The 257,248-nt window shown below is 41.9% G+C and overlaps 1 protein-coding gene and 1 long non-coding RNA gene across 10 annotated transcripts; one reads left to right on the top strand and one right to left on the bottom strand.

Moving 5' to 3' along the window:
* Positions 1-50,748: 50,748 nt before the first annotated feature.
* Positions 50,749-154,866, bottom strand: LOC140650482 (spindlin-Z). Of its 7 annotated transcripts, none has more exons than XM_072858776.1 (7): positions 154,559-154,865; positions 123,245-123,407; positions 88,488-88,713; positions 70,492-70,540; positions 57,597-57,850; positions 56,370-56,603; positions 50,749-54,473 (listed from the first exon to the last, which is right to left on the bottom strand). In XM_072858776.1, the coding sequence occupies exons 3-7, from the start codon at positions 88,537-88,539 to the stop codon at positions 54,274-54,276; spliced, it is 789 nt and encodes a 262-aa protein (XP_072714877.1). In that variant the 5' UTR covers positions 88,540-88,713; positions 123,245-123,407; positions 154,559-154,865; the 3' UTR covers positions 50,749-54,273. The 7 variants fall into 7 exon arrangements, with proteins under 7 accessions (XP_072714877.1, XP_072714876.1, XP_072714875.1 ...); XM_072858775.1 differs by having other exon boundaries at positions 123,164-123,407; XM_072858774.1 differs by lacking the exon at positions 123,245-123,407.
* Positions 154,867-154,991: 125 nt separating this feature from the next.
* LOC140650483 (uncharacterized) lies at positions 154,992-175,645 on the top strand. Of its 3 annotated transcripts, XR_012042008.1 has the most exons (7): positions 154,992-155,160; positions 157,657-158,275; positions 164,943-165,002; positions 168,795-168,895; positions 170,331-170,408; positions 173,931-174,160; positions 174,911-175,645. It is a non-coding gene; the product is annotated as an uncharacterized lncRNA (long non-coding RNA). The 3 variants fall into 3 exon arrangements; XR_012042006.1 differs by lacking the exons at positions 173,931-174,160; positions 174,911-175,645 and adding an exon at positions 171,052-171,562; XR_012042007.1 differs by lacking the exons at positions 164,943-165,002; positions 173,931-174,160; positions 174,911-175,645 and adding an exon at positions 171,052-171,562.
* Positions 175,646-257,248: the final 81,603 nt, after the last annotated feature.

A 257,248-nucleotide genomic window follows, 5' to 3' on the forward strand; every position in this document is an offset into this window, starting at 1 on the left:
GTAATCCCATTGGTGCTATGCTACTTCAGACAAGTTTTGTATTTGAAACTATTCTTAGTTTTTAGAGAAACTGTTCCTGCTATATAAAAAGAAACAGCTTGGCTACTTGGCTCTATCTAAAAAAAAAAAGTCTCAATGGCTCAGGTTTCCGTGAAGGTAAGGAGGAATAATTTATCTTGCACTATACCAAGATGTGCTACAGTGACTACCGAACATTGCATCTGTTCTTCTTCATCCAAAGAGAATAAATTAACTCTCTTGCACGTCAGTATAACATGCCTATACCATATATTCACAAAAGTATGATTCCTTCTGACTACCAAAAATATTATTCTGACTGCAGTTTGTTGAAAACTTCTGACCAAACAGACAAAAAACAGAGGGGAAAAAATATAAAAGAAGAATCTTTTATAGGCATTAAAATTGATCAATATAATCATAAGAAAAAAAGCCCTATGCAATGGTCTGAGGCTGTTCAGCTAAAGTGCAATCTCTTCCACGAAGGTCTTCTCTTCACAGCATATACAGGACTTTCCTGCTACATAGAGACCTTAATGATAATTTTTCTTATGTGCTCTGTTTGCGCTAACTCTGTTCTTTTGAAACCAATGGCAAAACTGTAACTGAGTTAAAAGGAATCCTCCTCTGAGATTCAGTTTATTACCACATCTAGTAGCATAGAGTTATCTGGTAGCTTAATAAAACATGCAATGATAATTTATCACAGTGCTTTTTTTCTTTCACAAAATATGTTTCACAGTGTAAAATAGAATGTTCTGTTTACTTAATTTTGGGGAAATGAGTCTCACATTTCTATAAATATGTACTGATAATCATTTAGATAAGACAAGGTAAAGCATACTCTGCATTTGTAAAGAATTGTAGTGAAACTTGTGGGCGTCTGTATGTCCTGCAGAATTTCAATCTGAACTTTTATCCATTTCTGTGAACATTCTGTTGTATAATGAGCTTTATAATAGTGAGGGAGAGTTTCACTGGATCACAGAGATGACGTCTTCAAGCCAGACCTCTAACTTTTTTTTTTAAACATCTTGGCCCAGGGTATGAAGCAGCTTTAAGATAAAGGAAAACCTGCATTCCATTTAATCAATATTGCAGAGGAAGCCATTGTGTAAGGAAGAAGGTGAAATGAATGTTCTTATTGTTACCTGAGTTGATACTCAAAATCTTTCCAGTATTCTGCATTAGCTTATATTTCTTAAATGTTGAAGGCTTCATATCGAGGCAGATCACATTACTGCAGTCCCGCTAATAGCCCACAAAGGCGCGCATATGTGAAAACAGATCATGACCCACAGCAATGAGAAAGAGACGTATAGCCATCCAAAGAAGTAAGACTGCTCAGATATCTTGGCAAATGAAATTTTGTAAAAAAAGAACAATTAATTCATGCTCATGAAATTGAAAACTTATGTATGTACATATTCACCAAAGAAGGCTGCACAACAGCTACAACTTCTACCAGGCCTTGTGGCCTAATTCCATGTTGCTGTGAGTACAGAATATTAGCCTCAGTAAAACACGCTTCACTTTTGACTTTTTTTTACAAGCTCAGTCACAAAATTCAACACAGAGAAACTGCTGCGTAGAATGCATGTAGGATGAGCTTCTCAGTATTAAAGTTGTCTGTACTTAAGAGGGAAAGGAATACTGTTTCTTTGAAAAACGCATTGACTCTTCATTTGAAAATTATAAAGATTATTCAAAATTTCTTTTTCTAATATAAGAAAGATTTAAATTGAATTTACATGCCTTGATTCAAGATTTCATTCAGAGTTCAATTCCATCAAGGATCTATGAAAGTTTAGGATTACTAACTCTAGGTATTGAGGTGTGTTGTTCACTGACAGTTATAGGTGCATAAGTAGAATTAAGACAATGCTGAGCACTCGTGAAATTGCAACAGTTAATTTCAGACTTTCCAAGCCTGTTTCTTTTTAGAGTCTTTGCAAGACTTATATTGCTTGTATTTGATAATTCACTAATGTCAACATAGTCTAGACCAGATCCTCAGCTACTATAGGTAAGAGAAAAATACTTATTGATGTCAATTGCTAAAGTCTCTAGAAGTCATCATGAAAGGAAGAAAGTTTTGGAAGATCTTATTTAGTTGTACTTTAAAATAGAATATAAACAAATAGTGAGCACCTAAATTTTACAACTGATTGTTACAAGTACACATAAATACACAAAGGCAGGCTTTACTCATATGTGTTTTTTTGTTCCTCTGATTTCAAGAGAACTATACTAAATGCCTATTAGACAATGGTAAGCCCATAAGACCTATATTTATAAGTATTTTTTAGAAAAGAACAGTGAAACTGATATGGAATAAAAACCTATCACAAATGAAGTAGTGTGGCAGAATCAGATCACCACAGTAAAGGGAAAAATCTACTTTATTCCTCGTTACAAAGTATTTCTGTACCCAGAGTGACGTTCCCATGGGCATAATCTGCACAAACCAAAAAAAAAAAAAAACCCCACCAAAAACCCAACCAAACAAAAAAGGGCTAGAGGGCAAAAAAGATATTTCTACATTTATATATTATTTAGCTAGTCAAAGTAAAGACTAAGCATAAGGATATCTAGTATGTAGAATATATCTATAATCCCAGTAAAAGGATATACGTAAATTCACTTCTAGAAGAGAGATTATAAGAAATGAGTACAGAATCAAACCATTAATATGGAGATTTGGCCACGCTACAACTCCCCAATTGCAGAAAAAGGTAGAGTTTTTTTTTCTTTTTACCGTCCAACACTTTGCTGAATGTATACTGATCATAGAATCCAACCATGTAATCTAGGGTACCATGGATCATGTTCACAACATGATTCATGGTTCGTAGTCACCATATGAGACAATTATAACCACTCTGATTCATTAGACTCTTCTAATTAGCAAACTTTGCAAAGACTGTGGTCATAATATGGAATCACAGAAGCTTTAACGAAAGGTACAGATTTGTCATTGGAAAGGTTTTGTTTTTATGTTTTCGATGCTGAGATGCCCATTTCTTAGAAATATATTATTAAATTTGCACTGCAATTAAATGTATGTCTATTTTTATGTCATGGACATGTAGAAACCTTAATTATATACTTTATGAACTATAATATAGTTACCACATATAGTATATCCATCTTTGTACATATATTTCATGAAATATTATATATCTTTCAAACTCCTTTTACAATATTCCAAAAATAAGATGTTTGAAAAGAAATTTTTTTGATATCTTCTTTCACTAACTATAGCAGCTTTAAACCTGACTGTCTGTTTGTAAACTGTACCTTTCCACCTTCACTTTTAATTAAGGCCTGCTAGACCACAATCTTTAGGTTCACTTCATTTAACAATTGTCTTCAGATTTAAACCAGCCAAAATGTATTTTTCACAAAATATCTTATTTCACTGCCTTTCCACATTAGATTCTACAGTCTTTTAAAATTTTGCAGTGCAGAATAAGTATGGGCCTATGTTAACTTTCATGTGTTCCATATCTCAATGTATATCATAAATTTCATTAGGGAAAAGGTATCCGTATGTTCTGACTCCTTTCTTTCCCATTTTTATCTCCAAAGCAGCCAATTCTCGGATGTCTAATTGTATGCCTGAAAAGCACAATGTTCACATTTTATTATTACGGTAAGTCAGCATTTCAAGTCTGTACAAGCTAAGCATATTAATTTGGGGAAACACTGTTAATATTTCTTTTTAAATGTCTCAACTAACAGTCTGGTCAGAGAATCAGATAGCTTCACATTGTTCAAATCCATCTTCATAGTCTGCTTTCAGTTGTTTGGGACTTGCTATGACAGCACTATTGTCCAGACAAGTCTGTTGAGCTCGCGCAAAATTCAGAGCATACCTGCTGGTTGCTGCACGATAATGAAATACAACACCTAAAAAAAAAAAAATTCACATTACTGACATATCTTGCATTATTTTTGCAAACTTCATTATATTGTAACTTTACCTAGATATTATTAGAATATTGAAAACAGAGAGGTAAACTAAAAATTGTAATAGGCTACAAGATATTCTAAGTGATGCCCCCCAGTGTTTGCTACCAGTAATTACATTACATCTTATGTTGTTTATACTTGAATAAATTATTTTTACTGTAGAAAAAGTAATTAAACGATATCAGCATTTTAATAGGTGTATTACAGACAACTGTGATCAAAAGGGAGAATGAGTAATAAAATATCAACAACACATAGTTACTTGGATTCTTTCAATTCAAAGTGCTGGTCAGCTAATAGAACAGTAGGCTGGTTGTTTACACTAATAGTGCTACCTGCCATATTGGTTTAATAAATGAGTTCAGACACATCCAATTGCAAATCAAAAAACGAGACCAGACAAGGCTAAGCACATCTAGTCTTCAGAAAAAAAAAGTCGAATTAAACATAGACTTTTCAAAGCACCCATCTGCAGATGGAAGTACCAACAGTGAATTAGGATCTCTTGAGTGCTAAGTGTCTGTTAGCCGCAGTGAGACAAATGGCCAATGGGGACAAATAAATTTTGTGCTTTTGATACAGATTTGATAATCAGGGATGGCTGCGACATGTTTCTATGCATTCAACGTCTACTACAAATATAACCTTTATAAACAAATGGCTATTGGTAAATTTTTCATAATCATGTATTCCTGTACACAACACAAATGATACAGACTAAACAAAACTTGCTTTTATTTGGGGTCTTTCTGGTTCTGGAAAGAATCCAAACAGTCTTAAAATTTACCTGAACATGGAAGCTTGGAGAGGGAGTGGTAGATTTAAGATGGTTTTTGTCAAGAAGGGTTCTGTCTAGGAGTCACATTCTGTTTTCTATATGTGCATGCGTAACTCCCACTGAATTCAGCAACAGCTGCACATGCATAGCTAAAGCAAAATATAAATTGAACTCTGAGGTGACAGAAATCAGATATTCCATATGGCAAAATCACTTCCCTCCCTATGTCCCTCGCAATGTCTTTTACAGTATAGCATCAAAAGGATGTCTCCTGATGACCTTTGAACAATAACATACAACGTCACTTATTACACTGTAAAATGTGCAGAAGCATTTTAACACTATAAATCATCCACTGCACAGAATGGCTACAAAGCAAGAAAAATAAATCATAAACTATTACTTTATTCTCATGATTTTATTAGTATATTTCATAATGAGGAAATAACATAGTCTAATATATTCTGGGAAAAAAGGTGGTATATTAATAGTAGTGAATTTAATGACCAGTCTTTGTTATTAGAACTTTATTGAAAGATGGAAGAAATCTGCTAAATTAAGAGTAAATATTAATATTGTTATCACAGTAAAATACTGATTAAAGAGCTTCCGACATATTCAGAAATAGTTTCTCATATATAGTCAGTGAAATTTTGCCATTTTACCAAACATTTGTACGTGGCCAATAAATAGAAAATATATATTTTTCTTCTTGACACGGTTTTGTAAAAAAGTTTCCTAAATAAAAATAAAATACATTATGTAAAACCTACTCACAAGCAGATGAGTCAAACAATCAAGCCGTAATTTTAATCAAAACTACTGACAGAGAAAAGGGAAACAAAAGAGGAAATGTGGGGAATACCCATACCCATTATTTAATATGGGTCCACAGAACAGCCAATTACAAGAAAGTTACAGACAACTAGTGTCCTGGTAAACTACAATTTCAGAAACACTGACCAAATCTATACCTCATAGTTCATTTTCAGAGCAATGATAAAATTTCAAAGAGCTTCAAATGTACCCAAGCATTGTTTACAAAGGCAGCAAGTGAATAATACATCTTCAGTATATTTATACTAGTAAAATTAAATGTTTCATGTACCTGGAATTCTGTCATAAAGACTGCTAAATTTTTACACTGCATTATTTGGCCCAATGACCTTAACACCCTTCCAAACAATATCTGTGCAGATTTCAGTACTGGGAGAGATTGAAAGGGACTGGCAGAGATATAACTATACTAGCTCCTAGATATCTGCAGTTCTTCTGTTGTGCGGTATGCAATGTTGCCTAATTAGGGCAAATTTACAGTCCATTTGCATTGTCTTAAGTTGTGTAAAATTATAAATATATGGGTTTTTTTAATATGCATATAGTAGTATTTTGGCTTTGGGTACTGTAAAACACATAGTCCCTTATCAGAGTTCCATCACAGAGCACTGCCTCACAACATACAAAGAGTTAGGTAGTAGCAAGTAAATACTTTGGAAATTTAAAAGAATAAAATAACAAAAATAACATTTGGAGTTTTTTTGGTTTTTTTTAAAGCTACAGTGTGTATTAAAAGATTTCTTTTAATTTATTAGTTATTTACTGATATTGGTTGACACTGCGGGCCAGTTACCTTCTGGTACAAATCAGCATGGATCCATTCAGTGCTACAGCAGTAATTAAAAAGGTAAGTTTAATTGACCTGCTTGGTTTTCCACACCTAGAAATAAGAAATATGCAAATTTTACATAGCTCACAATAGAACTGGATAAAAAAATTACCCTGAATCATAAGGAGGAACCTATAATAATATACAAAATTTGGGCATTTAACTTCACTGTATTTTATTGTAGAATAAACAGTAATCTTTTTAAACATTTTTTTGGTTGTATTGCTCTTTCAGTTTTATACAATATTTGACACTGATGCTATAACTCACATGCAAATCAGAAATGCAGAAGTATGTAAAGCTTTTTTTAATTGAGTTTGATTAATTGAGTAATTATTCTAATCTTAATTAGAATGTATTTTATATGAATTTACATTCTTTCCTTTTGTTTTCTTTTGCAAGATTGCTGAACTGTTACAACATGATTTCATTTGGACACAAGACATCTACTGATAAGTAAAATTAAAAAAAGATTCATTAACTTAGCAGGACATGGCAAGATATATCTCTGAACTCTTTTTTTTTTAGGCTTCAAATTGCTTAAATATATGACTGCATTCAGAGCAACCAATTATCTTGACTGTCATTTTTTTCCACACTTCTTTTATTCACCAGCTTCATTGCCCTTCTTTGGACATGCTCCAGCACCTCAATGTCTCTCTTGTAGTGAGGGGCCCAAAACTAAACACAGTATTCCAGGTGCAGCCTCACCAGTGCTGAGTACAGGGGCACGATCACTTCCCTAGTCCTGCTGGCCACACGATTTTTGATACAAGCCAGGATGCCATTGGCCTTCTTGGCCACCTGGGCACACTGCTGGCTCATATTCAGCCGGCTGTCAACCAATACCCCCAGGTCCTTCTCTGCTGGGCAGCTTTCCAGACACTCTTCCCCAAGCCTGTTGCGTTGCATGGGGTTGTGGCCCAAGTGCAGGACCTTGCACTTAGCCTTGTTGAACCCCATACAATTGGCCTCAGCCCATCGATCCAGCCTGTCCGGGTCCCTCTGTAGAGCCTTCCTCCCCTCAAGCAGATCAACACTCCCGCACAACTTGGTGTCATCTGCAAACTTACTGAGGGTGTACTTGATACCTTCATCCAGATCATTGATAAAGATATTAAACAGGACTGGCCCCAGCACAGAGCCCTGGGGAACACCACTTGTGACCGGCTTCCAACTGGATTTAACTCCATTCACCACAACTCTTTGGGCCCAGCCATCCAGCCAGTTCTTTACCCAGAGAAGAGTACACCCATCCAAGCCATGAGCAGCCAGTTTCTCCAGGAGAATGCTGTGGGAAATGGTGTCAAAGGCTTTACTAGAGTCCAGGTAAACAACATTCACAGCCTTCCCCTCATCCATTAGGCGGGTCACCTTGTCGTAGAAGGAGATCAGGTTGGTCAAGCAGGACCTGCCTTTCCTAAAGCCATGCTGGCTGGGGGATCTGTAGTTTTAAACAAAAAATTCAAGAACTTTCAGTAGTTAAGAAATTAACCTAGGAAAATACTGAGCTTACCAGTTGTCTTAGTGCCCTATTCAGTCAGTATGGCCTGAGGCTGTACTGTGCTCTCTGGTGTTTACACAGTGTTCATGTGCTAGCCCATTCCAAAGTACAGACAGGAAACTTCTCAAAAGCTTGTAGTCATTTCCAGTCTTCTGCAAAGCATTAGAAAGAGCAAAAAGACATGCAGAAACACTGCAAGTTGCAGAAAGGGCAGAAGGATTGAAATAGACATGGTGCCTTGTGAAAACAATGTGATTTAGCAGTGAATGTCAAAAATGCAGCTTTACCTAATAGCTTGTTTTGATCTGAAGTAGGAATACTATTTTGTATCTTGTTTCCCAGCTGCACCAGCTCTATTTGGTCAAAGAAAAAGAAATAAGTGAAGAATTTTCTGAGAATAGCATGAAGAATAGTAAATATTCCCAGCATTTATGAGGTTTCTGTCTTGCCGTTTTGAGGGGGAAAATGATAATGTTACTTTTCTAAACAAGAATAAGTGATGATATCAGTTCATAAAGCAGGACTCTTTTCACTGCTCACTTACCAGATTTTCTGACACAACATCATTCATGCTGCATAATTCAAAACTATTCCCTTTGTACAATGTGAAGAGACTATAATACAAGCCCAAAGCCAATACCTGTGGAACAATTTCTTTTTGAAACTGGAACTAGGGTGACTGTTGTGCTTAATATCTATCTGTATATAACAGGTCAAGTTAGACCCCTCAATACCAGTATCCCATATTAAGAGGGAGAGAAGGCAAGAAGTAAAAAATTGAGATTAACTCATGAACACTTTAGAATGACTGACTTTTAATTCTCCTTTTGTAAAGAAGAAGAGCGTCCGAGATAAGAGTTTTCAAGATCGGGATTGGAACCAATGCATGCACTGTGCGGTTAGGTTTTGTGGCTCAGCTCCAGAAATGTGTTTAGCTACTTAAGTCTCTTTGAAATACGTGAGTCTTATAGCCCTACATCCCATTTTTGGTTTGTTCCTATGGCTGCCCGTCATCCTATGATGAAACATCATCTGAAACATCATAGGATGATGGGTTAATTTATATTTTTCCATCTCTAATAATATTCACACTCTCCATGCATATTAGGTTCAGATTTAAGAAATGTGAGCTGAAAACTGCAGTCAACATGCAATTTTTTCTTCTTATGCTAGTACGTAAAAAAGGTATGGAAGGCTTTGTTTAATGTGAAGTTAATTGTCCTGGGGAATAGGTTTACTCATAACAAGATGACATTAATTTATTACTACTACAAAAAGCCAAAATTAAGAGCAGGTTGTTCTTTACAATGCACTGCAGAGACAGCGGCAATTCTTCAGTGACATTTGCAAATTGTGGCACTTTTTACTCCTTGCACAGAAGGCACAGCTGCCTGCAGATAACATCAGTTCAGCAGCAGTAGGGTCCCATTTTTTTCTCTCTGCCTCTTGCTGTCTCATTTTGGGAGCAGGTGAGTATCAGCTGACTCAGTCCCCTTGACCTCTGGTGTTGTCTCACAAATTGAGTTTGTTATGCAGCGTGCAATACCCAATATGCACACAGAGACAAGATATCTAGTTATTTCTGCTTTTGCGCAAAACCGGGTGCTAGGTAGTAATACCATAAAACTAGCACACCACTCATTCATACAGGTACAGTATTTATAGTCTAGTTATACATATGCATAAGTAATTACACAAAGCAGTTTTCTATTGGTCTACATTTCTCTTATTTAATCTTAAAGCTACAGTGCTATTTTAACATTGTGCTCATGCTCAAAGGTGAGGGGTGTCTGCTTGGGCCGGGGTCTCCAGCTCAAGGGGTGTGACTTTTAGTATTATAATGAGGATAGCTCGTGAGAGGGTGCTCCTTATCACACTTCTGCTAGCAGCTTCAGATTGTTCCAAAAATATCTTAATTAGCGTACATATTTGTCCAGGATGTGCTTTACTCCCACGGACAGTAATTCTTTATTAGATGTTCCACTTCCCAGTATGAATCCCCCTTATCAACTTTATGTATGTCTCAGCCTTCCATTATCTTTAGAGGACTCATCACAGCTAAGTGCTTAGTTCAGACCGATCTTCCATAAGTAGTTGTATAACACTGAATCTGATTGACTATAATTCCCCCCCCCTTTGAGACTATCTAAGAATATTCCTTAGATAAGTCTCAATTTCTTCTCAGATTTCTTAGCTAATGCTAAGCAACACTTGCAGGTGCATTGTAGTAACACATATAGACATACAAAGATACTTAATCCTATCAGTATTATGACCAAAAATTTCTTTACCCGTCATCTTAAATCAGGGAACCAAGACATCAGCCATCTCCAGGTCTCTTCAAATCCTAAGGAAGTATCATCATTTTTAATTTAATGTAAAATTTTAGTTTGTTGCCAAATTTCATTTACATAGGTCGAGACTCATCCACTCTGGTCAATGCAAACATAACAACTAGTTTTTAACATGGTACAGACTCCTCCTTGTGAAGTCAGGAACATTTCTAAGGCCATTCTATTTTGCGTGGAAATATCATTAGGCAGAAGAGGGATATCATTCCCTCTATTTCCTTCACTCTCTACATTAAAGAATTCAGTATACTTACAAAAAATGCGATAATAATATTATTGTTCCAAATATTAGAAGAAAATACAGAAATAATTCCCTTTGAACACAATCTATATGGGCTATGAATTCTATCTGAGTCCAAGTGCAGTTCATTTAATTCCAAGTCAGCTTCAATTTCAACGGTGCTGTTTCTCTTGATGTCCACTCTTCTTGTGGAGAGGCTTTCACTCACATGTAGTGAAACCAAGAATCTATTCCTTTTACTTTAATTGCTGGGGGGGTGATTAGTAACACCAAATATGGTCCCTTCCAGCTTTCTTTCAAAGGTTCATCTTTCCAGGTTCAGACATAAACCTGGTCTCCTAGTTGAAAGGTATGTACTGGAGTGTTAGTAGAACAGGTGTTCTCTCATTCAGGTACCTGTGAAGGGAAGACAAAGTACACCCCAACGACAGCAGATATTCAGTCAGTATTTGGTCTCCACTGACATGCATTTGATCACTCTTTCCTGTTAATTTATTTACAGGATATGGTTTACCATACAAAATTTCAAAAGGATTAACCCCTTGCCTAACTCTAGGAGTGATCCTGATTCTTATCAATGCTATAGGTAGAACTTCCATTTATTTCATTTTGGTTTCCCAGCATAATTTCAAAATTTGTCTTTTTAAAGCTTGATTCATCCGCTCTACTTTCCCACTGGATTGTGGTCTGCAAGGGGTATGTAAATTCCTATCAAATTGCAAAAACTTAGCAATCTCTTGTGCAACTTTAGCAATAAAATGGGGTACTTTATCTGAGGCCATTCCTTCAGGGATACCGAATTTAGGGATTATTTCTTTCAAAATATTATTTCTTACAGCAGAGACTTTCAACAGACTACCTTTCTAGCCTTGTTGGTTTGGCATGGGAAAGCTCCTGGCCATCCGGAAAAAGTATCTATTATTACCAGTAAGTATTTAAAATTATTACATCTGGGTAATTCATAGAAATCTATTTGCCAATACTCCTCTGGAGTTTGTCCCCTTTTAGCCTGTCCCGGAGGAGGTCTTTTCTGTATCATTGTATTGTTCTTGGCTTTACAATAGCATTAGCTAATTTTTGCATTCTTGGTCCTATGGCATATCGTCTGATGTCTGCTATTACTGCATCTGCCCCCCGTATGGGTTTCTTGATGAGTCTTTTTTATTAATTCCCTCATTAATGGGGCAGTGACTATTATTTGTCCAGTATCATTTGCCCACCATCCATCCTGGGTTTTACTACAATTTCAAAAGTTTTGCTAATTGATTATCTTTTTCTGAATATGTTGGAGGCTCTAGTAAAACTATTCCAGTTAGGATTAAAGCCCCCACCTTAGAATCTGTCAGAGCTACCCTTTTTGCTCTCTCATCAGCTTTTCTATTTCCACTAATAATATCTGTTTGTCCTTTCTGATGGGCTTTACATTGCATTACAGACACTTCCTTTGTCTTGAGAACGGCCTGTAATAATTTTAATATTGCCTTTCCATGTTTAATTGAAGTTCCTTGGGAAGATAACTCTCATGTCTCTTTCCATACGTCTCCATGGGCATGTATCACTCCAAAGGCATATTTTGAGTCCGTATATATGTTTACTCTCATATTCTCAGACAATTCCAGCTCTCTGGTTAGTGCAGCGATCTCAGCCTTTTGTGCTGATGTATTAACAGGCCTTTCACTCTGTGAAACTTCAAAACACAGGTATTCCACAGTTGTTTGCACAATCTGGGCTTTCTTTTGTGATAATCTGTATCCAGCAAGTCCCAGGAAATTTAACAGATCAATAGTGGCTCTTTTGCTTTCTTGTTCTGAGGCGGTCCCTATTAATATATCATCTACATACTGTAATAAAGTAACAGAAGGATCCTCACCTTGCCAGTCTTCCAGTTCTTTAGCTAGTAAGTTACCGAACAAGGTAGGGCTGTTCTTAAATCCCTGGGGTAGCACAGTCCAGCAGAGTTGGACTATTCTTCCGGTGATTTGACTTTACCATGCCAATACAAACAATTTCTGACTTTCCTCTTCCGGAGGTATACAAAAGAAAGCATCCTTCAGATCCAGTACTTTAAAATAAACATTATTCTCAGGTATTGATGATAACAGAGTGTATGGATTCGGAACTACCGGATGCACATCCACTGTAATTATGTTAATTTCTCTTACATCCTGTATGAACCGATACTCCTGTGTTCGGGGCTTCCTGACCAGCAAAACTGCAGTATTATATTCAGATTGGCATTCTCTTAATAGTGCATACTGAATGAAGTCATTTATCAACAGTTCCAATGCTATTCTGGCTTCCAGCTTAATAGGATATTGTCTTTTTCTTACCAGTTTTGCTCCGGGTTTCAATTCTGTTTTTACCGGTACAGCATTTTTCGCTCTTCCTGGTCTCTTGGTTGCCCATACTGTAGGTATCACAGCATCCAGGATCTCCTCTGGGATGTAGATATTCTCCCATTGTTTCGCAGCCAATAAACAAAATTGTGCTTTCCAGGCAGTTTCTTTTGGTAGATGTAACTGTATTGATCTACCAGAAAAAGTTATTTGTGCTGTTAATTTACAAAGTAAATCTCACCCTAAAAGCAGAATGGGCACTCTGGCATATAAACTCATGCGATACCACTTTACCTCCAATCTTACATTCCACCAGTTTCAGAAATGGTTTCAAAGCTCACTTTCCAGTGACCCCAACAATAGGCATATATATATTACTTCAAGGTCCCTTACAGCTAGTCACTACAGAATGGGTGGCCCCTGTGTTTATCAGAAAATCTAAAATTTCATTCCCCAGCTGAACTGGAACCAGGGGATCAGCTGGGGAAACTTCAATGTTCTCCCCCAGTCCCCATCAGTCCGAGTCTGAAGTTCCCAACATGATTAGATCAGCCTCCCACCCCCCCTTTTGGGTAATCGGTTTTCTCTTTGGGCATTCATTTTTCCAATGCCCATCCTCCTTACAGTATGCACACTAATTCGATCCTAACGGATGACTTGCAACAGGGATAGACCCAGGGTTCCTACCCCGGCCTCTACCTCTGCCTCTGTCATTTCCTTGATAATATCCTCAACCCCTTCCTCTGTTTTTTGCCGAATTCCCTGCAATTGCTGCGGCCAGTAATGCAGCCTGCAGCTTCCTGTCCTTTAATTTCTCCTTTTGTTTTTCCCTTTGCTGTGTTTCATCCCGATTATTATACACTTTATAAGCTATTTCTATCAATTGAGATATAGACATTCCTCCTGCTCCATCCACTTTTTGTAGCTTTTTTCCTTATAGCTGGGGCAGATTTTCCAACAAACAACATATTAAACATTCTGTGATTAGTCTCTTCCTCTGGATTCAAGTCTTTCTAGCTGTTTCACATGATCTGTCATAGAATGCTGACGGGCTCTCATTATTTTCTTGTTTGATATCATACAATTTTGCTAGATTTTAGGTCTCAGAACCCTGTGTTGTATCCCATATAAAAATCAGTTGTTTATATTGTTTAATCATAGCCCTTCCTACACTGGTATTGGGATCCCATTCAGGATAATTTTCAGCATAAACCTACCAGGATCATCGTTGGCATTCTGCCTTTGATTTTCCTGCTTGGCTTTTTCCATTACTAATCACCTTTCTTCTGGAGTAAAGACTGCTTAAATGTGTCCCCAGGTAGGGTTATGATTGCATATAATTGCATCCCCTAACTGATAGATTTTGTCCGGGTTTTCCCGATAGGATCCAACTGATTGCTTCCAATTTAAAAGGTATGAAGTAGTAAACTGTACATGCACAAACACTGGTAAGCCTTCCACTCCAATTGCCTGTCGGAGTGGTACCTGTATCACAGGTACAAGCTTGAGTCTTTCCGGAGATTGGTGAAAAGTCCATCTGGGAGGACCATTCCCCTACCCCATCGGACTCAGTTTCATTGTTCAACCTCTCTCACTTAGTTCTTGGTACCAATAACAGAACATCCTCTGGTTCCTCATTACTCCTGATACATCCTTTTTCAATATTACATGAAGCACAACATCTTTGGTTTTTTTCTAGCCCATTTTCGGCCAAAACACATATACCATCAGGAGCATTATTTAAAAGTTTACATTTCCTTCTTATTTCATGATTATTCCCCAATGTAAAGAACAAATTAACATACGGTACTTCATCCCATTTATCCATCCTTCTACAGAAAAGAATCAATACCAAGAGAGTATTATAATTTGGAGTTCCATTTTCAGGCCATTTTTCATCATCACCTAATTTGTACATTGGCCACCACTGATTACCATATTTATGGAGTTTTTCTTTAGTTAGGGGATCCCCTCCAAATTTTTGCCAGTTCTTCAGGATGCATCTTAGAGTGCAGGGAGGTGCACTCTTTGGCTGGGCCCAAAGAGTGGTGTTAAATTGAGTTTACTCCAGTAGGCAGCCAGTCACAAGTGGTGTTCCCCAGGGCTCTGTGTTAGGGTCAGTCCTGTTTAATATCTTTATCAGTGATCTGGATGAAGGTATCAAGTACACCCTCAGTAAGTTTGCAGATGACACCAAGTTGTGTGGGAGTGTTGATCTGCTTGAGGGGAGGAAGGCTCTACAGAGGGACCTGGACATGCTGGATCGATGGGCTGAGGCCAACTGTATGAGGTTCAACAAGGCTAAGTGCAAGGTCCTGCACTTGGGCCACAGCAACCCCATGCAACACTACAGGCTTGGGGAAGAGTGGCTGGAAAGCTGCCCAGCAGAGAAGGACCTGGGGGTGTTGGTTGACAGCCGCCTGAATATGAGCCAGCAGTGTGCCCAGGTGGCCAAGGAGGCCAATGGCATCCTGGCTTGTATCAAAAATAGTGTGGCCAGCAGGACTAGGGAAGTGATCGTGCCCCTGTACTCGGCACTGGTGAGGCCGCACCTCGGATACTGTGTTCAGTTTTGGGCCCCTCACTACAAGAGAGACATTGAGGTGCTGGAGCATGTCCAAAGAAGGGCAACGAAGCTGGTGAACAGTCTAGAGGAGAAGTCTTATGAGGAGCGGCTGAGGGAACTGGGGTTGTTTATTCTGGAGAAAAGGAGACTCAGGGGAGACCTTATCGCTCTCTACAACTACCTGAAAGGAGGTTGTAGAGAGGTGGGAATCAGTCTCTTCTCCCAAGTAACAAGTGATAGGACAAGAGGAAATGGCCTCAAGTTGCGCCAGGGGAGGTTTAGACTGGATATTAGGAAATTTTACTTCACCGAAAGGGTTATCAAGCATTGGAACAGGCTGCCCAGGGAAGTGGTTGAGTCACCATCCCTGGAGGAATTTAAAAGACGTTTGGATAAGGTGCTTATGGACATGGTGTAGTTGTAACCACATGTAACCAAAATGATATGTTGTGCTTTTGTTACTAAGCAACAGAGAGATAGGAGCGGTGTAGACAATGCTTTAATATTGTGTTTGTACACCTATGGCTATGGATGTGCTACTATGCCCAAAGACAATTGGACAAGGAGTAGTACAGACATGCTGCTATGCTCCCAGAACAGCCCCAGCCCATCTTGACAAAGAGTCGAGGGTAGTTAGAATAATTGGTTTGTGTTAAGGGTGCCAAATCATTGTTAGGGACCATGCACCATGAAGAAGGGAAGCAAGTTACATAAGCAAGGTGATATTGCGCATGTCCAGAAGAAGGGGTCAACTAAAGGACACACCTGTACGACCACCAGAGACCCCCACAGAAGCCCCTCGGAGCTCAAGGACCCATGCGTAACGACCATGCAAATATGATAATTAGTTCTGGGAAATAGAATGAATATGCATGGTCATTCTGGGAAATTTGATGCATATGTATGTGATCGTACAATATAAGTTTTGGTTTATATAACCTGCGGTATGCACACTAGGTAGAACAATCCCCCGTGCATCCTGTGCCGTAATAAAGAATGCCTGCTTCTTAATGCTACATTGGTGTTAAGGAGTTTGATTCCCTATTTCGGTGACATAGTGTGGTCTTTGTAGTGTTATGTTTATGGTTGGACTTGATGATATTAAAGGTCTCTTCCAACCTATATGATTCTCTGATTCTGTGAGGTATCTCGGTAGAGGGATTTAAACCCATATTATTTCCTAGGACAAACTTTGTTAACCAGGACTTCATGTACTCAGCAATCGATGTATACTCTGATATTCCTTTCAAGCGTCTACGCAAAGAAGTCTAAATAAGCTCCTGCTGCGGTCCTTTTATGTGCATGTTACATAGAGCAATTTCAGAACAGAAACTGATACTGTATCCTGGTTTTGGATGGCATACAGTTAATTTTCTTTATAGTAGGTGGTATAGTGCTGTGTTTTGGTTTTTATTATGAGAATAATATAGACAACACACTGATGTTTTTGTTGTTGCTAAGGGGTGTTTACACTGGTCAAGGACTTTTCAGCTTCCATGCTCTGCCAGGCACACAAGAAACTGGGAGGGGGCACAGCCAGGATAGTTGATCCAAACTGACCAAAGGGCTATTCCATACCATATGATGTCATGCTCAGTATATAAACTGGGGGGGGGGAGTTGGCCGGGGGGGGCGGCGATCGTTGCTCAGGGACTGGCTGGGCATTGGTCAGCGGGTGCTGAGCGGTTGCGTCACTTGGGTTGGGTTTTTTTTGTACTTCCCTGGGTTTTGTTCCTCTCTCTGTCCCTCTCTGGTTCTTTTCCTTTTCATTACAATTTATTATTTTTATTGTTTTTGTTGTTATTGTTTTTATTATTTTATTTTATTTTATTTTATTTTATTTTATTTTATTTTATTTTATTTTATTTTATTTCCCTTATTAAACTGTTCTTAGTTCATCCCACGACTTATCTTATTTGTGCTCTTCAGATTCTCTCCCACGTCCCCGTGGGGGGGGGAGCGAGCGGCTGTGTGGTGCTTTGTTGCCGACTGGGGCTAAACAACGACAAATGTGTAACACTGGCTTATGCTATGATAAAATTGTTGTTCGTGAAATCCATGTCGTCTTTGTACTCGGCATTGCCGTCACGTCTGTGCTTCGGGAGACATCTATCGGGACTTATTGATAATTACACCTTTTACGTTTTCTCCTCAGAGAGCCAGCCTGTGGGAGAGACACCTTCTTCCATCTTCCCCTCCCTCTCCAGGTTAACTATAATAGCTTTTGGGAATTTTGAATATTCTCGGGACGTTCCAACCAGCATGTTGCTATTGCTATGTCTCCTGAATGTGATTCAGGCCTTATTTAAGATTAAACAAACTATTTAAGAATGTCATGCAGAGATCTGCCCCAGGGCTGGATAGCTTTGAGTGGCAGGGTGTGTGGGATAGCATGGGCAAATGCCTAGGATGGCAGGCACCTCCAGTGTTTTGGAACTTCACCCCTGAACAAGTGCAGAACCCTGAAAAAAAAACCTAGTAGAATATTTGGAAAAAGTATGTTGTCACCCTGACAATTCTAAGGAGATCCAAATCACTGCAATGTGCTGGGGCCTGGCCTATGCCTACCCTGCTCAACACTATTCAGTACCCTCAAGGGGAAGAGAAGGTCTCTGGATCTGGCGACAAAGCAACAGGCACTGCGGCTACTCCAGCCCCACCATTTGCCACGGACTGATCCAGACAGCACTGGAACAGGGTGAAGCTCCAGAACATCTGCAATACATTGATGACAGCACTTTATACCCTTCTACAGTGCGTAAAAGTTTTGATTGGGCAGGGCCAGCTCGATTGACAGATCCTCTAGTGTTGACTAACCAGGTGGCCTTTGCTAAATGTGTATCCCAATGGCAGAGCATGGGAAGCTGAAAAGTCCTTGACTGCTATAAGCACTGCTCAGCAACAACTAAAACATCAGTGTGTTATCAACATTATTCTCATGCTAAATCCAAAACACAACTCTGTATTAGCTACTAGGAAGAAAACTAACTCTATCCCAGCTGAAACCAGGACAGTCATGCTCTATATCTTTGTGCCACTGGCAATGTCATCTAGCTTTTTTGAAAATAGAACCACCTAGCAGCAAATAAAAATCTGTTCTCAGCATTTTACATATCCTACATCTCTAAGCCAGGGACCCAAAAAAACCAGCACAGACTTTGGCAAAACTACTTCTTTTCTATTTCCAAACATGGTTTAGAGGTAAAGCTTCAACAGTGTGAGGGATGGTAAGTCAGATAAGTCACGTAAAAGGCATCATTTATTTTAGCAGGACAAAGAAAGCTTTGAAATGCACTGCCTGTTCTTTCCCATAAAATTCACTTCATATGCAAGAAATGAAGACCAGTGAATATATGATGGCAATCATAAAACACAGATAACCTGCCCACTGCAGAACCATATGCAGGAGTTCTCAACTCAGCCCAGTTGTCATATTGTCTCCTATCTCAGTTTAGCTGTACTCCATAGGTAACAACAAGGTGCTAAGAGAATACTGTATCTCAGATTTAGCTTCTTCAGTTAGAGCAATGCTCTGCATTTAACTGCGTATTGGTTTTATGTGGCATGGTTTTTGTAGCGGGGGGGGGTTCTGCAGGGGTGGCTTCTTTGAGAAGCTGCCAGAAGCTGCCCCCATGTCGGACAGAGACAGTTCCAGTCGGCTCCAAGCTGGACCCGCCGCTAGCCAAAGCTAAGCCAATCAGTGATGTTGGTAGCACGTCTGTGATAACATATTTAAGAAAGGGTAAAACAGCTGCACAACAGCAGCCGGGAGAGAGGAGTGAGAATATGTGAGAGAGAAACAACTCTGCAGACACCAAGGTCAGGGAAGAAGGAGGGGGAGGAGGTGCTCCAGGCGCCAAAGCAGAGATTCCCCTGCAGCCTGTGGTGAAGACCATGGTGAGGCAGGTTGTCCCCCTGCAGCCCATGGAGGTTAACGGTGGAGCAGATATGCACCTGCAGCTCGTGGAGGACCCCACACCAGAGCAGGTGGATGTGCCCTGAAGGAAGCTGTGACCCCGTAGCGAGCCTGTGCCAGAGCAGGCTCCTGGCAGGAACTGCAGACTGTGGACAGGAGCCCACGCAGGAGCAGGTTTTCTGGCAGGATCTGTGACCCCGTGGGGGACCCATGCTGGAGCAGTCTGTTCCTGAAGGACTGCACCCCGTGGAAAGGACCCATGCTAGAGCAGTTTGTGAAGAACTGCAGACCGTGGGAAGGACCCTATGTTGGATCAGTTCGTGAAGGACTGTATCCTGTGGGAGGGACCTCATGCTGGAGCAGGGGAAGAGTGTGAGGAGGAAGGAGCGGCAGAGGCGAAGCATTATGAACTAACCACAACCCCCATTCCCCTGTGCCACTCTGGGGGAGGAGGTAGAAGAATCCGGAGTGAATCTGAGCCCAGGAAGAAAAGAGGGGTGGGGAGGAAGGTGGTTTTTTAGATTTGTTTTATTTGTCATTGTCTTACTCTGATTTTTTTGGCAATAAATTAATTTCCCCAAGTCAAGTCTGTTTTTTGCCCGTTACGATAATTGCTGAGTGATGTCCCTGTCCTTATCTCGACCCACAAGCTTTTTTCGTCGTATTTTTCCCCCTGTCCTGTTGAGGAGGGGGAGTGATAAATTGGCTTGGTGGGCACCTGACAGCCAGCCAAGGTCAACCCACGACAAACTGCTACTTTTTTTTAAGGCTATATCTAGATGAAATATGAAACTGATAAGGAACTGAGAGCGGCAGTGAAGTGGCAGCAAAATAACCTTTGCATTTTTTAATAACTATAAAAGTAAAAAAAAAGAAGAAAAAAAAATCTGGGGCTTTTTTTACCATATTGGAGAATGAAACTAACAAAGAATCTCTAGCTAAAAAGAGGGGGGAGCTATAAAGCAATTGTAATGTGAACTGAATGGACATTTAGGGCCTGTTTCTTTATGCTTTGATCCTTTTACACCATTTATATAGGAGAAGAAGCTTTGGGTACATGTTATTAAATGGCCATTTGGGCAGTGGAAAACCTAAAGCACCCAAAAGAGACCACAGTGTATTTTTCATAGTGAGGCAACAGAATTCACCTTCCATCATGCTTCTGCAAGTGTAATTGAGTGGTTCACAGAGCATCACTACCACAGCACATGAATAAACACACCATCCAAGACTGCACTGAATGTGTGTCTACCAAGGCAAACAGCATCAAGGACTTTAAAAAAAAGGCATCTGCTGTGAACATTTTCCAATGTTGTAAAAGAAAATATCAGCAATTTGAACTGTTTTGATGCCCAAAGCTCTTCATTACCAGATTCCAGAAATATCTCAGAGAAAAATAAAATATCCCAGTTTTATTACTTTCCCTGTTTTGGAGAGCTTTTTTTGCTATTAATTATATATAATAGAAATCATAGAATCATAGAATACCATGTTGGAAGGGACCTCAAGGATCATCTGGTCCAACCTTTCTTGGCAAAAGCACGGTATAGGCAAGATGGCCCAGCACCCTGTCCAGCTGAATCTTAGGGACTCCCAGTATTACTGGGCCCATAGCATGATGTTCTGAAACATTGCATATTAATAAACAAAATGTTTCTTCATGACTAACTGTCCATTCCCAGGTAGCACATTTTTTTAACAAATTATATAAGGGTCAAGCAATTATACTAAATCCTGGAATATGTGCTCGCCAGAATCCTAAAGTTCCCTAAGACTTGTCAGAGCTCCTTCTTCAACTGTTTGCTGTAAGGTATCAGAGGGAATACACTGTCTACCACCTTACCAGGTTATGCATAAAAAATCAAACTATTTAGCTAGGTGCTTGTCATTTTGCTTCAGGAATAATAATCCCCTTGTTTTCCAGATGGTCTAGAATGCAATCACACATTATTTGGACCTTATCAGGGGAATCCCCTCCAACTAGAATGTCATCTATATATTGATATACTGTCATCCCTGGTTCCTGTTGGACTTGTTCTAATTCCTTAGCTGAAGCCTGAATTGACAATGTAGGGCTATGTTTGACTCCTTGAGGTAAACATGTAATAGTGCACTGTATTCCACTCCAGGTAAAGGCAAATCTCTCTTGATCTTCAGGTTGTAACGGGACCATGAAAAACATATCCTTTATATCCAAAACAGCCACCTTTGGCTTGTTCTAAAGCAAAAAAGATTTGTAACGGATGGGACAGCAGCATGTAAGGGTCCAGTATTTTCATTCTATTTACAATAATCTACTGTTAAACACCAGGTACCATTGCGTTTACGGACAGGCCACATGGGGGAGTTATGCGGGGAATGAGTTTTCCAAATACCCCTTTATTCTAAATCCTGAATAAGAGCAGTTATGCCTTGCGAGGCTTCAGGGCTAATACGATAGTTAACTCGTACATGAGTTAAGGCACTTTTAACTAATTTGAGTGCAGCCTGTAATAGAGAAGTGGTGTACCCTTCAGCTGGTATTCCATCCATAGAGATTACAGAATTCTGAGTTTGATGGTTTGGCACCCAAGTGCCTAAAGGAATCTTAATAGTCTAGGATTTTTAATATATTAATACCTAATATACTTAAGGGTTCTACTGCCACTGTAGGTCTCAGTATTCTTCCACTGGGCAAAATCAATTTTATCCTGGCCACAGGGAGCTCTTGTCTTTTCCCTACAATCCCTGTGTTGTGGTTTAACCCCAGCCAGCACCTAAGCACCACACAGCTGCTCGCTCACTCCCCCCCCCAGTGGGATGGGGGGGAGAATCAGAAGAGTAAAAGTGAGAAAACTCATGGGTTGTGATAAAGACAGTTTACTAGGTAAAGCAAAAGCCGTGCACAACAAGCAAAGCAAAACAAGGAATTCATGCACTCCTTCCAATCAGCAGGCGGGTGTTCAGCCATCTCCAGGAAAGCAGGGCTCCATCACGCGTAACAGTTACTTGGGAAGACAAATGTCATAACTCCGAACGTCCCCCCCTTCCTCTCCAAGTTTTTTATTGCTGATCAGGGCGTCATATGGTATGGAGTATCCCTTTGGTCAGTTGGGGTCAGCTGTCCCAGCTATGTCCCCTCCCAACTTCTTGTGTACCCCCAGCCTACTCGCTGGTGGGGTGGTGTGAGAAGCAGAAAAGGCCTTGATGCTGTGTAAGCATTGCTCAGCAATAGCTAAAACATCCCTGTATTATCAACATTGTTTTCAGCACAAATCCAAAACATAGCCTCATACAAGCTACTACGAAGAAAATCAACGCTATGCCAGCCAAAACCAGCACACCCTGTTATAGAGATCCTTTCTTAAGTTTTCTTTCTTATTTCAGGGGCATCCTCAGCTTTAATCATTGATATTGAGGCTCCCATATCAATGAGAAAAGAAATAGGCTAGTTATCATTTACTATTAATGATGTACTAGGGCTTTCACTAATATTAATTCCAAGAAATTTCAGCCACTTGGGACAAGTCATTGGAACTCCCTGGGCCAGAAGTTGGAAGTTCCTCTGTTATTTTCCTTATACTGGGATCAGGGCAACAGACAGAATAATCGGGGCTGAATCAGGAAAGCAGACAGAACAATACTGTCCGGGACTTTCTCAGCATCTATGCCACTATCCCTTTCACAATTATCCCACAAACTCTGTAAGAAAAATGTGGGCATCCCATCTAATTGGCCTAGTGTAAAACCTATTCCTAGCAAGAGACTCCCATAAGAATCTCTGCTCTCTCTCTGATTTATCAGGGGTTTTTTTATATGAGATAGATTAACTTCCACAGGGAATTTTCAAATATTTTATCCCCTCTTATAATTTCCCTTTGGTGTTTGGGCAACCCTGATCCATCCTTCCCTGTTCCTATGTCAGCCTGTCATATCAGGGGTGTCTCCCATAAAAGCAGTCCAATTCTGCAACCCCTGAGCCATTATAGTGTTCCAGTCAGCATCCCCACTGTGTACCATTAAGGCTAGACTGCATTTTGCAATAGTCTTACTTTCCCTGCCTCTGTTGCTTCCATGGACATCATGTCCTGTGGTATAGTACTGCGTGCATTAATGACATCTCAAGCAGACAGTCTCTGAGCCCACTCAGAAAACCCTTCAGAAGTATACTAAGGAGTAGAAGGTTTATATTCCCATTTTCCTTGTATTTGTCTAACAGCATTTATTATTGAAGATAATAGGGAGAAGGTATTCTGTCCAGCCCCTACATCAAGGTTCTGAAGAATTATTCCTTCTCCCAGAAATATTTTCTGGCCTCAGTTTGATTAAGAGTAATAGAATCATAGAACACCAGGTTGGAAGGGACCTCAAGGAACATCTGGTCCAACCTTTCTTGGCAGAAGCACGGTGTTGACAACATTGCCCAGCACCCTGTCCAGCTGAATCTTAAAAGGGTCCAATATTGGGGAATCCACCACTTCCCTGGGGAGATTATTCCAACAGCTGATTGTTCTCATTGTGAAAAATTTTCCTCTTGTGTCCAATCGGAATCTCCCCAGGAGTAACTTGGACCCATTAGCCCTCGTCTTTTCCATGTGACTCCTTGTAAAAAGGGAGTCTCCATCTTCTTTGTAGCCACCCTTTAAATACTGGAACATGGTGATAAGGTCTCCCCTAAGCCTTCTTTTCTCAAGGCTGAACAAACCCAGTTCTCTCAGCCTTTCCTCATATGGCAGGCTTCCCAGTCCTTTGATCATCTTTGTGGCCCTTCTCTGGACCCTCTCCAGCCTGTCCACATCTTTTTTTATAGGACCAAAACTGAACACAGTATTCCAGGTGTGGCCTGACAAGCACTGAGTAGAGTGGGATAATTACTTCTTTATCTCTGTTGGTGATGCCCTTGTTGATGCAACCCAGCATCCTGTTGGCCGCCTTTGCCGCAGCAGCACACTGTTCACTCATATTGAGCTTGTTGTCCACCAGGACCCCCAGGTCCCTTTCCACAGAGCTGCTCCCCAGCCGGGTAGATCCCAGCCTGTGCTGCACTCCTGGATTATGTTTTCCCAAGTGCAAGACCTTATACTTTTCCTTGTTGAACTTCATAAGGTTCTTGTTAGCCCACTCTTCCAGCCTATCCAGGTCTTCCTGCAGGGTGGCTCTCCCTTCCAAAATGTCCATTTCCCCACTCAGTTTGCTATCATGGGCAAACTTCATCAGGGTACACTTGATCCCATCATCCAGATCACTTATGAAGACATTAAACAGCGTTGGGCCCAATATCGTTCCCTGGGGGACCCCCACTTGTGACAGGTTGCCAGTTTGAAAAGGAGCTATTTACCACCACCCTCTGGGTGCGGCCTGTCAGCCAGTTCCCCACCCATCACACAGACCACTTGTCTAGACCATAATGCATCAGTTTGTCTAGGAGGAAGCTGTGGGAAACCGTATCGAAAGCCTTGGAGAAATCCAGGTAGACAATGTCCACCGCTCACCCCACATCAACCAAGCAGGTTACTTTGTCATAGAAGGCGATCAGGTTTGTCAAGCATGATTTGCCCTTGGTGAATCCGTGCTGGCTTTTCCCAATCATGTGCTTCATTTGACTTGTGATAGCGCCCAGGAGGATTCGTTCCATAACTTTCCCAGGGACTGAAGTAAGACTGATGGGTCTATAATTTCCTGGATCCTCCTTTAAGCCCTTCTCGTGGGGTGACATTAGTCTTCTTCCAGTCTTCTGGGACGTCCCAATCTCCACGACTTCTCAAAGATTAAGGAGAGCGGCATCGCAACAACGTCAGCCAGCTCTCTTAACAGCCTCGGGTGGATGTTGTCAGGGCCCATCGATTTGTAGGTGTCAACCTCCTGTAATAGTTCACATACCAACTCTTCCTTCACTGACGGTGGGTCTGTATTTGCATCAACCTGGATTTTTGTTCCCAATGCCTGGAGCCCAACAGTGCTGGTAAAGACAGAGGTGAAGAAAGTGTTGAGAACCTGTGCCTTTTCAGCATTGTTGGTGACTAATTCACCTCTCCTGTTTAATAGCAGGCCAATATTTTCCTTCTGTTTCTGCTTGTTGTTTTCGCACCTGAAGAACCCTTTCAGTGTTTGACAGTGACATCTCTGGCCAATTTCAATTCGAGCTGAGCTTTTGCTTTTCTAACTGCATCTCTGCATGCCCTGGCAATGCCCTTGTAGTTCTCAACAGGGAGTTGTCCACTTTTCCATCTCTGGTACGCTTCTCTTTTGGTTTTGAGCAGACTCAGAAGCTCGCAGTTAAGCCAAGGGGGTCTCTTGCTCTGCCTACTTCCCTTACCTTTAAAGGGGATTAACTGTTTTTGTGCTTCCAGGAGAGTGTTCTTGAAAAACTCCCAGCACTTGCTAGCTCCTTTATTCTCCATGGAAGCTTCCCACGAAATCCCTCCCAATTGAGCTCTGAGCGAGCTGAAGTTTGCTCTTCTAAAAAAATCTAAAACCTTTGTCTTAGTACTAACCTTCAGCATGCTCAGCAGGATCCCAAACTCCACAATATTGTGATCACTGCAGCCAAGGCTGTCAGTAACCGAGATAATACAAAGCAGGTTTTCTTGGTTTGTGATTAGCAAGTCCAGCAGTGCCTCATTCCTGGTTGGCACATCTAACATTTGTATGAGGAAGCAGTCCTCTATGCATTCCAGGAACTTGATGGATGACATGTGAGCTGCTGTATTGTTCTTCCAACAAATGTCTGGGTAGTTGAAGTCACGCATAAGAACCAGGTTCTGTTGATCCGAAGCTTGCTTAAGTGTCCCAAATATTGCTTTGTTATATATATATAACTCCACTATAATAAGTAGAATCATATAACTCAAACTGGAATGCTTTTTTCCTTGATGTAAGAGGTTTAAAACTTGCAGCATCCATGTTCTCAGAAAATTCAAGTATTGTGTGAGTTTCAGCAGTTGTAATACTGAAGGCTTCCCATCTGATTGTGTCTACAGTTTCATTTCCAAAGGGCTGTAGAAATAGAAGGCATGCGGCCTGATACCCAACTCTGGACGTGACACATACTCCCTTGGGTACGTCATATAGGCTCAATCCTGACAGATATTAAGCACCTCCTGTGAGACACAGAGAAACCCCACTTGCATTAATTTCTGCTGAAGTGTCTCTTCTGGAATACCATTTGTCTTTACTGTCATTGTGGTGAGAGAATCATGTGGAGGAGTGGGATGGTGCAATATTGTGCTTGTACTGCTGACATGCTAGATGGCAAAACAACTGGTAGCACTGGGACAGATGTTGTTGTTAGCTTGTTCTTTGTGCACATAAAAGCAAAGAGAACAAAAGCTGTCTGTAAGGACTGCACTCTTTAACGAGATGGGTACACATCCTGGAGGGACTAGGCACTGACTGACCCATCTTGGGCTTAAATAAGCAACACGAATTGTTACTTTTATATGTGAAGAGCTCTTACAGCACATTAAATGAACCCCACTTTCATAAGTTTATATCAATGTACTGATGGATATTGCCGGAACACTGAACAGGAAATCTCATCTTCCTCTCCTCAACCTTTTTTCCCCCACAGTTCTCTGCCAGTAACAAATACTCATTGGGCTCATGGGGTTTTTTAATGCAATAGATAGTTGTGTTATTTAAAGATAGCAGGCCAGCACTAAAGTCTGAAGACCCTAACCTCTTTTAAATATATTTAGAAAGTAAGTTACAAGATTTCAGCAAAGCAGACATTTGGGACAAAAGTAATGACAAAGAATCTTTGGCTTTACACTAGCTTTGCAAATGAATGTCCTTCCAGTTATTGATTAATAACCTTATTATTAAATAGATTTATTTATGTAAGAGCGACTCAGTGAACAGAGTATGGAGATGTCAGTGGAGGTGACAATATGCAGGATGTCAAAAGCTCCAAGGATGATTTGTACTACCAAAAATTGAACGTAAGGATGACATTGCCCTCTTGTGGGTAATCGCTGAAATGGAAAGTGGCAAGCTAGTTCTAGTGCTGCCCTTGTTTATTAATCCTGCAAGTCTGATTCCAGCAGGTGCTTAAAACCCCTCCAAATTGTCAGTTCATGTGCTCAGGTTATATGGAGTTGACAATGCATGACATTCTGCAGGATCAGGACTTAGTCTCAGAAAACTAAATGGGTTGGCTAGGACTACACCTGCGAGGCTGCAACCTAGAAGCATCTCTGAAAATGCTACATATTTGAGATCAGGGATTCTCTTTACTGGGAGAGAATGATGGGAGGGAGAAGGAGGAGAGAAAAAAATCAGAATACAGCCTTTAGGTGTGATAGGCTAAAACACTAAAAGGCAATGTTTTTCCCAAAGAGCTAACACATGGAGCTAAGCCACTGAGAGTAAAATGTGATTAATATTGCTTTGCTTTCAAAATGCCCTTATTTTCTGTTTGTTACCAAATGTCTAACCTAAGTGGTTGTGGTGGGTTGACCTTGGCCAGCTGCCAAATGCCCACCCATCAGCTCTATCCCTCCCCCTCCTCAACAGGACGGGGGAGAAAATAAGATGAAAAAGCTCATGATAAGCTCGAGATAAAGACAGGGAGATGACTCACCAGTTACCATCACAGGCAAAACAGGCTTGACTTGGGGGAAATTAATTTATTGCCAATTAAAATACATTTGGATAGTGAGAAATGAAAACAAAAAAATTTAAACAACACCTCCCCCCCACCTTTTTCCCAGGCTCAACTTCACTCCTTCATTCCCAACTCCTCTACTTTCCCACACACCACACCCCCCCCACCCCAAGCAGCGATGGGAAACGAGGTGGTAGTCAGTACATACTGGTTCCTCTCTGCTGCTCCTTTTTGTAACTTTTCAATTTATTTTTTTCAAACCAGTTATTTCCTCGGTCAATATTTTGTTCTGTTAAAAGACACAGCCTCCAAGAAAATCAAATGATACAATGGGCTGTTAAAGACTACACTGAGAGCAATGGGTGGTGGGACATTCAAACACTGCGATACACATTTAGCAAAGGCCACCTGGTTAGTCAACACTAGGGGATCTGTCAATCCAGCTGGCCCTGCCCAATCAAAACTCTTACACAGTGTAGAAGGAGATAAAGTCCCTGTAGTGCACATAAAAAAACATGCTGGGGAAGACAGTCTGGGTTACTCCTGCCTTGGGCAAAGGAAAACCTACTCGTGGGATTGCTTTTGCTCAAGGACCTGGGTGCACTTGGCAGGTAATGCGAAAGGATGGGGAAGTCCGCTGTGTACCTCAAGGGGATTTGATTTTGGGTGAGAATAGCCAATGAACTAAATGGTATGATGTTAATTGCTATATAATACTGTATGTCATCACTTTTATGGTGCCTATATTCCATATCAACAGTATTACAGTAAGAATCACCCAGATTAATGAAGAATGAACTGTGATGAAACCAAGCAAAGTGCAGCAGTGATGGAACCAGAACTGGCTTCAGCATGCAACAATCCAACACCACACACCATCTCTCCTGCCCTGAAGGACTGTTATGACAGATGGAGCCCAAAGTCATGGACTAAATGAACTCGACAGACATTTTAGAGGGATGGCCCATAGACCAAGGGAATGATATCTGTGTGTATATATCAAAAGACAGGAAAAGTGGTGGTGATTAATTGGAATGTATTGGAAAGGGTAGGACCTGGGCATGACGTAGATGGTATAGAATAAGGGGTGGATGCTGTCCTGGTTTTGGCTGGGATAGAGTTAATTTTCTTCCTAGTAGCTGGTATAGTGCTGTGTTTTGGATTTAGGATGAGAATAATGTTGATAACACACTGATATTTTAGTTGTTGCTGAGCAGTGCTTATAGTAGTCAAGGACTTTTCAGCTTCCATGCTCTGCGAGGTGCACAAGCAGCTGGGAGGGGGCACAGCCAAGACAGCTGACCCAAATTGACCAAAAGGCTATTCCATACCATATGACGTCATGCTCAGTATATAAACTGGGGGTGGGGAGTTGGCTGGGGGGGGGCAGCGATCGCTGCTCGGGGACTGGCTGAGCGTTGGTCAGTGGCTGCAGTTGCATCACTTTCTCCCCCCCTGACTTTTGTTCCTCTCTCTCGCTTGTTGTTTTCCTTTTCATTAAAATTTTTATTATTATTATTTTATTTTATTTCAATTATTAAACTGTTCTTATCTCAACCCACGAGTTTTCTTACTTTTGCTCTTCTGATTCTCTCCCCCAATCCCACCGGGGGGGGGAGGGTGAGAAAGCGGATGCATGGTGCTTAGTTGCCGACTGAAGCTAAACCATGACACAACGCTATTCTCATACTAAATCCAAAATACAGCACTATACCAGCTATGAAGAAGAAAAATAACTGTATCCCAGCTGAAACCAGGACATGTGCTTTGTGCACTGAGGATCAGTTCTCTTCTTAGAGCTTGTAGTGGCAAATGCAATACGAAGAACCATCCTACTTTCATTACTAGCCTGTGGATTTTGTAACACATGAATTATACTTAACAATTAAAATCAATAGTTGATTAAGTCTGCGAATCTTAGTGTGACTTAGAATAGCTTGACCATGTAAACTGCCTCCAAGATGAAGCCTCTACATTCCCATGGAGATTTGTTATTTTTGAGATCTGGGCTGTGTGAGAAAAAATAGTGTGAATAGAAGAAAGCAGTGTCATGACCTTTATTATAGCAATAAACTCCTTCTTTCTCAGACATTTTTTTATAAAGAGCAATGAGTTCATCCTATTGTGTGTTCTGCAGAGTATGAGGCACTCCCAGGGAAGTCTTGGAAAGAACTGGTTCAGGTTTAAAAACTACAATTGAAGTAGGATGCAGAGTGGTGACAATTTCCACCTCCCACTAGATGCAGAGGTAGGAAGAGCTTGTCTTATGTTGGAAAGGACAATGAAAGTAACTGTGTCTCAAGGGAAAAGAGCAAGTGTGTGAGCCAGTCAGTGATCAGGGAAAGATAATGAAAACCATACTAGTTAATTTTATTTTGCAGTTTCTGTAATTCTCTTGCTATGCACCACTGAGCAGATCTTCCAGCTACTGTTTCCTGTGAATAAAATGGGGATTATGTTTTTCCAACTTGAAAAAATGCTTTGAGTTCAGAAGACACTAAAAATGTGGAATTTATCTTAGAAATCAAAGGTGATGTGTCCAAGAAGGTTACAGTAGAAATAGGCCTTCACTTTTCCCTTGGCTTAACTTTAGTAACACCTTATAGACTTCTGAGTATTCCCCTTCCTTTTGTTTCCCATATTTTGACCCCTTTTATTCCTCTCACCCCCTCGGACCTATTTTTGAAACTTTTGGCACAGTAGTGGCATACCATTACAGTTTAAAAGCAGAACAACAAAATGACAAAAAAACCCCAGCGTCACCATTTTCCAGTGCATACAATACTAGATGTGTCCCATTGCCTTCTCTGCAACACTAAGGAAATGAGGGTGAGTCTAAGCAGTTACCATCACTCCCTTTCTGAAAATGGTACAGGTGAAAGCTTTTCAGGGATAGCACTGGCTTTTTGCTGCTTTGTAAGTCAGAAAATGTCACTGTATTCTCACTCTATGTCTGTGCACTGAGCAAAGGCTAAATATTACCCTATCCTTCTGTAAAGCAGCAGTGATCTCTTCCTCTGGTCCTCAGTGTTCTTCTGATGCTCCATGGGTGTGGAAGACTTATAGTGGAGTCGGGCAGAGTTGGGGGAAAGAGCTGAATCCCAAACCCTGTTCTGAGGCTTACAGCTATGCTGTTTGTTAGCCATGAGCTGTAACAGGGCAGTAAAATCTGCTTGTGTGATAATGAGGGAAAGCACTCTCTCGTAGCTGCAAGTAGAAACTATTCTGTGACCATATTATATTAAAAAGGCTTGGACATGCTGCAACTTCCTCAGAGAGAAGGATTCTCTAATCAGCTGTAGCCACTCTGTATGGTCTCAACGCTTATAAAATGGGACGTCTCCACTGCAAAGAATTTCTGTCAGTAGAAAGATGGCCCTAAAGTCTCATCTTGCTCCTTGTTTCCAGCAGGAGGTATGAATTCAGGGTGGGTGGGTGGTGCTGGCCATTGCTCATTGCAGAACTGACATTAACACTTCTCCTCACCTTCTGCTATCATTTCTGCAGGCAACGACGTGAACTGCCCCGCTGACTGCCATCCACAGCAGTGAAACCAGATCATAGAAAGAATGGGACTGGTGCTTCCTCCAGTCAATGTTTTATTTGTTCCACGGAGAAATGGCGAGGTATTTAGCCTTCTCCTGCAACTGATCTGAAACTTCAACAGCTACTGTTAAAGGTCTGTCTGTTTTGTATCCCATGGAAAGAATTCTTAGTGAATTTCATGATTTCTTAGGATCTCTCAGATCTTACATGCACAGAATCAGTAGAGATAAACACACTGAACTCTCCTATACTTTGCGAATGGGCTGAAGGATCCATTGGGTAGCTGTAATGAAGCTTGCATCATTCTTATCCAAACTGTTATCCCACAAGCGTGAGGTCGTTTACCTGGTGTGCGAGACACCAATATACACACAGGGCAGAGGTATTTTATTTCATGTCTGCGCAGAGATGGGTGCTAGGTGGTAGCTCCACAAAGCTAGCACAAAGTTCGGTCATGCAGGTACAGTATTTATACAGTCCAGTTATGCATATGCATAAGTAATTACACAAAGCAGTTTTCTATTGGTCTACATTTCTCTTGTTTCAACTTAAAACTACAGTGCTACTTTAATATTCTGTGCATGCTTGCAGGAAGTGTGTGTGTGGGTGAAAGGGTTAAATCCCTGACAATCCCTGACTAAGACCTTACTGTGTTCACTTGCATACTTGTTCTCTTTTGTTTTCTTCCCCTGCAAAGATAGTTTTAGTTACCTGCTGAGCAGAGTTGATGATAGGACATTTCCTGTAACTTCTTACCTGATAGGACTAAACAGGCCTTGAGCAAGCTCGTTAGGCTTCCTAATTAAATCACTGATAACAGGAACTCAGGAGGTTTGTGTAGAAGATAAGCACTAAAGAAATACTTTAAATCGACCCCTTTGTGACATTCCGAGGCCCAAGGACTGATGAGCTAATTCAATGACTATATATGGACACAGGAAGCCCAAAGGAAGCCCAACTAGCGGACAATGTGAGGAAGACTATGGAAGACCACCGGGAGGGTGAAAAGACCCTAACCCTAATTTTACTGCGCATGCTTGGACTATGTAAATGAATTCCGGGAACTCATCACCATAAGACTGCCCTTTTCAGGAAATCTGATGAGTATGTATAATTTTTCTGTATATGAACTGATGTGTTGTGCTAACCTGGCAAAGCACTTCTGGCGGAGCGATCCCCAGTGCTGCCCAGCGCTGCAATAAAGAATACCTGCTTAATAGTCATCCCGACTATTGAGTCCTGATTTTGGCTTTTCATGGCAACAATTTGGCACCCCAGATGGGACCCGCTCTGCTCGGCTGCAGGACCCGCTGAGAACAGGACTCCCTAGGGTACCCCCGGGATTTCCCAGAGGGACTCCTCGCCTCAATCGGATCACTGCGGGAGCAGACAAGGACCATCTAAAGGAAAAAAGGTATTCTTTAAATCTTTCTAGTTTTCTGTTTTGGAATTTGGGACCAGTCATTTGGAAGGTTCTCGTAAGTCGTAGGAGACGTCCTACGCTGAGCGCCGTATACCAGGCTACTAGTGCCTGAGGGTATACATTTGGTATTTAGTACGTTGGTACAGACACAGGTTAAGCCTTGTACTTCTGCAATAACGTGCTTTTTGGTATTGGTACACTTGTGAAACCCGCACGAGTTTTGTACTGTTGGCGGTACGGATTTACTGGCACCGAACTTGGATATTGCTTTATTGATATCGAATTTGGATATATTGGACGGGCACTGCGAAATCGGCAACTAAGTGTGAATGAGCTGAGTTAACTCTGGTGTGACTGGTGAGTGACTGAGACGCGGTGTGACTGCAAAGTGAGTGTGGAAAACCTGGAGACCTGTGTGTCTCATCCTGAAAATGAATGTGAACCGCTTTTCCTCGTAAATTGTTTTATTTGTGACCAAAATTTATGGGTTGTATTTGGATGAGATATTCAATGTGAGAATTGTGGAACGTGGTTAGAGTGGGAGGATAAAGCGCGACAGGTTGAGGTTATTAAAATAATCTGTGGGAGAATAACGGAAGTACAGAATCAATAGGGTAGAATGGGGGGACAGCAAAGTGGTGGTCTTGTAAAGAAAAGCCCCCTAGGATGTATCTTAGCACATTGGAAAGAGATAGGGGGACAACCAGGTGGGAGTGTGAATAAGAAAACACTAATCAAATATTGTAATCGGTGGTGGCCCCTGTACAAATTAGAAGATGGTGAAAAATGGCCCTTTAATGGATCTTTAAATTATAATACTATATTGTAGTTAATGTTGTTCTTACGGAGAGAAGGAAAGTGGGATGAGGTTATGTATGTGGATATGTTTTGTTGGTTTTTTTTTTTTACTTTGCGGAATCGCCCGGAGTGGCAGAAGGGTTGTGGTGTTAACCTCCCGCCGCACGGAGGCAGCCTTGGAACAGAGAGGAATGGTGAATAGAGGAGGATTTAGAGGACGAGGAAGGGGAAGGCCCTTTGGAAGTAGAGGAGGACTGGGGAATGTATTGGGAAAGAATCAATGTGCGTATTGTCGAGAGGAAGGACATTGGAGGAGCGAATGTCCAAGACTCAAAGGAACCCCGCAAATCTTGACTGCTGGAGCAGAGGCCAATTGACGGGGACCTGGGGAATCTACCCTAGTGGATCCACTGGTTAAGATAAGGCTGGGGAGACAAGAGAAAGAAGTGGAATTCTTAGTAGACACAGGTGCTTCTTTCTCTGTTTTAAATCAAGAATTGATACCTGTGAGTAAAGACTTTGTGACTACAGTGGGAGCTACTGGCCAACAGGAAAAGGTGTTCTTTCTAAAACCCCTCAATTTTAAAGATTTACACCCTGTGGTGGCCAATCCTTATACTTTACGTACTAAATTGCGCGATAATCAGGTATGGTTTACAGTATTAGATTTGAAAGATGCATTCTTCTGCTTGCCTCTGGCCAAGGAGAGCCAAAAACTATTTGCATTTGAAGGGGAAAGTCCTACTACTGGTAGGAAAACCCAACTTACCTGGACAGTGTTACCCCAAGGTTTTAAGAACAGTCCAACCATCGTTGTGAACCAATTAGCACGAGAACTTGAGACATGGGATCCTCCCTCCAGAGACAGAACTCTTCTACAGTATGTGGATGACTTATTAATAGCAACTGAAACAAAGCCTGATTGTATTCAATGGACTATTAATTTGTTGAACTTTTTGGGCCTGAATGGGTATCGAGTCTCTCAACAGAAAGCTCAGATGGTGCGACAGCAAGTAACCTACCTTGGATACGAGCTATCTGGAGGACAACGAGAATTAGGAATGGAACGAAAAGAAGCCATCTGCAGAACCCCTCTCCCTCAAATGGTAAAGGAACTCAGGACCTTCTTCGAAATGGCAGGTTGGTGTCAACAATCCCACTCAATTGATTTAGTCCAGAGAAGCTCAAAATGCATTCAAAACGCTTAAAAAGGAACTGATGAAGGCCCCGGACCTGGGCCTACCTGACGTTACTAAACCCTTCTGGCTGTTTTCCCATGAAAAACAAGGTATAGCTCTGGGAGTCCTAGCTCAACAACTGGGACTCTACAAAAGAGCTGTGGCCTACTTTTCTAAGCAGCTTGACGAAGTAAGCAAAGGGTGGCCAGGGTGCCTATGAGCTGTGGCGGCTGTAGTACTAAATATCCAAGAGGCCCAGAAATTTACCTTAGGCCAAAAAAATCACAGTGCTGGTTTCACACACAGTATCAGCCGTACTAGAACAAAAAGGAAATCATTGGCTTTCTCCATCCCGATTTTTACAATACCAGGCTACTCTAGTTGAACCAGATGATGTTAATATTGAAGTGACTAATGTTACGAACCCAGCTTCTTTCCTCAGTGGGGTGACATCTGAATCATTGATACATGACTGTTTGGAAACTTTAGAGACTGTATATTCTAGCAGACCAGATTTAAAAGAAGAACCCCTGGAAGATGCACAAGACTCCTGGTTCACAGATGGAAGCAGCTTCGTCCGACAAGGTATTCGAAAGGCTGGGTACGTGGTGACAACAGCAAGCAAAGTAATTGAATCTCAATCATTACCTGCTGGAACATCAGCTCAAAAGGCTGAAATTAGTGCCCTGACTAGGGCCCTGGAATTGGCAAAAGGGAAAAAGATAAATATATGGACAGACTCCAAATATGCCTTTGGAGTTGTCCACGCTCACGGAGCAATTTGGAAGGAACGAGGACTACTAACCGCACAAGGGAGACAGATCAAGCACGCTGAGGAAATCCTTCACCTATTAGAAGCAGTCCAACTGCCAACCAAAGTCGCCATCATGCACTGCCGAGGACACCTGAAGGGTAACACTGACCAGGAAAAAGGTAACAGGTTGGCTGATTATGAGGCTAAACAGGCAGCGGAGAGAATGCAAAAGATTTTAACCTTAATTCCGGATAACAGAAGTAGGAATCTAGGTGACCAAGAAAATGTTGAATATTCTAGGGCTGATAAAGAATTAATAGAAGAAATGGGAGGGCAGGTTCCCTCCAAAGGATGGGCCCACTTGAGTGATGGCAGGATTGTAATTCCTGCCAAAGAGGTATGGGGAGTTGTTAAAGAAGAAGACGATAAGACACGTTGGGGGGCAGATTCCCTGTATAAATTTTTAAATCAAAAATTAATAGGGAGAAATTTGTATACTATAGTTTGACAGGTGACTCAGCAATGTGAAATATGTTTGAAAAATAATCCCAATACAGGTAACCGGGCACAATTAGGAAGTGTTGGGAGAGGAAATGTACCAGGTGACCACTGGCAAATTGATTTCTCTGAACTTCCAAGAAAAAGGGAGTACAGATACTTATTGGTACTTACAGACACCTTTTCCGGATGGCCAGAGGCATTCCCTTGTAGGACAAACAAAGCAAGAGAAGTAACTAAGGTATTATTAAATGAAATAATACCTCGATTCGGGGTACCTACAGTCATTTCATCAGATAGGGGTACACATTTTTGTGCAGAAGTAGTACAACAGGTCAGCAAACTATTAGGAATCTATTGGCAATTACACACACCCTACAGACCACAAGCCAGCGGGCAAGTAGAAAAAATGAACCACATGATAAAACAACAGATAGCTAAAATATGTCAAGAAGCAAACCTATATTGGTATCAAGCACTGCCTATTGCACTACTTTGGATACGTGTAAAACCTAGGGCCAAAGAAAATCTGAGCCCTTTTGAGATATTATATGGGAGGCCATATCAGGCCAAATATCAAGGGGAAGATTTGAATCAGCTGGGAAATAATTATTTACAAAATTATGTTATATCCTTAGGAAAACAATTGGAAAAGATTAATAAGAATGTTTTGGGAGCCAGAGCAAAAGGGTTAGATCACCCGATCCACCCATTTAGCCCTGGAGATTGGGTTTATGTTAAGAATTTTTCAGGTGACCCATTGGAGGAGAAGTGGAATGGACCTTATCAGGTGTTGCTAACCACTTTCACTGCAATCAAGATTAAAGAGCCAGACAGCTTGGATCCATTACTCCTGAGTAAAGAAAGCTTCTGAACCACGATGGACCATCAAAAGTGTTGGAGATTTGAAATTACAGTTACGACGATAACTTTATTGGCTTTAAGCTTATCAGTAGATGCTTGGAACGAGAACTTGTATTATAATGCAATTCAGATGATAGCGAATGCCGCAGGGGCTAAGGATTGTTGGATTTGTACTGCCCTACCGAGAGGTCACATGAGACTCCCTTTGTACAGCATAGGGTCGACTCATTGGAATTGTGACAATAATACTTGGCCTGAGTTTTGGAAAAGACAAGATGGAGGATATTGTAGTTGTGATAATTCAAGCTATGGGATCGGACCAAGATTCGACCTACAGATACTAAAAAAATAACACCCAGATTCTAGTTAGCAATAATAGTTGCCTATGGAAGGCAAGATCCAATAATTGTCTGTGCCGCCCCCCCGACAACAAATATCATAACTGTTCCTGTAGGAACGGGTGGAATGATTATTGGATCAACAAGACTGCAGTAGAAGTAGGAACTTGGAATTTGACAGGATTGAACATGACATATATTGATTTCTGTAATAGAACCCAGTTAGAAACCTATAGCTCTACAAAGTGGGATGCCAGTAGAAATACATCGGTTGGATGGGTAAGCAAAGGATCATTTTATGGAGCTAATCTCACAGCCACCAACGGACCCTGCAAACTGCCCGACGGGTATTGGTGCCTGTGTGGTGATGGTATCAGCAGAAAGCGACTCCCTGCAGGATGGAAGGGAATGTATACCATAGGTCATTTAGTTAGTCAGGATCGAATATATAATCAGTCCCAAATACCTAGGGGTATTTGGAGAACGTCCTGGAAACGGGCTAAGCGAGAAGACAACCCACTTGCAATTAGGGGAACAAAATTTCATAGCTTTGTTAGATGGTTCTTACCGTGGCTAGGAGTAAGCGAGCTAGAAAAGGCCATAGTAAATATTTCCGCAGTTCTAGAGCAGATGGAAAATTTAACCATAAATACTATAAAAAAATTACAGACGGAAGTATCTTCCCTTAGTAAGGTTGTGTTGCAAAATCAAATGGCATTAGATTTATTGACTGCCAAAGAAGGAGGTGTATGTATGATCATTAATACCAGTTGCTGTGCATATATCAATAAAGATAAGCAGATAGAAGCAGATCTAAATGCACTCTGGGAGAAAGCACGAATATTCCAGGAAGTATCTTCGGATGATACTTCATTGGGGCTTCGAGATTTATGGGATAAATTGACTTCTTGGCTTCCCAACTTTGGATGGTTGAAACAATTATTCATTGGATTAATTACTTTGACGATTTTAGGAATATTTGTTTGTGTATTTCTTAAATGTTTTCTTTGGTGTTACTGGAATTCAGCAGAGACGTACAGTGATTGGAAAAGAAACAAGATTAGGCATCAAGTAGAAAGGGGAAGGTATTTTACTCAGACCCTTGAAAAGGATGAAATATTATGAATTTTGCAAACATAAAATAATTAAGGATAACACCCTTTTAGGCCTAAAAGGATTTGAAATATTTTACTAGTCATAGTTAAAAGAGCCTTACTATTTTAAATAGTAATTTTAATGATTTTATTATAGTTTTTGTGATAAGCTTCGTTTCAGACGTAATAAGACTGTATATTGAGGACTGTAGCAAGTAAGCTACAAGCCCTCAAAAGAAAGGGGGGAATGAAAGGGTTAAATCCCTGACAATCCCTGACTAAGACATAGACTTGCATTTTTTTTAGTTTCACTCGCATCCTTGTTCTCTTTTGTTCTCTTCCCCTGCAAAGATAGTTTTGGTTACCTGCTGAGCAGAGTTGATGATAGGACATTTCCTGTAACTTCTTACCTGATAGGACTAAGCAGGCCTTGAGCAAGCTCGTTAGGCTTCTTAATTAAATCACTGATAACAGGAACTCAGTACGATTGTGCCAAAGATAAGCACCAAAGAACTAGTTTAAATCGACCCCCTTGTGACATTCCAAGGCCAAAGGACTGATGAGCTAACTCAATGACTATATATGGACAAAGGAAGCCCAAAGGAAGCCCAACTAGCGGACAATGTGAGGAAGACTATGGAAGACCACCGGGAGGGTGAAAAGACCCTAACCCTAATTTTACTGCGCATGCTTGGACTATGTAAATGAATTCCGGGAACTCATCACCATAAAACTGCCCTTTTCGGGAAATCTGATGAATATGTATGATTTTTCTGTATATGAACTGATGTGTTGTGCTGACCTGGCAGAGCACTTGTGGCAGAGCGATCCCCAGTGCTGCCCAGCGCTGCAATAAAGAATACCTGCTTAATAGTCATCCCGACTATTGAGTCCTGATTTCGGCTTTTCACAGCAACATTATATACGTTATCACAGAGGCGCTACCAACGTCACTGATTGGCTCAGCTTTGGCCAGCAGCTGGTCCATCTTGGGGCTGTCTGGCATTGGCTCTATCAGACATGGGGGAGGCTTCTGGCATCTTCTCACAGAAGCCACCCCTATAGCCCCCCTGCTACCAGAACCTTGCCATGCAAATCCAGAGACAGTTTTGCAAACTTCTGTGTCTATTGGCTGCCCCCGTTAGCTGCACTTTTAGTGAAGTAACCGAGCTAATGACTAAATCATTAAAATGTTGATATGTGTGAAGATACAGCTAATACTGAAAAAGGAAGGTTGATCACTTCAATATGTAATTTTCCTTTTTTTTTAATACTCTACATAAATTTAGGATTTGTATACTTTATACAGATTTTTATTTAATCAAATAATTCTGTAGTTTGAATGACCAGGAAGAGGCTTTCATTTTGTCAGAAATTAAGGTGTAAAGGATTGAAGTGTGTTAGTAAAGTACTGTTCAAATTGTGGAATCTTCCACAGTTGTTAGGACAACTTTTCAACAAAATAACATAGGACAGCAGGAGAAGACAAGTATATTTGCACCCCCTAAATAGTGGGGACTGTTTGTAAATTTGCAACTTGTCTTTATTCAAAAGCCAAAGTGTTGTAATTTTGAATATGTCCTTGTCATTTTAGATATGTTCTCAGGATGGGTAGAGGCCTATCCTTGTAAACATGCAGACACAACAACTGATGAAAAAAAAAAAAAGTTGAGAGAACTAATTCCTCAGTTTGGTATTCCTCTAATACTAGATAGCGATGGGGGACCCAATTTAACAGACAAGTAATGCAGAAAATTTGTGCAGCCCTAAAAATAGAACCAAAGTGTCATTGTGCCTATTGTCCCCAATCCAGTGGGGCTATTGAGAGGAAAATCTCCAATTTAGAAACCGAATTGGCAAAGATTAATGCAGAAACTGGCCTGAAATGTCTGGATGTGTTACCTCTCCTATTGATGTATAGAAGAAGTACTGTGAATAGAAAACATGGGCTGTCACCTCATGAGATTTTAATGGGCAGACATGCCTTACACAGTACCCTTAACTCCCGTACAGGCAAACTTACAACTGACAGGTGATATTATTCTAAAATATTGTCAGGTATTAATGAAATGTGTAAGGACTTTCCACATACAGCTGAAAGAAGCCTCACCTGAAACTGCCACTGAAGTCTGTCACTCCTTGAATCCTGGAGACTGGGTCTACATTAAGGTCTACCAGTGAAATCATGCACTTCAGCCGCACTGAAAAGGTCCTTATTAGGTACTGGTAATTACTAATACTGCGGTAAAGTGCAAGTGCCTGCTCAACTGGATCCATGCTTCCCAGTGTGTAAGGGTCATGCCACCTTCAGACACAATGCAGAGTATATTGACTACCACAGTAGAGCTGAATGATCTGGATGAACTTCCTTTGACCAAACATCAACAGAAAAACAATCTATGACCCTGCAAATAGACTTTGACAACCCTATTGTTATCACCTGAACCTGTTAATTGTTTCTGGAAATTGTATCTTTCTTTGCTCTGGGATTTTGCATTTGGGTTTATTTTACTGGTCATATACTCCATCACACGTAACGGTTACTTGGGAAGACAAACACCATCACCCCGAACGTCCCCCCTTCCTTCTTCTTCCCACAGCTGCATATGCTGAGCCTGATGTCATATGGTATGGAATATTCCTTTGGTCAGTTTAGATCAGCTGTCCCAGCTGTGTCCCCTCCCAACTTCTTGGGCACCCCCAGCCTATTTGCTGGCGGGGAAGTGTGAGAAGCAAAGACCTTGACTCTGTGTAAGCACTGTTCAGCAGTAACTAAAACATTTATGTGTTTTCAACACTGTTTTCATCACAAATCCAAAATATAGCCCCATACAAGCTACTATGAAGAAAATTAACTCTATCCCAGCCAAACCCAGTATAACAACATGATGGAGCCCTGCTTTCCTGGAGATGGCTGAACACCTGCCTGCCAATGGGAAGTAGTGAATTAATTCCTTGTTTTGCTTTGCTTGCATGCGTGGCTTTTGCTTTACTTATTAAACTGTCTCATTGCACGGCCCATGCAATGATTGATCCCGGGCTCCCAGGAATCGTGAGAGGCAAAAGGCTGCCTTTTGCCCTCATATCCCCAACGAGCCCCTCCTTGTTCGTGAATATGAAGTCCAGCAAAGCACCTCGCCTTAGTGGCTTCTTTATCACTAGGGTCATGAAGTTAATTAGCAAAGGTATACCAATTTCTCCTTGCAGAATGTAAAGCCTGATTCAAACATCCTTTGTGTTTAACTTTATCCTAGCTAGTGTGTATCAAATAGCCAATTTGTGTTAGGTATTCTAAATGTCAGTACTGTAGCATTTCTGATTTCCAAACAGGTACAATAGGGAAGCAATTCAGAGTAATCTAGTACAGCAGCAGCAGCATGGCAAAAAGGAACAACATTTCTGCCTGCAGCAATGGAAAAATACTGAAATAAAATTCTACTCAAGTTCATTTGAGTTCAGACACTCTTTCCTCTTCACTCTTTAGCCTTTTGGCAGTTCAGTATAATTAACTAGACGTTTTCTTTGTGACCTCTGACGAGCTCCATCTCTTTTATGATTAGAATCATCTAATATTAGATCCTGTATTTCATTACCTTATTAGAAACAGAAGGCTGGGTGAGACTTCCTGCGTAATCTAGTTTATCCTCTATAGTCTCCAAGAACCATTATCTAATACAATTTGTGTCCAGAGCTTTTGCTGGAAGGAGGCAGCCTGATTGTCACAAGGTGTCATGGTTCATTTGGATCTCACAAATTTTGGGGTCAATGTACTCTGTGAATGAAACTTTATTTCATGAGCTCATTAGGTAAAAATTGACAGGAGCTCAATCCCCTTTTAAAAGACAGGTCTAACTTGTTAAGTTTCTAATTCGTCACTTAATTGATTCATTAATTCACTAACTCAAACTCCAGTAACTCATGCATCTATGAGCAAAATAGTTACCTATCTGATGGTGAGAGTTCTCATTCTTAGTCCTCCGTCATGGTGTGGGCATCCCCTGTATTACACCAGAAAGCACAAAAGCCTCAGCAGTCTGGCCACTGTTGGATCTGCTCCAAAAGCTTTTTGGGTAAACTGACATATTTATGCTTTCCAACCTGGAAGCTTGGTCTATATGATTTCCATAAGTTAGTGGATTCTGCAGAAACTACCAGACAGTTATTATGCAAGCAATATCAGCTGCAGGTGATAACGGCAGCAGGATGGCCCTTATCTTTTCCTGTCCATTGTGTCCTGCTGTGTCCTGAAGTGTTGCTGTCACCTTCACCTAATGGCACTGCTCCCAGCATAATCAGGCCTTAGCATGAGATGTGTGTTAGGCCAAAACCTGAGCAGGAGTTTAGTGAACAGCCACACAAGGACCCTGGCAGGAGGGACTCGAGAGTTTTGTTGGTAGTTTCAGTTGCTTTATTTAAGGAACTTCATAGGCACATATAAAAGTAAATGGGCTCTCTATGTTATCCCACAAGTGTGAGGTTGTTTACCTGCTGTGCGAGGCGTCAATATACACACAGGGCAGAGGTATTTTATTTCATGTCTGCACAGAGATGGGTGCTAGGTGGTAGCTCCACAAAGCTAGCACAAAGTTCGGTCATGCAGGTACAGTATTTATACAGTCCAGTTATGCATATGCATAAGTAATTACACAAAGCAGTTTTCATTTGGTCTACATTTCTCTTGTTTCAACTTAAAGCTACAGTGCTACTTTAATATTCTGCGCATGCTCAAAGGTGAGGGGTCTCTGCTTGGGCCGGGGTCTCCAGCTCGAGGGGTGTGACTTTTAGTATTATAATGAGGATAGTTTGTGTGAGGGTGCTTCTTATCACACTTCTACTAGTTGTTTCAGATGGTTCCCAAAACATCTTAATTAGCTTACATATTTCTCCAGGATGTGCTTTACTCCCAAGGACAGTAATTCTTGTTTAGACGTTCCGCTTTCCAGCCTGAATCCCCCTTATCAGCTTTATCCACCAGCTCCTGTTAGACTACACTGTTAGACTACATCTACATAAACACATCCTCTTTTGGCAAAACTCAACTATGGGAGTGAGCTTCAGTCATGGAAAGGACAGCCTCATGCAATTCTGGCATTCTTGTTAGCAGCCTCTATTCTATCTAGATTGACTGATTTTGACTGATTTAATTAATCCAAGTATTTCAGGGGATCATTCACAGTACATAATAAACATGTTTTCTGCAAAGAACTCTGGTCTTGTTTAAAATGCAGTTTTACATCCTTGCTAGGTTTCTAAATCAGATAGCAATACAAGAACTGAACAAACATATTTTACAAAAATCTCCAAATTTTTGCTAGTGAAAATTGTGTATTAGGTGTTTTCAATATTTAATGAGAATTTAGGCTGAATAAAACCATTGATAGAACTAGATAGGGAAGTCTGACATTCATTTCAGAACATACAAGCAATGCTTTTTCATAGAATCATAGAATGGTTTGGGTTGGAAGGGACCTTTAAAGGTCATCAACGGCAGCAGTTTAAAACCGAGGGAACCCGCCATTTCAGCGAAGCCACCGAGGCGAAGGGCTCCGGAGTGGAGGATCACACCGGGGGACCCTTCCTAAGGCGGCAAAACCGCGAGGGCAGAAGCGCAGGGAGAGAGAGGGTACCCCAGCCCCCCCCCAGAGCGGGAAAGAGTGAGCTCCTGATGAGCGGCAGCTCTGACTCAGCGTGGGCGGGGACAAGAGTGACGGCGGCCAAACCCCCTCACATACAAGAGCCGTCCCCAGGGAGCGTGAGCGACCAGGAGCGCGGCGAACAGGGTGGGCAAACAGGGCGTGGCGCGGCAGTTTGCGCGGGCAGGGCGCAGTCCCCCTCCTGGCTCTAAAGGGTAACTCAACTAGTGGTCATCGCCCTCCCAGGAGAGGACCTAGCTGTGATTTCCACTCGCCCGAAAGCCATCGCCAGAAGGAATGTGGAGCTCCCACGCAAACATGCAGCTGTCCAGGTCTCCGGCTGCAGGGAGTGCCTGAGCCTGTCACTCATACCGGAGGGCAGCAGAGATAACAACTGTTTTCAGTGTGACCAGGTGGATGATCTGCTCAGCCTGGTGGCAGAGCTGAAAGAGGAAGTGGAAAGGTTAAGGAGTATCAGGGAGTGTGAGAGGGAGGTAGATTGGTGGAAGTGCCATGAACACGTGTCCCAGAGACACACACACAGACAGACACACACAGGACACTGACACAGCTGGTTACACAGACTGCCACAGACAAGGCGCTGTCTTCAACAGCACCTACATACAGGACCCACATAAACCAAACATAGACAGCCAAGTCCCCTTCCTCCTCTTTGGCTGGTAGAGATAGAAGGTCACTAGTGAAGACCCACACACACCACTCTGTAGATTCACAAACACATGCACATTCACAGATCCCTTGAGTATGGCACAGCCCTCTCTGTCCATCCAGTATCCCTGCCCAGATCCCAGGCCCTCTTACCTGCTTCACAGGTTCCTACTCGATGGCTAGTCCACCTTGAAGTTTGCTAGGGAATTACACACATGCACACCAGGTTTGGAGAAGATACAGACACTCAGCTCACACAGGCTCTGACTCGCAGTCCTGCTCCAGCAGCTTCATAGTAGCTGGTTTTCCAGACACACCCCCCCCCATTCCCGCCCCAGTGGCTGGAGATTAAAGACCCTCACTCACTCCAGTAGCGGGCCCTGAGACATTCACTCACTCTAGTAGCTGGCACCACAGGCCAGGGGTGTCTACACCATGGTCTGACTCCAGTAGCTGGCACCCAGTCCACTCACACCAGTTGCCAAAGTAGTTAGCACCCCAGGCACAAAGTCTGCAGGACCCTCCCTAGATCCAGAAAGCTATGGCCCCTCAACTACTGATGCTAGGACCCCCACTCGCTCCAGTAGCTGACACCACAAGTTGCAGGGCGCCTACATCCTCTGTCTGCCTCCAGTAGCTGGCACAAAATTCCACACACACACACACACACACACACACACAGGTCTCGCCAGTAGCTGGCACTTAGTCCTCACAGCACACATACACACAGGATAGAGAGTGAGATTACACAGAGTGATAGTTAAGAAAAGATTTAATAAGAAGATATAAGAAGATAGGACAGACTCAGGCGCAGGGCTCAGCCAGACAAGCATGCTGACAGGCCCCACTTTACATGGGACCAGCCCCTTTTATACTCCTTTCTGTCTAGCCCCCCTTTGTTCCTGCTTGCTCCCCCTTTCCCCTGCATGTTGCTTCATGGGTTTGTAGATTCCTGCACCCCCTCCCACCCCAGTGTCCGGGATGCCCCCTGATTTACAGTCTTATCAGTTGCAAAGTCCAGGTTGATCTTCTTGGAAGTGGTGCCTGTGCTTTCTTGATAGGCCATCAATTAGTGTGACTAGTGTGGTTTGTTTCTTGTCATTGCCTCCATATTTGTTTTTTCAGGTCTGTGTCTCTGCATATTTTGTTTCTTATTTCCCCCTTTTTCCCTTAGTTTCCCAACTGAGAAGGTCCCAAATCAGATAACCTTGCTGGAATAAACATTCTCACACTCTCACATGCCCTCATCAATTCCTGTGCCTGACCAGGTTTGGTTCTCATCACCGCCTCCCTTATCATTTGTTGTCAGGTTTCTGTCCCTGGTATGTTCTTGTTTATGGCTTTCTCCTTTTCTTATTATTCCTTTTTGCATTGAAAAAGGTCCTTGACCAGATACCCTTAAAGGAGCAGACATTCCTTTCCACATAACCTTATATAATTAATCTTAGATTTTTTTTTCTCTTCAGTAAAGTCTAAAGGCCTGTGTTTATTATGTAGTTAGCATTTCTTTCATTCTCTTGGAATGAACTCTCATTCTCAGTTCCCAATTCAGTAGTTATTGGATCTATATATGTTTGTTTTCCTACCATCAGAAATTCTGACTCAAGCAAGTTAGCTTTTCCACCTCAGTTTCTCAGAAAACTGCATGATAATTCTCACTTTTTGTTTTATTCTTTCAACATGCCAGTAGACAATAAACTGAGCCTCACTAACAACAAGAGAACTTTGTATGAGGCAGAGTGAATATTTTTTCAAGGTGGCAAATTTAGAATGGGTGTACAAAACCTGAGATTAGTGAGGATCTCCAGGAAGACAGTTTCATCCTTCCCCAATGAAATGTGTGGTAACATGGCAAAAATAGTCACTTGCATAACTTGCTGTTGCCATCCTCCTTAACACTTTTGAGAATGATCTCTGAATCATATCATAGATTTGTTTTGTACTGTTTCTGCTATTAACGTTGTTTGCCGTTATAGCTTAAAATGTTACTTTGTTTTCCAATTCATTAAATTAATAAGAATTTAAGTTAGATACCTGCTTTTCTAAGTTAAAAATGGCTAGAAGTCAGTACTGTAAAACCCAATTAATTAGAACTTTTATGGAGAACACAACAAACCATTCCCAGCACATGACTCTATTTGTACATCAAAATGTTTGTAAGGATAATTTAAGAAGACATCCCACAATCCAGTTCAAAGGTGAATATATACCACATGTAGATAGTTAGTTCTGCAGAATTAAAAAATCAGCAGTCCAAACTCTTTTTATGCAAAATGCGTAAGGATCTTATATTTCCTTATACATATTTAAAAGATTAGATGCCCTTTCAGAGCTGTCTTCCACACAAATGTTATTAGACATTGTAAAAAATAAAACAGCCCTCTCCCCTCCCAAAATAGTGGCTATGTAAACTTCCATTGTTTTAACTTGAATGTGCATTTAAAGTAGCATAAAGTATGCTTTAAGTTGTGGCAATTATCTTAATTTATTAACAAAAATATGCCTCTCAAATGTCAGGTCTAGATGGAACACACTAAAGAAAAAAACAAAAGAAGGTTGCTCAAATTGAAGTGCACAGATATCAGCTTTGAACAGGGTAGTCTGGTATAGAGACCTGAGTAACAGTGTGGCACCAAAAAGCATGGAGATGTTCAAAAAAGGACTTGTATTCAACAGTCTGACTTTCACAAGTAAATCTAAGGATTAATTGGAGAAAAAAAAAATGCCAAAATATATAGGTATTTTAACTGTCGGACTACAAAAGCCATTTTTGTACAACTGAAGTTATGTAAATCATGACAATGATTTAAGAAAGGGGATGCGCAGCAGAAAGCAGTAATTAACATCCAAGTAGAATAGTTAAGTGTTATGTATATACCAGCTTATTGACACTGGTGGGACCTCAGCTACATTATGATGTACATATACTGCTGCTGTACTCCAAATTTGGAAGAGGAATTGAGGAATTCAGAGCAGTAAACTAGTAAAATGGGAAGAGCAAGGGACAGCCTGAAAAGAGTGCTTAGAAGCCTGATAACTTTTCCCAGGCTGCCAATCCTAAAAATCACAGAATGGTTAAGGTTGGAAGGAACCATTTGGAAGTTATCTATGTAGTCCACACACCTGCCCCCCCAAGCAGGGTCACCTGGAGCTGTTTGCCCAGGACCATGTCCAGACAGCTTTTGAATATCTTCAAGGAAGAAGACTCCACCACCTCTCTGGGCATCCTGTTCCAGTGGTCAGTCACCCTCACAGTAAAAAAAGGGTTTCTTGATGTTGAGACAGAAACTCCTGTGTTTCACTTTGTGCTCATTGGCTCTTGACCTGTCACTGGACACTATTGAGAAGAGCCTGGCTCCCTCTTCATTCCCTCCCATCAGGTATTTGTACACATTGATGAGAACCCCCTCAAGCCTTCTCTTCTCCAGGCTAAAGTCCCAGCTCTCTCAGTGTGACCAGTACCCCCTGCTCCTGACCCCTGGTTAGCATAACTAATGCCATTTTATAAGGCAAATAGCCATTCTCTGTGACCGAACTGGTCACATATCAGTCCCCTTTCCCCTCCTCATCAGGCCTTGAAGGTCCTGCGCACCAGGCAGACTTCTTCTCCCCTTCTCTATTGGCCTCCAGATTTCTGGGCACCAGGCAGTCTTCTTCCCTCCTTACCAGCCTTGAAGGTCCTGCGCACCAGGCAGACTTCTCCTCTTCCCTATCGGCCTCCAGATTTCTGGGCACCAGGCAGACTTCTTCCCTCCTTACCAGCCTTGAAGGTCCTGCGCACCAGGCAGACTTCTTCTCCCCTTCCCTATTGGCCTCCAGATTTCTGGGCACCAGGCAGACTTCTTCCCTCCTTACCAACCTTGAAGGTCCTGCGCACCAGGCAGACTTCTTCTCCCCTTCCCTATTGGCCTCCAGATTTCTGGGCACCAGGCAGACTTCTTCCCTCCTTACCAACCTTGAAGGTCCTGCGCACCAGGCAGACTTCTCCTCTTCCCTATCGGCCTCCAGATTTCTGGGCACCAGGCAGACTTCTTCCCTCCTTACCAGCCTTGAAGGTCCTGCGCACCAGGCAGACTTCTTCTCCCCTTCCCTATTGGCCTCCAGATTTCTGGGCACCAGGCAGACTTCTTCCCTCCTTACCAGCCTTGAAGGTCCCAGGCACCTGGCCAACCAGGTGGTGGTGACCCTGACACAGAACAGGGAAGTGTACCAGCACACAGAGCACTGTCTATAAAAATCAAGCAGTTACAAGTCCTAAGTGAGACTTGGACGGGAACTGCTGCTGGACGGCAAAACCAGTGATCCTCCGGTGGTCAGGGACGCCTCCACTGTTGTCTGCTTCTTCCGAGGATTGAGTGACTTGTATTTGTTTACGTATTTCAAGTCTAGATTATGATTGTTATATTGATATGGCAAGTCATGTATTAAGATTTGACCTGATCTGCAGAGGGTCCAGGTAATTAGGAACCATAAGCTAAGCTGTGCTATAAAATTCTGTGCTACGCTACTTATAAAACTGTGCTACATTGATTCTGCTTATTAAAAAACCTGTGCTACTCTGATCATAAGATTCTATGCTGATCATAAAATTCTGCTAAAAAATAAAGCTTTAATTGTAACTGTTAGTGTTACCATCATTCTGCAAAGGATCCCCAAAAGAACCTGTCTGTCCCCATAGAGCCGGGTGACACTCAGCCTCTCCTCATAGGAGAGGTGCTCCAGTCCCTTAATCATCTTCGTGGCCCTTCACTGGATTCTCTCCAGTATGTCCATGTCTCTCTTGTACTGGGGAGCCTAGAACTGGACATGGTACTTCAGATGCAGCCTCACCAGTGCTGAATAAAGGGGAAGGATCACCTCCCTCAACTTTCTGGCAACAATATCCTAAGGCAGCCCAGGATACCATTAGCCTTCTTTGCCACAAGGGCACATTGCTGGCTCATGTTCAGCTTGGTGTCCACCAGGACACTACCACCCCCCCCCCCCACCCCAGTCCTTTTCTGCAAAGCTGCTTTCCAGCCAGTCAGCCCCCATCATGTACTGGTGCATGGGGTTGTTCCTCCCCAGGTGCAGGACTTTGCACTTCCCCTTGTTGAACTGCATGAGGTTCCTGTCAGCCCATTTCTCCAGCCTGTCGAGGTCCCTCTGAATGGCAGCACAACCATCTGGTGTATCAGCCACTCCTCCCAGTTTTGCATCATCTGTGAACTTGCTGAGGGTGCAGTCCTTCCCACTGTCCAGGGATGTTGGCAACTTGGTGCCAAAAATATATTTTGGGGTATCTATATAAGATTTTCCCCTCTATAATCAGGGAAGAGGGAGGAATAAGGAAAATCTCATCATTTCAATATTCAAAGTCAGACTTGGTAATTTACCTTTAACGACATAAAATAATTAAGTGTTCATGCATTAGTATGAAGAACTTATGTGTCTTAAGGAAATTCACAGCATTGTGGTATTCTGCACATCTTCTGCACATCTTCTGCTCTTCACTGCTCATCACCTCTAGGTTTGGATAAATTCTACTTATCTTTTTTTTTTTTGATTTAGTGAGTAAAATAAAATTCAAATTTTAGTTAAGCACATTAATTCAAAGCAGACAAATGTATCAGCTAAACATTGACAAACACTTCCACTGTTCCCCACTGCTGAACTACTGCTAACAGTGTGAGCTATAGCGTGTTCTGGAAATAAGAGGCTCCCTCACAGACTTGCATAAACCCCTGAGGAGGAATTTTTCTGCTTTTGGTGAAATACAATTTAAGCATTATGCTTTACCTCAGTCAAATTCCATCTTATCGACATTCATACTTACTTGGCAAAAAAAAAAGAAAAAAAATATTTGACTTAGCAAGCAAAATTATTTCATAGGGGGAAGTATTATACCAGCATATACGGCTCAACTTTAAAATACTAAGTCCTTTTTAATTAAAATACTGAAGAAAATGCTTCTTCACAGTGAAGTCACATCACTACATTTTGCTCATGAGAATAAAATTTACAGTCATGAGTTGCACATAAAGGATTTATTTTAAATGTTTTAAGGATAGAGTTACATCATAATTATAAAAATTACTTACAGAATTAAGTAACAGATTTAAAGTGTTCATACTTCTAAATGCAGAGAAATAAAATAAAAATAATGAAACCGAGCTCTAAAGATGAAGTCATTACCTAATTTAAAAATGTGAACACGAAGACCTTTGAACTATACACATACCAAGAACCATCCAAATTGCACTAATGATGTAAAATACAAAAAGCACAGCATTTTCAAGGAACCGGAAACTGCTTTTACCATAATTCTTTTTCCCTGAAGCAACTGTAATCTATTCTATCTGAAGATAAAGCCTCCATTTTTAAAGAATTCATTTAAAGAAGGCTTATACCTATTGCAATAAATAGGATTTTCCCCAAAGTATTTCAGTCTTTATGTAGTCCAACTTAGTTTAGGGTTTGGCACTCAAAAGAAAAAAAATGTAGTGTTTTATTTATCGATTGTGATTTTATTTATTCTTGAACAGAATACATGGTCCCTTCAAATGCTGTATGACACATACAACTGGAAAATTACCTTCCGTTGGCACTATGTTCGCCTCACCAGTGCATTTAATCCTACTAACAACCATTCAAACAGCACAATAAGCAAATTCACAAAAAACAGAACACAAAATAAAAACAGAACAAAACCCAAACCTAAACATTATAACATGCAACTTTAGTTTGTTACATTGAACGTTCTAAACTTCTAAGCATGCAAAAAAGGATGGTCTGCATTTAAGGTGTTTTTTTTTTCCTTTTAAAAAGTTTTACATGGCAGCCTGACATCATGCACACACACAATATACAACAATACTACAGCAGGTAAATGAGAGAGGCCAATAACTTTTATACAAAGATCCATGGCTTGTGCCATCACAAGCCCTATGATAAATTTGGAAAGTAATGTTGAACCCCTAGAACAAGGGACCAACATGTAGTTACTAAGGTAATGCAAGCACTGCATGCAGATCTGAAACATGAGCCTAAAACAAAGCCCAAAGCAGATGGCAGGGAGTGGAATTAGTCTCAAGTCTCAAAAAGGTGATTTAAGCTATTAAAAAAAAACCCCACAAAACCAACCCCCCCCCCCCAACCTTAAGAAAAAAGATGAAAAGAAAAAAACCCATGCAACAGACAACGGGGACATCTAAAAATAACCATAAAATTTGTCAGTGTATAGATTATATTCTAATTAGCAAAATATGTGGTGTATTAGAGTGGCTTGCATAAAACCCACAAATGCAAGCCTAATGCTAAAAATGTTCCAGTAGACCTAAACCTCAAATATTTCAAAACAAACCTTATATTCCTTAGATGTAAAGCCCAAAATTCATTGTACTAAGTTATTCATGTATTTTGTGTGTAATCAATACACTCATTCTTGTGCCACAAATATCAACTTGGGCTCATGGAGCCAGGCTCAGCTTTGAGATTTACATGCAGGACTCTTAAGAGTCAATAGAAAGCACATAACAGATCTGCAGGATGAAAGCACTGTGTTGCAAATCTGCTCACTTTGTTCAAAACACAATGAAAATTTACTGACTCAGGTACTTAGTGCTTAAAGACTGGATTGAGAAGCTGTGAACTGAAAGACAATAGCCTGCCTTTGGTTGCCCATGATGAAATACAGGACATAATGCAATATAGTAGCAAGGGACAAAGAATTAAGATACCATATTTATACAGTATTACCATTTAACAGCATAATGAGGCACAAGCCTTAAGGCTAAAATATTAAATCAGGCCAAAAAAAATGGACAGAAAGGGGCTTAAACCACTGAGTCTTTGATATTAAGAATACCCACAGTAGAGGTCAGACCTCTGATCTCTGATTAACAGTACTTCTCCTGCATCCTTCCACTAACAGCATAAGGTTGGATATCTATGTATTCCTTCTTTCCATCAATAGTGTTGACTGTATTCACATTCTTCACATACTGTATTTCTATGAAGCAGTGCTTTGAAGCTTGTAGAGCTCTGCTTTAACATGACAATTTTGTTGCTGTGCTGATCCTTGTTACAATTCTGATGCTTTTAAAAGTTTCTACACTTAAAAAACAACAAATACCCTAACCTTGATTTACAACTATCTTGCAAGATTAAAACTGTGAAAGGATTCTGCTGTTGTGGGCTGCTATTTACATCCACAATCTAATGCAGATGACTGAACCACTGAGACTGTCTATAGCTCCCATTAGATAGTACACCACTGGCATGCAGAACTCTAGTGTTCATAGAATGAAATTCATGTTAACGGCATACCTCAAAGCAAGGACACCACAAAAGGCAACAACAGGTTTAAACTGTAGATTTGTCTGGACACTCCTTATGTGGAAAAGCCAGAAAAATAATACATTGAGAAGATGCCTTCTTGAACCAAAATAGTTAAAAACAATAGCAAAAAACAAAACAAAAAGCAAAGGAATACAGCAGACTGAGCAGAAGGCAACAAATGCTTCTTCTCTAAAGGAGGTCTTCAGTGTAAAAGGACCCCCCACCCCCATAAGATTGCATTTACCATGTAAAAGATTAACTACTATTAGGTTTCTAAGTCCATACACAAACATCCAGGTTGCTAGGTTCTGATATTAAATGAGAGACTACTGATCGCCAATGCGTAGTCTAAAGTCTTCTTAAGTAGCATATATACTGTTAAACTTGTGGCACCAAGCACTTGGGTTCTGCTAAGAAATGTGTATAACAAAACAGAGTACAACATTTAGGATTAAAGGCAGCTTTGTTGTGTGTATTTTACTGGTTCCTACAACTTGTAAACACAGGCCCTTAACCTGCATTTTATAATTAACTGGTTATACAGATTAAATATATTTTTATAGTTTAAAGCCTTTTCACTGAAAGGTGCGCAAGTCAAACACTTGATATCCTATTGCCCTGTGACTAGTAAAAATGCACAAGTATTTCCATGTACTGCAAGTTCTTAAAAAGCTTAATTTGAAATAAAGTGTAGAAACACAGTAGATTGATGTTACTTGGGTTAGGCACTCCTTACTGCTGCACAAACTGTTTAAACCTTTCAGAAAAGTCACCTCTGTCCCAACCCAGAAAACAAGGACTGCCAGTAGCCAAGAAATTAAATTTAATGTTACAAAAGAAGGCATATCGAAAATAGCAAACTACACTTGCATGTGGCAGTTGAACAGGTGAGTGCAAGGTTGAAGAAAAAGTTAAAATCTATGAAAAAATCTAGATTACAATACTAGATTGACTTCACACAGCTTGAATTTGTAGCTGTTCTTTCCTTTTAACTCTCTCCCACCCAAATATATCAACTTCCTTCAAGAAAAGGAGTTCTCTTACACAAAATGTGTCACGTTCACATAAATTTGTATTATTCAGAACAAAACAGTTTTGCTGGCAGAGATTGTGGGTTCGCAGGGACATTTAAGCTTTCATTTAACTGAAAAACAGTCAAGTCTTTGTGTCTACAAATTTTACATTTAATAGTTCTACAAATTTGGCAGAAGTTCATGATGACGTCTAGGATGTCTTCACCAAATCGTAGACATAAATATGGAAATCATCATCAAACTTGATGAAATAGACAGATGGTTTGGCTTCAACTTGATGAATGACCATGCCAGTCCGTTTTGAGCCATCTTCTTTGGCATATTCCACTTGTTTGCCTACCAGGCTGTCCACAACTTCACCTGGTTCCCGTTCTGCAGGAGGTGAATCATCTGTAATATGAAAATACAATGTACTTTAGTAGACATTTATGGATTTTTTCCAATATACAAACCTGCAGAGCCTTCTTTAAAAGTTAAGAAACAATCACAAGTTTAAAATGCAGAGTATGTCTAAAACAAGTTGAGTTGTTCAGACAAGCACCTAACTATTGCCATGCTTCTAGAAATTAGTCACAGAATTATTTTTTTTTAGGTAATACGGTCTTCAATTTTATGAAGTAAAAAATAGCACTTCAATTGGTTAGAAAAGTAAATCTTTTGACATGAAGGTTTACACACCAATTAGAGAACATGTTTGTAGATAATTGAATTTAAGCCCCCAGCAGAACAAGGCACTGAGTCTCTAACAGAAAGGTAGGTGTGCTAGAACTCCCTCTCCCCACACGCTTTATCCAAAATGTCAGTGCAAACATGCCATTGCAACAAAACCACATCTTCCAAGCTAAGTGTAACCTCCTTAATCAATAATGCTGTTAAAAGGGGCTTTCGATTTCACACTAGAATGGATACTATTGAGAAGTCTAACTATATTATTTGCTTTTCTAGCAAAATCTACCCAGAAGTATCCTTAAGGACACAATTCACATTGCCTGTAAAAGATCAAGATTCAGGGAAGGTAGCTCATAGTTCAGTGTCTTAGAAACAGAGGTGAGTAGTAGATAGTCTCAGGAAAAAAAGAGCGCATTAAAAACTTAATTCTTAAATATGGAAAGCATAAGCCTTTTAGCTTATTTTTCTAAGATGGAAGAAAGCAAAGCAGAATTTAAAAAGGAACTTCAAGGTATTTGGAGGTGCCAACTTTGAAAGAGCTTGCTTTATTCGTTTCTTTAGAAATAGGAAGGTCACTTTTTCCATTAACATTTGTGGCTCGCTCTCTTCAAGCCACAGATATGTTGCTTTTTGTTAGGCTGGAAAAAATCTAAAAACATAGGATTTCTACAGAGGTTATGCAAATAAGTGCCACTTGTTTATTCAGCCATCAGACTATTTGTTATCAGCACTAGATCTGAAGGAAGACAGTCTCAGAAACTCAATGAATGAATTTTAAATAATATTTATGTAGTGCATTGCATAGCCAAACACTAGTTATCTAATTAATAATTTACTTTAAAGCCAAAATTGCCTCTCCGTCAGAGAAGTGCTTTTGAGGTGCAGGAGAGAAATGAGAGTACAATATTCTTGACAAACTTTTTTCTTCTTTTTTTGTACTAGCTATCCAAATCTCTTGAACAACACTGATTCTGTGAAAATCCTTCTATATTTATAGGAAAAATCCCAATAACTTTCACTTCAAGAAAGAAGAAAAAATATCCCTCCTAACCTATTGAAAAATTTTTCCTGTTTATGTGTTTAAACACGAGAGAAAATGAGTTTTCAAAATATTAGTGCTTCTTTCCTCCAAGAAACTATTCAAAAGCTTTCCAAACTGAAGATGCCTACCCAAACTAAATTAATCTGACTATTTCAGTTAGCCCCAAAACATTATTCTTATAAGAACTGCTTCAGAAATACAGCTCCTTGAGGTGGCTCTTGATTTGTGACACTTCTATAAGAAAATAACAGTGGACGGCTTCTAGTTTGTCAGTTTCTGTTAAAAAAATCTAAGTGTAATCTCTTCCACAATAGTATGTATATCTTTATCAGAATTAGGAATTATTACAGAAAAGGATTTTCCAGTATCTATTGCATATTTCACCACTGATTCAAGTAAAATATTTCAGAAGTTAATACAGATGTATTTTCTGTTGTACTGTAACCTTTGTTAGTTTTAATACTTAAAAAGATCCTTGTTTGTCAACTCTCTTTTCCATACATAAACAATAAGCCAAACAATAATACAAAGAGAGATGCCGCTTTCCAGAAGAAAAAAGTAACTGGCCTACTTACTGGAATCAGGCATAATGCGAAGGTCACCTTCTTTATAGTCATCTAAGAGTTGGTACATGTACAAGACAGGATCTTTCTCATAGGTAATATAAAACCATGTGTTCATAATAGGAGCTCGAGCCAAGACCATCCCCCTCCATTCATCTTTTGAGCCATCCTCTGTCTCAAACATATGTTCCACAGCTTTGCCAATCATTGTGTCTGCCAGGTGGGCATCGCTAATTCGAGATGAAGCTGAAATAGTAGCAGTTCATAAGTATGTCCATTCAAAAGTACAGAAATAAGTCTTTTAAAAAAATAATCTTTATCCAGATTAATGAATAAATTTGTTTGAAAGTTAGTCAATTCACATACAAAACAAATACTGTCCATTCCAGAGAGTTGAAGACCAAAGAACTGCAGAACTTGAAGAATTATTTTAACATGTTAACACTCTTATTGACTTTTTCTATCATTGTACACCCCCCCCCCCCCCCCAATTAATCAAACTATCATAATGCAAGGTAAAGGGAGACCAATATAGGCCACAGAAAAGAACACTGTCTGTATTTTAAATATTTGTATTGTGGGGGGGAGGAGAGGAATAGAGGTTAAATCACAGAGCAACTGTATGAAGTTATTAATGAAGGTGTTTGGTTTGGTTCCCCCTAACCCCATTCTAGAGACTGCTACTGATCTCTTTGCAGTCAGGAGAAACAATAACTTATTCCATTCAGAAATAAGTAATTACTAGGGTAAACTTTGAACTTTACAGTTTGGAAAAACCTGCAGTTTAACAATTCAGTGCTAATTATGAAAACCAGTAAAGCCTTGTTACTAGTCAAGTTATTTCACTTAGAAAATGCTTTTTTCCCTACATTTGTATTAATATCTAGGGAAAGCACATGGAAAAAAAAAACCCAACCAAACACATAATTACTGTCATACACAAGACAACATAGCCAGGACATTTCTCAGCTGGCTCAGAGTTTAAATTTTAATAGAAATATCAATGTTACATGTACATAAGCTTGTTAGGGATAAGACTCCAAACAAGAAAAAATACAGAATTTACTGCATACCATTTAAAGACAAAAGACAGCACTATGCTCTCTGGTATCATCAAATCTTTGTGAAATCAAGAAAAATTAAACAGAGCATTTAGATTGTCTGCCATGTGATGAAAAGTAATTTAATAAAATTTAAATGTTCTGACAACACATGTGCATATAGGAAAAAACCTCTTACCAACTCTGTCTGGAAGGACTTCAAGTGCTGAAACTCTTTCATCTTTGTGCAGTTCTAGTCCATACACACAATCAAATCCATCATACTTTATAAGATAGAGAGAGGGATTTACAGGAACTTGATCAAGAACTGTGCCCTTCCACTGTGTTACAGGTCCACTCCCTTCTTTCCAGCCATGCTGTATTCTGCAGCCTACAATGTTTCTTCGTGGCTGAGAAATAGGTTTGCTTGGTCCAACATTGTTTCTATGCTTTCTGTACACAGATACAAACATAATATTAAACAAGTACATACTCAAAATTCTACTCCGGACAAGAGCTGTATGCTTTAAGAAGGCAATATATTATTATATATTAATAAAGATGAATTAAAATTAGGATATAAAGCATATTACATTGTACTGGAAAAAGAAAAAAAAAAACACACTGAGAAGTAGTGGAACACTTTCAACATTTTGTATAAGGTTGCTTTCATAATAGCAGTTTCTAAAATTAGTTTGCTTAAGCCAAAAGAACTATTTTAGCCATTGCTACACTGAACATTAAAAGTAAAACTTGCTTGTTAAAACCCTAAATCAGGTCTCAAAGAGCAATGTTACATAACAGTATTATACTTTTGCTACTTTGTTGCTCTCTGCAGAACAGTAAACATAATTCCCTTACCCCAGGAGAAAGAAGTCAGTGGAAACATTAGTGGTGGTCGACTAAAATTCTTCAAAGCATTTGTTTTCCCTAACCTGTGTTGTCACCTGAAGGAAATTTCACTTCCCTCTGTACTTACTGGTATCTTTGACTTCAAGTATTTTTAAAGACACATGGTAGCGACAATATTCTTCTAACATTCCTTTTTAGTACAACACAAGAAAAATGATATGCAAAGATCACAGCAATAGAAGGGATACTCTTTAATGCAGATAATAGATTAAATATACTTTTTACCCTTCCTCATTTTTTTAATCCAACTTGCACAGAAAGATTCCTTCCAGTGAATATCAGTTGCTCTGATAAAGTCATGTAAGTTATTTGACAGTTTCAACCCACTAAAACAGTGTTACACAAGTTTTATTCTACTCAGTTAAAAAAACCCCAGTAACTGACAGTTGTGAATACAAGTGAAGAAACATATGAACATTACGACAGTACATTGGTAATAAATGTATATTATCTTTATTTTAGCATGCTACAATATGCATATTCATTCCTAAAATGATATTTGGAGGGTTGCCTGATTAAAATTCTCACTAATGTTAGCTAATTCCAAAATAAGTTTCTGGATTAGTTACCAGTTATAGTACACTTCATTTAAATGGCAATAAAATATACACATCACTAGCATGCTTAAAAACAACATCTAAAAAAAGAAAAATCAGTTGCAGAAAACAACATCCATCCTTAGATTAGTGACAGTGACCAAAGAGAAATGTCTCCAGGAACAATGAAAGCTCACAGAGCAGCTCATGTATGACAGAGATCCAAAAGACACAAATAGCAATATCAGTAAAGTCTCATAATTAGTCTTAAAATATAATACAAACAGTATATAAAATTAGTAATGCTGAAGATGTAATCATAACTCTATTAAAAACAAGATGTACAATTCCTTCAGCAGCTTGTCCCACCTTCAGACTTTCATTCTCCATGAAAATCTTAGCAGAGTTCCACAGTATCTTTTGTCAAATTTAACTTTTGTGATGACTTAACCTTATCAAGGAGGTCAGTCTGCATTCATAATCTGTGTTGTCAAAGTTAGGAGTATTATAGAAATGCTAACCTCTTCCAGTTAAGAGGCGCTCCCCTGCAAAGTTGGTGCTAATTTTCCACAGAAACTTGAACACATGTTCAAATACTAGTTCTTGCTCAAGTCTTACTTTTTTTTTTTTAATTATAATAGTCTCAGTAATATTTTATTATGAAGAAATGAGATGAGAGATCTGGTTCTTGGGCACAGTGAAAATGAGGGTTTTTTGCATGCAATTAATTTATTTAGTTTTAATGAATCTTAATTCCATTTTAAGGCATCCTCACAGAATAAAACCAACTGCTACTGAAGCTAAAAAGTTAAAGTTGAAAAAGGTAAAATAATACTGTTCATGTTTAACCACACAATCAATTTTACTTTCTGCCTATAAAACATAATCATAACATTTAAATTTGCACAATTAAGATAAAAGCTTCAGTCATTTTAAAAAATATGACTGAAAAAGATTACATAATTAAGTTCAAATTGGTAACTACCTTTTAAAACGCCTCGGAGAGAGCAAAAAGCATTATAACTGCAGTTAAAAATCAAGCAGCAGCTAGGTATACTTGCAGTTCAAGTTTTTCTTTGCTGAAGGCTGTACTACTGGACAGCCACTCATTCTCATTTGTAGTAGTTCATATAGCAAGAAATATGATTTTCAAACGAATAAATTGCCAAAGAAAAACTATTTTTGCTTGCATCTGAACATGTAATAAGAAAGAAAACATAGGTTTCTAACTGACTACAAATAACACAATCGTAGAATGGTCAGCCTTTAAAGATCATCTAGTTCCAACCCTTCTACCGTGGGCAGGGACATCTTTCATTAGATCAGGTTGCTCAAAGCCCCATCCAACCTGACCCTGACCACTTCCAACGATGGGACATCCACAACTTCTCTGGGCAACTTGTTCCAGTGTCTCACCACCCTCACAGTAAAGAATTTCTTCCTTATATCCAAAGAGGGTAAGTTTAGACTTACTAAGACTTACTAAGACTTACTTAGACTTACTAAGTTTAGACTTACCCTCTTTCAGTTTAAAACCATTGCCCTTTGTCCTGTCACTACAGGCCCTAGTAATATAGCTACCAGTATACTTTCATATAAGATAACAGCAACTTTCCCAAACCTCTTTTTATCTCAATAGTATGTTGTTTCTCTGATAAGCAGAATAACACATATGTACATAACCTTTTGAGATGCTATAATCAGAAAGCCCAAAATGTTTCCCTTCTGTTTTATTAGAATTATCTTTAAAATTCCACAAAGTTTTGTTCTTAAAGACTGGGATAACATTTAACATTTACAATTGGCCTCGGCCCATCGATCCAGCCTGTCCAGGTCCCTCTGTAGAGCCTTCCTACCCTCAAGCAGATCAACACTCCTGCCCAACTTGGTGTCATCTGCAAACTTACTCAGGGTGCACTCGATCCCCTCGTCCAGACCATTGATAAACATATTAAACAAAACTGGGCCCAATACCGAGCCCTGGGGAACACCACTTGTGACTGGCCGCCAACTGGATTTAACTCCGTTCACCACAACTCTCTGGGCTCGGCCATCCAGCCAGTTCTTTACCCAGCGAAGAGTACACCTGTCCAAGCCATGAGCAGTCAGGTTCTCCAGGAGAATGCTGTGGGAAACAGTGTTAAAGGCTTTACTAGAGTCCAGGTAGATAACATCTACACCCTTTCCCTCATCCACGAGGTGGGTCACCTTGTCATAGAAGGAGATCAGGTTAGTCAAGCAGGACCTGCCTTTCATAAACGCGTGCTGACTGGGCCTGATCACCTGGTTGTCCCGCACGTGCTGTGTGATGGCACTCAAAATGATCTGCTTAACACTTAATTCTGCTACTGTGTAGATAGTCCAATCCCCTAATGAAATATGCTAATCCTGGCCCTCAGAAGCAAGAAGAATTTATCACGCTGTTCAATTCTCTTCATACAACTTAAGAAAAATGTTATCCTAGCTTTTTTTTGGAGAATAGCGGAAGGAGAAGACTTTCCTCAGCAGTAAACAACATGATCCATACAACCCCAAATTAATTTTTAAAAATGGTTATGCAAAACATCATGCTTTAACTAAACTCTCAAGTATATTTGAGTTTTATCAGCATTTTCTTTTGCTAACATTTCTGGAAAAAAAGGTTACTAACTCATACAAAAAAGAAAGCAACAGTTTTCATAAAAATGTCTATATTATCAGTCTACAGCTTTTCCAATTATTCCTGAAATATTCTGTATGCTGAAGGCTTCAGAGACAGATGTTAAGTGCATTCCCCTCTCTGTAATATGTATAATGAAATAGCATCATAGATAAGTAGGCCTGGAAGAGTCCTCAAAACTATCATCTACTTTAAAAGGTTTTCTTGACAGAAGGTTAAGTTGATTATAGCTAAGCCACATTTTCCAAGTCTTGTGTTTTCTGTTTACTATCTTTCTGTACTTACCAATTATTTTTGAAGAAGTATGCAGCCCAAAACGCTTCTTTCAAATTTAGTAAGCATACCTATATTTTATCTTTCAAATCACTAATGGAATTTGAATGAAAACTATATCCAAGGACATGCCAAGTATGGTTTATCAGAACTCCCCAGGAGACTATGCAAGAAGTTCAGCTGTAGATTATTCTTGTAGGTAGAAGAAACTAACCTTCCTAATGAAAACTACCTCTCAGTGTGCACCTATAATTTGCTTGTTTCTTATACTATAGCTTCCATAAATAAGTTAAAATAAGCAACGTTTCTGATTTGAAGAAGGGTGGCTGACCAAAGAAACAAAGCAACTTCATTCCCTTTAGAACAACACAAGAGATGCATTGCTATTTAATTCATATATAGCACAAAATAACCAAATAAGTTTTCTTTCCAGCTAGTAATGCGACAAAATGAATCACAGCATCTTCCTATTTATTCAGCACCTACCATGCACCAAAACCAGTCAATACTGGTAGTTTTACTGGCATTTCCCAAATGTGCTAATTCCTTAAAAGTAAAAGCTTTACTGTTGTAATCATAGAATCATTTAGGTTGGAAAAGACCTTTAAAATCATCAAGTCCAACCTTAAACCTAACACTACCAGGACCACCACTAAACCATGTCCCTAAGCACCACATCTACACATCTTTTAAATACCTCCAGGGATGGTGACTCAACCACTTCCCTGGGAAGCCTGTTCCAATGCTTGACAACCCTTTCAGTGAAGAAATTTTTCCTAATATCCAGTCTAAACCTCCCCTGGCGCAACTTGAGGCCATTTCCTCTCATCCTATCACTTGTTAGCTGGGAGAAGAGACCGACACCCACGTTGTTACAACCTCCTTTCAGGTAGTTGTAGAGAGCGATAAGGTCTCCCCTCAGCCTCCTTTTCTCCAGACTAAACAACCCCAGTTCCCTCAGCCACTCCTCATCAGACTTGTGCTCTAGACCCTTCACCAGCTTCGTTGCCCTTCTCTGGACACACTCCAGCACCTCAATGTCTTTCTCGTAGTCAGGGGCCCAAAACTGAACACAGTATTCGAGGTGCGGCCTCACCAGTGCCGAGTACAAAGGGGCGATCACTTCCCTAGTCCTGCTGGCCACACTATTCCTGATACAAGCCAGGATGCTATTGGCCTTCTTGGCCACCTGGGCACACTGCTGGCTCATATTCTGTCGACCAACACCCCCAGGTCCTTTTCTGCCAGGCAGCTTTCCAGACACTCTTCCCCAAGCCTGTAGTGTTGCATGGGGTTGCTGTGGCCCAAGTGCAGGACCTTGCACTTAGCCTTGTTGAACCTCATACAATTGACCTTGGCCCATCGATCCAGCCTGTCCAGGTCCCTCTGTAGAGCCTTCCTACCCTCAAGCAGATCAACGCTCCTGCCCAACTTGGTGTCGTCTGCAAACTTACTGTGGGTGCACTCGATCCCCTCATCCAGATCATTGATAAAGATATTAAACAAGACTGACCCCAACACAGAGCCCTGGGGGACACCACTTGTGACCGGCCGCCAACTGGAGTAAACTCCATTCACCACCACTCTTTGGGCCCAGCCATTCAGCCAGTTCTTTACCCAACGAAGAGTACACCCGTCCAAGCCATGAGCAGCCAGGTTCTCCAGGAGAATGCTGTGGGAAATGGTGTCAAAGGCTTTACTAGAGTCCAGGTAGATAACATCTACACCCTTTCCCTCATCCACTAGGCGGGTCACCTGTTCACAGAAGGAGATCAGGTTGGTCAAGCAGGACCTGCCTTTCATAAACCCATGCTGACTGGGCCTGATCACATGGTTGTCCCGTACGTGCTGTGTGATCTGCTCCAAGGTGATCTGCTCCATAACCTTTCCCGGCACCGAGGTCAGACTGACAGGCCTGTAGTTCCCCAGATCCTCCTTCCGGCCCTTCTTGTAGATGGGCGTCACATTTGCTATCCTCCAGTCAACTGGGACCTCCCTGGTTAGCCAGGACTGCTGATAAAGGATTGAAAGTGATTTGGTGAGCACTTCTGCCAGCTCCCTCAGTACCCTTGGGTGGATCCCATCTGGCCCCATAGACTTCCGTGTGTCTAAGTGGTGTAGCAGGTCGCTAACCATTTCCCCTTGGATTATGGGGGCTTCGTTCTGCTCCCCATCCCTGTCTTCCAGCTCAGGGGGCTGGGTACCCCGAGAACAACTGGTCTTACTCTTAAAGACTGAGGCAAAGAAGGCATTAAGTACCTCAGCCTTTTCCTCAGCCTTTGTCACTATGTTTCCCCCCGCATCCAATAAAGGATGGAGATTCTCCTTAGCCCTCCTTCTGTTGTTAATGTATTTGAAGAAGTATTTTTTGTTGTCTTTTATGGCAGTAGCCAGATTGAGCTCTAGCTCAGCTTTGGCCCTTCTAATTTTCTCCCTGCACAACCTCGCTACACCTTTGTTGTCCTCTTGACTTGCCTGCCCCTTCTTCCAGAGGTCGTAGACTCTCCTCTTTTTCCTGAGTTCTAGCCAAAGCTCTCTGTTCAGCCAGGCCGGTCTTCTTCCCCGCCAGCTCGTCTTTCGGCACATAGGGACGGCCTGCTCTTGCGCCTTTAAGATTTCCTTCCTGAAGAATGTCCAGCCTTCCTGGACTCCTTTGCCCTTCAGGACTGCCTCCCCAGGGACTCTGTCAACCAGGCCCCTAAACAGGTCAAAGTCTGCCCTCCGGAAGTCCAAGGTAGCAGTTCTGCTAACCACCCTCCTTACCTCTCCAAGAATTGAAAAATCTATCATTTCATGATCGCTGTGCCCAAGACGGCCTCCAACCATCACATCACTCAAAAGTCCTTCTCTGTTCGCAAACAACAGGTCCAGCGGGGCGCCTTCCCTAGTTGGCTCACTCACCAGCTGTGTCAGGAAATTACCTTCCACACACTCCAGGAACCTCCTAGACTGTTTCCTCTCCGCTGTATTGTATTTCCAGCAGACACCTGGTAAGTTGAAGTCCCCCAGGAGAACAAGGGCTAGCGATCGTGAGGCTTCTCCCAGCTGCTTATTTAATAGTTCATCTGCCTCTTCATCCTGGTCAGGAGGTCTGTATCAGACTCTCACCATGATAGCTGCCTTGTTGGCATTTCCCTGATTCTTACCTGTAAACACTCAACCCTTTCATCACCATCATCAAGCTCTAGATAGTCAAAACACTCCCTAACATACAGGGCTGTCCCACTGCCTCTCCTTCCTTGCCTATCCCTTCGGAAGAGTTTATAGCCATCCATTGCAGCACTCCACTTGTGCGAGTCATCCCACCGTGTTTCCGTGACGGCAACTATGTCATAGTTTTCCAGCTGCACAATGGCTTCCAGCTCCTCCTGTTTGTTGCCCATGCTGCGTGCATTGGTGTAGATGCACTTCAGTTGGGCTATTGATCCTGCCACCTTTCTGGGGGGAGAAACCCTAATTCCTATGTAACTGTTCTCAGGTGCTTCCATGGTTTCTAACACATCAACAACCCTTGTGTCTTTGCTGCCACATAGATCTCCATCCCCTACGTCCACTGAGATGGCTAGGGTGCTGCACACATTAGTACAGGGACATTTCAAATGTGCTCCAGTGTACTCAGCACATCATGGAGCAGACCGAAGGACCTTGCTAGCACACCGTCCCTCAAACATTGGCGTGCCGCCCACAGGCTTATCTCTAGCGAGCCTGGTTTTATCCCCTTCCCCCTTCAAATCTAGTTTAAAGCTCTTTCAGTGAGCCCTGCTAACTCTTGTGCAAAGATCCTTTTCCCCCTTTAAGACAGGTGTACCCCATCTGTCACCAGCAGGCCTGGTGTCATGTAGACCAACCCATGATCAAAAACCCCCAAATTCTGCTGGTGACACCAGTCTCGGAGCCAGGTATTGATCAGCTGGGTCTTCCTGTTTCTTCCCTCATCATTCCCTGAAACTGGGAGGATAGAGGAGAACACTACTTGCGTTCCTGATCCCTTAACCAGTCGTCCCAAGGCCTTGAAGTCTCTTTTGATTGCCCTTGGACTTCTTGTTGCGACTTTGTCGCTGCCTATGTGAAAAAGCAATAATGGATAATAATCCAAGGGCCGTACCAGGGTAGGAAGTTTTCTCGCCACATCTTTAACCCGGGCCCCAGGGAGGCAGCAGACTTCCCTAAGAAGTAGGTCCAGTCGGCAAATTGGACCTTCTGTTCCCCTCAGGAGAGAGTCTCCTATGACAATAACTCATCTTTTTTTCTTTATGGAAGTGGTTTTGACACAGTACATAGGCCGACTTAACCTTGGCAACACCAACCTGGATGAACCATCATCCTCGTCATTGTTCAGTTCCACTTGCAGAGCCTCATACCTATTATGCAAGGGCACCTGGGAAGGTGGGGTAGTCACAGAGGAGACGCGCCTGCTGCGCCAGGCAGGAACTTGTCGCCATTGCCCCCTATCCCTTAAGTCACCACGTTCTGCTGGGTGGAGAGAGAATAGAGAATTCTCTGTATCATGTGTCCTGTCTGCCTGACAGGCCTGTCCCAGGGAAGGTAGGGTGCGGTTCCAGTAGTCTACCTCTCTCTCAGACTCCCTGATACTCCTCAACCTACTCACCTCCTCCCGGAGCTCTGTCACTAAGCTGAGGAGTTCCTCTACCTGGGCACACCTCCCACAGGCGTGCTCACTACTGCCATCCGGCAACTGGCATAAGAGTAGGGCACACCCTGCAGCCTGACACCTGGGTGGCAGCGTTTTCCCATTGGAGCTCTGTCTGGGAAGCTGCGTCAGTTGTGGTGGGTGCAGAGTTTAGAGTGGACATAGCCTTCTGCCGGGTGGATACCATTTCTCCCTGGTCCTGCTGGCAGAGCTACTTCCTGCACACCCTTCCACGCAAACTGCCATGCAAACTACCACGCAAACTGCCGCGCCACACCCTTGCTGACACGCCACGCCCTGTTTGCCCGCCCTGGTCACGGCGCTCCTGGTTGCTAGCGCTCCCTAGGGGCTTCTTTTATACGTGAGGAGTGGGGCTTGGCCGCTGTTGCTCCTGGCCCCACCCAGGTCTCGTCAGCCGCCATCCCGCGAGCTGCAGGCTCCTGGCGGCTCTCGCGATCCCCCTGAGGTTCGCCCGGTTCAGGAACCCCCCCTGTACACCGCGCTAGAGCGCTCCGCTGCGGATCGTGCCAGCACCGGAGCTGCTCGCCTCGGCGACTGAGTGCTAGTGTCGGTTACCACGTTTAAATCTCCCGCCGTTGCTCCTGGCCCCGCCCAGGTCTCGTCAGCCGCTCTTGTGCGAGCTGCGGGCTCCTGGCAGCTCTCACGGCTCCCCGAGGTTCCCCCGGTTCAGGAAACCCCCCTGTACACCATGGTTGAGAGCTCTGCTGCAGATTGTGCCGGCAATGGAGCTGCTCGCCTCGGCGACTGAGTATTTATCTTGAAGGCATTAAGCTGATAAGTAAAATCTTGTTACATTAAAAAGTTTTATTAGCAGAACCAGATCATGGAAATTTCAAAGAAATTTAGAAAACAGTACAAATGAAGCAGAGTAGCAATGGTCAGTACAATTTATATATTTCATGGTGCCATGTAGAAAAGTTATTAAAAATAGGGCCCAAATTAGAATTTTGATCTTACTATAGACTGTCACTAACAGGGGATCGTATGATCAGAGTATTGTTATAAACTATTTTTTCCTCAATATTCATACTATGAGGCACATTACTAGAGACAGAAGTTTTAAAGTACTTTCTGTATTCCTTCAAAAGCCATTATTCAGTTGTGAAATTAATTTTCTTAGGATTACAAGTGTATTGGGTATCCATGGCAAGGTTTTGGTAGCGGACACACATACATGCACACATATGACGACACCTGCAGGGGTGGCCTCAATGAGAAGTAGTCAGGGGCTGCCCTGTGCCAGACATAGCTGGTTCCAGTTGGCTTGGCAATGGCCTCACTTGCAGGCCAAAGTTGAGCCCATCAGCGAAATTAGTGGCATCTTTGTGAAAACATATTTAAGAAAGGGCAAAAAACCACATTGGACAGGCAGAGGAGGAGGAGGGGAAAAAAAAAGTGGGTAAAAAAAAAAAAGTGAGAAACAGCAGAGGGAACACCAAGTTCAGAAAATGAGGTATTCCATGGTGCTAGAGCAGATATCCACACTGCAGCCTGTGTAGGACCCATGCTGGAGCAGTTCGATATTTCCTGAAGGAACTGTGACCCATGGAGAACCCATGCCAGAGCAGAGTTTTCCTGACAGGACTGTCTTCCCTGGAAGAGCACATGCTGGAGCAGATTTTCCTGACAGGAACTGTGGTCTGTAGAGAACCCACAGCAGAGCAGGGGGAAAGTAAGTACAAGAGGGAAGGAGCAGCAGAGAGCAACCGTTATGTACGGACTGTAAACTCCCTTCCCCAATTTCCCCTGCACCACCCTGGGAGTGGTGGGTGGTAGAGGAGTCTGGAGTGAAGGAGTGAAGTTGAGCATGGGAAAGGGGGGAGGAAAGGTGTTTTAATGTTTGTCTTCCTGTTTCTTACCACCCAAATCTATTTTAATTGGCAATAAATTAATTTTCTCAAGTCAAGCCTGTTTTGCCTGTGACAGTAACTGGTAAAGCAATCTCCCTGTCTTTATCTTGACCCATAAGCTTTCTCATCCTATTTTCTCCCCCTGCCCCACTGAGGAAGGGGAGTGAGTGAGTGGGTGGGAGTTTGGCCCATAGCCAAGTATAACCCACCACAACAAGTTATTTTAAAGTGTGATCAGAAATTCACAAGGGATAAGTACAGTGGTCGTTAAACTGCAGATACAGCTTCCACCTCAAAGTCCTTGAACTGCCAACTATGAGAAACCTGGAGAGCATAAGGAAGATTTTATACTTACACTGTTTTGTGCACTCTTTACTTACGCACCAAGGGTGGAAAGGATGAGAGCCAAGAGACTACTGACTGATCTGACACAAATAGGGTCGGCTTCATATTCACAGAGATCATCACTACCCATTGACACTGACAGAGCACTCAGAAGAACCGCCCTTTTGCAGCTGACCTAAAACCATGGGACCCCCTTCCAAAAGGGTCAATGGTTAACTACCGTTTTAGTTAAGAAGAGTTCAGAAAACTAATCCACACAGCTCATTTTATCACTTCCTCAGTTACTGGACCATGCCCTGTTCCATCCTGTTGGCTCTTCCCTCCCCCATGAACTTCTGAACCTAGTTTAGAATCTCCCCTATGGCCTTCAAGTGCCAGTAGACTTGTTCCTCTTTTTCTTTAAATGAGGAATGTAAAAGTCATCATAACTAAATCAATGACAAAGTATGCATTACTAATTCATGGTCTGCTGTAACAGCTCATAGTAGTAGCAGCATACATTTTTAAATAGTGATTCATATCCCACTTGTTTACTATAAACATGTCTACAGCACTATTTACTGTTCATTTCAAAAACGTAAGCAATGAATATCAAATAAAAACAACTCTGCACTAGTCTCTGTCATTCTCAGAGAAGTCAGTGAGCAGCACACAAAGTCATCTTGGTTTGGTACAAAATAAAACCTTTACCAAACAATTCTTAAACAATTAAACTAGGCTAAATTAACATAAAACTCAGGTGCTTAAGTTAAATGCCTCAAAATCATGTGACAGGATCATGACTTAATATGCCCCATAAAAGCCTTTATGCTAAAAAATATATAACCTATTTAGGTATTTAAATAAGTGTATATCAACACAACAATAAAGACAAATCTAGCCACCCTCAAGTACAAAAGGCAACCCACCTCTGATAGTCTTCCCATCATACACTCCTTTCTCTGAGCGGTTGAAAAAGAACAAGAGAAATTAAATTTTAACTCTACCTGTCTCTAGACAAATAAATGTTTATCTTTGCCTTGTAAGGAGACAGACAAGACTGAATAGTGAAGAATTGGTGGAAAGAATTAGAGTAGTTTTACATCAGGTGTTGTGTCTGGGAAACAATTAATACTAATTCAAATGTTAATCACAGAAGATATTTCTGACAGACAAATTGCTTTGGATTGATGCATGTTGTATATCACTACTATAGGACTTCATACTCAAAATATAACTAGTAGCATTTTAATAAATTTCACCTTTCCCCAGCTTATTTTAGAGTTCACCCACCAGAGATGCAGCCAGATGCAACATCTAGCTGTTAGACACTAAGATCAATCATGTCTAAGCTATTACCCCTATCTTCTCACATTTACTCACAGCAGCATTTAGCTGCTACTATTTCAAAATGTAGTAGAGAGAATAATACACGCCATGAATGTAAGGATAAGCAAGTATCCTTCACACAAATAGCAGCTGCCTTATAGAAGTACTTCAGTATGTTCTTTATTTAAAAAAAAAGTGAAAAATCCTTTTCAAAAACTAAAGCTGTAATGAATCCTAGAGTACGCGTGCCCAATTTCTGGTTTGCAACCTCTTGTCTCTGAGTAAATTACAGAATTGTATTGACAGGATAATTTCTCTCAGAGTAACATTCAAAATGATGTTTAGAACTCTACCAATGGTGCATTCTTTCCCATTGTCTTCCCAAAAGAATTAAAGTCTGACTCTACACACATACACTGTCTGAATACTACTCCACATGATTTTCAAGAGCAAAATGACTGGAACAATACAGATACACTTCTGGAACGGTACTTCCAGTTATTGAGAACTACACTTTAGGAAAGATATTAGCAACTTACTTGTGGGAAGTTCTTTTCTTCATCATGCTCGCAGAGACTCCTGCATGACCTACAATATAAATGATGGAATTATTGAACAATAAAGTATGTTTATACACAATGTCAAAAACGTATCTTACAGAAAAGTTCTCTTTTTCAAGTAAAAAAATTTAAACACTTCACATTGTGATTGATCAGTGAGCTCCTACAATGGAAGGAGGCTCTGAGGAGACAGGCAAGGACTAAGTACTCATGAAGCTAAGTGAAGAAGTAGGGAGTGACTTATGACAACTGTTACAAAAAGCTGAACTTACCTCAACACAAAGCAGATGGGAGGTAGCCTTTGTTCTAGATAAATGGCTACAACAGCTGAGGGAATCAAATAGCTGTGTAACTGCCCTTGAGTTAATAATAATAATAATATATTCCTGAGTTAGTGAGGCCAGAATGGGTGGGTGTATACATGGCTCAGCCAAACTGAGTATAAAAACTCAGTATAGAGCCAAAACCGAGTATAAAGACTCAGTATAGCATATACAGTATAAAAATTGTACAACTAACAGAAAGAACTTTGAAGAGAGCAACAGGCTTGAACCCGGTTTCAACCCAAATATTCCTTCCCAACAACTGGGGATGCCCAGCATTGTGATGGAGACCAGTAATGAGAATCACATGTGTATTGTGATTTGACTGTATATTGCAACTACTATACTCTGCTAAATGTAACTTGTACTTGTACTGTGATTTAAGTAAATTGCTGTATCATCCTGCTAAATCAAACTCCCATGCAACATCAAATATCTACAAATATGTAAATTTGGCATTAAACATTAAACCCTCTACATATGGAATATCTAAAAGAATCCAGTCAGAGAGCGTTGGACACATGTACGTTATCAATAAAAAACCCCCTCATGTATCTGCAGAAACATGTTCAGAATTTCATCTATGGATGTTTAAATTTACACCTACAGAGAAATACTTAATTGAGGTTTCTCTACAGATCCAAACAAATTCTTTAACTTTAACATTATGTGCGTGTTCCAAGCATAGCTTTGGCATATGTATTTTGAAAATTAATTTTCATAATAGCAGTAGCATCACACAAGAGTTACGCACTGAAACTGCAATTAGCCTTAAAAGTTTTCATAAATATTTTAATATTTGGATTTTCAGATGGAGAAATAAAGAGGACGTATATCAAGTGACAGAAATGGCGGAATTAAAATAAGACTACGTACATTTTGTTTCCAACACTCAGGCTTGTACTGAATCCATGGAAAGATGCATCTCCAGTTTTAACAACAGCTGGAATTTTAAGTTTTTGAAAATGAGGCCCTCCATGCGAATAGCTACAGTAAAGATCCTATTTGCAATTTTTGACTATTAAAAGACCAAGTAAATAGAACTTCCCTTTGAACATGACTGACTTGACTGCAACCACTAAACAAGCATTCTCATCATATCATTAGCCACCCCTTAGTTATACAAGGAAAAAAGTTTAAAAACATACTTCTTAAAAAAAAGAAATCCATTCTCACAAAGTAAAAGAACATGAACACACAGATTTAATGTTTTCCATTACTGGTTGATGAGACAAAGTAAGATTTAACTAGCTGCTGAGAATGAGTGTTTGCCCTGTTGAGTAACTACTCACCTTAGGCACCTCTTATTTTTGATAGGACTCAAGCTCTACAGCCAGATGTCTTTTCTCTCAAATTCACTTACGTCCAAAATTTCTCGGCTATCCATACACAATCTCCATGCATGAAATGACATGTACCAAACTTACAAATATTTATAACAACACGGAACTAAGAGTTTAAGAGGAGACTACCCTTTTTTGCTGTCAGGTGAAAATGAGCTTGACAGTTCCTGACTGATTTCAAGAACTTGCTTGTTCACGTACCTAGCTCTAAACAAAAGCCAACTAAGCAAACTTAGTACTGCTCAGTTTCTTGTGTTGGTAGCTTAAGGTAGTGCACAGTTTAATACAAAGTTATGGCATTTAGATGAATAATGTGAATATAGCCTACTTACAAGAAGAGATGATAACAAGGTACATGAAGATCCTAGCACGAGAAAGACATGGACCTGTTGGAGTGGGTCCAGAGGAGGGCCACAAAAATGGTCAGAGGGCTGGAACACCTCTCCTATGAGGAAAGGCTGAGAGAGTTGGGGTTGTCCAGCCTAGAGAAGAGAAGGCTCCGGGAAGACCTCACTGTGGCCTTTCAATATATAAAGGGGGCTTATATGAAAGACGGTGACTTTTTACCAGGGCCTGTAGCGACAGGACAAAGAACAATGGTTTTAAACTGAAAGAGGGTAGATTTAGATTGGGTATAAGGAAGAAATTATTTACGATGAGGGTGGTAAGACACTGGAACAAGTTGCCCAGAGAAGCTGTGGATGTCCCATTACTGGAAGTGTTCAAGGTCAAGTTGGACAGGGCTTTGAGCAACCTGATCTAGTGAAAGATGTCCCTGCCCATGGCAGGGGGGTTGGTCTAGAAGATGTTCAACAGTCCCTTCCAACCCAAACTGTAACCAAATGTAACCAAAGTGATTAGTTTGTAATCTTTTGTAACTAAGGTAATAGAATCAATATAGAGATAGGAGCGGGATAGACAATACTTTAATGTTGTGCTTGTACATCTATGGCTATGGATATGCTGCCATGTCCAAAGACAATAAGGACGAGGAGCAGTACGGACATGCTGCTATGCTCCCAGTACAGCCCCAGCCCATCTTGACAATGAGTCGAAGAGTAGTTAACCAATTAGAATAGTTGGTTTGTGTTAGAATAGGAATAAGGGTGCCAATCATTGTTAGGGACCATGTGCCATGAAGAAGGGAAGCAAATTACATAAGGCAGGTGATATTGTGCATGCCCATAAGAAGGGGTCAACTAAAGGACACACCTGTACAACCACCAAGGACCACCAGAGACCCCCACGGAAGCCCCTCGGAGCTCAAGGACGCATGCGTAATGACCACACAAATATGATAATTAGTTCTGGGAAATAGAATGAATATGCATGATCATTCTGGGAAATTTGATGCATATGTATGTAATTCAAGAATATAAGCTTTGGTTGATGTAACCTGCGGTATGCACGCTAGGCAGAACGATCTCCCGTGCATCCGGCGCCGTAATAAAGAATGCCTGCTCTTTATTTAACTCTACATTGGTGTTAAGGAGTTTGATTCCCGATTTCAGTGACAAAACCATTCTACGATTTTGACAAAATCATCCTAGTACTGACTACAAGCCTATTAGCCATGATACACATTTGTATTTTGTATTGTCTGAATGCATTTATGTCTCAAGGAAATGCAAACTCCTTTAAAACACATCTCAGCTTAAACTGTGTAGCACTTCACATCCTCTGAAACTGTAACAGGAGTTCACCCAACAGTGAATATTTCTCTCCCCTATAGCAGCTATAAATAGGGAAATGGAACAACATGGAATCCTTATGTTTAACATCTTTTAGTTTTATCCTTTGTGGTGGTTTTGACTGGGATAGAGTTAATTTTTTCCACAGTAGCTTGTATGGGACTATATTTTGGATTTGTGTTGAAAACTGAAAGGGTTAAATCCCTGACAATCCCTGACTAAGACCTTACTGTGATACATAGACTTGCATTTTTTTAGTTTCACTTGCATCCTTGTTCTCTTTTGTTTTCTTCCCCTGCAAAGATAGTTTTAGTTACCTGCTGAGCAGAGTTGATGATAGGACATTTCCTGTAACTTCTTACCTGATAGGACTAAACAGGCCTTGAGCAAGCTCGTTAGGCTTCCTAATTAAATCACTGATAACAGGAACTCAGGACCATTGTGCCAAAGATAGGCACCAAAGAACTAGCTTAAATCGACCCCTTTGTAACATTCCGAGGCCAAAGGACTGATGAGCTAATTCAATGACTATATATGGACACAGGAAGCCCAAAGTTCAACTAGTGGACAACGTGAGGAAGACTATGGAAGACCACCGGGAAGGTGAAAAGACCCTAACCCTAATTTTACTGCGCATGCTTGGACTATGTAAATGAATTCCAGGAACTCATCACCATAAAACTGCCCTTTTCAGGAAATCTGATGAATATGTATGATTTTTCTGTATATGAACTGATGTGTTGTGCTGACCTGGCGGAGCACTTGTGGCAGAGCGATCCCCAGTGCTGCCCAGCGCTGCAATAAAGAATACCTGCTTAATAGTCATCCCGACTATTGAGTCCTGATTTCGGCTTTTCACGGCAACAAAACAGTGTTGATAATACAGGGATGTTTTAGCTATTGCTGAGCAGTGCTTACACAGAGTCAAGGCCTTTTCTGCTTCTCACACCACCCCACCAGCGAGTAGGCTGGGGGTGTGCAAGAAGTTGGGAGGGGACACAGCTGGGACAGCTGACCCCAACTGACCAAAGGGATAATCCATACCATATGATGTCATGCTCAGCATATAAAGCTGGGGGAAGAAGAAGGGGAGGACATTCGGAGTGATGGCGTTTGTCTTCCCAAGTAACCGTTACACGTGATGAAGCCCTGCTTTCCTGGAGATGGCTGAACACCTGCCTGCCAATGGGAAGTAGTGAAGGAATTCCTTGCTTTGCTTTGCTTGCATGTGCGGCTTTTGCTTTCCCTATTAAACTGTCTTTATCTCAGCCCACAAGTTTTCTCACTTTTACTCTTCTGATTCTCTCCCCCATCCCACTGGGTGGGGGAAGCAAGCAAGCAGCTGCATGGTGCTTAGTTGCCGGGTGGGGTTAAACCACGACATCCCTACAGAGTAAGGCCAAAACCAAAATTACCCAATGAATCTGCCTGCCTGAAACTATCTTTATTCAGGCAAATTAACTCAGCAATATAGCTTTTCCATTGTAAACGAAAAAAACACAAGAACTCTACAAAGTACTTGTATGGTCCAAGTTCAACAGCATCCAGATTTGAACTGTATCTAAACTTCAAAGGTGGGGGATGGGGGGAGTGTTTAAGATGACAACAATACTACTTTATTTCTCACACTGGAAAGCATTTTCATTACTACTAAAGCAGTACACCAATAAGCCTTGCAATCATTAGTGAGGATTTTGAAATCAACACAAGTCCAATTATAAAGCATCAGAAACAAAGTGCTTACACAGTTCAAGCACATGTAACAAAGCTTCATTTAGCACTTGCATTAGTGGAGTAGTTAAACATAAAATACACCAAATTTCCCTGCCTGATACCCTTTCACTCACAGGAAAACTAATGTCAGAGAATATCAGGATAATGCAAGTACAATTTAAGACAGGTCAGACAGAAGCTTTATTAACTATGATCAGAGTGAGAGAGCATTCAGGCAGCATTTCCCCCTCTGCGCCCATGTTCTCTGACAAGTGGTTGCAGAGACCTCACTTATATACTCTTTCAAAGAAAGTAAAGAGGTGAGGAAAATCATTCTAATGTTAACAAAGCCAGGTGTGCATTCTTGGGAAGAATGGACTCCAGAAAAACATTTATATGTTAATAAGGCCAAGTACCCATGCCTGGGAGGGATGGACTCCTTAAGTAGCTTGTTAACTGCCACAATTCACCCTATGGAGAGATGGCTCTTGGTAGAGCCTCTAGGAGTGGCACATCCAGTATTATCTTAGCTCAGAAGCAAGGGTTGGAAACAATCACAGACTGCTAGCTTTTAGACGAAAAGAATTTTCCTTTTGTTAGGATAAACTTCTTAGCCAGACCTCTCAAATCTTAAATATTAATAATTTTCCACCACACTAATATGACGTCCGAGTAAAATGGCAGTACCATACCAGAGCTGCCTAAAACTGCTTTTTCTCCCATTCATTATAAAAAACATCTAAAATAATGCTTTTAAATACTAGCCAAGATAATTACAGATATTAAAAATATCAAGCAAACGCAGTTTTTATACCTCAGGAAACTGGTTTTACATTTGAAGACTATACTCTAAACAGTATTCTTACCCTCGAAATTGCATCAATAACTTGTACATATTCCTATCTGTATAACAGAAGCACGTGAAAGACTATTTCCCTAATAGGTGCTTACACTAAAGTCCAGAGATAGCACAAAAAGGCAGTACAGAATAGAATAGACTATTTTTTCAGTTGGAAGGGACCTACAACGATCATCTAGTCCAACTGCCTGACCAATTCAGGGCAGACCAAAACTTAAAGCATCTTATTAAGGGCACTGTCCAAATGCCTTTTAAACAGTGACAGGCTTGGGGCATCGACCACCTCTCTAGGAAGCCTGTTCCAGTGTTTGACCACCCTCTCGGTAAAGAAATGCTTCCTAGTGTCAAGTCTGAACCTCCCTCTGTAGTCAATCAGGAGCTGGTGGAAGGCTGGGACTTACATAAAGTTGATAAGGGGGATTCAGACTCCTTCAAATTAAGAAGGTTGCTATAATGCATTGTTAAGCACATCAGAAGGGAAACAGTGAAATCACAAAGGGAACTTGAAAAGCAGACCAGCTAGCAAAGGAAGCAGCATTACAGAAATCGAAATTTGAAGAAGCTTTAATTCCAGTACCCCATTTGGAATTATTGCCCCCACAATATACTGAGAAGGAAAATCAATTGGCAGGGCAATTAGATTGTTCCAAAAACGATCAGGGTTGGTGGGTGACACCACTGAAGCAATTATTAATTTCTGAAAAGATGATGGAAATTCTACTCAAGAAACTGCACCAAGAAACACACTCGGGAGCAGATGCATTAGTACTAATTGCCAAAAGACACGTCATTGGGCCAAGAATGCAAAGCCTAGGGGATATAATAGTCAAAAAGTGTGCTATCTGTTGCGCCAATAACCCCAAAATTGCAAAGGAAATCATGGGAGGAGTTGTAAAACAAGGAATAACTCCCAGGGAATACTGGCAAATAGATTTTACGGAATTGCCAAGGTGTAATCTGTATAAATGTTTATTGGTAATGGTAGACACCTTTCCTGGTTGGCCTGAAGCATTCCCTTGTCACACTAACAAGGCTAGGGAAGTGATTAAAATTTTATTGAAAGAAATTATTCCCAGATATGGTGTTCCAGAAGGTATATCCTCCGATAACGGACCCCACTTTATTGCAGAAACAGCGCAGGGAGTTTCTAGATTTCTAGACATTAAATGGGATTTGCATACCCCTTGGAGGCCACAGTCCAGCGGCAAAGTAGAAAGAATGAATCAAACTCTAAAAAGGCAGATTTCTGAAGTGTGTCAGGGAACTCAAATGAAATGGGTAGATATTCTACCCATGGCATTAATGAGAGTACGAATTACACCCAGAGCTAGGGAAGGTGTGAGTCCATTTGAGATCCTGTATGGGAAACCATATCCAACCAATCATTTAACCACAAAGGGAGACCAAATGCATATAAAGGGACAGGCTGTAATTAAAGAGTATTTGATCTCTCTCTCGCAGAATTTATCCTCCCTGCATAGGTACCTAAACCAGAAAACTCCCATTCCCTTGGACACTCCAGTACACCCATTCCAGCCAGGAGACACGGTCGGTCTACGTACAAACCTGGAAAGATGAGCCCTTGAAAGAAAAGTGGAAAGGACCTTATACAGTGCTATTAAAAACTTATACAGCAGTAAAAGTGAATGGGATTGACTCCTGGATTCATCATACTAGAGTAAAGAAGGCACCAGACCAGGACAAGCGGACCTCCATGCCAACAGGAGAACTGAAACTCCAACTAACCAGGGACTGTCGATGAATTGTATCAAGGTTTTCCTTTTAGAAAACCACTATTGAAATTAATCCTAGGACACTCTCGGAAAGTGTTATTAATTTAGCATGGTTTCAATGAAAATTGTATCTCTGACATTGATTAACCTAGCCTTTACTTTTTGTAACAGAAATCTAGTCTTAAAACTTGTCCAATCCTTTGGAAGAATCCATAATGTCAGCAGTGTAATGGCCTGTTCACCATTACCTAAATCTGCAGCCGATCCCCTCGAGCGGGGAATTTTAACTTTAGATTTAAACTGAAGCTTTCTTCAGTCTCCAAATTACCTCCTTTCAGAGTCAAATGTGGTTGTACAATCTAACAGGACAAGTAGAACTATTAGCGAATGCAACCAGAGCAGGATTACAGGATTTAAAACACTCAAAGGAAACTTCAAAGATGACATTGCAGAACAGGCTAACCTTAGATTTAATATTACTACATGAAGACGGGGTATGTGGGTACCTAAATCTGAAAAACAAAGGTCGTTGCATCCATATCCCCAATATAACTGAACATTTAGACCAACAAATAGATGAAATAAAACAAGTGGCAAAATCAAGTAGAGATATTCAGGCCTCTAAACAAAATATTACAAAGTTTTGGATTCTCCCTAACTGGATGGTTGGCAAGTTTACTTCAAATGATAATTATAATTGTACTCATCATGATAATTAATCTGTATTGTTGTTAGTTGTGCCTTAAAGTGTGTTAGATGACCAATTGTATAAGTTACTGCTCGAAATTATATAATATTAATGAGACATATGAGGACTATGAAGAAAAGTCTCATAGTCTCAAAGGGGGGAACTGTAGTGTAACAGGAGCTGGTGGAAGGCTGGTACTTAGGTAAGTTGATAAGGGGGATTTAGACTGGAACACAGAATGTCTAATCAAAAATTACTGTCCTCAGGAGTAAAGCACATCCTGGAGAAATATGCAAGCTAATTAAGATGTTTTTGGACAATCTGAAACTGCTAGCAGAAGTGTGATAAGAAGCACCCTTACATGAACTATCCTCATTATAATACTAAAAATCACACCCCTTAAGCTGGAGACCCCTTACCTTTGACCATGCACAGACTATAAAAGTAGCACTGTAGCTTTAAGTTGAAATAAGATAAATGTAGACCAATAGAAAACTGCTTTGTGTAATTACTTATGCATATGCATAACTGGACTGTATAAATACTGTATCTGTGTGACCGAACTTTGTGCTAGCCTTGTGGAATGACCACCTAGCACCCATTTCCGTGCAGACATGAAATAAAATACCTCTGCCCTGGGTGTATATTGGCATCTCACACACCAGGTAATCGACCTCACACTTGTGGGATAACACCCTGACGCAGCTTTGAAGCATTCCCATGTGTCCTGTCACAGGATACCAGAGAGAAGAGATCAGCACCTCCCTCTCCATTTCCCCTCTTCAGGAAGCTGTAGAGAGCAATGAGGTCACCCCTCAGTCTCCCTTTCTCCAAACTAGACAAACCCAGAGTCCTCAGCCGCTCCTCATAGGACATGCCTTCCAGCCCTTCCACCAGCTTTGTTGCCCTCCTCTGGACGCATTCAAGTACCTTAACATCCTTCTTAAATTGTGGGGCCAAGAACTGCACACAATACTCGAGGTGAGGCCGCACCAATACTAAATACAGCTGGAAATCACCTCTTTTGAGCCTGCTGTCAACCAGCACCCCCACATCCCTTGCTGCAGGGCTGCTCTCCAGCCACTCCTCTCCCAATTTATACTTGTGCCTGGCATTACTCCGTCTTAGCGTTGTCTCACAGAGTTCGTTACCCGGTGTACAACACCCAATATGCACACAGAGCTGAGATATCAGTTTATTTCAAGTTTTGCGTAAGACCAGGTGCTAGGTGGTAGCTTCACAAAGCTAGCACACCACTCGCTCATACAGGTACAGTATTTATATACAGTCTAGTTATACATATGCATAAGTAATTACACAAAGCAGTTTTCTAGTGGTCTACATGTCTCTTATTTCAACTTAAAGCTACAGTACTACTTTTATAGTCTATGCATGGTCAAAGGTAAGGGGTCTCTGCTTGGGCCGGGGTCTCCAGCTCAAGGGGTGTGACTTTCAGTATTATAATGAGGATAGTTCATGTGAGGGCACTTCTTATCACACTTCTACTAGTAGTTTAAGATGTTTTGAGAACAACCTGAATGAGCTTACACATTTCTCCAACCTGTGCTTCTCTCCCACAGACAATAATTTATTAGATGTTCCACATTACAGTCTGAATCCCCCTTATCAACTTTACCTAAGTCCCAGCCTTGCACCAGGTCTAGTATACTTCCCACATCTAAAAATTTAGATCAGACCGACCTTCCATGTATACCTGTAAAACACTGCATCTGATTGACTACACATCCTGGTTTCAGCTAAGATAGAGTTAATTTTCTTTATAGTGGCTGGTATGGGGCTATGTTTCGGATTTGTGCTGAAAACAGTGTTGATAATACAGGGATGTTTTAGTTGTTGCTGCACTAGTCAAGGACTTTTCAGCTTCCCATGCTCTGCCAGGTGCAGAAAAAGCTGGGAGGGGACACAGCCAGGATAGTTGATCCAAACTGACCAAAGGGCTATTCCATACCATATGACGTCATGCTCAGTATATAAACCTGGGGAAGAAGAAGGAAGGGGGGGATATTCGGAGTGATGGCCTTTGTCTTCCCAAGTAACCATTACGCATGATGGAGCCCTGCTTTCCTGGAGATGGCTGAACACCTGCCTGCCCATGGGAAGGAGTGAATGAATTCCTTGCTTTGCTTTGCTTGCATGCATGGCTTTTGCTTTCCCTATTAAACTGTTTTTATCTCAACCCACGAGTTTTCTTACTTTTACTCTTCCGATTCTCCCCCCCAGCCCACCAGGGGGGAGTGAGCGAGGGGCTGTGTGGTGCTTACTTGCCAGCTGGTGTTAAACCACGACACTACAATAGATGCAGAATCCAGCATTTCAACTTGTTAAATTTCATCCCATTAATCATAGCTCAATGCTCCAGTCTATGTTCCAACACATTGTGGTTTAGCTTCAGTTGGCAACTAAGCACCACACAGCCGCTCGCTCACTCTCCCCCCCCAGTGGGATGGGGGAGAGAATCAGAAGAGCAAGAGTAAGAAAACTTGTGGGTTAAGATAAGAACAGTTTAATAAGTGGGAAAAAGAAAAAAATATAATAATAATAAATTGTAATGAAAAGAAAAACAATGAGAGAGGGAGGAACAAAACCCAGGGAAAAAAGTGATGCAACCACTCACCACCTGCCAATCGACGCCCAGCCAGTCCCCAAGCAGCAATCACTACCCCCTGGGCAACTCCCCCAGTTTATATACTGGGCATGACATCATATGGTATGGAATAGTCATATGGTATGAAATAGCCCTTTGGTCATTTGGGGTCAGCTGTCCCGGCTGTGCTCCCTCCCAGCTTCTTGTGCACCTGGTAGAGCATGGGAAGCTGAAAAGTCCTTGACTAGTGTAAACACCCTTTAGCAACAGCCAAAACATCAGTGTGTTATCACTATTATTCTCATACTAAAATCCAAAACACAGCACTATACCAGCTACTAGGAGGAAAATTAACTCTAGCCCAGCCAAAACCAGGACACAACATTAGTAATCAGACAAGTAATTAGATGCACACCATGCAAGCACCATGTATTGGTGGTAAAAACATGGCGAACCACCACTGCCAACAGTTATATTTACAGGAATAGTTACAAACCAAAAAGGACCTCCATTACTTTCACCTCTTATTTGTGAAATATTGTCTGACCCATGGGAAGATAAGTGTTTGCATGTGAAGCAGTCTTTGAATGGTTGCAAGCACTATTCCTTTAAGTGGTATAGCTCATTAGAAGAAATTCACAATAGAAATGCTGTTCTGTTTTTATTTTCCCTACAGGAATTTGAAGATTAATTGGAATACTAGAGTTCTGATGCTTTAGGATATCTTTAGTCCGGTGTATTTAGTTTTTTTTCCCCCAAGATTAAAGGAAGAAATAAACTCACAACACAACATAAACCTTATCTTACTAAGGCAACAAATCAGCTGCGCAGAGGACTTTTCTTTCTCAATTTAAAATTCCAAACAGCTTGTACAGTTTCTTTACAGAGATATTTATTTGTTAGTGTATGATGTTGTAAGTATTACTATGTCTTAATGACTTAAGACATTTGAGAGCAAATAAAAATATTTTAATATATTAGTTTTTAACATATGTTAAAAACTATGTTGCTGATCATCCCCTTTATCAGAGAATGACAAACATAACAAGCAAAACAGCAACTTTGCTTACACAAATTATCCTGAAAACCTCTAATACCACCTAAATGGCATGTGATAGACATGTAACTAGCATTAGTCAAGTGCCCAATTCAAAGAAAGACATTTAAAAACTTCCCAACAATGTCAAGGGCAATACGTTCACACAAATCTTTCAAGTGAAAAATTAGTGTATCAAGTGTTTCGGGGTCAAGCATGGTTTGTAATAATGTGAATTCAAAGATGTTAACAGTAATTAGAGAACAATAATGGAGAGTTATCAGATTCTGTATAGCATGAATGTAATTGAATGGATTTAAGTTCATACCCTTTACCTCCTTCTGACTATGGAACGACAAGTACTACTAACTAGCACATTCCATGAAATTCCATGTTTTAGACATGATTCAAAATAAACTCTGTACAACTAAGTTGCCATGAATATAAAACCAGAAGTTAATACTGAACAACAGCAACAAACCCCCCCCCACACACACACAGTGATTGGATTTGTTTTATGCTTCTTCATAATAAGCAGCAAAGAGTCAAACTTTGATAGATCTGAGGAAGGAGAAAATATTTATGGCTCAATCTCTTATGACCACAAAATTAAATATTTTCCATAATAAAAAGTCAACACAAACTCCTAACTACCAGTCAAGAACAAAAGAATTAAGCATTTAATTGTCAGTTGGCCTGTGTTTTTTTGAGCCTTAATTAATTCTGCCTAATGTATCCTTAAAATAGACTGTTAAATTCAATAGCAAAACTAGGAGCCATGTTTCTGAATGCTTCTACCTTACTCTCACAGAGAAAAAGGGTAAGACAACACAGAAATAAAATAAACATTCTTTGAGGGTGTGGACTCTAAGGGGGCATACACACATTTCAACTGGGGGAGGTAGGAGGAGAGAATAGGAAGAAGGATGGGAGAAAGCTACTAGCAATGTTAAATTGTTATCATATCAGATGGTACTCTCCATTCAGTCCATCAAAATTAGATGGACTCTTCAAAACACACTGCAGCTTCTTATTTCTCAGAATATCCCCTGTCTTTATGACAGGCAGCAAAAGCTGGACATTTAAAAATTATATTTCAGAATCTGCTGTGGAAACACCATATAATCACATGAGAATTATTCTTGATCTGATGGCTCTTTCAGAATTATTTTGAGGGACCTAAAAATTCCACAGACATGCTTATTCACACCTAATATTGTCCGATGTCAACTTTAAGAGCTTGGGAAACCAGACCAGGAGAAGAGTGGTAAAATGAATTCCCGACTCTGCCAAAAGATTTCATTGCATTTTTAAGTAAGTCACATCTGGGAGTGGGATCTCTTCTTAATTCACAAGGACAGTACTAGTAACAGCTAGGAAAGACTGTAAAGGACCATGTCTTACACTACTACAGCATAAAACAAGTGATCAGTAGACTCAAAAAGACAAAATATAAATGTAAACACAACAAGGGTAATCACAATTTATCTTACAGACAATTATATTAGATTATGTTAATGAAAAAAAAATATATCAGGATTCACCTATACTGGGGAGAACCATGCACTAATTAGAAGCACAGGCACAATGCCAAGCACAAAGCAGCTGGCTGATCTACTGAAACTATATCCTGGAAAGCTGCTCTATATTTTAACAAAATCATTGAGGCTGCAGACACACACTCTACTGTTGTGAAAAAATAAGAAACAGGTTTGGCTTCCCTTTGTTTCTCCATCTTCAGTGTTATCCTTTATTTCTCAAGATGGAACTATTAAGTCTGTTTCCCAGTAGAGGCAGACTTCAAAAACCTGGATATTTTAGTCAAATGTATTTTTCTCCTCTTTTAAACCTACTTTACAGCAAATAAAAGCCTTTCCTTTGAAGGCAGGCAGACAGGACAGAGGAAAACTAGCTTTTTCAAAGAAGTTACCACATCTAAGTCTTTACTACTGATTTGGATTTCTAATTCCAGCTCCTTGTCACTTGACCTAGTTGTGCTTTTGATATCTTTTTCTCTCCCAGTTTTTTTTTTAATTATGTTAATAAAATACAATGAACTCACTATACAATGAACTCACTATAATTTTAATTTATATCACATTGCAAGGTCTTTCTTTCAGCCTTCAAAAATCTTAATTTTATAAACTCTGATGAAATCAATTACTGCTTTTGCTGTTCTTTTCAAAGAATTTGACCACTATCTGTGAAACTATGATGATAAACAAGGGTTCTGTCTTTCCTGCTCAGTAGTTGTATGTTTTAAAAAAAAAAACAAAACAAACAACAACCCAACACACACACACAAAAACATTATAGAGTTGGTTATACAGTCTCCCAATAATGGATACCTGATATACTCTTTCCTAATATACATCTATAATTAGAAAACATACAGCAGATAACAAAAACCAAAAACTTATGTGGCGATGGAGGTTTTTGGTTTGTTGTTTTGTTTTTTTTTTTTCTTTTCCAAAAAGCAATAAAGGCCAACTACCCACAGCCCATGAAATATGACCAGCAGAAGCAGCAACAACAGCAAGGTCAGAATATATATTCAAGAATATATATCCAGATGTTGGAAGCTGGCAACACCCAAGCCTAGACAACAAATAACTATGTCAAGAGTTGAGACTGACCAAACGTATACGACTTGGAGACGTGTATCAAAAAGACAGTGATACTACATTAATCAGACATGAGGATAAATTAAGGACTCCTCAGTTAAGATTAAACAAACTTCATACAGAAAAAAGACCTAAATATTAACTGTTGTGTAGGGATATTAAAAAGAAAAAATGGCATCTAAAGAAATCTGAGTGTCAACTATAATGATTTTGCATGGTGCAAAATATAGTATAAAATATAACAACAATGGAAAGTATGACCATCTAAAACAAGTATTTTTAAATTTTTTTAATTAAGAGGAAAAAGTGACATTTTCTACTCAAAAAGTAAAATTACCTATTTTTATTCACAAAAATCACCCTCTACATTAAGGTCACACTGTGATACCTCAAATCTGCTGTAATGTTATTGTTCATTGTATGTAACAATTAGATTGTTAGACAAAATTCTTCTAAAAGTTACCTTTAAAAACCTAATGTCTAAATTTTTTTGAACTCTCACAGTACCCAGCTAATGCTTAGAAGTCAACCACAGTGATATTAAGTACCAGGTCAAAGCCTACTTTCTCTTCTTTTCTATTACAAATAAAATTCTCCTTCCACAAATACTCTGGTAGCATCAAGAAGAAGGATGACTCATATCAGTTGGCTGAAAAGTCATTGAAGCAAATGTCTAAAACTCTGCACTGGGTTTCTTCTTTAAAACTATCTATTAAAAATATTTTCAGGAACTATCTTTGAAATCGCTAGATGTTTCAAATGAGTGACAGCAAGCTAACATTAATGCAAGCTAGTGACAAGTAAAAATGTCTTTTAAACTCTGGTTTTGAAACCAAAAGGTTACAAAGAAATCTTCCAATATCAGTTGCTTCACTTCTGAATGAAATGGGCAAGTATTTAAAAGCACCATAATGGACTATCACTTGGGTATTAAAAAAAATAATTGAGCTTTCCCAATTTTATATCAAACTGATTTGGTTTCATGAGATTTTTTGGAAAGCACCAATAAACGATGGTCAGGGTTAGATGATGTGCTGCACCATTTGTCTACAAAGTTTTTCACCGTGCAGGTCACTAGTGAGTTTTGCAGTACAAAATAGGAAGGGCATCATTTCCCCCTGCCAAAGAACATGAAGTAATTCCAGAAGAGAAAAAACAACTACAAAGAAAGCTACATTACTCAGCTAAGTTCAACTAAAAAGCAAATAATTAAACAGGAATGAATGAACAGCATTCACTTTCAACGTTGTGGTGGGTTGACCCTGGCTGGACACCAGGTGCCCATCAAAGCCGCTCTATCACACCCCTCCTCAGCTGGACAGGGGAGAGAAAAATATGATGAAAGGCTTGTGGGTTGAGCTAAGGACAGGGAGATCACTCACCAATTACTGTCACGGGCAAGACAGACTCGACTTGGGGAAATTAACTTAATTTCTTGCCAATCAAATCAGAGTAGGATAATGAGAAATAAAACCAAATCTTAAAACACCCCCCCCCCCCCCCCCCTTCTTCCCAGGCTCAAGTTTACTCCCGAATTCTCTACCTCCTCCCCCCGCAGTGGCACAGGGGGACGGGTATGGGGGTTGCGGTCAGTTCATGACACGTTGTCTCTGCCGCTCCTTCCTCCTCAGGGGGAGGACTCCTCACACCCTTCCCCTGCTCCAGCATGGGGTCCCTCCCATGGGAGACAGTCCTCCACGAATTTCTCCAACGTGAATCCTTCCCACGGGCTGCAGTCCTTCACAAACTGTTCCAGCGTGGGTCCCCCACGGGGTCACAACTCCTGACAGGAGCCTGCACCAGCACGGGCTCTCAGCTTCCTTCAGGGCACATCCACCTGCTCTGGAGTGGGGTCCTCCACGGGCTTCAGGTGCATATCTGCTCCACCGTGGACCTCCATGGGCTGCAGGGGGACAGCCTGCCTCACCATGGTCTTCACCAAGGGCCGCAGGGGAATCTCTGCTCTGGCGCCTGGAGCGCCTCCTCCCCCTCCTTCTTCCCTGACCTTGGTGTCTGCAGAGTTGTTTCTCTCTCACATATTCTCACTCCTCTCTCTACGCTACTATTGTTCCGCGCAGGGTTCCCCCCCTCCTTCTTAAATATGTTATCACAGAGGCACTACCACCGTCGCCGATTGGCTCAGCCTTAGCCAGTGGCGGATTGGTCTTGTAGCTGGCTGGCACTGGCTCTCTCGGACATGGGGGGAGCTTCTGGCATCTTCTCACAGAAGCCACCCCTGTAGCCCCCCTGCTACCAAAACCTTGCCACGTAAACCCAATACAAACGTTTTTATCCACAAAATGCTGGACTGTAGAATTCTTAACTTGCAATTGATAATTTCTAGTCTGTCCTGCACACTAGTCCAAACAGAATGTACAGCTAAAGCAGTCTGGCTTAGTTTATACAAGACCAAATACCAGCATACAGACAATTCTTGACTGGTAACTTGATTTTTTTGTTGTGTCATTGCTGATAATTCTTACTACAGAGTCCACAAGATTTACTGAGATTCATTAGTCTATTGAGCTGCAAAACTTCGAATTAGCCTAACCAGTCATAAAAGGCTAAGTGGTTACTCATATTTTGAGTTTCTTCAAATAAAGAATTCTTTAAAATACTTTGACTAATTATTTCAATTTACAAAACACACAATGTAGCAATAATCTCTGTGTACATTTATAAAAACCTTTCCAAAATGCTTCTGAGATGTGCTTTCACAATTACTATCTGATCAATTTCTATAAAATCATTAAAAATTTTACAGCAAGTTATAAATATATGGTGAATATGTTACTGTTTATTTTCCAGCACTTCTGAGATGAGCAAAAGATAAATTTTCCCCTTAAAGTGTAAGTCTATGGTATGAAATATCCCTTTGGTCATTTGGGGTAAGGTGTCCCAGCTGTGTCCCCTCCCAACTTCTTGTGCACCCCCAGCCTACTTGCTGCAGGGGGACAGCATGAGAAAGAGAAGACCTTGACACTGTGTAAGCACTGCTCAGCAATAACTAAAACATCAGCGTGTTATCAACACTGTTTTCAGCACAAATCCAAAACATAGCATCATGCAAGCTACTATGAAGAAAGTTAACTCCATGCCAGCCAAAACCTGTACAACTTCTTATATGTAAGTCTGTACAGCTTAATTAAATTTATGTATATCCTTTCAATTCCACAGTTTCTATAATTAAAGCAATAATTCTTATCTAAGAAAAAAAAACACAAAGAAACCCCCACAACCACAAACAAACAATAACAGCTTCATAAAGCCATGAGTACATAAGAAAATCTATAAAATAAGGACACTTTTTTACCCACTGACAAACAGCAAACAAAACCCCCAAATTCAGTAACACCTCACCTGCATCAGCTCTGGACCGCTGACCTGGCGATTTTCCAAATGGGGTCTTCATTCATCTGTGTTTAAGTGAGCAGCAAAGCTGCTAGACTAGGGTGAAAATCCGGTTCTTCCCAACTCCCAAAATATCTTCTTACTCTCGTAATACAACAGCTACTTATTAATCCACCATCCAATCACCAATTTGTTCTTCCTCAAATATAGGAGAAGCACTTTCAATTATATCACTCTGAAAAACAAACCAGAAAGTATAGTCTGATTTGAGACCTGGTTAAAATAAAAATTGAAGTGAAACAAAATATTTTTTATTTCATGCTCAATGAGAACTCTCTTCATATTCTGGACGCATTCAGTAAACAGAGGGCAGGTAGGCAAGAAGACAGCCAAATATTAAGGCTCGTACTTTTCCTCATATTCTCAATGCAAGTTGTGTATCAGATCAAAGTCATCCACAGACAGATACACATAGAAAAACCTCATTAAAAAAAGAAAAACTGAAAAAAAAAAAAGACAACTTTGCTTAGTATAGGAAAGAGTGACTACTACTTTAAAAACCCTGCCTGAAAGCAGAAGAAACTGCACTACCTTCACCAGAGGTAAAGCACAAACCAACTACTTCAATTTGTTAGAAAACAAACCAAAATGCTTCACACCCACATAGCAGAATTCCTTCTCTACAGATACATTAAAAAACCCTGTAGAAATCTTAAAACTTAAAAGGTAAAACCCCACAGATTCTATTGCAACACTCAAACTACCAATTGTTAAGTCATTAGTTTATAGAAGATCTGCAAAAGTCATTGGTGATTTGCTACACCTAAATTCAGATTCCTGAAACATTTAGTAATCACATTCCTCTAGATTAGGGAGATATGGGAGGACAATGCTTTAAAGTCTTTTCCAAGATTTAAGTTACAAACACTTGTTATCACCTAAAATTTTGAAGAATTACAGATCAACTATTTCAGACTAATGTTTCTGGACAGCAAACATTTCTCCTAATTAATCCATTCATTTCAATGCTGCACATGGCTAAAACAACAGGTTAGGTCAGCTCATCCTTTTAGCCTGGTTTCCTTAAGAAATGTGATTGCTGTAATCATGTTCTCTGTAATCTGTCAGTCATCAGTGGCCTTCTCCCTTTCACTTTTTTTTCTTCCCAACAGCGGCTTTGGAACCCGCTGTTAATTTTGACAAAAGGGTAAAAAACAGAGGAATGCCCCTAACTAGTGACCCAGCTGCGAGAAAAGGTGTACCTTATGTTCATGCCTTACCGAACAACTGAATATACAAGGATATGCCTTGAGGTATAGTACAAGTGCTATGCTGAAACATGCATTTATATCTACTAACACTTTGCCAATTCTTCCAAGAATCACATCCACTAACTCCTAGGAATATCAGATCAATGCAGAGGAATATTCCTAGGAATAAAGAGCAATAGAGATGCAAACAAAATTAAATATAGTTTCTGGTGTTTCTAGTTTAAGCAAGTATTTGGCAATTTGTAGTTTTTTGAAAGATCTGTGCTATATTTGGAAGAACTAACTTTTTAGACATTCAGTCAGGAAGCAATAAGAATTTGTGAAATTAAACAAATATCCATTTCAAGGAACTTATCAGTTTTTCCATATTTCATCTCTTCCTGAAATCTACCCATTATATACACAGTAATGCTGAACAGTACCAGAGGAACAATATTCAAGGTTTAAAACACATTTGAAGAAACAATAGGAAGCAATTAGCTTGCCTAACTATTTTACTAGAACACAAGAAAATTTTTTATACCAAAGACATCAAAAATGTTTCACTATAGTTTAAAATACACTTCCATATTCAGTCTCACAAGGACTGTGCACACATGCAAGAGAAATTAACTTTTTTTCCTCCAGATGAGATGAGAGATTATGGTTTAGAGAGAATCAACTGTAATCTAGCATTATACTTTTATACTAAACAAACAACAAAAAACCCCCAACCACACACACATGAAGAACATCAGCACTTAATTAAAATACCCTTTTCCAGTAAGCTGTTGACTTGTCATCCAGGAAGTTGCAAATATTTCATAATATCTGTATGTATTACATGTGGGGATTTTTTCCGATTTCCAATCCATAGTTGCCAGAGTCCAATGCTCTCTGACCAGGCTCTTTATATATTCCATGGATGGTGGGCATGATGTTTAATATCAAATTTACTTTTTTGAAGACAGTTGATGTTACACGGGATTTCTGATTTAGCAGAGCGATCCAGCAATATAACCAAATCACAGTACAAGTGTAAGTTACACTTAGCAAAATATTGCAATATACACAGTTCAGTCACAATACCAATGTGATCCCCATTACTGGTCTCTATACTATGCTCAACATCACAATGCTAGGCGTCCCCAGTCACCAGGAAGGAATACACGGGTTGAAGCCAGCTCGAGCCCGTTGCTCTCTTAGTAATTCTTTTGTTAGTTGTCTAGTTTTTATACTCTATGTTGGACTGAGCCACCTATTCACTCCCCCCATGCTGCTCTGGCTAACTCAGGGAGACATTCACACTCTTTTAATGAAATCTGGGAGAAACATTTATACTACCAGTTGATCCACTCAACTGTCATCTAAAAGTCAGCTTTCTTTGCAACAGCTGTGGTCAGTCACACCCTGCATTATTCTCTGAGCTTCATGGTCACATCGCCCTTGCCCATCTCTACTGAGCCTTCTTCCATTGTAGGGGTTTATTGGTCAGTCACAATAGCAAACTGAAATTGTAAAATATTGTATAGACATTTTAGTTTCATTTTTTTGTTAAGTAGCTATATTTACAAAGAAAAATGAAACACAAGTTTTGGCTTTCTACCAGTTAGTAAGCATTTTATTGGAATGATCTTTCCCCAATCACTACTATGCCAACAAAGACATACCTCTTAGAAGGAAAAAGGCTTCCTAATCCTTTTAAAGTCACAATGTATTTGCTAACACTTAAAGCAGCATTTCACTGTGCTCTCTGAACCTAAGGATGCAAGACTACTGAAGTGAAAAGCTGATTCAGCAATTCAAACATTTTCTATAAACTAAGCCAAGTAACTTCCACTAATTCAACACTTAAGATTTTCACAGAAAGGAAATGAAACTTAAAATTTTCCTGCAATTAGTATTCTGAATTCTTTACATGTCAGTTTCACACTGACAGTTCTAAAGGCATTAATAAGGAGAGATAAAATGAGATTTTCTGAAGATCAATTGATATACTTTGAGAACATCTTGAACTTTAAAGCATATGTAATAATTTTTGAAGTCTTGTTTGCCTTATTAAAATAAGCCAGAAAAATATACAACAATATATTGGTTTTTTGTAATAAAGTTTTTTGTAATAAAAGGTTTTGAATTTTGTGGGTTGATTTTTTTTCTCGATAATTTTCCATATTAAGGATTTGGAATATTTATATGATAGCATTAAATGTGCTGTTGTCATTCATAATATTTATAAGTTTAAGAATGGCATGTTCCACACAAAAGAAATTTGTAATGTGCTTCTGACATACTAAGTAACAATAAGCCATACTGTTAAGGAAGAATGGAAATTCCTTGTTAGAAGGATGTACATAAGATGACTTACGAAACAATCAACATTTGTGGGTAATTCTGTTGACAGCACTAGAGTTTAGTATTTGAGCAATTTAAAATGAGAAACTGCTAAGTCACTTCAAAATATTTCAGTATGACTTCTGAAAAAGTCAGCCTTTTTAATAAGTTTAGTGAACAAATTCTAAAACCAATACTTTGTTCTTTCATATAGCAAATAAAACACAGATAGCTTTTTTTTTGATCCAAACTGACACATCCAGAACACACTATAATAGCCTTTACAGACTACCCGTACCTTTTAGAAAAGCATCACAGGCTACCAGTTAGGCACTGATTGCCCCCACACCTGACTGCACAGGTCACCAACAGCTCAGTTGCAGGTTTCATTTAAAGAACATTCTTCTCATTAGCCATCAGCTACAACTATTCACCAGCCCAAGTGTTTTGCTTACCAAAAAAACCCCCAAAAAACAAGGAACCTCAGTGTGTTTTCTTTCTTAGGTCAGAACAACAATGTGCAAGCTAGATGAATACTTTGTATGATACTGTTCTAATTATTTTGGAATGTTTCACACAAGAAAGGTTAAGTGATGGATTAAAACCAGCAAGGCCTACAAATTGTCAGTCATCATACTAGTTTTAATGATAATAGTATAATCATGCTATCAGGGTAAGGAGGAAGACACAATATCAAGACAAAAAAAATAGAGCTATTTTTTTTTTTCCAGCATAAAGGCAAAAGAAGGGAAAAACCAGCATGTACACTCAGAGCACAGATTATGCAGTTTTCCTCATGAACCAGTTTAATCCCCTCTGTAAACCCTTAATTGTAAACCACGTGAGACTATTCTTCTGTGAAGAAAGTCATTCTGAAAGGAAATATGCCAGTTGAAGAGATTTCTTGGTACATAATATTTTGATTTCCATAACTCAATTCAGAATTGCTGATATACACTGCAGCTGAAGTAGTATAATGGTTTTGGCACTAACAAGTTGGATGAGGCAGGTCTGTTATTTAGATTCCCTAATTCTTATCATATGAATAGAATGGGTGACTCTATGCAAGTCTTCTGTATACCCCCCTCCCCCCAAGACAATAAATGTTAAAATATCTCCTAAATAACAGGGGGGAAAATAAAAATATATACCTGCTTTTAGTTTGTGTTGGACATTTTCACTTTCCTGAGATATGAAAATTCAGGCACTCAAATTCCAAATCTGCATGAAAGTATGCTACAGACTCATCTGGCATATCAATTACTAAGAACTTTTTTCCCCTAACACTAGGATTTAGTAGGAGTAGTAACATCTGACTTGTGGGAAGACAGATTATAGTAAACTAGCTCTGTGAACACAAAAATTATTTACAACTGACAACCACAAAGAGCAATACATTTCAGTGATGGATTTATCAGTTGACAGACCCCAAATCAAGCACTACTTTCCCTCCCCTCTGATATCCTCTACAGCTTTTCCTCTATCCATAGATTTATTGTTATTTGCCTAGAAGTGTACAGAAACAAGCAGTACTGGTATACAACTGTGCATGGGGGTGTGTGTATATATATATATATATATATAAAAAATTGCAAATTACATTTACTCTAAGATGCTATATTGATGTAACTGTAGATTATTAAACAGAAGGTTGAAATAATCTGAAATTTGTACAAAACATCCCTTGTTGACAGGGTGTCTATACAAGTGACTCTTGTTGACAACGGGACTATAAATGCTGTACCATTACTGCTAAAAGGAAAAAAAAAGTGCTACCTAAAGTTCATCTGGTTTTCTTTCCCTTTTTAATATGAAAATATCTAGAAAAACAATGCACTGTATACAGATGTTTTCAGTAAAAGCCAGCATAATAAAATACATTCTACCACCACCACAGTTAAAACATCTTAAAAAGTGAAGCCAGAAGAAAACCAGACCAGATTATATTCAGATAAATACAAGCTTTTATCTTCAGCACATGCATACACTCAATGAATTCTAGGGATCAGATTATAATATTTTATAATGATCCTGGAACTGAATGAAAAGGTTTTTAATCTTTTTGTAAACTTTTATCTTTCAACTTTGTTTCAACAACATCGAATGCAAGAGAAAGTACATTGCAATTTAATTCATTTTTAACAACAATTTTAGCATAAGCAAATGGATAAATTAGATGAGGATTTTACCATATTGTAGAGCAAAAAAAAAAAAGTTTTCTGAGAAGGTCTGGAGACAAGAACTCCCTATTATAGCATAAAACTATGGAAGTCAATATAATTTAGGAGTTCTAAAAAAAAAAAATCAAAAAATCAAAAAACATATTGTAAGAACAACTATTAACAGTAATATTCGACTGAGCAATTATCCCAACATTTCCCCCCCTTCGGTAATACTCCAAATGTTTTGGAACTAGGTAGGTAGCTTTACAAAGGATATTAACCTTTCAGAAGCCTTCTATCTGAGTCAATAGTTTGAACAAGTTTTGTCTAAACCACCTTTCAGCACACATCCTTAGCTTAGCTCCGCTGCAGTTAGACATAGTATTTCAGGTGAAACATGAGGTTCATGATCTTAAAGCATTAGTGTAGTTTTAGGAGAACACATGTAAACGGTAATCCTCAAAGACTACATTTAAAGTTCATTAAAAAAAAAAGGACAGAGACAGAAATCCTGAAAGTACCATTTCCAATGTTTCCTGCCATACTTATTCTTCCCCTTGAATTAGCAAGATATAGTTGTTACTGAGACAAGCATTATAGTTTGTTCTATTTCCAATGGATTTTCCTCATGACATACATTGTTAAAGCACTCAGTCTCTTTTGTTTCATTCAATTCAGCATTTAAGGTCTTATTTTTGCAATAATTTAAGAGGTCTTATTTTGAAATAATTACAGATGGAGTGTACGCTTAACTCAGGTAGCAGTAAAGGCAGCAGTAAGAACTTTATTAGTCAGTATTATAAAATAGTATTTTAATGAACTTGCTTAGTATTAAGTTTCAGGGGCTCAATGACCACACTCCTAACTTCTGAAAGAGTATCATCTCACAAGACTAATTTTCAGAACTCACATACTACATTTGAAAATTGTAATGAAAACACCAATAGAGAGAGCATGAAAGCATAGGATTCTCACACCCCCCCCAAGTCACAAAGCACCTATTTCTGTTTCAAAAATTTTATTGTAGTTAAAGTACAAAAAACATATTATTTCCTCAGAAAGATTATAGAATAGTTTTTAGCCTAGTCTGTAGCACCCTTATGCTTACATAGATGGTTACTGTGGGAGATACAAGGCACGGAAGTTAAGCGTGTTCTTGTCTGCATTACAGCACCCATCTGTCAACAGACTTGAACAAAAAAGCCAAGTAGGATTTTTCCACCTTATATGGGAAAAAAAACCCACAAACAAAAAACCCAAATGCAAGGTTATTACATTTGACACCGCGATCCTGGACAACTGCTCTAAATTACAGGAACACCACACTATATCCAATTCAAGGACAAAGAGTTTGGAGATATTTCACTAGCATCTGCACCTTCAAAAACTTTGTACTACTGGGAGAGAGATCAATTTTGAAGTTAATTCTAAGCACCCTACAATGAAGGGTAGAGTGTTTGTCTCAAACATTCACAGAAGTATACATGGCATTCTTAAAATAAATAAAATCCACATATGAAAACAACCATAAAATGTGACATTTCCCAAATGTTTTCCAGCTCAAGAACACTAGTGCCACATCACTGAAATTGACTACCAAAGTTTAACTGTCTAGAAATTAAGCACTGAAGTATGTAAATTTTTCCCAGATATCAAGAACTACTTTTTTGAAATTTTAGGTATCTAAAATTGAACCTCTACTTCTTAGAAGCATACCAAGAAGGAACTTTTTCATGGACTTCTAAATCTTACTGCAAACAAAGGACTATTTCAGACATTCTAGTAATCTACAAATTAAAGCAATGTCACCTAATCTACATCTGACTGGCTTGATATTTTGTTAGCCTTAAGAATACAGCAAAAATTCCATACCCAACATGAATGTGGGATTTTGTCCTTAAAAAGTGGCAGTCTCCATGAGTGGCATACAATATATGCAATTCCAAGGGATTCCTAAGAACAGCACTGCATTTACAAGTATCAAAGATTTCACTCAGTGGGCCAGCGGTAGAAACAGAGAATAAACAGTAAACTGTTGCATTGGGTTTGCATGGCAAGGTTTTGGTAGCAGGGGAGGCTTCTGTGAGAAGATGCCAGAAGCTGCCCCCATGTCAGACAGAGCCAGTTCCAGCCAGCTCCAAGACCGACCCGCCACAGGCCCAAGCTAAGCCAATCAGCAATGTTGGTAGCACCTCTGTGATAACGTATTTAAGAAAGGGTAAAAAATGCTGCGCAGCAGCAGCTGGGAGAGACGAGTGAGAATATGTGAGAGAAACAACTCTGCAGACACCAAGGTCAGGGAAGAAGGAGGGGGAGGAGGTGCTCCAGGCACCGAAGCAGAGATTCCCCTGCAGCCCTTGGTGAAGACCATGGTGAGGCAGGCTGTCCCCCTGCAGCCCATGGAGGTTAACGGTGGAGCAGATATCCACCTGCAGCCCATGGAGGACCCCATGCCAGAGCAAGTGGATGTCATCGAGGGGAGCTGCTCCAGAGCTGGCCCAATATGCAGTGGCGTGGCAGATCTTGGTGCACAGAGGAGGTTCCTAAGGCAGGGAAACACCAGAGCAGCAGAGAGACCCACCAGGAGCTAGCAGCTCTCAAGGGAGACGCTGAGGAGGCCTGGGCATTGCCAGAGCAACCACAGCCACCCACACATATATAAAAAACAGCCTAGGGAGCACTAGAAACCAGGAACACTAGGAACAGAGCAGGCAAACAGGGCATGTCACATCACCCAGGGCATGATGTGGCACTTCACCCAGAAGGGCACACAGGAAGGGCCTAGTCACCCTACCAGCTCAAGAGGTGAGTTCAGCTGGTGGTCATCACCTTCTCAGAAGGAGCTTTGCTATGGTATCCACCCAGCAGAAAGCCATGTCCTCTGTACTCACCAGAATGGATATGGCAACCCAGACAGAGCTCCCATGAAAACATGCAGCCATCAAGATCTCAGGCTGCAGGGAGTGCCAGAGCCTTTCACTAGTAATGGATAGCAGTAGTGAGAACAGCTGTGTGAGGTGTGACCAGGTGGACAATCTGCTCAGCCTGGTGGCAGAGCTACAAGAGGAAGTAGAAAGGTTAAGGAACATTAAGGAGTCTGAGAAAGAGATAGACTGGTGGAACCATGCTCTGCTCTCCCTGAGACAGAAACAGGAACAGCTACCAGAAAAAAACACAAGATCAAGGGGATCCTGTATCCTCCCCCCACCAGGCTAAAGGCGGTAGCTTAAAGGAAAGGAGTGAATGGAGGCAAGTCCACACTCGGGGTGGCAGGCAAACACCCTCCTTGCCCACCTCGCCTTCCCAGGTGCCTCTGTACAACAGGTATGAGGCTCTGGATTTGGAAGGTCAGTCAATTAATGATGTGGATGATGGTCCATCAGAGTCCACCAGAGCTGTCACCAAGGTCAGAAAGGCCTACCCCCTGTATCACAAACACCTCCACAAGGAAGAAAAGATGGGTTATAGTTGTAGGCGACTCCCTTCTGAGGGGAACTGAGGGTCCAATATCCTGGACAGACAGTCCTCTTAGGGAAATCTGCTGTCTCCCTGGGGCCTGGGTTAAGGACATCACTAGGAAACTTCCTAGCCAGGTACAGCCCTTGGACTATTACCCGTTACTGCTCTTCCACATGGGTGGTGATGAAGTTGCAACGCATAGTCCAAGGGCAACCAAAAGAGACTTCAGGGCCTTGGGATGGTTGGTAAGGGAATCTGGAGCACAGGTTATTTTTTCCTCTATCCTTCCAGTTGCAGGCAGCAATACTGGAAGAAACAGACAGACCCAGTCTTAATACATGGCTCTGTGGCTGGTGTCACCGCCAGAATTTTGGGTTTTTCGATAATGGAATGGCCTACACGGCACCAGGCCTGCTGGCGTCAGATGGGATTCACCTTTCTCAAAGGGGGAAGAGGGTCATTGCTCACGAGCTAGTGGGGCTGACTGACAGAGCTTTAAACTAAACTTGAAGGGGGAGGGGGATAATATCAGGCTTGCCCGTGACAAGCTGTAGGACAACATGCCAAGGTTAGAGGGATGGGGTGCTAGTGAGGGCCCTCAGCCTGTTGCTCTGAGATGTGATGGGTATGCTGCAGCACACTTGAAGTCTTACGGAGGTGAGCCGGGGGCCCTGAGGTAATAGGAGCCAACGGGGAAACACCAGTTAAATACCTCAAAGGAATTAAGGTGTGTTCCTCTAAAAAGGTGACACTTCCGACAGCCCAGCTGAAGTCCCTCTACACCAATGCATGCAGCGTGGGGCAACAAACAGGAGGAGCTGGAAGCCACCATGCTGCTAGAAAGCTACGACCTAGTTGCCATTACTGAAACTTGGTGGGACAAATCCCATGACTGGAGTGCAGCTATCGATGGCTACGGGCTGTTCAGAAGGGACAGGCGAGGAAGGAGGGGCGGAGGGGTTGCCCTCTACATCAAGAAATGGATAGAGTGTGAAGAGCTGTCTCTGAAGAATAGCCACGAGCAGGTTGAAAGCTTATGGGTAAGAATCAAAGACCGAGGCAACAAAGGGAACCTTGTGGTTGGTGTCTACTACAGGCTGCCTGATAAAGGGGAGCCTATTGACAAAGCCTTCTTACTCCAGCTACAGGAGGCATTGCGCTCGCAGGCTCTCGTCCTGCTGGGGGATTTCAACCACCCCAACATCTGCTGGAAAAGTAGCACGGCGAGCTGTATGCAATCCAGGAGACTCCTGGAGTGCATCGAGGATAACTCCTTAGGCCAGGTAATAGACAGCCCTACCAGAGAGGATGTGTTACTGGACCTGTTGGTCACCAGCGCAAGTGAGCTAATCAGAGATGTCAAGATTGGAGGCAGCCTGGGCTGCAGTGATCATGCACTGGTGGAGTTTGCAGTCCTGAGGGACATGGGACAGGCAAAGAGTATAGTCAGGACCCTGAATTTTAGGAAAGCAAACATTCAGTTGTTTAAGGAGTTAGTTAATGGGACGCCCTGGGAAACGGTCCTCAGGGACAAGGGAGCAGAACAGAGCTGGCAGATCTTTAAGGATGCTTTCCATAAAGCGCAAGAGCTCTCAATCCCCAGGTATAAGAAATCAGGAAAGGAAGGCAAGAGACCAGCATGGATGAGTCAAGACCTGCTGGTCAAACTAAAGGGCAAGAAGGAAATGCACAGGCAGTGGAAGCAGGGACAGGTAACCTGGGAAGAGTATAGGGACACTGCCCGGTTATGTAGGAATAGGGTCAGGAAGGCCAAGGCGCAGCTGGAGCTGAACTTGACAAGGGATGCAAAGAATAACAAGAAGGGCTTCTATAGGTATGTCAGACAGAAAAGGAAGGTCAAAGAAAGTGTACTCCCCTGATGAACACGACTGGCAAACTGGTAACAACGGATGAGGAGAAGGCTGAGGTACTCAACAACTTCTTTGCCTCAGTCTTCGCTGGCAACCTCTCTTCCCACACCTCTCGAGTGGATGGACCTCAAGGCAGGGACTGGGGGAGCAAAGTCCCTCCCACTGTAAGGGAAGATCAGGTTCAAGACCACCTGAGGAACCTGAACATATATAAGTCTATGGGACCTGATGAGATGCATCCCAGAGTCCTGAGGGAATTGGCTGATGTAGTTGCCAAGCCACTCTCCATGATATTTGAAAAGTCATGGCAGTCAGGTGAAGTCCCTGGTGACTGGAAGAAAGGAAACATTGCAGCCATTTTTAAAAAGGGTAGAAAGGAGGACCCTGGGAACTACTGACCTGTCAGCCTCACCTCTGTGAAGATCATGGAACAGATCCTCCTAGAAGCTATGCTAGAGCACATGGAGGACAGGGAGGTGATTCGAGACAGCCAACATGGCTTCACCAAGGGCAAGTCCTGCCTGACCAACCTAGTGGCCTTCTATGATGGAGTTACCACATCAGTGGACAAGGGAAAAGCAATGGATGTCATCTATCTGGACTTCTGTAAGGCCTTTGACACAGTCCCCCACAACATCCTTCTCTCTAAATTGGAGAGAGATGAATTTGATGGATGGACTGTTTGGTGGATAAGGAATTGGCTGGATGGTCACATCCAGAGGGTAGCGGTCAACGGCTCAATGTCCGGATGGAGATCAGTGATGAGTGGTGTCCCTCAGGGGTCCATATTGGGACCAGTACTGTTTAATATCTTCATCAATGACATAGACAGTGGGATTCAGTGCACCCTCAGCAAATTTGCAGATGACACCAAGCTGAGTGGTGCGGTTGACATGCCTGAGGGACAGGATGCTATTCAGAGGGACCTGGACAAGCTCAAGAAGTGGGCCCATGTGAACCTCATGAGGTTCAAGAAGGCCAAGTGCAAGGTCCTGCACCTGGGTCAGGGCAACCCCTGGTACCAATACAGGCTGGGGGATGAAGGGATTGAGAGCAGCCCTGCAGAGAAGGACTTGGGGGCACTGGTGGATGAAAAGCTGGACATGGGCCGGCAATGTGCGCTCGCAGCCCAGAAAGCCAACCGTATCCTGGGCTGCATACAAAGAAGCGTGGCCAGCAGGTCGAGGGAGGTGATTCTGCCCCTCTACTCCCCTCTGGTGAGACCCCACCTGGAGTACTGCATCCAGCTCTGGAGTCCTCAGTACAGGAAAGACGTGGACCTGTTGGCACGGGTCCAGAGGAGGGCCACAAAAACGATCAGAGGGATGGAACACCTCTCCTATGAAGAAAGGCTGAGAGAGTTGGGGTTGTTCAGCCTGGAGAAGAGAAGGCTCCAGGGAGACCTTATTGCAGCCTTTCAGTACTTAAAGGGGGCTTATAAGAAAGATGGGGACAGACATTTTAGTAGGGCCTGTAGTGATAGGACAAGGGGTAATGGTTTTAAACTAAAAGAGGGTAGATTCAGACTAGATATAAGGAAGAATTTTTTTACGATGAGGGTGGTGAGACACTGGAACAGGTTGCCCAGAGAGGCTGTAGATGCCCCATCCCTGGAAACATTCAAGGTCAGGTTGGACGGGGCTCTGAGCAACCTGATCTAGTGGAAGATGTCCCTGCTCATTGCAGGGGGGTTGGACTAGATGACCTTTAAAGGTCCCTTCCAACCTAAACTATTCTATGATTCTATAATGTGCCCTGAAGGAAGCTGTGACCCCATGGAGAGCCCACGCAGGAGCAAGCTCCTGGCAGGAACTGCGGCCTGTGGAGAGGAGCCCATGCTGGAGCAGGTTTTCTGGCAGGACCTGTGGTCCTGTGGGGGTCCCACACTGGAGCAGTCCATTCCTACAGAACTGCAACACGTGGAAAAGGACCCATGCTGGAGCAGTTTGTGAAGAACTGCAGCCTGTGGGAAGGACCCACGTTGGAGAAGTTCGTGAAGGACTGTCTCCCGTGGGAGGGACCCCATGATGGAGCAGGGGAAGACCATGAGGAGGAAGGAGTGGCAGAGACAAAATGTTATGAACTCACCATGACCCCCGTTCCCTGTCCCCCTGTGCTGCTTGAGGGGAAGAGGTAGAGAAGTCAGGAGGGAAGTTGAGCCTGGGAAGAATGGAGAGGTGTTTTTTAGATTTGTTCTTCTCATTATCCTACTCTGATTTGATTGGTAATAAATTAAATTAATTTCCCCAAGTTGAGTCTGTTTTCCCATGACATTGTGGTGGGTTGACCATGGCTAGCCAACAGATGCTCATCAAGCTGCTCTTTCACTCCCCCTCCATCAATAACACAGGAGGAGAAAAATACAATGGAAAGCTCATGGGTTAAGATAAGGACAGGGAAATCACTCAACAATTACCATCTCTCTTCTGCTGGACTATCCAGTGCAGGTCCCCAACGAAGTACAGGTCCAGCCAGAAAACCTGCTCCTGCATGGGCTCTTCTCCATGGGCTGCAGGTCCTGCCAGGAGACTGCTCCAGCATGGGTTCTCCCCAGGGTCACAGCTTCCTTCACGGCACATCCACTTGCTCTGGCGTGGGGTCCTCCACAGGCTGCAGGTGGATATCTGCTCCACCGTGGACCTCCATGGGCTGCAGGGGGACAGCCTGCCTCACCATGGTCTTCACCATGGGCTGCAGGGGAATCTCTGCTCTGGTGCCTGGAGCACCTCCTCCCCCTCCTTCTTCCCTGACCTTGGTGTCTGCAGAGTTGTTTCTCTCATATATTCTCACTCCTCTCTCCCAGCTGCAGCAGTTTTTACTGCAGCAGTTTTTATCCCTTAAATATATTGTCATAGAGGCGCTACCGATGTCGCTGATTGGTTCAGCTTTGGCCAGCGATGGGTCCGTCCTCAAGCCCTCTGGAACTGGCTCTATCAGACATGGGGGCAGCTTCTGGCATCTTCTCACAGAAGCCACCCCTGCAGCCCCCCTGCTACCAAAACCTTGCCATGCAAACCCAATACAGACAGTAATTGCTGAGTGATCTCCCTGTCCTTATCTCGATCCACAAGCTTTTCATCATATTTTTCTCCCCCTGTCCTGTTGAGAAGGGGGAGTGATAAAGTGGCTTGGTGGGCACCTGACAGCCAGCCATGGTCAACCCACCAGAACTGTCCAAGAGAAATTGACCTGAGATGACTCAACTGGCAGGTCAGCTGTTAGTCTAGTAGAGCCCAATAGCTATCTGAACATCTGTACAGTGATCACACAGATGTACCTCAGATACATTTTTTTTTTTAAAAATCTAGATTAAAGGTAGTACAGATAGTTAGCCTTTTTATAGCAGTCAAAACTAGACAGCATGTACTGTAGTACAGCCTGTGTGGACTTCATTATTATTTCTTTCCCTCTCTCTCTCTCAGTTCCTTGCCACCAATCTTGATATCATCTTTTATCTACCTAAATGTGTAGACAGGCACTTTTGCATAATACCATTGTCTTCACCTGCTGTTCAGGTATACCCTCAGAAAGAATATAGGCCTTTCTTCCTTTGCACAACCTTCCGTGTGTATAAACACAGTATTTTCATCCTATTTGAACACAATTTAACCTTTTAAGTATGTCTGAACACACCATAAGAGAACCGGTATTTATCTACAGGGTTATGACACCCCAGGCTGTACCAGTTTAGATTTTCAATTTAATCTTCAGTGGGGCAGGAAAAAGCTTTAAGAACAAGATGTCTAAAGATTCTTAGTAAGAAAATGGAGAAATTGAAGTCTGATCCATCAGAGACATAGAAGTGTCCTCTTAATTTTCCTAAGTATAAAGTTAGGTAGGAATCTCAACCTCTGAAAAATCCTATTTACTAACTCACTGATCTCTCTTCTTTTAAATATATGTCCTGGTTTCAGCTGAGATGATAGAGTTAATTTTCTTTATAGTGGCTGGTATGGGGCTACGTTTTGGATTTGTGCTGAAAACAGTGTCGATAATACAGAGATGTTTTAGTTGTTGCTGCACTAGTCAAGGACTTTTCAGCTTCCCAAGCTCTGCCAGGTGCAGAAGCTGGGAGGGGGCACAGCCAGGATAGTTGATCCAAACTGACCAAAGGGCTATTCCATACCACATGACGTCATGCTCAGTATATAAAGCTGGGGAAGAAGAAGGAAGGGGGGGACATTCAGAGTGATGGTGTTTGTTTTCCCAAGTAACCCTTACGTGTGATGGAGCCCTGCTTTCCTGGAGATGGCTGAATACCTGCCTGCCCATGGGAAGTGGTGAATGAATTCCTTGCTTTGCTTGCGTGCATGGCTTTTGCTTTCCCTATTAAACTGTTTTTATCTCAACCCTCGAGTTTTCTTACTTTTGCTCTTCCGATTCTCTCCCCCATCCCACCGGGGGGGAGTGAGCGAGCGGCTGTGTGGTGCTTAGTTGCTGGCTGGGGCTAAACCACGACAGTCCTTTTTGGCACCCAACGTGGGGCTCGAAGGGTTTGAGATAATGACAGATTTGATTGGAATGTGCTAGATGATAGAATTTATAGCTGTTATTGCTGTTTAGCTATTAATTAAACAGCAGGCTTCTGTGCTTGCCATAGGGCTTGCTTTCCTTACTGTATATTAGAGTCTAGGGCTCATTAGTGGCTGCTTTTTGCTTTTGCTGCTTGCCGTGCTGCTGTACTGCTTATCATCTTACTCTGCTGTGCCTGGGAACATTTTGATAACAGCAATGGCCATGCACCTGGGCTGGCAGATGGCCAGGGCATCGCTACTGTTTCTGTGCTGCTGTACTGGACAGGCTGGAACTCCGGTGTGAACTCGAGTCGAAGGGACTGTGACCTGTGGATGAATCCATGTGGGAGCAGGACACCCCAAAGCATCTGTGCCCATGGATTAGCCCATGCCAGAGCAGGTATATCTTGAAATGTCTGTGGCCATGGTTATGTCTGTGCCACAGCAGGTATACTTCTGAAGGGACTGTGGCCCAAGGATAAGTCCATGCTGGATAAGGTGCACCTCAAAGCATCTGTGGCTGTGGATGAAGTCCATGCTGCAGCAGGTACACCTCGAAGCATCTGTGGCTGTGGATGAAGTCCATGCTACAGCAGGTACACCTCGAAGCATCTGTGGCTGTGGATAAAGTCCATGCTACAGCAGGTACACCTTGAAGCATCTGTGGCTGTGCATGAGGCCATGTTGGAGCAAGTTTACTTCTGAAGGTACTACATTCTGTGGATAAGTCCAAGCTGGAGCAGGGGCAAGGGGAGGACTTCATTGCAATGTTAAACCTGATGGTCTGGTCCAAAGGGACCAGGGGTGGAGATTGTAATGGAAATACCTTTAAATTGTTGTATCCCATGATTTGAGTTGCATGTTGTGGGAATTACTATAGCAGGAACCCCTTGTTGCTGGCCAGGCTAGGAGCAAGGGGAGGAGTTTATTGCAATGTTAAACCCCATGGTCTGGTCCAAAGGGACCAGGGGTGGAGATTATAATGGAAATACCTTTAAATTGTTGTAACACATGATTTGAGTTGCATGTTATAGGAATTACTACAGCCAGAACCACCTGAACAAATGGAGGACAAGCCTTACAAGAAGCAGTGCAAGTGCAGCAGTGACCTGACCTGAGCTGGCTTTGGTGCCCAATAACTCCAAGAAACACACCACCTCTCCTGTCCTGAGTAACAACCATAAGAGATGGAGCCCAAAGTCATGGACTAAATGAACTCAGTGGACATTTTGTGGACATTTATGGACATTTTACAGACATTTCACAGGGGTGGTCCATAGACTAAGGGATGATATGTGTGTATTATAACAAAGGATGGGAAGGGTGATGGTGGGTAATGAGAATGTATTGGATAGTGTGAGACCTGAGCATGACGTAGATGGTATGGAATAAGGGGTGGATACTGTCCTGGTTTCAGCTGAGATAGATAGAGTTAATTTTCTTTATAGTGGCTGGTATGGGGCTATGTTTTGGATTTGTGCTGAAAACAGTGTTGATAATACAGAGATGTTTTAGTTGTTGCTGCACTAGTCAAGGACTTTTCATCTTCCCATGCTCTGCCAGGTGCACAAGAAGCTGGGAGGCTAAACCACGACAATATAAAATAAAAAAAATATTTGAACCGTGTAAAAAATTGCATTTAAGAAAAGTACAATACAAAAACCAATCCCCAGAAATATAAAATTCAACCTCTCTGCATACAAACATTGGTTGATAAATTAAAAAAAAACCCAAACACCCCCCCCCCCCCTTCTAAATTCATTATAAATACTTATTTTTTCTTCAAGAGTTTTATTCTACAGAAGCTTCCAGGAAATTTTTCTGTTGCTCTAAAGTATGTAGCTAAATAATTACAAAATTTTTCTTCCAGTAGGATCCTTGGTACTTTGCATGCACGATACATTACTATTTAATAAGAGTTAAACAAATAAAGGCAGTCTTGCACACGTTACATTTACTTAACTCTAGTCACATACTGCTTTGAACTAATTACCTACAAGTTCTTTAGAGCTCTGCTCTTCTGAAAGTCTACAACATTTAAAATATCTGGATTTTAACTGTTTTAGAAGTGAGATAAGCCTTAATGAGTGCACAAAAGTGTCCATTAATACTGCATACATAGGTTACATTCTAAAACTGTAAGGGTACTTAGCCTTCTGCAAGTGTTCATTCCACAGCTCACAATACATCCAAGCGCTTCCATTGAGGGTATCAGGTTAAGAAGTCTTTGCCAGAGACAGTATCTCGTTTGCCTGGCTCTGCCCACATCTATTACACATCAGTTTTTCTTTCAGATTGGCTATCTCTCTTGAGCTGCCAAAACCATTTGTCTTTAAACCGTAGTTGTTAAAGCTACCTGCCGCTCCAGAATACCAAGTTCAAACAAAACAAGAGGTCTTTCACTTCTTCCTAAACTTGTTTTAAAGACCTTACTTTCCAAGCACTGCCTTACACAAATGTTCTTTCTGTATTCTCCTTGTCCCCAGCTTCAGCCTCCATCCTTCCATCCAAGTCATTTTACCATTGCTTTATAGAAAAATTATTTCAGTCATCTGACAACAAGCAGTCCTCCAATCGCTTGCCTAACTTTTCTGCGTGTGAGTTCCTCATAACAATACTCTCTCTCAGGATCACTGCAGCATTTCTTCCTGACCTAGCCTCTTTGCACAGCTAGCTGCAATACATGGCCTCTCTGTGGTTTCTGGTTTCTCACTGAGGGCTGCTTGTCACAAAGAACTTGTAGCTTTCACCTCTGAAAAACTCTGCATTTCAGTCAATACCCAAATCACATAAAGAGTGTAAAGCAGAACACAAGACAAACACAAAAAATCTGTCTGGTCTTCAGCAGCACAACAAATGCCACACTCCCCAATTATGGTTGCAATTCTACCCACCCCACTGTCCTGGTTTTGGCTGGGATAGAGTTATTTTCTTCCTAGTAGCTGGTATAGTGCTGTGTTTTGGATTTTAGTATGAGAATAATATTGATAACACACTGATGTTTTGGCTGTTGCTAAGGGGTGTTTACACTGGTCAAGGACTTTTCAGCTTCCCATGCTCTGCCAGGTGCACAAGAAACTGGGAGGGGGCACAGCCAGGATAGTTGATCCAAACTGGCCAAAGGGCTATTCCATACCATATGATGTCATGCTCAGTATATAAACTGGGGGGGAGTTGGCCGGGGGGTAGTGGTCGCTGCTTGGGGACTGGCTGGGTATCAGTCGGCAGGTGGTGAGCGGTTGTATCACTGTTTTTTTTTTCCCTTGGGTTTTGTTCCTCTCTCGCTCTCTTGTTGTTTTCCTTCTCATTACAATTTATTATTAGTAGTATTTTTTGTTCCAATTATTAAACTGTTCTTATCTCAGCCCACAAGTTTTCTTACTTTTGCTCTTCCGATTCTCTCCCCCATCCCACTGGGAGGGGGGAGGGTGAGCGAGTGGCTGTGTGGTACTTAATTGCTGACTGGGGCTAAACCACAACACCCACATAATGCTGGATAGAAAGAAAATATACGTGTGGACTTCAGAGAGCTTTGTTGCCAAACCCCAGTAAGTCTTTGCTAAGCATGCATGAACAGCAATTGCTCAGTGCTTATTTGTCCAGAGTTGAATTTTTTCGTTAGTAGTTCACCAGTTTTTCCATTAGGACAAGCTATGTCCTTATCAAAGATATATGCGCTCTAAAATTTCATCTCTCTTCTTTAAAAGTTAAGATATTAGATCCAGAAAGGCTACAGTTTCTTTCTTTGGCTGAAGTTTTCTTAGAAGTTCACTCCAAGTAGCTTAAAGCATACATCTATAATGAGAAATGCAAGTCTTAATAGCTGATATTGGGCATTCGAAAGCAATTGCAAACAAGGACTTCCAAATTTAAATATGAAGTAGCTTCCAGCATAAACAGAGCCATGGACAGACTCACAGCACTATTTTTATTTTCTCCCAGTACCAAAGGATTCTTCTATGACTTCTTTAGAAGCATTTCCCACCTGCTATGTCATCTACCCTAGCATGCTGTATTAACTCCAAAATAAGAGGACACCGTTTTTAATCCTTACCCTTGGAGCAATCCAAATTTTGACCAGCTCCTAGACACTGGTGTTTCCATTCTGTTAGAGGAAGCATATTTCTTCAAAGTTTTAGAATCAGTGGTCCCTTCCCTCCTTCCACCTGGTGATCTCTCATTTACAATTAAATTTCTGAACTATTGCCAAACTATTTCCTTTGTACTTTAAACCAGAGCAATTTTTTTCATTACGGTACATAAAACCCAACAGCTCATAGTTGTTTTGGGTTTTTTTATCTTATATTACTAACCAGTTTTAAGAAAAAAAGAAGAGTCACTGGATATGAGAATGGAGGGGGTTTGTTTGTTTTGTTTTAATTTTTAATTTGATTCCATTTTGAAACAAATAATTTTTCCAACAAGTTCTGCAAATGGACTAAAATTAGTTAATACTGTTGAGAAGCTAAGTCCTGCCCAGTAACATCAAAATCACTTTATAAGCCCTAACCCCACCAGCCTTTCTCCCCTTGATAAGTGAACGTGCATCAGAAAACAGTTGTTTTTCCTCACTGTTCAGCAGCCAACACTTATGAAGAGAATCGATAAAAACAAATACTGATCAGAATGAATTTTAATATCCTCCATGCATATACAACTGTTTGCAGCAGAAGAGAAAGAACTATACCAGTAATTCAGGTGAGCATTTTACCTTATGAATCTGAAAGGTGAAACACACTCTACAACCACAAAGAACTTTATCTAGTACAGCTGAAAACAAGTTAAAATATTAGTAACAAATGTGACAGATAAGCACTTTACATACATTAAGCATTTGAGAGTTTCAAGGTATACAGAATGAATCACCAATATTTCTAGAGAAAGAGCAAACAAGTTTTCCTATTTTATAGTTAAAGCTAGTAAATTAATTAAGACTGTCAGTTGTAGATTGCCAGAAAGGAAATCCATTCCTGTTCCAAGTACACAGTGATTTTTGAGGGAGAAGGGGGTGAACATAGACACCGTTTCCCTTCTACGGGGAGGCAATCATATAATATCCTTCTTTCAGACCTGCTTACCACTCATTGCTTTATTGAAACAGTATATATGTAAGCATATGACTACTAACTACACATTAGTTTCTTCCCTGTTCTCTGCAGCTGAAGTTTTCAGAGGAGAAATGGTTCCTTTAGTGTTTTCTCATTTCCAACAGTATCTTTCTTCAAATTTGAGACATGACTTTTTTCCTCTACATAGCCGGCAACCTGCGACAACAAGAGCTACTGGTATTAAAAATACTTCAGACATTGTCAATATCCTTCTAGAGGCAGAATGTTCCAGCTGCAAACAATAAACTGAACATCTGGCCAGATTTTCCAGAAACTCAACATCTGCCTCTCATGCTGTTTTTTATAGGATCTAAGCATTTCAGAATCCATCTCCAGTTTCTCTACAAGCATAGTTATTTCTAGAAGATCTTCAGAAGCAGCACAAGTAGCTAGCTCCACTAACAATGCACTGAAAAAATGAAAAATTATTGTAATTCAGCCTTGGGCATGTGAGTTGCACCTCCTTGTAAAATAGTCAGACATAAGGTTGAATCTTGCCTGTCCTCTAAAACAGAAGCTAACTTTTCCACCTAATAACGTCAAAGCTGAAAAGTCCTCTGGACCATCTGTTTTAACACTTTGTGCAATCATATCTTTTAAAAACTAAAACTCCTAGTTTCTATCACATGTAAGATCTGTCCATCTGAAGAGCCTGAATCAAGTTCGATAACCAATGCAAATACTGGCTGAGTTTTCCTACTAGTCCAGTATAATTATTAAGCAGGAAAAGTTAACACTGGGATTTAATGTAATCTTGTTCCTGTGAGAAGTGTTACAGGGATGTTTTTTTTCTGTATTTTTAAAGTTATGGATGAACTCAGCAAATGTCTCTCCTGTAGTGACATAAAAAAGATGAACAAGATTCGGTAGAAAAGAAACCTCTCCTTTCTATTCCCTTAATTTCCCAGGACATTGGCAATTAAGTTACGACTTCACTGACAAGTTCGTGAATTTTATTATTCCATTGGGAGCCTTAACACTTAATTCTGCTACTGTGTAGATAGTCCAATCCCCTAATGAAATATGCTAATCCTGGCCCTCAGAAGCAAGAAGAATTTATCACGCTGTTCAATTCTCTTCATACAACTTAAGAAAAATGTTATCCTAGCTTTTTTTTGGAGAATAGCGGAAGGAGAAGACTTTCCTCAGCAGTAAACAACATGATCCATACAACCCCAAATTAATTTTTAAAAATGGTTATGCAAAACATCATGCTTTAACTAAACTCTCAAGTATATTTGAGTTTTATCAGCATTTTCTTTTGCTAACATTTCTGGAAAAAAAGGTTACTAACTCATACAAAAAAGAAAGCAACAGTTTTCATAAAAATGTCTATATTATCAGTCTACAGCTTTTCCAATTATTCCTGAAATATTCTGTATGCTGAAGGCTTCAGAGACAGATGTTAAGTGCATTCCCCCTCTCTGTAATATGTATAATGAAATAGCATCATAGATAAGTAGGCCTGGAAGAGTCCTCAAAACTATCATCTACTTTAAAAGGTTTTCTTGACAGAAGGTTAAGTTGATTATAGCTAAGCCACATTTTCCAAGTCTTGTGTTTTCTGTTTACTATCTTTCTGTACTTACCAATTATTTTTGAAGAAGTATGCAGCCCAAAACGCTTCTTTCAAATTTAGTAAGCATACCTATATTTTATCTTTCAAATCACTAATGGAATTTGAATGAAAACTATATCCAAGGACATGCCAAGTATGGTTTATCAGAACTCCCCAGGAGACTATGCAAGAAGTTCAGCTGTAGATTATTCTTGTAGGTAGAAGAAACTAACCTTCCTAATGAAAACTACCTCTCAGTGTGCACCTATAATTTGCTTGTTTCTTATACTATAGCTTCCATAAATAAGTTAAAATAAGCAACGTTTCTGATTTGAAGAAGGGTGGCTGACCAAAGAAACAAAGCAACTTCATTCCCTTTAGAACAACACAAGAGATGCATTGCTATTTAATTCATATATAGCACAAAATAACCAAATAAGTTTTCTTTCCAGCTAGTAATGCGACAAAATGAATCACAGCATCTTCCTATTTATTCAGCACCTACCATGCACCAAAACCAGTCAATACTGGTAGTTTTACTGGCATTTCCCAAATGTGCTAATTCCTTAAAAGTAAAAGCTTTACTGTTGTAATCATAGAATCATTTAGGTTGGAAAAGACCTTTAAAATCATCAAGTCCAACCTTAAACCTAACACTACCAGGACCACCACTAAACCATGTCCCTAAGCACCACATCTACACATCTTTTAAATACCTCCAGGGATGGTGACTCAACCACTTCCCTGGGAAGCCTGTTCAATGCTTGACAACCCTTTCAGTGAAGAAATTTTTCCTAATATCCAGTCTAAACCTCTCTGGCGCAACTTGAGGCCATTTCCTCTCATCCTATCACTTGTTAGCTGGGAGAAGAGACCGACACCCACGTTGTTACAACCTCCTTTCAGGTAGTTGTAGAGAGCGATAAGGTCTCCCCTCAGCCTCCTTTTCTCCAGACTAAACAACCCCAGTTCCCTCAGCCACTCCTCATCAGACTTGTGCTCTAGACCCTTCACCAGCTTCGTTGCCCTTCTCTGGACACACTCCAGCACCTCAATGTCTTTCTCGTAGTCAGGGGCCCAAAACTGAACACAGTATTCGAGGTGCGGCCTCACCAGTGCCGAGTACAAAGGGGCGATCACTTCCCTAGTCCTGCTGGCCACACTATTCCTGATACAAGCCAGGATGCTATTGGCCTTCTTGGCCACCTGGGCACACTGCTGGCTCATATTCTGTCGACCAACACCCCCAGGTCCTTTTCTGCCAGGCAGCTTTCCAGACACTCTTCCCCAAGCCTGTAGTGTTGCATGGGGTTGCTGTGGCCCAAGTGCAGGACCTTGCACTTAGCCTTGTTGAACCTCATACAATTGACCTTGGCCCATCGATCCAGCCTGTCCAGGTCCCTCTGTAGAGCCTTCCTACCCTCAAGCAGATCAACGCTCCTGCCCAACTTGGTGTCGTCTGCAAACTTACTGTGGGTGCACTCGATCCCCTCATCCAGATCATTGATAAAGATATTAAACAAGACTGACCCCAACACAGAGCCCTGGGGACACCACTTGTGACCGGCCGCCAACTGGAGTAAACTCCATTCACCACCACTCTTTGGGCCCAGCCATTCAGCCAGTTCTTTACCCAACGAAGAGTACACCCGTCCAAGCCATGAGCAGCCAGGTTCTCCAGGAGAATGCTGTGGGAAATGGTGTCAAAGGCTTTACTAGAGTCCAGGTAGATAACATCTACACCCTTTCCCTCATCCACTAGGCGGGTCACCTGTTCACAGAAGGAGATCAGGTTGGTCAAGCAGGACCTGCCTTTCATAAACCCATGCTGACTGGGCCTGATCACATGGTTGTCCCGTACGTGCTGTGTGATCTGCTCCAAGGTGATCTGCTCCATAACCTTTCCCGGCACCGAGGTCAGACTGACAGGCCTGTAGTTCCCCAGATCCTCCTTCCGGCCCTTCTTGTAGATGGGCGTCACATTTGCTATCCTCCAGTCAACTGGGACCTCCCTGGTTAGCCAGGACTGCTGATAAAGGATTGAAAGTGATTTGGTGAGCACTTCTGCCAGCTCCCTCAGTACCCTTGGGTGGATCCCATCTGGCCCCATAGACTTCCGTGTGTCTAAGTGGTGTAGCAGGTCGCTAACCATTTCCCCTTGGATTATGGGGGCTTCGTTCTGCTCCCCATCCCTGTCTTCCAGCTCAGGGGGCTGGGTACCCCGAGAACAACTGGTCTTACTCTTAAAGACTGAGGCAAAGAAGGCATTAAGTACCTCAGCCTTTTCCTCAGCCTTTGTCACTATGTTTCCCCCCGCATCCAATAAAGGATGGAGATTCTCCTTAGCCCTCCTTCTGTTGTTAATGTATTTGAAGAAGTATTTTTTGTTGTCTTTTATGGCAGTAGCCAGATTGAGCTCTAGCTCAGCTTTGGCCCTTCTAATTTTCTCCCTGCACAACCTCGCTACACCTTTGTTGTCCTCTTGACTTGCCTGCCCCTTCTTCCAGAGGTCGTAGACTCTCCTCTTTTTCCTGAGTTCTAGCCAAAGCTCTCTGTTCAGCCAGGCCGGTCTTCTTCCCCGCCAGCTCGTCTTTCGGCACATAGGGACGGCCTGCTCTTGCGCCTTTAAGATTTCCTTCCTGAAGAATGTCCAGCCTTCCTGGACTCCTTTGCCCTTCAGGACTGCCTCCCCAGGGACTCTGTCAACCAGGCCCCTAAACAGGTCAAAGTCTGCCCTCCGGAAGTCCAAGGTAGCAGTTCTGCTAACCACCCTCCTTACCTCTCCAAGAATTGAAAAATCTATCATTTCATGATCGCTGTGCCCAAGACGGCCTCCAACCATCACATCACTCAAAAGTCCTTCTCTGTTCGCAAACAACAGGTCCAGCGGGGCGCCTTCCCTAGTTGGCTCACTCACCAGCTGTGTCAGGAAATTACCTTCCACACACTCCAGGAACCTCCTAGACTGTTTCCTCTCCGCTGTATTGTATTTCCAGCAGACACCTGGTAAGTTGAAGTCCCCCAGGAGAACAAGGGCTAGCGATCGTGAGGCTTCTCCCAGCTGCTTATTTAATAGTTCGTCTGCCTCTTCATCCTGGTTGGGTGGTCTGTAACAGACTCCCACCATGATATCTGCCTTGTTGGCCTTTCCCCTGACTCTTACCCATAAACACTCAACCCTTTCATCACCATCGTCAAGCTCTAGACAGTCAAAACACTCCCTAACATACAGGGCTGTCCCACTGCCTCTCCTTCCTTGCCTATCCCTTCGGAAGAGTTTATAGCCATCCATTGCAGCACTCCACTTGTGCGAGTCATCCCACCGTGTTTCCGTGACGGCAACTATGTCATAGTTTTCCAGCTGCACAATGGCTTCCAGCTCCTCCTGTTTGTTGCCCATGCTGCGTGCATTGGTGTAGATGCACTTCAGTTGGGCTATTGATCCTGCCACCTTTTTTGGGGGAGAAGCCCTAATTCCTATGTAACTGTTCTCAGGTGCTTCCATGGTTTCTAACACATCAACAACCCTTGTGTCTTTGCTGCCACATAGATCTCCATCCCCTACGTCCACTGAGATGGCTAGGGTGCTGCACACATTAGTACAGGGACATTTCAAATGTGCTCCAGTGTACTCAGCACATCATGGAGCAGACCGAAGGACCTTGCTAGCACACCGTCCCTCAAACATTGGCGTGCCGCCCACAGGCTTATCTCTAGCGAGCCTGGTTTTATCCCCTTCCCCCTTCAAATCTAGTTTAAAGCTCTTTCAGTGAGCCCTGCTAACTCTTGTGCAAAGATCCTTTTCCCCCTTTAAGACAGGTGTACCCCATCTGTCACCAGCAGGCCTGGTGTCATGTAGACCAACCCATGATCAAAAACCCCCAAATTCTGCTGGTGACACCAGTCTCGGAGCCAGGTATTGATCAGCTGGGTCTTCCTGTTTCTTCCCTCATCATTCCCTGAAACTGGGAGGATAGAGGAGAACACTACTTGCGTTCCTGATCCCTTAACCAGTCGTCCCAAGGCCTTGAAGTCTCTTTTGATTGCCCTTGGACTTCTTGTTGCGACTTTGTCGCTGCCTATGTGAAAAAGCAATAATGGATAATAATCCAAGGGCCGTACCAGGGTAGGAAGTTTTCTCGCCACATCTTTAACCCGGGCCCCAGGGAGGCAGCAGACTTCCCTAAGAAGTAGGTCCAGTCGGCAAATTGGACCTTCTGTTCCCCTCAGGAGAGAGTCTCCTATGACAATAACTCATCTTTTTTTCTTTATGGAAGTGGTTTTGACACAGTACATAGGCCGACTTAACCTTGGCAACACCAACCTGGATGAACCATCATCCTCGTCATTGTTCAGTTCCACTTGCAGAGCCTCATACCTATTATGCAAGGGCACCTGGGAAGGTGGGGTAGTCACAGAGGAGACGCGCCTGCTGCGCCAGGCAGGAACTTGTCGCCATTGCCCCCTATCCCTTAAGTCACCACGTTCTGCTGGGTGGAGAGAGAATAGAGAATTCTCTGTATCATGTGTCCTGTCTGCCTGACAGGCCTGTCCCAGGGAAGGTAGGGTGCGGTTCCAGTAGTCTACCTCTCTCTCAGACTCCCTGATACTCCTCAACCTACTCACCTCCTCCCGGAGCTCTGTCACTAAGCTGAGGAGTTCCTCTACCTGGGCACACCTCCCACAGGCGTGCTCACTACTGCCATCCGGCAACTGGCATAAGAGTAGGGCACACCCTGCAGCCTGACACCTGGGTGGCAGCGTTTTCCCATTGGAGCTCTGTCTGGGAAGCTGCGTCAGTTGTGGTGGGTGCAGAGTTTAGAGTGGACATAGCCTTCTGCCGGGTGGATACCATTTCTCCCTGGTCCTGCTGGCAGAGCTACTTCCTGCACACCCTTCCACGCAAACTGCCATGCAAACTACCACGCAAACTGCCGCGCCACACCCTTGCTGACACGCCACGCCCTGTTTGCCCGCCCTGGTCACGGCGCTCCTGGTTGCTAGCGCTCCCTAGGGGCTTCTTTTATACGTGAGGAGTGGGGCTTGGCCGCTGTTGCTCCTGGCCCCACCCAGGTCTCGTCAGCCGCCATCCCGCGAGCTGCAGGCTCCTGGCGGCTCTCGCGATCCCCCCTGAGGTTCCCCCGGTTCAGGAACCCCCCCTGTACACCGCGCTAGAGCGCTCCGCTGCGGATCGTGCCAGCACCGGAGCTGCTCGCCTCGGTGACTGAGATAAATATAGGCATTTTAAAAATCAGAGTTTTTAAACGTTTCGATTTTATACAAAACAGCAACAAAAACATATATTGGCAGATTTTGCAGGGAACTGTAGATTGCTAGCCACCTGTTCTGATAAAATTCCCCATGACATATCTCACTGTATTTAAGAAAAACACTTCTATTTAATAGGTAACACATTTTCCTTCCCAACTTCCAGAAAAGCTTTTGTTACCATTGTGACCAATCCGCATGAACCAAAAATACCGTAAAACTTAATAACAATGATGGGGTAATGGGATAAACTTCCAGAAAGACATTTTGGTACATAACACCTGAAAAATCACTACATATTAAAGTGTCTGTAATTATACCTCAACACAGCCAAAAAATATATTTAACAGAATGAATTTCAATAGCAAGAACTCATCTCTCTCGCCCTCACAAGCTTTCAATAGCAGCAGTTGATTGGAGGGACACCTCTCACCCTCAAACAGGCAGAAGTGAAATATGGTTCATTAATTCTAAGGAGCAAAACAATCCAAGATGTGGGACAATTCACTATAAATTTTCAAAATCTGTTTCCTAAAGAATGGTAAAAGATTGGCCAACAGTTACTTGAAGCTAATGTAAACTCAAAAGAAAGCAAGAACTCCCTACAAATAATTTTAGACAAATTTGCATCATTCCAACCCACTAGTGACTGATGTCACTATTTAAACTGTTCAGAGAAGATTCCCAAACCACCAAGAGAAAGAATCATTCCTTCTCCACAGCAGAGAACTGTGGAAACCTTCAGAAATATTACGCTTCAGTAAAATTTGTGAACATTTAAACTTCCATAAAATATTCTAGCAGAGCTCCACAATAACCTTTCAAATTGCAGCCTTATTTATGTATTAGAGAGATAAGTCACTAAAGTTAAGACAACTGTCGAGGTTTAGCACCAGCCGGCAACTAAGCACCACGCAGCCACTCGCTCACTCCCCCCCGGTGGGATGGGGGAGAGAATCGGAAGAGCAAAAGTAAGAAAACTCGTGAGCTGAGATAAGAACAGTTTAATAATTGGAACAAAATAATAGTAATAATAATAATAAATTGTAATGAGAAGGAAAACAACAAGGGAGAGAGAGAGGAACAAAACCCAGGGGAAAAAAACCAACAACAACAAAAAAAAACAGTGATAAGACCCCTCACCACCCGCCGACCAACGCCCAGCCAGTTCCTGAGCAGCGATTGCTACCCGCCCAGCCAACTCCCCCCAGTTTATATACTGGGCATGACATCATATGGTATGGAATAGCCCTTTGGTCAGTTTGGATCAACTATCCTGGCTGTGCCCCTTCACAGTTTCTTGTGCACCTGGCAGAGCATGGGAAGCTGAAAAGTCCTTGACTAGTGTAAACACCCCTTAGCAACAGCCAAAACATCAGTGTGTTATCAACATTATTCTCATACTAAAATCCAAAACACAGCACTATACCAGCTACTAGGAAGAAAATTAACTCTATCCCAGCCAAAACCAGGACAGTATCCATACCCTTATTCTATACCATCTACGTCATGCCCAGGTTCTACCCTTTCTAATACATTCCAATTAATCACCACCACTTTTCCTGTCTCTTGATATATGTACACACAGCTATCATTCCCTTGGTCTATGGGCCATCCCTCTAAAATGTCCGTTGAGTTCATTTAGTCCATGACTTTGGGCTCCATCTGTCATAACAGTCCTTCAGGGCAGGAGAGATGGTGTTGGATTGTTGCATGCTGAAGCCAGTTCTGGTTCCATCACCACTGCACTTTGCTTGGTTTTAATCAAAGTTCATTCTTCATTAATCTGAGTGATCCTTACTGAAATACCATTGATATGGTGTATAGTAACCATAAAAGTGATGACATACAATATTATATAGCAATCAACATCATACCATTTAGTTCATTGGCTATTCTCACCCAAAATCAAATCCCCTTGAGGTACACAGCGGACTTCCCCATCCTTTCGCATTACCCACCAAGTGCACCCGGGTCCTTGAGCAAAAGCAATCCCACGAATGGGCTTGCCTTTGCCTGAGGCAGGAGTAACCCAGACTGTCTTCCCCAGCATGTTTTTTATGTGTACTACAGGGACCTTATCTCCTTCTACAGTGCATAAAAGTTTTGATTGGGCAGGGCCAGCTCGATTGACAGATCCTCTAATGTTAACTAACCAGGTGGCCTTTGCTAAATGTGTATGCCAATGTTTGAATGTCCCACCACCCATTGCTCTCAGTGTAGTCTTTAACAGTCCATTGTATCATTCGATTTTCCTGGAGGCTGGTGCATGATAGGGGATGCGATATACCCACTCAATGCCATGCTCTTTGGCCCAGGTGTCTATGAGGTTTTTTCAGAAATGAGTCCCGCTGTCTGATTCAATTCTTTCTGGGGTGCCATGTCACCATAAGATTTGCTTTTCAAGGCCTAGGATAGTGTTCTGGGCGGTGGCATGGGGCATGGAATATGTTTCCAGCCATCCGGTGGTTGCTTCCACCATTGTAAGCACATAGCGCTTGCCTTGGTGGGTTTGTGGGAGTGTGATAGAATCGATCTGCCAGGCCTCCCCATATTGATATTTCAGCCATCGCCCTCCATACCACAGAGGCTTTAACCGCTTGGCTTGTTTAATTGCAGCACATGTCTCACATTCATGGATAACCTGTGCAGTAGTGTCCATGGTCAAGTCCACCCCTCGATCACGAGCCCATCTATATGTTGCATCTCTTCCGTGATGGCCTGAGGTGTCATGGGCCCACTGAGCTATAAATAATTCCCCCTTATGTTGCCAGTCCAGATCCACCTGAGCCACTTCAATCTGAGCAGCCTGATCTACCTGCTGGTTGTTTTGATGTTCCTTAGTGGCCCAACTCTTGGGTATGTGAGCATCTACGTGATGTACTTATACAACCAGGTTCTCTACCCGGGCAGCAATATCTTGCCACAGTGCTGCAGCCCAGATGGGTTTGCCTCTGCGCTGCCAATTGTTCTGCTTCCATTGCTGTAACTACCCCCACAAGGGCATTTGCCACCATCCATGAGTCAGACCAGAGATAGAGCACTGGCCACTTGTCTCGTTCAGCAATGTCTAAAGCCAGCTGAATGGCTTTTACTTCTGCAAACTGGCTCGATTCACCATCTCCCTCAGCAGTTTCTACATCTTGTCGTATAGGACTCCATACAGCAGCTTTCCACCTCCGATGCTTTCCTACAATACGACAGGACCCATCAGTAAACAGGGCATATTGCTTCTCATTTTCTGGTAGTTTATTGTACTGTGGGGCCTCCTCAGCAGGCATCACCTCCTCCTCTGGTGATACTCCAAAATCTTTGCCTTCTGGCCAGTCCATAATTACTTCCAAGATTCCTGGGCGATTGGGGTTTTCTATCCGAGCCCGTTGTGTGATCAGTGCAACCCACTTACTCCACATAGCATCAGTTGCATGATGTGTAGAGGGGACCCTCCCTTTGAACATCCAGCCCAGCACCGGCAGCCGGGTTGCCAGGAGGAGCTGTTCTTCAGTACCAACCACTTCCAAAGCAGCTCGAACCACTCCATATGCTGCCAATATCTCTTTTTCAGTTGGAGTATAGCGAGCCTCAGATCCTCTGTATCCCCGACTCCAAAACCCTAGGGGTCGAGCTCGAGTCTCCCCTGGTGCTTTCTGCCAGAGGATCCAGGTAGGGCCATTCTCCCCGGCTGCGGTGTAGAGCACATTTTTCACATCTTGCCCTGCCCGGACTGGCCCAAGGGCTACTGCATGAACTATCTCCCGTTTAATTTGTTCAAAGGCTTGTCGTTGCTCAGGTCCCCATCTGAAATTGTTCTTCTTCTACATCGCTTCATAGAGAGGGCTTACGATCAGACTGTAATTTGGAATATGCATTCTCCAAAAACCCACAACGCCTAAGAAAGCTTGCGTTTCCTTCTTGCTAGTTGGTGGAGACATGGCTGTTATTTTGTTAATCACATCCATTGGGATCTTATGACATCCATCTTGCCATTTTATTCCTAAAAACTGGATCTCCTGTGCAGGTCCCTTAACCTTACTTTGTTTTATGGCAAAACCGGCGTTCAGGAGGATCTGGACTATTTTCTTCCCTTTCTCAAAAACTTCCTCTTCTGTATTGCCCCACATGATGATGTCATCAATGTATTGCAGATGTTCTGGAGCTTCACCCTGTTCCAGTGCTGTCTGGATCAGTCCATGCCAAATGGTAGGGCTGTGTTTCCACCCCTGGGGCAGTCGGTTCCAAGTGTACTGAACGCCTCTCCAAGTGAAAGCAAACTGTGGCCTGCACTCTGCTGCCAAAGGGATTGAGAAAAATGCATTAGCAATATCAATTGTAGCATACCTTTTGGCCGCTTTTGACTCCAGTTCGTATAGAAGTTCCAGCATGTCCGGCACGGCAGCACTCAGCAGTGGCGTGACTTCATTCAGGCCACGATAGTCTACTGTTAGTCTCCAGTCTGCATTAGACTTTTGCACTGGCCATATAGGACTGTTAAAAGGTGGACGAGTCTTACTGATCACTCCTTGGCTCTCCAGTCGACGAATCAGGTTATGGATGGGAATCAGGGAGTCTCGGTTGGTGTGATATTGCCGCCAGTGCACTGTTGTGGTAGGTCACCATAAATCACTTCCAAATCACTTACGGTGACTTCCAGGTCACCATAAATCACTTCCAACACGGCTAATTCCCTCAGGTACTGGATACCTTTCTCCATGGGGGTCTATTTGCCTGGGTGACATATAACATCTTCCTTGAAGGGATATCTTTCCTTCATAGCTGACAGGAGTTGCCTCCAGAGGCTGCGGGCTGGTTCCCCTTTTCCATTCGCTTTGTCAATGCCCCCTTCCCTAGAAATAGATCCCAGCTGTTTAGCTTCCTTACCCTCTAATTCCAGGCTACTGGCCCCACTATCCCAGCATTGGAGCAGCCACGTGACGATGTGCTCCCCTGGACGACAGCTGAAATCTTTTTGCAGATCTCGCAGCTCACTCAGGGATAGGGATCAGGTGGTTTCAGTCTCGTTTACAAGTTCTTCCTCTTCCTCTCCCTGTGATGGCCCTGCTCTTTCATCTTCCCTTTATAAACGAGCTGACTTTCGTTTCCAGGATTTCTTCTTATGTATAGGGGCGACTGATACTGACACGCGTTGGTTCCCTGTTTGAACCGCATCATCTGTTGCAGGGGGGGCTGGGGTGACCGCAGTGCTTGTAACAGAGTTGTCCGGAGCAGGTGCAGTGCCTTTTGCAGCAGAGGCTGGAGCAGCCGCAGTGCCTGTCATAGTGGGAATCAGAGCAGCCGCAGTGCCTGTTGCAGGGGAGGCTGGAGCAGCCACGGTGCCTGTCATTTTGTCACCAGATCCTTGAGGGTTCTGAATAGCGTTGAACAGGGCTCGGTAGGCATGGGCCAGACCCCAGCACACTGCAGTGATTTGTGTCTCCCTAGAATTGCCAGGGTGACAGCATACTTTTTCCAAATATTCTACTAATTTTTCAGGATTCTGCACTTGTTCAGGGGTGAAGTTCCAAAACATTGGAGGTGCCCAGTAACTTAGGGATTTGCCCATGCTATCCCACACACCCTGCCACTCATAACTACCCAGCCTTGGGGCAGATCTCTGAATGATATTCTTAAATTGCTTACTAACCTTGGACAAGATCGAAACAATATTCCCAAGCAATACCAATAGATGTATCTTAACTACCCAAGGATGTTCAAGATACTGAAAAGTTATTGTAATGAAGGAGGAAACATTGTAGAAGAAAGCAGTGAAGGTACAATTCTGCATTTCCTCCATAAAAAACCTCTCAGAGGAAGAGGTATCATTGCGAATTGTCTCCATAAGGTGGTACCTGACATACAATAACGGTTTCAGTACAGCACTTAGATACCAAAATAATCCCAAGGTCACTGTTTTAATAACAAATCTCACAGGCAAAACATCACCAATTAAAGCAGAGCACAGCAAACTGCAAAAACCAACAACGATCTTTAACATGGACAGCAAAAAAATGAGCATGGTTCAGATCAGGTAAACCAATGCTAAGAACAGATGAATCAATATCACGTCCCACAACTACTAACAGATCTAAATTCCTTAATACGCTCTGGTTAATCTGTTATTATCTCAAACCCTTCGTGCCCCAGGTTGGGCGCCAAAAAGGACTGTTGTGGTTTAGCTCCAGCCAGCAACTAAGCACCACGCAGCTACTTGCTCCCTCACCCCGGTGGGATGGGGGAGAGAATTGGAAGAGCAAAAGTAAGAAAACTCGTGGGTTGAGATAAGAACAGTTTAATAATTGGAACAAAATAATAGTAATAATAATAATGAATTGTAATGAGAAGGAAAACAACAAGAGAGAGAGGAACAAAACTCAATGGAGAAAAACAAAACAAAACAAAACAGTGATACAACCGCTCACCCCCCGCCATCCAACGCCCAGCCAGTCCCCGAGCAGCGACTGCTACTCCCCGGCCAACTCCCCCCAGTTTATATACTGGGCATGACATCATATGGTATGGAATAGCCCATTGGTCAGTTTGGATCAACTATCCTGGCTGTGCCCCCTCCCAGTTTCTTGTGCACCTGGTAGAGCATGGGAAGCTGAAAAGTTCTTGACTAGTGTAAACACCCCTTAGCAACAGCCAAAACATCAGTGTGTTATCAATATTATTCTCATACTAAAATCCAAAACACAGCACTATACCAGCTACTAGGAAGAAAATTAACTCTATCCCACTTGAAACCAGGACACAACACAAAATAACTTTTATACTTTTGTATTAGATACAACCAACAAATTAAAACACTTCTCTGAACTTTAGGAACTTGCACAGCGTACGGACTCAGCCACACCTGGATATACCCATATACACTAAAGCTGAGGGACCTTCACAATAGCACTAGAAATATAGATGTACAAAAAACCTGAAACTAATTCCTTCCCCTCCCCAAGCAAACAAGCTAAGCAGAGGCCAGCTAATTTTTCTATTTGTGGAATTGCAAAAAAATATAAAACACAGGACAGAAAGGGACAGACTAACTTTGCTTTCATCAGAAGAAAGGTGTGCTTTTATAATGTTTCATCTATTTTTCATCCTTTGCTTTTCTTATAAAAAGCAGGAAGAATTTATTAGGAATGTAACCATTGATGGATATAACATACAGACCAGTATTGTTGTGTAGGAATTAGATCGTCTCTGTCCAGAGCTTTTCAAAGTTCTTGATCTTCCCTTGATGAATAGAGGTACCTGCAAAGAGGATGATCATCTTGGCTGGTCCAGTTCAATAGTTCACAAATTATGGCTTCTCCCATTGTGCTGGGCTTTGAATAAACTGGAAATACTTTTGGAACATCGGATCAGTCTTCTTCCTTCTATTTAATTGTATGTTGCTCTGTATGTCCCTGCAATTCTTTAGAGGAAGAAAAAAAGACCAAGGAAGTCGTATAACCCACTACTGAAGAAACCATACCAGTTGTTACGGGCTTTAAACACTAAACCTGAAGACATGTGGGCTAATTATAAGATAAATGACAGCGATAACACTACATGTTCACTAAACCAGACAAGCTATCAATGCATCAACTGATGGTTACAATTAGCTATAGGCATAGGATTCTGCCGAAAGGAAAAAAAGCTGGATATCAACAGACAGAGGCAAAAATTAAAAGCACTGATAGAAAACTGAAGTGATGAAAACAGTACAGAAAAATGAAAATTTCGAGGTAACAGGGCTGGGAGTGGGAAATTACATACCTTATTCAGAAAGTGATGAGGGGGAGGAAAAAAAAGCTCATTTTAATTATAGGTTTCACGTTTAGTCTCATGCTAAATAAAATTAGCTTTCTGAAATTCCCTCCAGGTTTCAGGGGGGAAAAAAGTTACATGCTTGCAATTTTAAAGAATAAATAACCCAAAAACCAGAAGAAAGTTAGGTTCTCCAAGATAATGTATTCCAAAAAACCTTGCAGTTTTGGTCTGGTTTGGAGGGCTCATCAACAGTAAAGCCAGTTATTAAACATTAGTCTAAAATTAAAATAATTTAAATGTGATAGTTTCTTATTTGATCTGCCTCCCACATTAGCAACATTACAACCAGATTCAATAATATGTGGCTAATGGACTGAATGACATTTTGCCATATACTTGCCCTAAGAAGAATTTCTTGTTTCCCTTATTAGTCCAAAAAACACATACTAAAATTGAAAACAAGAATCCAGAAAGTTGAATCTGAAGTTTGGTATTAAAAACACACATGTTGTCTGTTCCACTAAAAAGGAATCAGGCTATAGGAAGAATCGGAGAATTGGCTAGTGCCAACTGAGCTTGCAATGACTTAATTAAAAAAGTAAAATGTACTTTCATCAACATATAATTTAAATAAAAACTCCAATTTCTAGTCATTTCCCTTCCAACAGTTGGGAAGAACTAGTGAAACATTTATCTATACAAAAACCTTTAACAGTCATTCATTGCAGAACCTTAGGTACACCTTAGGTACTAGGACACTAAAGACATATGCACAGAGCATTTTTAAAGAATTCTTTCAGAGCTCTACTCCCTCATGCAGCATGGATGCATATTTATTCTGAAATGACTTGTCTATGCCAACAGAACAAGGATTAGGAAGACAGGAATTCAACAGTTCAATTTCAGTATTCTACTCTCTATAGAACCACTGTAAACAGCAATGACAGTTTAGCCAACTAGCTTTAAAAAAAGTGGCAAAGTTTATCACTTATTTGGAAATATTAAGATGTGACTTCATTTCTATTCATCCCATCGCTACAATTCCTCCTGACACAATATGACAGGACTCTATAAAACACAATGAGTTTTTAAAGCATCCACATACTTACAGGTAATAAAAATCTGCTTGCTGATTAAACCTTGTATATGTTACAACTTACTGACTGTTCATTTAATAAATACAGTCCTCCATATTTAAAAAAAAATCTTAAAAAATAATGCTTTCATCTACAACTTAAGAGATTTACTATTTATTCAATCCCAAGAAATCTTTACCCATATGCCTTCACCCAAATATAAATCTTAACTCCAAAATAGAAAGGTACTCTTAACTCACCCCTAATTGTTCACTTTACTTCAAGTTACCTTGCATTTAACAGCAGGGAAAGAACATGCACAGACACCAGGGTAACAAGCTGCCACAGGTTAGCGTAATTGCCTTAATTTGCACATTTTTGCATCACGGCAAATATGAAGTAGCTTAGCTTCTCATTAATAACAGGTAACCATCCTCCTCTTCCCCTGAACCCAACAACATGTGCACAAAGATAACCACTACCTGGGATATGATAGCAGCAGCTTATTACTATATAACCTATGTGTTTGCTACCATTCTGTGGTAATGTATTGGGTCTGGCTGGGATGGAGTTAACATTCCCCATAGCAGCCCTCATAGTGCTGTGCTTTGCATTTGTAGCTAGAAAGGTGTTGATAACACACCAATGTTTCGGTTACTGCTGAGTAGTGCCCCATCAAGGCTGTCTCTCCAAGCTCCTACCCCTCCAAAGGCCAGTAGGCTGCAGGTGGGAAAGAGGTTGGGAGGGGACTTAGCCAGAAGACCTGACCCAAACTTATGGCGATACCATATGACATCATGCACAGCAATAAAAGCTAAGACAAAGGAGGAGGAGGGGGGACATTCTTTATTAAGGCATTTGTCTTCTGAAGCAACCACTACGTGTACTGAGGCCCTACTTCCCAGGAAGTGGCTGGACATCGCCTGCTGATGGGAAGTAGAGGATAAATCTTTTTGCTTGCTTCCACACACAGCCGTTGCTTTTCTTCATTAAACTGCCTTTATCTCGACCCATGAGCTTTTCTACTGTGTTTTCTCCTCCCCTGTCCTGCTGAGGAGGGGCAGTGATAGAGTGGCTTGGTGGGCACATGACAGCCAGCCAAGGTCAACCCACCTCAGTCCTTTGTGGCATCAAAAATGGGGCATGAAACAATGGCACATTTGAACTGAGCGTGCTATAGTTACAGTAGTTATTAAGTTGCAGGCTTCTGTGCAGGTCACGGAGTTTGCTGGCTGCACTGCTTATCTCTATTTTGCTGACCTTGGGAACATGTTAATCGCTATGCGCCTGGCCCTGGTATTGATGCCTTACTGTGCTGGGGGAGCTATGTGGTGGACGGGATGAGGGAATACACCTGTCTCTTCCCATCCAGGATTGATGTGGGTGGTTTTATTGCGCAGGCTCCCAAGGTCCTTGCTCACCCTTACGTGAGCTTTTTAATACTACCAATTAATACTGTTAGCATATTATGGGGTTCGTGGAATCTGGTGTCATCCTGGCATAAGAGGAGACAGGTTTTGAGTGAGGAGACACTGAAATGTGCCCTGAGGTGGCCGGTCCCTGGGTGGCAGGGTGTGTGGAAGGATTTGGGCAGGTGCCTAGGGCGGTTATCACCTCCCATAGCCTGGGACTTTACACCTGAACAGGCAAGCAACCCTGGCAAACTGACACGCCACCTGATAGAAGGGTGCCTTGCCTACCCCAATGAAAACCAGCAGCTTCTAGCACTGTACTGGGGCTTGGCCTGGGCCTATCAAGCCACAAATCAGTACTATCAAGGGATTGTGGTTAAGACAGGGACCGAAACCACCTCTGAGAATGCCATGATTGAGACTGGGACCCAAACTGCATCTAAGAACATGACAGTTGAGATAGGGACCCAAACAACAACTACAGTAATTGCCCCAGTAGTAAAAAAGAAACAGTGGACAAGGAGGTCAATGGGTCCATATCATCAATTAGTAAGGGACGAAGAGGAAGGGTCTGATCAGGAAGCCGGTCCTTCAGCAAAGAAATTGGAGGAAGTGAGAGAAATCACACAAGAGGGGGAAACTACCCAGTCCCTGACCTTGAAAAAACTTCGAGACATGTGGACAGATTACAGCCACCAGCCAGGTGAGCGAATTGCTGCCTGGCTGCTCTGATGCTGGGATAACGGGGCCAACAGTCAGCAATTAGAAGATAAGGAAGCCCAACAGCTGGGATCCCTTGCTAGAAACCGGGGAATTGGCAGAGGAATTAGAAAAGAGGCAGCAATTTGCAGTCTCAGGAGGCAGTTCCTCTCAAGTGTGAGGGCAAGATATCCATTCAAGGAAGATCTTGTGAACTCCCCAGGAAAGTGGACTACTGCGGACGAAGGCGTCCAGTACCTGAAAGACTTAGCGGTACTGGAAGTCATCTATGATGACATAGACGACAATGGATCTGAATGACAGGTGAAACACAGGTGTATGCGGGCCATGTGGAGAACAGTGATCCAAAATGCAACAGTGTCATTCTAACAGCTTGGCAACAACGTATTGCCCAGATTCGGATACACCAGCTGTGGAGAGAGTGTCTTCTTGGCTCCAAAACTTTGAAGAAAATCTCTGTCCCTCCTTGTCCCCATGGGCAAGCGCCTCGGCTGTTAGGGGCACACCATGGAGCCAGTCCACTCCCACCCTGTTTAGAGGGAAAAGGAGCCCCAAGCGCACGCCACGTGGCACCCGAAAGTTCTGTACTGGTTTTGGCTGGGATAGAGTTAAATTTCTTCATAGTAGCTAGTATGGGGCTATGTTTTAGATTTGTGCTAAAAACAGCACTGATAACACACTGATGTTTTAGTTATTGCTGAGCAGTGCTTACACAGTGTCAAGGCCTTTTCTGCTTCTCACACTGCCCTGTCAGTAAGTAGGCTGGACGCACACAAGAAGTTGGGAGGGGACACAGTTGGGACAGCTGACCCCAACTGACCAAAGGGATGCTCCATACCACATGACATCATACTAAGCAATAAAACTGGGGGGGTGGAGGTTGGCCAGGGCTGCCATTGCTCGGGGACTAGCTGGGCATCACTCAGTTGGTGGTGACCAATTGTGTTTTGGGGGTTTTTTTTCTATCGCTTGTTTTTCTTGGGTTTGTGTTTTGGGCTTTTTCCCTCCTCTTTGTTGTTTTATTTTTGCTCTTTTTTTTTTTTTTTTTAAATTACTGAACTGTCTTTATCTCAACCCCTGAGTTTTCTCACTTTTACCTTTCTGATTCTCTCCCCCGTTCCCCTGGGACGGGGAAGTGAGTGAGCAGCTATGTGGTGCTTAGCTGCCTACTGGGGTTAAACCATGACAGGGGTTAAACCATCACGCTTCCTACGTGACCCGGGGAGGACATGAGGAAATAGGATGGTGAACGCACCTTTAAGCTGGAAGCCCGTGTACATGAACTAAGGGGGAACACAGCTGCTAAGAAGGGGCCATCCAAGAAGGGTGTCAGTTTAGTTGCTGTAGAGACACAAGAAGGCAATCAGAGATCTCCCAGACATAGAAGAAGGACTGAGATCACCTTTCTTGATTCCAGTGAGGGGACTTCTAGTCTGGCACTGCAAGGGTCAGATAGTGAATACTCTGACCAGGAACAGAGGGTCCCTGCCTTCAGCCAGGAGGAGAAAAGGGATAACTGGGTATATCAGACTGTATAGATTCAATGGCCCAGAACATGGCACTGACAGAAGTACAATGCTTTGGTAGACATCAGTGCACAGGAGACAAGTGGCAAAAGCACCCTATTGTGACTGGCCTGGAGGCCTTGTGTATACACAGCATAGACTACTTCAGGATAGGGTATTTCAAAGACTCAAAAGGGTACCGGTGGGCTTTTGGTGTAGCCACCATGAACACATAGATAGTTAAACAGCTGTGTACCTTACCTGGTCTCTCAGAGGACCCTTCTGTTGTGAGGTTGCCGCAGGTCAAAGAACAGCAGGTGCCAATTGCTACCATGACAATGCACAGGCAACAATATTGCACCAACCGAGACTCCCTGATTCCCATCCATAAGCTGATTCATCGACTGGAGAGCCAAGGAGTGATCAGCAAGACTCACTAACCCTTCAGTAGCCCCATATGGCCAGTGCAAAAGTCTGATGGAGGTAGACTATCGTGGCCTGGAACAGAGTGATGCCCCTGAACATCTACAATACATCGATGACATCAGCATGTGGTGCAACAAAGCCGAAGTGTTTTAAGAAGGGAAAAAAAAATAATCCAGATTCTTCTGAAAGCTGGTTTTGCCATTAAAAAAAAAAGCCAGGTCAAAGGACCTGCAAAGAAAATCCAGTTCTTGGGAATAAAATGGCAGGATGGATGTTGTCACATCCCTATGGATGTGATCAATAAGATAGCAACTATGTCCCCACAAGCTAACAAGAAGGAAACACAAGCTTTCCTAGGCCTTGTGGGATTCTGGAGAAAGCATATTCCAGGTTATAATCATCTTGTGAGCCCGCTCTATTAAGTAACCCAAAAGAAGAACTATTTTGAGTGGAACTGTCGTGGCTTAACCCTAGCTAGCAAGTAAGCACCACACAGCCACTCGCTCACTCCACCCCAGCGGGATAGGGGAGAGAATTGGAAGGGTAAAAGGGAGAAAACTCGTGGGCTGAGATAAAGACAGTTTAATAAATGAAATAAAATATAATAATAATAATTTGTAATGAAAAGGAATATAACAAACAGAAATAAAACCCAAGAAAGGCAAGTGATGCAAATGAAAACAGTTGCTCACCACCAACCAACCGATGCCCAGCCAGTACACGAGCAATGCCCCCCCCACCCCCCAAGTTTTATTGCTGAGCATGATGTCATATGGTATGGAATATCCCTTTGGTCAGTTGGGGTCAGCTGTCCCAGCTGTGTCCCCTCCCAACTTCTTGTGCACCCCGCAGCCTACTCGCTGGTGGGCTGGTGTGAGAAGCAGAAAAGGCCATGACTCTGTGTAAGCACTGCTCAGCAATAATGAAAACATCCCTGTATTATTGTACTGGTTTCGGCTGGGATACAGATAATTTTCTTCCTAGTAGCTGGTATAGTGCTGTGTTTTGGATTTTAGTATGAGAATAATATTGATAACACTCTGATGTTTTGGCTGTTGCTAAGGGGTGTTTACACTGGTCAAGGACTTTTTCAGCTTCCCATGCTCTGCCAGGTGCACAAGAAGCTGGGTGGGAGCACAGCCAGGATACTTGATCCAAACTGGCCAAAGGGCTATTCCATACCATATGATGTCATGCCCAGTATATAAACTGGGGGAGTTGGCCGGGGGGTAGTGATCGCTGCTCGGGGACTGGCTGGGCGTTGGTCGGCGGTTGTATAATTTTTTTTTTTTTCTTTTTCCCTCCCTTGGATTTTGTTCCTCTCTCTCTTGTTGTTTTCCTTCTCATTACAATTCATTATTATTATTATTTTGTTCCAATTATTAAACTGTTCTTATCTCAACCCACGAGTTTTCTTACTTTTGCTCTTCCAATTCTCTCCCCCGTCCCACCGGGGTGAGGGAGCAAGTAGCTGCGTGGTGCTTAGCTGCCAGCTGGGGCTAAACCACAACAGTCCTTTTTGGCGCCCAACCTGGGGCACGAAGGGTTTGAGATAATAACAGATTAACCAGAGCGTATTAAGGAATTTAGATCTGTTAGTAGTTGTGGGACGTGATATTGATTCATCTGTTCTTAGCATTGGTTTACCTGATCTGAACCATGCTCATTTTTTTGCTGTCCATGTTAAAGATCATTGTTGGTTTTTGCAGATTGCTGTGCTCTGCTTTAATTGGTGATGTTTTGCCTGTGAGATTTGTTATTAAAACAGTGACCTTGGGATTATTTTGGTATCTAAGTGCTGTACTGAAACCGTTATTGTATGTCAGGTACCACCTTATGGAGACAATTCGCAATGATACCTCTTCCTCTGAGAGGTTTTTTATGGAGGAAATGCAGAATTGTACCTTCACTGCTTTCTTCTACAATGTTTCCTCCTTCATTACAATAACTTTTCAGTATCTTGAACATCCTTGGGTAGTTAAGATACATCTATTGGTATTGCTTGGGAATATTGTTTCGATCTTGTCCAAGGTTAGTAAGCAATTTAAGAATATCATTCAGAGATCTGCCCCAAGGCTGGGTAGTTATGAGTGGCAGGGTGTGTAGGATAGCATGGGCAAATCCCTAAGTTACTGGGCACCTCCAATGTTTTGGAACTTCACCCCTGAACAAGTGCAGAATCCTGAAAAATTAGTAGAATATTTGGAAAAAGTATGCTGTCACCCTGGCAATTCTAGGGAGACACAAATCACTGCAGTGTGCTGGGGTCTGGCCCATGCCTACCGAGCCCTGTTCAACGCTATTCAGAACCCTCAAGGATCTGGTGACAAAATGACAGGCACCACGGCTGCTCCAGCCTCCCCTGCAACAGGCACTGCGGCTGCTCTGATTCCCCCTGCGACAGGCACTGCGGCTGCTCTGATTCCCCCTGCGACAGGCACTGCGGCTGCTCCAGCCTCCCCTGCGACAGGCACTGCGGATGCTCCAGCCTCTGCTGCAAAAGGCACTGCGGATGCTCCGGACAACTCTGTTACAAGCACTGCGGTTCAAACAGGGAACCAACGCGTGTCAGTATCAGTTGCCCCTATACATAAGAAGATATCCTGGAAGGGAAAGTCAGCTCGTTTATAAAGGGAAGATGAAAGAGCAGGGCCATCACAGGGAAAGGAAGAGGAAGAACTCGTAAATGAGACTGAAACCACCCGATCCCTATCCCTGAGTGAGCTGCGAGATCTGCAAAAAGATTTCAGCCGTCGTCCAGGCGAGCATATTGTCACGTGGCTGCTCCAATGCTGGGATAGTGGGGCCAGTAGCCTGGAATTAGAGGGTAAGGAAGCCAAACAGCTGGGATCCCTTTCTATGGAAGGGGGCATTGACAAAGCGATTGGAAAAGGGGAACCAGCCCGCAGCCTCTGGAGGCAACTCCTGTCAGCTATGAAGGAAAGATATCCCTTCAAGGAAGATGTTATATGTCACCCAGGCAAATAGACCCCCATGGAGAAAGGTATCCAGTACCTGAGGGAATTAGCCGTGTTGGAAGTGATTTATGGTGACCTGGACGACAAGCGGTCACCCAGAGATCCAGATGAGGTCCAGTGCACACGACCCATGTGGCGGAAGTTTGTATGGAGTGCACCAGCGTTATATGCCAACTCATTGGCAGTACTGACCTGGAAAGATGGAGAAGGACCAACGGTGAATGAATTGGCTGGCCAACTCCAGGAATACTAAGAAAGTCTCTCTTCCTCCCTTGTCTCAGCTGTGGAGAAACTGTCCCAGGAGTTCCAATGGTTCAAAGAAGATATGTCCTACTCCCCACCTGTACGGAACAGTGCCTCAGCTATTAGGAGTCAGCATTCCTCTGCTCAAGAGAGAGGATATAAAGGGTAAACACCATGGGGCACCCTATGGTTTTACCTGCGTGACCATGGAGAGGACACGAGGAAGTGGGATGGAAAACCTACCTCGACCCTAGAGGCACGGGTACGTGAGTTGCAAGGAAAAACAATCACCAAAGGGGGTTCTTCCAGGAAAATTGCTGCTCCGGTTTCCAGTGGGCAGTTCCCCAGACAGAGTAAAAGGGCTGATCTTACTCCTGATTTTAATGAAGGAACTCCTGACTCATATATACAAGAAGTGGGTAACGAATATTATGACCAGGATTAGGGGGGCCCTGCCTCCAGCCAGGTGGAGGAAAGGGACAACCGGGTTTACTGGACTGTGTGGATCCGATGGCCTGGCACATCAGACCCACAGGAGTATAAAGCTCTTGTAGACACCAGTGCACAGTGCACCCTAATGCCATCAAGCTATACAGGGGCAGAATCCTTCTGTATTTCTGGAGTGATAGGGGGATCCCAACAGCTGACTGGATTGGAGGCCGAAGTGAGCCTAACTGGGAATGAGTGGCAGAAGCACCCCATTGTGACTGGCCCAGAGGCTCTGTGCATCCTTGGCATAGACTACCTCAGGAGAGGGTATTTCAAGGACCCAAAAGTGTACCGGTGGGCTTTTGGTATAGCTGCCTTGGAGATGGAGGAAATTAAACAGCTGTCCACCTTGCCTAGTCTCTCGGAGGACCCTTCTGTTGTGGGGTTGCTGAGGGTTGAAGAACAACAGGTGCCGATCGCTGACACAACGGTGCACCGGTGGCAATATCGCACTAACTGAGACTCCCTGATTCCCATCCATGAGCTGATTCGTCGACTGGAGAGCCAAGGAGTGATCAGTAGGACTCGTCCACCCTTTAACAGTCCTATATGGCCAGTGCAAAAGTCTAATGCAGACTGGAGACTAACAGTAGAATATCGTGGCCTGAATGAAGTCATGCCACTGCTGAGTGCTGCCGTGCCGGACATGCTGGAACTTCTATACGAACTGGAGTCAAAAGCAGCCAAAAGGTATGCTACAATTGATATTGCTAATGCATTTTTCTCAATCCCTTTGGCAGCAGAGTGCAGGCCACAGTTTGCTTTCACTTGGAGGGGTGTTCAGTACACTTGGAACCGACTGCCCCAGGGGTGGAAACACAGCCCTACCATTTGGCATGGACTGATCCAGACAGCACTGAAACAGGGTGAAGCTCCAGAACATTGATGACATCATCGTGCGGGGCAACACAGCAGAAGAGGTTTTTGAGAAAGGGAAGAAAATAGTCCAGATCCTCCTGAAAGCCGGTTTTGCCATAAAACAAAGTAAAGTCAAGGGACCTGCACAGGAGATCCAGTTTTTAGGAATAAAATGGCAAGATGGACGTCGTCAGATCCCAATGGATGTGATTAACAAAATAACAGCCATGTCTCCACCAACTAGCAAAAAGGAAACGCAAGCTTTCTTAGGCGTTGTGGGTTTTTGGAGAATGCATATTCCAAATTACAGTCTGATCGTAAGCCCTCTCTATGAAGCGATGTAGAAGAAGAACAATTTCAGATGGGGACCTGAGCAACGACAAGCCTTTGAACAAATTAAACGGGAGATAGTTCATGCAGTAGCCCTTGGGCCAGTCCGGGCAGGGCAAGATGTGAAAAATGTGCTCTACACCGCAGCCGGGGAGAATGGCCCTACCTGGATCCTCTGGCAGAAAGCACCAGGGGAGACTCGAGCTCGACCCCTAGGGTTTTGGAGTCGGGGATACAGAGGATCTGAGGCTCGCTATACTCCAACTGAAAAAGAGATATTGGCAGCATATGGAGTGGTTCGAGCTGCTTTGGAAGTGGTTGGTACTGAAGAACAGCTCCTCCTGGCAACCCGGCTGCCGGTGCTGGGCTGGATGTTCAAAGGGAGGGTCCCCTCTACACATCATGCAACTGATGCTACGTGGAGTAAGTGGGTTGCACTGATCACACAACGGGCTCGGATAGGAAACCCCAATCGCCCAGGAATCTTGGAAGTAATTATGGACTGGCCAGAAGGCAAAGATTTTGGAGTATCACCAGAGGAGGAGGTGATGCCTGCTGAGGAGGCCCCACAGTACAATAAACTACCAGAAAATGAGAAGCAATATGCCCTGTTCACTGATGGGTCCTGTCGTATTGTAGGAAAGCATCGGAGGTGGAAAGCTGCTGTATGGAGTCCTATACGACAAGATGTAGAAACTGCTGAGGGAGATGGTGAATCGAGCCAGTTTGCAGAAGTAAAAGCCATTCAGCTGGCTTTAGACATTGCTGAACGAGACAAGTGGCCAGTGCTCTATCTCTGGTCTGACTCATGGATGGTGGCAAATGCCCTTGTGGGGGTAGTTACAGCAATGGAAGCAGAACAATTGGCAGCGCAGAGGCAAACCCATCTCGACTGCAGCACTGTGGCAAGATATTGCTGCCCGGGTAGAGAACCTGGTTGTATAAGTACATCACGTAGATGCTCACATACCCAAGAGTTGGGCCACTAAGGAACATCAAAACAACCAGCAGGTAGATCAGGCTGCTCAGATTGAAGTGGCTCAGGTGGATCTGGACTGGCAACATAAGGGGGAATTATTTATAGCTCAGTGGGCCCATGACACCTCAGGCCATCACGGAAGAGATGCAACATATAGATGGGCTCGTGATCGAGGGGTGGACTTGACCATGGACACTACTGCACAGGTTATCCATGAATGTGAGACATGCGCTGCAATTAAACAAGCCAAGCGGTTAAAGCCTCTGTGGTATGGAGGGCGATGGCTGAAATATCAATATGGGGAGGCCTGGCAGATCGATTCTATCACACTCCCACAAACCCACCAAGGCAAGCGCTATGTGCTTACAATGGTGGAAGCAACCACCGGATGGCTGGAAACATATTCCATGCCCCATGCCACCGCCCAGAACACTATCCTAGGCCTTGAAAAGCAAATCTTATGGTGACATGGCACCCCAGAAAGAATTGAATCAGACAGCGGGACTCATTTCTGAAAAAACCTCATAGACACCTGGGCCAAAGAGCATGGCATTGAGTGGGTATATCGCATCCCCTATCATGCACCAGCCTCCAGGAAAATCGAATGATACAAGGGACTGTTAAAGATTACACTGCGAGCAATGGGTTTTGGGACATTCAAACATTGGCATACACATTTAGCAAAGGCCACCTGGTTAGTTAACACTAGGGGATCTGTCAAACGAGCTGGCCCTGCCCAATCAAAACTTTTATGCACTGTAGAAGGAGATAAGGTCCCTGTAGTACACATAAAAAACATGCTGGGGAAGACAGTCTGGGTTACTCCTGCCTCAGGCAAAGGCAAGCCCATTCATGGGATTGCTTTTGCTCAAGGACCCGGGTGCACTTGGTGGGTAATGCGAAAGGATGGGGAAGTCTACTGTGTACCTCAAGGGGATTTGATTTTGGGTGAGAATAGCCAATTAACTAAATGGTATGATGTTGATTGCTATATAATACTGTGTGTCATCACTTTTATGGTTACTATACACCATATCAATGGTATTTCAGTAAGGATCACTCAGATTAATGAAGAATGAACTGTGATGAAACCAAGCAAAGTGCAGTGGTGATGGAACCAGAACTGGCTTCAGCATGCAACAATCCAACACCACACACCATCTCTCCTGCCCTGAAGGACTGTTATGACAGATGGAGCCCAAAGTCATGGACTAAATGAACTCAACGGACATTTTAGAGGGATGGCCCATAGACCAAGGGAATGATAGCTGTGTGTACATATATCAAGAGACAGGAAAAGTGGTGGTGATTAATTGGAATGTATTAGAAAGGGTAGAACCTGGGCATGACGTAGATGGTATAGAATAAGGGGTGGATACTGTCCTGGTTTTGGCTGGGATAGAGTTAATTTTCTTCCTAGTAGCTGGTATAGTGCTGTGTTTTGGATTTTAGTATGAGAATAATGTTGATAACACACTGATGTTTTGGCTGTTGCTAAGGGGTGTTTACACTAGTCAAGGACTTTTCAGCTTCCCATGCTCTGCCAGGTGCACAAGAAACTGGGAAGGGGCACAGCCAGGATAGTTGATCCAAACTGACCAAAGGGCTATTCCATACCATATGATGTCATGCCCAGTATATAAACTGGGGGGAGTTGGCCGGGGGGTAGTAATCGCTGCTCAGGGACTGGCTGGGCATCTGTTGGCGGGTGGTGAGCAGTTGTATCATTTTTCTGTTATTCTTTTATTTATTTTATTTTTCCCTCCCTTGGGTTTTGTTCCTCTCTCTCTCTCTTGTTGTTTTCCTTCTCATTGCAATTTATTATTATTATTACTATTATTTTGTTCCAATTATTAAACTGTTCTTATCTCAGCTCACGAGTTTTCTTACTTTTGCTCTTCCGATTCTCTCCCCCATCCCACCGGGGGGGAGTGAGTGAGCGGCTGCGTGGTGCTTAGCTGCCGGCTGGGGTAAACCACGACAATTATCTACACTGTTTTCAGCACAAATCCAAAACATAGCCCCATACTAGCTACTATAAAGAAAATTAACTCTATCCCAGCCAAAACCATCACAGGGGCCCTGAGCAACAACAAGCCTTTGAGCAGATCAACCAGGAGATAGCTCATGCAGTAGCCCTTGGGCCTGTCCATACAGGACCAGCTGTGCAAAATGTGCTCTACACTGTAGCTGGGGTGCGTGTTCTCACCTGGAGCCTCTGGCAGAAAACACCAGGAGAAACCTGAGGTTGACCTCCAGGCTTTTGGAGCCGGGGGTATCAAGGATCAGAAGCCCACTACACCCTGACTGAAAAAGAGATACTAGCAGCATATGAGGGGGTTCGAGTCGCTTCAGAAGTTGTTGGTACAGAAGCATTTCTCCTCTTGGCACTGCGACTGCCTGTGCTACACTGGATGTTCAAAGGAAACATCCCCTCTACACATCACGCAACCAGCGCTCCATGGAGTAAGTGGGTAGCGTTGATCACACATTGGGCTCAAACAGGGAACCCCAACTGCCCAGGAATCCTGGAAGAGATCATGGACTGGCCAGAAGGCAGAGATTTCAGAGCATCGCCTGAGGAGGTGACTCGTGCCCAAGAGGCACCACCATATAATGAGTTATCAGAAGATGAAAGGCATTATGCTGCGTTTACTGATGGATCCTGTCATGTTGTAGGCAACCGTCGGAAGTGGAAAGCTGCTGTGTGGAGTCCCACATGACAAGTTGCCAAAGCCACTGAAGGAGAACGTGATTCAAGACCATTTCCAGAAGTGAAAGCCCTTGAGATTACTAAATGAGAAAATTGGCCGGTACTCTATCTCTGTACTGACTCCTGGATGGTGGCTAATGCCCTATGGGGGTGGCTACAGCAGTGGAAGAAGACCAATTGGCAGCAGTGCAGAGATAAACCCATCTGCGTAGCTGCACAGTTTGACTGCTCACTCAACTCCTGCTCAGGTTTTGGCTCACACAAGGCTCACGCTAAGGCCTGATGTATGTTGGGAGCAGCACCATTAGGTCAAAGTGAGGGCAACATGTAGGCAGGACACGGTGGCCAGAAAGGGCTAAAAGACCATTATACAACCATTATCACCTGCAGATTGCTGTCTCCTGCAGCCATCATCATTACATATTGAGCGTCTGGCAGTTTCATCAGAATCTGCTACCTCATGGAAATGGTACAGACCAAAGTTCCAAGTTAGAAGGTATAAAAACATCAGCTTACCCAAAAAGCTTTTGAAGTGGATCCAACAGCAGCTGGACTGCTGAGGCTTTCATGCTTCCTGGTGCGATACAAGGGATGCCCACACCATGACGGAGGAGGAAGGATGAGCACTCTAACCATCAGCTAGGTAACAATTTTGCTCATAGGTGCGCGAGTTACAAGTTATGGGTTATAAGTTATGAAACCTTATGACTTATATGGTGAATAAGTGAATTCACGTGCTAGACTAGTCTGTGCAAAGGGGATTAAGCCCCTGTTTGTCATGTTTGTTTGTTATATTTCTTATATAAGCTCATAAAATAAAGTTTAATTTAGAGAGTATGTTGTCCTGTAAACTTGAGAGATCCAAAGGGACCATGACATACTGTGGCAAGACATGGCTGCCTGGGTAGAAAATATTGCTGTGAAGGTACGGAATGTAGATGCTCATATGCCCAAAAGCTGCGCCACTGAAGAATATCAAAACAATGAACAGGTAGACAAGGCTGCCAAAATTGGAGTGGTTCAGGTGGACCTGGACTGGGAGTGTACGGGTGAGCCATTTGTAGCTTGATGGGCCCACGAAACATCAGGTCATCTAGGGAAAGATGCAACATACAGATGAGAGAGGGGTGGACCTGACCCTGGAGGCCATCATGCAGGTTATCCATGAATGTGAAACATGTGCCACAATCAAGCAAATCACACAAGTAAAGTCTCCCTGGAATCAAGGGCAGTGGCAGGGTTTTCAATATGGCGAGGCCTGGCAAATTGACTATATTGGACCACTGCCATGAACACGCCTAGGCAAGCGCTACATACTCACCATGGTGGAAGCAACTACCAGGTAGCTAGAAACATACCCTGTAAACCATGTCACTGCCCGAAACACCATCTTAGGCCTTGAAAGGCAAATTTTGTGGCAACGTGGTACCCCAGAAAGAATTGTTGGACAATGGGACTCATTTCCGAAATAACCCCATAAGCACCTGGGCCAAGAAACATGGCATTGAGTGGACGTATCACATGCCCTATCACCCACCAGACTCCAGAAAGATTGAGAGATATAATGGTCTGTTAAAGACTATAATGAGAGCTTTGGGCACTGGGGCATGGAAGCACTGGGATATAAATTTAGCAGAAGCCACTTGGCTGCTTAACACCACAGGATCTAGTAACGATCCTTGCCCTGCCCAAACAAAACCCCTACATATTGTGGGAGGAGATAAGGTCCCCGTAGCGCACATAGGGAAGTGGCTGGGGAAGGCAGTGTGGATTGCTCCTCCCTTGGGAAAAGGCAAGCCCATTCATGGGATTGTCTTTGCTCAAGGACCTAGGTGTACTTGGTGGGTAACGCGGAAGGATGGGGAGACCCAGTGTGTGCCTCAAGGAGATTTAACCTTGGGGGAAAATAATCTGTGATGCGAGTTGTATGTTGTAGGAAGTAATATAGCAGGAACTACCAGAACTGACGCAGAGTGAACTTTGCAAGGAACCAGGCGAGTGCAGTGATGACCCAAACCAAGCCAGTGTTGGTGCCCAACAATCGAACATGCTGCTTCTCCTGTCCTAAGAGACCACCTTGACTGATGGGGCCCAAGTCATAGCCTGTTCTTATGGACATTTTGGGGGTGGTGGAGGCCCATGCAATGGGGAAATAATATCTATCTGTTAAGGGACAGGGGACAGTAGTTAATGACAATGTATAAGTCCATATGTTGGGTATAAAGATGGTTTAGGTATGTAGTATAAGTTGTAAGCGTTGCTAACAGGGGATTTCCGTAATGAGAAATAGATACAAGGGGATGGTCAGGAGATATGTAAATGTATCAAATTATGTAGGACCTAAGCATGACACAAATGGTAGGGAATAAAGGGGTGGAGATTGTGTTGGGTCTGGCTGGGATGGAGTTAACTTCCCCATAGCAGCCCTCATAGGGCTGTGCTTTGCATTTGTAGCTCACCCATGTTTTGGCTACTGATGACCAGTGCTTGCACAGCATCAAGGCTGTCTCTCCAACCCCCCTCACCCACCCAAAAGGTCAGGACAGCCAACCCAAACTGACCAAAGGGATATTCCATACCATATGACATAATGCTCAGCAATAGAAGCTAAAAGAACAGGGTGGGGTGTGTGTGTAACATTCTTTATTAAGGCATTTGTCTCAGAAGCAACCACTACACATACTGGGGCCTTACTTGGAATAGAACAGAATATTTCCAACCGAAAGGGACCTACAACGATCATCTAGTCCAACTGCCTGACCACTTCAGGGCTGACCAAAACTTAAAGCATGTTAAGGGCATTGTCCAAATGCCTCTTAAACACTGACAGGCTTGGGGCATCAACCACCTCTCTAGGAAGCCTGTTCCAGTGTTTGACCACCCTCTTGGTAAAGACATGCTTCCTAATATCTAGTCTGAACCTCCCCTGATGCAGCTTTGAACTGTTCCCAAGCGTCCTATCACTGGATACCAGGGAGAAGAGATCAGCACCTCCCTCTCTACTTCCCCTCCTCAGGAAGCTGTAGAGAGCAATGAGGTTGCCCCTCAGCCTCCTTTTCTCCAAACTAGACAAACCCAGAGTCCTTAGCTGCTCCTCATAGGACATGCCTTCCAGCCCTTTCACCAGCTTTGTTGCCCTCCTCTGGATGCAGTCAAGTACCTTAACATCCTTCTTAAATTGTGGGGCCCAGAACTGCACACAGTACTCAAGGTGAGGCCGCACCAATGCTAAATAAAGCAAGATAATCACCTCTTTTGACTGGCTGGTTACGCTGTGTTTGATGCACCCCAGGATGCGGTTTGCCCTCTTGGCTGCCAGGGCACACTGCTGACTCCTATTGAGCCTGCTGTCAACCAGCACCCCCAGATCCCTTTCTGCAGGGCTGCTCTCCAGCCACTCCTCTCCCAATTTATACTTGTGTCCAGTGTTACTCTGTCCCAGGTGCAGAATCCAGCATTTGTTCTTGTTAAATTTCATGCCATTGATGATTGCCCAATGTTCCAATCTATCTAGATCCCTCTGCAAGGCCTCTTGTCCCTCAAGAGAGTCAACAGCACCTCCCAGTTTAGTATCGTCAGCAAACTTGCTAAGGGTGCATTCAACTCCTGCATCCAGATCATTGATAAAAATATTGAACAGAACTGGCCTTCAACCCTGAGGAACACCACTGGTGACCGGTCACCAGCCAGATGTAGCCCCATTCACTACAACCCTTTGAGTTCTGCCACTCAGCCAGTTCTTCACCCAGCGCACTGTGTACCTGCTCATCCCACAGTTGGACAGCTTGTCCAGAAGGATGCTGCGAGGGACAGTATCAAAAGCCTTCCTAAAATCCAGAAAAACTACATCCACCGCTTTCCCTTCATCCACTAGGCGGGTGACCTTATCATAGAAGGATATCAAATTAGTTAGACAGGACTTCCCAGGAAGTTGCTGGACATTGCCTGCTGATGGAAAATAGAAAATAAATCTTTTTGCTTCTGTGCACAGCCTTTGCTTTTCTTGATTAAATTGCTTTTATCTCACCCCATGAGTTTTTCATCTTATTTTCTCCCCATCCTGTTGACAAGGGGGAGTGACAGAACAGCTTGGTGGGTACCTGGCAGCCAGTCAAGGTCAACCCACCATAGGTAGACACAAGTGAACTTAAAGTAGTAGAATGCAAGTATTTTGTCCTTAGTCATTCTCTTACAAATAAAGTTGACCCAAATAATTTATTGTAGTTGTTAGCAAGTTTACACGGGTTGGTTTGATTAACAGTGATGAAGACAGATCTCTGGAAAATAGAGGGGGAAACATCTATTTTAATATTTTCTGTTCTCTAAGAGTCTCCTCATACATGATATTAAGGTCATTAGCCTTTGCGTGAAGACTGAATTTAATTGCTGTTATCTAAGTCTGAGAAACATCATTCCAAAATCAAAAGACTCATCTAATCGTTCTGAAAGAAAAATGCCCAGTGCAAATGTATATGTCCCTGCTGTTAAAGAAGGTAGTGGAATAGTAAGTTACTACCACTTAGCTAGAAGTCTTATTTTAATTAATCATTGTACAAAGTCTTGATGTTTTGAGTGCCAAACAGCATTTGACAGCCAGTTCTCAACTATCCTGGTTAGCAGACACTAATATACACATACCTGCCAACTCTGAGGCAATATTAAGTTTGATATTATATTTTTAAGGGGGGGGGGGGGGAATAGATCTGCCATTTGACAGGCCACTTTCAAGCTTTTTGGCTCACCAGTGGCCTTTGGACCATAAGTAACAAGTTATTCTAGGACATGTATTTTCACACCTTAAGAGTCTGAAATACACTGAGAAGATGTCACTGCAACACTAAATTGAAAATAAGTTTAGCTTAGGGAAATATTTTAGTTACACTTAAGAATTTGTGAGGTCATTTATTTTTGTAAGAGCAGACATCTTGCTGACATACTTGAAACTAAATTTCTTCTAATGCAGCAGGCTTCTACAACTTTATTCATGAAGGGCCACAATAAAGAACATTTTTTGTTTCTTGCATTCAGAGGTGGCACAGTTCATGCTTTAGGAACCCTTGATTCTTAGGGTCTACACCTAATTACTGCAGCTGTTTTATAACTTACTCGCAACGTATTGCAACATAATCACTATTTGTCTTTAAAGATAAGCAGTGGCAGGCCACCAAGTTGGAGGAGAGGGCCAGAAATCTGTCAGAAGATACAAAAAATGGTGTATTGTACATTAATAATTTTGTGCTACAGCAACCAATTTTGAAAGTAGATAAAATCCATAAGCATTCAAAATTCTTATAATGACAAGCTATTATTCATAGCATTTGATTGGTCTGAAAATGAATCTAAATAGCCAATAAGGATAATGAAAAATAAGAAGCTATTTGACACTTAAGAAAAATTTAAAAGCCACAAAGCATTTAATGGAGGGACCAGTTTAGAAAAAGGAATTACACAACAGTAGCTCTGTATCCAACCAAAAAGATTACCTGTTCTGTAAATCCATTTATTCACTGATTTGAGACACACATGCCTAAACTTCTCCTGTAATCAACACCATAGTAACTACAATCATGGCAGACAGTATTGAGCTTATTACAGGCATTAACTTGGGTCTCTATCCTACCCAAATGCTGACTGCAAAAAACTTAATTCTCTTTCTTAAATAGGCTAACTGGGGGCGGGGGAGAAGGTATTAGAATGAAGTTGTTGGATAAATTAGGACTGAAGAAACCTCCTCTAGTCACAAAAAAAAAAAAAGATAAATAATTTCATTAGAAATTACTAGCAGTGAAAGAGTAAACATTAGCATTTTGCATAGTGATGCACGATGACACCAATACAAAGATCATAAGCTCCTACCCAAAGCACAGAGAAGTTATCAGTTCTCCCTGGGAGATTAGGGAATTAAAATCAGTGGCAAGTTTCATTGTCTTTGCACAATTAAGAAATCAGTCATTTTAGCTTAGATTAAAGCAGTTCTCATGTAAAGACATTCAAATAACTGTTTACATTGGGAAAGTAAATCACTTAAGTGAAAGCATTTGCTGTTAAATGCAAGTCTTGCCATAGGTACTACCCAATAACATGATTTTTTTTATTTCCAGACCAATAGCAGAATATTCACTCACTACCTATGATGTTAATACAAATCTCAGCCTAAAGAGATTATCAACATTAAATAGTTAATAGCTGCATTAGCTGTCAAAGTTATAAAATGTAGTAACAGCAAGGCACTGAGAAAATTCAGCATTATATTAGGAGCTCTAACTACAGCTAACTACTCTATATATTTATAAATTTGAAGGGTCAGTGCAAAGTAGTTCTTTAATGTGAAGAGCGTTGCTTGTAGTAGAGCTGTAGAGAAGAAATCAGAGCCCTGTAATACTGATAATTTAAATATTGTAGTCAACACTGAAATCATCAGCAAATGAGAAGAACTTAAACTGCTTACTATACTGTTGTGTTGTGGGTTTGATTTTTTTTCCTACAAAAGATTAAACCCCTCAACATCATAACACCGTATGTTATTTTCTGTTTATGTACAGTTCTTTCAGATTTTTGGTGGAAAACAAGTAACATCCTGCATATGTAAAAAAAAAAGGGGGGGGGAATAAAGTTGTAAAACTGATGGCCCTTTCCAGAAGGAGAGGAAAAAACAGAGAACAGTGATTGTGATACTGCTGGTGCTTTTTAAGAAGTGGAGAAGAAATGCACAAAGACAAAGAACTGGCTCTGAAACTAATGCATATTTGCATATCCATGAAAATAAGTGAGAAGCAGAAGATCTTAAAGAAGTATTTAAGAGGATGAATAACTGTTTCAAGTTATTTGGTGAAAAGTTATTTACTGGACTATGGAAAAATGTACTTTCAGAGAACACCTGCATGAGTTTGTAAGTACATGAACAGTTTTTGCTCAGAAATTAGCAAAACTGGTTTAAGCCAAGGAATTTCTTTTAACTGAGCTGTCAAAACCAACCTGTAGCTCAAGAATTCACACTGTATTCAATGCTCACCCCCCCTTGCAAGAGTGTTTTTTCAAAACGCAAGATACCTAGCACCTTGGGAAAAAAACACTCCCCTTGTGAACTGGAGCAGTACTTGACAGCATTTACCAACACCTAGAAATAATTTACAGATGTGAGAATTCAGCAGAGAAGGAAGGTAATTTTATTATGTTATTGTATTTCAAAAGATTAAATAACTGGAAGGACTGCCTGTGAATAGGCTTTGAGGAATCACAAAACAAGCAAGATGTGTGCCTCAAACATTGAATTCCTCTTGTCCTGTATTAGCAGAGAAGTGAAAAATGATGGCAAGAAGGAAGTCAAGACTCTAAGAATGAAGACCATCTTGGAATCTTTTTTTCCCCCACCATACCTTGCTTGTCCTACAGAAAATGCGCGCTCATTTCTTACTTTGAAAATAAAATTTTATAAAAAAAATCCTGCTTCTAAATTATTTTATTTATTGTACATGCAGCACAAATGGAAAAGAAATGGGAAAGTACATTCATCAAGATAGTACTTCAGAATGAGAACTTTTAGCAGGGACAAGAGGCAGATCCTCCTCCTCTTAGCTTGAAAAATCTTTGCAGAAAGCTTTATGTCTGACCTGAACTAGATTCAGCAACATAAACACTTAATTATGTCTTCTATTTCCAGAGATTTTGCATAAATATAGGTATTGGTAATAACAATGTAACCAGATGTAACCAAAAAGCTTAGTTTGTTCTTTTGTAACTAAGCAACAGAGAGATAGGAGCGGGGTAGACAATACTTTAATATTGTGTTTATACATCTATGGCTATGGATATGCTGCCATGCCCAAAGACAATAGGACGAGGAGTAGTATGTACGTGCTGCTATGCTCCCAGTACAGCCCCAGCCCATCTTGACAACAAGTCGAGGAGTAATTAGAATAATTGGTTTGTGTTAGAATAGGAATAAGGGTGCCAAATCATTGTTAGGGACCATGCACCATGAAGAAGGGAAGCAAGTTACATAAGCAAGGTGATATTGCGCATGTCCAGAAGAAGGGGTCAACTAAAGGACACACCTGTACGACCACCAGAGACCCCCACAGAAGCCCCTTGGAGTTCAAGGACGCATGCGTAATGACCATGCAAATATGATAATTAGTTCTGGGAAATAGAATGAATCTGCATGATCATTCTGGGAAATTTGATGCATATGTATGTAATCAGACAATATAAGTTTTGGTTGATGTAACCTGCGGTATGCACACTAGGTGGAACGATCCCCTGTGCATCCGGTGCCGTAATAAAGAATGCCTGCTTCTTAATGCTACACTGGTGTTAAGGAGTTTGATTCCTGATTTCGGTGACAACAACAAAAGCAGTCTTCTTTTTTCTTCTAGAAATACACATAATTATTTACAGAGAGACAGATTAAATTATCTTCTAGTACTTCAAATAAGGTTGAGTCTACTGAACTGAGGTGCAGAGAAAGGGAGAAAACAGAAACCCAGAAAGGGAAAAAGTCAGGATCTCAGGAAGCAGGGTATCCCTCCCCTTATAAAACGGGTGAGGCTTTCTGGAAGTCTATCCTATAGATAAACAGAGCACACACAAGAACAGACACCTCTGCCTTTCATGGTGCATTGGGTGTATGTGGCAAGAGGTCAGGGACTGTCCTGTGCCTGTCACAGACAGTTCCAGCCTGCTCAGCAACAGATCCACCACAGGCCAAAGCTGAGCCAATCAGCAAAGCTGGTGGCACCTCTGTGAAAACATATTTTAAAAATGGGAGAAGACACCAGAGGGAGAGGGGAGAAGGGAACAAAAAGAAGTGAAAAACAACAAAAAGAAGTGAAAAACAACAAAAAGAAGTGAAAAACAACAAAAAGAAGTGAAAAACAACAAAAAGAAGTGAAAAACAACAAAAAGAAGTGAAAAACAACAGAGGGAACACCAAGGTCAGAATAGAAAGAGCTCCATGGCAGAGCAAATATTCCTGAAGGAACTGCAGTCTGCAGAGGACCCATGCCAGAGCAGATATTCCTGAAAGGACTACAGCCTGTAGAGAACCCATGCCAGAACAAAGAAAATGTGAAAAGGAATGAGCAGCAGAGAGAAGCTGCTATATGCTAACCATAACAACCTCCCACACACACTGCATCACTGAAGGGACTGAGTGTAACTTGCAGACATAACAAGGGGCAAGGGGAAGAGTTTGGAGTGAAACCAAGTCTGGGAAAAGGGGAAGGAAAAGTGTTTTCCCTAAGTGTGTTCTCCATAAGTCTTTTAATATGTATTTTGTTTCTGTTTCCCAATACTTGAATCAGTAATTTTTATATTTATATATAAATTGGCAATAAATTAACGTAAATTCCCCAAATTAAGTCTGTTTTGCCTGCAACAGTTAATTGGTAAGTGATCTCCCTGTCTTTATCTTGACCCACAAGCTTTATTGCTCCTGTTCTTCCTATTTTCTCCCTCCATCCTGCTGGGGGAGGGGGTGAAAGAGCAGCTGGGTGAGAGTTTGGCTGCCAGCCAGGGCCAACCCACCACATCCCTGCTTCATATTTAAACTTGCTCCACCCCCACCCAAACATACAGTCTCACAGAATTGTAGTTAAAGGCCTCAGCGTGACTGATAACTAGGATGTTTATTCACAGCAAAGAATCCTGTCCCAAGTAATTACCATTTTAAAATGTACTTTTCATCCAATATTGATACAGCTACATCTCTAGTCATATGAAATAAGATAAGTTTGCCTCATCATCCTCTCTAGCCAACACTGCTATAACTGAGGGTAGGAGTGAATCCCCCCCAACTTTAAACAAGTGAACTGTTAGGACAGCATATAAACCAGAAGAGAGGTTGCTTGCCCTCTGTCTTATGGCTGACACCTAATAGTAAAGTATGTTTATACTGGGGGGGGGGGGGGGGGGGGGCAGAAGATCAAAAGAGATGTAATTCACAAATGCTAAAAAAAAAAGACAGTAGTCACACCTGAGGTGCCCTCAGCAGTCAATGGACCAAGAAATTTCTATCTTGATTCACTTCTAGAAAAAGCCTTTTCCTCAGTAGAGAGACAACCCTCTTGGATCTGAGGGCAGCCTTTGTGAATGCTCCCCCTACTCACAAGATGTCAAGCATAAGTACCCAATGGTCTCCAGCTTCCAAATATGTCAAACACCTGTGTACTCCCTAACTCTAAAAGCATTTAAGAGTCAGATTTTTAAAAAATTATTTGCACCACACAAGAGGCAGAATTTTCTGTTAAGCTGTTTTTTGAAGATACTCCTGTCAGCATATATTTTGACAGATCAAATCTCTTACAACCGCAGTTCCACTGATGGTAAACCAACCATTAACAAAACCTCGTGTCTTCTTTCAACATTAAGACAAAGATCTTCTGACTGCCCAAAATACATGAGATTAAGGAACAGGATGGGCAGACAACCATCCAGAATCATACAGATGTAGCTGACTGTCTTTTGAGTACAAGATGGGTTAGACAACCTACATCCTCCAAGCCTTATTTTCATTATTTGTATCATTCCTAGAAAATTAAAAAAGACAGTTTACTCTCCAAACGTTTTACAATTCAAGTTGAAGACCAGAGATAAGTTACAGACATACAGAAGAACAGACAAAATGCTCATCAGTATGATAGGTAGTTATCTAAGCATACCAGAGACCTAAGCACTGTACTGAATTTTAGTAGACATTATGTTTGACACAGCATTTGAAAAAGGATAGCAAGAAAACTTAACATAAATGTGTTGTGGGCAAAAAAAGTTTACTGATTTTTGGGGAATTTAAATCAATTTAATTAATTGTCAAATAAAAAAGTCTAATTACCAATTCTGTTACTGAGACAAACAAAAAACCACACTCACTCTCTCTCAGAAATCACACACACACACACAAAAATCACAGAATGGTTGAGGTTGGAAGGGACCTCTGCAGGTCATCTGGTTCAATACCTCTGCTCAAGCAAGGCCACCTAGAGCTAGTTGCCTAGGACTATGTCCAGATGGATTTTGAATATCTCCAAGAAGGGAGACCACCATCTCTCTGGGCAACCTGTTCCAGTGCTCAGTCACCCTCACAGTAAAAAAAGTATTTCCTGATGTTCAGGCGGAACCTCCTGTGTTTCACTGTGTGCCCATTGCCTCTTGTCCTGTCACTGGGCACCACTAAAGAGCCTGGTTCTGTCTTCATTACAGCCTCTCTTCAGGTATTTATATACGTTAATAAGATTCCCCCTGAGCCTTCTCTTCTCTATGCTAAACATTCCCAGCTCTCTCAGCCTTTCCTCATAGGAGAGATGCTCCAGTCCCTTAATCATCTTCATGGCCCTTCACTGGACTCTCTCCGGTATGTCTCTCTTGTACTATGGAGCCCAGAACTGGACATAGTACTCCAGGTGTGGCCTCACACGTGCTGAATGTAAGGGAAGGATCACCTCCCTTGACCTGCTGGCAATGCTTTGCCTAATGCAGCCCAGGATACCATTAGCCTTCTTTGCCACAAGGGCACATTGCTGGCTCATGTTCAGCTCGGTGTCCACCAGGACCCCCAGGTCCTTTTCTGCAAAGCTCCTTTCCAGACGATCAGCCCCCAGCATGTACTGGTGCATGGGGTTGGTCTTCCTCATGTGCAGGAACTGGCCTTTCCCCTTGTTGAACTGCATGAGGTTCCTGTCAGCCCATTTCTCCAGCCTGTCCAGGTTCTTCTGGATGACAGCACGACCCTCTGGTATATCAGTCACTCCTCCCTTGCTGAGGGTATACTCTGCCCCATCATCCAGGTCAATAATGAAGATGTTAAACAGGACTGGACCCAGTACTGGGGCCAATACTGGTGTACACCACTAGTTACTGGCCTCCAACTAGACTTTGTGCCACTGATCACCACCATCTGGGCACAGCCATTCAGCCAGTTTTCAATCCACCTCATCATCCCTTGCCTCTGCAAAACCTCTCCTTCTCCCTGTTCGTTTGCCAATCCCATCATCACACATAAAACAGTCTCTTATATGGGGCAACAGGCGGTGCAGGAAACTGGGGTCAGCGTTTGGTGGTTCCTCTACTGGTAGCAGTCCCTTTAGAGTCAGGCCTCTCGGCCCCTGCTCAGGCTACCACTCGATCTCCTGTTCTCCTCCTGTTCCAGCATGGTCTTCTGTCTCTTCTTTCCTCTGCTCTGGTGTTATTTCTTTTCTTCCTTTTTTTCAGCATTTACCACCCTTTCTTAGTTTTGTTTTCACAGAGGTGCCACAAAGTTCGCTGATTGGCCCATCTTTGACCTACAATAGTTGCTGAGCTGGCTGGAACCAACTGTAACCAATATAAGGCAGTCAACAACTTTCTCCCACAGAGGTCACCCCTGCAGCCCCGCCCTGCCCACCCAACCTTGCCAGTTATGCCCAATACAAAACATCACAAGGGAACTATTCCAGAACATGCTTTCCTCTATGCTGCTGGGAACATCCAGATTTAAAATCTCAGCGGCAAGCATGAAATTATACAGTGGAGTTAAGCTACCTTTTTTTGAACACACTAGGGAAGAATTTTTCATCAAGAAAATACATACTAAACTAGAAAAATATTTTTTGCAATAGAAATAGTTATTTGATCTTAACACAAACCAGACCAGAAGTCTGATATGTCTTTCAGTTGTGCTTCTTAGGGTAAGAGGTCATGATCTAGTAAAGTTCATTTTTACATTTAAATGTGATTAATACGGGTTTGGAAAAAAAGTAATTTATATTTTTTGAAAGGGGGGGTCAAGTTAAGGTGTAGATAGGTGAAATTTTATTTTTTTTTTTTTTTTTTTTTTTTTTTACAGAAATCAGCATAATGGCAGCTTAGTATGCTTTAGAACAAGTCAGTGAACATTACTGAAAAAGTCAAGCTTGCTTCTTCATTTTACAAGTGACTGACAACATCTGGGCAAATATGACCTTAAGAAGCAGCACCAGTGGTAGACATCAGTTTGCTAGGTAATGTTATACTTCACAACCTAGTCAGCATAGTAATCTTAAAACAGAATAGTTACCCATGTTCCCTATATTCATTACTTGTTCTGACCTAACAGTAATGTGGGGAAAACAAAAAACCCACCAAGCAATACAGTGGATAGAATTAAAAAGCCTTTGAGGTACATATTCAGAGGGAATTGTCATCTTAATAGGCTACACCCAAAGTTACATAGGGAACTTGGGATTCAGGACTACCTCTGAACCACTAGGAAGACTCTGAAAACAGAAGAATGAGAGATCAACCAGTGACCTTAAACATAGCAACACATTTTATTGGAGCACTTTCATCCTAAAGCATTTCCAAACTTGCAGATACAAGCAGTCTTAAACTTAAGCAGACAGATAGGCTCCCCAGAACTCTGACACCAAATCAAACAAACCAAAAACTCCAAAAAGGAACATTAAGACTAGCCAGGTTACCACACACCACTGATCACTCCTAGGAAATGGAACTGCAGGGATTTAATCCAAGGCACTTCAATTAAAGTAGCTGTCACTGTTAGTACAAGGGGACTATCAACTACAATGCGGTCAAAGAATAGGATCTGCATACAGCTATGCCAGAAGAAGTGACAGTGAAAATAAAGAGATTACTTCAAAGATGGCAAGTGGACTCAACAATTGGTCACAATGATAAAAATGTTCTCGCTAGAAATGTCTACTGTAAGTCATCCATATAAAAACAACTGGAATATTATTAATAAACAAACAAACAAAGAGATAAAGTTATCCTCTGTTCAAACTACCACCTGCAATTGAAGGTCTAAAGTTCAGCAGCTCATCTGCATGTTAAGCATTGTTGAAATCCATAGAGCTACTCTTAAAATTAAGATCTACTCTCACCACTATTTGGAGGTGCAGACCTTGAATACCACATAAGAGCATTCAACAATAACATTAAAAAAAAAAAAGAGACACTAAAAGCTAACCTTAGCAAAAAAAGACTATAAAAACCTACCTGTAAATGTTTACAGTATACTGTCAGTAACTCTTATTTTATGGATAGATCTCCAAGAAAATCCCATCATAAAGAATAAAGAATTTAACAACACATCTCAAACACCTTGCAATAATTGCAAATACTAGAATGCAATTAGGTAACACTTAAATCTAATATAGTCACCACAGTTAATGACAACAATCTGTAATGGTTCCACAGCCTGCTGAAATACATACAATAAAGTTTCCAAGCAAGTCAAACAAGACCTTGCATAACATGGATTTACAGCATTTTACAACATACATTACACAACAGAAACATAAAAAGGCAATCTCCAATTGTAGAAACATTCTCCTCAACCTCTCTGATAGCCAAATCGATTCACCTCCTAAATTCTGCATGCTATCACCAAATTCACATTTTAGATTAAGACAGAAAGTTAAATCCAACCACTGTCGCATGGTGAAAACAGTAATAAGTACCATATATTAGTCAATTAAATAATTTCACCATTACTTGAAAATTACTTTAGTGATCCCAGGCCCATTTTTCACTGTTCATAGCTAAAATACAAATTAGTTAACTGAGTAACCAAGTGCTGCACAAATCCACTGACATATCAAGTTACAGACTTTTGCTCAGACTTTTCCATCTAGAAGTATTACAGTTGGCTTGGGAGCCATGACATGAATACACATTCCAAAATGTAATTTGGATGACTCCACTCAAGTTTTACATTGTGGTAAACTCAATACTATAATTTATTTTCTCCTCCAGTTAATCAACACTTGTTAATGGGGATGGAAAAAGTGGGAGAAAAAACAAACATAGATTAAAGAAATTATGAATATATGATACTTAATTCTAGCATTAAAATGCAGTAACTACTTCTATCTCAATAAAAACTATGATTATGCTATGCCAGTGCTTCTCCACTAGAAGCCTCCAAAGCAAAGTAGCCAAAGTAAAGAGTTAGGTCATTACTTTAGGGCACTGCTCTGATAGAAGTCATGGCTATCAATGTGTACATGCTTTGAATAAAGACTGTGCTTTTAAATATAATATTTGAAAAATGAAACATTTCCTATGAGTTACAGTAACACATATGTTTAGAAAGCAATAGAAAACATCACATCCTTTGCACCTTGAGCATTCATCCTTAAATTAAAACCTAGATATGCTGTTCCCCAGCAGATCATTTTAGATATGCCCAAGAAATTCAAATGTTGTTTTGGCTTTAAATCTTTTTTTTTAAAAAAGGCAATAAAATATAAGCTATTTTCAAAGCCAGAAGGGGGTACTCTGAATAACGGAGGTTGGGAGGTGCTGAACTGAACATATGCCTTGTGTTAGGAGAGGTCAGAAACATGCTGTCTTGTAGTTCAATATCGGACTTCAGTTCACGATGCCTTTTCTTTTTTAAGAAAAAGTGCTCCTTTTAACAACAACAAAAATGCTTCCGTTTGTGCTATTGTCATCACAAGGGCAAATTAATCTGTGACAGAAAACTAGCAACACAAAGAGACCCGGCAAGTGTTAATTCCAGTTTTATATCCTGTGATCTGCGAGCTATTTAAGATACTAACAAGGAGATACAGAGAAAGCCAAGAAACCCCAAAAAACTATACTATGATTTTTCGCTACACAATGCCTATTCTAACATCACTAGTTCAGGTCTTTTTAATAAGACTGTGCCGAGTTGATACCTTATATCGAACTACAACCTAAAATGAAAGAAGCGGCACTAGATCATTTCGCAAGCACAATACAGTATTTAATCTCCGCCAGCACTTTCGTGCACCAGCCCGCCCCCCCGCAAGAGATACGTGCATTCCAATCAAGCCTCTCTCAGCAGGGCTCAGCCAATTCTCCCTCTCCCTCCCTCCAGGCCTTGCTAGGTTCCAAAATCCCCTGATTTTAGGTTTCATTTTGTTGTAAACAGCAAAACGAAAGGAGAAAGCCTCCAAAGAGAGGATCCTTACCCTTGAAATCCCGCCATGCGCGCAATAAAGAGGGTGAATTGGTTTTCTTTTTTTTTTTTTAAATGGGAGATGAAGGGGAAGAAACAAAAGCCTAAATGGAGGAGAGACTAAGCGGCAGAGACAGAGGGAGAAAGAGGAGAGCCTGGTGAAGGAGCAGGGCGAGCGTCAGCCATGTTGTGTGTGTTGGTCCAGTATTTACAAACCTGCAGCTGCAGCAGCGTTTTGAGTCTGGGAGAGAGAGGAAAGAAGGGAGGGGGAAAGAAAGGAGAGGAGGGAGGAGAGAGAGGGAATCGAGGGAGGAGGGGAAAGCGGCGGCAGCAGCAGCAGACAAAGGAACCCAGCAGAGCGCGCGCATACACACACACACACACACTCACTCACACACACACACACTCACTCACTCTGGGTGTCCCAGACAGCGGCAGTGGCGTGTGCAACCCTAACGCTGCCAGTTGGGCGCGTTAGCAACTCTCCCAGCTCCAGCCTTTGGCTACTGCGGGGCGGCCTGGCCCCGCCACCACCCTCACATCCCCTTCACCCCATTTTCTCGTGGGGGGAGTGGACGGATGACAGGGTAGAGGCACGCCTCCCCCAACATGCACTATCGACAGAGAGGATTATCTGCCGGGAGCCCCTCGGCGGGCCCCAGCCCACAGTACAATAGTTCCACAGAGAGGAAGGGGGGATGTGCAGCTGCGACCCCTCCCCTCCAGCGAGGGACGGGGATGTGTGTGTGGGGGGAGGGTGTGGATACCGAGAGGGGCCGTGCCAAAGGAAAGCAGCAGTCCCCCGGAGCCCGGAAGAGTGGGGGTTGCCAAGGAGCCAGGGCGCTACGTGGGAAAGGAAGATAGAAACAGCAACACGAGCCCAGCGACCCCCACTCTCGCCCACCTCCCGCGGCTTCCAGGCGGGCCGCTGAGGCGGACAGTGAAGAAGAAAGGGTAACAGAGACGGAACACCGCAAGTATATAAATAACATCAGCCTCGAGGGAGGGGAGGGAAAGCTAGGAGCAGCGGCTCCAAGCTCATCCCACAGCGACTCCCTCCGGCTCTGTCCGGTACTAGGCTAGGCTAAGCCAGGGCAAGGGCGGCGCGACGGGCTGTGCTTCCCCGCTTCCCTTCCCCCCCCCCCGCCCCGCATTCGCTACTCACCTGCTGGGGGGATGGGCGCCTGGGAGTGCCAGAAGGACGGCCTAGGAGCGTTAGCGCTGCAGCCGCAGCAGTCCTCCTGTCTCACTAGGCCACTCAAATTCTCTGCGGCAGCAGTAGAGACAGCTGCTCCCCTTGTCTCGTTTGTCTCCCTCCGCCGTCACCACTGCTGCCTCCTGTTCGCCTCTGCCACATTTGGATCCTCCTCTCCGTACATGAGCTCCACTGCCAGGATAGAGGCCTCCTCACCTTCCTGCCAAATAGTGAGCTACCCGCATCGAGACGTTCAAAACACAGGGCCGGACACCGCCCTCCTCTTCTCTGCCAACGCGCAGGCGCACTGCAAATTCCGAACTGCGACAGGAGCGCAGGAAGCAATCCTCCACCCAGTCCACCGCTACTTGCTAGCGCGCAGTCGCGCCCGTAGCTGCTGCTGCTTCTCCTTCACTGCCATCTCCCGGCGCTCCGTCGGCCGTCATAAGCGGCTCTCCGCTGCCCCCTCGCCATCATAGGAAAGAAAAATCAGCTATGGATATCCTGTGTTACAAATTCGGCCCGTGCCGACTGAGGGGAGAGGCTAGGACGCAAAGTATAGAATTACAAAGGTAAATATTCATGTGCATGAGATCCAAACTGGGCACACCCAAGGGATTTTTCTTTAGGGGTTTTATACCTTATGCTACAAGGGTATGATATGAATCATCCAATTACCTACTAATGCATATTTCTAATTATCCAATCATAAACGTGGTAGAGTATAACAACATAGAATCATTAAGGTTGGAAAAGACCTTTAAAATAATCTAGTCCAACCATCAACCCAACACCTCCATGCCTACTAAACCATGTCCTGAAGTGCCACGTCTACATGCTTTTTGAACTCCTCCAGGGATGGTGACTCCACCACCTCTCTGGGCAGCCTGTTCCAATGCTTGACAACCCTTTCAGTGAAGAAATTTTTCCTAATATCCAATCTAAACCTCTCCTGACACAACTTGAGGCCATTTCCTCTCATCCTATTGCTAGTTACTTGGGAGAAGAGACCAACACCCACCTCACTACAACCTCCTTTCAGGTAGCTGTAGAGAGCAATAAGGTCTCCCCTCAGCCTCCGCTTCTCCAGACTAAGCAACCCCGGTTCCCTCAGCCGCTCCTCCATGTTACATTCTTCTGAGCAGCCATAAACGAAAGCCATCCCTTTTAAAATATATTTCCTTTTCTAGCTGTAGAATGGGCCCTCTTTCTCTGGTTTTCTGTTTCTTTTGCACCATTCGGCCTGGCTTCTTCTTCTTCTTGTCCTGGTCATAATGATGTAAGGGCCATAAAAAGGCCATAAAGGCCTTGTGAAACAAGATACTTTTTGTATAAACAGTGCATGCCTTGCTAAAGACTGTGCCCTTGAAGAGGAACTAAAAGACTGATAGAAGGGGGAACATACTGCCCTAGAAGGCGCCAAAGACTGGGGGAGTGCTGAAGAAACATGAAGTCAGAAAAAAATCTGCAGTAACTAGGGAAAAGGTAAAGGTGGCAGGGGGAGATCGCGACCACCGACTCAATACAAGACTGAAAAGACTTGCCCCCCCCACGCCTGCAAGGAGCATGTGTGCTAATTTACATAGAACTAACCAATGATAAATGGAGTAGTAATTACTAATCAATAAACATAAATTTGGGCGTTTTTTTACTAATCATGTAACAAGATAAATCACAGAATCACAGAATCGTATAGGTTGGAAAAGACCTTTAAGATCATCGAGTCCAACCGTAAACCTAACACTACCAAGACCACCACTATACCATGTCCCTAAGCACCTCATCCAAACGTCTTTTAAATACTTCCAGGGATGGTGACTCAACCACTTCCCTGGGAAGCCTGTTCCAATGCTTGACAACCCTTTCAGTGAAGTAAAATTTCCTAATATCCAGTCTAAACCTCCCCTGGCGCAACTTGAGGGCATTTCTTCTCATCCTATCACTAGTTACTTGGGAGAAGAGATCGACCCCCACCTCTCTACAACCTCCTTTCAGGTAGTTGTAGAGAGCAATTAAGGTCTCCCCTCAGCCTCCTTTTCTCCAGGCTAAACAACCCCAGTTCCCTCAGCTGCTCCTCATCAGACTTGTGCTCTAGACCCTTCACCAGCTTCATTGCCCTTCTCTGGACACGCTCCAGCACCTCAATGTCTCTCTTGTAGTGAGGGGCCCAAAATGGAACACAGTATTCAAGGTGCGGCCTCACCAGTGCCGAGTACAGGGGGATGATCACTTCCCTAGTCCTGCTGGCCACACTATTCCTGATACAAGCCAGGATGCCATTGGCTTTCTTGGCCACCTGGGCACACTGCTGGCTCATATTCAGCCGGCTGTCAACCAACACCCCCAGGTCCTTCTCTGCTGGGCAGCTTTCCAGCCACTCTTCCCCAAGCCTGTAGTGTTGCATGGGGTTGTGGCCCAAGTGCAGGACCTTGCACTTAGCCTTGTTGAACCTCATACAGTTGGCCCCAGCCCATCAATCCAGCCTGTCCAGGTCCCTCTGTAGAGCCTTCCTACCCTCAAGCAGATCAACACTCCTGCCCAACTTGGTGTCGTCTGCAAACTTACTGAGGGTGCACTCGATCCCTTCGTCCAGATCATTGATAAAGATATTAAACACGACTGGCCCCAGCACAGAGCCCTGGGGAACACCACTTGTGACCGGCCGCCAACTGGAGTAAACTCCATTCACCACCACTCTCTGGGCTTGGCCATCCAGCCAGTTCTTTACCCAACGAAGAGTACACCCGTCCAAGCCATGAGCATCCAGTTTCTCCAGGAGAATGCTGTGGGAAACCATGTCAAAGGCAAATATGCAGTAGTTCTTTAGTATAGTGTGCTAGGTTTGTGGAATAACCACCTAGCACCCATCTTTGCACAAACATGCAATAAAATACCTCTACTCTATGTGTATATTGGTGTCTTGCACACTGGGTAAACGACCCCACACTTGTGGGAAAACAATACTGTTGTCTGGTGCCCCCCTTCCTTTTTCTTTTAAAAGGTTGTGATGGACTGTGGGATAATTGCTGAGGTGACTTCGAAATTAGAACTTATATTCACACTTTTAGGTAAGGCACAGCTTTGAAGAAGCTTCCCAGGTGGAATGCGGCTGACATGCAAGGAATCCATTCCATGGAAGTTCCCTAGGCCTGCAACCTTAGATGTCGGTAACGCCAGGGGAACTTGGTGTGCTGACTCTAAGAGGTACTGCTCGGAGGGTGGAGCAGTGTGGAGATGCCGCGGCCAGGCTCTGCAATTATATGGGAACTTGAAGGTGTCATGGAACTGATAAGCTGTATATTTACTACCCTGGGCCAACAGCCTGCCACGTTTTTGACAAAATGCTGTCCTTTTGGTGAACTTTGCTCATTATAACATCATTATAATACCAAAACACACCTCCATCCCAAAAGCTACCTGCCTCCAAGGTGCGACCACCCCTCACTGAGCTTGCGCTCTGAATTTTCCTAGCTTATACCTTTAAAAGCGAAGCGAGAAAACTTTACACCAATCCTAAACAAAGGTATGTATGACTAGTCACTCAAGCTCCACCCAAAAGGTGAAAGATAGTATAAAATGGCTTAAGAGAAAGAGAATGTGAGGGAAGACACCATCGTGTACCACTCTGACCTCTGGGATCAGTCGACGGGCTGAGCCTCTCTTCCCCCCCCATCGGGACGCCTTTGGGTAAGAGTCGAACTTGGTTATACCAAGTGCCTCCCCGGGAAACTTAGAAATCTCTATAGAGTTGCTTTATTATCTTTTTAACGCGTTTGTAGCCGGCAGTGTTACTCATATTCTTGGTATTTGCATGTGCTTTGCAGACAGTGAATTTATCACCGGTAATCCAAAGAATCTGTGTGTCTGTTGCTCTAATAAACTGCACTCTTCATTAATCTAGCTGTGGTAGTTCTCATTGAACATGACCAGACTCTTTATGTGTGGCCGTGATAGTTCATGTAACACGACTAGACTGGGGGTGTAAGCGCGTTATTAGTGAATCCGTAATCGTGAAGTTCAGTATGCTGGACACAACCGGACTTATAACGTTGTAAATTAATGCTGTCGCCTTAGTGAAAGCCCTGAGAGGGCTCTGGTTCTGATAAGTGGCTATACACACAGTCCTTAGAAAATAAACCGTTGACCAAGTCTGAGACTAAGACTGGACCTAGCCGCACCTAGACTCCTCTCTGAGAAGGAGTTTAGAAAGCAAGGGGGTCCTGTCTGAACCTTGTGACTCAAGGGGAGGGTTCCCCCCCAGCCACTCCTCAGACTCCTATTTGTAACACGACAGTAACTCTTAACGCAACATGGACCTTCCCTCCAGGGGTGTGACATCTCTTTCTTTTAAGGCTTTTTCTGTAAATATAAGCAAGTCCTGACCCCTCCTGATTTCCTGGTGTTTCCAGCTTGTCCAGGACTGCTTTAGAAACATGTCCCAACACGTATTTTTCAGTGTATTGAGTGGCACTTTTAATGTGTGTTCTGCACTGGGCGGGGAGGCAGGGAGGAGAGAGATGGTGCAAGGCTTCTTTCTGGATCTCAGTTAGAAAGACACGACAACAAATGTCTTAATAAAATAACTGTTTAATAAGATAGAATAAAAAGAGGAATATATATAGTGTGTATCTATCTATGCTAGCGAGCAGCATCGTACCCCAGATGGATTTTTCCCATGATACATTGTGGAGATCCTGTCTGTGGAGAAGTTCCTCCTCCCTCTCATGTTGTGGTGCCATTTATTTTGTGCAACAAACACAATCATATATCTTCTCCTGACAGGTTCGAATGTGTCATGGTTTAACCCTGGTAGGCAGCTAAGCACCACACAGCCACTCGCTCTCTCCCCGCACAATGGGACTGGGGAGAGAATCAGAAGGGTAAAAGTGAGAAAACTCGGGGGTTGAGATAAAGACAGTTTAATAGGGAAAGCAAAAGCTGCACACGCAACTGCAGCAAAACAAGGAATTCCTTCACTACTTCCCATTGGCAGGCAGGTGTTCAGCCATCTCCAGGAAAGCAGGGCTTCATCATGCATAATGGTCACTTGGGAAGACAAAACGTCCTAACTCCAAACGTCCCCCCCTTCCTTCTTCTTCCCCAGCTTTATATACTGAGCATGATGTCATATGGTATAGACTATCCCTTTGTTTGGTTGGGGTCAGCTGTCCCAGCTGTGTCCCCTCCCAACTTCTTGTGTACCCCCAGCCTACTCACTGGTGGGGCAATGTGAGAAACAGAGAAGGCCTTGATGCTGTGCAAGCACTGCTCAGCAATAGCTAAAACATCCCTGTGTTATCAACACTGTTTTCAGCACAAATCCAAAACATAGCCCCATACTAGCTTCTATGAAGAAAATTAACTATCCCAGCCAAAACCAGTACAGAATGTTACCTCTGTCATAACATCCACCCGTGTGCAGCACAGGCTGGCACAGGGCATTTCAGCAGATTCCCTTACAGTGGCTACTCATGCTAACATATGGGCTTCTCAAGCCCTAAGTAGAAGTTTCAATAGAGCAGACATGGCCTGTTCAAGATCACTAACTCCTCAAACACAAAGTCTTCTGCAAGGCTCCTAATACACTCCACCCCTTATTCTTGATCATGGCCATGCCTGCTATCTATTGAAGGGCCATTTCATTGTGCATATTAACAAGCTGCTTAGCAACACAAATAATACCAATATACAGGGTAATTACAATACTAAGCAACACAGTAGTTGAAAGCAGAACGATAGGGTGCGTGATCAAATGTTAATCAATGCTATTATTAACATTAACAATCACTGCTATCATTAATCAGTGCTATCATCATAACAGCATTAGCATTGGGACTTTTTCCCTTAAAGATATCCCACTACTTAACCTTTGCAACATTATCTAAATTTTTGGTCATCTGTATAATTTTTTTTATTTTGATGGAGCATGGATATTTCAATTTTATCATGTTCATAACTCCCCTGCAACAGCAATTTTAAATTTCATTCTGAATTGTGTGTGGATCGGAAATACCCCTGTCTGGGTTTGGTACACAAATTGCAAATATAACTCAGGGGATTACAAGTATTGCAGGAGTAGTTTAATGCTATCATAAATGACTGTGCCTAAGGGGGTACTGATATAGTTGTGGTGTCATTTGTCCAGTGCAATATGATAATCACCTTCTACTTGCTGTAAGGTCCATATCCCCAGTTCTCCATCATCTTCACGATGCAGGTGTAAGCTTTGACCTGGAGCTTCTACCAGCCATTGGGCACTGCTCACCATTCCATGTCCGCTGAAACAATGGCCTTTCAGTTCCCACCAGAGAGTACATCATGTGCCAGGCAAGTGGGGCTTTGAATTTCCATTGTAATTTACAGGCTGTTGACAGATGTTGCTTTGGGCTAGTGCAGGCATGAGACTTATCAGGTAGGGTATCAATATCCACATTGTTAAAAAAAAAAAAAAAAGAATTCACTATTTTCTGTAAATCAAATGCTGTGGAACATATTTAGGGATATCAGCAGTGTTCCAAAATTAAGAATGTAGTACCTGCCCCTTGGATCAGGATCTCATCAGGGACCAGTGATCAGAACATCATCCACACAGTGGAACAATTTCTAATGCAGGGAAATATTGCAGTCTTCCAAATACTGGGCTACCAGCCCATGGAAAACCATGTGGCAGTGTAGATATACCTGGTGCAGAACTGTGAAGTTATACTGCTGACCCTCCCATGAGAATGCAAATTGCCCTGTGATTCATTAGTCATCGGAATGCTAAAGGAAGCATTAGCTCAGTCTAACAGAGTGCCATAGCCCAGCTTCAGATTTGATTTGCTCAAGGAGAGTGACAGTGTCAGGCACTATGGCTGCAAGTGGAGGGTCAGCCTTATTTAACAATCGATAGTCAGTTGTCATTCTCCAGGAGCGATCAGGCTTTTTTTTTTTTTTTTCTTTGTTTTTGGCCAAATGGTGCTACTGGAGGGGGAATGAGCTCTCCAAATAATCCCAACCTCCAATAGCTGTTTGGGTGATCTCTGCATAGCCTTTGGGGAGCCTGTACTATTTGGATGCAACTGGTTTGGAGGTAGGATCCAATACAACAGGAGCCATAACCACTTTTCTCACAATAATAGTATGAACCGCAAAAGAATATTTGCACCCCGTCATCATGAAAGTTTTACCTGTCAACAGATCATGCCCAGTAATATATTCAGGTACTCTAGTTACCCACACTTTTGCCATAAAAGGTGGGTAGGAATCCAATTGTAGTATCAGAGAGATTTCATGAGCAGGTTCTTCGGCCTCGCCCAAAGGCATTAATTTTCATCAGTCTATTTTTCAGATATCAGGATGGGTCCCCGTGAATTCTCGGCACTAGTGAGGCCGCGCCTCGAATACTGTGTTCAGTTTTGGGCCCCTCACTACAAGAAAGACATTGATGTGCTCGAGCGTGTCCAAAGAAGGCCAACGAAGCTGGTGAAGGGTCTAGAGCACAAGTCTGATGAGGAGAGGCTGAGAGAACGGGGGTTGTTTAGCCTGGAGAAAAGGAGGCTGAGGGGAGACCTTATTGCTCTCTACAACTACCTGAAAGGAGGTTGTAGCAAGGTGGGTGTCGGTCTCTTTTCCCAGGTAACTAGTGATAGGACGAGAGGAAATGCCCTCAAGTTGCGCCAGGGGAGGTTTAGACTGGATATTAGGAAATTTTACTTCACTGAAAGGGTTATCAAGCATTGGAACAGGCTGCCCAGGGAAGTGCTTGAGTCACCATCCCTGGAGGTATTTAAAAGACGTTTGGATGAGGTGCTTAGGGACATGGTATAGTGGTGGTCTTGGTAGTGTTAGGTTTACGGTTGGACTCGATGATCTTAAAGGTCTTTTCCAATCTATACAATTCTGTGATTCTGTGATTCTGTGAATTAAAGTGACCTCAGCCCCTATGTCCATTAGAGCCATCACTCACTGCTGATTATGATGGCTCCAATGCACAGTCAGGGGAATATAAGGTCTATTATCTCCCCATGGGGCCTCAATCACCCGTCGCACCCTGGGCAGGGGAGATCCAAATCTAGTCAGTTGTCCTGGTTTCAGCTGAGATAGAGTTAATTTTCTTTATAGTGGCTGGTATGGGGCTACGTTTTGGATTTGTGCTGAAAACAGTGTTGATAATACAGGGATGTTTTAGTTGTTGCTGCACTAGTCAAGGACTTTTCAGCTTCCCATGCTCTGCCAGGTGCAGAAGAACTGGGAGGGGACACAGCCAGGATAGTTGATCCAAACTGACCAAAGGGCTATTCCATACCACATGACGTCATGCTCAGTGTATAAACCTGGGGAAGAAGAAGGAAGGGGGGGACATTCGGAGTGATGGCATTTGTCTTCCCAAGTAACCATTACGCGTGATGGAGCCCTGCTTTCCTGGAGATGGCTGAACACCTGCCTGCCCATGGGAAGGAGTGAATTAATTAATTCCTTGTTTTGCTTTGCTTGCATGCGCGGCTTTTGCCTTCCCTATTAAACTGTCTTTATCTGAACCCACGAGTTTTCTCACTTCTGCTCTTCTGATTCTCCCCCCCATCCCACTGTGGGGGAGTGAGCGAGTGGCTGTGTGGTGCTTAGTTGCTGGCTGGGGCTAAACCACGACAGTCCTTTTTGGCACCCAACGTGGGGCATGAAGGGTTCGAGATAATGACAGATTTGATTGGAATGTGCCAGATGATAGAATTTATAGCTGTTATTGCTGTTTAGCTATTAATCAGCAGGCTTCTGTGCTTGCTTTCCTTACTGTATATTAGAGTCTAGGGCTCGTTAGTGGCTGTTTTTTTGCTTTCACTGCTTGCCGTGCTGCTGTACTGCTTATCATCTTACTCTGCTGTGCCTGGGAACATTTTGATAACAGCAATAGCCATGTGCTTGGGCTGGCAGATGGCCAGGGCATTGCTGCTGTTTCTGTGCTGCTGTGCTGGACAGGCTGGAACTCCAGTGTGAACTCGAGTCGAAGGGACTGTGACCTGTGGATGAGTCCACGTGGGAGCAGGACACCCTGAAGCGTCTGTGCCCATGGATTAGCCCATGCCAGAGCAGGTATATCTTGAAATGTCTGTGGCCATGGTTATGTCTGTGCCACAGCAGGTATACCTCTGAAGGGATTGTGGCCCAAGGATAAGTCCACGCTGGATAAGGTACACCTTGAAGCATCTGTGGCTGTGCATGAGGCCATATTGGAGCAAGTTTACTTCTGAAGGGACTACAGTCTGTGGATAAGTCTAAGCTGGAGCAGGGGCAAGGGGAGGAGTTCATTGCAATGTTAAACCCCATGGTCTGGTCCAAAGGGACCAGGGGTGGAGATTATAATGGATAGACCTTTAAATTGTTGTAACCCATGATTTGAGTTGCATGTTGTGGGAATTACTATAGCTGGAACCACCTGAACAAATGGAGGACAAGCCTTACAAGAAGCAGTGCAAGTGCAGCAGTGACCTGACCTGAGCTGGCTTTGGTGCCCAATAACTCCAAGAAACACACCACCTCTCCTGTCCTGAGTGACCACCATAAGAGATGGAGCCCAAAGTCATGGACTAAATGAACTCAGTGGACATTTTGTGGACATTTATGGACATTTTACAGACATTTCACAGGGGTGGTCCATAGACGAAGGGAATGATATGTGGGTATTATATCAAAGGATGGGAAGGGTGACAGTGGGTAATGAGAATGTATTGGATAGTGTGAGACCTGAGCATTACATAAATGGTATAGAATAAGGGGTGGATACTGTCCTGGTTTCAGCTGAGATAGAGTTAATTTTCTTTATAGTGGCTGGTATGGGGCTATGTTTTGGATTTGTGCTGAAAACAGTGTTGATAATACAGGGATGTTTTAGTTGTTGCTGCACTAGTCAAGGACTTTTCAGCTTCCCATGCTCTGCCAGGTGCAGAAGAACTGGGAGGGGACACAGCCAGGATAGTTGATCCAAACTGACCAAAGGGCTATTCCATACCACATGACGTCATGCTCAGTGTATAAACCTGGGGAAGAAGAAGGAAGGGGGGGGACATTAGGAGTGATGGTGTTTGTCTTCCCAAGTAACCCTTACGTGTGATGGAGCCCTGCTTTCCTGGAGATGGCTGAACACCTGCCTGCCCATGGGAAGGAGTGAATGAATTCCTTGCTTTGCTTTGCTTGCATGCGCAGCTTTTGCTCTACTTATTAAACTGTCTTTATCTCAACCCACAAGTTTTCTCCCTTTTACTCTTCTGATTCTCTCCCCCATCCCACTGTGGGGGAGTGAGCGAGCGGCTGCGTGGTGCTTAGTTGCCGGCTGGGGCTAAACCGCGACATCAGTCCATATGGGTTTTGTGTTTTCCAGTGATCCATGACTGGGATAATTACTTGGTCTGGGCATACTCTCCCTTTCTTCACTAAGCAGGTAGGAGCAGAGTGTGTAATTGGTCTAACCATTGTCCTAATTTCATTTTGTGATCTATTTTTCCATTTCAATTGCTTATAGTTTTCCCATAAATAGGAGGTAGGTTTCCCATCAATTTTGCCTTTTGGGACTCCAGACTGGAGTAAAGTTACGAATATCTCCTTTCAGGTAACTTTTTTCTTTTGTGGTTTATCCAGAAAGAGTCGTCTCCTCTCTTCCCTTTGCACCTGATATTCTCCTAACTGCCCTAGAGCTAGAATTACATCACTGGCCGCTTTCCCCTGGACAGCTCCCAGGAGCGATATGATGGTCCCTTTAAGATAAAAAGGCGGTCCAGCTAACAGTCTGGATTGCATTCCTGAGGTGAATACCTCTTGAGTTGGGGCTAGTGAAGGCAGGGTTGTAAGTACCCTGTTGAATAGCCAATTCTCTCTAATACTGCCCCCCCTCCTCATCTATATACTTCCATGTCACCATTCTATCATTCCAATCAAATGGGAAAAACTGTAGCTTTACTGTGCCCTTCAACCATTCTCAGAGAGCATACAACACATTTCCATTTGCCCGAGATCCTTTTAATCATTGCATCACTTTTTGGGGGCTCAGTTGTACACTATCCCCTCCTGGGTCCCACACACACAGTAACCACTGTCCTAATCTCTCCCTGGGCATCTGCTGATAAAAGTCTACCACATTCTGCAGCTCAGTCTGAGTATAGTCTCACACTGATATCATATGGTATGTCACCCTGGGAGGTCCTTTAGCTTTGTTAATAACAAAAGGGCGCACAAAAATTGCCTACCATTTTTGTCCTTGGACACTTCAGTCCACTCTTTGGCAGGGGAATCCCAGCTATCACCATCCTGATAATCACTGGGGTAACTGACTGACCCCTATGCCTCCGTTGCCCAGTGTGGGCCCTCTGCCCTTTCTAAACTGTGTGTACTTGGATTTCTGGCATGTCCCCCTGTACCTTGGACTTCCAGTTTATCCATGTGCAAACAGGTCTCCAGACTTTCCAGTTGTGCTTGCAGTTCCCTGGTTTTCTTTCACTCACTTTCTAGGGTCTCCCACAGTTGTCAAAGGCAAGTTAACAATAACCAGCTACTACTTAGATCTCATTGCCATCTGCCCTGTCCTACCCCTTGCTTCTCTAAACAGCTCTTAATATCCTCAGGGGTGGGGCACTGGGGTAATTCCTTGTCAGTTTCCTAGCTCACCAGGAGGGTCACAAGAGCTAAACGCTGTGCAACTGGCCCCCATACCTGTGTGTGGGGCTGGCCTGGCACCCATTAGAGCTTTCCCTGCTCTCCGCTAATGGCATTCTTCCAAAATGGCATTTCTTATCAATAAACTGTCTGATGCCAAATACTCTGCACTGATGAGGGCAGGTGGTGGGGTGAGGTGAGATGAGAGGCACTGCATTTGTTTTCCTTATTACAGGGTCATAGACCTCATTAGTACATCAGCAGTGTCATTTAGCCCATTGTCTATGAGTCGCAAGTTGCTTCTAAGGCAGCAGAAGATAGTCCATAAAATATTGCAATCCAAGAAATAGCAAGTACCATGAGGGAAAGTTAGGAGCCAGTTCATGATTGCTGCTAGTATCTTATTGCATCCCAGCCTCTATTATGTTCTTTTATTGATATTCTATACTTATCTGTTTCTAATTTGAAATGAAACACAATTTTATATAGCAATAACTTTTTATTTACCTACATGGCACACAGCTTTGCTTGTCTTCCTTGCCTGCTGCTTAACAGTAGAGGCATGCAGTTGTGTGTGTGTTCTAAAGAGGTTAGGTGGTCTATTGATTAAAACCATTGAAGAACACTGCTTCAAGGGAAGAAAATTAATATGATGTAGTTTGAGGTTCCCAGCTATGCTTAATTAGAGATATTTGTCCTTGTATAATTATGTTGATGTATTATTGTGCAATGCTCTAGTGCAACATGCTGCACTGAGGTGAAGCAGAGTATTTGCTGGTGCAAATTTCTCTAATCTAGACAAAGCTCTGCTCTTCATGTCAGGCTTCTCAGGAAATGTATGTCAACAGAACTGCATATGCTTAAGTGCAGTAAACAATCTGAGTGCTAAGTGGAAACACACCATAGAAAACATCACACAGCAAAAGTTCACATTTTTTAAATGATTTTGATATAATTTGTAAGGTTCCTTAACGTTACCCCTGATTTATGCCATTGTCTTTACTGCCTCTTGCACAGGCTTTGCCCATATGGAGCCAATTAGTGCACTGGAGAAAAATACATTCTTAAATAAAATTTGAATTTTTAATCTTAAAAAAAAATATCAGAACATTTTGCTGGTTCTAAGAAACCTAAAACTCTTTAGAGTATTAGGTAACCAAAATTTGCAGTGTTCCTATAAAGTTGCTTAGTATTACTTACTTTTTAGAGATAAGGAGAGTGAGAAACAGAGCTATTTTAGTGTTTTTACAAGTTTGTGGTTAGATAAGGCCTAGAAGCTTGGAGCCTTGATTCTAAGCACTCCCCTCTGGGAAAAAAATATTTGTCATCATAATATGTATTCTTGTAGATAGAAGGATTGTAGTAAGTACATAAAGCTTGTGATTGTTTTATCCTTTCAAAAATATTTTATTTTGTTGCTTGGAATTGGTTTCATGTGGTGCAGCCAGCAAACAAACCAAAAACATAAGAACCAAACAGTTGCATGGCAGGGAGTCCTTAACCGTGAGAGACATGTGGAAGGACTGTCCAGAAAACAGCTGACATCATTACTATATTTTGAAATCATCCATTTTTGAGGCACATATTTATAATCTTTGTAACATGCATATCAGTGTCCCATTTGGTCTATAGGAGTAAACTTTTTTTAAGATTTCCACTTCCTGCATAGACATCAGTATTGAATATAGAAAAGACTTGTGAGATGACTCACAGATATTAAACTTTCTGTTGTCAAATAAAGTAACTGTCTGGATTTTTGCTCTCTCTCTCTCTCTCTCTCTTTCTAGTAGTGCATCATTATTTGAGAGAGATATGCTTTAGACAGAAGAATATAACAGATATTATATCTAGCTTTTTCAAAAGCAAGACAATGGATCAGTATACTAAAATGGCGTATGAATCCTTTAAACTATATAACTATATGAAAATCCACAATGTTTAATCAGGAAAAAATATAGCACAATTAGATATGTGCAATACATACATAGAAGTGCAACACAAACTTCTTTAGCAAGAAAAGCTTCGCAAAAATCCCTGTAAATAATTTGTACTTAAATATATCAAGCACTCCAAAGTACTGAAGATGAAATCTTGGTGTCAGGAAGATGATGTAAAACATTCATATTGGTATCTGTGGAAAAATGAAAATTGTGTAAATCAATGCAAAAATTAAAACAAAACAAAAAACCCTCCAAAACTAGGGAATTATAGGTAGAATACAAAACTCCATATTAGGCAAATTGAAGGAAGAATCACATGGTTCCCTTTTAGCAGCAGTGATGAATTGCACATAAAAGGATTACATCAGTGTAGCTTTGCTTTCCAAGTTTTTAATCTACAGATTCATTTTCCTTGAAGACATTAATGTATTTCCATTTTGGGTTTAAGAGGCACTACCTTCTACTTGCCTTGACTAAGACATGCTTTCTAATTTTTGTAGTGCTTTTTTACAAACTTGAAAATAAAATGTATTTCCTTACAAACTGTTAGGCGAAACAGGAACCGGGTTCACAGATCTGCTTTCAAGAAGACACAGATGTAGGCTAAGTGCGAGTATACAATTGCATTTATTGCTTATACTCAGGATCCTTCCAGCAAGGGGAAGCCCCGGGACCTTGCAGGGAAGCAGCGGGGGATCACCAGGCACAGCAGAGCATCTGTCCATGGTCGAGATTTCAGCGAGGGGTCAGTTGCAAAGGATTTTTCTGGGGGGGGGTGGGGTGGTCGAGCATGCCCACTATTAACTATACATGATATAGCTATGTGGCTGGCTGTAGTCAACAAGATACTGTTATGAAAATTCGCAACTGGCCCATGCCCACTGAGGAGAGATGCTAGGATGCAAAGTGTAGAAGTACAAGTGTAAATATTTATTCATGCACATGAGGTGTTCCAGCCAAATTGGAGCATCCCAAATGTCGTTTTACACAGGGTTCTTACACCCTTCAAGCATTCAGGTACAACATGATTTGACTAATCACTAACACCCACACTACCGATTACTAATCATAGTAAAACTTTGCAAAGCAACTATAGTTCTGCAGCATTCTTGCTGCTTGTCTATTGATCCAGACATCCCTGGAGTCAGTCTTGCTATAGGGAAACCCTCTTGCAAACCCTCTTGCTGGGAGGGTTTCAAAGACGTGTTAGAGGGGCTAGGATGCTGGAGTTATCTTGATTGTCCAGGGGTATCCTTTATCCTTCATGGACAGCTCTAAGATTCTGAGAATCAAAGCCCTTATTTCCAGGGCCAGACTGTCCTTCTGGTCCTTGTGATGAGCTGGTGTCCTTTAGTTTGTTTTACTTAAGCATGAACAATACCAAAGTTTCCAGTAAAATTCCACTGCCTCATTACATTGCAGTGTGTAATGTAAACTAATATATATTAACAAAGTTAATACACTTTCATAGTACAAAGACCGATTGATATAATAGTTTAGGGAAGGGAATTTTCATAACAATATATATCTGCCTTAGCAGGTGTCCAGGCCTGATAAGCACGAGCTTGTTACATATCTGGCCATGGTTCAAGAACACTGAGGAAATTTACTTTGAGGATGTTCAGCTAAAGTTCAGTTGGTGCTAAGCAATGGGATGAATCGGTCAACACACTCCTGTCTCCTTGCCAATCTTCCGAATTCTTTGTCCCCCTTGTACAAACACTGTCATGGACAAGTAGGAATGTGCAAAGCTTGAGGAATATTTGTGAACTGACAGCTGTTGTGAGGCAGGATAGGGTCTTTACACTGTTTTAAGATGTGTCATAAGGGCAATTCAACAATTTTTTTCAGTTATTCAAAGACAAGCTGAGAGTATGTTTTTTAATTCTCAGAATCAAAGGACAGCTTTTTCTGTAATACTTTTGTAGTCTGTGCAATTATTTGAGACCTTTTTAATATACTGAAGAATAAAATGGAATGTTTAGATGCAAGCAATGTTAGGGTAAAGTTTTTAATCAGATTGCAGATGAACTTTATTATGCCTGAATTCAAGAAATGCTTTACAAATATGATTTGCTATAAAGGATAAATCTAAAAACATGCTGGATTTTATAGAATTTCTGTTTATTAATTCAAGAACTGTTTTATGAACCAATCATTCAATCTTTGCTTTACATTAGGAAAGTTATATTTATTCAGAGGATCTTCAATGCATGATGCTGAAGAATGTCTTCCTGGAATCTATAGCTTTGATCTTAGTGAGTACAAAAGTTCAATCAAAATGAATGCTATTTATAGTTTCATTAAGGCAATGACAAATGCAAAGGGCTGTTTTTTTTTCAAATATAGCATTTTTTCAGTGTTTATTTTATAATGGAAAATAGCAATGAGAATTCTCATGTATTCAGCTTGTGTCCAAGTAGGACTCCTACATCCTTATTGCTTCTAAAAATGTCATATTTATATTATGAATATATATCAATATATTATAATATTTAATAATACTGTATATTATTAAATATTTATAATGTAATTATACTATATGGCAAAGAATTTACCAATTGTCTTAGAATACCATGGATTTACAAATAAGAAAACTAAACAAAATCTATGTTGCATTCTGAAAGTATAGCATATTATAGAACCTTTTCGATTAAGAGAAGGCCTGTTAGCTACAAGACTTTAGCTAGCTCTAGAGATACTATGTTTCTTAGTGGTTTAATAGAATAAAGATGGATATAGTAATAGGTTAACTTTATTGGTGTAGCTGCTTCTGTAATACTAGAGCTTACTTTCTCAAGCCACATAGAAACCTAGTTGGAATGCAGCTTATTTAGGAATGTCTCTTTTACATCTCCTCTTACTTCATTCACTTCATTATTTCATTTGTTGGAAAATAAGTGAGGAACATGTAAAGAATAAAGTTCAAAGGATCAACCAAGAAGGAACAAAAGAAAAATCCAAGAATATCCTGGTGAAACTGGATCTTCTAGCATGTGATATTTAACAATGGAGAAAATTAAGCCTTAAAAGGAAGAATGACCCTGAATTCATGACCTGAAAAGCATGGTTTGGGGGTCTACGACCACCAGTGACCACTAGAGGACCCCCACGTGAAAAACTGAGCATGAGTTATGCTGAATCATCATTATGTAAGCTACTAATTAACATGGTCCCACCTAGTAATGTGAAAACCTATGCATATGGAAAGATATACTGTATAAATGAACCTGGATCTGTGTAAACTGGTATGCACGTTAGGCGGAAGGATCCCCGGTGCATCCAGTGCTGCAATAAAGAGAATGCCTGCTTCTTAATGCTACATTGGTGTTAAGAGGTTTATTCCCAATTTCAGTGACACATTCACAAGGCAGTTTGGCTCAGTGGGTGAGGTTCCTTGCTGTGAGCTTTCCAAATAAAAGGCTAATTCTGTGCCAGATGTCAGTTCTCAATGTACAGCATTTCAAGTCCCACTTCAGTGTAATGTTCCCACTTCTTAGTTCCACAGAGGAACACAGTTTGAAAAATGATCTAAACACAATTCCTTTCAAGACTATCATTTTCAGTGCTTAAATAAAAACAGGAACTTTAATAAATACGTCTTGAAAAGTATTCCCAGACACTGTGTATAGAGTTTGGTGGGAAATATCTTCAGAATTTCCATAATATTCCTATACTACATCAGGATAAACTAAATATATTTTAAAGTTTCCCTTTCCTTCTTCAAGTCTCCTGAAAATAAAACTGAGATACTAAGAATATGTGATCCAGTGACAGGACATTTCCATGAAATATGGGATACTCTGGCACAGGAAGCATATGAACCCGAGTGTTCCATAGCTGAGGTGCTCACCCAGCTACTAGACTATGGATTTATTCTCTCTCTCTCTTTCTCTCTCTCATTCTCTATTTTTTTATTAATTTATATAAATGGAACAACTCCAGTAGGAAAAGTCAGGAGATCTATCCCAGAACTTTCTATTTTTGCAATATTTTATTATAGTCTTGTGGTCAGGATATGAACCTGGGATGTGAAAGAGACAGCTTCAAGTTCCTGGCTTGAAGCAGGCAAAATAACATTTTGAATGTTAATGCCTAGCCTTCTAGCCTTTTTTCCCCTCAAACAAATATCAAGAGAAGTAGAGGAGCAAATGATAAAAAGGTGCCTACAAGCCAAATACAAAAAACCTGACACATATTGGTTTCCTGAAACAGTGGAAGACAGAAAGGTAAAACAGCTCCAGCAGATAGAATGGCATTGAATCAGACAACTTATTTGAAAAGATGAGTATACATTATGTACTGTGTCTTCCGTATAAAAGTTATGGGTAAGATCCAGTTCCAATTGATGCTTCAGTGAGTGCTGTGGATCTGTCTTGAGAAAGGAAGAGAAAGGTCACTGTAGATGTGTGTTGTCGAGTGGGCAGTCATAAGACAGGAAAATTGGAAAGATGTGTTTGCACACACAGCATCGCATTAAATGGAGAATACCATTTAAAATCAGGCTGGCAGACCTTTGGCATATGCTATATAAACATGAATCACTTACCTTAATAACTTTCTTACTACCTTCCACGGGATCAATACAATGTAACACTTAAAGATGAAGGGGAAATTCAAATTGTAACTGCTCAGCGATAGTAATTTGTGACCAAGGAATGGTCTGACATGGAGGGCAAGAAGGCCTAACTGCAGAACAGGTTAAACTGATTGGAAGCAGGAATGCCAGAGACAAAAAGACTCAATGTAGGGGAGTGACATTTCCCTTGGTGATAAGAAACCCTGCAGTATTTTCTTGTAGCAATTTGGATTTTGAGTGCTCAGGGGCCACCTTTGGTCAGCAGAACTGGCACTGGGGGATGAACTGAATGCCAGGCTAAGGTGCCTGATACTGACACTCACATGATTCGTGCAGGTGTAAGTGTATACAAGGAATCGGCTCATGCCACATCTTTGCAGACTCCTTGTAGAACCCTTATGGCAGTAGGACTCTGTCCAATGCATTGTTCATTAAACCTCTTTATATTTAAGCACAAACATGTGTTTAATCTGCCTTAAGGGGTACAATAAAAATTCCCCAAAAAGGACATGCATATAAGTCCCCATCTTTCAGGTCATATTATTTATTTATGCACCTAAGTAAATAACCTGAAACTAGTAGCTGAAACTCACAGATTCCACTTACTTGGATGGAAAATTGTTATCCAGCTATGTAACTGGTCTTCTTATAGTTAATTATAATAAACTATAAGAAGACCAGTTACATAGCTGGATAACTTTAGGCACTTTTTTTGTTTTGGTAAAATATCAACTATATTACATATATATTACATATAATCACTGCTAAAGTCATGACAATGCCTTTTGGATAGTTAACATTCTTTTTGCACTGTCATACAAAGTCCTAATTTTTAATTGGAATTCAGAGCTCTTGCAAAGGGTGCAAGTTATAAATTGAATCAATGACTTTTGTTTTAAAATTCCATATTATATTTCAGTATCTTTTAGTTGATACCAGTTAACCTAGTTCCAGATTGGTATTGAATTCTTTTAAGACTCTCAGTGGAGCACAAAAAAATTATTTAATTCAAAGGTTCAAAGTAAAATGAGCTCACAAATGATGATGAATTTGTCAACTAATTTCCATTTCAAGTTTAAATTCAAGATCCAAGCAGCATGTACAGTATAATTTTGTACTTCTTTCCAAAACTCTCATAGGAAAAATGTCACTTTTTCTGACGTTTAAACATATAGAAACAATACATTCTTATTATTTTTAGACTGTGCTATATCAAGATGCATATTTAAGAAGCATTTACTTGGAAATAAAAAGGATATACACCCATATTGTTAAAATGATCCTCATTAAGGAAGTCAGTTAACTGTCCTGAAAAGTTTCTAGACAATATGATGAAACAAAGACAATATTCTAGACAATATGATGAAACAAATCAACTTCAAAATAACAAAGTCTTTGGTGAAGATGTTACATGGATGCATAAGACCTAAGGTAAGAAAAACATTCTTCTACAAGTATTTCACTAACAAGAGGTACTTAGCTGACCTCTGAAAAATGAATGTGCCAAAGTTAGAAAAATAAAAGAAGAAATTTTGAATGCTGCTTTAAATGCAAATATTAAAAATGATAAATGTTGCTAAGCCAGCAATTTAGTTGGAGAAATGCTGAAAAAATTATCTTTCATCACCTACTGCCACAAGAAAATGGCTGGAATAGATAAGTGAGATTCTTCAGGCTCTATAGTGAATTTGAAATGTAAATAGAATTTGCACTCTTTGTTAGTGGTTTTTTTTGGACACTTCATCAAAATGTTTTGAGTTTTGATTTCATTTTCTTGGCATGTCAATAGATGTAGCAACATATATGACAACAATTTAAGAGCGTTTCATCAGACATAATTCTTTTTAAGTCTTATTTAAGAGAATTTGGGAACTTGAAAGAAATGTGAGTTTCCGATGTGTCTAGTATGTGGACAGTATTTGGATCTTAGTATAGCTAAATGTTTACCTATTCCATCAGTGGTCAAATTCATTGCAAGCTCTTTCCTTTGTACAACCCAGAAGGTATATCCATGCTAGCAGCTTGGCTCCTCCAGAACAAGGTTTTGGAAACTGGGAATAATAACTGGCAGCAAGTGTTTATGTTCATTTCCCTGAACTATTGCCAGTAATGAAAGGCAGTTCCCTGGCTAACATAAACACTTGCTGTCAGTAATTTCAGTCTTTTCTCACTTTCCCACAGGCTTCTGGATAGCTCACGGGAAATTGAACTGCTGCTGATTTCTGTCTTCTACCATCTTCATGACTTGCTTGAGTCTTGACCTATAGTTTGAGGATCACAGCTCCATACAATCATAGAATGGTTTGGGTTGGAAGACACCTTCAAAGATCATCTAGTCCAACCCCACTGCCATGGGCAGGGACATCTTTCACTTGATCAAGTTGCTCAAAGCCCTGTCCAACCTGACCTCGAACACTTCCAGTGATGGGGCACCCACAGCTTCTCTGAAGTTAAGAGTCATTGTGATGGTTAAAAATCACAGTCTCTTCATAAACATCTGAAATGTTTGTCTTTCAGAATATTATACAAATTTTTAAAGTCTCCTCCTTAAACACACACATACATAGATACATACACATATGCATGCATGCACACACACAAAAATATTTCAGACAGATCTAGTAATCTTAAGGTCAACTATTGTTTCTCATTATAACATGCCTTATAATTTTGCCAAGTGTAATCATTCGGGCTACAGTTTTAAAAGCCATATGTCTCTTTCCCCAATGCTAGCTATTTTGTTTTGTCCACAATACAAAATTCTAGCAAATATTCTTTTTAGAAAGCTTCTGTTTGGGATAACACTGGTAATTTTGTGTATGGTCTTTCTTTAAAGTTTGTCTATCATCTCTTCTGTGCTCTTAATCTCCCCATTCCCCACCTTTTGAGTTTCTAGCCCAGCTGTGAGGAGGAAGAATACACCTCAGTGTTCCAAAGTTTGGTACTTATTTGGTGCCAAAAAATACAGGAGCATCTCATCTTCATTTTGGGCTTATCCAAATAGAAGCTGGAAAAATGTCAGACACTTATTCTGTTGAATCCAATTACAGAGGTCTGTGCAGAGAATGTTGAGATTCCAAGTATACTGATGACCTGAATGGCTGTCATTACAATCTTGTGCAATGCTATTTATCCTTTTCCAGTGTTTCTTTTTTCCATGAGATGAGCAGTGTCTATACTGTGCACTGAAACAGGCAAAGAAAAAACAAAACAAAAAAACAGTAGGCAACCATGAAATTACAGACTATATCAAAATGCACACACATGAGAGATTAATTAATTTTGCTTAATTTCTGACTTTGCAACTTTTTGAGGGAAAAAATTCATTTACCTGCAGCTGAATTTCTGAATGCAGTAATAAGTAGATTTTAAATGGTTTGAGGGTCTGGGGGTGGAGGGGTTAGCAATTTTGCTAGAATCTCCTCCCTTCATGCAGTATCTTCAAACATTCAAAACCAAGATCAATCACATAAGCCATGACTTACTCCCATCCAAAAAAACCTTTTTTTTTTTTTTGAACAGAATACTAACTTATGGGAAACTAGCTAGATCAGGGGAGTTGTAATAGAATAAACAGACGTCCACTTCTGCTTTCCTGCATTATGTCTAAATTGCCTATGTTAGCAGTGATCACAATTTGTTAGTTTTATAATGCAAACCATTATATGAAACATACTTGATTGTTTATCTTCTGTTCACAGTAGAAAATTAATTAGCCCCAAAATACACTTATCTTAACAGTCTTAGTGCAGGAGTCAAGATCTGTGTAAAAATAGAGAGTGACACAATTTCTCATACTATTAATATATGTCCAAGTTTCTTCTAAGGCCCTTTGGTCAAATAATGTAAAGTATAGCCATGTATGTATATACTCAAGCTGGCGGCAGGGGGGGTGACTGAGTTTAAAAGACTCCAATTTGCAAATTGAACAATCCAGCATTCTTCATTAATACCAGTGTAACGCTTAAGAACAGAAGAAAAGCATATATTTGTAACCAATATACAACCAACCCACTGCTGCCCCCAGGTGTCCATCATGCATTGACAAATGAGCTACAATGCAGCCACAGGATCTTTAAAAGCAGGCATAGATTGAACATGTAGCCTTGTGACATGAATATCTAGATTTATTCAGATCTCTGACTCCATAAAACCAGCAGAACTTTTCATTGAGTTAGCTCTAGAGGAAGAACAGTCATTATTTAAGCCATATTCCAGTAATACATTTAAAAGTCATCTGAATTGTCGACCTGTCCTTCTTCCAGTTTTTGTAATTAAATAGGTACAGCAGATATTATCAGAGATTTCAAATATAGCCTGTATAAAAAAAAAAACAAACCTCAATTAGTTTTAACAATAAGAAGAGTCTGAAAGTGCTGCTTTATTCCATTGTTTGGTTATTCAGGGCAAAGAACCAGCTCACACAGATGAAGTTCTGACTCATTTTTAGTTCCTTTTAATCCATTATTCAGTTTATAAATTTATATGTAAATTCTGAGAAAATTCATTCAGTATTCAATGAATAAGTGCTAAATATATGGGGAAGATATGCCGAGTTCTACATACTTAACAAAGAAATTGAATCCCTGTTTTATAAACAAAGTTGCACTCGACTGAATCCTCACCACTATCTCTGTAATGGCTATGCCCTAAAGTTCTATCAGAGTTCAATACTCTCTAACCAGCTTCTTTTAGATATTCCACATGGGGAGAGTTTAATGTTTAATACCAAATGTACAAATTTGTAGATATTTGATGTTGCATGGGATTTTTATTTAGCAGACTGATACAGTAATGTACTGAAATCACAATACAAGTACACTTAGCACAATATAGCAATTGATCACAATACAAATGTGATTCCCATTACCGATCTTTATAATATACTCACCTTAATGAGCTGGGCTTGCCAGGAACAAATAGGTGAGTTGAAGGCAGTTCAGGCCCATTGCTCAATCAGTTGACCCACTTAACTGGTACAGCCCTTTAAAACAAAGGCCACCCTCCGGTCCCCTTTGTGTTGAGAAAAATTCAGCTTTCTTTACAATACCCTTTACCATACCCCTGTTTAGGGACCTGGATGACAGAGTCCCTGGGGAGGCAGTCCTGAAGGGCAAAAGAAGGCTAGACATTCTTCAAGAAGGAAATCTTAAAGGCGCAGGAGCAGGCCATCCCCATGTACCGAAAGATGAGCCGGCAGGGAAGAAGACCGGCCTGGCTGAACAGAGAGCTTTGGCTAGAACTCAGGAAAAAGAGGAGAGTTTATAACCTTTGGAAGAAGGTTCAGGCAACTCAGGAGGACGACAAAGATGACGTGGGGTTATGCAGGGAGGAAATTAGAAGGGCCAAAGCCCAACTAGAACTTAATCTGGCTAGTGCCGTAAAAGACAATTAAAAATGTTTCTATAAATACATTAACAACAGAAGGAGGGCTAAGGAGAATCTCCATCCTTTATTGGATACAGGGGGAAACATAGTGACAAAGGCTGAGGAAAAGGCTGAGGTACTTAATGCCTTCTTTGCCTCAGTCTTTAATAGCAAGACCAGTTGTTCTCGGGGTACCCAGCCCCCTGAGCTGGAAGACAGGGATGGGGAGCAGAATGAAGCCCCTATAACCCAAGGGGAAATGGTTAGTGACCTGCTATACCACTTAGACACAAGGAAGTCTATGGGGCCGGATGGGATCCACCCAAGGGTACTGAGGGAGCTGGCAGAAGTGCTCACCAAGCTACTTTCCATCATTTACCAGCAGTCCTGGCTAACCGGGGAGGTCCCAGTTGACTGGAGATTAGCAAATGTGACACCCATCTACAAGAAGGGCCGGAAGGAGGATCTGGGGAACTACAGGCCTGTCAGTCTGACCTCGGTGCCGGGGAAGGTTATGGAGCAGATCATCTTGAGTGCCATCACACAGCACATACGGGACAACCAGGTGATCAGGACGGGCCAGCATGGGTTTATGAAAGGCAGGTCCTGCTTGACTAACCTGATCTCCTTCTACGACAAGGTGATCTGCCTAGTGGATGAGGGAAAGGGTGTAGATGTTATCTACCTGGACTCTAGTAAAGCCTTTGACACCATTTCCCACAGCATTCTCCTGGAGAACCTGGCTGCTCATGGCTTGGACGGGTGTACTCTTCTCTGCGGAAAAAACTGGCTGGATGGCTGGGCCCAAAGAGTGGTGGTGAATGGAGTTTACTCCAGTTGGCGGCCGGTCACAAGTGGTGTCCCCCAGGGCTCTGTGTTGGGGCCAGTTCTGTTTAATATCTTTATCAATGATCTGGATGAGGGGATCGAGTGCACCCTCAGTAAGTTTGCAGACGACACCAAGTTGGGCAGGAGCGTTGATCTGCTTGAGGGTAGGAAGGCTCTACAGAGGGACCTGGACAGGCTGGATCGATGGGCCGAGGCCAATTGTATGAGATTCAACAAGGCTAAGTGCCGGGTCCTGCACTTGGGCCACAGCAACCCCATGCAACACTACAGGCTTGGGGAAGAGTGTCTGGAAAGCTGCCTGGCAGAAAAGGACCTGGGGGTGTTCTTCAACATCGGCTGAATATGAGCCGGCAGTGTCCCCAGGTGGCCAGGAAAGCCAATGGCATCCTGGCTTGTATCAGGAAGTGTGGCCAGCAGGACTAGGGAAGTGATCGTGACACTGTACTCGGCACTAATGAGGCCGCACCTCGAATACTGTGTTTAGTTTTGGGCCCTTCACTACAAGAAAGACATTGCTTTGGGCCCCTCACTACAAGAAAGACATGAGCATGTCCAAAGAAGGGCAACGAAGCTGGTGAAGGGTCTAGAGCACAAGTCTGATGAGGAGCAGCTGAGGGAACTGGGGTTGTTTAGTAAGGAGAAGCGGAGGCTGAGGGGAGACCTTATCACTCTCTACAACTACCTGAAAGGAGGTTGTAGCGAGGTGGGGGTCAGTCTCTTTTCTCAAGTAACAAGAATGAGAGGAAACGGCCTCAAGTTGTTCCAGGGGAGGTTTAGACTGGATATTAGGAAAAATTTCTTCACTGAAAGGGTTATCAAGCATTGGAACAAGCTGCCCAGGGAAGTGGTTGAGTCACCATCCCTGGAAGTATTTTAAAGATTTGTAGATGTGGTGCTTAGGGACATGGTTTAGTGGTGGACTTGGCAGTGTTAGGTTAATGGTTGGACTCGATGATATTAAGGGTCTTTTCCAACCTCAATGGTTCTATGATTCTATAATTTTGTAAATTATGAATATGGATCTTTCCCCATGACCAAAGCTACTCAAAATGTTTCAGAAGACCCAGACATACATCTATTGTAATGATTTTCATAAATGTATTCTGTAAATAAAACTTACAACCCAACTGAATGTCTATGTATGTGTTTGTTCTTTAATCTCACCCCATCCCATCCACCCCACCCCAACATGTTTTTTAAATGGACACTGCAAACAGCAAAGTTGAATTATTTTATTAATATTTTACAGAATTACAGAATCGCAGAATCGTATAGGTTGGAAAAGACCTTTAAGATCATCGAGTCCAACCGTAAACCTAACACTACCAGGACCACCACTACACCATGTCCCTAAGCACCACGTCTACACATCTTTTAAATACTTCCAGGGATGGTGACTCAACCACTTCCCTGGACAGCCTGTTCCAAGGCTTGACAACCCTTTCAGTGAAGTAAAATTTCCTAATATCCAGACTAAACCTCCCCTGGCACAACTTGAGGCCATTTCCTCTGGTCCTATCACTTGTTACTTGGAAGAAGAGACCGACCCCCAACTCTCTACAACCTCCTTTCAGGTAGTTGTAGAGAGCAATAAGCTCTCCTCTCAGCCTCCTTTTCTCCAGACTAAACAACCCCAGTTCCCTTAGCCGCTCCTCATCAGACTTGTGCTCTAGACCCTTCACCAGCTTCGTTGCCCTTCTCTGGACACACTCCAGCACCTCAATGTCTCTCTTGTAGTGAGGGGCCCAAAACTAAACACAGTATTCAAGGTGCGGCCTCACCAGTGCTGAGTACAAGGGCATGATCAGTTCCCTAGTCCTGCTGGCCACACTATTCCTGATACAAGCCAGGATGCCATTGGCTTTCTTGGCCACCTGGGCACACTGCTGGCTCATATTCAGCCAGCTGTTGACCAACACTCCCAGGTCCTTCTCTGCTGGGCAGCTTTCCAGCCACTCTTCCCCAAGCCTGTAGTGTTGCATGGGGTTGCTGTGGCCCAAGTGCAGGACCTTGCACTTAGCCTTGTTGAACCTCATACAATTGACCTTGGCCCATCAATCCAGCCTGTCCAGGTCCCTCTGTAGAGCCTTCCTACCCTCAAGCAGATCAACACTCCTGCCCAACTTGGTGTCATCTGCAAACTTACTGAGGGTGCACTCGATCCCTTCGTCCAGATCATTGATAAAGATATTAAACACGACTGGCCCCAGCACAGAGCCCTGGGGAACACCACTTGTGACCGGCCGCCAACTGGAGTAAACTCCATTCACCACCACTCTTTGGGCCCAGCCATCCAGCCAGTTCTTTACCCAGCAAAGAGTACACCCGTCCAAGCCATGAGCAGCCAGGTTCTCCAGGAGAATGCTGTGGGAAATGGTGTCAAAGGCTTTACTGAAGTCTAGATAGACAACATCCACAGCCTTTCCCTCATCCATTAGGCAGATCACCTTGTCATAGAAGGAGATCAGGTTAGTCAAGCAGGACCTGCCTTTCATGAACCCATGCTGGCCCGGCCTGATCACCTTGTTGTCCCGTACGTGCTGTGTGATGGCACTCAAGGTGATCTGCTCCATAACCTTCCCTGGCACCGAGGTCAGACTGACAGGCCTGTAGTTCCCCAGATCCTCCTTCCGGCCTTTCTTGTAGATGGGTGTCACATTTGCTAATCTCCAGTCAACTGGGACCTCCCCGGTTAGCCAGGACTGCTGGTAAATGATGGAAAGTAGCTTGGTGAGCACTTCTGCCAGTTCCTTCAGTACTCTTGGGTGGATCTCATCAGACTCCATAGAGTTGTGAGTGTCTAAGTGGTGTAGCAGGTCACTAACCATTTCCCCCTGGATTATGGGGGCTCCATTCTGGTCCCCGTCCCTATCTTCCAACTCCGGGGGCTGGGTACCCAGAGAACAATTGACCCTGCTATTAAAGACTGAGGCAAAGAAGGCATTAAGTACCTCAGCCTTTTCCTCATCCTTTGTCACCGTGTTCCCTCCCCTGTCTAATAGAGGGTGGAGATTCTCCTTAGCTCTCCTTTTGCTGCTAATGTATTTGAAGAAGTATTTTTTGTTGTCTTTTACGGCAGCAGCCAGATTGAGCTCTAGCTCGGCTTTGGGCCTTCTAATTTTCTCCCTGCACAACCTCGCTACACCTTTATTGTTTTTTCCTGAGTTGGGCTTTAGGTATCTTTCTCTTCTTAGGGAGTGTGTGTGTTGCTTCTCGGTCCTCATCAGTCACTTTTAGTTGTTCCAAGAGATCCCGGTTTGCTGTATGACCCATGACAGAAGATGGGACATTCACTGCAGACATTCACCGGCTTTCATAAAAACATTCCGGCCTTTAGGTGTTCTCAGGCTAAATGGGGCATGAGTCTGAAGGACGCCTCGCACTAAATCAAGGAGACTGGACCCTTTGATGACATCTCCTTTGTATACAAAACTTCCCTGGTTGTCCTAAGAAGAAATATACTTCTGTTGCTCTAGGTTACCTAGGAGCACTTATGCATTCTGCTGATATCGTGGATGCACATTATCCAACACTTCCTGAACAACAGAGTTGGGGGGGGTCCTCAGGATTCCTGAAGGGCTTTTCTCCTTCTGTCTTGTTTTCTTCTGGAAAAAAAAGAGTTATTTTCCCCCTTTCCTGATCTCTCTGCTTCATATGTGCCAAGTACTTTTGAAGAGTGGCCGTGTACACCTTAGCTTTCTCACAGGCCATCAAGCCTGGTTTCTGGAGAATGTCCCTCATTTCAGCATTCAAAGAGCAGAATGGTAGTGGCAGCACCCTTACCTGCTGTAGCTGATTTGCAGGCACCAGATACATTTTTTCCACATATTCCACCACGGCTTTACCAAAAGCCCCATGATGAGCAGAAGAGCAAAACTTAGAAGAGAACCAGTAAACCCACTGGCTTGCTTCACCAGTAGCTTCTTTCTTTTGAAGGACACACTTTTACTGCTCAGGCTTTTAATGAATTTTCCGCCCTTTTTCAGCATCTGTGTCTGGGGGGGGCAGTAAATGGAATGTTCCCCTTCAAGGTTTTCAGGGCAATTTCAGAAATGTCCTTTATGAGCTCATCAGAAACAGTGCAGAGTATTGCTTTCCTCTGCTGAGGGGACAACCAGATCAACAGCTCCAGGAGGGACAGGTTACACTTCAGACACTGGGGCATCTTGTTCCCAAGTCTGCACCAGTATAAATCCGGTTCCTTTCTTTTTATTGCCAAACAGCAGTCTTTTTTTTTTTTTTTTTTTTTGTATATAAATGGCTGGCCACTCTGGTGGGAAAAGCAAAGTTCTTAGCCTAAAAGCCTCTAGGATAGAAATGTTTAAATCAACAAGCAGGTACCTAGAGGGTACCTTCATAGCATATTCAAACGCTTCTAAAAAGAACCAGGCCTTGCCAGGATACATCTGCCTGGCTAGGGACGCAACCTAGAGCTTATCTATCTCAAGGGTTCTTAAATAGCACCATCTCTTTTGTGTTGAGAGTGATGGTGCAGCTCTTTTTACCCTGGCAAAAACATTCTGGACAATGTATGAGATTCTAAGATTCCTGTGATGCTCATAGTTAGTGAAAGCTTTCTCAGTTTCATCTCTCTCACAAGAAGAGTTCATCAAATCACTGATCACAACCATATTTACTTTATGAGGGGGAAATCAATGATTATCACTGTAAGGGTATGTGGAAGGAGAGTGTCTGCTGCTTTAATGGTATCTAGTCAAGGATCTTTTTCAATGCAAGAAGGGATAATAAGAAATATGGTATGGAATATCCCTTTGGTCAGTTGGGGTCAGCTGTCTCGTCTGTGTCCCCTCCCAACTTCTTGCCCACCCCCAGCCTACTCATTAGTAGGGCAGCGTGAGAAACAGAAAAGGCCTTGATACTGTGTAAGCACTGCTCAGCAATAACTAAAACATCCTTGTATTATCAACACAAATCCAAGTATACTACAGTACAGCTATTGAGAAACTACAGGCACCACTTCCAAGGAAGGTCAACCTGGACTTTGTAACTTATAAGATTGTAAACGAGGGAGGGAGACCTTGGACACTGGACTGGGAGGGAGTGAGGGAATCAATAGAACTATACAAACCCATGAAGGGACATGCAAGGGGTGGAGGGTGAGCCAGGAGGAACAAAGATGGGGTTAGACAGAAAGGGCCTATTGCAGGTAAAACGGGGCTGGTCAGTACTGTTGCCTGAGAGCCCTGTGCTTGATCACCACAGTCTGTCCTATTTTCTTATTAAATCTTTTCTTAACTATGGCTCTGCATAATCTCACTCTCTACCCTGTGTGCATGTGTGCTGCAAGGAATAAGTGCCAGCTACTGGACCAGCATGAGTGGACTAGGTGCCAGCTACTGGAGTCAGACCGGGAGTGTAGGCACTCCTGGCCTGTGGAGTCAGCTACTGGAGTGAGTGGGGATCTCTACCTCCATCCACTGGGGTGGGAATGGTTTATACCCTGAAAACAAACTACTGGGGGGGGGGGGGCGGCTTCAGTGAGGTGAGTAGGGGCTCAGCACCGGTGGCTGGAGTGGGACCACCTATGTGAATGCTGAAGGCTGCTGGAGGGGGGGCAAGTAGCTGCATCTTCCCCAAACCTGGTGTGCGTGGGGGGTGGGTGTGTGTATTTTCTTGCAAATTTGAAGCTGGACTAGCCAGCAAGTAGGGGGGGCTTGGGTCTGGGCTGGGGTATCAGGTGAGCAGAGGGTCCATGCTGGTATGCCCAGGGGGACTTGTGAGTGTGGAGTGCCTGTGGGACAAGTGCGTGCATTTTTGCTTGTGAGCATCATGCTGGACTAGCCGGTGAGTAGGGGACCTGTGAAGTGGGTAAGAGGGCCCAGGATCCAGGCAGGGGTACTGGATGGACAGAGGGGGAAGTGCCTGTACTCAAGAGATCCGCGAATGTGCATGTTCTTGTGAATCTAGAGAGTGGTGTGTGTGTGCTTTCACTAGTGAACTTCTATCTCTACCAGCCGAAGAGGAGGAAGGGGACTTGGCTATCTGTGTTTATGTTTTATGTGGGTCCTCTATGTAGGTGCTGTTGAAGGCAGCACCTGGTCTGTGGCAGCCTGTGTATCCAGCCGTGTCAGTGTCCTCTGTGTGTGTGTGTGTGTGTGTGTGTGTGGTGTGTACATGTGTCTCTGGGACAGGTGCTCAGCTTCGCTACTGGTTGAACCTGCAAAAGGGAAAGCGTCAGCAGCATCCTTCGGCCTGGGCAGAGATCCCATGTCCCCAGGCACACCTGACTGGGCTCCAGTGTCCTGGAAGGAGAAAACCTGGTCTGGACTTTCAGGTAAGTCCTCCACAGACTTGATAAAGGGATATTTACAGAGCAGTTCCTGATGGTTGCCAACAACTGTAACCACACAGTATTCTCAAGCATAACAGTCAGCAAGCAGTTGGCATTCTCCAGAAGACTTTTTACAAAATAACTTTTCCCACAGTTGCTAGGCCCTGCTGGAATAGCAGAAAAGGGGTGCTTCCAGTGCATGCCCTTGATCAAAAGCATTAGGGGAGGCTGTTAAAATTTTTAGTCAGCACTCTTGTCATAGACCCCCTTCTGCATCTTCCAGAGGGGCCTGGTTTCTATTCCTCACTTCTGCATGTTCCTTACAATAGCACTGCTCTGTCACGATCTTCTTAGGGTCGTCACTGTCTGGATTTACACCGTAATCCAACATGAGATCCCTCAGTGCCTCAAAATTTATCTTTTCTCTGCTCATTGCATTTAGAGTGATGCCTTTAACCTTCAAACAACACTTTTCTCCAGATTGCAAGTAGCTGCAGGATTTGGGGCCAGATGACACAAACTCCGTAATGTGCTCATCTGGCAGCAACTTACTCGTCAACTCACCTCAATAGTTGCCAAGTGGAGGGTTCCGATCCCCCAAACCACTCACAAATATCACAGTCTGTGTCATGATAAAGGCAATGGTCTTGCAGGGCATCTAACAGACTGCAAAGTTCTAGGCATGCATATGCCGTGGTGAAACAACCTATAAAAATGTTAGTGTTGTGCTCCAGGGTCACGTGCTCTTTGGCATGCTTCCATGAGACAGTGGCTGCATCCTCATTGATAAAATCACAGGAGGACACATCATAAGATGGGGAAAAGAGGTAACCATAAAATTCGCCTCATTCTCTTACTATGGTGGTGTTGAGTAGGTTGGATCTCAGTCCACATTTTCCCTACAGAGAATTTAAAAACATTTTGGCAATTAGGTGTTTGGCAGGGTTTTTCTTAATATGTTCAGGCTGCAAAATAATGTCTTTCTGCCTGTAATCTTCAACATATTTAGCTTTTTTGTCATCATCTGTGCACCAGGCTGGGTAACCTGAAGCTTCCTGCTTCTGGCGGAGGTGGAGTTTTATATAATCTGAGAAAAGACTGCTAGCCCTCTGTTCAAAATGCCAAACCTCATAGATTTCACAAACCCTGTAGCCCTTCTCCAGAGCCTTGTTCAGTTCCATGGAACACCAGGTACCCAGGAACAACAGGTACCCTCTTTCTTCATCACTGTGGGTGCAGAGGACCTGGCAAGTTTCAGCACAAGTGCGGCACACTGGAAACAATAACTTGCCATTTACCCTCCTGGGGAGCACAGGTGTGGTGTGTTGATCCCAGCTGGCAGCTAAAAGCTGAAAACTAGTGGATGGAGATAAAGATAGTTTAATAGGTGAAGCAAAAGCAGTGTGTGCAAGCAAAGCAAAATAAAGAATTAATTTACTACTTCCCATTGTCAGGCAGATGTTTAGCCATTTCCAGGAAAGCGGGGCTTCATCACACATAAGGGTTACTTGGGAAGACAAATGCCATAACTCTGAACATGTCCCCTTCCTCCTCCTTTCCCCCAGCTTTTATTGCTGAGCATATCCTATGGTATAGAATGCCTTTGGTCAGTTTGGGTCATACTGCTCAGCAATAGCCAAAACACTGGTGTGTTATCAAAACTGTTTTAGTCTCAAATCCAAAACACAGCACCATACAGACTGCTATGAGGAAAATTAACTCCATCTCAGTCAGACACAGTACAACAGGAAAAAAGAGTCCGGAAGGTGGGTACACCTTTACTTTCACCATCTCAAAGTAGCATGTTGGGGTGTCAAACTGCTGGAAAATAACTTTGGGGTCCCCAAGAGGGTATTGTTTTCTTTTGTTGATGAAGGGATAGAGGCTAGTAAAATCATAGTAATGCATCTTTTCATTGGGGGCTGCTTTGTAATACAGACAAATGGCATTTGTCCTGCTGCCAAAAAGCAGATCTCTGGAGACCAGAGGTGTGGCAGTTTGGTTCCGGCTAAGAAATCTGCAGGCTCCCCATCTGATTTTGTCATAGCAATCCATTCATGCTCTCATGTAGACCTGATGTTAAAACCCACTCTCTTTAGGTGGTCCATCTTTTGTTGTGTTGTGTAATACAAATATGCAAAGGTGGCCCCTGCCAGAGGATTCCAGTCATTTTCATGGTAGCATTTGATACAGCCATGGAAAAAAACCCCCAACATTGAATTCAAAGGCTGTTCACACCTCTAGGGCACAAGAAAACTTTGTTATGGTAACCTGGGATAGTTTGCTTCTTCCCATCCGAGTATGTAGAGTCCCAAGCATGTTTTATCTCATTGCCACAGTAACCCAGGATAGTTCGCCCATCCCATCTGCACCTACTTTTGCACAGATGCCAATGTGATGGCCAGCTGCAGATCTCGGAATTCGGACAACAGCACCTGCATTACATCAGCAATTTTGCTAATGAGCAAAACAGGACATTGCATATGTATGATATGTTAATCAGCACAAGTTTTATTATCCACCCCTGCGGTGCTTTCCTTAGAGCTTCACTCCCAAGCAGGGCTCCACTGCATCGGGTCCCCATTTGATTAGTGTCAGTGTCAACCTGATCTTGACCAACCTGATCTCCTTCTATGACAAGGTGACCTGCCTAGTGGATGAGGGAAAGGCTGTGGATGTTGTCTATCTAGACTTCAGTAAAGCCTTTGACACCATTTCCCACAGCATTCTCCTGGAGAAACGGGCTGCTCATGGCTTGGACGGGTGTACTCTTCGCTGGGTAAAGAACTGGCTGGATGGCCGGGCCCAAAGAGTTGTGGTGAATGGAGTTTACTCCAGTTGGCGGCCGGTCACAAGCGGTGTTCCCCAGGGCTCTGTGTTGGGGCCAGTCCTGTTTAATATCTTTATCAATGATCTGGACGAGGGGGTCGAGTGCACCTTCAGTAAGTTTGCAGATGACATCAAGTTGTGTGGGAGTGTTGATCTGCTTGAGGGGAGGAAGGCTCTACAGAGGGACCTGGACAGACTGGATCGATGGGCTGGGGCCAATTGTATGAGGTTCAACAAGGCTAAGTGCCGGGTCCTGCACTTGGGCCACAGCAACCCCATGCAACGCTACAGGCTTGGGGAAGAGTGGCTGGAAAGCTGCCCAGCAGAGAAGGACCTGGGGGTGTTGGTTGACAGCTGCCTGAATATGAGCCAGCAGTGTGCCCAGGTGGCCAAGAAAGCCAATGGCATCCTGGCTTGTATCAGGAATAGTGTGGCCAGCAGGACTAGGGAAGTGATCATCCCCCTGTACTCGGCACTGGTGAGGCTGCACCTCGAATACTGTGTTCAGTTTTGGGCCCCTCACTACAAGAGAGACATTGAGGTGCTGGAGTGTGTCCAGAGAAGGGCAACAAAGCTGGTGAAGGGTCTAGAGCACAAGTCTGATGAGGAGCAGCTGAGGGAACTGGGGTTGTTTAGCCTGGAGAAAAGGAGGCTGAGAGGAGAGCTTATTGCTCTCTACAACTACCTGAAAGGAGGTTGTAGAGAGTTGGGGGTCGGTCTCTTCTTCCAAGTAACAAGTGATAGGACGTGAGGAAATGGCCTCAAGTTGTGCCAGGGGAGGTTTAGACTGGATATTAGGAAATTTTACTTCACTGAAAGGGTTGTCAAGCCTTGGAACAGGCTTCCCAGGGAAGTGGTTGAGTCACCATCCCTGGAAGTATTTAAAAGACGTTTGGATGAGGTGCTTAGGGACATGGTGTAGTGGTGGTCTTGGTAGTGTTAGGTTTACGGTTGGACTCGATGATCTTAAAGGTCTTTTCCAACCTATACGATTCTGTGATTCTGTGATTCTGTCATGGGGCTCCCACCATGGTAACGTTATGCTTTCATTAAAGCCAAAGCTTTCACTTGCTGAGTGTTGTGCCTCATCCCTGAGGAATCCACACCTGCTTTTCCCTTGTAACACTTAGTGTAGTCGGCAGGATCCATCAGGTATGATGCTGCTTTGGCTGGAGGCAGGGAAGGGAGGGAAGCTTGAGCTGTCCATGCAGCGCATACCAGAATGGCCCTCGACGGAGCAATGGGGGTCAGTTGCATGAATGGTGGCAGGCTGGGTGACTCTGGTGGACTGGCCAGAGTTGCAAAAAGTGGATGAAGTAACACTGCAGCAAGTTGAAGTGATGTTAACTCGACTGCAACTGGGCCGCTGGCCAGAGGCAGAGAATAAAGCGGTGGGTGAAGCATCATGGTTATTCCTCACTGTGCTCCGTGCCCTGGATGATGAGCTCTTACATTTACGTAGGATGCTCTCAGGTAAGGAGCAAGAATGTCGGGAAATGGGGGACATTCGGAGTTAAGGTGTTTGTCTCCCGAAGCAACTGCTATGCGTACTGAGGCCCTACTTTCCAGGAAGCAGCTGAACATCACCTGCTGATGGGAAGTAGAGAATAATTTGATTTTGGCTTTGTTTTCCTTTGCTTCCATGCACGACCTTTGCTTTTCTCTACTAAACTGCCTTTATCTCGACCCATGAGTTTTTAATCTTATCTTCTCCCCCCCCTCCCCCCCCCCCCATCCTGCTGAGGAGGGGGAGCGATAGAGCAGCTTGGTGGGCACCTGGTGGTCAGCCAAGGTCAACCCAACACAGTCCTTTGTGGCACCCAACTGTGGGGCATGAGGAATTCGAGATAAGGATGGTAACTGGAGAGGTAATGGGCAAAACATGGACTGAACATTGCTAGAGAATGCAGAGCAGAATAATTGTGGGGAACTTCTGTTGTTGTAACTGTGATGAAGGGACAAGGGATGGAGCGTGCGTAAATTGTCCACCTTTGTCGGTGTTGTGATGATGTTATTTTGATTTTGGTGTGGGGAATTCTTTTTGTTGATGTAAGTGAAGTTTGTGAAGATTGTAAAATTGTATGATGAATATGGATTTTAATGATAATTCTTAAATATGTGTTTCACAGAGGCGAGGCGTGGAATGTATTGGGTTTACGTGGCAAGGTTTTGGTAGCGGGGGGGCTGCAGGGGTGGCTTCTGTGAGAAGATGCCAGAAGCTGTCCCCATGTCGGACAGAGCCAGTTCCAGCCGCCTCCAAGACGGACCCGCCGCTGGCCAAAGCTGAGCCCATCACCAACGTTGGCTACAATTGCCAGCAGGGCAGCGTAGAGCGTCACCGACCGGAAAGGGCAGGGGGCGCTGCGAGAAATGCTGCGATGCCACCCACTTCCGCAGCGCCCCGTGCCCCGGTTGAATGGTCCCTGCCGCCGGCGCGGGATGGACTTGCAGGCGGGCCCTCCGCGGTGCGAGCGGTGACAATGAGCGCGGGGGACCGACGCCCCTTTGTTCTGCTTACGGTTCAGTGCTCTCGGGGAGGAACGCGACAAGTACTGCCCTTGTTGGACACGGGGCGGAGGTAACTATGTTGCATTCAGCTTCGTGGGACTTGCAGGGACAGACAGTCCTGGTACAAGGATTGGGTAGGGCAGAGACTGTGGCTCCAGTTGTAGCAGTAACATTGACATTAGGTAAAGCACCCCCATTTAAAGCTACAGCGTTTGCGGCTCGAATTGGTGAATATATAACCCATTTTACTGCACAGCGAGTCCAAGATTGGGCCAATTATGTGGGTATATGGTGGTTGTATCACCTATCATATACTCCAACAGCAAACGGTCTGATAGAGCGTATGAATGGCCTCTTAAAGGACCAAATACAAAAATTGACAGCTATCCACACATTGAAGGGGTGGGGGGAGGTGCTGCAACGGGCAATATTCTACCTGAATAATCATCATGTTGGGAAAATGTCACCCTATGAGTGTTTGCGAGATGCACCCAATCGCACAGTAACTGTTCATATACAGCAAGAAGACCTGACGGGACAACTGCGGATGGATAGCACATCAGTTCAGCTGCTCACAGGGCAAGCAGGAAATCTTGCCCCCACCACTACTGCTATCCGATGGACAGCAGGTGGGAAGCTACATAGCACACCAAATACCATTTTTGCACTGACATCACTGATCGCGGACCTGCAGAAGAGTCCAACTATATGGCAACCAGAAGAGCTACCGTTAACAGCCCTCCATTGCCACAGTTGTGGCGATCATGAAATATCTTGGACAGCAGGTCAACATTTATTAACCATTTCTGCTTTGTTACCCAAAACAGGTCGAGTTGTCCTTACAGGACCACAATCTGCTGGTGTACCACTTGTCAGCACTTGGTATCACAAGGGGCCAGGAAAACAAGCAGTCCCTGTTAACTTGGCGAGCACTAAACTTGCCAGAAACATCTAAAGGAAAACTTTCATTGCTAGTATTCTACCAATAATCTTAAACATCAATCTGGAGCACCAGATTGTGCAACAGGAATGATTGAAGCTCATTGTCTGATCAAGCTATGGCCTATCTGCAAGACTCTTCATTATGGGTGATAACTACTGAAATGAACAAGAGTAGGTTGTTTTTAGAATAGCTTATAGTTATTAAGCACTGGAATAAACCCTCAACTTAATGTCCAAGAAGTGACGGCAACAACTTTCAGTCACCAATGCCAATTTGAACCAGTGCTGCATAAATTTCTTTTCACAAGCATTAAGGCCATTGTTTCCCTTAACTGAACAGCATTTCATATATTTGGTTTTCTGATTTTAATGTTGATTTAACAACAACAGGAATGCAGTAAACTAAAATTGTAGAAACTGGGTTTGTAGTATATTAATCAGGATATTTTCCTGCTAACTCCTCGTTCACAACAGGGATGTGAACACAAGTAGTGTAGTCAGATTCAGTAAAAGCTTTTTGCCTACTGAACCTTCTCACAGTTTGCTTTTGTTCAGAAAATTCTTCATATTATAGTAATACATAACTTTGTCCTCTCTTTAATATTTGCTCAAACTTTCGATTCAGTGCAGTACATAAGTAGACATAAGTTTAGAAGTTAAGCACATGCTTAGGTATTTTGCTAAATCAGATTTCAAAGCCAAGTTTATAGAACAGCCCATGAGAATACTCAAGGAGAGTAGTTAATCCATGTTTTCTTAGCATTAGACACAAAACAGAGTTTCACCACCATTTTTACACTTCACAGCAACTTTCCTAAAGTATCTGCTTCAAAATCCACTCCATTATTAATAAGTCCTCCAGAGTCTAATCTCTTCTACAACATCCTCTGCCATCCTTTCTGTATCCAGATTCCTTCCCTTTGCAGTGTCCATACACCCAGATGGTGCTTTGGAGACACCAGTCTACCCTTGCAGATGGACACATTGAAATCTAATAACAGGAACGTTTTCACATGCCGATCAGTGGGTCACATTCAGATACCATGTTCCATCCTGCTCTATGAAAATAAAACATTATATTTGTTATATATGTGTTACATAATTAATACAATATAAATGGGTGATATGAATTGTGTAACATTGTGACACACAAAGAAGTGGCACATAATCAACTTTAAATAATATTTAGCAAGTAATGTTGTATGCTGTCAGCTCTGTTGTCCACTGCTATCATGCAAGATAAACCAATGGGATAATAACGTACATAATTGCCATGCAGTTGGACTACTACACAGTATGTCATTATTATTAGTTTTTCCTTCAAGCTTTAGAAATGGAAACAATTAAAGTTAATTAATAGAATATGTAGTAGCGCTTCCAGCAAAGAAAATACATAAATTAATTAACCTTTGTGACCTGAATATGTTTGAGGAAAGACAGAGAGTGGGTAGAAAAACATATACCCACAGACCTCATTGTTCCTTGGCAGTTATCCCAAATCTTCTGTACTGGGTTTGTGTGGCAAGGTTTTGGTAGCAGGGGGGCTACAGGGGTGGCTTCTGTGAGAAGATGCCAGAGGCTTCCCTCATGTCCAATAGAGCCAATGCCAGCCAGCTCCAAGATGGACCCGCCACTGGCCAAGGCTGAGCCAATCAGCGATGGTGGTAGCGCCTCTGTGATAACATATTTAATAAGGGGGGGAACCTGCTGCGCACAGCAGCCGGAAGGGGGCAGTGAGACTATGTGAGAGAAACAACTCTGCAGACACCAAGGTCAGTGAAGAAGGAGGGGGAGGAGGTGCTCCAGGCGCCAGAGCAGGGATTCCCCTGCAGCTCGTGGTGAAGACCATGGTGAGGCAGGATGTCCCCCTTCAGCCCATGGAGGTCCACGGTGGAGCAGATATCCATCTGCAGCCCGTGGAGGACCCCACGCCGGAGCAGCTGGATGCACCCAAAGGAGGTTGTGACCCCGTGGAGAGCCCATGCTGGAACAGGCGCCTGGCAGGACCTAGGACCCTGTGGAGAGAAGCCCATGCTGGAGTAGGTTTTCTGGCAGGACTTGTGACCCCATGGGGGACCCACGCTGGAGCAGTCCATTCCTGAAGGACCGCACCCCGTAGAAAGGACACGTGGAGAGGACCCACACTGGAGCAGTTCTTGAAGAACTGCAGCCCGTGGGAAGGACCCACGTTGGAGAAGTTCATGGAGGACTGTCTCCCGTGGGTGGGACCCCACACTGGAGCAGGGGAAGAGCACGAGGAGGAAGTAGCAGCAGAGACAATGTGTGATGAACTGACTGCAACCCCCATTACCCGTCCTCCTGCACTGCTCAGGGGGAGGAGGTAGAGAAATTGGGAATGAAGTTGAGCCTGGGAAGAAGGGAGGGGTGGGGGAAGGTGTTTTAAGATTTGTTTTCATTTCTCATTATCCTACTCTGATTTGATTGGTAATAAATTAATTTCCCCAAGTTGAGTCTGTTTTGCCCATGACAGTAATTGCCGAGTGGTCTCCCTGTCCTTATCTTGACCCACAATCCTTTTGTTGTATTTTTCTGCCCTGTCCAGTTGAGGAGGGAGAGTGATAGAGCAGGTTGGTGGGCACCTGGCATCCAGCCAAGGTCAACCCACCACATATTCATATACATGAATTATCTTAGGTTAATCATTTGACTTTTTTATAATTACAGCATTGCCTTTGCATAACAGATAATTTTGAAAATATGCTTCCTTTTTAATAACTTCATATTTCATAGGTGCAACTGATGGCTACATTTACTCATTTTGTTTGGTGTTTTTTATAAATCAAACATCCAAATTTAGACATCCAAATTTCATTTATGCCATCATGAATGCAAGTACACTGGGTTGAACTTTTTGATGTGAAAAGGATATACAGTAAAAGTTCTTGCATTTCTATGTCCATTAACATTGGAGCTGGGAAAAGGAGAAAGAGGAGAGGTGGTTGTTTATCAGTCTAAATTAATCACATGTAAAAAAATATGATTACAGATAAATATAGCCATATTTTATTGGGGAATATTGCACACAACTCCACTGATTTCACTAGGAACATTCCACATCTAAACAATGCCACTCACTATATCATCAAAATACTCAGATTTTACACTGAGCCCTAAGCCACCCTAGCTCAATAAATACATTTGATGGTTTAACTTTTCATAGGAAGGTAAAGCGTATGCAGGAATTAATTAATTATCCTTAGCTTCTAAAACCACTGAAATTATCCTATATTTCTGTGCGTTTAGACAATGCATTTGCCTTGATGCAGAAGATGTGTTATTCTGAATGTCTTTAAAAGACAGTGATGCAATTACATTGAGTCAACTATTTGCTGATTACAATGGAAAGATGGGAAATACCTAATGTCATTTTACTACTTAGTTTTTTATATCCCAAGCATCTATTATTATATGTGTGTAATATTATATATTATATGATTAGCGTGGAGTAGAATGATTATTTTCTGTTGGTAATCATTTTAATGCATCACCGCTAGAAAATGCATGAGAAGTTTATAGGACTAACAATTTTAAGTTTACTTTCTATTTATTTTAGATTATATTTAAAGTGATGGACATTTACAGTTTGACAAAGCACCAGAATAAAGAATCATAGAATGGTTTGGGTTAGAAGGGACCTTTAAAGGTCATCTACTCCAACCCCCCTGCAATGAGCAGGGACATCTTCCACTAGATCAGGTTGCTCAAAGCCCTGTCCAACCTGACCTTGAATGTTTCCAGGGATGGGGCATCTACAGCCTCTCTGGGCAACCTGTTCCAGTGTCTCACCACCCTCATCGTAAAAAAATTCTTCCTTATATCTAGTCTGAATCTACCCTCTTTTAGTTTAAAACCATTACCCCTTGTCCTATCACTACAGGCCCTACTAAAAAGTCTGTCTCCATCTTTCTTATAAGCCCCCTTTAAGTACTGAAAGGCCGCAATAAGGTCTCCCTGGAGCCTTCTCTTCCCCAGGCTAAACAACCCCAACTCTCTCAGCCTTTCCTCATAGGAGAGGTGTTCCATCCCTCTGATCGTTTTTGTGGCCCTCCTCTGGACCCGTGCCAACAGGTCCACGTCTTTCCTGTACTGAGGACTCCAGAGCTGGATGCAGTACTCCAGGTGGGGTCTCACCAGAGGGGAGTAGAGGGGCAGAATCACCTCCCTCGACCTGCTGGCCACGCTTCTTTGTATGCAGCCCAGGATACGGTTGGCTTTCTGGGCTGCAAGCGCACATTGCTGGCTCACGTCCAGTTTTTCATCCACCAGTGCCCCCAAGTCCTTCTCTGCAGGGCTGCTCTCAATCCCTTCATCCCCCAGCCTGTATTGGTACCAGGGGTTGCCCTGACCCAGGTGCAGGACCTTGCACTTGGCAAGGTTGAACCTCATGAGGTTCACATGGGCCCACTTCTTGAGCTTGTCCAGGTCCCTCAGGCATGTCAACTGCACCACTCAGCTTGGTGTCATCTGCAAACTTGCTGAGGGTGCACTCGATCCCACTGTCTATGTCACTGATGAAGATATTAAACAGTACTGGTCCTAATACGGACCCCTGAGGGACACCACTCGTCACTGATCTCCATCCGGACATTGAGCCGTTGACCACTACCCTCTGGATGCGACCATCCAGCCAATTCCTTATCCACCGAACAGTCCATCCATCAAATCCATATCTCTCCAATTTAGAGAGAAGGATGTTGTGGGGGACTGTGTCAAAGGCCTTACACAAGTCCAGATAGATGACAATATCTACATATTGTAAGTGAAGCTGATTTTTGTAAGCAGTGACATGAGAAGAATTCAGAAAAGACTTAAATGAATTATTCAGTAAATTTCAGATCCATATTTGTATATAGATCTGTCTCTATAGAGAGAAACAATGCTTTCATTAGGCAAATGATATACTTTATACATTTTTTAAAAAGGCCAAAAAGTTTTCATTTAGAGAGAGACATTCCTTGTGGAATATACATAAAGCTTGCTGAGAAAAATAATTAATTTTTCTACCTTCTGCTTGTACCTAAGTATTATTCTACAAAGGAAAATGAAGAAAGTGTGAATAATATGAAAGTAAATCATTAATCTGAAAATCCAGGAACCAGATTAATGACAACATAGAACATACAATCCTCCTCCAAAACTAATTAACCCTCTTCTAAAGGTACGCTTACAAAGCTTACACAGTACTCTTCTCCTTAAAAATGGGGAAATAAATAAATAAATCAAGAAAACAGAAAATGTTGACAATTTAATACAAAATATCTTGGCCCTTAATTTATGGGCTGGTTTTACATCTCAGAATAGGAAAATTCTCAGTGTGGGAGATGTAAGTATTTTGTCTTCCAGAAATATTACAGAATAAACTGTTCATGATGAGTTCTGAAATTACAGCATTTCAAATTTGTCTTTAGCCTGTCAATACAATGTGGGTTTTTTGCAGCTTGTATACAATATTTATGCATTTTGGCTCTTTTTACTAGTAAAGCATTACTAAAAAAACAAACAAACAAACAAACCAACCAACCACACCACAACAACAGCACACTTAAGTATGTTGTGGTCTGGAAAGTGGGAAAGTGTTGCTAAGAAATCCTGGTGTGGTGGGTTAGCCATAGCTAGCAGCCAAACTCCCATGCAGCTGCTCACTCACTCCCCCTTCTCAATGAGACGGGAAGAAAAATAGAAAGAACAAGAATGAGAAAGCTTGTGGGTCTAGATAAAGACAGAGAGATTGCTTACCAATTGCCATTGCAGGCAAAACAGACTCAACTTGGGGAAAAATAATTTAATTTATGGCCAATTAAAATAAATATTTAATTACCGATTTGGGTAGTGGGAAACAAAGACAAACATTAAAACACCACCTTTCCTAGGCTCAACTTCACTCCTTCACTCCAGACTCCTCTACCCCCCTGAGCAGCGGGTGTGTGTGTTCAGTCAGTATATAGCAGTTTTTCTCTGCCACTCCTTCCTTCTCACACCTTTCTCTGCTCTGGCACAGGTTCCCCATGGGCTGCAGTCCTTCTGGAAAATCTACTCTGGCATGGGTCCTCCACAGGCTGAAGGGAATATCTGTTCTGCCATGGAGCACCTCCTCTTCCTCCTTCTCTGGCTTTGGTGTTCCCTCCTCTTCTGTCTGTCCAGTGTTTTCTTTAAATATGTTTTTATAGAGGTGCCACCAGCTTCACTGATTAGCTCAGCTTTGGCCTGCAGTGGGTCTGTTGCCAAGACAACTGGAACTGGCTGTGTGCAGCACAGGGCAGCCCTTGACCTCTTCCCACGGATGCCACCCCTGCAGCCTTCCCCCTGCTACCAAAACCTTGCCACATATACCAAATACATTCCACCCCTCTCCTCTGTGAAAACATATTTAAGAAAGGGCAGAAAATGCCAGCTAGACAGAGAAGGGAACAAAAAGAGTGAGAAACAACAGAGGGAATACCAAGGTCATCCTCTGAGGTACTCCATGGCAGAGCAGATATTCCTTGCAGCTCTGGAGGACCCACACTGGTGCAGATATTCACTGCAGTTCTTTATATGGATTTTGCAGAAAAGAAAAAGCAAAAGTACTTCTAGGAAGCTAATATTTATTGCTGGTATTCATAAATAACACATATGACAAATGATTTTCTATTACAGCTATTGAGGCATTACAGAATATATTTGGTGTGTATGGGTTACCTGAAGTAATCATTTCAGTTAATAGCCCAAACATTCCTCAAGGAAAATTCTGCTGAAGAACAGTAGAACTGCTATTTACTGCCCAGCACCAAACTGATTAGCAGAAGGCTTTATGCACACAGAGCCTTTAAAGTCAACATAGAGGAGAATTTTGAATAGAAAGAGGAGAAAGGTAATTTCCAATTTAATTTTGATGCTGCATGAGAAGACTACACTCCCTAGGATCTGGCTAAAGTCAATGGAGAAAAAGATGATCCTCCAGAGAATGCTTTGCAATGTGTATTGCGGGTGCTCTGAAACCCTTTTGAATTCCCTGTAATTTCTTCTGAGGTTCAGCCAGTTGCAGAACATATGCCCCAAATCCTGCCATTGAGGGTGTTGGCTGCCACTGCTCAGAAAAAGCAGGCTGTTGTGTACCCCTTTCTTTCCTGAAAGAACTGCAGCCCATGAAGAACCCCCATCAGAGCAGAGTTCTCCTGACACAAAATGCAGCCTATGGAAGAGCCCATGCTGGAACAGATTTTCCTGATGGGAACTGCAGCCTGTGGGGATAGCCCACGCTGGAAAAGGGGAAAAGCGTGAGAGGGAAGGAGCAGCAGAGAGAAACCACAATGTACTGACAACCCCCCTCCCTGCCTGCGTTGCTCAGCGAGAAGGGGTAGAGGAGTTGGGAGTGAAGCTGAGCTTGGGAGAAAGGGGAGGAAATGTATTGGTTTAATGTTTGTCTTTGAATCTATTTTAATTGGCAATAAATTGCATTAGTTTTCCCCAAGTTGAGTCTGTTTTGCCTGTGACAGTAACTGGTAAGCAATCTCCCTGTCTTTAACTCAACCCACAAGCTTTCTCATCTTATTTTTCTCCCTCTGTCCCCCTGAAGGAGGGAGAGTAAGCAAGCAGCTGGGCCGGAGTTTGCCCCTTAGCCAAGGTTAATGCACCACAGGTATGCAGGATTTGGCCCAGTGAAATCTGAGAGCACTTACAGAACTAAATCTGTCAAATGTAATTGAGTCATTACTGGCATGAAAGGACAGAACTGCTGCTTTAGCAGAAATAGCAGGGAAACTGTTTTGGAGGCTGCAGTCATCATTTGTGCGTGGCTGCTGTTAGGAAAATCTCATTCCCTAACTATTATACCAATTAGTCTTTATAGTATGAAATTGTATTAACTTTAGGATATAGTTTACATTGTATACTGATTAGCCATGCTTAAGTAAGCAAACTAAAGGACCCCAGCTCATTGCAAGGAGGAGAAGGACAGCCCCATGCTGGAGATAAGGACCTTTGATTCTCAGAATCTTAAAGCTGTCCACAACAGATAAAGGATACCCCTGGACAACCAAGATAATGCCAGCATCCTAGCCCCTCCAACACCTCTGTGAAACCCTGCCATTGTCTGACATCATAGATAAGCAACTCTAGCAAGACCAACTCCAGGGACATCTAGATCAATAGAGAAGCAGGTGGATGATGACACCATAGAAATATAGTTGCTTCGCAAACAGTAGTGTGTGTGTGTGTGTGTGTGTGTTAAGTAGTGATTAGTCAAATCGTGTTGTACCTGAACACTTGAAAGATATAAGAACCATGTCTAAAACCACATTCAGGGTGCCCCAAGTTGAATGGAACACCTCATGAGCATGAATAAAAGAATTACTCTTGTAATTCTATACTTTGCGTCCTAGCCTCTCTCCTCAGTTGGCATGGGTCAGTTGCGAATTTTCGTAACACTGTCCATGTTCCACTAGAAAATGGAGCACAGAATCACAATGCTAGCATTAACAATGGACGCAGCACATGCAAGACAACTGATTAGAAATGGTACCCTCACAAATGCAAGGATAATCACTGGACTGATTCCATGTTTAGGCAGCCTGCACTTTGACAAATGTGCTTTATGCCAGCCAAAAAATTGCTGGCTTACATTTGTACTTCTGTTCATTCATACAAACCATCTGAATGTTAAAGTAACCATTTAGATTCCTTAATCCTCTCCTTAGGAATCCTAGTTCCCAATTCCAATAAGCTGTTTGTCCCTCTCTAGAGGCCAGGGCTGATGTATAACCATCCATGAGCAATGATTATCTATTCTGCTCCAAATATGAAATGGAGAACAGATGGAGCCTTGTTTGTTCTTTCTTGCATCTCTTTGCAAAATGTGTTATAGATCAAGAATTAGGCATTTACAAAATGTAAAAGTTGAAGACACTCAGAATCAAAACTATCTCCTAATCAAGCAGGTTTGTAAAGACTGATGCTTATTTATTTTCCCAAGCAAAGCAGTCCATCAGTAACATGCAATTTTACAGCAGAAAAACAGGACCAGATCGAGTCTCATTTGTAAAACCCCTAACTGCAAAACCAACCAACTGAAAAGAGGAGATTAAATCAAACTTATGCATGTAAACAGTATGGTCACTGAGCTCAAGTTTTATTCTGTCCTGTGTCAAGAGCTTCCTTTTCTTTTGGAGGGCTTCTTAATATGCCTCCTATACTGCTTTGGTCAATAATTCAATGCCTTTCCAGCTTCAGAACTAGCACAAAAGTTTGGTATGTTTTCAGTACTTTTTCCCCTGGCATAACTGAAGAATGCTTTTTACTCCCATACCTATTTTGTATACTGAGAGGTACAAGTCTCAAGTGTCTAACTTGTACAGCAACAAGCAGCTTTCAGAAGGGTTTTTTCATGCTGACAGTCACACCTTTCCAGATTCAGTGTTGCCCATCACTCTACAGAGTAGCACATTTGTCACCCCTTGGACCACATTGCCCGCTGTGCTGGCACAGGCCTATTCTTACAAAGTTATATGATCCCCTCCACAGTATTCACTCTCTACAGCATAAAGAGTCCTGTGTGTCAAATGCTCATTGATCTTGTCTTCCGTTTTTTTGTTGTTTTTTTTTTTTCCTCTATCCCACATAATCTAATACCTGATCAGGGACTCATTTTCCCCTTCCATCAATAAATGCCATCAGTACATAAACATTTGTTTACTTTCTTTTTGGTTAGTTTGAGCTTTCCTTCATGTAGGCTTCACTTTTGCACAGAGAGCAACATTCCTAAATTTTCTGTAATGCAGTTGCACAGTTAGCTCACCTGCCTGAAATAATGGAAAGACACTAAAAACGTGTTTCAGAACCAGCTATTGTCACCAATGGAATTATCCTCTGACAGCCTTCATGTTTGGTGAAACCGTTTGCTTTTGCAGACACAGAACAAAGCACTCCCCCACCATCCCTGATTCTACTAAAACAGTCAGTCACATCAAGGGTTTTGACTCACTACTCCATTTGTGGGAAGTTAGCGTAGGAAAATTCAGTGCAACATCTTATGTAAGAGGAAGGTTATTTCATTTTACAAAATTATCTCAGATGTAATCTCATAGTCACATACTAACAAGCACCAAGGCACATGACTAAGCAGTCTGGCCAGGATCACTTGTGCACATGGAAGACAAGCAATGCTGTCCACCCAGCTCTCTCACATCTTGGTTTCTTCTTGGTTGACTATGATAAACCTATTTGGGGATGTGCTTTTTATAGTCCTTCAGCATGGACACTACCTGGGATCTTTTACCTCTAACTTGTCTCACCACATTTTAAGTCTTGCACAAAATGCCAGAGACTCATGGTTTTGTTTTCCTTATATGGGTATTTTATGGCTCCAAACCCGTCATCTTGACATCTTATCACTAGGATTTCATTTTTTGTCTTCTTGCTATCAGGTCATATGAATGGAACTATCTACAGTGTTCTGTAGCAATTAACATATATCATTCCCTTGTTCTGCTGTTTCTAAGGCTTTTACACATGAACTTCCATTCCTACTTTAGTCATATAAATCTTCACATTTTTGCTACAAATCTCTACACATTCTTTAATGTATTTTCTTAGTTTGTTTCAATTTGTTCTTCAGCAATTGAGACATGTGACCCCATAGAGGTGTGGCTCCTCCTGTGTCTGACTTCTTTCAATCAACAAGTCCATTTAACACAACAGCTGACTCCTGCCAACATATCCTGTTATTTACATATTTAGTTATGAAACAGGAACATGTTGTACTTTCCATCATCTGATTTGGCAAATACATTTCTACTGCATAGAGTGATCATTCTAGAAAGAATTATTTATTTATTAAGTTCAGTGAAATCCAAACTAATCTACACAAATACAGACAGAAGACAACTACTCTAGCTTAATAAAACTTTTGGGAGATATGAACAACAGAGACTATACTGCACTGTGCATGTGTAGGTGAGGATTTTTTGTCCATCTGCAGAATGTATTTATGAAATTGATCTCAGTTTTCACAACTGTCACTTTCAAAGAGACCAACACAAAAGCACTCTACTCCCTCAGTGTGTCCTTTATTGGAAGTTGTCTCACATAGCATCAGAAACAATGTTTGCATATAGTTAATTGGTAAAGCTCCTCTTTCTAGTCCTTTGGGTTGAAGGGTGATATATGTGCCAAATATATATATATATTTTTTTTTTTTAAGATACTTCAGTAACTTTTTGCCATAATGCAGGCATAGTATTTTCTCAAAGAGGTAATGAGATCTCAGACTAACATCCAAAAAGTACGTGCAACTTTTTTACCCTAACAATTGAAGTTCAGTGCCTTAAGGCAAATTCCAACTCAGCATGCTGGGTTTTCTGGATGGATATACCACTTCCTCAGCTAACATTTTCTCCTATGACTAATTCTACTTAGTAATAAAGTGCTAGAATCTTTTTACAAAGACACCTAATGCCTTAAAGTACTCCTGAGATCGTGATGTGAAGGCTAACACTGTGGCATCAGAAGTCAGGATTTCCTGATTTTTTTTTTTTACTAATACTAGGCTTTCTAGACAGCTGCAACTAGAAGAGTATCAGGCAGTGCAAGTCCCTGGTATCAAAGGTACTAATCTGAACCTTGGCAAAAAAGAGGGAGAAACCAAACAACCCCCCCCACACACCCCACCCCAAAATAAAAAAAAACCACCCCACAACAAAACACACAACACAAACCCCCCCACCAAACCCAAAACACCAAACAATGCAGTCAGGGCTTAAGTGATCTACACGCACTGCTGCATAACCCTTTCCTTAGGCTTTTAGATCTTTTTATACAGGACAAAAGGACATGAGAAAACATTAAACTAGCTTTCCCCTGACAATAAACATTGCTATTTACTGCTAAATGTTGTTGTGCATGTGTCTACAAATCTTCTCTCCGAAGTTACATGGTCAGAAATAAGGTAAGAATCATCATCTCAGCAAAGAAATTTGAGCATGAACAAATAAGCAAACAAGAAAAGTTTTACAGCACTGGAGTTAAGGTAAAGTGTATCCTACTGGAACCAGCTGCAAAATGGCCACTTAAGACCATAGCAGATGGACTCTCCTGGCTTTAAAGGACCAGGTACTTGAAGCTGGGAGTGTTTGAGAGGATTAATGAATACTAGAAAATCTTGTGGCAACCAGGCTATTGAAGGAAAAATGACTCTGGGAGATGGGGTTGAATTCTCTTATTTGAAGGCTAAGTTTTTCCATTTTCAGAGACCAAGTTTGGTGTACAGGTTCTCCTATATGCTTTTGATTCACAGGATTAATTAAAAGAAAAAATCTAAATATCTTTCAGATATAGCCTTGGCTAAAGTCATTGATCAATAGGATATGAAAATATTCCATTTCAAAGCTAGGTCTTACTACAGAAAAAGCACTTTTAACTTAACGATTTGAGCAAAATTTTCTTGCAACCAGCACTAATATTTGTCTCAGCTTCCTTCCAGATAAAGCTTGCTCACTTCATTAATGTTTCATTTATTTATTTATTTATATTTTAAAATCGGGTCTGAAGACTCACTTGGGTATGAAAGTCAAGCTGCTTTCTTTACTTCTCTCTCTTCAGTAATCCTGTGCTCTCTCAAATACACTTTTATTACATTTACCCTAAATCTTAGGTGGGTCAGCACTTCTGGTAATTGTGCTAGAAATATAACAGCACTAGTTGCAAATCTTATGTTGAGTTTGCAGTCTTGATAATTAAGGAAAAAACAAACATCTTAAAAATAAACATACTTACAAATAAAGAACACTTGACTTTGAGAGGCACACATGGAAACTTTCCTACCCCATTTTTATAGTCCCTTTTCCAAATATAACTCCATTCAACGCTGAAAAAAAGCAAATAAATTCAGAGTTCTTTGCCCTGGACTCCTTCCACAAACTTGGAGATAAGCTTTTACCGTCGTGTATTTCCTAATAAAATAAAAGACCAAGAACTCAACCACCTGTTTGAAGCACCTGTGCAGATCTTAATAATAATATTGCCACATGGTAGCTTGACATTCCTTCCCCCCCCCATATATATATATATATGGAAGAAACATGGGCAAAGGGGTTGTTTTTACTACTTGCAGTTATTGCTTAGAGTCATGAATTGTTTTTCCTTTTGGCAGATGCTGTAATGTCAAGGTAGTACCAACTCTCTCTTGGTGAGACTTTACCCTAGGAAAGTGTTTTGCTCATAATCTGCTGCTTGTCAGTCTGACCATTATCACATTTTTTCTTTTATCTCCAGTAAGGGTAGGTGTTGTGGTGCTGATATATTTCATACACAGATAAAAAATTTCAGAGGTTTTTTTTAAAACACTAAAAATTGAAGTCTTCTACTGATCTTGCCACATCTGCCATTTTCATGTTACTTGTATTAAAAATAATATTTTCAAAGTATTTATTTTGGATTATCTGGTCCCATAATAATAAGTTTTAAGTGTCCCATAGTTCCTGATGTATTTGCCCCAACATGCCTTCACATTTAAGAAGTGAAAGTGTAACTCACTGGTATGGAAAGCTTGCTTCTTGAGGAAAAAGGGGAAACTCATTGTCCAAGGACATGAACCACCTTAACCAATCCTTATCAAACCAAAACACCACCACACCAACCCTTAACCACTCATTTAAGATCACAAATTAGCAGCTCTGTAAACAGCTTTTTCCTTTAAGAACTGCATAGAGGCAAGCCTACAACTTATTTCAGAGGTCAAAACGTGTCTGACAAGGATCTGTAGAATGCAATCGAGTTTAGATGCATAGTCTAGTTAATATTTATATTCTTCACTCTCCAGTTTTATACCTCTCTCAATAGTTAAAAATAAAATACTTTTCAGGAATTCAGCAACTACTTTCAAATTAAGATGCAAGTCCAAGGAAGGATTTTAGCACTCTATTTATAGGCATCGAGGCTGCATATGCAATACATAAGACAAAGGCACATTTATACCAACACAAAATAGGCCATAAGTGCCAGTAAGCAGGCAATGCTAGGCCTGGGAGTATATCTTAAACCCTGAGCAACACTCTCCCTCCTCTTAGCATCCAGGACTGAGATCTTCACTTCCAACTGTTCTTTTAGAGAACTGAGTAAGGCTACTCTTCTTTTGAGGCTATGCAAGACAACAGGTAGTACTTCCTTTTACTGCAACACGAATTCAAGAGAAAATTTGTCCAGAAAACCTGGTTTCATATAGTTCTTTAGACACATGGGGTTCAAGTCTTCACATCTACTCTTAGATCACCCTGCTCACCACCAAGCTCCCAACACAAAACATATTCTACTGAAGATCACAGAATCACAGAATCATATAGGTTGGAAAAGACCTTTAGATAATCGAGTCCAACCGTAAACTTAACACTACCAAGACCACCACTACACCATGTCCCTAAGCACCTCATCCAAACGTCTTTTAAATACTTCCAGGGATGGCGACTCAACCACTTCCCTGGGAAGCCTGTTCCAATGCTTGATAACCCTTTCAGTGAAGTAAAATTTCCTAATATCCAGACTAAACCTCCCCTGGCACAACTTGAGGCCATTTCCTCTTGTCCTATCACTTGTTACTTGGGAGAAGAGACCGACACCCACCTCTCTACAACCTCCTTTCAGGTAGTTGTAGAGAGCAATAAGGTCTCCCCTCAGCCTCCTTTTCTCCTGACTAAACAACCCCAGTTCCCTCAGCTGCTCCTCATCAGACTTATGCTCTAGACCCTTCACCAGCTTCGTTGCCCTTCTCTGGACATGCTCCAGCACCTCAATGTCTTTCTTGTAGTGAGGGGCCCAAAACGGAACACAGTATTCGAGGTGCGGCCTCACCAGTGCCGAGTACATGGGCATGATCACTTCCCTAGTCCTGCTGGCCACACTATTCCTGATACAAGCCAGGATGCCATTGGCTTTCTTGGCCACCTGGGCACACTGCTGGCTCATATTCAGCTGGCTGTCAACCAACACCCCCAGGTCCTTCTCTGCTGGGCAGCTCTCCAGCCACTCTTCCCCAAGCCTGTAGCGTTGCATGGGGTTGCTGTGGCCCAAATGCAGGACCCGGCACTTAGCCTTGTTGAACCTCATACAATTGGCCCCAGCCCATCGATCCAGCCTGTCCAGGTTCCTCTGTAGAGCCTTCCTCCCCTCAAGCAGATCAACACTCCTGCCCAACTTGGTGTCATCTGCAAACTTACTGAAGGTGCACTCGATCCCTTCGTCCAGATCATTGATAAAGATATTCAACAGAACTGGCCCCAACACAGAGCCCTGGGGAACACCACTTGTGACCGGCCGCCAACTGGAGTAAACTCCATTCACCACCACTCTTTGGGCCCAGCCATCCAGCCAGTTCTTTACCCAGCAAAGAGTACACCCATCCAAGCCATGAGCAGCCAGGTTCTCCAGGAGAATGCTGTGGGAAATGGTGTCAAAGGCTTTACTGAAGTCTAGATAGACAACATCCACAGCTTTCCCCTCATCCATTAGGCGGGTCACCTTGTCGTAGAAGGAGATCAGGTTGGTCAAGCAGGACCTGCCTTTCCTAAACCCATGCTGGCTGGGCTTGATCCCTTGGTTATCCTCTACGTGCCGTGTGATGGCGCTCAGGATAATCTGCTCCATCAGCTTTCCTGGTACCGAGGTCAGGCTGACAGGCCTGTAGTTCCCTGGGTCCTCCTTCCAGCCCTTCTTGAAGATGGGTGTCACATTTGCTAATCTCCAGTCAAATGGGACCTCCCCAGTTAGCCAGGACTGCTGGTAAATGATGGAAAGGGGCTTGGTGAGCACTTCTGCCAGTTCCTTCAGTACTCTCGGGTGGATCTCGTCAGGCCCCATAGACTTGTGAGTGTCTAAGTGGTGTAGCAGGTCACTAACCATTTCCCCCTGGATTATGGGGGCTCCATTCTCATCCCCGTCCCTATCTTCCGACTCAGGGAGCTGGGTACCCAGAGAACAATTGGCCCTGCTATTAAAGACTGAGGCAAAGAAGGCATTAAGTACCTCAGCCTTTTCCTCATCCTTGGTCACTGTGTTCCCTCCCCTGTCTAATAGAGGCTGGAGATTCTCCTTAGCTCTCCTTTTGCTGCTAATGTATTTGAAGAAGTATTTTTTGTTGTCTTTTACAGCAGTAGCCAGATTGAGCTCTAGCTCGGCTTTGGCCCTTCTAATTTTTTCCTGCACAACCTTGCTACACCTTTGTAGTCCTCTTGACTTGCCTGCCCCTTCTTCCAAAGGTTGTAGACTCTCCTCTTTTTCCTGAGTTCGAGCCAAAGCTCTCTGTTCAGCCAGGCCGGTCTTCTTCCCCACCGGCTTGTTTTTCAGCACATAGGGATGGCCTGCTCTTGTGCCTTTAGGACTTCCTCCTTAAAGAATGTCCAGCCTTCCTGGACTCCTTTGCCCTTTAGGGCTGCCTCCCAGGGGACTCTGTCAACCAAGCCCCTAAACAGGCCAAAGTCTGCCCTCCGGAAGTCTAAGGTGGCAGTTCTGCTGACCCCCCTCGTTGCTTCTCCAAGAATTGAAAACTCTGTCATTTCATGATCACTCTGCCCAAGACTGCCTCCAACCATCACATCACCCACAAGTCCTTCTCTGTTCGTGAACAAGAGGTCCAGCGGGGCACCTTCCCTAGTTGGCTCACTCACCAGCTGTGTCAGGAAGTTATCTGCCACACACTCCAGGAACCTCCTAGACTGTTTCCTCTCTGCTGTATTGTATTTCCAGCAGACATCCAGTAGGTTGAAGTCCCCCACAAGAACAAGGGCTAGCGATCGTGAGGCTTCATGATGGCTTCACGGTTGGACTCGATGATCTTAAAGGTCTTTTCCAACCTGTACGATTCTGTGATTCTGTGATTCTCCCAGCTGCTTATAGAATAGTTCGTCTGTCTCCTCATCCTGGTTGGGTGGTCTGTAACAGACTCCCACCACAATATCTGCCTTGTTGGCCTTCCCCCTGATTCTTACCCATAGACACTCCACCCTATCGTCACCATCATTGAGCTCTAAACTATCCAGACACTCCCTGACATACAGGGCTACCCCACTGCCTCTCCTGCCTCGCCTATCCCTCCTGAAGAGTTTATAGCCATCCATTGCAGCACTCCAGTTGTGCGAGTCATCCCATCATGTTTCCGTGATGGCAACTATATCATAGTTTTCCTGCTACACAATGGCTTCCAACTCCTGCTTGTTGCCCATGCTGCGTGCATTGGTGTAGAGGCACTTCAGCTGGGCTGTCATCCGTGTCTCCTTCATAGAGGAACACCCCTTGTGTGCTTTGAGGTGTTTCACTGGCGTTTCCCTCTTGGCTCCTATTGCCTCAGAATCCCCTAGCTCAACTCTGTTTGACTTCAGCTGTGCCCCAGTGTACCCCCCATATCTCAGAGACACAGGCTGAGTGCCCTCGCTAGTACCCGCTCCCTCTAACCGTGGCACGTTGTCCCTCAGCTTCTCTTGGGCAAACCTGATATTATCCCCCTCCCCCTTTGAGTCTAGTTTAAAGCTCTGTCGATGAGCCCTGCAAGCTCCTGAGCAAAGATTCTCTTTCCCCTTTGAGAAAGATGAATCCCATCAGATGCCAGCAAGCCTGGTGCTGTGTAGGCCATCCTGTTATCAAAAAAACCAAAACCATGGCAATGACACCAGCCACGGAGCCATGAGTTAATAGATTGGGTACCTCTGTTCCTTCTAGTGTCACTGCCCACAACTGGAAGGAGAGAGGAGAAAATAACCTGTGCTCCAGAGTCTCTTACTAGCTGTCCCAAGGCCCTGAAGTCTCTTTTGATTGCCCTAGGACTTTGTGTTGCAGCTTCATCGCCCCCCACATGGAAGAGCAGTAGAGAGTAATAGTCCGAGGGCTGTACCAGGCTAGGGAGTATCCTAGTGATATCCTTCACCCGGGCCCCAGATGAGCCAACATGCAAATAAACGGAAGGCTAGAAATCATGCTCATTTTCCTTCATAATATTAAAAAAATAGGACATTGTCCCTTGCTCCTAAACATTTTCAAATCAGCTAGGAAGTGTGAGTTTAGCCACTTAACCTTGGCAGAACCACATCAACAGGAGAGTCTGAGTGTGAGATTTTATGAACAAGTTTTTAAGCTAAATTCTGTTTTTGTTAAAAGACAATTATGATGCTGATATGTATATCAGTGGTTAACACTTAAAAACAATTTAAATCATACCTCAAGTTTTTCTTAATTCTCCAATATGTTAGTCTAAATACAGTAGCATCATACTTTTGTGAAAAATGCATATATACAGCAATGCAAAATCTCTGCACACTTCTTTAGAAATCAGAGTAAGTAAAGAGAAAGGGGAGATGGAAACAAAGAAGTACCCCAAGCACAGTTTTCCAGGTCTCTTTCCCCTGCCTTCTCCCCCCTCCTCCCCCACTTTTTTCTTGGGCAAGCCTATGGTTGATTTCTCCTGAGAAAAGTAGAAGACATACATTGCACCAGAACAGTTAGAACTTTGTTTCTCTGGATCAGCGAAGCATAACTCAACATGGAAAAAACCAGCAGCTGTCTTAAAGGAACACAACCCATTACCTCTCTGAGGAAGTGATACATTGTCTTAATGTTATTGTACATTTGTACATTCTAACAAAACATGCTCTAGAATCTGAACCACAGCATCTGAAGAATGCATCTGAATTGGCCAGACAATCTGTTCAGACCTGTTTCATATCAACAGTAAGTTGGACTGTAAAAATTCTAAATTGATCCATTGCTGGACTATTATTAATAGTAATAAATTTGACACCTGCTACTTTTAATACTAAAATACAGTGTGACCTCTGAAGTTTCATATCAAGTTTAAGACATCCCAGACTGGGACCATCCAAAACTCAAATTATGACAAAGCATCATACCACTCACCTTGGAAACTCACAAGTATTCTACATTCATTTTTGAAACAGGAACTTGACTGCAGTCTAGCCTGCATCAAAAATAAGATAACCGGCATAGAAACCCAGGATTTAATTCCAAACAAGGGAAAAGAGCATTCAAAATAAAAATGAACAACTAAGTCCCATCAGAAAAAGCATCTGAAGCCTGTACTACAGTTCATATCAGCAGTATGTTTAAAAAAAAAAGCAAGCTCTAGAAGACCACAGCATCTGAAGAATGAATCTGAAAAAAAAAATCCACAAACCACACACACAAAAAACAACATAAGAAAACAACCCCAAACAAAAACAAAACAAAAAAACCCAAGCCCCCCCACCAAAACAAAAACACAAACACACAAAAAACCCCAAACAAAAACCACAAACAACCCCAAATCACTCACTCCCCTTCTACTCTTCCTACTTCTCCGCTTCAGTGGACATCATGTCAAATTCACCATGTGGACTGAGCAAAACACATATTTCATCATGCTCCATGACACACAGACAACAGGACAGTGGAAATTCAGGCACTGCAATACAGTATTAGGATTAAACGTCTTTTCTTCTTAAGCAAGGAAAGCACAACAGTGAACTTGGAAGAACACATGCTTGCACATGAAACCTAGAAAGTTTAAGATGCAGATTTATTATGCATTTGGAAGCTTATTAACTTAAAAACCAAAACACATAATAAAAAGGTTTGTTCTCTCTGCTCAATGTAGAACAAGTTTTAAAAAAAATATTTTAAAAGTTTGTTCAGTCAGTGCACAATTCTTTTTTAAAAAGCTGTATGGCTGTCAGTACCCTCATTACATTTATAAATACACGATTTATACAACACCCCATCTGGAAAAATGAAATATCCTTAGAAATATATACATATATGGCTAACATATAAAGCATTCAGAGGTATACTTCATTAAAGTTAGGTTTAATGGTCCATTTACACTGCAGCAAAATACATAGAAATCTGTATATTTTTCATAAAATGTCTTTAAAAATTAGCACATTTGCAGGCATGTATAGCTTCTTTAAAGCATCTTTTAGAAAGGAAATTTGATATGAACATATCTATGAGATTCAGCAATTGAGAGTAATATAACAGTTAAATATGATTAATAACTGAACATTAAGTAGCAGTTAAGGCAGAGGTGAAAATAATTAACATGAAAGATTTCATATGGCAGATAAAGCGACAAAATGCAATAAATATACATATTTCTTGATGTAAACTACTCCAGCATCCACTGCCTTTCCTACCACAGAAGCTGGGAATGTCTGTATTTATGACTCTGTACATTATATCACTTAAATTCTATTTTCTATTAGCAAAACATGAATGTGACCAGTGCTCTCAGATGCCATCTGGATTTGCTTCAATTGCTCAGAACAGACTGTTCTGGAATGTGGGTTTAAGATTTTGATATGACCTTCATTTATGGGTAGCGATTGTCAAGTGTTATCATTCACCTTCTGAAATCATCTCAGTTTTATCAATGCCTTTTGGTAACTACTGGGCTTCATGACAGTAATATTTGAGAATGTGTCTTCAGGAAATTTATTATGACCTTTATTGATAAACAATATTTCAGATACCAGAACCATATAGATCAGCCCCTTTCATACCCATGAGGAAGGACTACGTGGGGCACACTTGCAGACAAAAGGCACAAGAAATGCAAAACAGTAGTGGCAGAAACTGTGTTCAGTCTCAAACCTGATTATTTTACATATGACTTCAGGAATTGAACATTCAAACTTAAAATTTTTCATTATGTCTGTACAGTCAGGTTTTTACCCACTAATCAGGATTTGAAATAGCATTTGCAGTTGCATATTGAGTACTGGAAATGGAATCACACCTAGTTGTGACCTACTATGGTAAACAGACTCTCCTGCAAGTGTGGTATCAGCCTCAAGTATGGATTTGCATATTCATCCAGCATGTGATCTTCCCTTGCATATGGCTACCTTCCTTTTGGAGGCCAGATACTCAACACATCCTACCCCACTTCCAGATCTGCAATGTAGTGCATGAATTTGTTCCACAGTCTCTTCAGTAGTTAGCCTTCATACACTGCTATCTTGCAGCAGTGGTTCAATGTCATCTTCACTACTTTTGTCTAAGTTGTTGCTCAGAGTACTGCTGATGCTGTGTTTTCTGGTACTGCTGGCTTTATTGTGCCCAGGAATAAACAAGGCTACTAGAAGAGCCAGAACAATACATGCCCACACCAGGAAGGGTGGGCCAGGAATGATTGCTCTCTGCAGAGAAATAAGCATACCAGAAAGAATAAATGAAATTTAAGACAGTGACTTCTCCATTAAGAACTATACTGTTAAGGCAAGAGATAGTGGGAGACATATTTACTTGGTCTACAAACTGTATACAAACAAGTTCACGTGTTCACTGCAACAAGAATTTTGTGCATCTACAATTCCTAAGAATTCCTCACCTGATCTGCACACTGACCTGAAAAACACAGAAACATATACAAAGCTATTAATTTACAACAGGATTACCTAGCAGATGAAACATGTGACTGATTGTTGTGGTTTAACCCAGCACCACACGGCCGTTCGCTCACTCCCCCTCAGTGGGATGGGGGAGAGAATCAAAAAAAAAAAAAAGGTAAAACTCATGGGTTGAGATAAAGACAATTTAATAGGACAGAAAAGAAAGGGAAAATAATAATAATGATAAAAGAATGTACAAAACAAGTGATGCACAATGCAATTGCTCACTACCTGCTGACCGATGCCCAGTCAGTTCCCGAGCAGCAGACCCCCGGCCAGCTTTTCCCCTAGCTTATATACTGAGCATGACATCATATGGTATGGAATAACCCTTTGGTCAGTTGGGGTCAGCTGTCCCAGCCGTGCCCCCTCCCAACTTCTTGTGCACTCCCAGCCTACTTGCTGGTGGGGCGGTGTGAGAAGCAGGAAAAGGCCTTGACTCTGTGTAAGCACTGCTCAGCAATAACTAAAACATCAGTGTGTTATCAACATTATTCTCATCCTAAATCCAAAACACAGCACTATACCAGCTACTAGGAAGAAAATTAACTCTATCCCAGGACACTGATGCTTCTTTGTAAAGATATTTAGTCAACATGGCTGGTAAATCAGGAAAACTCTGAAATCAACAGGATAAAGTTTTAACAACCAGAAGTGCAAATGTTCAATAAATCTTTAACTTCATAACTTCACTTTTTCACTGAATTCCATGGCTGACATTCTTTAGAATAAAGTTACGTGAATAAACAAACATCCCTCAAATTGATATATATGTGAGGGAAATAATGGCAGGCTATGCAATACATATCTCTTGCTGCAGAGACAGGTTGCTAACATGTATGATAACTTGATATTTGGAGTTATTCTCTTGCTTATAAGCAGTTTATTTTAAAATGTAAAAAAAAAAAACAACAAAAAATCCAAAACACACAGGGGGAAAAAAACCAACCAACCAAAACCAAACAAAAAACCCCCCACAAACCCCCCCACCTTATCCACATTTCATAACCTTGATTAAAAACAAGCACTAGAAAGGTTTTAAGACTAATTTAAAACCAGATAAATTTGACTGCAAAACTCTACAGAAGAAAGTATCAGCAAATCTGTTATTTGATTAAAATCTTAAAATTTTAGAACTCTTTCCATCAGTGAACACAGAAGACTTGATATCCAAAATATACAATACTACATTATGACAATTTTTACCTTTTACTAGTCAAGTTAAAATTAACTGTTTTTTAAAAAAGGAAGAGATAGCTTTCTCTCGTCAAGGTAAAATGGATCAGAAGTTACACAAATTTACTCTTTATATTAATAAAGTTTAACAATAGCTATATAAATAACCTACTTATGGTAATAACTAACAACCCACATCCTGTAGTTACAGTAACACCTAGTATTACAGTAATATTTTTTCAACTTCTCACAGACTAACACACATTGGAATGGCAGTAACTGATATAAAGACATTCAATAATTTGTTAAAACAAGGTAACCAGACTATCTAAGCTTGTTATTAAAATCCTTCTTGGTAAAAAAAAAAATTATTAGCATTTAATGAAATTGAGAGAACATTTTATTTTTTTAAAATATGTATGTAAAGCAATTTCTAGTTATTAATTAAAAAAAAAAATCAAGACACAGTTGGCTTGCATTCAGGCCTTGCAAATCCAAGGAATTAGTACTAATGTAAGCTATGCTTGTACACTTTTGCTAGTTTTCTTATCTCATCCTGCTGCATTCCCTGACTTTCACTTTCACTCATCTTACTTGGAAGAATTTTTAAAGTTAACATATTATTTAAATGCTGGAGTTCTTTCCCAGACTGAAACATAAGAATTAGTAGGAAAAAGTGTATTATTATTTTCCTGAATGATAGTATAATGTTTTAGGTTCCCAATAACTATTAACAGGGAGAGATGTAATTACAGACATTTAGCAAAGCTTATGAGGACATACATAATTAAACATAAGAACTGTCCCACTGAAGTTAGAATATGAGCAATTTGAGTTATGCAAATAAGGTCTCCCCAGAGCCTTCTCTTCTCCGGGCTGAAGAACCCCAACTCTCTCAGCCTTTCCTCATCGGAGAGGTGTTCCATCCCTCTGATTGTTTTTGTGGCCCTCCTCTGGACCTGCTCCAACAGGTCCATGTCTTTCCTGTACTGAGGACTCCAGAGCTGGATGCAGCACTCCAGGTGGGGTCTCATGAGAGCGGAGTAGATGGGGAGAATCGCCTCCCTCAACCTGCTGGCCATGCTTCTTTGTATGCAGCCCAGGATATGATTGGCTTTCTGGGCTGCAAGCGCACATTGTCAGCTCATATTCGGTTTTTAATCCACCACTTGAGATTTGAAGCTTAGTGACTAAGTCAGAGATTTAGCATTTCATTTATGGGCAAGTCTCTGCATAACAGTTCTTCCACCTTCACCCAAAGACTACAATAAACAAAGTAGAGGTTAAATATGGTACTTGCCCAGCTTATTTTCAAGTGAAAGTTAGACTAATATATCTATGTATTAAGCAATATTACTGGCAAAATATGCCCAGACTGTAACAGTTGGCCTCTGTTCTCCAATCTAAAACCAGGATTTATTTAAATATCAGACAACTTTTATTTGGAGTGGTAATTACTGCAGTAAATTCACACTACTAGACTGGCTGCAGTTTTAGATTAAAATATTAGAAAAGCTTGATTAATCAAAGGTTTGTGGTTGCATTTTTGTTTCAAGCTCATTAAGTGATTGTGATGACTGTGTAAAAGGTACAGTATTTTTACTATCCTACAGATCAAGATGCAACAGGACACTATTTTTTATGATATTAGTAGTCTGAGTAACTCCTCCTTTTTTGTGGCAGTAACTTGTAAGAAAGAAGGAAAGCAAATAAGCCAAGGAAGTTGTCCAAATTTTTTTCATGATAGGTTGACCTATAAGCTTAAAACTCTTCCTGCCACTAGGTGGCAAAACTTCACTCTAGAAACTGCTGTATACTGGAGCTAACAGTAGTTTTACATCAATGTAAAGTGAAAGATCAACGACTTCTGTAAATTTGCTCTTAAGCTTTTCATTTCATGACATGAGTAGAAGATTGGTCTTTATTGTAAACAAAAAAAAGTTGGGGGGGGGGGGAGGAGAAATCCATGTAAAATATTCCTTTGCACCTTTCAAACTCAACTCAATCTGCCTCCTAGAAGTGAACCACCTTTGTTTATTCAATATTAACTTCAAGTTGTACAAAATTAAAGCAAGACTGATATGATATGTACAGGACTTTTAAAGTGAACATTGCAAATTCAGTTATTACCTGCCAGTGTTAAGACTTGGTGCTTTATGATGACTCCTTCCCTCACATCATTTTAAAGCAAGACAGTATTTTTGATATATTTATTTCTCCTTCATATCAAGAACAATTACATGTCATTTCTTCTGTTTTGTTTTTTTTTTTTTTGGGGGGGGGGGGTATTTGCTCAGATCAGCTATTTACTGAAGTTTCCTTTTCTACTCCATGGAATTTTCAAGTATTATGGCAAATAAGGCCATCTTTCCCACTGTTGCGTTAAGAGTTACTGGCACATAGGAGTCTGAGGAGTGGCTGGGGGGGGGGACGGGACCCTCCCGTTGAGTCACGAGGTTCAGACAGGACCCCCTTGCTTTCTAAACTCCTCCTCAGAGAGGAGTCTAGGTGCGGCTAAGTCCAGTCCTAGTCTCAGACTTGGTCAACGGTTATTTTCTAAGGACTGTATATGCAGCCATTCATCAGAGTAAAGGCGACAGCGTTAATTTAAACGTGCTGCACCCCCAGTCTAGTCGTGTTGCATGAACTATCACGGCCACACATAAAGAGTCTGGTCGTGTTCAATAACTACCACGGCTAGATTAATAAAGAGTGCAGTTTATTAGAGCAACAGATACACAGATTCTTTGGATTACCAGTGATAAATTCACTGTCTGCAAAGCACGTGCAAATCCCAAGAGTATGAGTGACAACCGCTGGCTATAAACGCATTAAAGATAATAAAGCGACTCTAGAGAGATTTCTAAGTTTCCTGGGGAGGCACTTGGTATAACCAAGTGTTCGAATCTTACCCAAAGGCATCCCGATGGGGGGGAAGAGAGGCTCAGCCTGTCGACTGATCCCAGAGGTCAGAGTGGTACACGATGGTGTCTTCCCTCACATTCTCTTTCTCTTAAGCCATTTTATACTATCTTTCACCTTTCGGGTGGAGCTTGAGTGACTCTAGTCATACATACCTTTGTTTAGGATTGGTGTAAAGTTTTCTCGCTTCGCTTTTAAAGGTATAGGCTAGGAGAAATTCAGAGCGCAAGCTCAGTGAGGGGTGGTCGCACCTTGGAGGCGGGTAGCTTTTGGGATGGAGGTGTGTTTTGGTATTATAATGATGTTATAATGAGCAAAGTTCAAAGGACAGCATTTTGTCAGAAACATGACAGACTGTTGGCCCAGGATAGCAAATGTGCAGCTTACTGGTCACACACAATACCTTTGAGTTCCCATTTAATTGCAGAGCCTGGCCGCGGCATCTCCACACCGCTCCACCCTCCGAACGGTGCCTTCTTAGAGTCAGTACACCAAGCTCCCCTGGCGTTGCCGACGTCTAAGGTTACAGGCCTAGGGAACGTCCATGGAATGGCCTTGCACGTCAGCCGCATTCTACCCGGGAATCTTCTTCAATGCTGTACCTTACCTAAAAGCGTGAATATAAGTTTAATTTCTAAGTTACCTCCAGCAATTATCCCACACCCACACAGAATATTTTCTTGTATATGTAGGCTTATTTTAATCTGGTAGGCTTATTTTAGTTTCCATCAAAAATATATTACTATTATATTAAAAAAGGAAAACACATGAAAGTTACCACATCATTTTTTTGTTGCTTTTGCAGTTAACACTTTTAGAGGAAGCTAGAAGCGACTAATCTGATAGAAAGTATGCATTTTGCAATGAAAATTTGTCAAATGTATCTACCTCTTTCCTCTCTGTATAGATTACTAGACTTCCACAGCTACTATAAAAGAAACTCTTTACTCATCAACCTATTTGAAAAGTACGACTAGATAAAAATTCTGCTTTCTAGACAGTCATCCAAGAAAGCTGTCTTTGATGTTGAAACACAAGCTGATATAATGCTAGCCCTGTTGATCAGACTCTGCATTTCGTGAAACCAAAGCACTGATTACTGGGAATGTAATGCTTGACATGGCTGCTACAGCTCCTGCTGCCCACATCATCCTGTGTTAAATACATAATTTTAATTAGAAAACAGAATGCCCATATAGTTGCATCCCCTTTGCTTTTCTTCTCCCTACCTGAAAAAAGGCCACAAGGCCACCCTCATTTAGGGTTTAACCCACTCTCAGAAGTCCTCTTAATTAAAATAACTAAAGACAGTAGCAATTATCTGGTCAGGGGAACCTTCCTCCTCCCTTCTCACAATTTACCCTGAGCTTGTTAAAACTAAAGTTTTTTATTCTATATTAGCTATTAAAGTAGAGGAAAAGAAGGGAGTGCAAGTGAAATGCTGTACTGGCTTGCCCTCTATGAAGACTGTACAAAGGAAGTTTCAGAGGGTCTCCCAAGTGAAGTAATTCTTCTCTAACCTGTATAATGCACTAGGGAGCACTCTGACAAACATACATTCATCACTGTCTGTAGGACATAAAACTTTTTGTAAGGAAAAAGTTGTTCCAGCTTATGGTTCTAGTTGAATTTATTTACAGATAGCTTTTCCAATGAAGAAGCTCCATATAGTATCCAAGACCAAAAATAGTTATAGTAAGAGAATAATGACGTGGTAGAAATAAAAAGTGGAGGTCCAGTAACTGATAGAATGAATCTAATGGAATTACTGGAGAGAACATACTACTTACTAGTTTGTGAATTTGCAAAATAAAGTTTTAATGAAGACCTAAACCAAAACAGTGTACTAAAATGGTGCAGAGTCCTTTTTCAAAAGGGCTGTTACTCTACAATTTACACTATATATCTGGAAAATTCTATTATTCCTGTGTTGGCAAGATACAGGCCAAGCTTTCACAGTGTAATGAGAAGAATGTTTAATTCACAGAACACTTAAATACTCATGATAACAGAACGGAATGGTAGGATTTACATTTTCAGTTCCATAAGAGGTATGCATTGCACACTTACCAAGACTGAGATGCAAAACCATACCAAGCCAACGGAAGGATTTGAAAGCCGAGGCCAAGGAGAATTGTATTTTTGTTCCCTATTGACCTCATCAAGATACTGAGAAACATAGTCTGCAAGAGAAATTATTTCATCCAGAAGTGGTTTTTTGTTGTTAAAAAAAATGTATTAAAATAATTTCACCTTTTACAACCTTCCAACTGCTGAGTAAATTCACAACATTCATGCTGCTACTTTTCATGCATTAAGTTAAAAATGCAGACAACTAGTCACGTCACTGTTTGATGTACGAACATTGTTAACTATTAAAGGGTTTCCACTTCTGCTTAAGGACTCCAGAAGTGTATGTATTGCCTTCTCTAGGCACATTATATCTCGGTGTCCATTTCTACTGTAAACAGGCTTCTGCTTCCATCCCTACAATTCTATTTCCTCACAGAGTAAGAAGTTCCACGATAAAAGGCTGTATCATCTTAAGATAATATGGGTCGGACACAGGTTGAATTTAGCAGTATCTACAAATACTAGAGGAAAAGACTGTTAGCTCAGAGAAAAAAAAATATATCTTTTTAGGCAAGGTGAATTACTATCCAAATTTACAATTAAAATCAATGAGCAAACCCTGCTGCTTCCATTACTTCACCACATGCATCAAAATTTGGCCAAGCCCCTTTCCTATGCATCTTTTATTGCATATTTTACTTACTCTTCACATCGCTCATTTGACCTTTTTATTTGCACATGGAAACAAATTCTGAAGACCAACCACTGTTTATCATCTGTTAGAAGGGGTGTTACTACTGAGGGGGAAGGAAGCCCAGATTCAGATACAACAGCAATAGCCCCATGGCAAGAGACAGACAGTTATAAGACAAAGTCCACACAGACAGCCTCCTTCAGTTAATAGCACACACATTATTCTTTAACATAATGTACTGGGTTTGTCTGGGATAAACTTGATTTTCTTCATAGTAGCTTGTATGGGGCTATGCTTTGGATTTGTGATGAAAACAGTGCTGATGATAACTAAGGTACATTTTAGTTACTGCTGAACAGTCCTTACACAGCATCAAGGCCTTCTCTGCTTCTCATGCTGCCCCACCAGCGAGTAGGCTGGGGGTACACAAGAAGTTGGAAAGGGACACAGACGAGACAGCTGACTCCAATTGACCAAAGGGATATTCCATACCATATGACATCATGCTCAGCAATAAAAGCTCAGAGGAAGAAGGAAGAAGAGGGGAAATTTGGAGTTATGGCATTCATCTTCCCAAGTAACAGTTACGCGTGATGAAGCCCTGCTTTCCTTTCCTTCTTGTTTGTTCCCATTCTTAAGTTTTAGACACAGCTAGTTTAAAAGCTAAATAGCAAAAAATAAAATAATTCTGTCTACATATGATCAGTCCTTTCTGGAGACAGCCAACATGCCAAGTTGTAAGTCAGCATTTATGAAGCAAAGCTTATTTCAATAATCTGCATACTTCAAAAATAATAATAATAAAAAAATCAATGCGGTTTCCTCCTTTTAATATTGAAAATTAAACATTCAAAATTAAATATTGAAAATTAAAAGCAGAACAACATCCATTTTAGAGATTTTTAGCAACAATATTAAGATTGGTCTGAATAAAGCATGATTGGAAAAATGAAAATGTAAGTGCACATAAAAGCATCAGAACAAACAATAGAGCATGGGTTAAAAGAACTGCTTGTTTGATAATCAAGGACAACTGACACCAGTAAAACAGGTAAACACTGAAGAATGTGTTGTTTACATCACAATAGTAAGACCTCCACTTGTAACCTTGGCAACAAGGTTACAGCACATTGCACGTGCCATTCCTCTTCCTGTTATCACAACAGGAAAACAAACAGTAGCCATAAAGATACCCAAATGAGGAAATAAACACAACAGACAGCAAGATTTATGAGGATGAAGTAAATAAGGATAGAGAGAGGGAGAAAAAAAAAAAGAAAAAAAAGTCACACTAGTCACACTATAATAACTGTTTGACTTCTAAAAGGTATAGAAGACCTGTCCAAAAACCAGCACACTGTTGTCAGTTAAGAGGAACAAAAGCAGCATACCAAGGCCTTAAAGTTCTTCAACCTCCATGTTGAGCCTGGCCAGACCACATGGACACGTGTCTTTGTTCACATGCGAGTTTGACAGCATGAGCCAATTAAATCTATGTGCATAGATGCAAGTAGGATGAGTTTTATTTAAAATAAATATCACGCCCCCCCCTTCCAGAAGGCCTTGCATTGAGCATGGTTAAACTAATTTCCTACACCATTTTAATCGTTTGAAGCCAGAGTTTTCAGTAAGTTTACTGATGCAAGTTTAGTGAATTTTAGTTTCATTTTTTTTGATGCCTAGCTCCAGTATTTCTAAATAAAAAGTCTAAAGGGAGAGGAATTTACTCAGAGAATCTATATGAATATAATCTTTAGTGAATTCAAGATCTACTGGCATTTCAAAGTATGTAAGAAGTTTATACACAAGTTTTATACTCAGAAAAGAGTGCCTCAGCATCCAATTTTGTACTGATTAATAAAATGCTAAAAAAAAAAACCCAACTTACCTGAGCTATTATAGACAGAATTCCTATCACAGCTATAAATGCTGCAATTCTAACAGACCCAAAACCTATAATCTGAACAGAAACAGAAAATGCATAAAACAAATGCCCAATAGTTCAGAAGAACCACTAGCAAAAAAAAAAAAAAAAATTAAGAAATAAAAAAAAATCTCCCCTTAAAAGAAAATACCGATCCCTGCTTATAACCTGAATTCATGAAGGGAAGCATTCATATGTTTGAGAATAACCCTTAACTTTATTATTTGCCAAGAAATCCACACAAGAAAAACAATCCTAAAAAAAGTCAGAGAAAGACACATATCTGGAAATTGAAATTCTCTGTCCCCTCCCACAGACAATACTAAATGGGAACAACACATGCTTAAGCTACAGAGCTACAGCAGGGTTCACACTTCCAAGTTTCCAGTTTCATTCAGTTCTTGGCTTAGCAAAGTATCTTAGCCTTTATTTTTTAAAGCTCTATTTTCCCAAAAAGCAGTTTTCTAAGCAAAGTCTTCATCAAGAAACAAGTCTTAGGGAATCCCTATTTAAACATCCTTATCACGATATGAAATGACCAATATTTATCAGTCGCAAATATGGAAAAAAGATAGAGTATCGGCCAGCCTCAGGCAGATAGGAGAAAACCACTGTAATACATATGAGGAGAACTGTAGAATCTTTTCTAAACTCCTTAAGAAACTGTAAGACAAATAAGTGAAACAAGTACTAAAACATGGATACAAAGCCTAATGAAAGCATAAAGCAAGCAGAAGTTAGATTCAAATTTTTTTTAAATCTACTTTTACCCATGCATATTAGTCAAAAAACTGAGGGGGAGGAAATCTTACAAGGAAATAGTTAAGCCAAACATTAAGTTAAAAACAGCCATTTTTTCCATAAGATTCCCAATATTTCGGTCTTCTGTAGAGGCTCCCATTTTATTTTTGAAGCTGTAATTCAGTGTCAAATTTTGACTATTCACTGAAAACAGCATCATATAATATTTAGGGAAATACACAGTGTATTTGGTTTGCGTGGCAAAGTTTTCGTAGTGGATGGGGGATGCAGGGGTGGCTTCTGTGAGAAGATGCCAGAAGCTTCCCTCATGTCCAATAGAGCCAATGCCAGCCAGCTCCAAGATGGACCCGCCACTGGCCAAGGCTGAGCCAATCAGCAATGGTGGTAGTGCCTCTGTGATAACATATTTAATAAGGGGGAAAAAACTGCTGCGCACAGCAGCCGGAAGAGGGCAGTGAGACTATGTGAGAGAAACAACTCTGCAGACACCAAGGTCAGTGAAGAAGGAGGGGGAGGAGGTGCTTCAAGCGCCAGAGCAGAGATTCCCCTGCAGGCCGTGGTGAAGATGATGATGAAGCAGGATGTCCCCCTTCAGCCCATGGAGGTCCACGGTGGAGCAGATATCCACCTGCAGCCCACGGAGGACCCCACGCTGGAGCAGCTGGATGCACCTGGAGGAGGTTGTGACCCCGTGGAGAGCCCATGCTGGAGCAGGTTTTCTGGCAGGACTTGTGACCCCATGGGGGACCCACGCTGGAGTAGTCCATTCCTGAAGGACCGCACCCCATGGAAAGGACACGTGGAGAGGACCCACACTGGAGCAGTTCTTGAAGAACTGCAGCCCGTGGGAAGGACCCACATTGGAGAAGTTCATGGAGGACTGTCTCCCATGGGTGGGACCCCAAGCTGGAGCAGGGGAAGAGCACGAGGAGGAAGTAGCAGCAGAGACAATGTGTGATGAACTGACTGCAACCCCCATTTCCCCTGTGCTGCTCAGGGGGAGGAGGTAGAGAAATTGGGAGTGAAGTTAGAATCATAGAATCCTTTGGATTGGAAAGGACCTTTAAAGGTCATCTAGTCCAACCCCCCTGCAATGAGCAGGGACATCTTCAACTAGATCAGGTTGCTCAGAGCCCCGTCCAACCTGACCTTGAATATTTCCAGGGATGGGGCATCTACAGCCTCTCTGGGCAACCTGTTCCAGTGCCTCACCACCCTCATTATAAAAAATTTCTTTCTTAAAGCCAGTCTAAATCTGCCCTCCCTTAGTTTAAAACCATTGCTCCTTGTCCTGTCACAACAGGCCTTGCTAAAAAGTCTGTCCCCATCTTTCCTATAGGCCCCCTTTAAGTACTGGAAGGGTGCTATAAGGTCTCCCCACAGCCTTCTCTTCTCCAGGCTGAACAGCCCCAACTCTCTCAGCCTGTCCTCGTAGGAGAGGTGCTCCAGCCCTCGGATCATTTTCATGGCCCTCCTCTGGACTCGCTCCAGCAGCTCCATGTCCTTCTTGTGCTGAGGGCTCCAGAGCTGGACGCAGTACTCCAGGTGAGGTCTCACCAGAGGGGAGCAGAGGGGCAGAATCACCTCCCTCGACCTGCTGGCCACGCTTCTTTTGATGTGGCCCAGGATACGGTTGGCTTTCTGGGCTGCAAGCGCACATTGCTGGCTCATGTCCAGCTTTTCGTCCATCAGTACCCCCTTTTCCGCAGGGCTGCTCTCAATCACATCATCCCCCAGCCTGTATTGAAACCGAGGATTGCCCCAACCTCATGAGGTTCACACAGGCCCGCTTCTCCAGCTTGCCCAGGTCCCTCTGGATGACATCCTGTCCCTCAGGCATGTCAACTGCACCACTCAGCTTGGTGTCATCTGCAAACTTGCTGAGGGTGCACTCGATCTCGCTGTCAATGTCATTGATGAAAATATTGAACAGCACTGGTCCCAGTACGGACCCCTGAGGGACACCACTCATCACTGATCTCCATCTGGACATTGAGCCGTTGACTGCTACCCTCTGGATGTGACCATCCAGCCAATTCCTTATCCACTGAACAGTCCACCCATCAAATCTGTATCTCTCCAATTTAGAGAGAAGGATGTTGTGGGGAACTGTGTCAAAGGCTTTACAGAAGTCCAGATAGATGACATCCATTGTTTTTCCCTTGTGCACTGATGTGGTAACTCCCTCATAGAAAGCCACAAATAAGTTTCAGAAAGCAAAAAGCATGAAATGAATATGGAAAAACCTTACAATATCAGTTTTTGGGGTCTGCAGCAGCATAAGAATTCAGCCTTTTTTCTTACCATAAAAGACAAAGTAGGTTAGAAAAATAAAGCATTTTCCCTTTGGATTTTCCACCAAGACTTGTTTTCAGTTCAAAGAACATTTAATCTACAAGGTTGTGTGGGTTTTTTTGTTTTGTTTAAAGTGTAATCAGACCTTTTTGTGCAACAGCAGAGATTATGGTGTATTGAATAAACTACCAATAAACTTAAACATTCCTGAAGTTCACAGAACAGTTATTTAATAGAAGTGTATCTTACTGCAAAAGGGTCTGCTTGTTCCCATGATATAGAAGCTCCCCCTGAAGGAGGCCTCATTTTCTCAGGTAGAGATTCTGGTACAGTTAGCAGGATGAAATAGATGTCCACAACAGCCACCGCTGTGGCCACTAGCACAACAAGGTGATCTCCATAGCTGGCAGACAGGTATGCTCCAATGACAGGACTAGTTACCTAACTTGCTGCAAAGGTGGCAGATACCTATGCACAAGAAGAGTTTACAAAGTTGTCAAAATGGTTATTCTATCATTGCAGAATAATGGACTAACTTGCTCCCCCCACCCCAATCCAGCTTAAAAAAAAGTTTTAAAAAAATTTAAAAAACCACAACAAAATAACAAAAAAACACAAAACCCACCCCCCCACAAAACCCCACACAACAACAACAACAGAAACCAAAAACCCCACACAACCAACAAAAAACCACAATACCCACAATCAGACCACACAATATTTAAATCAAAAAATCACATATGGCTGCAATATGGGTCCAAACAAAGTTTCTCCACCTTCCTCCCCACCCATCACTGAACAAAGTAATAGATAATGCCTTTGTTAACAGTTTGCATTTTAAATACATGTAGCTACAGCTGTACCACTGGAAAGCACAGCAAACTAGTTGTTATTGAACTTGGAAATCATTAGCTATAACAACTGTACTGCTTCATATTCTGTTGTAAGGACATGCAGCTACTAAATGATCACTTATATTCAGAGGAACACGATGAAAAATCTGAGGTGCTGTAGTTCAATTTCACTACCAAAACTGTGAGAAGAGGTTAGAAAAAATTTTTTGTTGTTGTTTTTAAACAATTACCATTCTTTTCCTCCCCCCAAAATAAAAATCCTCTACATAACTATTCTATAGAATAAGTAAAAAACAAAAGTAGAAATTTAGTTTTACACCAAGCTAGAAAAAAAAAAAATCTTAAGAAAAAGGTACAACAGACAAAACAATTGGGAAAAGACACAGACCTCATTGAAACAATTGCACCTTAGGGTCTATCATTTTATAGAATTTTAGATCAAGCTGCTCTTTAAAACCATGACAAACAAAAAAACCCCCACCCACCCCACAACAACGATGATGACAAAAAAAACCAACAACAAAAACCAAACCCCAAGCAACCACTGTTTGAAGGCAGACAAACAGATCTTCCAAATACACTTATGGCCCTTTATAGGCAGGAGAAATAAAATGGGAGTTCCAGAACTTTTAATCCTATTTTGTCCTCTGCTACAACAATACACACAAGTTTGGTGCAAGAGAACCAAATCCTTTATTTTCTTAACTATTAAATCAACATCTGAGATTCACACATTCCTAAGGTTTCCCTTTATTTTTAGATTAACCCTTAACAGCTCAAAGTACAGTACCACCAGCCAAGAATCAAGTCCATGAATAACTGTATAGTTAAACAGATGCACAGAGGATGACAGGATAAACAAAGTTGAAAGATTAAAAGGTACCTACCGATGGGCCTCTGGTTACACAAAATCTAAACCGATATAGGTATTCATGAAAGCAAGCTAGGCAGGAATTACATTATTTTTTGAAAAGCCGGTTTGTACAAACTGAACTACTTTCTTCTCCCCTTGCTAACTAACAAAAGGTAATAAGTTACTAGAAAGACTGCATTATGTGGTTTCACCCTTCCTCCCTATATATGGCTATAGAAAAGCCATTCTACATAGATCCATTCTATAGTTTTTTTAAAAATTCACACCAAAAGTACAAATCAAGGGCAGGGGAGAGATATTGCCAAACCAAGCATCAAGTAACTTGTACTGCCATTAACAACACTTCTTATTCTGGCTGCAAAGCCTAAAATAATACATTTTGCTAAACATACCCTGGATGCAGGTAAAGTAGTTGAACTGATTCTAGTTTTCTATGAGCATAGAGCAGTCTGTGCAGCAGTAGCAAATCTGAACTAGACTTTCCAAATTCTAACACATCCTTGATCTATGGCTCGTTCCTTTCTTTATCAGCCTCGTTACATGAATCGGGAAACAACTTGTATATCAAAACACAAGTTCAATACAAAGATCACAATCTGACCTTTCTTCAAATTTAAATTTAGCATATCTTACCAGTCCATAGGCTGCAATTCTTTCATGTTCTTGTGTTACATCAGCTACATAGGCAAATGTCCTGGTTTCGGCTGGGATAGAGTTAATTTTCTTCCTAGTAGCTGGTATAGTGCAGTGCTTTGGATTTTAGTATGAGAATGATATTGATAACACACTGATGTTTTGGCTGTCGCTAAGCGGTATTTACATTGGTCAAGGACGTTTTTTGTTTTTTTTTCCCCCAGCTTCCCATGCTCTGCCAGGTGCCCAAGAAATGGGAGGGGGCACAGCCAGGATAGTTGATCCAAACTGACCAAAGGGCTATTCCATACCATATGATGTCATGCCCAGTATATAAACTGGGGGAGTTGGCCAGGGGGTTGCGATTGCTGCTCGGGGACTGGCTGGGCATCGGTCGGCGGGTGGTGAGCGGTTGTATAATTTTATTTAATTTTTTTTTTCTTTCCCTTTTCTTTCCCTCCCTTGGGTTTTGTTCCTCTTTCTCTCTCTCATTGTATTCCTTCTCATTATAATTCATTATTATTATTATTATTTTGTTCCAATTATTAAACTGTTCTTATCTCAACCCACGAGTTTTCTTACTTTTGCTCTTCCAATTCTCTCCCCCATCCCACCGGGGGGGAGTGAGAGAGCGGCTGTGTGGTGCTTAGTTGCCAGCTGGGGCTAAACCACGACAGCAAATATTACAGAAAAGGTAACAGAAAAGATTCCAGTCACTAAGTCAATTCCATTCAGTTAAGACTTCAAAGTTTCCTAATCAAAATGTTAAAAGTTCTGCTTTGTAGTGATTATACTTTTATGTGGTCAAATAAATTTTAAGATTCGTTTAGCTTGAAAAATGTTTATTACAGCATCTTACAAGGACTCAGAGAAAACAGTTGAGCTCAAAACTATGTTAGTGCTATCAAACCATTTCAATTACTGCTATACTTGTACGAATACAGTAACTAAAATCACCTTCCATAATTTCTACTTTTAAGACCCACAAATTTAACAACCCTTAAATAAAAAAGCTCCAGAAAAATATAATCTTATATTAAAAAGAAAGTGTTTTTCCCCTCTTGGCTTATTGCCCCTCTCCCACTTGCCCAAACTACTCCTCCTGTGATTGAATTTCCTGCTCTGTTGACCAGTTCCCTACTTCAGCCTGTACCACTTACCATGGGCTTATTCTCATTAACTGAATTAGGGCACAGGTGAAGAAAACTGTAAGAAGAAGAAATTATTTTATTCCCCATTCATCTGGTAGAGCACCTATTAGTGGAGCACTGAGAAAGGACAAAAAACCCTGTAACAGAAGAAAAAACAATATATCTTCATTTACATTTCCAAGTTTCACTTTAACTGCAATATAAATGGAACTTGACTGCAATTTGATTCAGAAATTGAATGCAAAAAATTTAGATAACAGAAATTGTACACAATTTCTTCCAGTCTACTTTTCTCTGATTTAGATGCTTTATGTTTTAAATTTATTAAACCTGAATGAAAAATTTTGCACCTCATTTTTTAAATCCAATCTCCATTTGATTCAATAAAGAGGTATCCCAGATGGAAAAAGCTTCTTAAAAATATCCAAAACCTATAGCCAAGTTTCACAAATACCAACTTCTTAGCCTTTATCAAAAGACTTTTTTGTGCTGGGTCCCAAATCCAAACTTCCCTCTAACTCGGACAAGAGCGTCTTAAGGCAAGGTTTCAGGTAACTTAACTGTTCTCTTTGAAAAGAGTTGAGAGAAAGCACTAGGAGGAACATAAACTTTGTTTTGCTAAGAGAATAACTTAACTTCTAGTTTGAGACATCCCTAAATCCCTAGTGTGTGGCGTTTTCTGAAACTGCCAGTCTACTGTGAAAGATATCAAACTAGCAATTTCTTGCTAAAGTTGTCTTGTTCTTATAGCTAAAGCTGACTTACAACCTATTACAGAGTAAAAAACTAAATAATTTCTGACTGCTATAAGTTAATACTTAGTATAACTTATCACTAAGTGCTCTGAAGTCTCTCAGTGAGATGGTTAAGTAAAGAAGAAACATTCTGAAGTTTTACTTATGCTCAAGAATATTTTTTCAAGCATTTTTTGTGGCAACAATCTAGCATGACCACTGTCTGAACACAAAGGTATCATAAGTAAGTGATAAACTACCCTGAACATCTTGACCATCCCAGAATGTTCAAAAAACTCATAAGAGACAGACCAGAAAAAAAACCCTGCTGAAAAATAACTTTTATACCACATTGGACAAAATTATAATGGTTTAAGTGCTACATTTTTTATCTCAATAGCATCATCATGGCTGTATTAATATGCTTTTGATGTATATCATTTAACATGAAAAGGCAAACATTAAAAAGTTACCTCTATTCTTAGAGGGATCCTTACCATGATTACAATAATGAATTGGTACCTATTCAAATGAGAGGTATTAAAGCTTCTGAGAAATATTTCATTTGTTTCAAGATTCTACCATTTAACCATAAATCTTGAATCAAGCCCAAGAACACACAACCATGACAATGAAAAAATTGTTTAAGAACTAATTACATTCTCAATGTCCAGGATGTTCTTATGGCGACTGAAGACTAATTACAATACAGGAATACACAGAATATTTAAATCAGTGTTTCTAAACAGTCTTAACTTAACACCTCGAATAAGACTATTCATCAAAAACATATGGTGGGAAAATGTTTCATGTAAGACCTGAAGGGGAGAAAAAAAAAAAAAGAAAAAAGAAACACATTGTTTGAATCAAGAATCAAGAGAGATGGGGAAAAATAATTGTTTAGATGCGATTTGTAAAACAGGAAAGCTCTATTTGGACTTGTTAAAAAGGTATCTTACCCCAGAATTATACACTCATTTGTCTTCACGAGAAAATATTGACAAGCTTTAATATCAATTTACTGGTATAAATTCCTCTGTGGGCACTTACAACACTGTACAGCAAAGATATTTTGGTTTGGGGTACTTTGCTCAGAAAGGGAATTAATGTAAGCAAAAAGCACCTATATCATGCAAATCACAGAACTTTTGAGGTAGATAATTCCTTCAAAAGGTTGACTTAACCATTGTTACTAATTAGGAGTGAAAATGAGGTTCAGCTAACTTATTCTGTCAAGGAAAAAAAAACCCCCACACGATCTATATTCACGATTGCCCAAAAAGGCACTGTACGAGCTGTTTCTGAATTGTATGCACCCATAGGCTCCACCTCTTCCTGAACCCCTCCACATTACATATTACAGTGTCCATTTAAGAGAATTATCACCACCTTAATTCAGACTTAGGGACGTGGAAGTTGACAAAAGAAAAGTATGACAGCCAACTTCTTGTTATGAGCACAAGCTGCAGATATTCAATAGCCATACAATTAGAAACAGTTTTAATGAACAACTAAATGGTTATAAATACTAGCAAACATTCTGAATGGTTGATGCATTCTTTAACTACTGCTATGAATTCATTTAAGGTGCTTTAACAGTAGCCTTAATTCAAGGCCAAGTGTGTTAATCTATACTAAATAGATGGAAGAGAGTTAAAATGCCTCACAGGTTGGTACTGTATCAATTTTAAAAGTTTCTGCAATAATCAAAAAGCATATACGCACATTTTTTAGAGATCAATGCTACATGAGCAATGTCTATGTAAACCAGAACATGTTCAAGCTCTTTTAAAAGTTTACTTCAAATTGGCTTGCTGTTTCTATATAGATAAGTGGCATATAAGATATATAAGACAAAAGTGGCAACATCTACAAAAGTTATTTATATGCATATTGAGAGAGCCACTAGCCTGAAGAAGGACAACATTTCAGTGTCACTGAAAAAACATCAGCATTGTTTTTCAGGAATAGGCAAGATTCTCAACCCATAGGTTTGACAAAGGTTGTTATCACATTAACTATTGCTCAGATAATTCTGCTTATATACGCTTGAGACCAGTAACCCCTGCTCCTGACCCCTGGTAATATGGTTAGCATAACTAATGTCATTTTATAAGGTAAACAGCCATTCTCTGTTACCAAGCTGGTCACATATCAGTCCCCTTTTCCTTCCTCATCACACCCTGAAGGTCCTGCGCACCAGGCAGACTTCTCCTCCCTATCGGCCTCCAGGTTCCTGGGCGCCAGGCTGACTACTCCCCTCCTTATCGGCCTTGAAGGTCCCAGGCACCTGGCAACCAGGTGGTGGTGACCCTGACACAGAACAGGGAAGCGTACCAGCACACAGAGCACTGTCTATAAAATCAAGCAGTTACAAGCCTTAAGTGGGACTTGGACAGGAACTGCTGCTGGATGGCAAAACCCATGATCCCCCAGTGGTCAGGGACACTTCCACTGTCGCCTGCTTCTTCTGAGGACTGAGTGACTGACTCGTATTCTTTTATATGTTTTTCGAGTCTAGATTATGATTGTTATCTTGATATGGCAAGCCAAGTATTAAGATTTGACCTGATTTGCAGAGGGTCAGGTGATTAGGAACCATAAGCTAAGCTGTGCTATAAAATTCTGTGCTACACTACTTAAAAATTGTGCTACACTGATTCTGCTTATTAAAAATCCTGTGCAACTCTGATAATAAGATTCTACGCTAATCATAAAATTCTGCTAAAAAATAAAGCTTTAATTGTAACTACAACTTAATGCCTTTATCATTCTGCCAAGGATTCCCAAAAGAACCTGTATGTCCCCATACTGTCGGGTGACAACACTCCTTTTCCTTCCGATACCTCCATCTGTTTAGCTATTCAAAACAACGTTGCATCCATTTCGCCCTTAATCTCATAACACGAGTGGAAAAAAAGAGAGTCAGTCTCAAGTTAGAGATCAATAAAGCCACTCTAGAAAGCAGACAACGTCTTGCAAATCATAATGAAAAAAGCAAGCAGGTAACTCAGTCAAATCTGATTATCTTTCTGCAAAGTTGTCATGGTTTAACCCCAGCTGGCAACTAAGCACCACACAGCCACTTGCTCACTCCCCCACAGTGGGATGGGGGAGAGAATCAGAAGAGTAAAAGTGAGAAAACTCATGGGTTGAGATAAAGACAGTTTAATAGATAAAGCAAAAGCTGTGCACGCAAGCAAAGCAAAACAAGGAATTCATTCGCTACTTCCCATAGACAGGCAGGTAGGTGTTCAGCGATCTCCAGGAAAGCAGGGCTCCATCATGCATAACCGTTACTTGGGAAGACAAAACGCCATCACTCCGAACGTCCCCCCCTTCCTTCTCCCCCCAGCTTTATATGCTGAGCATGACGTCATATGGTGTGGAATATCCCTTTGGTCAGTTGGGGTCAGCTGTCCCAGCTGTGTCCCCTCCCAGCTTCTTGTGCACCCCAGCCTACTCACTGGTGGGGTGGGGTGAGAAGCAGAAAAGGCCTTGACTCTGTGTAAGCACTGCTCAGCAATAACTAAACCATCCCTCTATTATCAACACTGTTTTCAGCACAAATCCAAAACATAGCCCCATACTAGCTTCTATGAAGAAAATTAACTCTATCCCAGCCAAAACCAGCACAAAAGTATTATCCAGAATTTTGGTAGGAGGCAACCACTGCTGATATTGGTTCTAGCTTTTTATATTAATTTATTTTACTTTATAGACAAGAGAAATGCAAATTGGCAAACTGATAGAGGGAAGTACTTTAGAGTTCTACTTGATACTAACATTTACATATTCAAAAGTATGATATTGAAAAGAATATGCCATTAAGTGATTAATATTGCTTATGCTAATATTTGCTTACAAGCCCATAAATAAGAATAACGAGCATAAGCTTTAGGCATTCTGTGAGCAAAATATTGTTTAAATCTAAATCACTTTAAATCTTTTCTCATCTAAGTATAGTGTCACATAACAAGCACTACAGCTTCCCTGACAAACAGTTGTCAAAAGAAGTGAAAAAAATCTAAAAGAGTGAACTCTAATCTCAGCTATCATTGACTGCATACAATTTATTTTGATAATAGACAACACAATGTTTTAATCTGATTGAATGTTGAGTATGACCTGGAGCATCAGGACACAAACAAAAAAAATTTTAAAAATGGAGATGATATGAGTTTTGATCAACAAGCCAGGCATTTCCATTTCTGCCCTTTTCTTGCCACCAGACAAGCCCTCTTGAGCAAAAACAGGTAGCTGAGAGTTCAAAGGCTGGACCTTGCTCACAAGAAGGCTCTGCATGACCTCTAGTAGTGCTGCCTGATCAGCAGGCCAATGTAAGTTACACCACAAGCATGTTACGAGAGAAGGGTGCAAAGTATTAAACCAGATCTGAAATGGTTTAAGTCAAATACTGTGCTTTCTGAAGAGCTCACTACAAATAAAGATGATCCCCAAGCATACATAAATCATCTACGCCTGTGTTAGACAAGTTACACTATTATATTTAAGTCTGTGTTAGACAAGTTACACTATTATATTTAAGTCAGTGCTTTAAATTAAATTTTCAGTCCAAAGCAACAGCATCATAACTATTCAAGACCATGTAAAAGAAGAATAGAACATTCAAAATACAGGAAGATAGTCAAGACCACCACTTTCATTTCTACAAGTATAAAATCCACATACTTCAGTCGAACTAAGAATTTACTTTTAAAGTTAGAAGCACTTCATAACAGTACCATTAAATATAGTGTCCTCAGAAATATTAATTTCAAGAACTACAATTCAACCTGCATGTAACTGACAGTATGAATTCATATGGAACTATTTTAATTTGCATATTTTACATTAGGTGGGCATATTTAGTATTGTAAAGTTTTACTTCAAGAAATTTCTTGAGGACTGAGGAAGAACTAGTATTTGAACATTATCCCTCTAAATGAGAAGTGCCAAGCTAGCACAACTTGAAGTTGAGCACTCTGGTTTAAATAGAGAAAAAGATGAAGACCCAATAAGCTTCTTCATAGTTTTATGTTGGCAAGACAGGATAGTAATCTAGTGAGACATCTACTTTATGGAAATCTATTAACTGTTTATATAGACTCTATTATTAGATGGTGTTAAAGAGATCAGCAAATATTTTTAGGAAGGTTAGACAAACACCTTTTAAGAGTGATGTAGCTGATTCTATCTGGAGGTTAGGGAAGGAAAATAGTTAACACCAATTTCTTCCAGTCCCACAAAACCTTGCTGGTCATGTATTCAAAGTACTCTCAGATATCTAGTGAAAAACTGGGTTAATAAACTTTTTCTAACTACTCTTAACTACTCTATATAACCCCCGAATTTCAGTTAACAAGGTAAGCAGGAAGTGAAAAAAAAAATTAAAAGCATAATCCCTAGTAAGTAACAAATTAACTTTTGTCATTACTGTAAGAAGATAGACAGACCAGCGATACTTACTGTTAGCACTGGAGTTGTCAACAGCCCCCAGGCAAAGAATTCTAGAAATATGACCACCACAGCATGGTATACACTTGGCCGACCAACACCTTCTTGCTAAAAAAGAAAGACGTATGCAGTGGTTATACACATGCAGTTTATTTCATGTGCAAGAATATCTTACAAAGATATTTTAAGAACATAATCAGCTTTCAAGATGACCTACTACCAAGTCTTTGGGAACAATAACAAGCATGGATAAGAATTATTTACTAAATGACTGAAGATCTCCAAGAAGCTTCAGAAAGTTTGTTCCTTCAAACTCTTCCTTACTGAAGAGAACTATTTTCCCATTCACGACATTGCCCTGTACTATTCATCTCCAGTCTGTATTTAGGTTCCCTTCCCCTTGAGCAGTTTCCAACTCTTCCACAGTAGTACTGCAAACTATACAATTCTCCCTGCTACCTCCATAAGCGGGAATAAAACAGACCAGTTTTATGAAGATCACATTGCTATTAGAGTACAACTATGGCAATGCACAGAATCAGAAGAGCACAGATTTATTTTTTTTTTATTATTTGAACTGTCAAAATATAAGAGAAAGAACTGACAACTTATGAACTCTGTAGAACTGCTTTCTGTTGACTACTGACTAATTTCATGCTACTGCATGCCCATAGACTAGAGACCCGGGAGTTATCCTACTGGTCAATATACAGCACCCAGGAAGAATTAGCTAAATATGGAAATGTGAAATATGGCTGCTGTGAAAGCACTGCCATGCAAGACCCAACAACTGGATCACAGTGAGAGATGTGGAAGATTTTTCTTTAGATGAATTGAATAGAACCCTTGGGTAAAGCAGATTTAACAAGAATTGTTGCTTTCTTTCATTTCTAATTGTCCCTAGACATAATAACTGTTTTATTAAGTTTTCAGGTTCTAAAATTACTTTTTCCCTTTACCCTAACATTTGTCGTGAAAGTTAGAAGGATGATGTTTCACCGTTTTTAGCCAATCCAAAGCCATTCCACTTCCAGGGGATTGGTAATTCTTAGAAAGGAGTAGTACAGTGCTCTCATCTAATACTCCCATAAAACAAACCACCTCAAGTTGACCCAAAATACAGAATCATAGAATGGTTTGGGTTGGAAGGGACCTTTAAAGATCATCTAGTTCCACCCCCCTGCCATGGGCAGGGACATCTTTCACTTGGTCATGTTGCTCAAAGCCCTGTCCAACCTGACCTTGAACGCTTCCCAATGATGGGGCATCCACAACTTCTCTAGGCAACCTGTTCCAGTATCTCACCACCCTCATCGTAAAAAGTTTCCTCCTTATGTCCAATCTAAACCAACCCTCTTTCAGTTAAAAACCATTGCCCCTTGTCCTGTCACTACAGGCCTTGGCAAAAAGTCTCTCTCCGTCTTTCTTATAAGCCCCCTTTAAGTATTAAAAGGCTGCAATAAGGTGTCCCTGGAGCCTTCTCTTCCCCAGGCTAAACAACTCCAGCTCTCTCAGCCTTTCCTCATAGGAGAGGTGTTCCAGCCCTCTGATCATTTTTGTGGCCCTCCTCTGGACCCGCACCAACAGGTCCATGTCTTTCCTGTACTGGGGACCCCAGAGCTGGATGCAGTACTCCAGGTGGGATCTCACGAGAGCGGAGTAGAGGGGGAGAATTGCCTCCCTCGACCTGCTGGCCACCCTTTTTATCCAGCCCAGGATACAATTGGCTTTCTGGGCTGCAAGCACACGTTGCCAGCTCATGTCCCATTTTTCATCCACCAGTATCCCCAAGTCCTTCTCTGCAGGGCTGCTCTCAATCCCCCAGTCTGTATTGATATTGGGGATTGCCTCGACCCAGGTGCAGGACCTTGCACTTGGTCTTGTTACACTTCATGAGGTTTGTATGCGCCCACTCCTCGAGTGTGTCAAGGTCCCTCTGGATGACATCCCTTTCCTGTAGTGAATCAACCGCACCACTCAGCTTGGTGTTGCCTGCAAACTTGCTAAGGGTGCACTCAATCCCACTGTCTATGTCAGTGATGAAGATATTAAATAGTACTGGTTCCAGTATGGACTCTTGAGGGACACCACTCGTTACTGGTTTCCACTTGGACATTGAGCCACTGACTAGAAGTCTTTGGACGCAGCCATCCAGCCAGTTCCTTATCCATCTAACAGTTTATCCATCAAACCCATCTCTCTCCAATTTAGAGGTAAGAATGTTGTGGGGGACCATATCAAAGGCCTTACATAAGTCCAGGTAGATGACAACCGTTGCTCTTCCCTCGTCCACTAATGCAGTCACTCCATTGTAGAAGGCCACTAGATTAGTCAGGCACGATTTGCCCTTGGTGAAGCCATGTTGGTTGTCTCTAATCACCTCCCTGTCTTCCACATGCTTTGATATATCTTCCAGGACTACCTGCTCCATGATCTTACAGGGCACAGAGGTAAGGCTGACTGGTCGGTAGTTATGAAATGATGAAATAGGAAAGGATGCTTATCTTTTAAATTGCACAATCTAATAATGCTGGATGCAGTTCAAGAGACATCATCTACTGACGAGCATCAGACAGATTATCTCCTTTGGGCAGGTGGACAATAGGGAGAACATGAACCTCAGGGTCTCTCACTAAACCTGAAAAAGTCAGCCTACTATAAAGGCAAAGCAGTCATGCATTTAGTTTCTCCCCTTTGTCCAGTACCTTTCATCTGCATTAGTAGGAGTTACAAGTTTAGAAGTCACTTACTACAAGGTTCATTTAAGCCCACTGCCCATAGTAAAGATTTTTAAAGACATACCTATGGCCAGGATAGCCTAGAATGCCTATGAACTCTAGACTTTTAAATCTATCAGATTTTATAAAAATCTGTAGCAGCAAAGTAAAAGCTAATCCAGACAGTATCTTTCTAGCTAATAAATTCATGGTATTTTCTATATCATAGTTACAAATTTTGAGGAAAACCGGTATCTCTCCAGGGATATAACATGATAATATCATAAATGAAAGATTATCTTTGGGATGCTAATAACTTTCTATCACTATTAGCACTTTTCCATATAATCTCTAAATAGCAAAAATTCCAAAGATCGTGCATAAAATCTTCCTCATATAAGAAGTCTGCTAGTACTTCTGGATAATCTAACAGCATAATAATTTTAAGATTAGGCTTTTTTTGCCAAGGTATATGTCAGTAAGGCTAGCACTTGTTTAAAACAGATTACACTGTTTAGTCTGAAGAACCCTTCCTACAGTGCTTCCCTCTGGAAAAGGCAACCTTTACAGTAGAGAGCAGGTGAGGGACTCCCCAGCCTTTCCCCTGCCTCTGTTTTACTTCCTCTTGTCTCTACATCATTAAGTGTTATGTTGGACCATAAAAAAATGTTTTCTTGCATTCAGCAAACAGTTCCAATGCCACTAAATAGGAAGTCTTCTTTTCTTTTTTAAAATATTTTTATTACGTGAGGACTTGATCTGAGCTATACATGGTTGACCAGAAAGATTATGTACTTTGCCTCAGAAATCACTTAAATCATTTTGTGAAAGAAATTTGGTTTTGATGTACTGACCCTAAATGAGTATTTCTTGGAGATGAAAATAGTCAGCTAATCATTTTTGGCAGTATTATGCAGCTTCTAGATAGTTGCACTGACCTATTAAAAAAACAAAACCCACACAGAAATCTATAGCCTTTTGGATTCAAGAGAGAAATCAGAAAAGTAGAATTTAAAACCCAAAAGGAACGTGCACCTGTCAAAATGAAGTCATGTATTCTAAATCAGACAAATAGTTTGATTTTCAGTTTTCTTCATAGAGCCCTAAACTTCTAGACTAATTCAGAAACATTTGTGCAAATGACTACAAGATAACTACAGTCATGCAGACAGGAAAATTCACTGACTGTCTAACAGACCAATGCAGATACCTCTGAATGCCTATCTTCTCTGTAGGTCCTAAAAAACGCTCATAACAGAAGTTGTGTTTTTTTTTTTATCAGCATCAAGATATTTCCAAGAAAACAAAGTTACGATTGATCAGGTATACAACCTAGACCATTGATTAAACAAACCAAAAGCTCTCTACAGGGTTCAAAAAACAAAGAGCTTCAGAGAAGCTCCCTAGAAATATTTGACTTGACATGTCTTTTTTAGAAGAAGCTACCCCAGAAGTAGTGAGCAGGGTCAATTTCTGTATTGAGAAAGTATTTCCCAACAGAACACAACTGTATGCAATTTGCCTAAAGAAACCTTGAGACATACACATGCAAAAAAAGTGGACATAAACTTCAAGCACAGCTTTAGGATTCTTGAACTAGAAGATATGGGGCAAGCTACTGAATTATTTATATTTTTAAATATTTAAATTTGAATAGAAATTCAGAAATAGCCAGTTCACAAGTTGCTGGTCAATTTACAAGCTGCTTTCATCATCCACCCCCCCCCCATCCTGCCAAATTTTAAAGTATTAACACATTAAAAATTGAGCGGCCCCAGAAAAGTCTTAAAATCTGTTAGGGGATTATTTTCAATCCATGCAGATTTTCATACAACTGACTAGCATATGGGCTGAGAAATAATGTACGAGCATTATGACTGCTTTCAAATGCAACTGCTGGTCAAACTATTACTTGCATAATCAATAACAAGCAAAACATTCCACCATCTCAAATGCTTAATAATAAAATTTTAAGGCAATCATTATAAAAACCAGAAGTGCCAGATGTCACAGAAATGCTAACAAAATATCTATTATTTCTCTGATTTTACAACACTTCCACCCCTTATATGCTTCTTCCCACCACCACCACACACACCCCCAATTCTAAAAAAAAAAAACCAAACAAACACCACATTATTTTTTCTGCCTTCATTGGATAGAAATCCACAAGTTAATTTGAAGACCACAGGTCTGCTGGAATGCAATACAAACTTTTCTTAAAAGCAGAACACAGCTGTTGAATATGAATAAAACCACGAGAAGATATTGAGATTATAAATCCAGCTCATGAGGATTGCTGCTCACAAACAATAGGGAAAAAAATTACTATATAGTATCACTAAGAATACCTTATCTTAGACATTTTGAAGGAAAACCAGTACAGCTCACCATAAAATATTCCATAGCAATATACATTTTCATAGCCAGTTTCACTCTAGATCTTCAGAGCAAAGTTAGAGTTCATAGTATTTATTTACACAATTTTTAGGAGACTATTTACCTCTTAAATCAAATTTGTAATTTAACAATTCATTGTTCAAATAGCTGCAAAAGCACTCTAACACCAAATTTCACAAATGCTTAACTGTTTTGCTTCTTATAAAGTAATGTACTTATTCCAGAACAAAACTGCTTCTCACTTTTCAAATGCTGAATTTCTCCAAAGTTACTTTTCAAACTTTTCACATTTGTATGAGGATGAGGGCCATATTATACTGCTAGGCATATTAAGAAAAAGACTTGATTGGATGAATATAGCACACTTCTTTCCCCCACAAGGACAGTCAAGCAGTGAGCAGTGGAGCAGGTTTGCCCACAGAGGCTGTGCAGTCTCCATCTAAAAGGGTTTCAAGACCCAACTGGATAAAGCCCTGAGTGACCTGGTCAGACAACAGAGCTGATCTCGCTATGAGCAGGAGGTTGGGCTAGAGACCTCCTGAGGTCCCTTCTAGGTCCCATCCTTATGTCAAATTCAAATACAACTTCTGAAATGACAATCACAGGAACTTTTCTTCCCCTGTCCTAGAAATTCTTTCCCAGAATATTTATTTTCCTCAGTAAGATATCTCAGGACAGTCTGTTATTATGTAAGTATTATGCAATTAGTATGCTACCACTGCATTTTATAAGTTACGGATGCTCTTTTATTTACATGCATTACCCAAGTAAGCATATTACCTGATTACCTTGCTCTCCCACTCTTCCTAGCTTCTAGTGTCTAGCTTTCAAATAGAACTATTTCAGAACCACTTGAATTCTTGCCTGGTCCTTACAAAAGCCCCTTGATATTTTCTGCCTTTGTTAGAACTGACAAAAATTCACTCAAGTGAAAGCACTCTTAGGCCACCTTTGTGACATGAAGCAATCACCAAGTGATTATGTGTACAGATCCAAGACTAACATGTAACTTGTACATGGTGCAAAACTATACTGAAAACAAGAAGTGAAAGTACTTTCCGATCACAACATAGCTGTAGTCTTTAACATTTTAGACATGCCATATGAGCTAGAATATAAGTCGTAAATAATTCAGTTTACGCATTGTCCAAAGTTGTATTTCAGTTGCAAACAACACTGTCACCGAAATCGGGAATCAAACTCCTTAACACCAATGTAGCATTAAGAAGCAGGCATTCTTTATTACGTCGCCAGATGCACGGGGGATCGTTCTACCTAGCATGCATACCGCAGGTTACATCAACCAAAGCTTATATTGTCCGATCACATACATATGCATCAACTTTCCCAGAATGATCATGCATATTCATTCTATTTCCCAGAACTAATTATCATATTTGCATGGTCATTACACATGCGTCCTTGAGCTCCAAGGGGGTTCTGTGGGGGTCTCTGGTGGTCGTACAGGTGTGTCCTTTAGTTGACCCCTTCTTCTGGGCATGCGCAATCCCACCTTGCTTATGTAACCCCTTTTCCTTCTTCATGGTGCATGGTCCCTAACAATGATTTGGCACCCTTAACACAAACCAATTTTTCTAACTACCCTTGACTCATTGTCAAGATGGGCTGGGGCTGTACTGGGAACATAGCAGCATGTCCGTACTACTCCTTGTCCTATTGTCTTTGGGCATAGTAGCATATCCATAGCCATAGGTGTACAAACACAACATTAAAGCATTGTCTACCCAGCTCCTGTCTCTATGTTGCTTAGTTACAAAAGAACAAACTAATCACTTTGGTTACATCTGGTTACATTTCCCCCCTTTGGAAGTTTTGAAATAATCATCTTTTCAATACTTCCACTCTTAATCTTTCATATCTCAACATAAGCAGGTGGCTTCTCTCCCAGCATCGGTGTATGATGCTTCATCACTGATTTTAAAATTGCTACAGTATTCCTAGACATTGTCTGTGTCAACATTTTCCTTAAACATCGATAAACCAAACAAATCACCAAAACAACTGTAATCAAAATGATTAGTGTCTGTAACAACTCAGTTATCCATCCTTTAAGAGGAAATCCAAAATGTCCCAAAATTTGGCCTAACCCATTTGTTTGCATTTCACTCCTTAAACCTTGAGTCTGCTGTGCCACCCTCTTCATATCATCTATTTGTTCATTCAAAGCAGCTGTAACATTTGGGATGTGCACACAGCAATCTTGATTTCTGTAAATCCACAATCATCACTTCAATTCCCCCATGTGTTTCTCTCTGGTTTTCCTCTGCTATTTTTATCATTATTTGTGGGGTAACTATGACTTGTCGGGTGGATGTTACCCACCATCCGTCCTCATTTTCTACTGCTCTCAACTGTTCTGCCAATAATCTATCCAATTTACCATAATTTGGTTTTGGGATTGGAAGTTTTACCTGTTTTACTGGTACCAGGGCAAGGATGCTTTGCTCCGCTGCCTCTCTAGCAGTTTTATCAGCCAATCGGTTGCCCACATTTACCATGGTTTGTTGAAATTGATGTGCTTTACAATGCATTACCACTATTTCCTTGGGCTGCTGGATGTCCTGGAGGAGTTGAAGAATTTCTTCCTGAGCTGACAACAGTCCTCTTTCCTTCCAGATAGCTCCATGTGCGTGAATCTGCTTTCTGTGCTGATGTATTCACAGGGAGAGCTTCAGCTTTCATCACCTGGGTGGTGGTGACCACTGCATACCCTGCCATTCATTTTCCATCTCGGACAAAACTGCTTCCATCCGTCCAAATCAGGATTAGGCAACGGTTCATCCTTCAGGTCCTGTCTGCTAGAATATACCTGTTCAATAGTTTGCAAACAATCCTGGTGTAAAGACTCACCCATTTCCGAGCTCAAAAACATTGCTGGGTTCACTGCTGTTGTAGTTTTAAGCTCCACATCATCCTGTTCCAAGAGAGTGACCTGGTATTTGAGCATGCGGCTTGGGAACAGCCAATGCCCCCCTTTTTGCTCCAAGACAGAAATTACCATATGTGGGACATAAACTGTAATTTTCTGCCCCATGGTTAATTCCCTTGCTTCTTGGATTAAGAGTACAGTTGCTGCCACAGCTCACAAACATCCAGGCCATCCCTTGCTGACATTATCCCATTGCTTAGAAAAATACCCAACGGCCCATTTCCAAGTTCCTAATTTTTGAGTCAACACACCCAAAGCAAGATGTTGTCGCTCATGTACAAACAATTCAAAAGGCTTTGCTAAATCTGGGAGTCCTAACACAGGTGCAGACATCAAAGCTGCCTTCAGATTTTTAAAAGCTGTCCAACACTCAGGTGTCCACAACAGGTGATTCTCCTGGGATCCTTTCAAAGCTGCATAATTGAGGATCCACAATCGACACCACCCGACCATACCCAAAAATGTCCGCAGTTCCCGTATCGTTCTGGGTTCTGGAATTTGACAAATTGCTTCCTTTCTGCCTGCTCCCAATCTTCTTTGTCCTTGCGAAATTTCAAAGCCTAAATATATCACAGTCTCTTTCCCAATCTGGGCCTTGCTTTTTGATACTCGGTATCCTGCTTGTCCCCAAAAATTCAACAAGCTGATGGTCACTTGTAAACAGTCCTCTCGAGTCTCTGCTGCTATCAGGGTGTCATCTACATACTGCAATATTATTCCTTCTGAATTTTCTTTTTTCCATACTTCCAATTCCTTTGCCAACTGATTACCAAATATTGTAGGACTATTTTTGAACCCTTGAGGTAGCACCATCCAGGTGAGTTGTGTCTTGCGTCCAGTGGTGGGGCTTTCCATTCAAAGGCAAATATTGCCTGGCTATCTTTGTCTAGAGGTATGCAGAAGAAAGCATCCTTGAGATCAAGTACAGTAAACCACTTATGTTTTTCTTTTAAAGATGTCAGCAAGGTATATGGGTTAGCTACTACCAGGTGAATGTCTTGAACAATCTGATTTATGGCTCTTAAATCTTGAACTAACCTATATTCCTTGCCATTCTGCTTTTTCACTGGCAATATCAGGGTATTACATTCTGATTCACACTCTATCAATAATCCATAATCCAAAAATTCCGTTATTAATTCTTCCAACCCCTTTCTAGCTTCCCACTTAATAGGATACTGCTTTTGTCTTACCGGTTTAGTTAGAGATTTTAGAACAACTTTTACTGGTTCCACCAATTTAGACCGACCTGGAATTCCACTTGCCCATACCAAGGGTGTTACTGCATCCTCCACTTCTGCAGGCATTTCTTCCTTCGGTCTGGGTGTGTTCTGTAACATAAAAATCTTTGCCTCCACGGCTTTTGACTCAGGTATTAACAGCTGAGTCTCCCCATTTTTTAAAAATTATTTTGTGCATTCAATTTACTCAATATATCTCTTCCTAACAAAGATGATGGACATTCTGGCATATACAAAAATTGATGAGTCACCCATGGCTTTCCCAATTTGAATTTCAAAGGTTGTAAAAACGGCTGATTTTCCTTCCACCCTGTCACCCCAACAACACTTATAGTTTTGTGACTAAACCCCCCTTTGCATATATTTAATACCAAATATGTTGCCCCTGTATCACCTAAAATTCTACTTCATCATTCCCCAGCTTTAATGTAACCAGGCGTTCAGCTGAGGTTGACTCCCCTGGTCTCCTTCAGTCCTCATCATGCAGAGTCATCAACTTAATTGCCTGTAGTGAAGGATCCAATTCTCTCACTTTGGGACATTCCCTTTTCCAATGCTACAGGCAGAGCAACATCATCTTAAACTCTTATTCCTTCCCTGTTTTTTTCCAAAGTCAATACCATAGAATCTTGAGGGATAATCCCACACTGTTTTTGCCACTCCGGATGATTTCTCAAAGCGAAAAAAAATAAATACCTCATAAGGTATTTAATCTCATTTACCTTCCCTTTTGCAAAATAACATTAATTGCAAGATGGTATTATATCGCAATGTCCCATTTTCTGGCCATTTCTCCCCACCTTCCAAAGTATACATTGGCCACCAATAATTACAATATTCAATTAATTGTTTCCGAGTCAAAGGATCACCCCCCCAGATCTTTCCAATGTTTTAAAATAGACCCCAAAGGTGTTCTTTGCGGGATTTTTTTTTTTTTTTTTTACTCGGAAACGTACCCATTTCCCAAAAGACTAGTGGTTGTGATAGTGCACTATCACAGGCACTAGTCAGAGGGACCCCAACCCTTGTTGGAGCTCCCTCTGGGATTCCAGCCCCCTGCCAGAAATCCCAACCTTGGAGACTTCAACCCCCCGTCGAAGACTCCCCCTTGGGCCCCGCTCCACAGGCTTTCGCCTAGCAGAGACTTACCAACCGAGGTACCTCTTTAGCCCAACCCTGCGTAGCTTTCGCCGTGCCTTACGAGCAGGCTTTAGTGGGACTCTAATCCACGTCCTATAGTGGGACTCTAACTCACGTCCTACCTAGAGCTCTGTTACCCATTAGAAGAATGCCTTATTACCTTGTTCCAGGGGATCTTGCTCAGAATTCTTCAGTCTGGGGAACGGAGGTTCTCCCCGAGAATCCCTTGGTGCCAGCTGGAGGTCCTGCGATCCCTTGGATCCATCGAAATTCAGAAGCAGGGTCCCATCTGGGTTGCCAAAACTGTCACCGAAATCGGGAATCAAACTCCTTAACACCAATGTAGCATTAAGAAGCAGGCATTCTTTATTACGTCGCCAGATGCACGGGGGATCGTTCTACCTAGCATGCATACCGCAGGTTACATCAACCAAAGCTTATGTTGTCCGATTACATACATATGCATCAACTTTCCCAGAATGATCATGCATATTCATTCTATTTCCCAGAACTAATTATCATATTTGCATGGTCATTACACACGCGTCCTTGAGCTCCAAGGGGGTTCTGTGGGGGTCTCTGGTGGTCGTACAGGTGTGTCCTTTAGTTGACCCCTTCTTCTGGGCATGCGCAATCCCACCTTGCTTATGTAACCCCTTTTCCTTCTTCATGGTGCGTGGTCCCTAACAATGATTTGGCACCCTTAACACAAACCAATTTTTCTAACTACCCTTGACTCATTGTCAAGATGGACTGGGGCTGTACTGGGAGCATAGCAGCATGTCCGTACTACTCCTTGTCCAATTGTCTTTGGGCATAGTAGCATATCCATAGCCATAGATGTACAAACACAACATTAAAGTATTATCTACCCCGCTCCTGTCTCTATGTTGCTTAGTTACAAAAGAACAAACTAATCACTTTGGTTACATCTGGTTACAACACCACCACCCTGCCCCACCACCACCACACAAAAAATCCTAAATAAATCTGTATCTGGGCATTAAGACCATGATGCACTCTCTCGGGGGGGGAATAAATAAAAATATATATATCTCTCTCATTCTCCATAGCTCTAGAGCATCAGAACAACTCATGGAAGAATCCATGCAAATTTTTTTAAGGGAAATCACACCTCAAAAAATTTCTGGAATTCCCTAAAAGAATAAATCATATGTATAGATAAGGGAGACAAAGTTAAGTCTTGGGAAAATTCAAGTAAAATACTCAAACTCCCTTCACCAAAGGCTCTTAAAGTAAGCAGAGAATGAAGCAAACTCCTTGCAGGGATTAGAAAAAGAAAAAACAGTTAAGAGAAAAGAAACAGAATAAGCAAAACAAAAATTTCATTTTTCACAGTAGAGAGAAGTTTCAGATGAGTCCCAGCACTCTGCCCTAGAACTTATGTTGTTCAACATATCCATAAGCAAGTCATAAAAAGGGTGAAAACAAGGTGACAAAGTTCACTGATGACATAATGCAATTCAGGGTAGAAAAGTTAAGAGGGCAATACAGCAGAATTTGATGGAATCAGTGACAGGGAAATAAAATGGCAGATGAAAATTAATGTAGATAAATTTAACCAATGCAATTATGAAGAAACAATTTTAATTCCACATATAGAATGATTACTACTCAGGAATGTGATTCTAGATCAGTGCGTTCCATGAAAGACACCAGTTTAATATTCAGCAATGGTTAAAAAAGTATATTGAGTGATATGCACCATTAGAAAAAAGATCATCATTATATTGCTACATAAACATGTGATGTGCCTGCCTGATTGTTCTTGCTAACCCTCTGCTTCTGGTTATTTTAACCATTTTTCTTATATCTATTTATCTATCTTCCCTCTTATCCCATTATCGCTTACTTTGTTCAGAAACCTTAAGCAATGCATGTTGTGGAATAGTCTATTTTATAGAAGCAGAAGTGGAAGATGCTGACAGAAAGATAAAGAACATTGTCAAATGTATGGAAAAATTATCAAGTAGGTTTCTCCAAGCAGCAACAGAAACATCTGTAGAAAGATGCAACAGGATGTTATTAAAGAGGGACATGAAGGGGGAGGAATAGAAATCAATTGCCATTGCCTTCTTACACTAAGACACAAAAAATTATGTAAAGTGGGTTTAAAACAGGTGGTGGCACTTCACACAGTTTACTCTCAAGGTGTAAAATGTCTTGCCACATCCTTTTTGGGGACACTGGGAACACATTCCTGTTTAAGTGTAGACTAGACAAACTTACGGAACAAATTTTCTGAATGTTGAACATTAAAACACCATATCTAGTTCAGTCTTTGAGCCAGAAGCCACTGAGGGTAGGAAGAGCATCCAAGAGAATGATCACCATATGCTTGCCACATTCTAAAAGCTCTGCTTTAAACACTACTGTATTGTCAAAAAAAAAAAATTCTCAGAAATAATATACAAACAGCATTTTATGCTATATAAAACTGCAAGGTGATTTATTTGGTTTTAAAAATAGTTTTCTTCCTAAAACACAGAAAGACATAATACATGGAGAATTTTGTCTCAAAAGCATAGGCTAATTAGATAATTCACATGCTTTACTATGCGATATCTTCATGCTCAGTGGCTAAGTTTGGAACTACAGTGCTAAAGTACCAAGTCTTATTTATATAATCAAGTTTTTACTGCTCTAGTCTAGCATACTTCTCTCTGGATTCAAAAATCTTCCAGATCAGTTGCTAATCCTCTAGGCTCTGACTAACTCAGAACAGCAAAAGCTATCTCTCAGCTTTTGATCTCTCAAAAAAGTGCTCCATGAAGCTAGATATAGAACTAGATATCCAAACTGCCAACTTGATTCCCTTGTTTACTACTAACAAGTCATTTTAAACTCTATAAGAAAGAAATTTAAGAAGCCAGCTCACTGGATTGAAAGATCTATCAGTGTTTCATAGCATTTAATCATCTGTTTCACCATCCTATACTTCTTATGAAATATTAGAAACAAGAATGCTAGTAATTGCAATAATACCCAATTGCAGATTGCAGTAATTGCAGATTATTGCAATAATCTGCAATTATTTAGGTATGCACTACACGTGTATCACTAAAACAGAATTTAATAAATAATGGCTGGTAAAACTGTAGATCTCAAAATACAGTTTCAATTTTAGAAAACTTTCATTATATTGCTCAAAACACAGTTATCTGTCTCCATACTAGCTGAGGCATTTTATAGTGTCTGAGAACAAGAGACTAAAGTAAGATTAATTCACAAAGAAGTACACAGGTATGTTTTCACCTTACATATCCCATTTGACAAGTTTTCCTACAAGATCACTTTAAACAGTATGGTATTGTAATTTGCTAAAAGGCTTCCTTAGTGTGGCATTACTCTACTGACAATAGGCTGCATAGAAATGAAGTATGTCATTAAATTTAAAATATTCATACCAAGTTTTATACTATCAGTGTTCACTATGTTGCAAACACAATGTCCATGGCATCCTTTACTTCAGCTTCTGAAGTTCACCAAGATCAGAATAATACAGCCAATGGAAACTGATTTGATTTCAGTGGAATTTACTTAAACATACTCTTTCCCTTATTACTTTTGAGCCAGTAACTGAATTTGTAACAGGTCATTTGCTCAGCATTTATATTTTAGTTCTTCAATTAGAAAATTGAAATTATGTTCTTCAATTAGAAAATTGAAAATTTTTCAAGAAAGCCAATGCCTTCAACAGGGAGAAGTTAGTTACAGATAAGTTAAAACAGAAGCTTGTTACTCTCAAGCTGGGGGGGGGGGGGGAAGCCTTTTGCAACCTAACTTGCTCATAAATACTTTTCCACTTTGTCAAATCAAATTAGTTGATCAAATAATCAAATTATTAGCTGAAAAAGCAGCTCACCAAAATTTCTTTTCTGTAATTTCTTCTTCATCAGCAGCCTAAAGGCAAGCTTCCACTTTCAAATGTCAGAACTGCACTCCCACTGATTTCAGAGACATCTGCATTTATATCTAAAGCCATGATCTGCCCCTGTTTTAAGTCTGAATAAGCTCATTCATTAATGTCTCAGCAAGGAGAGTTCTAACAATATGACAGCCACATGACTATCACAGGGAGGTATAAGAACTACAGAAACAAAAGAGGAAAACTATTTAGTCAGGAATTATAAAACAGACCCTAAGCTGATAAAAGTACAACTTTAATACAGCTATACCAATGTACAGAAGATAAGGCCTTATATTTTCCTCTCTTGTAGGAGATGCATTACAGGAACACAAACTCCCTTAAGGGCACAACTGGGGGGGTGGTTAAACTTGAGATCATTTTATAAGTTAATAATTTGTATCATTTAATAGCTAAATTTGCAGACTGGTAGAACAGCATATTTTAGTACTCAGAAGTACTGTTTTAATCCTTTATCCAGTTTTAACAAATATTAAACCCATTCATATGAAAAACAGGTTAGTGCCTTTGTCAGCTATGGATTTATTTTCCATTTAGTTTTAATCTTCTTCAAAGTTACAGAAAGACAAATCAAAGCTCTTAATTTTTTTCACTTCTCTACTTGTGCCTTTCACTTTATATATATCGACATCCTCTTTTGTTTCCTTCACTATGTCATCCATCTTGATAAAAGCCAAACTGAAAATAGCACTGAAAGTTTACATTTCTTAATAAGTTAACAGACCTCTGCTAGAGTTAGCTTCTCCTTCTTACTTTAAAATGGGTTACCCCATCATATACATCTGGAGTTCTAAATGGAAGCTGCTGTATGTGATCCTAGAAGAGCAAGAATACATCAGATTTCAACTGAAGTTCTTGAATGAGTCCAACCTGCTTTTTAGAAGATCTAACTATTTCTAAAAGAGATCTAAAAGACTTCAACACAGAAGGGATATGTTACACAAAGGGAGATAAATTATTGTCTTGCTCAGTTTTGTATTTGTGCCCCTTCAAAAACTGTTAATGACAATCACCTATTTTGTTATTTGATGCATGCTCCCCCCAGGTTCCTCCACTCCCATCTCATGCTCTGGAATCACTGACTACAAGACAGAACTGGTTATATCATCTCAGCCTGGCACACCCTGCCTCAAACAAGTCACCTATCCTCACCTACTGCGGAAAGTTCAGGAGGTGTCATCTCAGATCTGTTATTAAAGCATCCTATGGGCACACATGTACAAAGGAAAAGCCTTAAGCTACCTGAAAGACATTTCTACTAAAAAGTAATTATGTACCACTAGTGCACGTACAAATTCATACACAAAGTAATCCTTCCTACAGATCCTTCAAGTGTGCATACAGACCCTTTCTCTCCGTCCAGACCCTTTTAAGTTAATCACATCTTAGCATAATGGGAAAGGACCGGGAGAAAGAAAAGTAATCAATTTTGTGGTGGGTTAATCTTGGCCACCTGCTCATCCAGCCTCTCTCTCTCACTCCCCCTCCTCAACAGAAGGGGGAGGGGGAGCACGAATAGAATGAAAAAGCTCACGGATCAAGATAAAGATCACTTACCAATTGTCATAACAGGCAAAACAAACTCCACTTGGAGAAAAATGTATTTTATTCCCAATTAAAAGGGATTTGGATAGTGAGAAACAAAGACAAAAAACTGAAACACCTTCCCCCCACAGCTCAACTTCACTCCTTCATTCCTGACTCCTCTACCTCTCCCCCCTACCCCGCGGCACAGGGGAGATGGGGGTTACAGACAGTACATAGCAGCTGCTCCCTCCTCCTCACACTTTTCCCCTGCTCCAGCATGGCTCCTCTCCGTGGGCTACCGTTCTTCAGGAAAAAAATCTGCACCTCCTTCCTCTCTGACTTCAATGCTTGCAGAATTGTTTCTCACACCTCCCCCCAGACAACACTTTGCCCTTTCTTAAATATGCTCTCACAGAGGCGCCACCAACTTCGCTGATTGACTCAGCTGTATCCTGCGGTGGGTCCGTTGCCAAGCCGGCTGGAACCGGTTGTGTCCAGCACTGGACAGCCCCTTAAACCTCCTCAGAGGCCACCCTTGCAGCTCCCTTACTACCAAAGCTTTGCCACGTACATCCAAAACAGTTATTCAAATTGCATGATAATTCTATGGCTTTGTCTCACCATGAGGCACTTACCATCAACACTTCTAAGAACTCCAAAGAACAGCTAAGCTTTATTTTAAAGCACTCAGTAAAATATTATATACTTATTTACTACTATGATTCTATACTGTCTGATTACAAATAATGTCTCCGCCTAGGAGAAACTAACAATTAATGCCCACGGGGCTGGCAGACAGCCGAAAGACGACCGCAGCGCGGACAGGACTCTCACGGCCATGCACCCTCACGGCCCTCCAGCCTGCGCCGGCAAAAACCCCTCGGAGGGAGGGACGGACACAAGGACACCCTCCCCCCCCAGCTGCCGCGCGGCATCCTTCAACTTCCAATAAGTTTCCACGGGTACCGATGCACCCCAGGATAACAATTTCTTGTGCAGCTCGCCCATAACAAAGCAAAGAAGCAGGATAAGCACCAGCCAGAGCGCTCGCCGCCACAAACGACCTAGCCCGGCCCGAACCACAGCAATGCCTGCACACCGCTATTCCACCGCCAGCCGGTCCCCTCCTCAGTCCGCACCGCCCAGGGCCGCCGCCCGGCACTCACCATGCCACTGCTGCTCACCTTCAGGCCGATCCTCTTCACCAGCATGATGCAGCCGCCCTACCTGACACTGTCACCTTCTCGCGGCGTCACCACGGCCTCCGCCTCCCAGGCCAGGGCTGGCAGCAACTCTGGCTTCATTTCTCTCCCACCGTCCCTCCACAGAAACCGGACGGGCGAAAAAGCCGACACATACCGAACGTGAGATAACCTCCCACCCACATCAGCTGGGTGGAGGGAGCTCTATCAAACTCACACGACTACACAGACCAGACTCAACCCCAACTCACCTTCTCTTCCTTCACCTCAGCGGAACTACGCCACTCCGGAATAGCATAAAAGGCTGGAAGCTGAGGAAAAAAAGGAGGTGCAACCCCTACCTCACCCGCTGTGAGGTGGTTAACGGCAGCCGCCTTGCGTTCCCGATCAAGGTGCCCTGACCTGTTTTACAAGTCCTGGGAGAGGCACGACTGGTGAAAATTCTTCACCTGATCGGAGAAATAAATCTTTTTTTAAAACCAGTGTCGTATGTAGTTTCATTAAACCTTGTTGGATTCCTTGCTGTTTCATCATTGCAAAGGTGTAATTGGGAGCTCGGTTTCTTCTTACTTGATTATTAAAAGTCCACATAATTATTAAAAAAAGTATTTAAACACTTCTTACCTCTCGGTTCACCATTTGTGTGCAAATAGAGTGTTTTCAGATAACATAGTAATGAAAATAAAGTTTGTGACTACTAATGTGCCATGAAAAATCAATATAGCAAGTGAACTGCTAGTCAGGAATAAACTATTGACCAGAGCGCTAAAAATGTCAGTGCATGGCCAATGATGAGAGGCTTTCATTCTGCAAATACTTGCTTCCATCTTAATAGATTATTGGAGTCAAGTCATCAATTTCTCTGGGACTTCTCAGGTGTTTACAGCTAAGTACAAAGGTATTTACAGAAACAGAACTCTCTTGTTTGCTGGAAAAATAATTATTAAAATGCTATTTTATGTATCTATTTTGTGAGTGTATAACAAGCTGTATACTTGCTAATTATAATATTGTGAAATTTCTTTATCTTCTACAGTATGCTATGTAGCGATTCAGCAAGCATGCTCTTTTAGTAACGTTGCATGCATTGATTTGAAAGCATTTTATTTCTCTATTTTTCTGTGTCCTTTCTTGAAGCTCTGAGTTTTGTTTAAACTAGACAGCCGCGTTTCAACAGGAACCATGAACTAAGTCGGTATGTGTTCTGCACCGATGGGGGGGGAAGTGAGAGAGAGAGATGATGCGAGGTTCTTTCTGGATCTCAATAAGAAAGGCAAGACAATAAAAGATGTAATAACATGGCTGTTTTAATAAGATAGAATAAAAAGAGGAATATAGACAGTGAGTAAATCTAACATCCCTTCAGATGCTTGGAACCTGGTGTTCGTGCAGCATCGGACGGACCCCAGATGGATTTCTCCCATGGCACACTGTGCAGATCCCATCCGTGGAGAGGTTCCTCCTGCCTCCCATGCCATGGTGCTTTTTATTTTGTGTAACAAACAGTATTGTCACCAAAATCGGGAATAAACCTCTTAACACCAATGTAGCATTAAGAAGCAGGCATTCTCTTTATTGCAGCGCTGGATGCACCGGGGATCCTTCCGCCTCACGTGCATACCAGTTTACACAGATCTAGGTTCATTTATACAGTATATCTTTCCGTATGCATAGGTTTTCACACTACTAGGCGGGACCATGTTAATTAGTATCTCACATCATGATGATTTAGCATAATGCATGCTCAGTTTTTCACGTGGGGGTCCTCTGGTGGTCGCTGGTGGTCGTAGACCTCCAAACCATGCTTTTCAGGTCATGAATTCAGGGTCATTCTTCCTTTTAAGGCTTATTTTTCTCCATTGTTAAATATCACATGCTAGAAGATCCAGTTTCACCAGGATATTCTTGGGTTTTCTTTTGTTCCTTCTTGGTTGACCCTTTGAACTTTATTCTTTACATGTTCCTCACTTATTTTCCAACAATATCAAATATCCTCCTGACACACTGGCATATTCTTTCTGCCATAACATCCACCAGCACACAGCTGTCCTCCCCCCAGCAGAGGAAAGCAATACTCTGCACTGTTTCTGATGAGCTCATAAAGGACATTTCTGAAATTGCTCTGAAAACCTTGAAGGGGAACATTCCATTTACCACCCCCCCAGACACAGATGCTGAAAAAGGGCAGAAAATTCATTAAAAGCCTGAGCAGTAAAAGTGTGTCCTTCAAAAGAAAGAAGCTACTGGTGAAGCAAGCCAGTGGGTTTACTGGTTCTCTTCTAAGTTTTGCTCTTCTGCTCATCATGGGGCTTTTGGTAAAGCCGTGATGGAATATGTGGAAAAAATGTATCTGGTGCCTGCAAATCAGCTACAGCAGGTAAGGGTGCCATCATTGCCCAGGGAAGACATGAGGACAGATATTCTGCTCTTTGGATACTGAAATGAGGGACATTCTCCAGAAACCAGGCTTGGCGGCCTGTGAGAAAGCTAAGGTGTACACGGCCACTCTTCAAAAGTACTTGGCACATATGAAGCAGAGAGATCAGGAAAGGGGGAAAATAACTCTTTTTTTTCCAGAAGAAAACAAGACAGAAGCAGAAAAGCCCTTCAGGAATCCTGAGGACCCCCCCCAACTCTGTTGTTCAGGAAGTGTTGGATAATGTGCATCCACGATATCAGCAGAATGCATAAGTGCTCCTAGGTAACCTAGAGCAACAGAAGTATATTTCTTCTTGGGACAACCAGGGAAGTTTTGTATACAAAGGAGATGTCATCAAAGGGTCCAGTCTCCTTGATTTAGTGTGAGGCATCCTTCAGACTCATGCCCCATTTAGCCTGAGAACACCTAAAGGCTGGAATGTTTTTACGAAAGCCAGTGAATGTCTGCAGTGAATGTCCCATCTTCTGTCATGGGTCATACAGCAAACCAGGATCTCTTGGAACAACTAAAAGTGACTGATGAGGACAGAGGAGCACAACACCCCACCCCCCCGCTAAGAAGAGAAAGATACCTAAGACCCAGTGGCTCAATGCAGGCTCACCTTACATTAAACCTTTCAACTTTGCTGTCTGTAGTGTCCATTTAAAAAACCATGGTGCAGGGGACAATGAAAGAACACTCACACACAGTTGCGTTGTTAGTTTTATTTCATTTATGAAAATCATTACAAGAGATGCAGGTCTGAGTCTTCTGAAACATATTTTGAGTAGCCCTGGTCATGGGAAAAGCTTCATGTTTTACAAAATGCATCACCATCTGCTCTTTTTGAACTAAATTGTTAGAATACAGTTTTAAAAGCTGTTCAAAAGGTAGTCCCTTGTTACGATAATGTAGGAAAAAGGCACAGTGGTATCTGCAGACTATGGAGAGGGGATGCTGCAGCTGCTTCCTCTAGAAAGAAATATCTGTAGCATTGTGTTTTAAAAAGGACATAATGCTTTCAAGAAAGAGGACACTGTGATGGGTGGCCATACGAGTAACAAAAACTCTGCGTGCTCCTGATCTGCCAGGAGAATTGCTAGACAGTGCTCTCCAGGCTGGCTCTGTGGATGAGTAATCACAAACACGCTCCCTGGTCTTGGAGAAATACAGGCCCTAGGGAGCCAGTTGCTCAGGTACACAACTAGAAACGTAGGGGTCAAGAGAGCTGTTTGGTGTCCATCCTGACCAAAGGGCTTGTCTCTCCTGCAGTTTACTTCTATCACGTTATCAAATACATTGTACACAATCATATTAATGGTCGTGGTCAAGGACCCTGCAAAGCATACTTTGCTCTCAGGTTTCCTGTTTTGATCAGGGAAGAGTGATCAGCACATTCTTGGTCTGGAGACAGGTCAAAGGTGAACACGGTATAGCCATTGCCAAACCATTCCCTGTCAATCATCAGGGAATGGTCTTTCAGATGGCTGCCAATCATCTGAAGGAGCTGCACATATTCTCTCACACAGCGGCCATTCTCAAAATCAGGCTGCAGTGGTTTCACTGGCATTTGTTCAACATCCACATGCAGGGCCACAAAACTTCTGTCATAATGTTTAAGGTTATAGAATCATAGAATCAGATAATGGTTTGAGTTGGAAGAGACCTTTAAAGATCATCTAGTCAAACCCTCCTGCCATGTGCAGGGGCATCTTTCACTAGATTGGGTAGCTCAAAGCCCCGTCCAACCTGACCTTGAACACTGCCAATGATGGGGCAGCCAAAACTTCTCTGGGCAACCTGTTCCAGTTTCTTACCACCCTCATCGTAAAGAATTTCTTCCTTATGTCCAATTTAAACCCATCCTCTTTCAGTTAAAAACTGTTGCCCCTTGTCCTGTCACTACAGGCCTTGGTAAAAAGTCTCTCTCCACCTTTCTTATAAGCCCCCTTGTGCTAGTTTTGGCTGGGATAGAGTTAATTTTCTTCATAGAAGCTAGTATGGGGCTATGTTTTGGATTTGTGCTGAAAACAGTGTTGATAATACAGGGATGTTTTCATTATTGCTGATCAGTGCTTACACAGAGTCAAGGCCTTTTCTGCTTCTCACACCACCCTGCCTACGAGCAGGGTGGGGGTGCACAAGCAGTTGGGAGGGGACACAGCTGGGACAGCTGACCCCAACTGACCAAAGGAATATCCCATACTATATGACATCACGCTCAGCATATAAAGCTGGGGAGGGGAGAAGAAGGAAGGGGGGAATGTTCGGAGTGATGGCGTTTGTCTTCCCAAGTAACTGTTACGTGTGATGGAGCCCTGCTTTCCTGGAAATGGCTAAACATCTGCCTGTCGATGGGAAGTAGTGAATGAATTCCTTATTTTGCTTTGCTTGCATGCGCAGCTTTTGCTTTACCTATTAAACTCTCTTTATCTCAACCCATGAGTTTTCTCACTTTTAGCCTTCCGATTCTCCCCCCATCCCACTGTGGGGGGAGTGAGTGAGTGGCTGTGTGGTGCTTAGATGCCAGCTGAGGTTAAACCACGACACCCCTTTAAGTATTGAAAGGCCACAGTAAGGTGTCCCTGGAGCCTTCTCTTCTCCAGGCTGAACAACCCCAACTCTCTCAGCCCTTCCTCATAGGAGAGGTGCTCCAGCCCTCTGATCATTATCGTGGCCCTCCTATGGACCCGCTCTAACAGGTCCATGCCTTTCTTGTCCTGGGGACCCCAGAGCTGCACGCAGTACTCCAGGTGGGGTCTCACCAGAGCAGAGTAGAGGGGGAGAATCACCTCCCTTGACCTGCTGGCCACGCTTCTTCTTATGCAGCCCAGGATACGGTTGGCTTTCTGGGCTGCAAGCGCACATTGCCGGCTCATGTCCCATTTTTCATCCACAGGTGTCCCCAAGTCCTTCTCTGCAGGGCTACTCTCAGTCCCCCAGCCTGTATTGGTACCAGGGGTTGCCCTGACCCAGGTGCAGGACCTTGCACTTAGCCTTGTTGAACTTCAAGTTCAGGATTTCATGGAGGCCCACTCCTCAAGCCTGTCAAGGTCCCTCTGGATGGCATCCCTTCCCTCCAGCAAATCAAATGCACAACTCAGTTTGGTAGTCATGTGCAAACTTGCTGAGGGTGTACTCAATCCCACTGTCTATGTCATTGATGAAGATATTAAATATTATTGGTCCCAGTACAGACCCTTGAGGGACACCACTCAT

The sequence above is a fragment of the Ciconia boyciana genome, chromosome 4 (genome assembly GCF_034638445.1).
Source record: "Ciconia boyciana chromosome 4, ASM3463844v1, whole genome shotgun sequence".
NCBI classification, from domain to species: Eukaryota; Metazoa; Chordata; class Aves; order Ciconiiformes; family Ciconiidae; genus Ciconia; species Ciconia boyciana.

What these genes read in the sequence shown, in the direction of transcription:
- LOC140650482 (XM_072858774.1), bottom strand. Translation starts at nt 88,539, where the DNA reads ATGAAGACCCCATTTGGAAAATCGCCAGGTCAGCGGTCCAGAGCTGAT. An exon ending in GCGGTCCAGAGCTGATGCAG is followed by an intron (nt 70,541 to 88,487) that starts GTGAGGTGTTAC and finishes TTTATATTGTAG; the next exon opens with GTCATGCAGGAGTCTCTGCG. An exon ending in AAGAAAAGAACTTCCCACAA is followed by an intron (nt 57,851 to 70,491) that starts GTAAGTTGCTAA and finishes ATCTGTGTACAG; the next exon opens with AAAGCATAGAAACAATGTTG.